The sequence below is a fragment of the Barbus barbus genome, assembly GCF_936440315.1.
Source record: "Barbus barbus genome assembly, chromosome: 35".
Lineage (NCBI taxonomy): Eukaryota > Metazoa > Chordata > Actinopteri > Cypriniformes > Cyprinidae > Barbus > Barbus barbus.
The window spans coordinates 12,718,699-12,995,647 of record NC_136763.1 but is presented as its reverse complement, the minus strand read 5'-3'; the positions used below and the strand labels follow the sequence as shown (position 1 = coordinate 12,995,647).

General features: G+C 37.1%; 8 protein-coding genes, 2 long non-coding RNA genes and 3 pseudogenes across 18 annotated transcripts; 7 read left to right on the top strand and 6 right to left on the bottom strand.

Annotated features, from left to right (window-relative positions):
- Nucleotides 1-33,496: 33,496 nt before the first annotated feature.
- On the top strand, nt 33,497-42,419 carry LOC306854640 (glutathione S-transferase kappa 1-like). Its single transcript, XM_079392821.1, has 8 exons — nt 33,497-33,574; nt 34,628-34,699; nt 34,798-34,879; nt 35,134-35,250; nt 40,063-40,205; nt 40,395-40,511; nt 40,595-40,688; nt 41,956-42,419. Exons 2-8 carry the CDS (start codon nt 34,628-34,630, stop codon nt 42,003-42,005), a joined length of 675 nt encoding a protein of 224 aa, XP_079248947.1. The 5' UTR covers nt 33,497-33,574; the 3' UTR covers nt 42,006-42,419.
- LOC306854642 lies at nt 36,399-56,691 on the bottom strand. The gene is made up of 3 exons (XR_013782863.1): nt 56,611-56,691; nt 42,517-42,563; nt 36,399-37,235 (listed from the first exon to the last, which is right to left on the bottom strand). It is a non-coding gene; the product is annotated as an uncharacterized lncRNA (long non-coding RNA).
- Nucleotides 45,094-125,887, top strand: LOC306854641. Its single transcript, XR_013782862.1, has 5 exons — nt 45,094-45,183; nt 47,549-47,607; nt 49,049-49,142; nt 121,845-122,101; nt 125,431-125,887. It is a non-coding gene; the product is annotated as an uncharacterized lncRNA (long non-coding RNA).
- LOC306854638 (transcription factor Sox-12-like) lies at nt 75,160-80,187 on the bottom strand. 2 transcript variants are annotated; one of them, XM_079392818.1, is made up of 2 exons: nt 79,932-80,187; nt 75,160-79,583 (listed from the first exon to the last, which is right to left on the bottom strand). In XM_079392818.1, exon 2 carries the CDS (start codon nt 79,530-79,532, stop codon nt 78,423-78,425), a length of 1,110 nt encoding a protein of 369 aa, XP_079248944.1. In that variant the 5' UTR covers nt 79,533-79,583; nt 79,932-80,187; the 3' UTR covers nt 75,160-78,422. The 2 variants fall into 2 exon arrangements, with proteins under 2 accessions (XP_079248944.1, XP_079248945.1); XM_079392819.1 differs by having other exon boundaries at nt 75,165-79,583; nt 79,961-80,187.
- Nucleotides 125,888-126,786: 899 nt separating the features above from the next.
- Nucleotides 126,787-130,392, top strand: LOC306854782 (purine nucleoside phosphorylase-like; annotated as a pseudogene). The gene is made up of 5 exons (XR_013786066.1): nt 126,787-126,940; nt 127,247-127,336; nt 128,311-128,486; nt 128,584-128,770; nt 130,046-130,392. The product of XR_013786066.1 is annotated as a purine nucleoside phosphorylase-like (transcript).
- A 584-nt stretch (nt 130,393-130,976) lies between these two features.
- LOC306854781 (uncharacterized protein C20orf96-like) lies at nt 130,977-135,598 on the top strand (the record flags this gene model as incomplete). Its single annotated transcript, XM_079393013.1, has 7 exons — nt 130,977-130,988; nt 131,502-131,630; nt 131,726-131,884; nt 131,997-132,096; nt 134,386-134,586; nt 134,711-134,796; nt 134,938-135,598. The coding sequence occupies 5 exons, from the start codon at nt 130,977-130,979 to the stop codon at nt 134,556-134,558; spliced, it is 573 nt and encodes a 190-aa protein (XP_079249139.1). The 3' UTR covers nt 134,559-134,586; nt 134,711-134,796; nt 134,938-135,598.
- A 5,417-nt stretch (nt 135,599-141,015) lies between these two features.
- LOC306854637 (GTP-binding protein REM 1-like) lies at nt 141,016-149,845 on the top strand. Of its 2 annotated transcripts, XM_079392816.1 has the most exons (5): nt 141,016-141,354; nt 142,549-142,895; nt 145,523-145,605; nt 147,774-147,981; nt 148,613-149,845. In XM_079392816.1, exons 2-5 carry the CDS (start codon nt 142,568-142,570, stop codon nt 148,888-148,890), a joined length of 897 nt encoding a protein of 298 aa, XP_079248942.1. In that variant the 5' UTR covers nt 141,016-141,354; nt 142,549-142,567; the 3' UTR covers nt 148,891-149,845. The 2 variants fall into 2 exon arrangements, with proteins under 2 accessions (XP_079248942.1, XP_079248943.1); XM_079392817.1 differs by lacking the exon at nt 147,774-147,981 and having other exon boundaries at nt 141,017-141,354; nt 148,549-149,839.
- Nucleotides 149,846-152,172: 2,327 nt separating this feature from the next.
- LOC306854636 (RNA-binding protein 39-like) lies at nt 152,173-160,443 on the top strand. Of its 3 annotated transcripts, none has more exons than XM_079392814.1 (17): nt 152,173-152,385; nt 154,686-154,808; nt 155,352-155,417; nt 156,769-156,818; nt 156,916-157,104; nt 157,486-157,551; nt 157,656-157,709; nt 157,804-157,921; nt 158,015-158,167; nt 158,255-158,392; nt 158,480-158,545; nt 158,674-158,878; nt 158,991-159,071; nt 159,159-159,279; nt 159,369-159,474; nt 159,556-159,634; nt 159,774-160,443. In XM_079392814.1, exons 3-17 carry the CDS (start codon nt 155,367-155,369, stop codon nt 159,872-159,874), a joined length of 1,578 nt encoding a protein of 525 aa, XP_079248940.1. In that variant the 5' UTR covers nt 152,173-152,385; nt 154,686-154,808; nt 155,352-155,366; the 3' UTR covers nt 159,875-160,443. The 3 variants fall into 3 exon arrangements, with proteins under 3 accessions (XP_079248940.1, XP_079248941.1, XP_079248939.1); XM_079392815.1 differs by lacking the exon at nt 152,173-152,385 and adding an exon at nt 155,586-155,646 and having other exon boundaries at nt 154,557-154,808; XM_079392813.1 differs by lacking the exon at nt 152,173-152,385 and having other exon boundaries at nt 154,568-154,808.
- Nucleotides 160,444-160,985: 542 nt separating this feature from the next.
- On the bottom strand, nt 160,986-162,049 carry LOC306854780 (pyruvate dehydrogenase [acetyl-transferring]-phosphatase 1, mitochondrial-like; annotated as a pseudogene). The gene is made up of 4 exons: nt 162,040-162,049; nt 161,615-161,986; nt 161,198-161,504; nt 160,986-161,154 (listed from the first exon to the last, which is right to left on the bottom strand). The product of its transcript is annotated as a pyruvate dehydrogenase [acetyl-transferring]-phosphatase 1, mitochondrial-like (transcript).
- Nucleotides 162,050-162,718: 669 nt separating this feature from the next.
- Nucleotides 162,719-174,704, top strand: LOC306854974 (cysteine desulfurase-like). Of its 2 annotated transcripts, none has more exons than XM_079393334.1 (14): nt 162,719-162,740; nt 162,886-163,008; nt 166,765-166,841; nt 166,961-167,077; nt 167,229-167,312; nt 167,487-167,639; nt 169,522-169,615; nt 169,700-169,834; nt 169,909-170,066; nt 171,749-171,854; nt 171,942-172,023; nt 172,574-172,657; nt 173,533-173,622; nt 173,767-174,704. In XM_079393334.1, the coding sequence occupies exons 2-14, from the start codon at nt 162,900-162,902 to the stop codon at nt 173,828-173,830; spliced, it is 1,353 nt and encodes a 450-aa protein (XP_079249460.1). In that variant the 5' UTR covers nt 162,719-162,740; nt 162,886-162,899; the 3' UTR covers nt 173,831-174,704. The 2 variants fall into 2 exon arrangements, with proteins under 2 accessions (XP_079249460.1, XP_079249459.1); XM_079393333.1 differs by lacking the exon at nt 162,719-162,740 and adding an exon at nt 162,745-162,776.
- A 4,697-nt stretch (nt 174,705-179,401) lies between these two features.
- LOC306854666 (segment polarity protein dishevelled homolog DVL-1-like) lies at nt 179,402-219,629 on the bottom strand. The gene is made up of 15 exons (XM_079392862.1): nt 219,195-219,629; nt 195,902-195,971; nt 195,396-195,517; nt 192,736-192,848; nt 189,286-189,424; nt 189,024-189,117; nt 188,611-188,680; nt 188,390-188,529; nt 186,421-186,497; nt 186,267-186,334; nt 186,074-186,151; nt 185,858-185,992; nt 185,422-185,589; nt 184,448-184,666; nt 179,402-180,107 (listed from the first exon to the last, which is right to left on the bottom strand). The coding sequence occupies exons 1-15, from the start codon at nt 219,362-219,364 to the stop codon at nt 179,608-179,610; spliced, it is 2,163 nt and encodes a 720-aa protein (XP_079248988.1). The 5' UTR covers nt 219,365-219,629; the 3' UTR covers nt 179,402-179,607.
- Nucleotides 219,630-220,663: 1,034 nt separating this feature from the next.
- On the bottom strand, nt 220,664-234,975 carry LOC306854880 (matrix remodeling-associated protein 8-like). The gene is made up of 10 exons (XM_079393175.1): nt 234,736-234,975; nt 231,760-231,786; nt 230,940-231,242; nt 230,715-230,816; nt 229,866-230,333; nt 223,432-223,593; nt 223,139-223,196; nt 222,970-223,052; nt 222,814-222,888; nt 220,664-222,409 (listed from the first exon to the last, which is right to left on the bottom strand). The coding sequence occupies exons 1-10, from the start codon at nt 234,782-234,784 to the stop codon at nt 222,384-222,386; spliced, it is 1,353 nt and encodes a 450-aa protein (XP_079249301.1). The 5' UTR covers nt 234,785-234,975; the 3' UTR covers nt 220,664-222,383.
- Nucleotides 234,976-247,403: 12,428 nt separating this feature from the next.
- LOC306855447 (pleckstrin homology domain-containing family G member 5-like) lies at nt 247,404-274,639 on the bottom strand (annotated as a pseudogene). Its single transcript, XR_013786065.1, has 18 exons — nt 274,483-274,639; nt 268,871-269,012; nt 268,597-268,696; nt 266,858-266,918; nt 266,541-266,632; nt 266,313-266,449; nt 264,154-264,314; nt 255,930-256,121; nt 254,769-254,930; nt 254,038-254,133; nt 253,597-253,797; nt 252,984-253,094; nt 252,585-252,734; nt 250,098-250,235; nt 249,843-249,962; nt 249,449-249,697; nt 249,236-249,366; nt 247,404-248,386 (listed from the first exon to the last, which is right to left on the bottom strand). The product of XR_013786065.1 is annotated as a pleckstrin homology domain-containing family G member 5-like (transcript).
- Nucleotides 274,640-276,949: the final 2,310 nt, after the last annotated feature.

The window sequence follows — 276,949 nt, the reverse complement described above, 5'->3', positions numbered from 1 at the left end:
CAGACCTGCATATCAAAGTCTAATTGGATTAGCTGTCTGATTGAGTGGGTTATTCTATAAACTCACAGATGTCTCTCTAGAGGACGTACTACACCATTTCCCCAACTAACTGGCTAATCTTGTTAGTAGCAATGCCATTAGCATAACATAAACACTTTAAAGAGACTATTTGAACTTGTAACTCTTTTGGAAGGTAAGAGCAGACACAAATCTTATATTGGTATCTTATATACTGAACAATTTTAACATTTTAACTTTAGTGAAACTACAGAAAAGTTCAATCCAGGTAAAACCATGCCTTTAGAGTGACATGGTGTGGTTTCTCAACCCCTTCACAGCAATTTTAAATTGAAATCTCTAGTGAGTGGTGCTAAAAGCAAGTTAAGTTCTATCCAAAACAGACGCACATGAATTTGAAAACATTTATTATGTTGGTGGTTGTATGAATTGAAACAGTTTGGAAATGAAATGTTCAGTGAGTGGCACTAAAAGCACATTGTTTTATCAAAAACAAAGTGAATTTGGCAACATCTTATTACACTGTTTGTTGTACATATGACAGTTCGGAAACAAGATGCCCTGTGAGTGGCGATAATGTTTTAACGCATTTGAAAATAATACCACCTACACTAAACTTTACCCTAAAAATAGCTGATAATGTTAACAAAAGTGCATTTGATGATGCATCAATGCCATTTTAGCCTGTTTCTGTGATTCATTATGCTGTTTGACTCGTATTTCACAGCAGTTTTGCGCTCTGTATCACAAGTGTACTAGGTGAGTTTTCAAGCAATTTTACTACATCAGAAAAGCCATTCATATGCAGCTACCTATGTAACACAAACTGTATTAGTTTGTTTTAGTTGAAGTCATATTTTTTCAAGGAAACATGCTAATATAAGTCTTTATTAATTGATAAATTTGTGTGAAAGAGTTTTTTAAAAAATAAAGGTAGAAACATGTTTTGCCAGTGAGTTTAGGCTGAAAAAGGTGCCACAGTCAAGATTCTGAAATGTAAACAAAGAAACTCTTGAAGTAATTACTAACAATGCATACAGAGTGGTTTTCAGAGAGTATGGGTAGGTGATTCTCATTTTACTTCTCACCAAAACCAAAAAACCCTCTCATCAGCATGCCTTTAATGCATCACAGAGCAGCAAGCGCGCAGAAGCGTATTGAGCAACTTGGACTAGAAGAGGATCAGAAATCAGCTCATTTCTGATTATAAGCCTACTGCTATAAGGCCGTGTTTGGAAGATTGTGTCACTCTGTTGCAAGTTATTTTTAATGAAACCATCACGTGTGTTATAAAGAGAGACAGAAAGACAGCAGTCAGCGGGTTATTTCCTTTTTTAAGCCTCGCTCTGGATCATCCGTAGTGTTTTTGAAAGATTGTGACAGTCTGAATTCCTCAGCCGTGAGCGGTCTCTCAGATAAACAAGTTACTCAGAGCGCTTAATGGCACACTGAATGGCTTTGCGCTCCTGTTTTGGGGTTTTCAGTCTTAAAGTGGCGTTAAATGGCTTTGTGGGAAAAAAACAAAACTGCATTTATAATATAAACTCCAGACGTTGATTCATTTGATTCTTTCAAACTTTTTAATGTTTTTTTTCTGTGTGTATTCAGGGATGCTCTTTATTTTGCTTAAGTTTCCAATGAGATCCTCTGTAAACAGACCTCCATCCTATCTTGGAAAGTGGCAAGTGTAAAGTGGCAAGTCCTTTCATTTCCAAGAGTTAAGCGTTCTCTGTGTAGTTGGGCCCAACAGCCCTATCTGATTTCAAAGCTTAAATGTGTATTGTGTGTGTATTGACTTTATTGACCTCCTAATGGCTCATTAAAGGATCCACAAAAGGATTAAATAAATTATTTTCTAAATATGGCTATAACTTTTTTTTCTTGCTTTGTAAATCAACAGTCTTTACATATTTTATTAGTTTGAAACAGTTCTTGAATAGGTCTAACTGAAGCATTTACATTTTTATTTGTATATTGTGTAATTAGCATAATAAGCTTATTCGTATGTCAGACATATAAGACATTTTTACTGTGACAAACAGATAATATTAATATAAAGAATATGAAAAACAGAAAATACTGCATATACCCCACAAAAACTAAAAGTCATATGTCGCACAGGTATTTGTAGCAATAGCCAACAATACATTGCATGGGTCAAAATTATTTTTTGTTTTATGCCAAAAATCATTAGGATGTTAAGTAAAGATCATGTTGCATTAAGATATTTTGTAAATTTCCTACCGTAAATATATAAAAACTTTGATCAGTAATATGTGTTCCTGGCGATTTTCTCAGTATTTTCTTTTTCTTTCTTTTTTTGCACCCTCAGAATCCAGATTTTCAAATAGTTGAATCTAGACCAAATATTTTCCTAACCTAACTTCATTAGGACATATACATCAATGGAAAGCTTATTTTTAAAAAAAAAAGACCATTATGACTGGTGCTGTGGTCCAGGGACACACACACTCACATACGCACATGCGTTCTTGTCTTAGGACAACTTTGATTAACTTTTTTGATCCACTTCAAATATTGACTACTATATATATTTGATTTATTTAATTATAGATAAGACATTGTTGCTGAAATGTTCCATCAGGCTGAAACTGGATTCAGTGTGAAACATCAACACAGTGCTGACTGAAATGAACAATGCTCACAGGTTTATTACTAATGACCTCTTGAATGTTTATATTGCTTGTTTTCCATCCAGCCGTCTGTTGACTGTAACCACCAGGTCTGGCTGCTCTGGAAGATTTTGTCTTTTTAAGCCTTTGGTCTCTTAATCACTAAGCTATTTTAGCAACAGCTGTTCTGAGACCTGAATAAATTGAATACTTCCGTCTTGACTGGGCTTTGTGTCTCTCTGCCGCTCATGTAACACCCCCATTTACCCCCCCCCCCCCCCCCTCCCTCGCTCTCTCTCTCCCCAACCATTGCACCAGTGGGCAAGATAAGATGTGACCAAATAATGGTTTTAAGCAACTTTAATAGTAATTAGTTTGAGTGACATGAGAGTAAGTAGATTACCTCCATTAATCAAAGTATTATATTTGTATATTTATTTCCATGTATGTAAATAAATAAGTATTTTAGGGTGTATGTGCAGTTAAAATGATCACGGCAATTAACCCAAGCTAGCTGACACAGTGATCTAACTCTAAAGTTTCGAATCTAAACTTATGATCAGTGGGACCCCTGTGGAGAGGGTGAGTAGCTTCAAGTACCTCGGTGTAAAAATCTCCGAGAACCTGACTTGGACTACACACATCCAAACACAGGTTAAGAAAGCCAGGCAAAGAATGTACCATCTGCGACAGCTGAGGAAATTCAGGGTCTCACCAGCAATCCTGAAAACTTTCTATTCAGGGACCATAGAAAGTGTATTGACTCAGTACATCTCAGTGTGGTCTGGAAACAGCTCCAGTCAGAACTGCAAAGCACTACAGAGAGTTGTGCGCTTAGCTGAGCGCATCTCAGGGTCTGCTCTCCCCTCTCTGCAGGACATCTACCTCAAACGCTGCAAAAATAGAGCTGTTAAAATCATCAAGGACTCTAATCACCCTGGTAACCATCTATTCACTTTGCTTCCATCTGGTAAGCGCTTCCGTAGCCTGATGGCAAAAACTGAGAGACTTAGGAGGAGCTTCTTCCCCCAGGCCATCAGGCTCCTAAACTCTAACTCTGTGTCATAACATCACTTGACTCCATGTAAATATCACCATATCAGTAAGCTATTCATAATTTTTTCTACCTCATATTGCTTCTATTTAAATACCCTGTACAACTTTTTTGCACATTCTTTTGCGCATTCCTGTTATATTATTATTTGTCAACAACATACTGACCTGCACATTTATATTTATATTTTTATATCTTTTATTTTATTTTATTCTTTTTATTTTTTTCTAATTTTCTTTTTCTTAATATTTGTATTCCATACAGTTGCACTGTCTTTGGAGCGGACCTGACTTACATTTCACTGCTGGTTATACTCTGTATAATTGTGTATGTGACGAATAAAAAAATCTTGAATCTTGAACATAGGTGCGCACAGTCTGTAATCCTGCTGGAAGTTGTGCTACTGACATACCCTCCAGGCTAATAGTAGATTGCATGATATACACAGATGAACAGTTGAATTTGCAACAGGATTAAAAATATCATCACTATGGAGATATTAAAACATTAAAATTAAAACGTCGTCAAATGACACATGCACACACCCATTTTATGTATTTCACTCTGGACGATTTTAGGATTTCTTCCTTAACAGAGCGCATCAGATCTTTAGTTTGAAAGAAATCTTTCTTGCTTAAGAGGTATGCTTGATTGATTTTTTTTGTTTATTTGTGCTGTTTGTTAGACACTAAATACAAGTGAAAAGCAGATTCTCTGTATCTGTTGCCTGTTCTAAATGTATAGGGCACTGTGCTGTTTATTAGCTCTCTGTGGCTTTCTCCACTTATGTGTACCAAAAAGAGCTTCTTAGAAAATAGAGCTGGTGTCATTTGCACAGTAATCTTGTGAGTGGGTCGAAACTGGTGTTCAGCATGTGGTGGGTGTATGTGTGAGGGAAACCATAATTTATTTTGATCAGCCTGTCTGTTATCTCTTTTCTTTTTCCTAGTCTGATAGCAGCATTTACAGTTAGTTAGTTGCACTTCGCAAATGTTTTCCAACTTAAAGGACACTAATGTTGGGGCCAGTTCCATATAGTCTTGGTTTTCCATTGCACAATGATAATAGCAGGACTGTAAGTTCAAGTTCAAGTTCAAGTTCAAGTTGAGCTTTATTGTCATTCCGCTACATGTGGGGACATGCAGTGGAACGAAATGTCGTGTCTCGCAGGACCACGGTGCTACATAAATACAGACATACAACAATGAAGTAAAAAAAACACTATAAACCTATACACTACTAACAGATTTAACTATAAGTATACTATATATAAGTATTTACCCTATACAAACTAAAAAGGATAAAAAATACAACTATACGAATGCTTCACATAAATATTACCCTATACAAACTAAAAAATAGAAGATAAAAAATACAAACTATACGAATGCTTCACAAATACTGTACATGTGCAAAGAGAGACATTTGAGTTAGCAGCTGGTTGGGGAACAGTGCAGGATGATTTGTAGTGCATGAGCATGTAAACATACATATATTGCTGAGTTTTTTGTGAGATTGTGCACACACAGCAGTGTGTGTAAGTGTCCATAGTGCACATAGTGTAAAGTGTAAGTGTCCATAGTGCACATAGTGTAGAGTGTGAGTGTCCATAGTGTAAAGTGTCCATAGTGCACATAGAGGAGAGTGTCCATAGTGTGAAGAAAAATAAGAATAAAATAAAAAAAAAAAAAAAAAAAAAAATCATGGTAACTTTTTGTTTCATGAGTGTAGACCCTCAACCATTAGGTGAACAGTTCTAAACACCATACAAAGATTTATGTAAAGTTGCATTCATTGTGACTCACAAATATAGGCCTAAGTATTATGATCACGAAGGTGTTTTCAGTGGACCTGCTGAACTTGCAAACAGACTGAGATTGCGTTATAATTTGCTGAGTCACTGAGGTAGATTGTGGTTTCAAACAGCTGAATTACTGCAATAAAACCAGGAGGACCGAATGCCTGATATATGACACTATATGCTTGTTTCACGCTTGGCATTTATCTTCTATAAAATGAATACCTTAACCATTTCTTGAACATTAATTAAATTATTTTATCAAATAACTGTTTTATTAAAATTATTTTAAATAAAATGAAATATTTGTAAATATTTGAAAGTATTAAATAATTGAATGAATTAAATAATGGATGGATAAAGAAAAAGAAAGAAGAACAGTAAAATAAGATTTTTTTTGTAAAGTAATCAATTTGAACTGTTTTGTATGCCTAATATGCCAAATGCAAAATGGCTAAATGTTTCATGCTATATTTTCAATTTAAAACATAAAAAATTGACAACAAATTCAAGTAGTTTGCATCATATTACTGTTGGTTGTCCCCTCAGTGTGGTTATTATGGCCCTGTGTAACATACAATGGCAAATCGAGTATCAAGTATCAGCTTGAACATGTCAGATTGGATGCAAGGGCTAAGCTAACAGATGCGCCTTGGACAAATTTGTTCACTATGTAATATCACGTATAAGAAATGTGACACAAAAGTACCTAATTAACTTCCCATTCTGCTGAGTAGAAAGTCTCTATTTAGAGGAAATTTAAGAAGGATGATTACTTAATCTTCCAGCAGACGACACATCGCTTGCCTCAGCAGTTTTCTCAAACTTTCTCAATGCAACATTGAGTCCTTCCACATTAATGCTGTAGTGATATGTAAGTGAATTAACCAAAACTCTGCAGATAAACACAGAGGTTTTGAACTTTATTTAGTACATCAGACAGGGGGCGAAACAACAGTGGAAAGTCATAAGTGTGCTTGCTGAGTCATTTTAAAAGTGTCATACATTTTCTGTGGTATGACCTATTTTTGTAGGTTTCTGTTAGCTGTACTTTTTAGACATTTTTTTATATGCAATAAATTCTTTTTTTTATTTGAATGACAAAATATGTGGATTAATTAATTGAGTTGATCACACTTAAACCCATATATGCTGTGAAAATTAATATAATTCAAGAAAGCAAATATTAAATATACAAGGAAGACGTGTCTCTCTCTGTCTGTCTCAATTCAATCAATTCCTAATATTCCCTATCATCTATGGCAATACTGCAGACTGATAATTTCACAGAATTAAAAAAAAAAAAAGTCTTGAGTTATAGGCCATTAACCAAACCAACAAGTTACAAAGTGAATCACAACATTACAAACTTTAAGCAAAAAGTTATTTGTATTTGAAATTCAGTCAAAAAGTCAGGGTACAAGACTGTATCTAAGGACTTTAATGAGGGAAAGAACTACACTCCCATGAAGCATTGCAAATGACATAATATAAAATAAAATAAAAATGAGCTAAAATAAATACTGAGAAATATAAAACTTTTGAATTAAATGATTATTATATATAGGAACTATTTTTTGTTTATTGCAAAATATGTATATTATGCAAATATATAAGTAAAGTGAGATTTACATGCTTTTGGGTGATTCTCTGATTGGTGGAGATTTCTCTGCAGAATCATGGGTAATGTAGTTTTTCACCAGGAATTCCACTTTTAAACACAATATATTACTTGTAAAATACCTTGTAACTCACAGCAGGTCTGTCTATAAGATACTGTTGAAAATTAATATACCTATGATTAAATTAATGGATTTTTTACTGTTTACGTTTTTACATTTGCTCCAAAAAAAAAAAACGATTGCATTCACATGACTTTCTAAAACAGGAACAAATTAAGAGAGATTGATTACGGCAGGCAAAAGAGACCTCATCACTGGAAATGCATCATCACTGTCTGTAAAAATGTTCATCAAACATCAAACACACGTCTTTGAATGCAAGAAGCATGAACATGGTCTGTCTGTATCAGTCTTGAACTGTCTACAAGTCAAAGGGGTCATGATTAATTGCATATTTTTAGCGCATAATGAAAAAAAAAAAATTAATCATACCAATATTACCATGTTAAACTGGCAACATTAGGGAAAGGGAAGTGGTGTGTGGCCAAGTATGGTGACCTACACTCAGAATTTGTGCTCTGCATTTAACCCATCCAAGTGTACACACAGTAGTGAACATACACCCGGAGCAGTGGGCAGCCAATGCTGCGGCGCCCGGGGAGCAGTTGGGGTTTCAATGCCTTGCTCAAGGGTCTCACCTCAGTCGTGGTATTGAGGGTGGGAGAGTGTTGGTTATTCACTCCCCCAACTACAATCCCTGCCGGACCTGAGACTCGAACCCATGACCTTCAGGTTACAAGTCCAACTCTCTATCCATTAGCCGATGACTGCCCCCTTATCCTTATTACATAAGGTTTTCATAGTTATGCAAAGTACAATGAGGGACACAGAAGTCCTCGATCAAGATGAGCTGTTACAAAAGCGTTCTGAGATCAAGAAGATCATTTGTGTGGTATATGCGGTAAGGTTTTCCCTGAAATCACACACACTATTGCCAGGGGCACCTCCATCTTTCTGTTTCCTGCAGAAAGCAGGACATGAGCTCAACACAAGAGTTGATAAATCTAACAGTGTGTTCAATCATATAGAAGAGCAAGCACATGACTGTTAAGAAACTGCTCCTTTGCAGAGCACAGGCGTGGGATATTCTTTTTGTCAGACTCTTGGATGAGTCATCCATGGTTTCTTATACATTTTTTCACGAGGCATTTAAAAAGTTCATACTTTTTCAGCTCAATACATAACAAGTACAGTTCCTCATGATTGTTTTATGAAGCTGCAGACCTCGTGAAAGAATGATCAGTATCTTTTCATTGTGATCCAAGTGTAATAGTTCCAGCTTCACATGGAATCAATAAGATTACTTGTTTTACTGTAGATATAACCGGCTTTCAGCAGTAGTTCCAACAAAACTGGTCTAGTTTTTATCATATTCATCCGCTTTCACGGGCCATTGCTGTAAGGCTATATTAAGCGAGACACATTGCAAATTCCATCCCACTCCCAGACACGTAAGCAGCTTTTTTGAGTCAGCTCCGTTTCTCTCTGAATCACATGCCTTTCATAATAAATGTGATGAAACCAGAGGCCAAATGGAATGAGTCAAACATTGCTTGTCGTTAAAGTTTAGAGAGAGACAGCAAAACAAGGTGAAGAGAGAAAGAAAGTGCAAAAGTTTTTGTTCAATTCCCTCGACTGGAGAGGGAAGCAGCCGTTGTTGTCACAGCCCTGCTAAACCCCACTGAGATGAGGAGCATGAGAGGCTTTCACAAGCAAGCCCATCCTCATTAATTACCATTGTCCCTCGACACTTTCTCTCGTGTTTTCCCCTGCTTCCTCGTGCAGCTGGGCAAAAAACAAAAGTGAAAAAATGAATTTGAAATGTTTGAAGTTTATTTTGGAGGATTTAAACGTTAACACATTTACCACAGAGTGTGTTTTTTAGGCAATGCCAGCTGTAGGTTGACTTATTTTTTTCGGACTGAACTTTGGCTTGAATTCCAGTCGAGACCACAAAGGATTAGCACAACGTAGCTCATGTGATTTACTCTTCACACCCCGGTGACCAGCATTAGTGGAGAGAGAAGCATAGGGAAGGTGTGGCTCAGCGGTTACTGTCATGAAAGCAAGAATTCTTTTGTAGTGACATTAAAAAATTTGGAAAGTTGTACTAGCTTGGACAGCATTTTACATTGGGAGTCCCTAAAAAAAATGCTGTTTGTTTTGGTAGAATTGTTTCTTAATCAGCATAAATTTGGTTTCCACACTAGATTAATTGATAATACTTTACAATAAGGCCATGTTAGTTAACATTATCAACTAAGAATTAGCTATATATTTATTACAGTGTTGGTTTGTTTATTTATTTATTTAGTTAACAGTAGTTAATAAAACACACTTGTAGTTTACATCAGCTCAGGTCCATCACAAAATATTAACAAATACAACTTTTTGTTTTTATTTTAATGTTTAACCTTACCTATAATTAATAAATGCTTTAAAAGTATTTTTCATTGTTAGTTCATCTTAAATAATGTTAACGAATGAAACCTTAGTGTTAATGATTTTATAAAAGAGACAAAAACAATATGCCACTAAAATGTTAATAAATTAAGAATTTTTAACTATTTTTTGCATGAATAAATAATGCTTGAATGCAGTGTAGACAGGTTCTATCCATTTGGTCTTGGCCAAAAAAAAAAAAGTCTGCTTACCATCATTAAACATGATAACCAAAGATGCTGGGAAATTAGAAGAGAAGTGTTAAAACAAGGAACGGGCTTTGCAGCTCTTCCGTTTCTTTCTCACTTTTTTGTGGGTTGTTTGGTTTTTCAGAATGTAGGGAAACCACGACTTCTGTTGTGTGTATTTAAACATCTGACACTGATGCGCCCTTGATAGGGATTTTTTCTGGTTAATCATGTTCTGTTTCTGGACATATTCATTTGTATATGTAGTATTGCAAAATTCTGCTGTATGGCTGAGCTAATCCACAGGTTTAATCTAAAAGTGTTAATTTCTTGTGTTGCTGATACCCTTATTTGGAGATTCAACCATGAGCTTGCGTTTTATTAGTACAGATATCTGATCTATTAGTCTTTGCTACTGACCATATAGTACAAGTGCAGAGGAACGTTTGGGAAGTGACCAGATCTTGTCATTGGGAACCCGGGACAGCAGTCAGGACTCAGGATACAATTATCAGGCTTTCCAGTTCAGACAGGCCCATCCTAGAGTACAAGGATTTCCTCTAGGGCCACACTTCCACAGGAGTCAGTGGGAAACAGGAAGCAAGGAGCCATAGAGTCCTTTAGCTCCTTTAGGCCTGTATACATTCACTCCTCTACAGTATTTTCAAATATTTCTCTTTATACCTGTTGTGAATTTTATATCTAACCCAAACAATTCAACCACAACCACAGTGTTCCAGGCATGTAGATTGTCTCTTTCCTGGAAAAGCAGAAAATCAGGCTTGAGTGCATTTTAATCGCACCACGTGAGATTAAAACAAAAGTCAAGATAAGTTTCAGGTTTTACCCCAACATTTGGCTGGCATCTTAGTCAATGATTGATAAATATTTAGTTGATACCATCACAGGATGATGCATGGGGACTTTCCAACTCAGAAAGGTTTCAGTTTCAAAAACAAAGTAATTGTTTGAAATGTGTCTTCCCTTTAATTACAAATGAAACAAGCTAAAGTGGCAAATTAGCATGTGTGTTTTTGTGTAGCTCTCTTCCTCTATATGGCAGCGTGTCTTTGTTAGTTGTGGCGCTCTGCTCTTGTTTATTTTGGTATCTGCGGAATGTCTTCCTGTCATGACATTTCAGTGTGATCCTGTCGGCCAATCGGGAGGAAGGAAGGGAAGGATGTTGTTTGTGCTTTTATCTGTATGTGAGATAGATATATGATACACAGACATCTCAGACAAACATTAGATTATCTAACATACATCCTTATGTCTAAGAGCATGTTATGCATTTGTTAATGAATACAATGTTGTTGTTTTTTTTTCAAATTATTATATGTAGTATTGTTTTTATTAATGTATTTCTAACAATACATATTTATATTCATTCATTCATTCATTCATTCATTTAAATTAAAATAATTACATGCTAAATACGTTTTTTTATGTTGAATGTGGTTCAACATAAAGATGATCTTTTTTTTATGAATTTATAACTGTGAATACCATCTTTGATTTCATGTTTCTTGCAATATGGATTATTTTTATGATATATATTTTTGTTGTTGTTGTTGTCCTTTTAGGAGCTTGACAGCCATTGGCCCCCATCCACTTTCATTATACAGAAGAGTGCAGCGTGGACATTCTGCTAAAGTTCTCATTCTGTGTTCTACTGAGGAAAGAAGCTCAAATGGTTTTCGAATGACATGAGAGTGAGTAAATGATGACAGAAATTTTATTTTTGGAAGAGCTATTGCTTTAAAGAGACTCCATGGATACAATTGTTTTTACAGTTTTCACATTTATAAATAATTTGTTTACTATATGTTAGTCTATGCCTGCTGGCTAAGACAACGCTTGTTGTGATTTATGTTATTTTGCGTCACCTCTCAGCTCTATTATAGTATTACAGAAGGCTTTTATCATCCTTTCTCCAAATGTAACAGAGGCTCAGCTGTATCCAAAGACAGCTTGTTAGCTTAGGGTTGTGGCAGCAGGCTACATTGTATCTATCTCTGATGAAACTCCCTGTAACGCTTCACGGTGGTATTTATAATACTGGAGGTCTTACTTTGCCGTTCTGTCCTTCTCCATCTCTCTTTCTCTCTAATCTTTCTGTTCTCGACTCTCTCTGCAACTTTCTTTCTTGCACTCTTTGTCACTCACTGAATGATTCTGCTTTTCCCATTGCAGCTCATCAAAATTGCATGCTTGTGACATCTGAGCGGGTTCACGCTCTCAAAGACATACTTTTTCCAGTGCAGAGCTCCAGCAGTGAAAAAACAGAGCATGCCTTGTATGATGCAATCCAAATATCATCATATCAGTGAGATTAAAATGATAGTGACAGAGACTATCAAAAAAACATGAAAGGATCTGCATTTCTTTGCCATTAGCAGGGAAAGATAGTTGCCAAAAATGTGAGGCCTTTAAGAAAAAGTTTCCTCCCAATTATATGACTTTCAAAAATTGTTTGTGAAATCTTCATGGAAATACCACATCATTTTGATGGTGCAAATATGTGTGCTGTGTAGAATCCTGTTTCCAGGATGTTGTCTTCCTAGTAATTTCCTCATTTTAACCAGAGCGGTTTCACAATGAGCTATCAACACAGAAGCAGAGGTGGATGTGAAGGTCTAACATGTCCATAACAAACCCAGTGCAAATGTCTCGTTCAACTTTTGACCCAGAGAACACTTACCTAACACTGACCTGCAGCTGACTAAATGTGTTTTACCACCATGACAAAGCAACTAATTAGCTTATAGATGTTATGTATGATGCATTCTTAAAGGGATATTTCACATAGTTTTAGTTCATAAAACCACTCTGACTTTTTTTTTTTTTTTTTTTTAAATAAGACAATGCTTTCGCTAATGAATATATGGAGGGAAGCTAAAGCAAAGGCTAAGAAATTAAGTGACTAATTTGCGTCTTTTCTTTACACAAAGCTTGTATTTGTTATTATAATCATATTTGTATGACCTTTCTTGGTGCTTTTGCATAATTTTTTAAATCTGTTATTTGAATATTATTTCTAATTTATTACAATATTTATTAAAGTTTTTAATTATTTTATTTGTATTTGTTTTTGCTTTCATTTTTATATATATTTTTGTTTTTTAGTTTTCATTTTCAAGTTTTAATAATGTTATGTTTTTTTATTTTATTGTCATTTTTAAAAATATTTATTTTTAGCTTTTATTTTAATTTATGTTTTAGTCATTTTAGAACTTCAGCTTAATTTTTTTTTTAAATGATTATTTCTTTTCTTTTTTATTTTATTTTACTTTCCAAGGCTACATTTTTAGTCATTTCTAATTTTCATTTAAGTTTTTTCATTTTAAATCAAGTTTTTAATTTAACATTGTATTATTTTATTTTATTTTATTTTATTGTTTTTCTTCTAATTAACAAAAAAATATTTGCAATAGTTTTAGTTCTATTTAACTATAACAATGCTGGCCTGGAATCTCCAGTTCCCATTCGTTGTAATTCTATGAAAATACAGTGACCGTAAAAATCTTTAAAAATCTCCTTTTATATTTCACAGAAGAAATGTCATAATGGCCTTTAAAGCCAATCACTTGTTCCCATCGGCGTTTGGAATATTTGATGGCAGGTTTGTGTACCGATAGTCACCATAGTGACCTCTCAGCCGTGCTTTGTTTTTCCCAGCCTGATGTGTCGACATAGTTCCTGTAGGCAGTGAGAAAGTTGAGCAATCCCAGGGCCATTGCGTAACCCTGCCCTTCTCCCTCTCAGGTGCGATCTCCCTCTCTCTTTCAGTTCGTGCCTGTAAGTCAAGCTCTTCTAGACACGCGAGACATGCGTCTAGCGGAGGTGAGGTAATGCTGTGTACATACAGTGTATCCAGTCACCGGGGGCTTGGCAGGGGAGGGGAAAGGCTTGCACAACCAACAGTCTTTGGATCTCAGAAGCTTCTGCTCAGGAGGTCACAGTAATAATGCCTTGACTGTAAACAGAGGGCAATACTGGGTTTAGGCGAATGAGTTGTAATTGTGGTCATGGAATTAAACAATCAAAGAGAGAAAAAGGCATGAAGGAAAGCTTGAAGGTGAGACACTGAACGAAGAAAAGTTTAATGAAATTATTATACATAGCTACACACGTGCTATTATTTGTCAAATTTAAATTTGCACCATGCTGGAATGCCCTACTTTCAAATAGCAGTGTGACATTTTTAAAGCCCAAAAGTACTTGCAAATGACTTGCTGTACAGTGTGTCAAACTAAAAAGACCTCTGAGTGCTTTGAGTGAGAAAGTGTGCGTGCATTAACTCTGTCTGATTACACAACAGGCAGATATCACTTTACAATATGTGATCATATGCAATTCCAGGCAATAGCACTGTCTCTCACTGCAATAAAAGCAGGCCCGTCTTTAACCATGCCGTAACGATCTGCAATCACTGTGCAACGATGACCAACAGTGGAATGCTCACCTCTCCGCACACTCACGTAAACTGAGCCAACTCGGATGAATAAAGGAGGGTCAGTCATGTGGTAAACGTAAAACAACAGGGAGTAAAAGTGCTTTTTAAGTGATTGCATGGGAGTTGCAGGATGTGAGTCAGGTGAGACTGATGTTGACACTTTTAGCAACAGACGCCGATGTGAAGTCAGATGGGTGTATGGCTCTTAACAGTGTACAGTTGAGAATCAAAAAGCTGATTTGAGATCAGTGAATCTATGAAACATTTCACAGGTTTGAGGGTAAAAAAAATTCTCAGCATGCACTTTTTTTTTTGTAAGTTTTGCTTTTAATAATCAGCATTTCTTTCAAGGCCATTTTAGCTAAATTTATTCATTTTGAATGTATTAATTATGATTTTTTTTTAAATAAAAAGCTCCAATGATGCTTTAAATACTGCAGGTCTAGGTTTTAGAAGAGAACAATTGTTTACTTAGCTTTTGTGGGAAAGTGAAGCAATACCAGGAGGTAATTTAGACAGTAATTCACACAGCACAAGGTACATAGGAAGTGCACCTCAGGCTAAAGTGGAAATCTCTTTCTGTTTTTCACGGCCCTTTTAGGTCGCTCCTGTTGTTTCCAGAAAAAGGAAGTATAAAGAAACATTCAGGGTTTCCCTTCTTCTCATGAACAAAGCCTGAACAAGCTTTTCTTGTCTGAGAGTGAAGTCTTCACAGTGATTGGTATTCCCCTATCAAGACTGACATGTCTAAATCTGGCTTGCTTAGTTTTAGTGGTTACATTCACTGGAAAAAGTTGCATAGGAGTTTAATGTGGGCTGCTGTTTGAACCTGTCAGAAAGCATTAGTCATTCCATGAATCGCAGTGTCATAATAGTGGATGAATAATTATACCTTTGGGTTCCTCTTTGGCTTTTTCATGACCCTAGTTGACCTCCATTGCAATTTGTGGCTATTTTATTGACTTTTATTTCCTGGATAATCTCTAAAATTACCCTTTAACGGCAACTCAGTAGATTCTTTTGGCTCAGGGTTTGCATTCATAAGCGAGCGAGCAAGTGAAAATTCAAATAGCAGACACTGTTTGCAACAGTCTTATGCTTCGATTTATTGCCTTGTTTTGTTTCTAAGATTGTGCTTTCCTTCCTGAAGATGGCAGCTTGTGATTTGTGCAGAATTGCCTGAATGTATGAGTCATTCTAGAAGCATTTACGGAGACCTGGCTGTCGCTATATGAACAATCTGTGGAGCACTAAAGGCTTCGAAATGTCATATTAGTGTAGAATGTAGCACTGCCGTGTTCACCAACACACTCTTGCTTTCAGTTGAGACAGTACACACACTGCCCATAGGGCTTTTTCTGTCATAAGGTGCATGCAGCACACAAACACACAAAGACTGCCTCTTCATGTGACTCAAGTTGAAACTAACATAGGAAAGACTTTGTGTAGAGATACAGATTAAATCAGTTTATCTCACTTTTACATAGCATTTGATTCCATGCAGGGAAACACATCTTCTGATGCAGTGTTTTTTTTATACGCAGCAGTATTTTTGACCTTATTTATGGGGATTGCCCTAGATTCGATTAGATGACATTAGATGCATGACATTGTTGGAATATAGTATAATTATTAGTATAACATTATATTTATCTTTATTAATTGTTAGTTTGACTGCTGATATTAAGCACCACTGCTGAATCTTTCTGTGTGCATGTCTTTATGTGAGTCATTGACTAATTTACAAAAAAAGGAATAATTTAGGAATTTTCATTGAAGTACAAAATGAGAGAGTCGTTGAATAATTTGCTCAACCATTCGTCTGCATCCCGAAATCACATACTCTAAGTAGTCTTTTTTTCTTGAATAAGTATTTTGCAGCCTTTAAAAAATACATTCCATATAGTCATTCATAATCACGTTGACCTACCAATGTCAGTTGTGTCATTCTGGTAATTTTTGCCTGCTATTTTATGAAAATATTCTTTTCACATACTCTTTTTTTGACTACTATGTAGGGAAGTATGCATATTCAAATGCAGCCACATTATGCTCGAGTCACTGAATAATTTAATAAACCAATTCATTCAAAAACATTGATTCTTTCAAGAATTCAACTTGTGCATGTTGCTAGGAGATGCACAACAGTTAAATCTACTTTGTAACAATTTTTTGTTCAAGTTCACATTTTTTATAAAGCACATTTAAAAACAAGTGTTGTACCAAAGTGCTGTACAATTTTAAACATTATTTGGCAATATAAAATTAAAAAGTGAAAACTAACTAACGTTATATTAGATATAATAAAACGTGGATAAATCATAAACAACTAAAAAATCCCTGTTTTAAATTTAAGACTCATGTTAGAGCAAAAATAGACAAAATAAGAGGAAATTTTGTTTCTAAAATTAAAAGTACACAGGATTAACTTCTTGTTTTATTAGTCTTTTTTTTTTTTAAAGCAATATAATACACACAGTCTTTCAGTGAATTTTATTTTTTCGTGCGAAGAATATTTAAATAATCTCAAGAACCTTTTTCCACTATGAAGAACCTTTAGTGTACTGGAAAATTTCCATGGATTTCAAAGGTTCTTAATAGAAGCCAGTTCATTTTTTTTTTAATGGAGATCCGGCTATATACAGTATATGAAACTGTCCTGCTTTTAAAACTGTCACATTATATCATGCTAGCTTAATTTTGAGAGATTGCGTTTCTAAGAGAAAGTGTACAGGTTAACTGTCTTCATATAGAGACACAAAAACGGCAAAGAATTTCTTATACAGGAAAATATATCCTGAGAAGTCACTGCAGACGGATTCTTGTGTGTGATATTGTGATTGTAGGGTCCTTGTGAATGGGTTTTAGAGAGCATTTGAAATCATTCTATCACCTAATCATTTTTCTCAGAGGCTAATTTGTCAATAAAGCACTGGTTCGCTTCCAGGAAGGATTATTTTCCTCATAGTGACCTTGAAGGGCCTCCAGTAAATGCACTGATGTCTCATTGACTGCTCAGCCCATTGAGTATAATGGATCTTTATGGATGTCTGTCCATTTAGGGGATCAGATTTCCTTGTGGACATGATGGATGAAATAATATGCTTTGTGAGGAGGAAATAAGATAAAGCATATTGTCTAATGCCAAGCACATACTACAAGACATTTAAAGACAGTCTGTTATGTCATGTTGTGCACTTTACCAAACAATCACTAACTATGTGATCCAGATGTGGTTACTATGTGATTCTGAAATTCATTTTTACACAAACACATATATTTAAGGGATGGTTGATGGGTTTACTGGCCATTTATTTTTTATAGATTAACACCTTCACACATATTTGTATAATAATTTATTTGTACATATTGATTTATTCAAAATACAATGATTTGAATACACCTCTATGATTTATTTAGGAAAACCAAGCGTTGGATTTGTTTGAAACTATTTTCACTGATGAAAAAGAAAAATAGAAGAAGAAGTAAGTGGAAGAAGTAAAAACTAAATTAAAATTAAACTAAAATTCATGTTTATTGACATGTTGTATAAAAGCTATTGGCAACTTAAATGACAATTCTTTTTTTTCTTGTGTTTAAACAGTGTGTGTGTGTGTGTATATATATATATATATATATATATATATATATATATATATATATATATATATATATATATATATATATATATATATATATACAGGAAAATGACAGGAAATGATTGGAGTGGTCAGCCCGATCTCACGGCAATTCGTACATATTTTACAAGGTGGCTAATTCGTACGACCTCACTAGTACAAATTCATATGATTTTTGCAAAATCGTATATATTTTATGAGTTGGCAATTTGTATGAATTTGTACGAATGACCTACACCTAACCCCGCCCCTAAACCTACCCGTCACTGGGGTTTAGACAAATCATACAAAATCGCACGAGTGAGGTCATACAAATTAACCACCTCGTAAAATACTTATGAATTGGTCGTGAGATAGCGTTGGATTAGACTAGGAAATCATAAAATGAAAGAGGAGGAAACAAACTTATAGGACAGGGACAACAGATACATATTAAACATATGGTGAAATTCTACCAAAATAAATCAATATAAATATGTATGTAAAACAAAACTATTCCTGTTACGTATTTATTATGTAATTTTCTCTATTCACTATGATGATTTTATGGACAGGATTTTGTACGTGTGTGTGTGTGTGTGTGTGTGTGTGTGTGCACATGCACAGTGTGAAGGGGTCAGTGTTTACACATTCCGGTCCAGGCTATTAATAAAGAAGCTTTGTGTTTCCCATAGTGGGAAACTGAGCAGTCTACACTCTCACTGTGTCATAGAAGGTCGACTGTGTGCAGTACGTCAAACTTTGACCCCATGGATGTGTTGGACTTCCTAGTTCTCAGAGCACAACGGAGACTTACCCAATCCATTTATCACCCGTTGAGGCTTTGTAAACATAGCACAGAAAAGTGCATAAAAAGGTAGCTGACCTGAATAATTTATTGTTAGATTGCGAAGCAATGGCTGACATCAGCTGCAATTCCCAATGCATTCCTTTGATTGTGTTAAAAAGGCATTCCAGTCATGATTTGGGGTTGTGAGAATACTGCAATCACTGGGGCAATATGATGACAGTATTGCGACAACTCAGCATGTGACCTATCATTAGACAAGAGAGTCATTTGGTAATGTCTGTCTGCTATATTTTCATCACAGACCCATCTGTGGATCAAAGCAAAGATGCTAAACTCACCATGCTTTCCTATCCATCACTAGCTATGTTTACATGCACCCAAATAATCTGTTTATTTCAATTATGATTGATGACTCAATTGGACTGAAAAGCCTTCATGTATACACCGCCATCAATCCGATTGAACTTGATCCGAATTAAAAAGATGTGCAGTGCAGTGGTTCGTATGCTACATACATTTTTACATCATACACAAGTGCGCTTCTGACAATAAACTTCAGCTTAGATATGTCATCAAGGCAAAAACAATTATTATACTTGTGGTCGCTCTGATGACATCTGTAGCTTTCACTGTTTTTGAGCATCTGAGCGTCAGAAATTTCAAATAAATTTCACAATTCATTTCAAAGAAATAGCAAATAACACACTGAATTAAAGGGTAGGCTCACAAATTTTCAACCAGTATAGTTACAATAGTATTTAGTGTTGTAAACAGTAGTAAATGAACAGCGAATATTATTTTTGTATTTATTTTTCTGTTACCTTCACCAAGATATCCTCATTAATTTATCAGCAAAATTTTATGTCAGCCTGTGGACTTTTCAAAACTCAAGGCCTTTGGCTGAACATATATATATATATATATTATGCATTTTTTAAATGCGTTTATACTGCATAGCCAATTTTGATTAAAAAACAACGATCTTGTCAGCAGTTATTTAAATGTTTAAATGTGAAATTTTGAAGTAGAAACTGTACAAGTATTTCTTTTAAAATGCACTCCAGTATTCTTAAAGTCAATAATCTGAAGTTTGTTTAATGTAAATGAAAATCTGAATCAGATTGCAATCAGATAGGGTTCATATAAACAGAACTTTCAAATCTGACTGAAGAAAATTAGTGCATGTTAACCATACCTTTTGTGTTACCACTGCAGGAAGGCACCTGTTTTCCAAGACAAGATGTATTTATTTGCCTTTGCTTGATAGTCCTCCCACATAAAAGATTAGCAGTAAGGCTTCACATACCCTTCATCAGGCTATTATCAATTAGCACACACAGTGCGTTCTTCACAGAGTGTTCCCTTTGAAGAACTATCTTTAGGTTGCTGTTTGTTCTGGAGAAGAACATAATTTATTTTCCCTGTTCCTCCGACGAAGACAGAGAAAGCTAGGGAGGCGGCTATCATTGGAGCTATTGTTGAAAATGTGAAAATTTGAGGAGGTTGGGGGGAAACAGGTGGGGTGGTGTCTGATGACAAGAAGATGGAGTTTTAAGTTGGTTTGGGCGGAGTGTTTTATTCTCTGTGGTGTCCCCTGTAACCCGAACACCACCTCAGTTCTGCTTCAGACCACACGCACCCTCCGTAGTCTTCACACAATACGTGAGTGTCCTGCATGCTCACAAAGCCATCTTTGTCATGGCCCATTGAGTCAGGATTGCCTAAGACTCTGTCCTCCCTGCTGGGGTTTGTGTCCCGTGGGTTAAGGCCACACAATGCCTGACTGTTTAAACATGTCACATTTCCCTGTCGCTGTCATGCTGGTGTGTCCTTTTCATTTGATGTTCTTCCTACCAAGTTCCTCCCGGGTTTGTGGATCTAGCCTTTGTCTGCACTCATTCAACTGTCTGAAATAATCCATAATGCATGATTTATTGAGTTTTAAACGTTCAAATTCTAACAAACATGACGGTATTCTCCTTCTCATTGTCACTGAGCTTTGTAAAGCATTTATGCTGGCATTTTGAGAGGCAAAACAACATTATTATATGCTCAATGTAAATGGCATTTAGGGAATCACTGGTGGGTGAGGTCATGATTTGTATTTCCTTCTTCAGCGTGGGACCATGCCAGAAGCGTTAAGTCTCTCACTGAGAAACAATCAGCAAACTATTTGTGGTCAACCGAAACACAGCCCTTGGCCTGCTGGAGAAATTTCCACATTCACAAACACTATTGTGTAATCTGCACATACTGCAGCTTTGTAGACAGGCTTGCATGTATTCCATACAACATAAACAGCACTTATAAAGAGTTGCAGGTAATGTAATCTAATCTGTAATCATTCATTTTCTGAAACATTCATTTCTGAACAGATCGGAATGATGGAATGCAGATATTAAAATAAATATAACTTGTTTCACTTGTTTTTCAACATCAAGATTACTAAAATATTTTTTATTGTATTTTTTCAACATTGAAAGTGTGTGCATGTGTGGTGCTTTTGTGCAAGCTATTTTTATTTTTTTATGAACATTTTATTTTTTTTTTATTTAAAAGGCAAACTCAAGTACATGAAAAGAAGAAAAAACAACATAAATGAATACAAAAACTACACATCAAAGAAAAAAAAAAAAAAACGACTGAAAAAATGCAAAAAAAAAAATGCACGGGGTACCCCCCGTGGACAAAAACTGCTATTTGGGGAAACCGATACATGCACACAGAAGCGTCCCAAAGGGGACAGACAAAGTCCATGCAGCAATTTCAAATGAACCATCTGATGATCTGGTCTCTTCAAGGATGATGTGATTGTCTCCCAAATTCGAATCAGAATCAGAATCAGAATTAGACTTAGCTTTATTGCCAGGTATGTTTGCACATACAAGGAATTTGTTTTAGTGACAGTAGCTCCACAGCGAAAGGACAGGACACAGGCAATAATAATAATTAAAATAAAAAATAAATTATAATAATAATGTACAAATATACAAAATGGACAATATGTGTGTTTCATGTTTATTATTAATAGTTCAAATGTTCATGAGATGGATTGCCTCGGGGAATAAACTGTTTCTATGTCTGGTCGTTCTGGTGCTCAGAGCTCTGTAGCATCGACCAGACGGTAACAGTTCAAAGAGGGAGTGTGCTGGATGCGAGGGGTCCAGAGTGATTTTACCAGCCCTTTTGCTCACTCTGGATAAGTACAGTTCTTGGAGAGTGGGGAGGATTGTACCAATGATTCGCTCAGCAGTCCGGACTACCCTCCGTAGTCTTCTGAGGTCATATTTGGTAGCTGAGCTGAACCAGACAGTTATTGAAGTGAAGAGGACAGATTCAATGATGGCAGAGTAGAACTGTTTTAGCAGCTCCTGTGGCAGGTTGAACTTCCTCAGCTGGCGAAGGAAGTACAACCTCTGCTGGGCCTTTTTGACAATAGAGTCAATGTGAATGTCCCACTTCAGGTCCTGAGAGTTGGTGCTGCCTAGGAATCTGATTGACTCCACTGTTGTTACAATGGTGTTCATGATGGTGAGTGGAGGGAGTGTAAGGGGGTTTCTCCTGAAGTCCACGATCATCTCCACAGTTTTGAGCATGTTGAGCTCCAGGTTGTTAAGACTGCACCAGACAACCTCTCAGGTCATGTGAAATGTGAGCGGAACAGAGCACAGGATGTGCAGCTCTGGTCCTCAGCGTGCAGTCAGAGCACACACTCACTCAGTCTCTCACTCAGTCATTTACATGCTCACTCACTCATTTTTGTTTCCTCCCTTTTGGTCTTTAAATGTGCAGTCATTGAGTCATGTAGAGAGAAGAGCAGTGGGGAGAGAACGCAGCCCTGAGAAGCTCCAGTGCTGATCATACGGGTGCTGGATGAGAATTTTCCCAGCCTCACTAGCTGCTGCCTGTCTGTCAGGAAGCTGTTGATCCACTGATAGACGGAGGTGGGGACGGAGAGCTGAGTTAGTTTGGGCAGGAGGAGGTTTGCAATGATAGTGTTAAAGGTCGAGCTGAAGTCCACAAACAGGATCCTCACATAAGTCCCTGGTCTGTTCAGGTGTTGCAGTATGTAATGCAGTCCCATGTTGACTGCATCATCCACAGACCTGTTTGCTCTGTAGGCAAACTGCAGGGGGTCCAGTAAGGGTCCAGTGATGTCCTTCAGATAAGCCAAAACCAGTTTTTCAAATGACTTCATGACCACAGATGTTAGAGCCACAGGTCTGTTGTCGTTAAGTTCTGTTATCTTGGGTTTCTTTGGGACAGGGATGATGGTGGAGCATTTGAAGCATGAAGGGACTTCACACAGCTCCAGTGATCTGTTGAAGATCTGTGTGAAGATGGGGGCCAGCTAGTCAGCACAAGATTTCAGACAGGCTGGTGTCGCACCGTCTGGGCCTGGTGCCTTCCTTCTCATGTTCTTTTTGAAGACCTGGCGCACATCATCTTCTCTTATCTGCAGTTCAGGTGTGGGGAAGAGGGGGGTTGCAGGAGGTGTGAATGTTTTTTTTTCAAACCTGCACTAGAGCTCATTCAGATTGTCTGCCAGTTGTTGATTCTCCACAGTGCTGGGGGATGGTGTCTTTTAATTGGTTATTTCTTTCAGACCTTTCCACACTGAAGCTGTGTCACTAGAAGAGAATTGGATCCTTAGCTTATCGGAATAATTCCTCTTTGCCACTCTGATCTCCTTTTCCAGTGTGTATTTGGCCTGCTTATACAAGACTCTGTCCCCATTCCTGTAAGCATCTTCTTTGGCCTGACGGAGCTGCTGAGTTTAGCAGTGAACCATGGTTTGTCGTTGTTATAAGTTAGATGAGTCCTGGTAGGAATGCACATATCCTCACAGAAACTGATATAAGATGTTACAGTCTCTGTGAGCTCGTCCAGATCGTTTACAGCAGCATCAAAAATGCTCCAATCAGTAAGGTCGAGACAGGCTTGTAAAACCCGCTCTGTCTCATTAGTCCATCTCTTTACAGTTCTTAATACACGTTTAGCTGACTTCAGTTTCTGCCTGTAGGTCGGAATAAGATGAACCAAACAGTGATCAGAGAGTCCTAAAACTGCCCGTGGGGCAGAGTGATATGCGTCCTTTATTGTTGTGTAACAGTGATCCAATATATTACTGTCTCTGGTGGGACATGTAACATGCTGTCTGTATTTTGGCAGTTCACGGGAGAGATTTGCTTTATTAAAGTCCCCTAGAATGATTAAAACAGAGTCCAGGTGTTGTTGTTCTGTGTCTGTGATCTGATCAGCGATGTGGATGTGGTTTCTGTAGAGCTGAGCTCACGTGCACTTGCGGTGGAATGTAGACACTTACGAGAATGAATGAGCAGAACTCCCGTGGCGAGTAGAAAGGTTTACAGTTGATGAAAGCGTTTCTAGATCGGAACAGCACATCTTCTTTAACACTGTTACATCTGTACACCACCTTTCATTGATGTAGAAGCATGTCCCGCTGCTGCGTGATTTCCCCATTGATTCTGTGTCTCGATCTGCTCTGATCAGTGTAAAGTTAGGAAGATGAATCGCGCTGTCCGAGATGGTATCATTCACCCAGGTTTCCGTGAAACACAGAGCAGCAGAGTTTGAAAAGTTCTAAAAAAAGTGTATGTTTATGGGGGCCATTTAAACCATTGACATTACAACTAAGTATATTCATTTCAGTCATTACTATCAAACAAATGAGTGAACTGAACAAATGAAAGAAAGTTATACCACTACAACTGAATTAACTCAAGTCTGCCTTTAAAAACCCATTAACATAAAGAAAACCCACCCCATAAAACTTTACAGACAGGCTGCCGCCCTCCCGTCTTAATCAGTGACAGTAACATGACAGCCAGTAAAATTATTTATAACACCGCCATTAGCCTTGTTATAAGAGAACATAATAACTTAGAAATTACACGAGTAATAAAGTGGGGTAAAAAAAAAGTACTAGTATGTATACTTCCATAACGAGGAAACAAACATAAATAATTGTATCATGTACATTGAAAACTGTACATTAGTGATACCAAGTTTCCTAGCTTACATGAAGAACTGCCAGTAGCCGATTGACACATGAAGTTCTAGATCAGTAAATCAGAAGTCAAGTCACTCGGTATAATCAAACCCTTATGCCACGTCCATCCCAGGAGAACAAGGAGCGGGAATGGAGCTCAGGAATTGATGCGCTTCGTCCGGTGAGTGCATTAGTTTGATCTCGCCGTGGTTCATGATGATCTTCAGAGTAGCAGGATACTGAAGAATGGTCTGCAGACCTGCCTCTTTCAATTCCTTCCGTACTACATTGAAGGAACTCTGCTTCTTTGCTGTCGCAGGAGAGAAGTCGGGGAAAAAGCTCAACATCGCACCGTCACCCGCTTTCACAGGACCGCGGCGTCTTGCTTCATTCACAATCAAATTCCTTTTGTTGTAGCGTAACAGTTTGAAGAGAAACACTCGCAGTTTGGAGTGATCCGTTGAAGCTCTGGGGCCGGTTGCACCAGCTAGACGTAAAAAAGCTAAATATTTACACCTGTTGCACCAACTAAAGCTACGATCAGGCGCAACTACGCCCAACGTAGACGATGCGCGCCCACGCTGACACATTCTCCCGCAGTTATAGATATAGCGGGGGCGACATTCACTCTGCAGTGGCTACAACTACTTCTATACAACTACTAATATAGAACTGAATTGCTCAAGACATCATAACAAGTGAAGCCACCTCGCCATGATTTCATTGAGTAAACATTTTATATAGTCTCCCTGCACGTTCCCATGACAGATTTCTTCAAACAAACATTAAAAATGAAGGCGGCAGGTTAAGTAAAATATAATGAACGCAATACAATACTTCGCTCTAGTTATTTTTTTCTAGCTGACTATCGAGGTTATAATGAATGTCTTTCCTGAGGTAGCTAAATGTGACTTTACGTGACATTGTGTGTTTTACTGACGTCTTTCTGTGGCTGGAAAACCACATTTATAGTTTGTATTTTGTGATAAAACTGACAGAATTTGAAAGCTGATACTTTTATTTCTGATTAAAAGCAACAAAGCACAAAACTTACAGCGATTATTGAATGGCAGGTACGCTACAATGCTAATTAATGGAATTAAAGACGTGAAATATTTCCAAGCATACTGCCCTTCCAAGCAAGATGTGGAATGGTAGGCTACATTTCTTTTAATAATCCCAGATCATATGTAATATTTTAGTGCATAATTACAAGTTGTACATAAATATTCTTTTTATTAGTTCAATTACTGTCGACAGAGTGTTATAGTCAACACCGAGCTCCGCGATTGATAACGCTTATCCTGCCCGAAAAGACCATAAACATTACAGTTCACGTCTGCAGTAATAATTAACTAACAGACATGAATCTTAAAAACTAATAATGTCCGAGCAAATCACGAGTTTTCACTTTACACCTACCTCTGACTTGGCGTAAGGTTTAGTGTCAGACGTAGCACTACGCCGAGATGGTGCAACGGGTATAAATTCTACGCACGACTTAAAGTGCATTTTACGTCCAGGTTAGCCTTACGACCGGGTGTACGTCCAGCTGGTGCAACTGGCCCCTGGACTCTGGAGTAAACTCGATGTGCGCGTTCGATCTCGATATCTCTGCCCGCAAGTAATGGGATCCAAATCTAGTGAACGTTTCAGAAAGCCAATCAGGTCATGCTTCTCGGCCCCTTCAGGTAGTTCTAGCAGGCAGAGATTACCGCATCTGCTGCAGTCTTGTAAATCAGTCACCTGCCGCTCGAGGGCATCCAGACGGCCAGTGTGTTCGCAGATCACCTTTTTCTGCTCTCTCTGTTCCCCGATTAAAAAGTCAATTTTAGAGCAAATATTCTGGATTGTAGTCATGTGAGAGGCGAATTCAGTGTGCATTGCTGCTAATTCAGCCTTCAAAATGTCCTCAAATTTAGTATAATGCCACATATTAAGTGTGTGTTTCTTTATTTTAAAATGTCTTTAAATGTTTAACTTTTTTTTGTTTTATCACCTCCTCATAAATTCTATTGCTTAGAAAAATTATAGCACATCTCTCCTTATAATATGAGGTGTCTTTCATGTATGTGGCATAAATGGTGAAGGATGATTTATGCTACATTTAGTGTTAGGGGTTAGTCCTGATCCTTAAGCATGAGCAATAGAAACAGTAATGCTTATTTCAGCATCCACCACTAATAAATGCACAAATATTGGAAATAAAAATGCTTCAAATAGTTTTAGATTAAATATAGTGTGTTATACCACAGGACTCAATGCTCCATCACTGCTTGAAATGTTATGTCAATTACCCACTTGCTGAGATATATGGAGAGTAGGTCAGCATAATGAGTGTGTATGTATGAGACAAACCTTCGGCTGGGAGTGCCGCCAGGTTTGTTGCTCATGGAAAATAGTCTTAGAAGGTGTGTATTCAAGGCAATATCCAGATGTTATTTTTAATTTATTTATTGATTTTTTTTTTTTTTAGCATGTGCATGTGGGCTTGTTGGCATACATGTGTCCATATGTTCTTTTTACTGCATGTGCACATTCCACAGGCACTTTTGATCTTGTGAATGTGAATACGTGTGTATTTATACTGTACCTCTGCAGAGCCTGCTGATTGCTCAACATCCTCTCAGGTCATGTGAAATGTGAGCGGAACAGAGCACAGGATGTGCAGCTCTGGTCCTCAGCGTGCAGTCAGAGCACACACTCACTCAGTCTCTCACTCAGTCATTTACATGCTCGCTCACTCATTTTTGTTTCCTCCCTCCCTCCCACTCTCCCCTCGCCTCTGCCTGTGCCACTGCACTGCAACACATGACATAATGGGCCTATTATTGTGATATTTTGTTCGTGTGACTTCAGCACATTCAGTGTTTGTGTTGGGACATCATATTAAATTAGCTTCTGTACACACCTGAATGAGGAAGAGAGTGACAATGAGGGTAATTCCTGTTATGCAGTACCTGTTATGCACAAAGGTCACCTACTCACTGAACCGGACACAAAATTAAGTTCATTTTGATATTTTTTGATCACCAGTGCTTTTAATGATCTTGGAGATTTTACCATACAAGTTTTTAAGGAAAAACAATAAAGAAACTTTTAATAATAATTTGTTTGTTTTGTTTTATTTAAAATTATTTAATATAATTATTTGAAATATTTAAAATGATTTAAAATAAACACATCTTATAAATGCATGTCTGTATTTTATGTTTGCATATCCTGTATTCTACATTTTCAAATACAATTTTTAGTTTAGTTTAGATTAGTTCTTATGTCAGTTGGATCTATAGGACAAATTTTTAGATAATTTTCAATAAGTGTGAATAACTTTGTTTTGTGTCAAGGACAGACCAAAATTGAAGTCATATGGACTATTCTTTTTTTATTTTAATTCCACTTTGTTGCTCATCAGCCTTAGTCCCCATTCACTGAATGACAAAGAGCAGAACATAACAAGAGCATTAACAATCTGTGAAACTTCTCTTTTTTTGTTCCATGTAAAATAAATAATACAAAAATTATTTGTTTTTATTTTAATTTAATTGTATTTATTTATTTATTTTCCCTGGCCCTATACTGTGTACAGTGTTAAGACTCTAAATTCATACTTCTAAATTAAATTAAAATTGAAAAAAGTATTAATGATAAAATCAACCCTAAAGTCTTTTTCATTTACAATTTTATCAAATATATTAATATGTACAGTATATCATGAGGATGTGGAATGACACATGATCATGTATGCTCTATGAATCAATCAAAGCACTGATGTAGCAGTTACTGCATAAGAGAGCATTAATCTCAGACCAGCGGAAACAAACTCATCGTGATTACAGGGTGATGATACACTGAGTTCCGTAGATACACAATAACCTCCCTCCTTTACCCTAGAGAGACTCAGCCCTCATCCACAGGACCTTTTCTGCTTATTAGTGAGCTACTTCCTGACAGGAGCGGTCGGGCTTCAGCAGGATGTGGTGGGGGCCGTGGTGAGGGGTGTGTGGTCATGTGTTTTTGTGTGTGTGTGTGTGTGTGTGTGTGTTGTTATGAGAAGCAGCTCTGAGGCTTCGCTGTTCACATGGGAAGTCAGTGGGGAAAATGGGCATCCACAGTTCAACTCAATACTGACCCCTTCCAATGAATCACTCTCATTTTCCTCTCATTACACAAGGCATCAGCAGACCCTCAGGATCAGAGCTGTGTGCAGAGCAGACACCTTCAAGTTTTTTAGAAGGGGGAGGAGCAGACAAATCCCCTAGGCAGATAGAGTTATATTTGTAAAGATCATTTGATGCACATATAAAAAGCTTTTAAATTTGTCCAGTTAATCTTGGAATTGTCCTGTTAATCCTGTATTTGAACAGACTATGCGATGGGCATGTGACCCACATGACCTACAAACTTTTGCATTAAATGATTTGATAATGAAAATATTTCAGTTCAGCTTGGATATTATCATGGTTCAACCCTCCCCACTCTCCAAGAACTGTACTTATCCAGAGTGAGCAAAAGGGCTGGTAAAATCACTCTGGACCCCTCACATCCAGCACATCCCTCTTTGAACGGTTACCGTCTGGTCGACGCTACAGAGCTCTGAGCACCAGAATGACCAGACATAGGAACAGTTTCTTCCCTCAGGCAATCCATCTCATGAACATTTGAACTCTTAACAATAAACATAAAACACACAACACTATCATACTTTTTATTTTTATTTTACACACATACTTATTACATTTCAAATTTGCACCTAACATACCTGTACATACTGATTTGTCTATTTTGTATATTGTGTTTGTGCTATTCTGCTCATTGTCCATTTTTGTATATTTGTCCATGATTTATTTTATTTTTTATTATCTGTGTCCTGTCCTGTCGCTGTCATTCTGTCGCACTGTGGAGCTACTATCACTAAAACAAATTCCTCGTATGTGCAAACATACCTGGCAATAAAGCTCATTCTGATTCTGATATTATATATTGTTTTTTTATTTTTTTGCTAATTTGTACATTGCCAATTTGTATATTATTCTTTTATTATCTGTGTCCTGTCCTGTTGCTGTCTTTCTGTTGCACTGTGGAGCTTCTGTCACTATAACAGATTCCTCGTATGTGTAAACACACCTGGCCTATAAAGCTCATTCTGATTCTCATCATGCATTTACTGCCATCTTGTGGTTAAAGATAGAAAACAGTGGCCTCTTTGAATGGACACTGCATTGTAGATTTAGATTTTTCTTCTCAAATTCATTTATTTTAAAAAGAACCTTTAAAATAAGTTATTGTTGTTTATACATTTTTACTTTTTTAATGGTATAAGAACCTTGGTATATGCTTTTGCTTATTGCTTGTTGTGTTATTTGACAATTTAACAAATGATTGATAAACACTTTGAAGACTATATTTTAGATGCAAGTGACACAAACACCCACATAGTGTGCAACATTTAGTATTTTTAAAACTACGTTTAAAGTATGGCTTAAGAAAAATCACATATGTGATCATTGACTTGATTTTTTAATTTAATGGAGTAAGATGTGATATTGTATGTGTTGAATGTATTGTATTGTTTTGACTGAACATTGTAATTTTAACATTGTAAAGGGGGGGGGGGGGGGCTTTGGGGGCTCAAAATTATTCAAAAGTGCACCTCTCGAATATAGCATTGATATTGTGGTCAATAAAACAAAATGCATTTCAATTCTAATTAACATGACAATTTGTACAAAACAGTAACTAATCGCTGAAAAGTCGGAAAATTCCTGTTTATTTTTACATATCTGTCAATCTGAGGCGTTGCTATGGTTGCGTGCGTTTTGCTCGACTGACTGATATTCCACAGTCTGTTCTACCGAACTACTTGAGTATTATGATATAAAATGTTAGATCTTTTCGAATGCATTGGTGTACCATTACAAAACTTTGAATGTACCATCGAGACCATGACCTGAAAGTACTCAAAACGTTTTGAGACAGTGGCACTTTGTGGTCAAAAGTTATAATGAAATTTCAAATAAATGCTAATAGCTTTCTGTGAATTTTGCCTATTGTAATGAGACTGGTATTAATAGATTCCTTGGGTCTTGCTGAGAACAGTGATACCAATGTTGCCATAGTTAGCCAAACTGCCTGTCTGCCATTTTGATTTATGTTGAAAACTTACTTTTTCGAACTCCTCCTCAACCGTTTGTCCGATTTTCACCCAATTTGAGTCAGATCATCTTCAGACTGTGCTGACAAAAAGCAATGGATTTCGTGTCTATAGACAAAACCGTTTTCGTACAGCACCACTACAAATTTTAGGCATGGTGCCAGCTTTGACATAATAACAACAAACTTTGTGTGTGCCATTGTCACCTCACACAGAACACACCAAAATGATTTGATTGCAGCTCCACCTGTTAGTCAAAAGTGACAAGCCATTTAATCAGAGGTTGTATTTATGATTTTTCAGCCATTTCAATTGAAATCATCCTAAAATTGCTTTTAGTACTCATTGTTGCATTTGGTCTGATGCTCCATGCTATGCTTAGCTCCTCATTTTGCCGCTGGAGTGCTTGGCCCCGTAATTGCTGCTTGCAGCTATATTGAACCAAGGTTTTGTTACTTCAAATAATAGTTTACAAAGAAGTATTTGTCACATGTATGTTCCCATTTAGTGTTTTTTTGGTTTAGTTCCTGTCCTCGTTATTAGTTAATCATCGTTCATTCTGATCACCTCTGTTAATTAAACATCTCGTTTGCTCCTTTGGTTTCTCTGTATTTATAAGCTTTCAGTTTCTGTCTAGTATTTGTCTCGGTTTAATGTTGTTTCTATGGTTTACGTATGTTGATGCTGATTAAAACCCCTTTACGTTTACTCCTTCGTCTTCGCCTCATTCTACAATCATGACCGCGTGACAGAAACCGAGACCCAATCAGGGAAGTAAGCAATGCTCCCTTTCCCCCGTTTTGCTTTCCCCGGTTTCTTTTTAAGTTTTTGTTTGCCTGTTTTCCTCCTCTCCACGGCATGGACGTCGCCAATCTGTTCTCTGCCCTAGCCAGCAGAGATCTCCCTTTCGGGGAATATGCACGGCAGTTCTGCGGGCTCGCCATATGTACAGACACCACAGCTGGAGGGAAGGGATCCTCCGGTGTCTGGAGAGTGTCCAGCCCCGATCCAGGACCAGCCTGCCATCCGTGGCCAAGTCAAGCCCACTGCCATTCGCGGGGATGTCGGCTCCAGCCCCAGAGCTCGCTCCAGTGTCGGCTCCAGTCCGCAACTCAGAGCTTACGGATATGGCATTACCCTCAGGTTTCTCTGCGCCTATCCTCACCTCAGAGTCTCCCTCATCTCCGCTGGTCCCGTTCAGCCCTCCATCGTCTCCAGAGTCTCCTTCGTCTCCGTTGGTCCCAGCCAGCTTTGGTCCTCCAAAGCGCCCTCCAGGGCCCGCACCTCCAGAGCGTTCTCCTGCGCCCGCTCCTCAAGAGCAGGGGGCCATATGCCCCTAACCGTGGTGGCCGAGCCGGCAAAGGCCACAGAAGCTCCGACATGGCCGCCCAAGCCCCCTGATCTGCCATGGCCCCCCGAGTCTCCTTATCCCCACACCCCCAATGGGCCATTGTCACCTCTCACTGACCACGCTACATCAATTTGGTAATAGCACCACCTACTGGTCAAAAGTGTTAAATCAATCATTAACCATCAATAATGAAATTTCCAAAAATGCTTATAACTTTTCATAACATTAACCTATTGCAGGGGTTTTCAACCTTTTAGGACATGCGCCCCCCACAAGTTTGTCTAATTTCACTCGCGCCCCCCCCCCCCCCGAGCCCAAAGTGTGCGAACATCATTCACATATTGTTTGCTGCGTTTCCAGTGCGTAGCATTAAGAAACATAAACATATAACCAGCTTACCTGATTCAGTGTGATGGCTGAGCCTGTTTCTGAGATAACAACATGCCAATCCAAGGTTGGATTTCTGACATGACTAACCGTAAATCATTTTTACGCGCGCCCCACAGTTTGAAAACCCCTGGCCTATTGTAATCAAACTGGTCTCAAAACAATCCTTGGGTCATGCTGACAAGATAGATATTAATTTTACCATAGTCAGCCGAACTTCCTGTCCGCCATTTTGATTTATGATGAAAACCTACTTTTTCGAACTCCTCCTAGACCGTTGGTCCAATTTTCACCAAATTTGACTCAAATCATCTTCAGACCATGCTGGCAAAAAGTTATGGTTTTCGTGTTGATAGACGAAACTGTTTTTTTTGTACAGTGCTGCTACAAAGATGAGGCATAAAACTGACTCTGAGGCTGTATTTCTGCAAGGCTTTGACATATTGACACCAAACTTTATGTGTGCCATTGTCACCTCACACAGAACACACCACATGTGATTTGATAACGGTGCAACCTGTTGGTCAAAAGTGATTGAGTCATTCAATCATATTACTAGTAGTTTTATGATTTTTCAGCCATTTAGACTACTATCATCTTAAAATGGCCTCAATTACTCATTGCTGCAGTTGGTCTGATGCTTTCTTCTGTAGTGCTTGGCCCCATAATTGCTGCTTGCAGATATATTTACTGATGTATTCACTACTAATTTAATGAAAAAGTAATATTGTGGAATATTTAAAACAACTGTTTTCTATTTTAATATATTTTAGAATGCAATTTATTCCTGTGACGGCAAAACTGAATTTTCAGTGTTACACTAAAGATTAATATAGCTTGATTGGATAACACCTTGTATTATCTAACATTGTCACTTGACACTCCGGTCTAGTGGGTGGCAGATATAGACCATAAACTGATCTGATAATTGCCATCAGAACCTGAAAGAAGAGCAGAGGTCGACGCCAGGGTAAGTTGCACACATGCATGCAAATTACATTATTCTAGTTTTTCCAACTGAGAATACTATAACTATGACGTAAGCAAATGCAGCTGATAAAGTCACAGCATATCAGCCAGGATTATCGCTTCCATTTCGTATCAAGCACCTATAGAAATCACAGTGCAGTATATGTGTATTTGCAGTTTCATTTACCATAAATAACATTTATTATGTGAAGGCAACTTCTTTAAGATCAATATCTATGGAGACAAAATCATTTAAACAAAGCTGCATTTAACTTCAAATAACAGTTAAAACGACCCTTTTCTTTTCTCTGACATATTTCATTCTTCTTCAATATAGCTCTATCATTGCAATATTTGTTTATACAATATTTTTTTGCAATATTCCATTGAATCTGCATAAATATGGGTCTAAAGTTTCACTTTTCGTAGTATTTATCTTTGATACCAAGCAACTGCATAATACTCTCACTATTTCTGCCATATAAATATAATGACAGAAATAGTACAAGCAGCATGCTAGTATGTGATTCCGATTTCAGCCAAGAGGATGGGTGAACATGTCTACCCTACCATGATTTGCACCAGATTCTGACGTCGACCAACATAGTTCGAGTCATGGCAATCAAGATTTGAGTGCACTACTTGAAAATGTGCATGATTATTGCCCCTATTCTATATATAACAAGTTTAGAGAGAAACATTTTTTAAAAATACTTAATCTGCTGTAAAAGCAACTTTTACTATTTCTGTGGGTTGAAGAAAGAGAATGTTGTTCACATATTTTTACTGCATTTATAGCACAACAGATTGGAAGACATTCTCTTTAAATCTTTCTTAAAAATATTTATTTATTTTGATAGATTACAGCCACATGTGGTGTTAATTATAATTTCTCTCTAATTACGGGAAAATACCATATGCACAGACCAAATGAGCTAAATATTATTAAATTAGAAAGGAAACATTATATTGAGTTACTTCTTGGTTTGAAAAAATATTAAATCAAAACACCTCTATGAAGCTTTTAAGTTAGTTATATGATGATCTATTACAGATGTCCAGTTCCAGAAAAATTATTAAGCTCTTTTATGATGTTACCTCTCCTTATTCTTGGCTGGCATTTGAGGTATGTAATATTTTTTGGTTTTAGTATAGTATTCATTGCCATGCCATCAGTGCTAATGCAGTGTCAATATCATGTATGCGTTGATTTTGTGTTTTTAGGTGCTGTGTCGCTATAGAAATGTTTGGAACATTGACCCCAAATTCAAACCAGCATATTTAGGAGGAATCATACACGGCTCAGGTAATGGGGAAATTACATGGTCACAACTAATCTAAATACCTCACATTAATGGGCATAGCTTTTTAGATATTCCAAACAGTAAGTGTATCTCTTGTAATTATTTAATCATTTTATTTTTTATGCACTAAATGTGGATCTCTTCTTAGAGCAATAATCTTGTAACCACTGAAGTATAATTTGTAACATACAGTAGTCAACTATAATTTGTATTATTTATAGATGAGAAACCCTTATCAAGTTTGTTATTTTCCTAGGTAACACGGTCCCTGGATTGAACCCTAGTGAACTTCTATACATGGTCTCAGATCTGATACTGCTGTCTGAATATTTTGGAGTCCCTATATTTCCACCTTCAGACCTTTCTAAGATAGGTATTCAAGCTACTGCTTCTTAGGATCAGATTTCTAATATGCAATGCAAGCTATATCTATGAATAAAATAAAAATTGGCCCTGGACTTTCTGGCACAGAGCGGCCCACCACACCCGGTCTGCAACACACCACACCATAAACCCACCAGCTAACATATAACACAATTCAGAAATAAAAAATTTTTTTTTATTATTATTATTGAAATTATTATCAGTAACATTAATAAATGACATTATAATTGTAAAATAGTAAATTTAGAAATTGTTTTGCACATCTTTTTTAGAGGGACAGTTTAATATCACTAACATTATAAATATAATATCAGTCCACAATGCTCTGCTTAAAAGAATTGGAATGTAGTGCAGAATGTGGACTGTTTTTTTTATGGTGCCTTTCTATTGGTCCTTTAGAAATCATTCTAATATGCTGATTGTCTGCTCAAGAAACATTTTGTCACGAATCCGATCTATGAACTTCTGTTCACTCACCACCAGAGGTCCCTCTCTCACCACATTGACTCTTGCACTACACTAACTGTTGCACGTCACCCCAGACTACAATTCCCATTATCCATTGCACTGACGACACACACACAGCTGATTGCACACGCCTTACTTAAGCCATGGGCTTTCTCAGTCAGATCGCCGAGTATTGTATAGCGCAGGGATCCTCAAATCTGGACCATTCCTGCAGAGTTTAGCACACCTGAGCATGCTAATCAGAGTCTTCAAGATCATTAGAAAATCACAGGTAGGTGAGTTTGATCAGGGTTGGAGAGAAACTCTGCAGCAGATTGGACCTCCAGGGAAAGATTTGAGGAACCCTGGTATAGCGTATATCACTCTCCTAGCGATAGCGACTCTACGGAGCCCACTTAGTTGTCATTGTCTTGCCTTGCCTGTTTCCTCGTGTTTTGATTCTTGCCCGTGTTTCCTGGATTTACCCTTTGCCTTGCCGTTCGGACTCTATTTGTATCTCATTTGGACTATTGCTTATGTTATTGGACTACCCCTCTTCTCAAGCCCTCTGGATATTGTTCGCCGCTCAAAGACCCACGCTTGCCCTAGGATTACTCTTTGTCTTGCCTGTGTTATACCCACAGTGGTGTGAAAAAGTGTTGGTCCCCTTCCTGATTTTTTTTTTTTTTTGCATGTTTGTCACACTTTAATTTTTCAGATCAAACAAATTTAAATATTAATCAAAGATAACACAAGTAAACACAACATGCAGTTTTTAAACGAAGGGTTTTTTTTATGAAGGGAAAACAAAACACCTAGGCCTGATTACTGCCACACCTGTTCACAATCAAGAAATCACTTAAATAGGACCTGCCTGACAAAGTGAAGTAGACCAAAAGATCCTCAAAAGCTACACATCATGTTGAGATCCAAAGAAATTCAGGAACAAATGAGAAAGAAAGTAATTGAGATCTATCAGTCTGGAAAAGGTTATAAAGCCATTTTCTAAAGCTTTAGGACTCCAGCGAACCACAGTGAGAGCCATTATCTACAAATGGTGAAAACATGGAACAGTGGTGAACCTTCCCAGGAGTGGCCGGCCGACCAAAATTACCCCAAGAGCGCAGCGACGACTCATCCAAGAGGTCACAAAAGATCCCACAACAACATCTAAAGAACCGCAGGCCTCACTTGCCTCGTTTAAGGTCAGTGTTCATGACTCCACCATAAGAAAGAGACTGGGCAAAAATGGCTTGCATGGCAGAGTTCCAAGACAAAAACCGCTGCTGAGCAAAAAGAACATAAAGGCTCATCTCAGTTTTGCCAGAAAACATCTTGATGATCCCCAAGACCTTTGGGAAAATACTCTGTGGACTGATGAGACAAAAGTTTAACTTTTTGGAAGGTGTGTGTCCCATTACATCTGGTGTAAAAGTAACACAGCATTTCAGAAAAAGAACATCATACCAACAGTAAAATATGGTGGTGGTAGTGTGATGGTCTGGGGCTGTTTTGCTGCTTCAGGACCTGGAATTATATAAAATAATGCATGTGAACTAGCAAATTATATTTTATTAATATAGGCACTTTCCTAATCACACCACTTGAAAGTGGAAATCTTCAGGTTTACAATGTTCTAGACTAGAGTAAGTTTGAAATTGATATACATCTTTGAAATTACAGAAGAAAGCCTCGATAGAGATTTACAAACACTCACTATTATCTTATATTGTGAATAACGTATTAATTTAAGAAATTTGAAAAAAACAGTAGTTCTTTGCACCTCTGAAAATTAATGTCTGTCCTTTCGGATTTTTCATCGTAAACAGTTGGCAAATATTGCTGAATTGTCTCGTCATGTTTAGCTGCTTACATCTTACCGGGAAAACTCCCGGTGCTCCAGATGGCCAGTCCCCCACTTTTAAAATCATGTAAATTCGTCATAATCCCTGCACTTTTTCGGGCAAGTGAGTTCGCATAAAGGTTTTCAAGAGCCAGTGTGAATAAATATAGATTTAAATTCAAAGAGACAGGAGAGTCTGTTGCATGACCTGATGTTTTATTCGGACCCAGAATAAGGCGAGATGAACATAACGGAGCGCTAAACGCTCATTACTGCAGTGTATGTTTCAATCATACTCGAAGCCGGAGGACGCTCTAGAAGTCACACCAGGAAATTCCTAATATGGACAAATGTCCAGCTATCGCTGTAAGAAAACAGAAAAAAATAGCAAAAATTGAATTTGGAATTGCAATTGCGACAATATATGGTTTATTTGTGTTTTTCCAAGTCATCTCCAGGTAATAAATAAAGTATATTAACAATGCAGTGCTAATTGACATAGCATTCATTACACTATAGAAACTATTCTGCCTTATGGGATTAAAAAAAGTGTTTGTAGTATATAAACAAATCATTATTATTATTATTTATTGTCCAGCAGTGTATCTGATTTCTAAGCCAATTAAAAGCTAGAAAAAGAGACAAATTAACGTTGCCTATACACTACCAGTCAAATGTTTTTGAATATTGAGATTTTTAATGTTTTTTTAAAGCAGCCTCTTCTGCTCAGAAAGCCTGCATTTATTTGATCCAAAGCAAAACAGTAAAAGTTTTAAATATATTTTAAAATGTAATTTAATGTGATTTCAAAGCTTAATTTTTAGCATCATTACTCCAGTCATACGATCCTTCAGAAATCATTCTGATTTTCTGATTTGCTGCTAAAAAAACATTTATTATTATGATGATGTTGAAAACAGCTGAGTGGAATTTTTCAGGTTTCTTTGATGAATGGAAAGTTCAGAAGAACAGCATTTATCTGAAATAGAGATCTTTTGTAACATTATAAATGTCTTTATCGTCACTTTTGATCAATTTAAACCATCCTTGCTAAATAAAAGTATTAATTTCTATCATTTCTTTTCCAAAATAAATAAATAAAATAATAATTATACTGACTCTAAGCTTTTGAATGGTACAGTGTATAATGTTACAAAAGCTTTTTATTTCAGATAAATGCTGATCTTTGGATTTTTCTATTCATCAAAGAATCCTGAAAAAATGTACTCAACTGTTTTAAATATTATTAATAATAATAATAATTAAAAAAAGGTTCCTTGAGCAGCAAATCAGCATATCAGAATGATTTCTGAAGGATCATGTGGCACAAGACAGGAGTAATGATGCTGAAAATTCAGCTTTGATCACAGCAATCAATTAAATTTTACAATATATTCAAATAGAAAGCAGTTGTACATAGTAAAACTTTTGGATCAAATCGATCCAGGCTTGGTGAGCTGAAGAGGCTTCTTTAAAAAAAACATAAAAAATCTTACTGTTCAAAAACTTTTGACTGGTAAGTTATATACATTACAGAAAGTGAGTGTACAGCTTGTATAACAGTGTAAATTTGCTGTCCCCTCAAAATAATTTGACACACAGCCATTAATGTCTAAACCGCTGGCCATAAAAGTGAGTACGCCCCTAAGTGAAAATGTCCAAATTGGGCCCAATTAGCCATTTTCTCTCCCCGGTGTCATGTGACTCGCTAGTGTTTCAAGGTCTCAGGTGTGAATGGGGAGCAGGTGTGTTAAATTTGGTGTTATCACTCTCACTCTCTCATACTGGTCACTGGAAGTTCAATATGGCACCTCATGGCAAAGAACTCTCTGAGGATCTGAAAGAAAGAATTGTTGCTCTACATAAAGATGGCGTAGGCTATAAGAAGATTGCCAAGACCCTGAAACTGAGCTGCAGCACGGTGGCCAAGACCATACCACCAGCTCTGTGATGTCGTCATGGAGGAGTGGAAGAGGACTCCAGTGGCAACCTGTGAAGCTCTGGTGAACTCCATGCCCAAGAGGGTTAAGGCAGTGCTGGAAAATAATGGTGGCCACACAAAATATTGACACTTTGGGCCCAATTTGGACATTTTCACTTAGGGGTGTACTCATTTTGTGGTCAGCAATTTAGACATTAATGGCTGTGTGTTGAGTTATTTTGAGGGGACAGCAAATTTACACTGTTATACAAGCTGTACACTCACTACTTTACATTGTAACAAAGTGTCATTTCTTCAGTGTTGTCACATGAAAATATATAATAAAATATTTACAAAAATGTGAGGGGTGTACTCACTTCTGTGAGATACTGTATATATTACACTTATGTCCCCCTTACCTCTGAAATGATGGCTACGCCCCTGTATATGTATATACATGTAATTTTTAGATATATACATGTAACTCGTCAATCAGACTGTTGTTACAATCTAAAAAAGGACATGTGCTTCTTAGTGAATCACATCTCTTTTATTCTATTTTTTGTTCTCCCGTTCTCTCTTGCCATCAGACTCTTTGAATGCGATGCGTTTTCTGACAGTTGTAGCAGAGAGGGAAAAAAAGGGAGATACACTGGAGAGGGTGTCTATAGAACTCTGGAAGAGAATGTGGTGCACTCATAAGGACATTACCCAGCCTGCCTCGCTCACTGAGGTATCCTACAACTGAGATAAATGAGATGAATAAAAAAAAAATATATATATTTAATTGATTATTTTTGTCATTATTTATTTTAGCACCAAGATGGAGACTGACCTGTTTATCTATGCTAAGTCGAGACAATAAAACAAACATAGTTATTTAACTATAATTAATAGTATTCTCTGGTGTCTTTCTGCTCAGGCAGGATTAAAGGCAGGTCTCTCAGCCAATGAGGTGGAGGAATTTCTGACTCTTTCAAAATCTCAGCCAATCAAAGACAAGCTGAGGAGTGTCACACAGGAAGCACTGGATTATAAAGTCAGTGAATTTTACTTGCATCTTCTGTCTTTGTAGTAAAAATATCATAAACCTTCCTTACACAGTTTCCCCCCATTTTGCAGTGCTTTGGTCTTCCATTCATCGTGGGTCATGTGAATGGGAAGGCTGAGATCTTCTTTGGTTCTGACAAATTTGAGCTCATGGCTTATTTATTCGGTAAATAGACTAGGGATGTAAACAATTAATTGATTAACCGATTAACCAACAATTTATCTGACTTATACCATTAGTTAATTTACACATTTTATTTACATCTTTAAATTTTCCTTTTTAATTTTTAGAAAGGCTATTCCAATTACTGTCATTATAAAAAATAACAAACGATACAATTATTTGACAAGCAGTAATCTCTCACAAGAAAAGCAAGGTGTTGTATGTTATTAATGCTCTGTTATTTAATATTATGTGCTAATTTATGTCTACATTTTCCAGTCACAGTTTATATTTAGCACTATAATGTCATGCATGTGGAAAAACTGACTACTGATTTAATATTTAAAAAAAATGAAATCATGGACAACTGATTTCATAAAATGAATGAAATAAAAATGAAAAATATGATTGAATGAGGCAATCATAAAAATGGCTCATTCATTCATTCATTCAACTGCACGGGTGAATGGGGGTTAACAGGTGTTCTGTTTATTAATACTCCGATTTTTTATTATATTTTTATATTTACCATACAATTTTCTTGATGATTTGTTGGGCTTTTTCATGTTTTAAGTCATAAACTCTTTGGTGATGTACCGTTCATTGTCCAATCATTGACGTTTACATGGACATCAGTAATCTAATTATTGACCTTGTTCTGAATAAGACAATATTATGATTAAGGCGTTTACATGAGTTGCTTTTAGAATAATCCTTTCATGTTCCCATTTTGCATGTTATAGTACATAGATCGATTAATGGCATGCGTCATTAAGTCACCATGCGACGCCATCCGATGTCCCCTCCAGAATTTCACGTATAAACATATAGTTCGTCTTTGTGATGATGCCATATACAGTTTTGGGTGTTTCATTTTTAATTTCATGAAAGCTTCAAGTGCAGTTAATTATTTGTACGTGCATACAGACGACGGTGGTATAGAAGCTCTTTAATTTGACCACTGCTGTGTGTGTATCCTGTCGCAAAATGGGCGAAAAGTCCTACACGAATAGTAATAGTTTGATTAAGGTGTGTACATGTCTATACTGCACTTCATAATGCGACTAAAATAGGAATACTCCACGTCATAATTTGATTTGTGTTTACTTCGATTATGACTTTAGCCGGATTAAGGTAATCAAAAATCTCTGTTTACATGGTAGAGTCTTAATCAGAGTATTGTCTTAATCGTATTAAAATCGGATTATTGATGTGATGTAAATGTAGTCAGTGTCATCTTCTTATGCATTGTCATTCTTTTGTGTTCCAGGGGAGAAGTGGATGGGGCCTTACCCTAATAAGCCCACAGCCACAATGTGATCACTACTCTTCCATACTCAATATCCATATCCAACAGCAAACACACACACACAAACAAACAAACAAACACACATTTACATTTTTAGGGGACATCGGATGAAATATTCACTTTTGTGGGTTTTTTTGTTTGTTTGTTTTTTGCATTGAGTTAGGTTTCTGTTGTGTCTGCCAGCTCATGGACTGTCTGAATCTGAAACTGTGTCATCCAGTGAGCTGTTTCAATTTGCAGTCGGCTTCTATGTAGATAGCAAGCTATTTGAATAAGATCACCTCTGAGCCATATACAGATATATTCAAGTGTCTTGTGGCAAGTGTCAATATGCCCCAATATGCCCCACAGAAGAAGGGGGTGGGATGCAACCTCAGAATTATCCCAAACTGTGTTTGTTGCATTCATTAATAAAGGAATAATGGAAAATATATCTATTTTGTTATCATTTGTTAACCATTAGTAGATTTGTAAACAAGCTAATTTTAACAAAGCATAATAATGCTTGTTTCAGTGACTCACTCATTTGTTGCCACCTGCTGGCGTAAATGTAACATCAATGAAGGAATCTGAAAGAAATATTAAAACAATTTAAAAATCATAATAAAGCCTAGTGCTATTGTCAATTTACAAAAGCTGCGATTCAATGAAATAAATATATGTGCTGCTGTTCTTATGCCCCATGTTCAGTACGTTTTTTTTTAAATGATTGCAACCAATTAAAATGTTTGAAAAGTATCAAAGAACAGTCCAGTAAGGTGGGAGTCACTAAAGTGCCCCTTTTATAGGTAATGAAAGGTTCATATTTCGGTTTTGGGAGTCCCCAACGACAGGTTGAAATGCATGCAAGGTCAAAAACACTTTCATTTTCTTATAATATGCATTTAGTGTTACCTTATTTACACAACGACTCCCAAACAATTCACCCATCTCTTTGTGTACAGCTGTTTTCGGGGAAACAGCTATTTTTAATGCTCCAAAAGTGGAACCTAGTGGCAAAGAATGAATTTGCATTTTCATTCAAACCGGGTGTGCCTCACATGTCCTGAAAAGTGAAGCTGTGGGCTCTTTTATCGCCCCCTGGTGGCTTGCTGCAGTACAGGTCATAAACCCCGCCCTCTCTATGTAAACGAATGGGACTTCAAAATAAAAAAAATAATTACACTTCCAATATAATTTTCCGAGATATGGTTTTGGTCATTTAAGGTAGTTGTTATCACAATGATATATGTTCAATTGTTTGTTTTTTGTGATAAGTTTCATTTTAGCTAGTAATTGGATACTATAAAAACGGGGCGTGTCGTTATGGTTGATTGGGCGGGAGTTTGATTCGGCGGCTCCACCTCACAACACTACTGTGCAGACTCTGGCTCCAAATGAGGTAATTTACTCATGATGACAGCAGCCATACTGTTTTTTTATTTTTTATTATTAATGCCAAAACACTTAATAACAATCAAACAACCTCAAAAACAATAGAGGACAAAATACAAAAAAATAATACAAGATAGAAAGTTAAAAAATAAATAAATGAATAAATAAATAAAAATAAAATAAATAAATAAACTAAAAACAAACAAATAAATAGCATAGACCAGAGGGGGAAAATGTAAATTTTCTATAGTGGAAGGAAGCGGAGATCTTTTTTTACAGTCTATGATTCAAACCAACACGAAAATCAAGTTTTCCTGAGCGAGCGCAACAAGTGGGTGGGCAATATGCTACTTGTTTTTTTAAAACTTGTTGACTTCAAGTTTTAAAAAAAGACTCATGATTCAGAGATGACTCTTTCTTTTGAGAGACAATAGCTTTATATACGGTGCACTTTCAGATTTAAAACTTTGCAGGATGTTTTCATTCACTTAATGCTGTTACACACTGCATAAAAGGTAATTTTCAGAAATCCATGATAGATCCATAATAGATAATAAAAATCCATAATAAAAGACAGGACTTCCTTTTCTGACACATATGGTCACATGAGCACAGTGTGAGAAGAAGGCAAGTTTATTTGCTTTAGTAATCTTATTTAAAATGAAATGAACTGTACATAAAATATGTGTGTGTGAAGGTGTAGAAGGTGTTTCTTTTCGTTGCCTCAGGGCAACGTTGTGCGATAAGAGGTAAGGAAGCAGGGGCCCACGACTCCCATCCCTAACCAGGATATACCATTGACAATACATAGGGGCAAATAATGTTTGACAAAAAGGAAAGATGCAGGGTTCCTGGGTGCGCGGAATTCCAATCCGTGACGGACTGACGGTTGAGCTAAAAAATAAAGATGGCGTCTGAAAGTAGCGTTTGGTGGTTAGTTTGTGTGTAAATGTATATTTCTGATTAACTTTTTGTATTTTTGATGTTATTTCTAGCGAGAAATTAATATTATAGTAATTAAATATTTGTTTAGTTAGCACCAAAACTCGTTCTATTTTGTTGTAGATTGTTAAACCATTGCGCTGCCTCAGAAGCCTGTCCGAATTCAGTTTCGTGAGGTGCCTTCGTGCAAAAACGCTGCCTGCAAAGTCATTGCCTCATAAGGCAGTGAGGCAGCAAGTCAGCATAGGTTGGGCCTTGTTAATATGCCCTACACCAAACTCAACCCTAAACCTACCCTCCCTCTTGGAGCTGTCCCAACCTACTTGCGGCATAAGTCCCTCTCACTTGGAGGTCTCCGGGCTGCAGCGATATATACTTGTTTTGATGTTCTTGTTCAGGAAATGACAGTGCCTGCAGCATTTCTTTCACCAAGTAGATACTATCACAAATATTAAAGATTAAGTGGACATTTGAATTAAATGTTGTTTAGTCAACAAGGACTAGATCATGCTATTAAAGGGGTCATCGGATGTTTATTATTAATATTTATGTTATTTTATTTATTTACTTATGTTTCATTGTGTGTTGGAAGTGTGTACACATCCATCCTATAATGATAAAAATCCATCCAGTGTTTTTTTTAAAAATGCCTGTTTGAAAATCCCCTTTCCCAAATCAGGCTGTTCCGAGAGCCCTGTCAGAATGATGTAGTTCCGTACAGGCCCCTCCCACAATAGTTGATTGACAAGGCCATTTTACCTTAGACCCGCCCTGAGTGAGCTCAGTGTACTGAATGAGCTGTAAACAGTCCGACCGCCATTGTGTCGACACCGCTGCAGGGGAAGGCAAGATGTCTCAGATTAAGCGATTGAGGTACTTTGTTGTTAGATGCAGAGCCGGCGCCAGCGCAGCACTGATGAGGGGGCGGCTGAGGTAACGAAAGGGGGCGATGACGTAGCGCAAAGTAAAATAATAATAAAAAATAAATAAATAAAAACATATGTGGCCCATTCACGTATTTGTCAGACTGTAAACAAACCTGCCCGCACTACTACTACAACTATTAGAATACTGGGTTCACAGATAGTGTTTTGGTCACGAGACAGGTCAGTGGAAGGTATTTTATTTCATTTTTTATTTAATTTATTTATTTATTTTTTCCAGTGCAGTGTTTTATAATGATGTATTACGCGCTGAGAAACTGCTATAAAAGACGAGAGCGCAGCATTCAAATTCAAAGACATCCATAGCACCAGTGGCGGCTCCAGGATTTTTTTGTTGGGGGTGCTAAGGGGGGCTTAACAGTTCAGAGGGGGTGCTAAATAAACTAATTAAATTGAGAAAATCTTATATATATATATATACAGCAGCTTCGAAAAAGGCATATTTTACTTTTTTTCCCAGCATGTGATATTAAACTTCTCATGTGTCACTGTCATTAGTAATATAATGCCAACTGCCAAATATGACACTTACAAAGTAATATAATTTATGAACGAATATAGAAAAGAGAGAAAGTTGGGATTTTTTTTCTTCTTTTTTCAATTCAATAAAAACAATTTTTTTTTTTTTACAATTCATAAAACTATTTCCACAAGGGCACACAAGGGCTCCGTGCTGATTTGCATGGTATCATGTGTCGATGATAGCCAGAGGCAGCGTCAAAAATGGGCAATATTAAGAGGATTTATCATTTCCAATTAATGTAGGCTTGTTACATTCTTCTTACTATTAGGCATATTATTATTGTTATTATTAGATTACTTTTATTATTAAATTACATGAAATTATTGCCCCACAATAATTTCTGAGGATAAAATAGGGTATTAGCTTACTCCTCATTGAAAATATTTTTTAGAAAGATTTTTTTTAAACAGGTTTGTTAATTTATACAATGAATATAGGCCTATAATTAAAATGATTAACACTGCAGTCATCAATGACAATTCAGCTTTACTTCAGGCACTGGTTTTCAAAAACAACCTGTTTAACACAAAATACGTTTCTTCTCATGTTTTTCACTACAAGCCAAAAAAATAAATATTAAGGGAATAATTTAAGACAGTTATATCAGCATATGTTAGACTAGATTCGTCTCTCGTTTTCTCAGAGAGAATATGCGCCGGTAATGCCGTCAGTATTTTTTTTTTTTTTTTTACTTTCACTTTCTCTAGTGAATTGCACAAAGTTTGCTCGTTGCTTGCTTGAGTTGCTTGACCCCTCCCCCATAATATCTTTATAGGCCACATATTAGGCACTTTTTTAGGTTTTTAATGTTTATTTTTCAATGTTAATGTGAGTGACACCGAGAGTTAAAAAACAGGAAAATCATTTGGAAATTCTTGGGGGGGCTGTATCGAGGCTAAGCAAGTTTCTGATGGGGCTATAGCCCGTCAAGCCCCATGCTACACCGCCACTGCATAGCGTTTACTTTGAAACACAATGGAAAAGTACCGAAGTGGAATGAAAAATGCGTTCTGAGAGAATGACCCTACTAAAAGGTAGCCTACTTAGCAAATACAGATAGCAGAGTATAATAAAACAAAATCGCATAAAATTTGAAAATATGACATCCAGGAAATAACATGTATTAGGGCAGCAGTTTTACCACAAATACAGTCACCACAACCACCAGAAATACTCAATTGTGTCTGTTTTACACTGAAACACAACCTTATTGCGACCGATTCCCTGACATAATATGCATTCATTTCGGCCCATTTAACAAATGCATAATTTTAAGTTTAACAAATTGACCAGTATCAAACAATACAGCAAAATAAGCAACTAACTACGATAATCTAGCCCTCTATTAAACATTAAAAAAATATATTTCATCATACCTTTAGCTTAGTCAGAAGTGCTGCATAGTGCCTGCATTCAGTTGAACCGCTTGCGTGAGAAGTTTGTGTGTCAGATGTAACAATTAAAATGAGACTTTGTGAAACAGACTGTCCTAAATATTTGCTATAGTAGCATCATATTAATGCTAGAAAGCCTATTAATTTGGCAACTGTTTTTTTTAAATAAACCATTATATTTCATAAATAAATCTAATTTTCACACTCATCTTGAGTGAGGGGGTGGGATAGTCCGAGTGAGGCCCCCTCACGCCCCCTCACGCCCCCCCGTGGTGCCGGCCCTGGTTAGATGTAATAATGACTATAGCAGTCGTCATTTACTTCCGACATCTGAGCCGCTGAATACGCAGTGGATTAACGTTACTTTCGCTTTGAAGGGAATGCACCAATCCCCAATCTGCGAATGATTCGTGATCCAGCTTCATCTACAGAAGAAGTGAGTATAAGTGTTTTTTATGAATCTTTGTAAATCGCCTTTCCTAATAACGTACTAGTTAGCCAGTTTCGCGGCTGAAGTAAGTAGTACTGCTCGTCACTCCACAGAAGAGAGGGGCGGGGTCAGCAGAGTCATTAGGATTTAAAGCAACATGGACTAAAAAAAACGGCTTGCTGAAAACAGAGCTGATTTTGACAGGGTAAAAAAAGTGTTTTTTACACTACCATTGAGAAATTTTAACCAAGGTATGTTATAGACTTTTAATTAAGACCCAAAAGAATCATATCAACTTGAGTATCCGATGACCCCTTTAAGTGTAAAAACAATTGTCAGGCCTTTGGCGCCCTCTACAGGCATTTGATATGTAGGCTACATCAGTTATGATTAAATAGAGTTTTATTACATTATGTATTTATAACTGTTTTGTTCAGTAAAACCGTGATTACTTGCTTTTGATATTTTATTAGAACCAACTGTATTTTTACGGTGGCCGAGAGAGCTCAACATGCTGCAACTTCAAAAAACACATGCAAATAGAAAAAGCACCAGCAAATTAAGATAACATTTTAATCAGTTTGCAAATACTCGCAACACAACCAAATACAAAAAATGCTGCAAATCCTTACAACACAAACAAATAAAAAATGTGCTGCAAAAGTTCACAACACAAACAAATACAGAAACACGCAAGCACAGAGCACAACAAAATTACCTCAACAAAATGAATTTTTATTTATTTATTTTATTTGGTGTATTGATTAGGCTACCATTTGTATAACCACAGGTGTACAAATATGGTTAAACTGTGGTTAGTGTAGTAAATCCATGGTATAGTAACCATTTTTAGTTTTTAGTTTATATATATATATATATATATATATATATATATATATATATCAAATAAATGTATTAATTAATTAATTGTAATAGCCTTATATGCTATGGTTATTTTTATATAAAAGTATAAAAGTAATTGGCCAGCTTACATAACATTTCAATACAGAAATTGTGTATTTCGTCAGCTTATGCTTATTGTTTTTATTTATATATATATATAAAAGCGAATCGTATATGATCAGGATGTTAAAATAAACTGATTTAATTGATAAATGTCTCAGCCGTTCACTTTGCTATTCCCTTTAATATTTCTAATGTGGTCTGTGCCTATTTGCAGTGCGTTTCTTTATCTGGTTGTGTTGCGAGTGTTTGTAGCGAGTGTTTGTTGTGTTTTGTTGCGCGTGCCAAATGAATCTTTATTTGCAGGTGTTTTTTATTTATTTATTTATTTATTTTTTCATTTGAAGCGCGTTGAGTTCTTTCGGCCACCGTAGGTTTTTGCCTGATATGTTGATTGATATTATAGATGTATTTTAAAAACAGATTGTTTACAAGCCCACCATGCATACATTACGAAGTCCTCATGATGGCACTATTCCCACAGCAGTCTATGCTCCTCTAAACATCATCTACGTTTGCATCTGCCGTCCATAGGCACCCATCATATGGAATTAAGCATGGAATCTATAAAAGTTAAGGTAAGAATCACAAATATGGTATAAAATGATCTATGACATCATTAGACAATTATGAAATAAAGATAATGACATACAGTTCGATTCACAGTGTAACTCAACTGAGAAAGCCACAATTTAACTTATCAATGTGGTAATCAATAAGATCGTACACAAAACCATCAGTGAGGAAAATAGCAAGGTCACCGGTGAGGGGATCAGTAGAGTTTTCTGAGGGGTCACTGATGAGGTCATTGCTTGGGTCATCTAAGGAAAGATCTTACCGATTAGATTGTTGCTGAGATCTCAATTCTGGTCACTAATAGCTGTTTAATGACTGCCTTGATTGGATTTAAAATTGGATTTTGCCTACAGTTCCAAGGGTAATGGATGAAGTGACTGATGTCTCTGGAAAGACAACTGATAAGTTCACCTGTAGTTCACTAATGGCTGCAACAGTTAAGTGGTAAATGAACTACTAAATAAGCCCTGTTGAGGTTGTCTGTGAAATCCTCAAATAAGTTTTAATAGCTCAGTCGTGCAGTAATCACATTTGTCAGTGATAATGTGGGTGCTTTGGATGGTTTTTGGCAGTAGATTGGTGCAGTTACAGCACTGAGGTTAATGAGATGAGTGCCAATTCGGTCAATGACAATATATATCATAATAACATGTATTTTAATTTGTATACGTTTTTATGTTAAATTGTTTTACAATACTTCACAAAGGCACTTGGCAGCAACCTGCAAATTATGCATCTATAATGTAACTCTATTTAGTCATTCAAATATTATATTAAATCAGTAAAATTTACAATTCTGTAAAATACATCACAGAAAACCAAATGTTAATTTTTTTTAATGTTGAGGATCAGCTAACATAATTTTCAGTGGAAATATAGAAACACTCTCTTCCTGACCCTAGGTCAGTGGGTCATCCTTATTGTTCAGGCCTGTAAAATATTATATTGCATTAGTTTTGCCTGGTTGTGTATTTTATGATATCCCATTGCTTTGCTAGTGCAGTCCAGAACCTAGTGCACGCGGTAGCTCTAAAGAGTTAAGCCACTTCAAATAGAAACTAAGGACCTTACCACAACGGCACTGTGCTGTACTTCATAAAATCTATTTGGACCATGCCTACTTTTTAAGTATATTGCAATGCATGCCATTTTGCTTTTCAGTGGCAGATGTTTTAGTGTTAATATCTATCACCAGACTGTGTATCAGATGACTTACTGAAGCTTTGGCAAGTTGGTGTTGGCTTTAATAGTTCATTTTGTTGGCTCCAACTCTCGACTGTCTTTCCAGACCAGTATTCATTGAGACGAGTGCTTCAGACGTGAAGTAATGGCTTTAAATAATGGAGCATGCTTTTCAGCAGCAGGATGGGAGGGAAAGCACCTCAGGCTCATTAAAGCTTAAACTATATCTGAAATCCACTTGGGCTTCAGGGATGTGTTGGAGTGATCAAACCCAGCCAGTGCCCAAACAGCCTTACTGGAAAACTCCCAGTGAAACCACAAACACTGGTATGACAAAAGCTTGGCATTTTGAATCTTAAGAAGTCAAATAATTTGCATACGTGCACCCTTTGCCCAGCTGTACATCCTCGCATTCTTAAACTTTGATTTAAAACAAATCCAACATTTAAGGTCTTGTGTATTTTAAAGCAATGAAAGGATATTAATTAATTTTTGTTTTCTGACAAATGTAGGGGAGACTGAGGCTACTGGCTATGACATCTCACAAGCATGAATTACCTTAAAGAGACAGTTCACCCAAAAATGAAAATTCTGTCATTAATTACTCACCCTCATGTTGTTCCAACCCCATAAGACCTTCGTTCATCTTCGGAACACAAATTAAGATGTTTTGGATTTAATCCAAGAGCTTTCTGATCCTCCCGTAGACAGCAAGGGTCCTTACATGTTCAAGGCCCAGAAAGGTACCAAAAACATCATCAAAGTAGTCCGTGTGACATCAGTGGTTCAATTGGAATGTTATGAAGCAACGAGAATATTTTTGGGCCAAAAAAAAACTAAAGTAATGACTTTATTTAACATTTTCTTCTCTTCCGCATCTGTTTTGGAGGTGCGTTCATGCTCCAAACTGACGTATAACCCGGTGCGCCGCACTTTCTTTACTGTTGTAGGAAGACGCACGCTGTACATAAAACAGTCTTTGTAAACATGTCTGAAGATTTCGACAGAGAGACTTGCATTTTTTTGCCCAGGCGTACTTATTCGAACCAGAATATACAGACGATGAACTAAGAGAGATGGAAGAAGCTCCAACACAGCAACAACCACAGGCACAAGCTTCTGAAAGACAGAGAGCACAGTTGTTGATTTCAGTTTTTGTCATATCTTTCCTTGACCCGGTTTGAAGTCGTCTGGTGAAAAATGTTCACTGCACAATCTCAGTTGACTCACGTTTCCAAATCAAATCAACATCTAAATCAACATCATGCTGAACAGATAGCAGCCATATCTGAAGTCGCTCTGGATTGTTTACTGGGAAAGTGTGAAAGGTAAGCCTTTCATCTGTCGGTGTTGGTAATGCACATTTACGTAGTCTCATTGCTTTCCGATGATTCGGGAATCCGGGAAATGCACACTTCTGCACCAATTTAAAGACTGCACCAAGACCAAAACACAGTCAATGTAGAATTCAATAGCTGGAATACAGCATGTGTCTTCCTCAGACAGTAAACAAAGCATGGCGCACCGGGTTATACATCAGCAGCGCCATACATATGCGTCATGGCGCTCTTGTGAACACGCCTCCAAAACAGATGCAGAAGAGAAGAAAATGTTTAAAAATTTGTTTTTTCACCCAAAAAGTATTCTCGTTGCTTCATAACATTCCGATTGAACCACTGATGTCACACGGACTACTTTGACAATGTTTTTGGTACCTTTCTGGGCCTTGAATGTGTAAGGACCCTTATTGTCTATGGGAGGATCAGAAAGCTCTCGGATTAAATCCAAAACATCTTAATTTGTGTTCCAAAGATGAACGAAGGTCTTACAGGTTTGGAATGACATGAGGGTGAGTAATTAATGACAGAATTTTCATTTTTGGGTGAACTATCCAAGCATCACATATCAATACATAGAGAACTAAACAGAAGAAAATACCCATTAAATATATAAAAATCTATTGTATAATTAAACCAAAAATCTGTTTTAACACTTTTTACTCAATTGAATATCATTAGAATAAAGTCAGGATATAGACTTATATGTTATAACTGGGGGCGCTGGGGTCCACTAGGGGGCCTCGGCAAACTTTCAAGGAGTCTCAAAATTATTTAAAAACGCAAATCAAGCATTAAACAACAAAAATTAAAGATCTTTTTTAAAATTCACTACATTACATAATTTTATTATCTTATTTCTTTATTTTTATTTACGTTTCCACAACTTGGAAATGTCATGCGAATTTATGGTAAAACTCTATGGGAATGTTCTAGGGGAAGCTAAGCTAAACTAAAATATTTTATTGGGTACAAATTGTGAGTATTTTTTTTTTTTTTTTTTATCCTTATCCTTAATTATTATCCAGTAAATCACAAAAAAGTCCAAATGCCTTGAAATACTGTTATATATATATATATATATATATATATATATATATATGTTGAAAATTTCAAACAATTATTGCACCAGACAACAGATACAGTTCACTTTGAACTTTTGGTTAAAATGTATCATCTTTATGTAGTTAACTCTGGTCTGATTGCTAGGGGAAAATTAGCTTTTAATTTAATTTTTTTTTTTTAAAGTATTCAAATTCAACAAGGACTTGGAACTCAAACAAATGGAACCTCATAGTTGCAGAGATATAGCTTAATACACTGATTTTTTTTTTTTTTTATAAAAAACAATTTTCACTCATTTCACTAAATTGCACACAAAAAATCACACAAAGAAACAGCAAGTAATGAATTGAATTAAACATGACATTTTGAAGTAGAAAAACTGTAATAGTGTATTCTTGTAAAGCATATTCAAATTGTCTTTGTTTTATTGACAACTTCGAAAAATAATTGTTTACAGTGTGTACACTGAACAAAATTATAAACGCAACACTTTTGTTTTTGCCCCCATTTTTCATGAGCTGAACTCAAAGATCTAAGACTTTTTCTGGGCTGCACATTTTAGAGTGGCCTTTTATTGTGGCCAGCCTACGGCACACCTGTGCAATAATCATGCTGTCTAATCAGCATCTTGATATGCCACACCTGTGAGGTGGATGGATTATCTCGGCAAAGGAGAAGTGCTTACTAACACAGATTTAGACAGATTTGTGAACAATATTTGAGATAAATAGGCCTTTTGTGTTCATAGAAAAAGTCTTAGATCTTTGAGTTTAGCTCATGAAAAATGGGGGCAAAAAAAAAGTGTTGCGTTTATAATTTTGTTCAGTGTATTTATTTTGACGTGTGCTGTGGCCAGTGTCTATTTTACGATACAGAGTATTTTGCTGAGTGGTTGTTGAGTTTGAGTGACAGATGTTGGGTTTGTGTGTGGTGGGTGGTGCTGTATCAGTCAAACTATGTGACAGACTCAATCCAGATTGGCTCCATCTATCACATCAGACAGACACAGACATCAGCTCTAATCTGATGCTTCACTGGTAGTCAACAGCGCAAACACAGAACGAGAGAATGCATTCGGCTTATTCATTTTAAAGCAGCCTACATAGTCTAAAGCAGTTAAAATGAAATGAAATAGCACAAGTCTTCATTAAATATAGTATATTCAAATTTTCACCACAATGTGATGTCAAAATGCTTTTAAATATTGACTTTTGATTATTATTTTTTTTCTATCTTGCCTTAGACACACGCTTACAAGCTAAGCTTTTTATGCAGGATAATGGGAGGAGATCTCTTTGAAGCCTTCCAGCTTGCGTGTCTGGTTGTCATGGTAACATTCAGTGACCTTGTCCAATTCCTTCTGTCAGTATGCACATTTGGGAGATGGGGGAAGCCTAATCAGGGTGTATATGGGCGAGCGCATGGCTCTGAGACAGCCTAGTCTGTCTGATGCCTGGTGACACTAGATAAAGCCCCGAGGAACATTTAGACACATGACAGCACACACACACACACAAATACACATGCATAAGTGGGTGCAGAATGAATACTAGAAACAGCACTCGGTTTAACAGTATTGGTTGAATTAAATGGATGAGTATTTTGATATGTTTGCACTTCTTTTAGTTTAGTTTTTTTGGTTTCCTTAAAAAAGATTAATAACAGTAACATGTATGCGCTTACGGTTGTTTTTTGTAATAATATTTAAACCTATATGCTTACCGCCTCATTTTTATCAACAGAGCTGCTAGATTGAAAATTGCTGATGCAATATCTGTTTGTATTGCATGCAGTCTGTGTTTATAAAAAGACATGTAATTGGAAAGAGATTTTTATCTTAAATTAAAATGTAACTATAATACTGTCATTATTATACTTTTTAACTTAAATAAAAACCAGTTCATTGAGATGTTGCCACATGAAGCACTTTTTATGTTTGCTTGACAGTGCAATTTTAAAGAGATTGATCAAAATACAATAAACAGTAATATTGTAACATATTACAATCTAAAATAATTCTTATATGTTTTAGTATGTTTCAGTATTACTTTATTTCTGTGATAGTAAAACTGAATTTTCAGCAGCATTACTTCAGTCTTCAGTGTCACATGATCCTTCAGAATTCATTCTAATATGCTGATTTGAAGCTTAAGAAACATTTATTGTTATTATCAGTGTTGTGCTGTTTAATATTTAGGCCTATGTGGAAACCATGACATATTTTATTTCTGTTTTGTTTTTGTTTTTGATGAGAAATTGAAAAGCATTTATTTGAAATAGAAGTTATTTGTAACATTATTAATATATTTTCTGTTTCTTTGTATCAATTTAATGCATCCTTGCTGAATAAAAGTATTATTCCATGAGAACTAAAGGACCATTAGACTGACACACTTTATGGTTTTCTCATATTTTGACAAAGCAGTTCTCAAAAGGTCATTGGACACATTAAAGTATAACTTTTCTTTATGACCTCATTCCAAACCTCATTATATATTATTTCTGCAGAAGAATCGCATGAGAGCACATCTCATGGAAAAAGCTCACCACATGAGAGCTTGGCCAGCATGTTAAGAAGTGACTTAAAAAGAAACAACTCCTAACACCTAAACATGTAAGTCATATACATCACAGGATGTGAAAGTGATGTGGAGTCCAGCGGTTGCTGACACGCTCATTTGTCAGTGTGACCTTGCTTCACTTCCATCAAGGTTCTGCAAAGGTACCATGCCTCCCCTGGTGACACTTGGCATGATAACATAAAAATAAATATCTGGAGATAACTCAAAACCCATGTCCAAATATGGCGCCTTCATTACCAAGACTGAGCAATCTGTTCCACATAAGAGAAACCATTTACGCATTCAATAGTTGTGTGGCAGGCAAAATTACCTTGGCACGAGGTGAGAGGAGGACTGTCTGTAGCCGAACAAAGGCGAGGAGGCAGAGAAGTCAAACTGTTAGTTAATTAGTTGAGCAGATTCGCATTAACCTTTGACGTTACCTATGTAAATGCTGATGAGGGTTCCTGTGCCCTCAGTGCAGGCGATGGACAAACATTGGTGCTATACATGTAATATCACTTACTCAAGGACACTCTCATTATTATGATATAAAGAGTCACAACTCTACATTAATGAGACTGTTTAATGATTGTTTTATTTAATTATTCCCTCCAAGCTGCTGTCTTAGAAATCATGTTGTGTCCCTTGTAATTAATGAATCTTGTTTCTCTAGGCTTAATTAAAAAATGTAATATACAACAGCTTATAACATTCATTGGACAACCTGAAAACTATACAGTATTTGAAAACATTGACCTGTGGCCACAATTTTCGCCTTAAATTGGTCTTGAATTTTATTTAAAACCAACATAATCATTGGGTCTAAGAATTTGAACGTGTATTCTGTTTGCAAATGAATTGTGTGAAACACACTAATTTTCAAATGAGTGCTGTTTTCCTAGTCTGTTTTGAGTGATTTAAAAAAAAAAAAAACATTTTGGTGCATTGCTAACAATGACTATTAAAACTAGTTTCGATAGTTTAGTTATCATTTTTGTCCTTGGTCTGCACAGGTCGTAATTCAGTAGAGCCCAGTTTTTACATTTTAGACATTTTACATTTTAACCCTTCTTTCTGCAGATTTTTTTACACACTAAGTTCAATCAAGTTTGTGTCAAATCCAAGTATGAGCAATAGTAGCCTAATAGTGATGCGTGCCTTAGAAAGCACTATATACTAATAACCTTGTAAAAGCATCCAAGACTTAAAGCAATATATATGCACTTAGTAAATACAGCAAGTCTTTATGTTTGCCAATGTGGTATTTGTCTTAAAGGTATTCTGACACCTAGCATCAAGCAAAAATAATAGATTTTGGTTACCAATGTCATTGTAGAAGTATGTTTTTCACAGGCAGCTATTCCATTCCAATGATTAAGTATATACTGAATGTACTTTGCAGCACCCTCTACCCTTTTCCCTCAACTGAAGTAACCATTCTGACCTTTAGAGGATGCTGTTGTCATTAGGACAGAGCCTATTTGTGAGCAAACTCTCTCATCCTCACTTTTTCTCTCATTTCTCTATCTCCATCACCTGCATGGAGTGGTTTTCCATTAGTGAGGACCATAAGCAGTTCGAAAAGGCAGGGATTGAGCATATATTTATAATGCCACACCAAATGGTTCCCTGACACAGTGAAGCGTGACTGTGAAAATGGATTATCGTGCAGAATCCAGCCAAACACTGTCAAGAGTGTGCTGCACTGAAGCTGACGTTAAACAGCTTAAAATCACAACATGAATTGCACCTGAATCGCTGCAGAGATTCATATTTTTTTAATTCCCTGACTGTCAGCCTAATTTTTCTGAGTTGCAAATGTTAGCGTTTACTGAATAACTGCCTTTTTGGTTTCTTTCTTCTGGATTTACTGTTTAGGAGCAAGATATGTTTTACTAAAGGATTGAAAAGAACTAATAAAAAGTCATTTGAAAATCTGAATCGATCTGGCCGACCAGTCCTAAGTGTGGCTTGATTAAAGCTGTCTTCTATAATCAGAAAAATCAGTGTTGTTTGGTCAATTGTGTTTCTTAGGCAGACTTTAAAGCAGGGCCATAACTGCTAAAACGATTGTTCACCAAAAAAAGTTTAATGAAAAATTAAGTTAATTTGAAGAGCTGTTTGTGTGAATATAATGAAATGTAATAGGGACCAAAATAACAATCAATCCCTTTAGCTTTTATTGTATGGAGAATAAATGAATAAATAAAAGTTGTACAGATTTGGAACAAGTAAATTATTACAAATTTTGATTTAAAAAAAAGAAAGAAAAAAGAAACTTCTGTTGTTTAGTCTCCCTCAAGTTGTTTCAAAACTGAATGAGTTTCTTTCCTCTGTTGAGCATAGATATTTTGAAGAATGTTTTTCCTAATCTATGGAAGTCAATGGCTACTGTCAACTGTTTGGTTACCAACATTCTTCAAAATAAATAGTTTTGTGTACCACAGAAGAAGGAAGTGTATACAGGATTAGAACAACTTGGTGCTTAGTAAATGGTGGCAGAATTTTCATTTTTGGGTGAACTATCCCTTTAAGGTGGACACAGTTAAGAGACATTATTGCAGAAATCTGCCCCAGATCTCTGGTAACATTTACTGGAGCTTTATATGTGGACATTAGTTGGATTTTAATCCCCAGCAGTAGTGGACAGCAGAAAAAAAAATATGTGAAACTAGAGATCTCTGACCCAACTGATAATTTTGGCCTCTTACTGTAGTCCAGATCATCCCCACATGCTACTAACCACAAACACATTGTAAGGTGAGGTCTTCTTAAACATAGAGGGTCAGTAATTCATTACCTGTCATGACAACACCTCTCGACGACAACCCACCCCCTGTGATAGATTAAAGGGGGATTTCAAGGGGAATGACTTGGCAACTGTGCTCAGCCCCCCTAATTGTAGGTTTGTCTTCTTCTATACCCCTGTCCCTGTGTGTTTTAAATGAGGTAAGTTTGTTTGCCCTTTGAATCACTCTAACCTTCACAGTGTATGTATCTGTGTGTTTGTAGCATATGACTTTATGTTGTTGAGGTTAACTCTTTGCAGATCATGTAAAACTGACTGAAATGATCTGACCACCTTGCGCATTCAGTATGAGTCTCAAAAGAGTTAATTCTGCAGTTGTTCGGATTTCAGTGTAGTGTTATAGGAGATAGACGCCCTTTAGTTGTTCTGCTTTAGGAGATAAATAAATAAAACAGGCAGTAAATGAAGGGTGGGCTCTGTGGAGGAAGCTCATTTCATGGCCCAGTGTGTGTGTGTGTGTGTGTATGTATGTGTGTGTGTGTGTGTGTGTGCTGGATAATATGTAGTGCTGGGATTTTAGGGTGTGTTTGGAGCAGATTGCCCGTAGGCTCCCCTACTGTGTTGCTGCAGCTGCTAAACAGGAGAGGAGAAAAGAGAGGAGATTTAACCACAGAGGCCAACTGCACACCCTCCTTCTCCTCTACACACTCAAGCAGGACGGGCAGCTGAAACAAACATAAACTTGCATGTGTATAATTATGATCACACCACAAAAACAAGAGAATCTTTTACTTAACATTGCATTATGCATGCTACATGTATTACAAGGTCAAATTAGTGCTGCTAGTTAACACAAATAAATTACAACTATTACTATTATTATTAGGTATTTTTTAATTAACACTTTTATTCAGCAAGGATGTTATGAACTGATCAAAAGTGACAGTAAAGACTTGCATTGTTACATTAAATTTCTATTTCAAATAAATGAAATATCTGAAGGCTGGCCATCACTTTGACAGATTACACAGAGGGTGAGCTATTGTAATTTGTAACTGTAATTCCCACCCCTGCACAGTTGGTGGCGAGTGAGCTCCATTGTGGCAGCAGACCGTGGGATCATCAGCTCCAGAACAAAAATAAAACTGTCACGGTTCTTTTGCTATGTATTTGATTACGCACAGGCGATTACCCACTAGTAGTAAAGCGAAAGAGATGATCAGTTAACTTGCGCTGCCGCTTCGCTTGATCTGAGCGATCTACAGCGATCTATCCCGCCGCATTAAAGAGCACCAAAAATTATATTTATTGCCAGAATTTGAAATCTAAGACTTTGTTTCATATCAGAAGTATCAATGCATAAAGATTAGCCTATTTCAATTTAGGCCTTTGGATGGGAGACTATATGTAGGCTACTGTTCATTCATCAACTAAAAACAGCATCGATTGGGATTAAGAATCGTTATAAAAATGAGAATCAATTAAAATTGAGAAATAATTTTTTTTTTTACCAGCCCTAGCAGATTTTGTTGTTTTAGTGGCCTCCGCTGTTACTGTGGTGTTGAACATGACAATTGTCTCTGTTCATCTGTTCTCTTCATAAATAAATGCATAAGCCTATGTGCTCATCCTGTAAATTCATTATTAAAAATGAAAATGTGAACAAAAATAAAAGCAATTAAGTGTGTTATTATAATTAAAAAATATGAAAATAAAAATGATAGGTAATAATAGATTAGGACAGAATTTTTACGACCCTGTCAATCAAAATGACGGACAATGTTAAAGTCTCAGAATGCTTACTGTTTCTATAGCAACCGGGACTTCTAGGCAGCTGCAGTGACGAGCTGACTTTACCAATTAGGGATTGGCTCTTTTACTCAGAAGGCGGGGCTTCGTTTGTTAGAGCCGCCATATTGAGCATTGCGTTTTTTCCTTTTTTCCCCCATTCAAACTATATGAGTGACACCTCTTGGGTATTCTATAGACTTTGATTTAAATGAATGGGATCGTGTCGCTTTGTCATTGTCATTGGGTGAACTATCCCTTTAAGGGACCAAGAATCTAAAACTAGATAGTGTATCTTATTTTCCATGATCCAAAGGTATGTTCTGCACTCCATCAGATCTGCAGTCCGTTGAGAGCACCATCACAGAGTGAAATGGCATTCTAAAGCAGACGGGATCTACTTCTGTCTCAGAAAGACAGGCCAGCGATTCAGTGGCACGCTCACACACTGCTCTCATCCAGCACAGAGCAAATTGTGCATGAAATTGTTTTAGAAAACATGAACTGGAATGATCCCATCTTCAGTTCCTTTTTGCTAGGTCTGCAAATACTGTGTTGGCTGTTTAATTACAAAGTATTAACGTGCCAGTGTTGCATGATGGGTGAGTCAGCTACCGATTGGCCCTCACCATAAATAACCATGGCTCTGTTGCTAAAACATGACGAATGTTGGTTGTAAAGTTCAAATCATATGTGGCAGTTCAAAAAGCTTGCCAGGGCTCTCGTGGAAACTATTAAGTGCACATTTATTGTATGGTCTTTCTTTGGATAGCATGATAAATGACTTCAGCGTGTTCACCTAAGGGAGCAGTGATGAATGCAAATTGAACAGAACAGCATGACTATTGCCAGAGAAAAGAGCAGAAACATTATTTTGACGTTATGCAAGCCCTCCAGACAATGTTTTGTCTGCTCCTTCCTTCAGAAGATGTGTTCCTGTTTTTAAGGTGCACACTTGCAATTTGTATACTTCAATTCACTTCTCAGGCCACGTTCCGCTTGGCAGCTCTGTGAATGAAAACCTTTTGGGGACTCTGTCAAGGGAATATCACATTCCTGAAATGAATATTGTGGTGGCCTTTTGTTCATTAGCATGATTTATGAGCACCAACCCAGTTGAGATTTCAGCTTTTTTTTTCTTTTATAGCAATTTGTTTTATTTATTTGACCTTCATTTAAGTTAATAGTCTAAATTTTAAACTATTAAAAATCATTGCTAAGTTAACAATAACAACACTGACCAGCTGACACATTTCTACCATTGCTCGTTATATACTACCATACCTTCTTGAATATGGCAGATCAAAAAGATTGTATCTTAGAGGAAATTCATACAGATGAACAACAAGCAGAAGGGATGTGGTTTGAAAAAAAGGTGACCTTTGTCAGTGCCTGGTATAAAAAGAAACAAGCCAAATTAATTCTTGCATTATGATTTGCAATGGTCTAGTTAAATAAAAAAAACAACAACACTCACATCTGCCTGATAACATTTTTATTTAAATGAAATGCTATAATATATTTATTTGTATTGCTCTGTTATTTCTATATGCTTTGTTATTTCTATATGACCTTATTGGAAAAGCCATTCCAGTAGTTCCTACCCTGTTGCAAAGGCATAAGGTCTACAGGCCTGCTGAAAGAATGTAAATGCTTTGAGTAGAACAATTATATGAATTATTCTGATGTCATATTGCTTTTAACATCCTCCTTTAACTAGAAAACATATGCTCCACTAGTGCAAATCATCTCAGACCTAGATGCAGGCTTACTAAAAATACCATATAAGTGGTCTCAGAAATTGCTGTTATATCACATACCACACTTGATCAGAAGGGGATGCAGGAGGGCTGCTTAAACAAACATCTTCTTATGCCAAGCCAATGCCTCTAGCATATATTTTCCAATTGATTTCGAAAATGCGCATCCAAGCTAATGCCATGTGGGTGAAGTGTAATACAGGGATCCGTGTAACAAGTAGTTGTAAGGATTTAATGTTTGTGGATGTATTGAGGTTAATCTGTCTCTCTCACTAAATCTATGGTGGTCTGCTGTGAGATGAGAAGATGAGAGATGAGGCAAGCACTTTATGTAACTCCATACTTTCTTACATAAACACAAACCCCTCTATGTTCCTATATCAACACTTAAAAGCACTCTCTCTGTGCTAATTTAGTCCCTTTTTATTAATAATACTAGTGGAGTACGTCAGCAGATGCCTAAAACTGAAGTATCCTTTTTACAGAGGCTTAAACCTGGTTTAGGGAAATCCAGAGCCTGCATTTTAGCTTAAACCTATTGAGAAAGGAGATAAACCCAACAGAGTACACAGGATTAGCAAGAATCCACTGAGAGCTGCGGAGAAAAAGCCACTGAACGGATGGGCAAATGGACTCGGAGTGCTAGATATCCAACCTACTACTTACAAGTAATGACTGCTAATACAAATTTCACCATGTCAATACCCAATTTAAAATACTTGCCGCTGTGTCAGAAACTGTTTCTCTGTGGGGAAGGAAAGCCAAAGTCTTACATTAAAACATTTGTGACTTCCATTTGGGGCAAAATTGTAATTGGTAACCACAGGGAGTGTGTGTGTGTGTGTGTGTCTAGAAAGGAAAAAGTCTTTTAGCTACCGTGTTTTAGTCAGGTTTGTGTGAGCAAAAGATAAGCTGTGGCCTACAAACCTCTCAGAGTAAGACTCGTATCTTCGGCAGCACCAACCACCCAGGTGGAGAGGATATGTGTGTGGGTTGCGTGCATTCCAGCAATCAAAACGCACTCTGTCTTTCTGGTGGCGAGGGGTGTTGAAAGCGTGCCGATTCCCCAGACTTCATCTTGCCAAACTGACTTCACAGTCTCTGTCCTTGCCGAACGTACCTCAACATTTTCTTAGCATGTTCGTCGGCGTGCCATAAGCAATTATATGCGTGTGAGGGATTCGCCGAGGTTAAATTTGTCTTGCTGAGTGCCCTGGAGAATTCACAACAACGCTCCACTTTCTGCCCTCATGTATCATGGACAAAATAGTAATCACATGAACATCCACTCTAGGGACTTTTAATGTGACTTATTAGTTTTGAAGGATGATAGCAGAACATTTAGCCACTTCCTCGTTTATCACAATATTGTTTAGCGTGTATGTTAGTGTAAGTCGGTATTTCAGCATTTGTAATATGCGAGAACATTTATGTGGTGGTGAGCTTCTGCCTGAAAATGCCCTATGCAGTGACAAGGTCAGTGATGGAGAGGAATAACTGGGTTAGTGCCAGGAGCATGTTGCCAGATTGCATGTGTCCATCCTGTTGACGCAAGGCGTGAGTAGACATAGTATGCTAATGTAAGAGTAACCACCCTGTCTGTCTGCATTTCCACTGAACTGAGAGGCATCTGAAGTCTTTAAAGGGGTCATATCCTTCACTTTTATTTATTTCTCCTGAGATCCACTTTTGTTAAAGTTTTTAACATATCTTTTCAATGGGGTTCATTGTTGTGTAGGCCAAAACATTTTTCTAAATATCTTGTTTTGTGCTCCACAGTAGAAAGTAGGCCTATAACATAAAGGTCTGGAACAACATGAACATTGTAAATGATTACAGGTTTTTTAGTTTTTGGTTAACTATGCAAATACTCAGGATATTTCTGATGTGTAAATATGGAAAAATACGGAGCTCCACAAAACAAGAAATTGTGGCCACCATCAGCGCAAACGCACCTGAGTTTGTTATAATCAAACCAAACCTGCCAAGTATAAACACCCTTAGTCCACTTAAATGACTCTGTAAACATGTATTCATCTGCCTCCACTTTCGAGTGCAAAGCCCATGTCTCAAAATCCCAGTGTTGGGAGTAAGGCGTTACAAAAATAATGTATTACAGTAACGGATTACTTTTTGATGTAATGCAGTAGTGTAAGGCATTACTACTCAATTGTCAGCAATATTTTACTCGGTACATGTTCAGGAACGCTTGCATTACAACACAAATTTATTTATTTTTAACATTTAATTTAAATTTGGACCCGACTCTTTTATGTCCCTAGGGCCGGGCTTCGGGCCAATATTCACGTCATAGTTCAGATGTGGGCAATTGATTGCGCTGGTGCCTCCATGTCCTGCACTTTAACTTCCACTCTCCGCACAAACTACTGGATGCAGCGCACATTTATCTATAGGTTTAACGTTTAAACATTGTTATATGCTTGAACTGTTTTCGTATATCTATAGATTTTATTTTAGGCAAGTCATGATGATTTGAGAAGGCTACATTGATCAAGCATAAGCTATGATCAGCCTGCCGGTCTGCCGCTGGCAGGCTTGGTCATTACTTTAAGAAAAAAAAAAAAAAACTTATTTAATGAACAAAAAATGCTCCAAACGTTTTTCTAAATGAACTTAATAAAAAAACGAAACAAAATATAAACACTTTGCCTTTACATACAAAACTGAACTATTTTAATAGCTGAAACATGAGCCGTTTTGGGAGAAGGGGGGGGAAAAGACTGGCTCAGATCGGTAATTCTGATAAGCTGTCTGACACGGGCCGAGCTAGGGCCTCAGCGTCTCGGGCCAGGGCCGGGCTATAGGGCCTAAATTTGAGGCCCGTGCAGGGCTCTAGTACATTTTGTCATTTTAGAATGTTACATTCTACTTCTGTAGTTATTTTGGTGAAAAGTAACTCAAAAGTAACAAAGTAACACATTACAATTCTGAGACAGTAATATTGTAAGGTAAGGAATCACTTTTAAATAACAGTAAAAAGTAATCTATAATCTATTACAGTTTGGAAGTAACTTGCACAACACTGCAAAATCCAATCAACAACCAGTGGATAGAAACAAGTCCCTGCTTGACATGTTTTCTTTTTTGGTAATTTGTTACACTCTGATGTACATAGCAATATAAAGAAAACGGTCTATGGCTACTTCTGTTTCATCACAACTTTAATAATTTGTGGCCAGACTGTAATTAAGAAAAAGTGATTCCTCATCATATGACCCCTTTAAGCATGTAATTTATCAAAAACCTTTTTTCCATTTACCAGTATTTCAGACAGTTACAAATAAATACATGTAGTTAGGTTCTTCAGTTTGTAATAATTCATCCTTGCCAATTTAGAAGTTACTGAAGCAGACTTAATTGAAGCTTCTATTGTGAGTCAACTTAGACACACAGAGTTTGGTAAATAAAGTGTCAAGACTGAAATAGCCTCCCCAGGATATGAAAAGTAGCCGTTTGTGACATTATAAAAGAGGAAGTCGTCATGATGTATAGTATATATGTGTTTCCACCTTTTAAACAGATTACAAGGTGTCCTCTGAAGACATAAGATTGAAAGTGTCAGATGTTCCCTCTCTGTTCCTTACCTTTAGTTTTTTTTTTTTTTTTTGCTTCCCTCTGTTACATATATCTGTCTGTCAGATCTTTCTTGCTTTCACTCGCTCTGTCTTCTCCCCCTTGACAAAGTCACATCACATAACTGCCTCACCTCATTTCTGTGCTGTGGTGTCGATCTGTCTTGTTAACATTAACCCTAACTTGAGGAGACGGGTCACAGTAACACACAACACCAAAACAGAGTCTACCCAATGACTGTATTAACATGCACATAAATGTTCCTATATGAATCAGAATTTATTCAGATTTTCAAATGTTTGGAGTCAGTAAGGGTTTTCTCAGAATTTAATAGTTTTATTCAGCAAGGATGCGGTAAGTTGATCAAAATGAACACATTTATAATTTTAAATTGTAATATTTCATGATATTGTTTTACTGTATTTTTAATCAAGTAAATGCAGCCTTGGTAAGCAGAAGTCTTCCAAAACTGTTTAAAAAAAAAAAAAAAAAAAAAAAAAAACCACTTACAGACCCCAAACTTTTGAACTGTGCATGTCGCCTGATAATTATCTGAATAGCATTTATTACGGTTTGTAGATATCTGAATAAAACAGTGATCATATAATTTTGATTACAATAATATTAATCTTTTTTTAAAATAGACTATAACTGAACATTCATTTATTTTTGCTTATTTCTGTCCAAATTAGAGCATTTCTGTGTTAAATAGTCAAGCAATTGAGAAAACAAACATTTTGGAAGGTGTCAGGGTTTCTAGGAGAGCGGACTCAAATGCAGAATAGTGTTGACGGTTTATTAACAGAACAACTGACAGGACAAGAGATGGTGAGGAGGGGAGTAACACAGTCCAGACAATGGGCAGGGAATGAATGGCGACAGGTGGCCTAGGTGAGCAGCCACAAAGTCCAGTCCAGGATGGCAGTCTGCCAGAGAGCAGTGACGGCAGCGAAGCTGGAGGTTAGCAGCGGTGGTCTGACACTCCACGGCCACTCCACACTAGTGAGGTCACAGACTCCGCACAGGCCTAGCAGCGTGGCAGACCCAGTGAGCGGACCAGTAGCCCAGCCTACAGGACAGGATGGAACAGGACGAGGCATGACTTGACTTGAGACTAAAACAAATTTACAAAAAAGCTAGGTAGGGAATAAGCGGTATCACAGGACTGGTAAGACACAGCAAGCAAACACTGACGTAGCACAATGAACTGGCAAAACAAGAGGGAAAGGGAGAACGAGAGGGACAGGTGACAACACTCAGACCAACAAGGTCTAAACAAGGGGACCTGGTAATGGGAAGCAAGGAGGCAGGAGGAGCACATGGCAGACAATAACAAAGACAGAGCCATGTGCTCAGACACAAAACAGACATGGAAACGCTGAACAGAGACAAGACTGACAAAACAGTGAGGGCAGGATCCTGACAGTACCCTTCCCCCAACGGACGCCTCCAGTCGTCTGCATTGGGTAAGAGGGTACCAGGAGGGATCAACAGGGGGGGCGGGTGGGGAGCAAAACTAGGCATACCAGGGCAGCCAGGAAATAGAGGGAGTGGAAGGGAGGGGCAGGTGGGAACTGAACCAGGCCAATGGTTCATGGCTGGCCAGGGAGGTCTCGGCCCTGGGGAACCAGTACTGGGAATGACAGAGGGTGGTAAGGGAGGGCTGGGAGCCGTGACTACGGGCTGCTTATGGACGACCTCCATGGCTGTGACTGGGAGAGCGGGGTGTTCGGAGATGGCCTCCATGGCTATAACGGGCTTAATGTGAGCCACTGGAATGGCCTCCATGACCATGACGTTAGGAGCAGGCTGCTCAGGAACAGCCTCTGTGGGCACAACAGGAATAGCAGGAAACTCAGAGGTGGCCTCCCTAACCATAACGGGCTGAATGGGAGCCGCAGGAATAGCTTATGTGGCCAACACAGTGAGAGCGGGCTGTTCAGGAGTGGCCTCTGTGGACATAACTGGGAAAACAGGCTGCTCTGAATTGGCCTCCGTGGCCAGAACAAGAAAAATGAAAGTCTCTGCATCGGCAGCCATGACAGGAGAAGCAGCCAGCTTAGGAAGAGCCCCTGTGGACATGACTGACAGGAACAGTCTTAGACTGGACATGACTGGTGGGAACAAATTCTGTAGACAAGACAGGATTCAAAAACATGGCTTCAGTGGATCTAACAGGAAGGGCATTAGACTGCACAGCATGGGCCGCTCTCCTTCTCCTGATGGATAAAACTGCATAGTTGACTGCCTCTGTAGTATCTGTAGCCAACTCGGCCAACACAGGCGGAGAGGTAGTGATCTTGGTAGTCTCAGTGGAGACCGGAATTGGCCCGGCAGAATGTGACAAGTTGGGAACAGACCTTAGGGACAACATTGGATGTGACTGATTCTTGAATAACAGGAGTGACTCTGGGAAGACAGAGGTTGACTTGATAGACTCAGGTGTCTGGTGCATACTTCATAGACTGAGTGATGACAGTAGTCAACAACTTGCTCCTGGATAACGGTAGAGGTGGTGACTGATTCAGGGATGACAGAAGTTGACTCTGGTTTAGAATTGACTGGAACTGACTGGATAGCTGCCCGCTTGGCCATCTTGTAAATGATTGGAGCAGGCTTGCCTGGCCTTGGAGTGACTGGAATGGGTTTGACTGACTCAGGAGTGACGGGAGCAGGCTTGACTGGCTCTGGAGTGACTGCAACAGGCCTGACGGGATCTGGAGTGACTGGAGCAGATTTGACTGGGTCAAGAATGACTGGAGTGGGCTTGACTGGCTCTGGAGTGACTGAAACAGGCTTGACTGGTATGGAAAGGCCGGCAGTGCTCTTGACCACCTCTGGGAAAGCTAAGGTTGGTTCAACATTCTGAAACAATAGGGACTGACTTAGATGTCTGGGAGATGACATCAGTTGACTTGACAGGCTCAGGGGAGACTGGAAAGGTGTCAGAGTCATAAATGGATGCAGCAGACTGAAGAGCCCTCTTCCTTCATGCCCTTCGCTTCGGAGTAGGAGTCAGAAGAGGATCTTGGTCTTGACTTGACAAGGGAAGTGGGGCAGAGTGGTTGCTGCATGCTGGCTCAGGAGGTGGAGGCATTCCCCACTGGATGCGATGACCAAGATACCTGGAGAAGTCCCAGAAATTTAAAATCTTGAGACCATCCATCTCCCACTTAGGCAGGGGATCATCCAAGCAGGCACTGAAGATGTCTTTGAGGGTAGTATCATCATAATCAAGCCCCCTTGACATCGTCCAGAAAAACTGGGTAAATGCACCCATCTCCCAGCCCTGTTGGCGAAGGTTAGAAAGACCTCGATGATGAGCCAGTCTCTCCTGGGCATTTGCAGGATCTTGATACTCATTCTGCTGAGTCCAGTACAGGCCAGGTGGTGTTAGGGTTTCTAGGAGAGAGGATTCAAATGCAGAATAGTGTTGGAAGTTTATTAACAGCTTACAGGACAAGAGATGGTGAGGAGGGGAGTGAACACAGTCCAGACAATGGGCAGGGAATGAATGGCGACAGGCGGCCTAGGTGAGCGGCCACAGAGTCCAGTCCAGGATGGCAGTCGCCAGAGAGCAGTGACGGCAGCGAGGCTGGAGGTTAGCAGCGGTGGCCTGACACTCCACGGCCACTCCACACTAATGATGTCACCGAATCCGCACAGGCCTAGCAGCATGGCAGACCCAGCAAGGACAGGGCGAGACAAGACTGGGGACTAACGTGAGACTAAAACAAATAACAACAAACAGCTAGGTAGGGAATAAGCGGTATCACAGGACTGGTAAGACAGAGCAAGCAAACACTGATGTAGCACAACGAACTGGCAAAAACAAGAGGCAAAGGGAGAACAATATAAAGGACAGGAGAACATGAGGAACAGGTGGCAACACTCAGACAAACAAGGAGAGAACGAGAGGGACAGGTGACAACACTCAGACCAATGAGGACTAAAGAAGGGGGCGTGGTAATGGGAAACAAGGAGGCAGGACGAGAGGAGCACAATGCAGATAATAACAAAGACAGAGCCATGTGCTCAGACACAAAACAGACATGGAAACACTGAATAGAGACAAGACTGATAAAACAGTGAGGGCATGATCCTGACAGTAGGAATAGAAATGCAAAGTACCATAAATCAAACTACAGATGGGTGAAAATCACCTACATTTTGCTTTTTATTGGGCTTGTTGTCAAGTACATGAATGAGGATTAATGAGTCAAAATGACTTCAATTACTATGCATAGTTTCCAAAATAATGCAGTACTTCCTGTAGAGAATATCAGAAATAAATGAGCATAGAGTATATTCAGTATAGAGTCTTAATACTAGAATCGTTCTAGAATATAGATCTTAATAAGAAAGTCATGTGCATGTAAACATGGTCAGTGTACTAGTGTAGGCGTACTTGTGAACATATCTTTGTGTTTTTCTTTTTGTGTTTGTGGTTGTCTGTATGTATAAATGTGTGAGAGGCCAAGTATCTCCACACCCCCTCGAAATCTCATTACAGTTTCCTCCTGGCACTGTGGGGCCCTCTCTCTGTGCCACACCGTTCTCTGTCCAACTGTCTGGAGACATGGCTGGAGGGGACAAGCAGTCCAGATCTGTCCATCTGCATGTCCCTATGGCCCCTCAAATCCCTACTTAAGAGGGGACATATGATGACCCTCTGTGGAGAGCTGATTTCAGACCAATTTACTCACATTTTCATCTCTGGTTTGTTATGTTTCATTTGGACGCATCTTTTTAGACCTTTAATAAGAAAATGAGTAGGAAATACTAATTTTTTAGACCCAGAGACATGTTAAGTAGTGCATAATGCTTCTGGTCTGCTAAATCCGTGCATGTTGATGCTGACTCACTCAAGTAGGACTGACTCTGTCGTATCTCCAACAGCGAAGGCAGAAGCAGGTCAGAGAAATAGCATAATGCAACACAAGAAAGACTGGGTCTTTTCATCCCATCCGAAACTTCACACAACCAAGTCAGCCAAGCCTAACATGCTTTTTTTTTTTTTTGCCTCTCAGTCTGCCCCCAATCACCCCTAGATAGTCATTCAGATATTTGGTTTCCACTCACCTTCTTGAAACAGCCTGTAATCATTCCATCTCCTGCTTATCACTGCATAATTGGAGGTACAGCAATTAGTAAGCTCTAATTGATCCAAGTATGGACAACACCGGACTGACGCAGCAGTGTAGCATGGGGCTAATTCTCACATCTGCAGCCTGTGTAAGAGAATGGTAAATAAATCAGAAAGAACAGAACAGCACATTTCACTCTCCAATCCTCAGAAAAGTAGTTCAAATGCGCACCATTATTGGCAAGTTCACTCGTACTGGTCACTGGAAAGTGGGTTGCAGTGAAATATAAGAGTCACACTGTAAAACACCCATCTGCTTAGCCAAGCACCTAGGGAAATTCAATAAGTTGTTCCACAGATGAAGCTTGGCTTTTACTGGACACTGATTTTGTGGGCATCTATCACAGAGTCGCGTAGATGAACTAGTCTGCCAATACAATGCACCAGACGAGGGGAGGTGGGGGGATAAATGGTGTGCTCTCTCAGCAGGCCTTAAAATTAAAGTGAGACATTGTGGGCCAACCTGGCATGTTGTATTTGGAAAATAATAGCCTTATAAATACTTTTTTGCTCGGGGAGCATTACTTTTTAGGGCCGATCGGGTTTGAATTACTTTATACTATTGGAAGGATGCCTCAAATCCTGTGTGAAAGCCGTTGCCTGTAATCCTGCTAATCCTCTCAGGTGTGGCATTACTCACAGGAGGGTAGCTTATTGGTGATGGGGAATCAAGGCCAGGGCATCTATCAAACATGCACCGGGGAAAATGTGCAGGCAGAGTTGATTTAAGCTGTTTAAAGCTGTGAAACTGTAAAACTGTTATACAGTATTCACAATTGTATTTGTTCCCATAGTGTTGCCACAAGGGAAGTAGACGGCTAGTGGTTAGATACAGAGGAAGATCCCATCTTGAATTCTGCCCTTGGCACATTTTAGTACCTCCACTGAGCCCTTGGGAAAGGCACTTATTCTCTATTTGCTCTGGGGGTGCCACACCTGTGCTCAAACCTCCTCAATTTAGTGTAAATTTAATTACTATTTATCTTAAAATATAATAATCAACACTCAACATAAAAAATTGTATGCAAACGTAAATTTCACAAAATGCAGTTTTTAAAATTAACTTCTAAAATATAAACATTTTATTTGTTGTTGAAATATATTCCTTTACACAGTGGCTGTCATAACTTGTTTCATAACAAATTTATTTAAACACACATTAAATAACTAAGACCACTGACAGGTGAAGTAAAATATAATGAGTGGCCTATATAGCAGGGGTCATCAAACTTGATCCTGGAGGACCGGTGTCCTGCAGAGTTTAGCTCCAACTTGCCTCAACACACCTGCCTGGAAGTTTCAAGTATGCCTAGTAAGACCTTGATTAGCTGCTTCATGTGTGTTTGATAAAGATTAGAGCTAAACTCTGCAAGACTCCGGCCCTCCAGGACCGAACTTGGTGAACCCTGCTATATAGTCTAATATTTCATGAAATGCTCTTCTCTAGACTTAATTTCTTTAGTGAACTAAAGAACTGTAGACGCTGATGACTTGCCTGAGGTAAATTAAATGCTTTGTGACATTGTTTTGACGTTTTTGAAACACTGATTGAGTGATTACATGAAGCATGAGATGCTCATTCATGTTTATTTCACGTTATACCTAGTAGTAAAGAGAAAGGTATGATCGCGCTTACGCTCCCGTGTTGCCGTTTGAACTGAGGTGTTTATACAGTGTTTATACAGCGTCAAAACGACATTTTATAGTTTGAATTTCCTGAATAATGGACATAATATGAAAGATGAGACTTTGTTTCTTATCAAAAGTAACAATAAATAAAACTGGAAGTTTCCAATGAAGTATCACTCGTGCAGTGGTTAAAACAATGCTGTATTTGTTCGGTAGTATCGGTACACGTGTACTGAACTGAAATCCTGTACCGAAAATTTTCTGTACGAATATTTGTACCGTTACACCCCAAATTGGTATCATATTTGTTACTGACCCATATTATAGAGTTTTATTTTTTTATATAGCTTTTTTTTATTATTATATTTGTTGATGCTGAATATTTAACTGTGCATGCTTGTTTTGCTATTTTTTAAATTTCTTTGACCTTTCACATCTAATGCTTCAAACTTAAAAACACAACTTTTTCCATTTATTTAGACAGTTTTTTAATAGATTTACAATTTAGACTCAATATCATCTGTCAGAATTTTAATATAGTGCAACAGCCCATCCACTGTTTCAAGAGCCTTGGTTCTGAAATTAAAAAAAAAAAGTCTTTGTTTAATAGTTATAGGCCATGAACCAAGCCAACCAGCAACAAGATGAATTACAACATTACAAACTGATTTTAAGCAAAAAAAGGTATTTGAAGATCTGAAGAAGAAAAAAACTGTACGAAACGAATAGCGGTCGAATTAAAAATGATGGAGAAAATTTTTGATTGTTGATTGCGAAATATGCATACAGCATATGTAAGTGGATTGAGAGCATATAGGAACACTAACTATTGTGTCATTCACAGTGCTTCATAACAGCGGACGACCGCTAAACATTTTTTGCATATGTTTGACTTGTTTGGTGGCGCATAAGTACATATAAAAGCATATACCAAGATAGTCATCTATCATAATCATGTAGGGCATTATATTTGGGATCATAACATACTGTACACAGATTTGTTTATTCTGCATTTCTATGAAGAAAGGATCACTTGTGAATATGTTATTTGTTGTCACCTAATATTACACAGTGTATTGTGTGGCTGGTATACTGTGTATTTGTATGACCCTCTGCAGACATGCTGTGATGGTTTTCAGACAGGGCACAGAAGGGGAAAATGCCATAATCGGTGGTCATGATGAGTTAAGTGTCCCCTTTGGCTTGAGCAGCCATGTGGTTCTTATATACAGTTAGGAGGGAGCATCACATGGATATATTCATGGCCCTCGTTCCAAGGTATTTCAACATATATGTAAAAATGAACTTTAAAAATTGTAAATTATCATGGTTCCTTAATGAATAAATTTGAGAACAGTGTCTTTTTGATTGACAGCAATAATGATATTTAAATTCACACACTTCATTTTCTGTCGAGTTTTGCCTTGTGTTTGTTGTTAGTGCTAAAGCGTTTTCATATGTCACATGGGGTGTTTGCATGTAACATGCTGTCACTTACATGACTGCTGCAACCTTTCATGCCTGTGCGCTTCGACCACAAGAACATCTGCATCCTTTCTGAAACTCACGTCAGAGACAGAGTGGGAGAAACCCGCAGCGTTAAACAGACACACATGACGGGTCTATGTCAAATGCGTGTTAGAAAACTTATATCTACATATGGACAGCTTGTGTATGCCACGCATGCTTAATCCAATTTAATTCATATAAATAGCTTTATGTGCATATATGTAATTGTGCTGACATGCATGCATTTCATTTCCTCCGTAAGCTCTTTAAACTCACACTCACGCAGACAAACAGAAAGGTCATGTGTCATCAATAAAGCAGTTTATTGATGAGGGTGACATTACACTGATAAGTCCATCAAAACGACAAACTGCGCTGCTACCATCATCATGTACACAAAAGTGCTTTCATTTCTATTTGTGTTCAGTATACCTGCTATGATGTACAAAGATACTATTAGCACACTACGGAAGCAGACATACACATGAATTAAGCAATGCTAATTGTCTGAAATTCTGTTGAGCTAACATGTAAAAGACTCCTGTCCATTGTAAGCTTTTGTGCACAAAGTTGTAGTCATTTTTCCTTTTTATTGCAGTGCTGTGAGGAGAACAAATGACTGAAAAAAACATCACAATCTGTTACGCACAAGCCTAAAGAAAGTTGTGCAGAAAAATCATTCCCTAACAGTTTCTAAAGAAACAGTTCAGCTCATTATCTACTCACCCTCACCTTGTCCCAGACCGCAAAATTTCAAACAACACATAATGTGGATTAAACTTCAGTTTCAGTTCATTCATTCAGAAGTCAACTTTTGATTGCATTTGGAATAATAATACTAATAATAAAACTAGTGGAAAATAGCAACCGTATATTATTTTCCCTGAAAAATATCAGAGAGTTGGACATCTATGAAAAATTGTAAAACAATGCATTTGAGGCAACATGGTCATGGTTTGACCACTTATTGATTCTGAAGAATGCTTTAGCTGATGACTCCTAATGTTGTATGTTTCACAAGCATTTTATATCTGTCACATTCAAAGCCGATCATAGGGAATCCAGCATAAGATTTCTTACCTAACAGTACAGTCTGTAGTAGCTGAAACAGCACTATGCTGAGATTTATAAATGAGTTTTGAGCCTAAAAACAGTGTTGCTTTGGCAAGTATTAGGTTAGGGGCTTGGTTTTGTTGCGTTTGTACAAACCACTGTGTTGGTCTGTTGCTTCTTCAGTTCTAAAAGGGAAGACTGGTCCATTTTCTGCAATAAGACTCCTTTAGTGGCAATCACCGATTTTGGCAGCAGCTTTCCGACAGACATGGAAATGAGGAATCTCATGCTTCGCATATGACAGGTTTAGCAAAGCAGAGTCTGGCCTGTGTGAAATTAGCATTGTCCTTGGTTTTCTATCCCACAGAATGCTGTTCATTAATCGCCAGCCCAGAAGTAGGAGGTGTCGACCAGATGGGTATTTTTACACTGCTTCAGTTATATACAGCTTTCTGCATTTATCACTTTGACACTAATTTGCCTGAGCCCATCTGTGATGTGTCGTTTCTATTTTCTGGCACTCTTAGTAAAATATCAAATAAATAAATGATTGTCAGAATTATAAGTCCATGAAATAAAAACAAACAATTAGAAAATAAAAAAAATATACACTGGCAAATTGTAAATGCAAAATCTCAATTTTTAAGACACATTTAAAAAGATGTTTTATTTACAATTGAAAAATGCACCCAAAAGTGTTGTGGCATTTTAAAATATTTAATATTTAAAAAGGTACAACTTTGCAGTTTGACCTTTGATGCTACATACAGTTCTTTTGCAGATCATCTACAATGACATACAATGGCCAAACGGAGTGCATCTTAGTAATGGCTGAATCAAAGGAGATCCACAGTGGGCTGATGGTTTTAGTCCTGAGTCCATTTAATTGACTGCTGGTGTTTGGTGTATTGGTTCAGTTTGTGACCTGATACATTTCTAGAGTGTATGGAGACCGATTTGATTGACATACACCTTAATGCAAAGACTCGTTCCTGTGTGTGAACTTCGGGTTCGGTGAGCCGTTTCACAATTTCAGTTGCACAGAATCTGCTAAAATAGTGAACATGTCGATTCCTGAAATCATTTCCCTGATGATTGTTGAAGGCCCAAGCCTTTTGTTTACCTATTCACAAGTCCTTATTTATAACACATGCAAACTTGATTTTGGTTTTTCATAATACAAATAACCGTATTATGAAATTAATTCCATCCATTGTCTCACTTATAATGAAACAAATGTTTCCAGTAACTTGCGTTATTACTACAGTTTCTACAATTTTTAGCATTTAAAATGCCAACATTTCAGTTTTAAAGCACTAAATCTTTCTGCGCTATACATATATGTTGAGGCAATGTTTTTACATGTTGAAAATCCTCATATTTTTATGTTTTATGAATGAAGGCCTCGTATCACAAACCACATCCATCTTTCCTATCGGTCCTCGTGTTTAACGCCATTTCCCTTTTCACTTCAAACACAGATACCTGAATTACATGTGTAGTTTGACCACCGAGTGTGGCATCATTCTAAAAACCACTTGGAAAAACTACGATTTTTGCAAACTATCATGGATTAGAAAAAATACTGATCGTACAGAACTAATTCAGTCAACTCTTTCCTACAATAAGGAAACACAACACAATGGAGACTGTTAACGGTCAGTGTGACAAAAGTGGTCATTATGCAGTCCAAACATTGAGGTTAAACCAAGAGCAAATACACAGCAGGTCCCTTTTCTTTTGTGTTGCTTTGCTTTGCACAGCATGCCGCTGCTTCTTCACAGGATGTTGCGAATTGACGAGGATTAACAGTTTATGTAAGATATGAACTGCAGGGTTTGTTGTCCCTTTTCTGACAACTGTTGGTGGGAGGAAAATAATGCTGGTCTCCCGGGTGTCAACTGAACTGAAATTAATAAGAGCATGTGGGTAAAACAAAAAAAAAACAGGACAGATCCTGTTTTGAGAAATCGGGGCATTCTGTCACTTCGGTTGGCTTCGGATGGTTTCTCCGGGAGAGAAAGAGACGCTCACACACACACACACACAGATCATCACAGATGAATTACCTACAGGAGGCACTAGGACCTAGACAAACGATCCCTGAGAGAGTCAATGGGGGCCAGCTGGCAGACACAGATTTCTCGCCCTGATCGGGGCAGCTGCAGCCAGACTGCAGACATGACATGCATTTCAGCAAACCAGTGCGGGAGCCCCCCCCCGCACGCCTCCCCACCCCGGCAGACGCTCAGTAAGCGCAGAGTCCGACCCCTGCATAAAAGCTGCTGCCTGCATGGACAGATGCACAGCTCCCTGAAAGAACCAATCCCAACCCCCCCAAACCCGAACCTTAACCCCCTTTTGTCCACAGTTCAGGCACACATACACACAGATACACACCTGCACGCAGGGCCAATGCAGAGCTGCCTTTAAATCACATGTGTGTCTAAACTTCTGCAGCAATGGCAAGGTGATGAAAGTGTTATTGCCTTATTAAAGAATATGATATGAATTACACTGTAAAAAATTACCATGATTTTAACGGTAAAAAACTGTGAAAATGCTACAGTAAAAACCTATTAATTGGTTAACGGTAAGTTTCTGTAAAATTTACAGGGAAAAAACGTAAACTAACGTTCCCAGAATTCCCTGCGTTGCATTTCAAGTTTTGTTTGAATTTTATGTTTTTTCTTTGAAATAACTGTTTCTTAGGTGTTTCTTATCAGTTATGTTTATTAGGGTTGTATGTTACATCTAATGTTGTTAAATTAATGTTTATTGCAAATTTCAGTTTAATGAGTCTCACCATGATGGTGTTTAGTGTTTGCGTGAATGATGTTATTATTTAAAAGCTGCTTGTGATGGGCTTTGGTTCATCATGTGACTTTCTCATCACCACCTGCATTTGGTGGTTATCAGTATATTTCGAAGGTACAAAACAGATTGATTTCAGTACTTCATTAGGTTGATATATTTACATTATATCAGTTAATGAAATTACGGTATTTAACTGTACATTTAAGTTAAAACCATAAAACCTAAAATGTTGTGACTGTATTTTTTTACACAGCTGCCAGTTTTTTACTGTAAATGTTATGGATTTTTTTTTTTACAGTGTATGTGTCAGCAGTGATTTTGTCTGCAAAGCTACTGATGCTGTACAGCAAGTGCTGCAGGTTTTTATAAATGGTTTCCCTCATCTTTTCCATTTCATAATTTTTACTTCAGTGCTTTAGAATATTAATGCACTGTCTGCAGACCTCAATATTTATGCACATTGAAACTTACGGGGGAAATCATATTTGACTGAATCTGGATTAAGTGTTTACATTATGAGCAGTCATGAAAATGACAGTGCTGCATAATAAAGGGCTTATTCACCCAAAAAATTTTGTCATTTCCTCACCCTCATGACATTCTAAGAAGATAATTTTGAAAAATCTGTTTGATGTATGGACAAAACAGCTGGCACATTCTTCAATGTACCTTCTTTTGTGTTTTGTGAATAAAGTAAGTCATGTAGGCGAGCAAATAATGACAGAATTTTCATTTTAGGGTAAATAGATATGAATCGTTGCCTCTAACTGCTTCCCTTCAGATACTTGGAGACATTAGCAGTTAGTTTAAGACATTTATCGAGACAGCTGGTGAAAATTATTTTCATGTGTCTAAAAATAACACTCAAAATCTGAATGTCTTACTGTCCTGAACAGCTCTGCAAAGCCCTCTGTGTCTGTTACCTAAACCAACAAGATGTGACATGCTTGGAAAGGAAAGCAGTAGCACTTACGGAATTCATTGAGAAAAATAAACACATGGAAAATGGAATTGTCCAAGTACAACATGAACAAAATATTTTCAAATTGCCAGCTATGCAGGCCTGGCCACTTTACAGAGGACTCGACTTTAGTAGGTGAACACTAGGTCTGAGATACTGGGAACGAGCAAGTCCCCAGAAATCATTTCATTCACCTCTGGAGTGCAGTAATCTGGGAAGTCAAAATGGGATCCTGAGATAGCATTAAACGCTTCGAAGTCTTTGTCCAGAGTGGAGCAGTCCATAGGCATACTGTTTGAAATGATATGCAAGAGTTCCTCATCCAGTTCCTCATCCGAACATGCTGACGACACTAAAGAGGAGGAGCTGGTTGAGGTTGGTGTGGAGGATCTTCCAGATGTCGACCCTTGTGGTTCGCTCATGGTGGACTCTGGGAGAGCTTGGCACTCATTGTCCGAGGAGACACTCTGGATGCTGCTGGTCTGAGAGATGGGCACTTTCACTCTGAGCTCAGGAACTGGTTTCTGGTCCTCAGAGGGAATGGTAGCCTGCTGGTGAAGGACAAAGTGACCTGACGGGTTGTGATCGTCTTGCAGAGTCACTGGACTTTCTAAGTTTACATCCATCATGTCATCATCGCTCATGCTCTCGCTGTAGCTCTTATATTTATTGCCAGCAAAGTTCATTTTAGGCTTGGTAGAAGTGGGTTTGATCTTTATCCCTTTGCATGACAGCCCAGTAGATCTTCCTGAATGGGGCTTGCTGATTTTCATAGGCAACTTCTCTCCAAGTTTCACAGGGGTTGAGCTCTTGCTCTTCTTCCTGGGCCGGTACTTGTAGTCAGGATAGTCAGCCATGTGCTTTAGACGCAACCTTTCAGCCTCTTTGATGAAGGGTATCTTCTCATAATCAGGCAGTAGTTTCCAGCGCTTTCCGAGGCGCTTTGAAATCTCAGCATTGTGCATGTCAGGCCACTGCTCCATGATCTTCCGTCTCTCAATCTGGGACCAGACCATGAAAGCGTTCATTGGTCTCTTGATGTGCCCAGTTGGAGTTTTGCACCAGTTGGGGTCTTTGTTAGAAGGTACATGTCCAAACACCTCAGCATCGTCCTCTGCCGCCAATCCCACAAAGACCTCTCTGGTAGAATTGCCATCCATGACTGATGAGTATTTGTGGGTCCTTTGCTGAACCATGATGCAGCACTGAGATCTATTCAGTAGGTTCCCTAGAGTCATCCATGACGAGACACTCTAAGATGCAGTAGCTCATCAATTCCTGCCTTTATCCTGAAATAAATACAGACATGTCTTCAGTGACCTCTTATAAACTTATTAATCTGTTAAATACAAACTTTCGTTTTTTCCAAAGACAACTGTTTCCAAAATGCAGTGTTTGTTTTAAATGGATAGAATGTAATCTTTCCAATGGATAAGAACATAAGTCTTTAAATGTAGTCATTTAAACACAGATAGATAGATAGATAGATAGATAGATAGATAGATAGATAGATAGATAGATAGATAGATATGTACATTAGTTTTTAAAAAATATTACTAAAATACTCACATTTAATTATATTTATGAAAAATATATATTAAAAAAACAATTATTAAAAAATACAATTTAGTACTTACAATAAAAACAAAGAAAGCTTCTTGCTTACTAGGCACAATCACTTGTTCTCCTCACACAAGCATCTCGAAAAAAGGCTGTCCAATGTCTGCCTGCTGTTTAATCACTCCGTCCTGCATGCGAACCCTCTCTCTCAGATGCTCTCTATCCTCTCAGTCACTCTCCCTATCCTCGTCTGCCGTTTCTCCTCCCTGCTCACTCTTTGTAGGGACGCCCCCCCTCCCCTCGTCTGCTGTTTTATAAACCCACACTGTAAACAGCTCAAGCTCAGCCTTACCAGACACAGTCTCCTCCCCTTCCACCCACCGCTCGCAGTCGTGGTGTGTGTGTTTATGTGCGTGTGGGTGTGTTAGTGTCAAGGATGGGGGGGGGGTGAAAGTTTCCATGCAGTGAGGCACAGCTACAGCGGATGGAAAGAGAGAGAGAGAGAGAGAGATGCTAACGGAGGAGGTGTTAAATGCTACAAGCAAAAACTTAAATTAGGACAAGACCTTCAAGGCAGTCTGGCACATGTAGAAACATGGTATTCATGAGTTTGTGTAATGTAATTCTCCATTTTCAAAACTGAAACCAGCACACTTGCAAGCATGTATTCAATGTATATTATATGTATATTTTTAGGTGTTTGATGTAGTGTTTTTTTTTTTATCAATATGAAGATTTTTTGTTAAATGTTTTTGAAGGCGTGTAAGAAAAACTGTGTATTTTAAATTATTTTCACATATTTTTTCCATTTAATTAAACATTGTAGACATTTTTAAGAAATCTTTTTTTGTGTGATTTAAATATACTGTGTAGCAACCAATATTGATTTTTTTTTTATGTGTGCTTATTTCCCTAATTTATTTGGATATTTTCTTTGACACTTAAATAGCAAATTAATAAATATCCAATAAGCAAAATAAATATCAAATTTTATACTCTTCATTATACTCTTTGAAAACCATTGACTTTAGTTTTTAGTGTTTATTTTCATTTATTTAGACATAATCATAGATCATTTTAATATTGGCCATTTATTGGTTATTACCTATAATATGAAAATTATTAAGAATTGTAATATCATTGTATGTCTAGTTGGAAACAACTCTTACAATTCTTGTTTCTTAAGAAAAACTGAAAACTAATTTCTTCTGTGAGCATCTAAATGGCTCCTCCTAAAAACAAAACATAAAACAATGCTCTTATCTTCCCTTAATATCTTCCTGTCCTAGCTTTTATTGTTTTAAAAGATGACTGAAAATATAATGTATAATGGGCACTTCTCGTGTTAATTGCCATTTATGATGAATGGCTTGTTGTTTTCCTCAACTGTAGTCGCTTTGGATAAAAGCGTCTGCCAAATGAGTAAATGTAAATGTTACAATAGAATATAGAATGTTTCACTGCAGGACATGCAACTCAAGTATTTTACGAAGCCGCCCTTTTATATTACATGAAAATAAACATGTATCATCACTAAAACATCATGGAGTAGATGCTTGTGGTGGATTAATGGCTGAACGCATATGGACAAAGAGATAAATTAGCTGCAATCTATATTTTTCTTAATCTTGGACATTGATGCAGTGGGCACTATCTTTTTCTAGTGGCTCCACACATCAGTTTCTTCTGTAATGTAAAATGTTAATGAAGGAGCATGGGGAATACAGAACATCTAATAAGCGTGCCTTCAGACTTTAAGCATTAAATGAGAAGATCTGAAAGCATCTGCAACTGCCCTGGCATGACATCATTACATCTTGACGAAACTGGAGATTAGAATGAGCTATCATCATCTGAATAGATACAGCCACTAATGCTTCAGTGAAATATGTCAGCCGATCCATATGGTCAGTGTCACTCCATCAATACACCATTTCATCGATACACGCTGAAATGCCCCAAAACAGTTAATTAAAGCAGACTGTCACTAAAGTGTCAATAATGGTAATACACATTTAGTAATCAATGAAGGGCGGTCGTCAGAACCCGAGGGCTGAAGTGCAAGCTTGCATTTCTCTGGGTATTTCCATATAATGGGCAACTGTCCAAAATCTTGTCTGCCAAATTATATAATCCCATATAGTCATGCACTCATGTAATTCTGATATAGGTGTGCGGGCCAGGTTTTCTCGTTCTCTGAATCAGCAAAAAATCTAATCCAATTACAGATATGTTTGCATGGCCTATTGTGTCAAGTTCATAGTGAACATCAGTCTATTGAAGCCTCTTAACAGTGTCTATATGTCCTCCAGCACTTAACGTAATGATCTGGGCCACGTCATGGTGTGTCAGACATATTCGTTTGACAAATAAAACTGCCATTAGCCTGACACTAGAGAGCAGGGCAGGTGCGGGGGTGTTAAAAAAGACAACAACACTATCACCCACCGACCTAGTTCAGGCCCTGGCCAAATCCCTGGCCAGACCTAGACACATCATCTAATTACAGAACAGGCAGAAAAGGGAGGATTGGACCCCCTGAGCAGGATGGGTGTCTGTCTGGCTGATAAGGACAGGGCCTCATCCTCTTCTGCACCCATCCCGAGCAAGCGAGTGTTAGAGCAGGACACAGATAGATCATCTTTCAGGGATTAGTGGGCAGAGGGAGGAGGGCACCGCCTGATCTCAGTGATGCTCCAGTTTCAGAGTAAGAGGGAGCAGTGATGCCACCGCAGTGCTGAATGAACATGGACGACATATGCTGGACCACCTTATAACGATCTATTACATTCTTTGTTTTCGGGCAAGTGCCGCTGTGACAGGTGACATGTAAAATGGTTGCGCAGAAATAAAATGCTTTTCTCTCATATGCGTATTTCTTGAAGAACTTTGCAATTTTGTACTAATCTACACTAATGATATCATTAGTTTATTGTTGTCATTGTTGTTAAATGATATTTAATGTAAAAAGCAACAGTCAAAATTAATTCCACACAAATATATACTACAGTTTAGAAGTTTGGGGTCAGTAAGATCTTTCAGTATTTTTGGAAGAAGGCTTACCATTAATTTGAAAATATGGTTAAAAAACCCCCCAAAAAACAGTGATATTCTGAAATATCGTTAGTTTCAATTCAAATATATTTCAAAATATTATTTATTCCTGTGGTAACAGTTTTTGTTTTTTTATAAAGAGGACGTTCGAATAGATTTGCATAAATCATTTATTGAGTCATTTATGGTAAATTTTGATCGGCTTGATTTATTACTTTTTTATAGTTATGGCAGGTTATAGTTAAGACTTAATTATACACATCTTCCCTGGTTTTTTTTTTTGGTTTTTTTTTTTGGTATGTTGGGCATCTGAATTACATATTTTTTATTTTATTATTTTTATTTTTTGATTATTATTTGTTTATTTACTATTTATTTATTTTTATGTGCCATTGAATGTTTCTGCTTTCACTCTGACTGTGATCTGGTCTCTTTTTAGAGTACTTTGTGTCTGTAAGGTCCAACTCTATTTGAACACTGTTGACATAAGCATCCTCCTCCATGGTCAGTGGTGGTCCTGCAGAGGGTTTGTGTTTGTGTGTTTGTTATTGTCTGTGTTTGTTTTGGGACATGAGAGATTATGCATTACATCCTTGCTTGCACTGGCAGACACAAGTTGGAGATTTTAGCCTGTCTAACCCCCTCCTCCTTTTCCTGTGCTGGTAACCTTTGGCCTTTGTCAGACAGCAGCAAGAGAAATGAACGTGAACTCCTACTCTCCCAGATTACAACCCCTGACCCGTTTAAGACTGCTCCGCTGCCCCCCTCGACCATTCATTTCTGAGAAAAGAAACTCGGTCTGAACTCAAACCGAGATGACAGATTAGTGAGGAGTATATAAATCTAATCTCCCCAGAGGAGAAAGATGAATATTCCTGATTGCCCCAAAACCCAAATCAAATCAAACTGTTATATCATACATCAAACGCATACATAAGTTCCTCATGTAGTTTTAGTTGGTTTACTATATAGAATGTGATTAAATGGTAATCGTAATCTGTGATGCATTCAGACAGTAACTCTCTTTATGAAATCACTGTTGTTGATGCGGTTCCGTTGTGGTGCAAAAATGTTGTGTTTACATCACCAGATGGTGAATAAAAACAGTCAACAGCTCGTAGCTTTAGAAACTTAGTAAGACAGGTTTCATCTACACATCAGACATTGATGTGTAGATATCAGCGATGGAGACGTACACCGCTATCCTGCTTTGAGTTTTACAAGAATTAGTCCACCCACTCAACATGGAAAGTCAACAGGAAGATACTGCTGCTCCCCATGTTCTGTCCAATCACAGTCCAAGATTCTGAGGGTCAAGTATCTCCTGAGGGGTCAGTGACTAAGTGGGGCGATAGAATGAGATAAATAAAGGGGACCCGGCCTGTGTGCATTGGTAGTGACAGGCCAGGGCCTTAAAAGGTTGCATCTGAGCACTTTAGAGAATCATGTCTCCCCCACGAACTCTCAACCATCATAGCCCACCCTTACTGTATCCTTATTCATGAGAGAGGGGGTTTCTTAGTATTCAACCAGTGTTATTGTTAAAGGCATAGTTCACCCAAAAATGAAAATTCTGTCATTAATTACGCACCCTCATGTCGTTCCAAACCTATAAGACCAACTGCCACGTTCAAGGCACAGAAAGGTAGTAAGGCCATCAGTGAAACAGTCCATGTGACATCAGTGGTTCAACCGTAATTTTGTGAAGTTACTTTTTGTACTTTTGTACTTGTGAAGTACTTTTTGTGCTCAAAGAAAACAAAAAAAGTTTATTCAACGATTTCTGAAATATGGCAGAGAAGACTTAGCTAAATACTTTGATATTGTTCACCAATGATGACTTTTTTTTCTTTTTTTTTTGATAACTCAAAGGGATAGTTCAGCCAAAAATGAAAATTCTGTCATTAATTACTCACCCTTATGTCGTTCCAAACCTGTAAGACCTTCGTTCATCTTCGGAACACAAATTAAGATATTTTTTTATGCATTCCAAGAGCTCTCTGACCCTCCCATAGACAGCAAGGATCCTAACACGATCAAGGCTCAGATACGTAGCAAGAAGATCGTAAAAAATTATCTATGTGACATCAGTGGTTCAACCGTAATGTTATAAAGCTATGAGAATACTATTTGTGCACAAAGAAAACAAAAATAACGACTTTATTCAACAATTCGTCTCCTCCGCGTCACCCTATAGCGCCATTTTGGATAGTATCACAAACGTAAACAACGTATGCTGTTCTGTGTCAGCAGCACCGTACGCGGATACGCTGTTTACGTTCTTTACGTTTTGATCTGAATATGTGATACTCAAAAAGTATGCTCATAGCTATATAACATTACGTTTGAACCACTGATTAATTTAACGATCTCCTTGCTATATTTCTGAGCCTTGATCGTGTAAGGATCCTTGCTGTCTAGAGCTCTTGGAATGCATCTAAAATATCTTAATTTGTCTTCCGAAGATGAACAAAGGTCTTACAGGTTTGGAACGACATGGGTGAACTATCCCTTCTACCCCCAAATCCTCCATTTCACCATGGACATTTTTGACAGTTGGTAACAAAAAGAAACCAAGTCGAAAATGTCGGTGTTAGGTGAAAGGAATATGAATATGTAGAGTTTACATAGTGTCACTTAACAAATCACAATCTTGGCTTTGATATTGTCAGACAAGGGCAAACCATAAAAACAGAATTTTGGAGTGAAGGTCAGAACAGGGTACATGCTGTTCTGCTATTATCCAAACTTCCCAACTCTATCATTATGAGCAAAACACTCCTGACATTTGTTATCCTCCTCTGTCTGGGTCTCAGGCACTGAACCTCCACATGTTTTGGCACCTCTCTACATCAGACATGTGCACATTGTATGCACATCTTTTGTGCATACGTTTTTAGCCCCATTTTCTTCTTTTGATAGATTTTCAAGACAAATATAATTTTCTCAGGGAGTAAACATAATGGAAACAAGTTAATCAAAGCATTAGACAGGATTTGCAGATTATTATCAACTGATGTAACTCACCGGTTCACTTGACTAGCACAGAGAAAAATGTTTATCATGGCCAATAAGATTTTCTTTTGAGTGCATCTCTTTCCAAGCCTTATTAATAAATCTGCCTGGTCCCTGGCATATGTAGCACGCCCACTGTCCAGTTGGCAGTACTGCAGTTAAATCTATTTGACAAATAATGAGACGGACAAAGTTGAGTTGTTATTCAAAGTTGAGCCGCTCTAATAATGACAGTCTCTCACAGCTCACCGTTACCATAGCAACCATGGACCACGCACCGTCTCTCCCAAACTGTCCGCTAGGATATTTCATCTAACAAGTTAGTTGTAGCGATCATAAAGAAAATCATAAGCAAAGATAGATAGATATAACATGCATAAATACATTAATATAATCAATTACAAGGAATAAACATACACATCCAACATTTATACATATAAATACATGTGATCAAGCTTTCAGGGTGTCACACATACACTCTTTGACGAGGAATAAAAGAGTCTCTTACGCCTCAAACGAAACTTATGTTCTAGATAGATGTAGAGAATAAAGTTTTCCTGTTGGAGTATCTCAGTAATAAGTCTGAAGAAGATTGCAGACAAAATTTCTTGCTGTGTTTAGAGCATATTACGAAGGCTGAGAGAGCTCAATGCGCTGCAACTTCAGAAAACACATGCAAATAGAAAAAGCACCAGCAAATCAAGAAAACATCTTCATCAGATTGACAACACACGCGCTGCAAATGCTCACAACACAACCAAATAAAGAATTTTATGTTGTGTTGTGAGCATTTGCAGCGCATGTGTTGTCAAATTGATGAAGTTGTTTTCTTATTTTGCAGGTGTTTTTTGTTTTGTTTGCAGTGCGTTTCTTTATTTGTTTGTGTTGTGAGCATTTGCAGCACGTGTGTTGTCAAATTGATGAAGTAGTTTTTTTTAATTTGCAGAGTTTTTTTTTTTATTTGCAGTGCATTTCTTTATTTGGTTGTGTTGTGAGCATTTGCAGCATGTGTGCTGTTAAATTGATGAAGTTGTTTTTTGTTTTGTTTTTTACAGGCATTTTTTTTCTATTTGCAGCATGTTGAGTTGTCTCGGCCACCATAGCATATACTCTACATGACTTGCACATTTTTTGCACAAGTTTCTAGATTCAAGCTTCTAGAATGAAAAGAAGACAGACAGATTAAATATTACACTCTACATATTGCTTATGTTTTTTGTTTTGTTTGTTTTTTGTCATTTTCGTCTAAAGTTTTAGTTAATTTTATTGTAATGCTCATTTTCATTGTGTTTTTGTTATTGTTGATGAAACCATTGATGGATGTTATCATCAGTAATTCTGTTTTACATAGATCTTATGGCTTGGGTGCAAACTGCAATGGCAATAAACTGCACTGTCAATGTACAGTTCTTTATGAGTTATATTTTTATTTGTTGTGTTTATGGCATTAGAAGACCAGTGATTTTGTTAACAAGTTTTCTTCTCTGTTTAGCTGGGTTTGTGTCAGTGTCATCCAGCCTTCCCATCAGCTACGACAAATGCTAACCTTTTTCTTCTGATGCAATGAACACTGGAGATAACACTCTTCCTGCCTGTACCAATTACTTCCTGCCTGCAAGGCAGCTTGAACCAATAGTATTATGATATTTTGATCATGGAAGTGGGGTGAGGGAACATTAGCCTCTCTGCCCTGTGGGACCCTCTGCACCTGTGCTGCGTCACGCTCTTGATCTCTCTCCAAAAAACCAACTGAGCCACAGCACGGTTCCCGGTCTGCACAGTGTGTAAATGCTGAGCATTGAATTATGTGATAGCAGAATAGAGAGACAGAATAACAACAACAACAACAAATCCAGTAAAAAGCAAGTTATAAAATCTGCGTAATATCAATCAGCAAGATTTCTGGTAATGAGCTGAGATTAGGAGCAATCTTTTATAGACCCCTTCACGGTTCACGTCACAGGAAAATTCGCAGTGCGCATGCTGTGGTCAGAAAGTTCATTGCATCCCATTGAATTGTGTGTTAACCAGAGAATTTCTCGTCAAGAAAAAAATGCCTACTTCGCACCAGTTCTGGAGTCAAGTTTTTCAGGATTTCTGCAGGATCTCATCTGTTTAAAAAACAATAGACGACATCTGTGGCTGCAAGCTATCAAAGAGGCTTGTGTTTGTAGTGCTCACTTGATATCAATAATTAAAAGTAGTCTACTATGTATGTGTTGCTACGTATGCCTGTTCTAACCGTGTGTTATGTAAATGACATGCCCGAGTATTTTTTATTAATTTTTTTCTTTGACCTCATCACGCACTGACGTGTATATGGAGTGTATTAGTGCAACAGGGTTTTCTAGGGAAATAAACCCATCAAGTCAAGGAAATCAGTCTACCGTGCACCCAACTCCAATGATAAATAAATACCCTGCCATGCAGGTGCAATTTGCAGTATGGATGTAGCCTTCCCGCTTGTTGATCACAACCCAGGCTTGGTAGATAGAGGTGTTTTTCCCTTGGCACTGGCTCGGTAAAACCTCTGCTTTAAACACACAAAAGTCATCGCCTATATCTCTACATAAAACCGTCTGGACATGCCCACAGTCTACGTAATTATAGGTGTCTAGCGATTTGTAGGCTCTTAGTTTTTCGTGTGTGTAAACACTCGGCTTGTCCATCAGATAGCAGTATATGGCGGGCGAGTGAATATCTGGCCACTTGCTAACGTTGTCTACCCATTCTGTTAGGATCAGGCAGACAATCGCCATTAGCTAAAACAACTTTAGAATGGTACTGTTCCCGGTCCTGTGGTGTCAAAGACCTTGACACAATTATTAGCCGGGCCATTTTTCTGACCCCATGCTGCATGCGCACCCAACCTATAGGCTTTCGATGTTTACAAACATTGAAGGGGTCTATAGGGAGTGCTCCTAATCTCATCTTGTTACCTGTATAAAAGACACCTGTCCTCAGAAGCAATCAATCAATCAGATTCCAAACTCTCCAACATGGCCAAGACCAAAGAGCTGTCCTAGGATGTCAGGGATAAGATTGTAGAACTACAAGACCATCGCCAAGCAGCTTGGTGAGAAGGTGACAGCAGTTGGTGCGATTATTCGCAAATGGAAGAAACACAAAATAAATGTCAATCTCCCTCGGTCTGGGGCTCCATGCAAGATCTCACCTTGTGGAGTCTCAATGATCATGAGGACGGTGAGGAATCAGCATAGAACTACACGGGAGGATCTTGTCAATGATTTCAAGCCAGCTGGGACCATAGTCACCAAGAAAAAAATTGGTAACACACTACGCCGTGAAGGACTGAAATCCTGCAGCGCCTGCAAGGTCCCCCTGCTCAAGAAAGCACATATACAGGCCCGTCTGAAGTTTGCGAATGATTCAGAGGAGAACTGGGTGAAAGTGTTGTGGTCAGATGAGACCAAAATCGAGCTCTTTGGCATCAACTCAACTTGCCGTGTTTGGAGGAGGAATGCTGCCTATGACCCCAAGAACACCATCCCCACCGCCAAACATGGAGGTGCAAACATTATGCTTTGGGGGTGTTTTTCTGCTAAGGGGACAGGACAACTGCAGGGCCAGGGCACTGAAGTCAGCCAGGGCATTGAAAATGGGTCATGGATGGGAATTCCAGCATGATAATGACCCAAAACACACAGCCAAGGCAACAAAGGAGTGGCTCTAGAAGAAGCACATTAAGGTCCTAGAGTGGCCTAGTCAGACTCCAGACCTTAATCCCATAGAAAATCTGTGGAGAGAGCTGAAGGTTCGAGTTGCGAAACTTGGGAAAGTTTTTTTTTTTTTTTTTTTTTTTGGTATTCAACATCATGTCTCAGATGCTGTCAGTAGAGCATAAATTGTAAAATACAGCATTTCTTTTTAAATGAAAATGATGAGATTAGTTTATTTATGGGGTTATACAGTACATTAGATCCATATAAAGGAAATATGCTATATTTAAACGCTAATCTAAATGAAACATACATAGTCCCTAGTTCCTTCCTCTCATTTATTCTGGATAGGTGCCTTTCATTTTCCAATTCCTCTGTGTTCATCTGTATCTCAGCACATTAAAATCCAGTACCAGCCTCCATCCTTGACAGCCCTGACAGCAAAATCACAGTCTCGCCCATCAGACACCATTACATGGGAAATGGCAGTCGCGGGGGAAAAAGAGAGGCAATTTACAGCCGTTTAAATGCAAGACACAGTCCTGGCTCAGGGGCCTTTCTTACACTGACTTCTCAGAAAGGAGCCATAGATCTGGAGTAGACAGACAGCACGCACAGACTGGGCTATATGTAAGTAGAAGGGGGTAAAGATGATAACCTCTGACTGAGAGTGATGAGCATAGAGAAGCGCGAGCGATCACCTTATTTGAACCTGCGGGGACAGGGAGAGAGAGGACCGGGGTTGGTGAGATCCTGCAGGCTGTAAATCATGTGGATAACTTTGATGATGGTGGTTCGATATGTGTTGCCTAACATCCAGTTGTGGGTCCTGGTGATGTAATTTATGCACCAAGCTAAATTATGGCTGTTTTAGCATTTTAGTAGTTTTAGTATTTTTTACAGAGAACTATTTCAGTCTTTCTACTTCAAAATTAAATGTTTAATTCAGTGTGATAATTGCTGATTCTTTGTAATTATGACATTTTCTAGCAGTTTACTAGAATCTGGAAGTCTTTTCATCTACATGTACAATATCATGAATAATTGTGACCACAGTTAATACATTATAACATTTATCAATTCATTGGTACACTATGCATTTTAAATTTGGTAATAATCATTTAAGACAAGATATAATGTATTACAATGCATATTATGAATGATTATAAAGCATTATACCCTTTAATAACCCTTTGTAATGCATGATTACATAAAGGCTTTAAGTAAAGTCAAATCATTTAATCCACGCATTCAACTTTAATAAGTAACTGAATTAACTGATTTGTCCAAAAACGCTGATTTATTCAGGAACAGCACTCTTGCTTAACTCACCATTTAGAACTTTTCATTAGTTTCTGTTCTGAATTTGGGAGAAAGTCTTTCAATTTTCACAATTTTTTGTGGTATGGAAGTAAATGTAGTAAAATATGGTAAACAGAGCTGAGAGTACTACAGTCGACATATTAAATTTAACTCTGTTTGCGCACCTTATGTGTATTCAGAGTCTACAAAAATTTGAGAGGTTTTTGCAGCTGCAGATTCTATGTGGCCTGATGTTTCAGCAGCCTTGATCTCACTAGGCATTATGTTTGACACAAGGATCTCACATGTGCCATCAAGGTGATGCACTGGTTAATTTTAAAATTCCAAGGTTTCATAAACCTGGACTCCCACATTGAAAGCGAATGCACAAGGCCAGCTGTGTATTTGACTATATTAACATCACCATTAAGAACCACAGCTCAGAACAGCTGAAGCGAGATGGGAAGAAACATCTCCTTTTTATATCTGCCAGCCTTCTCTCGCTCAACCTACTCGATTTAATGCCAGGTGTACAGGAATTATTAGATGGGTTGTCTATTGAACGGTGATTTATTAGGCCCTCAGACATGGAAAACCCAATTAATGTAAATACAATATAAGTGCCAGACAGAGTATGAAATCCTTTCAAATCGTCTGCGATCATGAAATTAATTTGACTTGCCTTGACGTGTATCTCTAAATACCTGCAGTATACACCCTAATCTCAATGGCTATCTCCTGGGAACTGCATTTTAATTTCATGGGTATAATGCTAATTTGCAGAGGAGGGAAGGGGGGCAGGCGACTGGGAGAGGAGGCGAGGGTAGATACAAAAATGTCCATGTCTAATCCTTCATCCTTTTTTCTGATGGCCAAGTTATTTAGGCACTGTTCCTTTGCATGCATATTTTTACAACGATTACAGCAAGACAAAAAATAGTGTATTATCATTGCTTCCAAGCTGTGCAGGCTTAGGATTTACACACTGTAGGTTCACGCTTGGCACTTTATTATGATCATCAATTTCTGCGAATATGATGCGCTCAAATTTTGGGCCAAGAGACAAAATGATGAAAGTGTGGACCACTGTCTAGAGCACATATTTACTCACAGTTATCTTGAAACGCACACATACAAAAAGAATTGTAAGAGATTATCCACCAGTGTTTGTCCCGTTAGGAAACATTTCTGCATCTCCTGGAATCAGCTCGTTTGAGCTCATTAATGAAATCAGAAACATCAAGCAACAAACCAAAGTGGACGCTTCTGAAAACTGACAGCCGTGCCGTCTTCAGAGCTGACTGGCATTTACTGGGATGGCTCTTTGATGCCACTATTGTAAACATCTGTTTGGTCTCATGGGAGACTGATGTTCAGCGTGGGTACCCCTCCAGAGGAATTAGCCCTTCCCGCCTATTGTTTTCTTTGAAACAGAACATTAATTATTTATCAGTGCTTCTATTTGATGTACCACCCAATTTTAATAATGGAAAAGTACAAAATGTGGCTTGGTGTGAACTTCAAGCGATAGTTCAACCAAAAAAATAAAAAATCAGCCATCGTGTACTCACCCTCGTATCGTTCCAATAGGTTTCCGTGCCAAGTCACAGCATGCAGACTGCATATTTTCCTTGATTGTAGAGGTAGGACATTAAATCAGCCCTGTGTTTGTTTACTTTGCAATTTGAGCTCTCAGTTTAGGTTTTTTTTTTTAGATGATCCAAGAGCAGCAGCATCCTCTGCTTTCTTTCAGATTATTTTCTTCCTTTTCGTTTGAGATTCTTCTGTTCTCCCTGCACCCCTTTTCTTCCGCAGAACTACAGCTGTTTAGTTATACAGTGTCCAAATCAGTACAGAAACACATGCCTGCTGCAGGCTCTGCACAAACACCAAGCAGCTTAGTCCACACACACACACACACACACACATTCATACAGTACAGAAAAAAATGCACTGCAGTGAAAAAAAACATTTAATGTCGTTCCAAACCTATATGAATTCTCTTTTGTGGAACACAAGATATTTAGAAAAATGTCCATATAATGACAGTATAATTTTGTTTTGGACCCCATAGACTTTCATTGTATGGGCAAAAATATTCTTCAGAATATCTTTTGTGTTCCACAGACGAATGAATATCAAACAGTTTTGTTAATTTTAGGGTGAACTATTCCCTTAAATGAAACACATTTTAATGGCATTTTGACATCTAAATTAGAAAAACAAAAACAGCTTTTTCTTGTTTAACACCAGAACAACAGAAAATGATCTGTTTGCATGGCTGCACCTAATAATTCCAAAGACATATTTGTACAAATTCTCCTAAATATTAAGATTATGCATTGAGCCACCTGACGACATTTATGATTAGTTTTGGTTCACTTTTGACATTCAACCTTCCGTTTACTGGCAGTTTAAACTTTTAATTGATTGCTTGATTGTTTCTTTTTTATGTTCCTCGTGCGTTGTGAAAATAATTAATTGATTCATCAGGTCAATACTAACATCAGGAAGTTTCACCCCATGTGAGTTCTTCTTATGTGTTGGTTATGTGGTCCCTCAGCAGGAGGCGCGTGGTGTTGCGTCAGAGACTCTTTATAAGCGGTAGGGTCCCGCGGTGTGTGTGGTGACCTGTGAAATGCCAGCGTTAGGGCGCGCAGGTGAAGCACAACTGGAGCTCATGCTGAGCAGAGAGCTCTGATGTGAAGTTCAAGCTTGAGGTATGGCCAGGTGGGCTCACACCTTATCTTGCCCACAAGATATCACACGTACAGTGAATGTATACACACACCAACAGACATAAAGTGGGCCCAAACAGTGTTTAAATTATTAAGTCACACTGTATGAATGTCTTTGCAATAGGTACTAAATATCATAGCAAGTGACATTTGCAACAAAATAATGCTTTTCTTAGAACTGACTCTTAGACATTTTTACTTTTTACCTTTTTACCTTTTTTTTTTTTTTTTACTGTGGATATTAACTAAACTAATATAAATCGTTCAGGTCTGTTCTCACTCACTATATTGTTTTGATATATAACAAAAGCACAACAAAATTATTGCAAAGCACTTTGGATGAACCACTGTTGTGTTAAACTTGTGCTCTATAAATAAAATTTGACTTGACTGAAAAAAAATTGTATACAAGTAATGTTACAATAACATTTGGACATATCAATTTTACTACCAGGAAATGTTTATATATATATATATATATATATATATAATGTATATATTATATTATGCTTTATATTTATGTTTTATTGGTTGCTTATCTTAGTTTTATACTCTGTAACGCACAGTGGTCAACTCCTGTTGTTTATTTGTGCTATATAAAGAAATGAAATGAAATATATATAATATAATATAATATATAAAATATTAATTTTGAACACTTTGTTTTTTGTTTTGAAATGTAAAATGTGCTTAAAAGGAGTGTTTGCCATCAATCTTTTTAATATTTTTTATCTGATGCAATGACATTCATTCATTTTTACATGTGGTTTAAGTGCCCAAATATTTTTGAGGCCACTGTATATTTAGAAGTGCTACAAAGACTATTGCATCACTTGTAATTGCCGCATTCCCGCTGTAAGGACTATAAATGTATCATAAAGTGACACAACCACTGCAGTGCAGTTCCCATGCACACTCATGCTGACAGAGCACACCTGCAGTCAGCTTACTACACACTTGCACTTTCAAGAGGGACTTACATTCATTGCAGTGTCATGGCCCTTTTTATAGAGTGCAGAACAAATCAATAACATCTTAAACATCAATAATCATGTTTTAACTTAGATCTGACACCTTGTGCATTATCCACACTCACTGAAGACCAGTTATAAAAGTTTAAAACTCGAGTCAAACACAATGATTACGGTCCTGCTCTTTTTTTCCCCGAAAATGTGTGTAAATATTGTCATAACATTAAAAAAATAGTTTTATTAGGATGTAAGAGTGGATTAGCCACTGTGAGGATTGCCTCTAGAATTAATGAGCTGGAAAATAGGGCCTCACCCAGAAAACCTTCATTGATATAGTGGAAAATATGTCCCTGCTGCCTTTGACGTTTCCGGTAAGGTGAGGCCAGAGCTGCAGGTGGTAGAATGAGCTGCAAAAGTGCAGTAGCACTGGGCAGAAAGACTATGCGCCTGAGGGGATGAAAGGACTCATGTGCACATGAAAGTAATGCATGCAGCCCAATATTTATGTGTATATATGTACAACACAGCTTTATATGCCATGATTGTCAGTCCTGACTAGTCAGGTTTAAACCACTGGGTCTGTAGTTTATCAAAGCCCTGCAGTCAGAAGCTACAAAGCAATCAGTTTCATTGATGTAGTGCAGTATCGTTTTTTCTCTTGGCTGTTCTTGAAAAAACTTTTACTTTCTATAAAAGGTAGTTGCCAAAGTAGGTCAGTTTTACTGCATCAAACAAAAATAATAATTGTGGGTTCTGACTCTCATCAGTGTCGAATTGCTTCTGAGACACCCATTGGGACCCAGGAGGCGCGGGTCTGCTGGAATTGCTGATCAGCAGGGTGCATCTAAGGCAAAGCATGAAATCTTGATATGAGCTGGATTTTATTTCGTTGCCTTTTCATGTTTCTAAGCACTAAAAGTCACCACACAAGCAATATGCCTTAAGCTAATTCTTAGCTTACTTTTCTAACCTCTGGAAATCTGTGCTTTTTGTCTTTCATTTTAGAACATAGATACTAACAATTTATGTAGAAAAACTACTTCTGTTGGAAGTAGAAACATGGCAAACATTCGTGTATTTCTTGTAGAATGAGGTCTTTTTAAAATCAAAATCTGATTTTTTCATTTACTTCTATAATGGGACATAAGTGAAACAGGAAATTCGGTGGGTATAATTTGGAGTAAATATAGTGTGCTATTTGATTTCCGTTGGAAATTGAATGGATCGTAAAAATCTGTGTGAATTTAGTATTATTTACATATTTTTATAATTTATTAATATTTTGAATTTGCTTTTATTTTTATATATTTATTTCCATTTTAGTTTAGGTTTTAATTGTTCTGTTGTAGTATGCACATTTGTAGTATACATATTTCCTCTTTGATTACATTTGTTTGTCATTTAGTTGCCAGGGCAACATTTCTAATTATTTCTTCTAATATTTCTTTAGTTGTATAGTTTAATATTTTTTATTTACAGTTTATTTTATTTCAGCTCTAGTTCAATTAACAAAAACAATTTTTGATAGTTTTAATAGCCAGACCAAAATGTAAGTTTGCTAAAATAACGAATAAATATCTGTTTGTCTTTTGGTAACATTATACAATGATGTCAGCTTCAAAAGCAGCAGAAAATTTGTGTCATAGTTTTTTATTGGGTATTACAATCACAATGCATCATTTGCAATTAGACCTGGAACATGCATTAGGAAAGTCCATAGGGTCAATTTTGATTTCATGATGACTTTTAGAATTACAATCCCCTGTCCGGCAAATTCAGTTTGTTATAATCCTTGATTTTTCAATGTTGTGTCTGGCCTTAGCAGACAATTATGACATCGCCGCAGAAACAATATGCTTATCCAAAAAAACCTTAATCTCATCAGCAAGATTGTGAACGTCATATGAAAAATTGAATTGTACATAAAAGAAAACCGGTGCCTCTGTCTGGCCTTCATTGTTTTTCTTTCATTGTTTGAGTGGTTTGCACATAGAATCCCTTCAAACCCAAATGGACTACATGCGTAGAAGCATTAAAAGGCTAAACCTCATCCATCTTAAGGATTAGGGCAATATGTAGTTAGGCTCAGATCGAATAATCAGTCATGTTAAGGCGAAATCCAGGCACAGTGCCACTAGCTGGACCTGACAGATTGCCCCAATGATTTGGATTGATGGAGTTGGCCAGTGATCTCTGGACCAAATGGCCAGGACTGGGGGGGGGGTTGCTTAATGGGATTTTTACTGGGGTTCACCTGGGGCCTGTACCAAGGACAAAGCAGTTTTGGGGGACCTTTTGGAAACATCAAGCTTTCAACTCATTTAAAGCAGAAATGCAAGATACAATGTTCAAAGTTCAATGGGACCTAGCAGATTCAATACGAATAGAAACTCATTTTTAAAAAAACAGGTTAGTTAGCGCTTCCCTCCTTTGTGATATATGCACACATATGACATCCGTTTGTAAGGGTTAAATGTGAACTGTCACTACACATCCCATAATCTCTTGTGGTACACACCGCTGTGCCTGCTGGGTGTGATTGATGATTGGAGCTCAGATACCACAACACACGGATATACAGTGAAGTGTTAATTTACATATATTCATAAGATTAATGTGTTAATTAGCAAAAAGAAACACGAGGAGCTCGTTAACCCCACCACAAACACTTTTAGTTCTCGAGAGACTGCACACTTCTTACTGCCAGTCCCAGGTGTCCTACTGCCAGACATGCTAGCAAGTACGCTAGCCTGATAATTCACATTAAACACAGTCAATCTGTCATCGTAGAGCAGTTTCAGTGGGCTGGGTGTCTAATAAGCTTTGATTGTTCATCCAAATGGCAGAAATAACCAGCTTCAGCCAATTGAAGATCGCAAATGCAATCTAGACTTGTAAGTTAAACAGTGTTACATAGCTTATTGGGCAGAGTGATTATGGCCTCTGCGGTTGTGGTCCATTGGATCAGTTGATAGCTTTGACATCAGCGTGTCTGTTCAATATATTGATTCACTGTTTGTCAAGTCGCCTGGTTTGCTTTGCGTTTTTACTTACTCGCTAAGTGTTTGTTTGTTTTCACTTGGGATTTTACACAAATAATTAAAAGAAGAGGAATACTTCAATGTTAATGAAAGGTCTTTTATATGCAATCGTTTTGGCATATTCAACCTTTTTTCATTATATTATTTGTGTTTTTAATTAAAAAATTATTAAATAAACAATGGGGTGTGAATCTTTGTTGCCTTGTTTTAAGCTGCACTTAATAATTTTTAAATTATTGAACAAAAATAGTTAAATGGTGCTAATGTATAATACAACAAAGGAATTGGCTTAGCTGCCTCTTCCTGTCAGATGAAAATAGAAACACAGCGCTAAAGTCCCTTTGAATTCACACCGTTTCGGGAAACATGGACAGCCTGCTGCCAAGATGTTGTGAGCCGTCTGCAGTCTCTAGTATCTGATTCTGAATGCAAAACAATCAAGTTGATGACAGGTGCTGGGGTAAGCACGTTTTCAGGCCCATCTAAAAAGCATTCATAAAGTTCTCCTCACATCTTCTATCGAACTCTGAGTCTTTGATTATGACTTCAGAGATCAAACTCAAGCAGCTCAGTTTGACTTTCAAACACTTCAGTATTATTCAGATTATTCAGTCTCTCCATCCCTGTTATTGTATGTTTGGTTGATTTAGCCTTGAACAGGTGAAGGAAAAGCTGGGTTCTCTAAGAGAAGAAAAGTTCTCTTTAAGAAATTATTTATTTAATGTAGTTCAAACTCAAATGAGATTTTATTTTGTTCCATTTTCTCCCTATAAATAAAATAACAAAGCCTGTTCTAATATCTCTCAGGAAAAAACTAAAGTGAGAATGAGGCTTATGATTTTTTCCCCCCAATAGTCCCTTTATCTACTCAAATCAGCCTAAATGTTACACCCCACAGCACTCGTTCTCAGCACATTACAGTCGTCTGGTTTGCCTGAATAATTCATGAGATATCAGGGGAGGCAAACCTCATAGCTTGGCGGTACCATCACAGTATGACATGACAACAGAACAAAATGGACATTAAAAAAACTGCTCTCCACACATTGTTATTTTTTTGCCATAATCAAAAATATTTTGGAAAAACAAATTCTTCACCAATGGGTATTAACTAGGAAATAAATTACTTTATTTTTATATTCATTAATAGGCCATTAAAACATTATAAATTTTAGATCATATTTTGTGTGTGTGTGTGTGTGCATGTTTATGTGGTTTATGAGGACACAAATTTGTATAATGGCATGGGTATGACAGAGGTATTACAATATGAAGGTGGTTTATGAGGACACTGCCTATGTCCCCGTAACTCAAAAGGCTTAAAAACATACTAAATGGTGTTTTTTTGAAAATCTAAAAATGCAAAAGTCTCCTGTGAGGGCTAAGTTTAGGTGTAGGGTTGGTGTAGGGCACACACAGTTTGTTCAGTATAAAAACTATTACGACTATGGAGAGACCCCATAAACCACAAAAACCAACATGTGTGTGTGTGTGTGTGTGTACTTCTGGTCAAATGTAATTGGCTGAGAGGTCTTTCCAGTTATGATATTTTACCAGTTTTGGATTGGAACCATTTCACCTTTTGTATATTGCAGCATTTCTCACTGCGAGTGTCATGGCGGAGGAGCAAATCAAGTATAATTTTACAAATACTTCTGTTGTGCCTCAAAATGTAGTTTTAAGAGTTTTTAAATGAGATTGGTTGTTTAAACTTCATAATATGTGGTGTATGTATAATGTTTTGGACTATTGAAAATTTTGCTTTGTTTTCGGAGGGTCATTTGAGTTCCATCAGTGCTATTCAGCACACCTACTCATGTAATATTGCTTACATATAGCAGACATAAAACATCCATATTTTCCTGATCATTCAGGAACATATTAAAAGAATATGAATCTTATCCCATCTGTAAAATCTGTTACATATCGGTGCGTTGCAAAAGTATGTGAATCTTTGCTTTCAGTATCTGGTTTGACCCCTTTTGTGGCAGTAACTGAAGGTAAAGTTTCTTGTAAATGCTGGTCAGTCCTGCACAATAACATGTTTAGCCCATTCCTAAGTACAGAACCACTTAAACTCTGTAATGTTGTGGGTTTCCTCCTATGAACTGCTTGCTTAGGTCCTTCCACAACATTTTAATTGGATTAAGGTCTGGACTTTGACTCAGCCATTCCAAAACATTAACTTTGTTCTTCTTTAACCATTCTTTGGTAGAATGACTTGTGTGCTTGGGGTTGTTGTCTTGCTGCATGATCCACGTTCTCTTTAGACTCTGTTCTTAAACAGATGTCCTGATGTTTTCCTTTAGAATTTGCTGGTATAATTCATAATTAATTGTTCCATCAATGGATGGCAGGCTGTCCTGGCCAAGATGCAGCAAAACAGACCCGTTATACTACCAGCACCATGTTTTACAGATGGGAAAAGATTCTTAAGCTGGAATGCATTGTGTTCTTTTCTCCGAACATAATAGCTTCTCGTTTAAACCAATAAGTTCTATTTTGGTTTCATCCATCCATTAAACCTTTCTCCAATAGTCCTCTGGCTTGTCCACATGATCTTTAGCAAGAAATTTGCTTGCAACTCTGCCATGCACACACCATGGTTGCTCAGTGTTCTCCTGATGGTGGGCTCATGAACACTAACATTAGCCAATGTGACAAAGACCTTTAGTTGCTTAGAAGTTACCCTGGGAACTTTTGCAACCTCGTAGACTATTACATGTTCTGCTTTGGAGTGTTCTTTGTTGATCGACCACTTCTCGGGAAGATAACAGTGGTCTTGAATTTCCTCTATTTGTGCACAATCTGTCTGACTGTGGATTTGCGGAGTCCAAACTCTTTAGAGATAGTTTTGTAACCTTTTCTAGCCTGATGAGCAACATCAACTCTTTTTCCGAGGTCCTCAGTAATCTCCTTTGTTCGTGACATGATTCACTTCCACAAACATGATCAGACTTTGACAGATCCCTGTTCTTTGAATAAAACAGGTCACGTACTGACATTTGATAGTCATTTCACTGACTGAAAACACCTCTGCACAGATGGACTCTAATTTCACCTTTAAATTAACTGCGAATCCAAGAGATTCACAGACTTTTGCCACTCACAGATATGCAATATTGGGTCATTTTCTTGAATAAATAAATGGTAAAGAAAATATTTTAGTCTCATTTGTTTGATTGGGTTCTCTTTGTCTACTTTCAGTGCAAAAAGCTGATTATGTTTTGGGTCATATTTATGCAGAAATATAAAAAATTCTAAAGGGTTCACAAACTTTCCAGCAGCACTATATATATATACAGACGTGGTCAGAATTATTGGCACCCTTGGAAAATATGATCAAAGAAGGCTGTGAAAATTTATCTGCATTGCAATACTTTTGATCTTTTATTTTAAAAATTCACAAAAATCTAACCTTTCATTGGATAATAAGATTTTAAAATGGGGGGAAATATCATTATGAAATAAATGTTTTTCTCAAATACACGTTGGCCACAATTAACGGCACCCTTTTATTCAATACTTTTTGAAACCTCCATTTGCCAGTTTAACAGCTCTAAATGTTCTCCTATAATGCCTGATGAGGTTAGAGAACACCTGACAAGAGATCATTCATCCAGAATCTCTCCAGATCCTTCAGATTCACAGCTCCATGACGGTGCTTCTTCTCTTCAGTTCACCCCACTCATTTTCTACAGGGTTCAAGTCAGAGGACTGGAATGGCCAGCAGAAGCTTGGTTTTGTGCTCAGTGACCCATTTTTGGGTTGTTTTTGAGGTTTGTGTTTGGATTATTGTCACTTGTTGATTTTTTATGTGTTGGTATTTGATAGAATCCATGATGTCATGTGTCTAAACAAGATGTCCAGGACCTCCAGCAGAAATATAAGCCCATCAAAAATACAGCAGTATATTTCATTGTACACATGGGGTTCTTTTTATCCCTGTGTTCACCAAACCCATCTTGAGTGTTTGCTGCTAAAAAGCTCATTTTTTAGTTTTATCTGACCATATAAGCCAGTCCCATTTGAAGTTCCAGTCGTGTCTGATTACTGAATATGCTGGAGTTTGTTTTTGGATGAGCTAGGAGAGTTTTTCTTGAAACCCTCCCAAACAACATGTGGTGATGTAGGTGCTGTTTGACAATTTTTTAAAAAGGTTTTCTGACCCAGAGACTCAACTATTTTCTGCAATTCTCTAGCTGTGGTCCTTGGAGAGTCTTTAGCCACTCAAACTCTCCTCCTCACCGTGCATTAGGACGATATAGACACACGTCCTCTTTTCGTAACATTTTCCGTTGATTGGAAATTCTTAATTATTGCCCTGATGGTGGAAATGGGAATTTTCACTGCTCTAGCTCTTTTCTTAAATCCACTTCGCTAATTTGTGAAGCTCAATTATCTTTTGCTGCACATCAGAAATATATTCTTTGGTTTTTCTCATTGTGATGGATGATTAAGGGAATTTGGGCTTTGTTTTCACTCCTATTTATATTTCTGTGAAACAGGAAGCCATGGCTGGATAATTTCATGTTCATAATCACCCTGGAGTGCTAAAAATTGTGAATATGAATGGGAATATACTTCAGAGATATTTTACTCAAGAATTTCTAGGAGCACCAATAATTGTGTCCAACGTGTATTTGAGAAAAAACGTTTATTTCATAATGAGATTTTACCCCATTTTCAATTGTTTTAGTTCAATGAAAGGTTAGATTTTTGTGATTTTGTTTTATTTTTTTTATAAAAGATCAAAAGGATTAATCATGCAGGTTTATTTTCAGAGCCTTCTTTGATCATATTTTCCAAGGGTGCCAATAATTATGACCACGACTGTGTATGTATGTATGTGGTTATGGTGTGTACTTTTAGTGTACTGTCGTGGACTGTTACAGTGTGTGTAAGCATACTGTGTACATATTTCAGAGTGGCTGGTTGGTATAAGTGAGGAGTTGCTTTAGTTTCAACATTTAATGTAATTTAAAAGCTAGGACATTTTTTGATAGATTTTGACTGTAATTTTTTTTTTGCACCAGAAAACAATCAACATTATTTTTGTGTCTTGAGTAGGTGAAAATGTGTTTGTTGTGGTGTGCCCTTTTAATTCCAAAAATGTGAGGCTGTGTGGGAGGACATGAGTGTTTGCGCGCAAAGATGTGTTTGCATATGTGTGAAATTCAACGGTGTACTTAGTATTTAAAACCTCAGTGAGTCATACTTATGAAACAGATGTTAGTCTTGTGAATTCTCCCACTCATTGCCACTATTTACTCTCTCTTCCCTCTCTTTCTCTCACCGTTGCCATGGAGTCCTGGTCAACACCCTCTCCCAGTCTGAGAAAAGTCTTGTGAAGCATCAGTTGCTCAGACTTGCGATCAGACTTGCGATCAGTCAGCCAGAAACAGAAACAGGAGTGAACAGACAGAATCAAGATGGCAGGGCTCCAAGTATCAGCCTTCTCCTCCTCCTTTAAAACGGGCATTGCCCCTTCCCCTTCTCTGTCTGCTCCCCGCTCCTTCCCCCTCCATTTCCCTGCAGTCAAAAGTGGGGAGACGAAGGGGGATTTGGAAAGGAATTGGGGCAGATAGATTGTGAAAACCATGGCAGCTGGAGCAGACCCTGGGAGGTTCCATCTTGTTAATCTATGCAGTGTTTCACTCACCTAATTGTTCCCATTTCACTCTGATCAGCAAAATAGCTGTTCAAATATTGAATGCACTGTGAAGCTTCTGCTGCCTTTATTGAGCAAGTGCTGTCTTTAAAGGTGAGCTGCTAACCGCAAATTTACTCCCCAGAGTTGGGTGTGCACATGGGGTGTGCCATCACAGTGTGCTGAACTCCAACCCAGCCCACACGGCACATTTCTTAAGAAGCAATATGCACCAGAGTCATGTACGCCGGGGTCAGAAGTACACTGAGAATGGGAATCCTGAATTTCAATTGTTTTGTACACATACACACATGCACACACAAACATATGTATATATTTATATTATATATATAATGCCCTGGACCACAAAACCAGTCTTAAGTGTAAATTTTTCGAAATTGAAATTTGTACATCATCTGGAAGCTGAATAAACAACCTTTCCATTGATGTATGGTTTGTTGGGATCGGACAATATTTGGCCGAGATATAACTATTTGAATATCTGAAATCTGAGGGTGCAAAAAAATCTAAATATTGAGAAAATTGCCTTTAAAGTTGTCCAAATGAAACTCTTAGCAATGCATATTACTTATCAAAAATGAAGTTTTTATATATTTACTGTAAGAAATTTACTAAATATCTTCATGGAACATGATCTTTACTTAATGTCCTAATGATTTTTGGCATAAAATGAAAATCGATAATTTTGACCCATAAAATGTATTTTTGGCTATTGTTACAAATATACCCGTGCTACTTAAGACTGGTTTTGTGGTCCAGGGTCACATATATAGAATATATGTATGTATATATATGTGTGTGTGTATATATATATAAAAACATATATATGTGTGTGTGTGTATATATATATATATGTATATACATCCATAGGTATTGGAACAGTAAAAACAAAATTGCTCTGTTGGCTGTGGAGTCAAGACATTTACAAATATGACTAAAAGATGAATATGAGACAAAACTATAGAATGTCACATTTTATTATTGGGTGATTCAACACATAGATGTTTTACCAGCTAAGAAGTTCAGCACTTTTAGAGATTCATCCCACTCATTGATGTGAGCATAAGTATTGGAACAGTTGCCTCACAGGTTTTTCTAAGTGATCAGCTGTGTCCTGTTGCATTAATTCTTCAGATATTAAAAGCAGGGAATGTGTCGTATCAGTTATATCCATTACTTCTGCATTCTGAATCTTGCATTCGATGATGACACACACAGACCAGGATGAAGACAAGGGCGCTGACTTTGAGAGAAAAGCAAGCCATTTGGATGCTAAAAGAAAAGAGAAAGTCAGTTAGAGCTATAGCAAAAACAAAGGGCATGGAGAAATCAAGAGTTTGGAAACCACCAGCAACCAACAACGACTTGATCGGCTGAGAAAACAACAGTAGTTGATGACAGACAAATCATAAAAGCTGTGAAAAGGAACCCTAAAAGACGTGTCTGTAAAATAACCAACAACTTCCAGAAAGCTGGGGTGATGCTCTGACAATTTACTGTTCTCAGGAGACTTTGACACAGAATTACCGATGCTACACAGCAAGATGCAAACCTCTGACCAGCACCAAGGCAAGATTAGAGTTTGCAAAAAAGCACAAAGGTGAGCCAGAAGAGTTTTGGAACTGTGTTTATGGACCGATGAGACAAAGAGGAACCTTTATCTAAGTGATGGGAAAGCAAAAATGTGGAGAAAAAATGTTCGTACAAGTTTAGTAAAGGTTTATTCAATCATGGCTCTTCCTGACATAATGAAGGGCGGAACTCCTTATATGGGCATTTCTACCGGCAGCACTGCACAGGACTCGCTCGGGAAGAATGTCTCTAAAGAAGTGTGTTTTTGGTTGTAAGGGAAGATAACCTTCTTCGGCTTCCCAAAAGAACCCAGCGTTACGTGAACAGTGTATGCAATTTTTTTTTCGGGGCAGCAATGGTATTTCGCAAGTGTGTTTGTTGACGGACGTTTTATAAACAAGGCTCAGTTCGATCCCGGTCATGATTCAGAACTCAAATGTCTGTGTTTTGTTGGCGATCGGCACTTAAAGGATTAGTTCACTTTTAAAAAAACTTTTGCTGACTAATTTACATAATATGTGTATATGGTCCTCCTTCCGCACATTTGTAAACACTGACTCGGTACTTCCGCCTAAGTCAACCGTGACCTTTTCAACATCATTGCGTATTACGTGACGTCACGAACGCGCATCACAGAACAGAGCAAGGCGAGCATTTGTGCTTATAAAACTTAAACTTTTTTATTTATTTTTTAAATGACCGATCGTTTCGCTAGATAAGACCCTTATTCATCGTCTGGTATCGTTTAAAGCCCTTTGAAGCTGCACTGAAACTGTCATTTGGACCTTGAACCGTTTGGGTCCCAATGAAGTCCATTATATGGAGAAATGTTTTCATCAAAAACCTTAATTTCTTTTCGACTGAAGAAAGAAAGACATGGACATCTTGGATGACATGGGGGTGAGTAAATTATCAGCAAAAGTTTTTTTAAAAGTGAACTAATCTTTTAAGTGCTCGTCATTCTTTAGCTCCGCCCACGGCGCTCCGCCTCCAGGAGCTCGGCTGTTTTCGGAGAGAATCGTAAAACTGTATCTGTTATGCCCCCTTTAAGGTTAAAGAATATCTTATACTGTAAACTATATATGGCGCAAGGTTACAATTAACAACAGAGCCCAAACTAAAGGGCAGTTTTTACTTTGACTTTACATTAACTTTTACATTTTCTATTCCGAGTATTAATGTAATTCTGCTAATTAAATTTTAATCTCCTCATCATTACAATCCAAATCCGCATACTTTTCCCATTCATAAATTATAGTTTATCCAATGCTGATTTGGGTGGTTTCACAACAGTCTTACAAATTATTAATTTTCTTTGAGATTACATTATACAATTCAATGCTCTAATGACCTTGTTCTTCTCTGTGGACAATCTTCCATTACTTCAACTCAAACTGTTTGCTTTTAGCTTTGTTATGGGCTCTCTGGGGGTTCGTAGTGCTAATCTCACCGTGAAGCTGCCTGAGGCCCAGGAGTCCAAAGATTCACGACCTTAACCAAGTGCTTACGCAGTAAACCTCAACCCAGACAAGTGTGTGAGTTCAAAGATCAAAACTGATGTGGTGAGAGAGAACAGACCTGAACAATATTAGTTAAGTTAACCTACAAAGCCATATTAAAGGTCAGTTTTAAAGGTCAGTTCAAAGCATCAATGTGCTGGTCATCAGTTCTTTTTTAATTGTAAATTGAGTTGAATGTCTAGGTGAGTGGAACTGGTCTAGCAGGGTGAAACTGGGATTGAAGAAAGGTGAAGGACATGTCCAATCTCACCAGGCCCTGGTCTTTGTCCATATAAACGCTGCTGTGCAGGAGTGAGGGTCAGGGAATCAGTGACCAGGCTGGGGGTAGGAGGGGAATCGAGGCCAGCGTTTCATTACAGAGACCTAGACCAAAACCACACGTGCCCGAGCCACTGCAGACTACTCAGTCTACTGTGGATTTCATTAGGGCCCAAGCCAGTAAGGCGCAGGGCCCTATTGTTCTTCTAAGGATTATTAGGGCCCAAGCCAGTAAGGCGCAGGGCCCTATTGTTCTTCTAAGGATTATTAGGGCCCAAGCCAGTAAGGCGCAGGGCCCTATTGTTCTTCTAAGGATTATTATTTTTTTTATTTTTTTTTTTTTTATTATTTTTTATTTCGACTATCCGGGTACTTTTGGGGGCCTTAACGTGCCCGAAAACTCTTGAAAATTGGCACGCACATTGGAACCTGCGGCCATTAGGACGCCGCTGAGGCTGGGACCCGGGCGGGGCACAGGGGCTCTACGGCGCCCCCTGGAAAATTGTCAGAAAGCTTGATGTATAGCTCACACATACTTGCACGTATTCATATGAAACTCGGTACACATATAGAACTCATTGAGCCGAACAACTTCCGCGCAGCATTTCATAGGCTCCGCCCAACAGGAAGTCGGCTATTCAGGGCTGTTTAAAAAGTGCATGCTCTGGAATTTGATATACTCCTCTGAGGATTTCCATACGATTGCCACCAAACTCGGTGAACATGATCTCAAGACATTGGGGACGCTAAATTGCGAAGATATTTTTGATATGTCGAACGGTTTGCCCGTGGCGAGGCGATGAAGTTATGGCGAAAAATGAGACCCAGGAAATGCCTAATAACGTCCACATACATTGTATGATGTAGATCAAACTCCAGTGGTTTGTTCGTTGTATGATGCCGATCGGATAGATGTGACTATTATGACTGAAAGTTATAGCGCCACCAACTGGCTGCAGGAAGTGTGTCATTTTCAAAATGCTTTGAATTCAGCATCTTATTTTTACTCGATTTGCTTCAAACTTCACCAGAATAATGTCAAAACACAGCCGATGTAAAACTGTGAAGGGAATATTGATATCTAAAAGTATGTTGCCATGGCAACGTGTCAAAGTTGAAAATTCGTTTCTGGTGATTTTGAGGCAGATAACATGTTTAGAATGTCATGAAACTCAACACACATATGAGTATTAATGATAGTTAGACACTGGAAAAAGCTCATAAACGGGCGTGGAAGAGGCACTCTATAGCGCCACCTTTTGTCAAAAATGGGGGGGTTAGTTTTAGCTACAGACACCAAACTCGGTACATAAATTGTTCTTATTAATCCGGACAACTTTCTAATTTACAGTCATTAGCTACGACCAACCGGAAGTCGGCTATATTTATTTTAATGTGGGTTTTTTTTAAAAACAGGCTGTAAACAAATTAATACTCCTCCAAGCAGAAACACGGAAATCACACCAAACATTTTTTCTCATGATGCCAAAATACTGAAGATGCTAAATTGCGGACGGATTTAGGATATCTTGAAAGATGATTTAATGGCAATTTATTAAAGTTACAGTAAAAAAGAGAATTATTATTATTTTTTTTTCTTTTAAGAGCAGCTTCCAAACACTTCATAAAAAATTACATACACAGAACAATACAGTCTGAGGATATGTGATTAATTTCATGAATTTACAATGCACTATGCTTAGGAGAAAATTAAAAAACTATCAGAGAGCTGTTAAGACTGCTTCTGAGTGAGAGATCCCTGCCAGCCTGCATCTGAGTGAGGGGTGGGGGTGGGGTGGGGTGGGCTGTGAGTGACTGTGTGGATTGAGGCAGTGGGTGAGAGAGAGAAAGAGAGAGAGAGGGTCTGTTTTTTAAAATCTTAAAAAAAATGCTTATAAATCATTAAAGATTTTGATGACACTTTATAATAAGGTCTCATTTCTTAACATTAGGAAATGCATTATTTAACGTGAACTAACAATGAAAAATATATTTTTACAGCATGTTAATTCTTCCATGATAGTATGAACTAACAAAGAACATTTTTTTTAAAAGCATTTTTTAATCTTTTTAATGTTAGAAAAATAGTCATGTTTAAAAGATAAACTTTAAAATTTAATAATATATTAACACATTTTGGAATTAATATTGAACAACATTAAATGGTATATAATTATTAATGATTATATATATATATAATGATAGCTACAGACACCAAACTCGGTACATAAATTGTTCTTATTAATCCGGACAACTTTCTAATTTACAGTCATTAGCTACGACCAACAGGAAGTCGGCTATATTTATTTTAATGTGGGTTTTTTGTTTTTTTAAACGGGCTGTAAACAAATTCATACTCCTCCAAACAGAAACACGGAAATCACACCAAACATTTTTTGTCATGACGCCAAAATACTGAAGATGCTAAATTGCAGACGGATTTAGGATATCCTGAACGGTGTTTTAATGGCAATTTATTAAAGTTACAGAAAAAAGAGAAAACTTTTTTTTTTTATCTTTTAAGAGCAGCTTCCAAACACTTCATAAAAAATTACATACACAGAACAATACAGTGTGAGGATATGTGCTTAATTTCATGAATTTACAATACACTATGCGGAGGAGAAAAATTTAAAACTTAGAGTTCTCCTGTCACTGTACTTCTAATGTTTGCGGTAGGTGACTGGGTGAGTGACTGACTGTGTGAGTTCAGTGAGTGTGGAGGGGGAGAGAGAGAGAGAGAGAGGGTCTGTTTAAACTTCTCAATAAAATCCTTAAAAAATGCTTATAAAGCATTAAAGGTTTTGATAACACTTTATAATTAAGTCTCATTTGTTAACAGTAGGGAATGCATTAATTAACATGAACTAACAATGAAAAATATATATTTTACAGCATGTTAATTCTTCATTGATAGTATGAACTTACAATGAACTAACAATGAACAAAATATTTTTAATATTAGAAAAATAGTCATGTTCAAAAGATAAAACTTTAAAATGTAATAATATATTAACACATTTTGGAATTGATTTTGATCAACATTAAATGGTATATATTTATTAATGATGTAAATTAACAACAGTTAAATAATGTTGTTTTTTAACATTGGTGAATTCACAAATAACATTAAATATTAACAATATATTTTTTACTTTATTAATTTGTGTTAGAAAAAAATTATTCATGGTAGTTAATGGAAAAATAAATCATTAAAAAATGCTTATAAATCATTAAAACCTTTGGTAACTATAATAATTTCTCATTTGTTAGCATTAGTAAATGCATTAACTAACATCAACTACCAATGAAAAATATATTTTCACAGAATTTAAAGTTTTATATGTTGTTCTGTGTGTGTGTTTCACAGAGTTGATGGTTTGGATTAACCCTTTAATTGCCGTATCCCTTAAAACCAAACTGCCAGAGGGTTACTGTGATGCTTGTGCTCGCTGGGCACCGTTTTATCGATGCCACCGGGGTGGCGTATGCATTGGCGGCTTGGGCCCGTCATCGCTGCTCGCAGCTATATTTATTTTTTTTTTTTTTTTTTTTTTTTTTTTTTTTTTTTTTTTATTTCAATCATCCGGGCACTTTTGGGGGCCTTAACGTGCCCGAAAACTCTCGAAAATTGGCACGCACATTGGAACCTGCGGCCATTAGGACGCCGCTGAGGCTGGGACCCGGGCGTGGCACAGGGGCTCTACGGCGCCCCCTGGAAAATTGTCAGAAAACTTGATGTATAGCTCACACATACTTGCACGTATTCATATGAAACTCGGTACACATATAGAACTCATTGAGCCGAACAACTTCCGCGCAGCATGTCTTAGGCTCCGCCCAACAGGAAGTCGGCTATTCAGGGCTGTTTAAAAAGCGCATGCTCTGGAATTTGATATACTCCTCTGAGGATTTCCATACGATTGCCACCAAACTCGGTGAACATGATCTCAAGACATTGGGGACGCTAAATTGCGAAGATATTTTTGATATGTCGAACGGTTTGCCCGTGGCGAGGCGATGAATTTATGGCGAAAAATGAGACCCAGGAAATGCCTAATAACGTCAACATACATTGTATGATGTAGATCAAACTTCAGTGATTTGTTCGTTGTATGATGCCGATCGGATAGATGTGACTATTATGACTGAAAGTTATAGCGCCACCAACTGGCTGCAGGAAGTGTGTCGTTTTCAAAATGATTTGAATTCAGCATCTTATTTTTACTCGATTTGCTTCAAACTTCACCAGAATAATGTCAAAACACGGCCGATGTAAAACTGTGAAGGGAATATTGATATCTAAAATTATGTTGCCATGGCAACGTGTCAAAGTTGAAAATTCGTTTCTGGTGATTTTGAGGCAGATAACATGTTTAGAATGTCATGAAACTCAACACACATATGAGTATTAATGATAGTTAGAAACTGGAAAAAGCTCATAAACGGGCGTGGAAGAGGCACTCTATAGCGCCACCTTTTGTCAAAAATGAGGGGGTTAGTTTTAGCTACAGACCCCAAACTCGGTACATAAATTGTTCTAATTAATCCGGACAACTTTCTAATTTACAGTCATTAGCTACGACCAACAGGAAGTCGGCTATATTTATTTTAATGTGGGTTTTTTTTAAAAACGGGCTGTAAACAAATTAATACTCCTCCAAGCAGAAACACGGAAATCACACCAAACATTTTTTATCATGATGCCAAAATACTGAAGATGCTAAATTGCGGACGGATTTAGGATATCTTGAACGATGATTTAATGGCAATTTATTAAAGTTACAGTAAAAAAGATCATTTTTTTTTTTTTTTAATCTTTTAAGAGCAGCTTCCAAACACTTCATAAAAAATTACATACACAGAACAATACAGTCTGAGGATATGTGATTAATTTCATGAATTTACAATACACTATGCAGAGGAGAAAATTTGAAAACTATCAGAGAGTTAGACTTAGACTGCTTCTGAGTGAGAGATCCCTGCCAGCCTGCAGCTGAGTGAGGGGTGGGGGTGGGGTGGGCTGTGAGTGACTGTGTGAGTGACTGTGTGGATTGAGGCAGTGGGTGAGAGAGAGAAAGAGAGAGAGAGGGTCTGTTTTTTAAAATCTTTAAAAAATGCTTATAAATCATTAAAGATTTTGATAACACTTTATAATAAGGTCTCAATTCTTAACATTAGGAAATGCATTAATTAACGTGAACTAACAATGAAAAATATATTTTTTACAGCATGTTAATTCTTCCATGATAGTATGAACTAACAAAGAACAATTTTTTTAAAGCATTTATTAATCTTTTTAATGTTAGAAAATTAGTCATGTTCAAAAGATAAACTTTAAAATGTAATAATATATAAACACATTTTGGAATTAATATTGATCAACATTAAATGGTATATAATTATTAATGATTATATATATATATATATATATATATATATATATATATATATATATATATATATATATATATATATATATATATATATATATATAATGATAGCTACAGACACCAAACTCGGTACATAAATTGTTCTTATTAATCCGGACAACTTTCTAATTTACAGTCATTAGCTACGACCAACAGGAAATCGGCTATTTTTTTTTTTTATGTGTTTTTTTTTTTTTTAAACGGGCTGTAAACAAATTCATACTCCTTCAAGCAGAAACCAAAAATTCACACCAAACATTTTTTCACATGCTTCCAAGATACTGAAGATGCTACATTGCGGACTGATTTAGGATATCTTGAACGGTGATTTAATGGCAATTTATTAAAGTTACAGTAAAAAATAACACTTTTTTTTTATCTTTAAAGAGCAGCTTCCAAACACTTCATAAAAAATTACATACACAGAACAAGACAGTCTGAGATATGTGATTAATTTCATGAATTTACAATACACTATGGAGAGCAGAAAATTAAAACTATCAGAGATCTCCTGTCTCTGTGCTTCTAATGTGTGCGGTAGGTGACTGGGTGGGTGACTGACTGTGTGAGTTCAGTGAGTGTGGAGGGGGAGAGAGAGAGAGAGAGAGAGAGAGAGAGAGAGTCTGTTTAAACTTCTCAATAAAATCCTTAAAAAATGCTTATAAAGCATTAAAGGTTTTGATAACACTTTATAATTAAGTCTCTTTTGTTAACAGTAGGGAATGCATTAATTAACATGAACTAACAATGAAAAATATATTTTTTACAGCATGTTAATTCTTCATTGATAGTATGAACTTACAATGAACAAAATATTTTTAATATTAGAAAAATAGTCATGTTCAAAAGATAAAACTTTAAAATGTAATAATATATTAACACATTTTGGAATTGATTTTGATAAACATTAAATGGTATATATTTATTAATGATGTAAATTAACAACAGTTAAATAATGTTGTTTTTAACATTGGTTAATTCACAAATAACATTAAATATTAACAATATATGTTTTACTTTATTCATTTGTGTTAGAATAAATTATTCATGTTAGTTAATGGAAAAATAAATCATTAAAAAATGCTTATAAATCATTAAAACCTTTGGTAACTATAATAATTTCTCATTTGTTAGCATTAGTAAATGCATTAACTTACATCAACTACCAATGAAAAATATATTTTCACAGAATTTAAAGTTTTATATGTTGTTCTGTGTGTGTGTGTTTCACAGAGTTGATGGTTTGGATTAACCCTTTAATTGCCGTATCCCTTAAAACCAAACTGCCAGAGGGTTACTGTAATGTGTGTGCTCGCTGGGCACCGTTTTATCGATGCCACCGGGGTGGCGTATGCTGACGGCTTGGGCCCGTCATCGCTGCTCGCAGCTATATTTATTTTTTTTTTTTTTATTTTTTTTTTTTTTTTTTATTTCAATCATCCGGGCACTTTTGGGGGCCTTAACGTGCCCGAAAACTCTCGAAAATTGGCACGCACATTGGAACCTGCGGCCATTAGGACGCCGCTGAGGCTGGGACCCGGGCGTGGCACAGGGGCTCTACGGCGCCCCCTGGAAAATTGTCAGAAAACACGATGTATAGCTCACACATACTTGCACGTATTCATATGAAACTCGGTACACATATAGAACTCATTGAGCCGAACAACTTCCGCGCAGCATGTCTTAGGCTCCGCCCAACAGGAAGTCGGCTATTCAGGGCTGTTTAAAAAGCGCATGCTCTGGAATTTGATATACTCCTCTGAGGATTTCCATACGATTGCCACCAAACTCGGTGAACATGATCTCAAGACATTGGGGACGCTAAATTGCGAAGATATTTTTGATATGTCGAACGGTTTGCCCGTGGCGAGGCGATGAAGTTATGGCGAAAAATGAGACCCAGGAAATGCCTAATAACGTCCACATACATTGTATGATGTAGATCAAACTTCAGTGATTTGTTCGTTGTATGATGCCGATCGGATAGATGTGACTATTATGACTGAAAGTTATAGCGCCACCAACTGGCTGCAGGAAGTGTGTCGTTTTCAAAATGCTTTGAATTCAGCATCTTATTTTTACTCGATTTGCTTCAAACTTCACCAGAATAATGTCAAAACACGGCCGATGTAAAACTGTGAAGGGAATATTGATATCTAAAATTATGTTGCCATGGCAACGTGTCAAAGTTGAAAATTCGTTTCTGGTGATTTTGAGGCAGATAACATGTTTAGAATGTCATGAAACTCAACACACATATGAGTATTAATGATAGTTAGACACTGGAAAAAGCTCATAAACGGGCGTGGAAGAGGCACTCTATAGCGCCACCTTTTGTCAAAAATGGGGGGGTTAGTTTTAGCTACAGACACCAAACTCGGTACATAAATTGTTCTTATTAATCCGGACAACTTTCTAATTTACAATCATTAGCTACGACCAACAGGAAGTCGGCTATATTTATTTTAATGTGGGTTTTTTTAAAAAACAGGCTGTAAACAAATTCATACTCCTCCAAACAGAAACACGGAAATCACACCAAACATTTTTTCTCATGATGCCAAAATACTGAAGATGCTAAATTGCGGACGGATTTAGGATATCTTGAACGATGATTTAATGGCAATTTATTAAAGTTACAGTAAAAAAGAGAATTCTTTTTTTTTTTTTTTTTTTTTTAAGAGCAGCTTCCAAACACTTCATAAAAAATTACATACACAGAACAATACAGTCTGACGATATGTGATTAATTTCATGAATTTACAATACACTATGCAGAGGAGAAAATTTTAAAACTATCAGAGCTGCTTCTGAGTGAGAGCTCCCTGTCACTGCAGCTGAGTGAGGGGTGGGGGTGGGGTGGGCTGTCAGTGACTGTGTGAGTGACTGTGTGGATTGAGCCAGTGGGTGAGAGAGAGAAAGAGAGAGAGAGGGTCTGTTTTTTAAAATCTTAAAAAAATGCTTATAAATCATTAAAGATTTTGATAACACTTTATAATAAGGTCTCATTTCTTAACATTAGGAAATGCATTATTTAACGTGAACTAACAATGAAAAATATATTTTTACAGCATGTTAATTCTTCCATGATAGTATGAACTAACAAAGAACATTTTTTTTAAAAGCATTTATTAATCTTTTTAATGTTAGAAAAATAGTCATGTTCAAAAGATAAACTTTAAAATTTAATAATATATTAACACATTTTGGAATTAATATTGATCAACATTAAATGGTATATAATTATTAATGATTATATATATATATATATATATATATATATATATATATATATATATATATATATATATAATGATAGCTACAGACACCAAACTCGGTACATAAATTGTTCTTATTAATCCGGACAACTTTCTAATTTACAGTCATTAGCTACGACCAACAGGAAGTCGGCTATATTTATTTTAATGTGGTTTTTTTTTAAAAACGAGCTGTAAACAAATTCATACTCCTCCAAACAGAAACACGGAAATCACACCAAACATTTTTTCTCATGATGCCAAAATACTGAAGATGCTAAATTGCGGACGGATTTAGGATATCTTTAACAGTGTTTTAATGGCAATTTATTAAAGTTACAGAAAAAAGAGAAAACTTTTTTTTTTTTATCTTTTAAGAGCAGCTTCCAAACACTTCATAAAAAATTACATACACAGAACAATACAGTGTAAGGATATGTGCTTAATTTCATGAATTTACAATACACTATGCTTAGGAGAAAAATTTAAAACTTAGAGATATCCTGTCACTGTACTTCTAATGTGTGCGGTAGGTGACTGGGTGGGTGACTGACTGTGTGAGTTCAGTGAGTGTGGAGGGGGAGAGAGAGAGAGATAGAGAGAGAGAGAGAGAGAGAGAGAGAGAGAGAGAGTGAGTCTGTTTAAACTTCTCAATAAAATCCTTAAAAAATGCTTATAAAGCATTACAGGTTTTGATAACACTTTATAATGAAGTCTCATTTGTTAACAGTAGGGAATGCATTAATTAACATGAACTAACAATGAAAAATATATTTTTTACAGCATGTTAATTCTTCATTGATAGTATGAACTTACAATGAACTAACAATGAACAAAATATTTTTAATATTAGAAAAATAGTCATGCTCAAAAGATAAAACTTAAAATTTTTTTAATATTGATCACCATTAAATGGTATATAATTATTAATGATGTAAATTAACAACAGTTAAATAATGTTGTTTTTTAACATTGGTTAATTCACAAATAACATTAAATATTAACAATATATTTTTTACTTTATTTATTTGTGTTAGTAAAAATTATTCATGTTTGTTAATGGAAAAATAAATCATTATAAAATGCTTATAAATCATTAAAAGCTTTGGTAACTAATAATTTCTCATTTGTTAACATTAGTAAATGCATTAACTAACATCAACTACCAATGAAAAATATATTTTGACAGAATTTAAAGTTTTATATGTTGTTCTGTGTGTCTGTGTTTCACAGAGTTGATGGTTTGGATTAACCCTTTAATTGCCGTATCCCTTAAAACCAAACTGCCAGAGGGTTACTGTATTGTGTGTGCTCGCTGGGCACCGTTTTTCGATGCCACCGGGGTGGCGTATGCACTGGCGGCTTGGGCCCGTCATCGCTGCTCGCAGCTATATTTAACCTTGCTTTCCCACATCCTTTTGGCAGATATATGATGAACACTGGATGCAGAATCAACTCTGAAAGTTCAAGTTCATGCAGGTAGTCCATCATATTAATTCCACTAACTTCCATTAGCATCTGACAACCATAACATTTCTAATTTGTCTTAGTTTTAAACAAAATATGTTTCTTGAGCACCAAATCAGCGTATTAGAGGTATAAAGTACAACTTAAATATATTAATATTAAAAACAGTTATTTTAAATGCAATAATATTGTTTTTAAATCTATTTTGGTCAAATAAATGCAGCTTTGGTGAGCATAAGAGACTTTCAAACACATACAACTCTTTGTCAGTTATATGAAGAAGTTTGTGAAATGGGTTCTTATAATACATTTCATCATCCCTTTTGCTCTTTTCCTTTAAGTTTGCAAAGAGCACTAAATCAACGGATATGGTTTAACATGCTAAAAATATGCTGCTGTCTAAAGACATTGTCATAGAAACCCACCTGTTTCCCAAAGAGTGTGAGCTAGAGAGAAATAGCTCACAGTACCACAGGTGCCAGACACTGTCTGCAATTGATTTCCTGTGTGTCACTGGCACAATTTCAAGAATTTCAGATGTAAAACAAGTTACTTTACAGCAGACATCTATAATGTAATGAGCAGTGGATTCTTACTTAGTATTAGGGGCACATTCAGTCATAACTAAGTTTGCAATATCTAACTCTTAAAAGCATTATTGATTTAGATGTATTTTGTTTTCTTTTAATCATCATAGCTGGTGTGATGCTGGCCTTCTTCAGAGTAATGAATTATTTAAAAACAGCATCAAGCACCCATTTGATGCTAAATTATTCATGGGTGCATCAAGAATTCGCATTTGATCAATTGTGATTCATATTGTCAGCTGAAAGCATTTTAAAGGACACTTTACTGAGTAAATATGATGAAACAGTTTTATGTCTTCAGAAACAGTGGATTGTGTCAATTGTAAAAATGATCTTTGTAAAGATTTTGTGAAAGCATGTTGAAAGTGACGAGAATCTGTGAGTGTGTGTAATGGTTTATATATATATATATATATATATATATATATATGTGTGTGTGTGTGTGTGTAAATAAGAAAAAGACTGGTCTGAAAATGATTGAAAAAATTAAGGTAATGTAATAGCGGCCCGGTCATGAATATTGATGACAAATAACAGATCACAGCAAAGTGTGAAACTAGTGTTAATAAACTAGTGTTACTAGCGCTAAAATTCTTTTAGCGAAAACAAAAGCATATTTGTGTCTCAGTATAAATGGATTTTTTTTTTTGTTTGTTTGTTTTTGATAAACATTTTATGTTGACATTGGATAAATCTGTCTTGGTTTAAGTCTCAGTTACACATAATATAAACACTGTATCTGTACTTCATGTGAGATCTGTTTCTACTAGGACATAATTTCTTCAATCTGACTGGCTAATCATGAGATTATAAACTTTAAAATGCAATTTCACTTAGCATAAACAACAGCAATGATGAAAATATCCTGTTTATGTGCTGAACATTTATGAGATCCCTTCAGTGTACAGCAATCCCAATAGCAGGTGTGACCCCTATTCCTGGAGAACTAAAATGTAGTGACATCTACTGTCTAACGGTGGAAATCATTTCCCAGTAAAGCACTATTAATACGTATATATATATATATATATATATATATATATATATATATATATATATATATATATATATATATATATATATATATATGCAACATATATATGCAACATATATTTGTATGTGTCCATATCTGCAACATATGGTGCCAAGCCTGAGCGTAAACTAAAAGAAAGACAAAACAGGTGTAACAGAGCGTAAGCTGCAATGAAGCAGACTCTCCCTGATATGAAGGTTCTGGTGATTTGTGGAGTGCCACAAGGAACTACGCCACGCGTGAATGGGCACAGTTGGCGCAGAGGAATCAAACTAGAGTCAGTAGTGATCCAGGGTCCCCCCACAGTCGCTTTACTCCCCAGAGTGTTCTCTGCATCTCTCTCTACATCTCTCTCTCTCTCGTTGGCATGGCTACTGAAATACAGTATTGCCAGGAAATGTAAATTAGGAATTTATCTGTTAAAATAATCACATATAGCCTACAATAACAAAATGTGGATGTGGGTGGAAAAGACCAACAAACAACAAAACAAATTTCATTACAGAACTTTTCTGAATTTTGAAAAAATGTCTTCTGAGTAAGACAAATGCAATTAATTCTATCTTCTTCCTCCCTCTCCCTCTCTTTTAAGCAGGATTAAAGCAAAAGGTTCCTACCTAAATGTCTCTTTAATCCAAGATGCAAGTAGCATCACACTGTCAGAGAGTCACCACAGTCACCGCAGTCTCCACTAACGATACTCACCAGATCCCAATCCCCTGATTTCTGATCACCGCCACCTATCAGCACTCATCAACAGCACTATATCCCTGCACTCCTCCCGTTCACTCACTGTCTGGTCTCAAACTTTCCATGTTGACTAACCTGACCCACTTACCTTTTGTCTACTTACCAGTTGCTCCAATGTTCCTATCTCTGTTCTCCACCGCTCCAGTTCTCCACCGTCTCCACGCTCCACTGTTACCTCCAGATCCCCTGGAAAAGGAAAAAGGACATTCACATTCAGATAAGCCCCTAGAGACCTTCCCATTCCCCGCCTTCTTACCTGGACATTCTGCTCATCTCATTCCTCTCTGCTACTCAATAAACCTGTTGATTGTATTGCATTTACCTCTGTGTCCTGTGTCTATCTGCTGACTCACACAGACCTTGACTCTGATGGATTTACACTAATGCTGTTTGAATACTATATTCCTGTTTGCTGATATATACTGAATGACAATATCAGGCATAACTGCCTGCTTAAAGTGACCCTGTGTTGAACTCACCCATATTAAGAAAGGCCTCAGAAGTGAAATGCTTGTGAATGTTTCTAAAGCAAGCATGTATTATTGTACTGTAATTGCATAGAGATGAGTTCAAGCATGCAAATTAAAAATGAAAAAAATGATTTATATACTTTTCTCTTATAATAATACAGTAAAACAGTAATATTGTAAAATATTTTTACAATTTAAAATATAAATTTTCTATTTTAATATATTTAAAAATATAATTTACTCCTGTGGTGAAAAAGCTGAATTTTCAGCAGCCATTATACCAGTCTTCAGTGTCACAAAATATGCTGATTTTGTGCTCAATAAATATTTCTTAATATTAATGTTGAAAACAGTTGTTCTGCTAAATATTTTTGTGAAAATCATTATACTTTTTTTCTTAATTATTTGAGGAATATAAATCTTTTATAACTGTCATTAAACAAATATCTTTACTGCCACATTTGCTAAATTTAATGTGTCCTTGCTGAATAAAAGTATTTATTTATTTAGTTTTTTACTGAAATTTACTGGATGGATGGATGGATAGATAGATTTATATTGTATCAAGTACAAAAAATAATTTCTTCACTTTTTATCTAAAGTAAATCTTGAGAAATATGCATGAAGCATTTGCTTGATGTATAAATTCATGCTTAAGGGTAACTTTTAAAAAAGTATGTGCTGTGAGTTATGGGACTGACAGGCTCCTGGTGTACTCAGCTGCTGTGTGCGCACTTACCAAGAATTACCCATCTCAAAACCTGTCCTGTCATAACACTGCATGCCACCCTTACAAACTTAACGGAGGTCTGGAGAAATATCTCCATATCTTTGAGCGACAGTGTCACGTCCCCTTACTGTGAGTGTAGTCGAGCGTAACCTCCACGCAGGGCCTTCCCCACAGCAGGGGTCCCATTATTGGACTCAGCCAACCGAATGTCAGCAGTCCCCTCTTAATTCATACCGACGGTGCATTCACTCACACATCACATGGATTCACAGATCCAGCTGAGGTGGGGCCGCAGAGACCAAAACATTCAAACACATCTGCAGACGACACTCAGGAACGTCACTCTAATATGAATTTATATGTGTACTTAGTGTGTAAAATACATATGCTTGATGAAGGTCAGTGGACCGAAACGTCGCTGTTTTTTGTAATAATACATTTCTATATTTAGCATGGACTGATAGTGTGCGGGATAATATTTTTTATTGATTGGATTCGGCATTGTTGTTTTGGAGTGTTTTTCCTACGCACCTATCAATTTCTCAGGTGTGCTGAGTTTGTGTTGATTGATGTTTAATATTAAGAAATGTGCATTGTGCACAAGTAGTACTCCGAATAAAGTTTAAATATAACTTTTATATGAGTTAATGTCAGTAAATATGTTAATAGGTTTGAACTTGAACTACGTGTATTTTAAATATATTACTTTTTTTACTAGAGTTATCATTGCAAACAAACACAATATATCCAAACAACACACTGAAGGAGGAAAAAATAAATATGTATTAAAAATAATAACAATAATATTTGCTTACAAATAATATACATAAAATCAAAATCAAATTATAGCATAAATTAAATTTAAACTTAAGGGAGGTTAATCTTTATCCATATATTGCAAAGTAGTTTTAATGTATTTTTTTTTTTTAGCTTCTTAAGGGATATAAATGAACAAATCACTTTTAAATGCCACAAAATTTTAACTCTACAACACAACAAATCTACAGCCAATGAAGCATGAGCGTCTTTATGAGTGAGTCATTTGATCATTCACTCAACCAATTTGTTTCAAAAACTGATTAAAGTCATTAAAGAATGCAACAGATATCTTTTTTAATGAGTCATTCATATTCATTCAGGAAGTCAACACCACTACTGTGAATCCCTACAGCTAATTGTGCTTTAAATTTGTTGGACTGTTTTCATTGGTGAAACGAATGTAAACTGCAAATACTCAATGTTAATTTTTTTCTTGAACTGTTTCATAAATTATTTATGATTATTTGTACATTGTGGACAGATAATAGGAATGTAAGAGAAGGGTGCCCTTTTATGAAACCCTTTTATCTTTAGATTAGCAGTTTGTAACTCTTAGCAGCAGTTTCCCACAGGAGCAAGACTGTACTGACGTGCCTGTTTGTGTTTGTTTATGTGTGTTCTAGCCGAGATATCAGCTATGACCTTGTTAGCCCTGCCCTTCTGTCTGCCACTTCCACACTGATCTACAGACTGCGCAAGAGATTATGCCCAGTGCGGCTAATCTAGAATAATCCACAGCCCAGGCAGCGATGCTCTCAGTGCAGGAGAGCATTCTGGCAATGAGAGCAGCTTACTGAACGATACCAAAACAGAGCGTCAGGAAGTTCCATCGAGTCAAACGCCAATGGAAATCCCCCCGTTGGTTGGAATAATAACAGAGGTAATCATTTTCTGGCAACCCGATTAACAACACTTTTTCTCAATGCGAGTTCTTGCTGTATTTGTGGGCCCAATGAGGACAGACTGTCAACCTTGAAACCCTCCCAAGTAATGGGGGTCACATATGGTTTGGGACCGCAATCACTGAGCGGTGTGTGTGTGTGTGTGTGTCACAGATGTGTGGTTGGGATTGTTTGTGTGTGCAGTTGAGCAGTCACGCTTATAACTGTGGATATTGCCATAATTTTGCCCCAATTTTGAGACCCCCAACAGAGGGACTGACATCCATGGCAGCAATTAGCGGCAATTACAGCCAGGACAGTTTGATGGGAGCATAGAGTAGATTTACTGTAGCTGTGAGAGGTGAAGTGTGTCCTATCTTCATGGACATCTGCAACTGTACTCCGGAGAAGAGGGTCTCCTCTTGTGTACTATATTTCTCTGCAATTGGTCAATTAAGTAGCTCTTAACTTCCCTTTTGGTCTCCGCCCATTTTGAAATGCAATTATGTCCTTTCTTTTCACATGGCCGATTATCAATGCAGGTCCATTAAAATCAGATTTGCATAATATAGCATGCTCTGTAGCATCAGGCTATAACAACATATTAATCAAGCAGAAGGATGTGAGACTATTGGACAGAGTCATTTTTTAAGACAGTAATAGAGGCTGTCACAGCTCCTCGTATCCCGTGTGGCACTAGTCGGGCCAGAGTGCGCCCTTGATTGTCGCCCTATATGTTTGCTGGCTGTCCTTGGCTCTTGGCACCCGGCAGTGGGGCCAGATGTACATGGTTGACCCTGCTCCATATGTGTTCAGAGGATTAGGGTCAGCTGCTTAAGATTTAGGCCCACACTGGCTCCCTGACTCACCTTCATATGGCCCATGAAAGGGCAAAAGTGGAGAAGGGGGAACCTTTTGCATGTTTGGGTCAAGGCAGGATGAGTTATGAAAGATTTTCACTGTTTTCAACTGATCAATTAAAAATTAGCTTCACTGTAGTAAACTACACTGTAAACTGTAAACATATTCATTCATAGAAATAACAAGCCAACTATTAAAAAGAACAGTTGTGAGGTAAAGGTTAGGATGAGGACAAGTCACAAGTTTCCCTGCGGATTCACCAAAAACAAATTACTGCACACCTCCACATGACCAACCCAACGTCAGGGTATAGAGTGAGTATTGTGGAGCACGTGAAATGCCTCGCGCATGAGAAATGCCTGGCACGTTCCAAGCACTGTGCCTTTATTTAAGAAATTACATAAATTGTTTTATGTTTAGGTCAGAGGTCTTCAGGCTTTTTAAGGCCAAGGCTACCTTGATAGATAGAGAGATAGAACAGAGATCCCCCATTGCATATTGTGCAAAATTTGTATTAGTGTTACATTTTAAGCCTGGCTTGTGAGTGTAGTACCTTATGAATTAATTTACATACTTTATAGTAATTGTATTGCAGAACTGTTAAATTACAGTCTTTCATTCATGTACATTTTCATTTTACTTTGCTACTGGGAAGGAGCTTTAAGCTTTGGTTGAAGTTAACTTTATGTGTAAGACATTTAAAAGAATAGTTCATCAAAAATTCTAATTTGCTGAATATTTATTCACTCAGGCCATCCAAGATGTAGATGAGTTTGTTTCTTCATCGGAACAGTTTTGTTGAAATTTAGCATATTACATCACCTGCTCACCAATGGATCCTCTGAAGATTGGGAGTCGTCAAAATAAGAGTCCAAACAGCTGACAAAAATATCACAATAAAATAAACTCCAGTCCATTAGTTAATGTCTTGTAAAGCAAAGAGCTGCATATTTGTACAGAGAAAACTCATTATTGAAACATTTTTAACTTCAAACCGTTGCTTCCGGCTGAATATGTGTCCTCTATCCATAATATTGCTTAAGACTTTCATTTTTACGGCACCCATTCTCTGCAGAGTGTTCATTGGTGAGCAAGTGATGTAATGCTATATTTCTCCTAATCTGTTCTGATGCTATTTCAGTGTTCACTTAAAAAAAAAAATAACTTCACACTGTACACAGAGACTTTTAATTATTATTTTTTTTAATCCATTAATAATGAGAGAATGGGGCAATCAGATTCCAGTGGCTGAAATCACATGTGCCTCATATGCTACAGATTACGTCTGAGCAGATGGAGAGAAAGCAACGTGCATAGGGTATGCTTGGCACTCAACATTATTAATGTAGTTACAGATAGAGGGATACTCTCTCTCTCTCTCTCTCTCTCTCTCTCTCTCTCTCCGTCGTTCTCTGACTTTCTCTTTATCTGCGTTTTCCCACATTTTTCCATGTCCTCTTGGGACAAAAGGTTTTCATGTGCCTGAAAGCTATCTTGACTCTGTTGCACATTGTCAGACTGATGGTATGTGAGAGAGCAATGCTGAAAATGTAAATATTATTGTCTAGAGCTGAATGTTCCTCGTAGGAACGACCACGTTTACAAGATCGAGTCTGTCCTTGAAATCAAAATACTGCATTTCAGATTCAATTAGTTATATTTTTCTTGTGTGATTAGTTTTGTTTCAGGGCGCACTATTAAATTCTTGTTGATACAATAAGCTGATAATTATTTTCTTTATTAAAATTCTAAATATTAAATTAATATACTATTTTGTCTAAATAAAATACAAAAAAAATTGAATCATTAGTTTTAAATGTTAATGATTATGATACGCTATTTTAAAATAGAAAATGTATATTTCGATTTTTTACATTTGGATTACACTTAATAGCATTTTTATACTGTTAGTGTTTTGCTAAATGTTGAGTAAATTAGCATGCACAATTAAATATGACCAATACCAAACCTGATACTGATATCACATCATAATTTTTGTTTATATTTTTTATATTTAAATGTCCTTAAAAGTGCTGAATATTAGTTTATTTCACTGCCTGATGAATGAGCTCCTTTATTACACGGCTCTCTGGCATACTTGGTTCTGATTGGGCAATCACTGCATTCCACAGTCAAATATTTTTCTGTAATGACTGTTAAACTTTAGAATTAACCGCTGTGCCTGGCAAATTATCTCCTACACAGCTAGAGATGTGTTTAACATATCTTGTATCACTCTAGTGTATCTCTTATGACACAAAAGACCAATTTTATAAAATGTGAATCAATATTCCTAGTGCATTTATTTATTTACTTATCCATTCATTTTGTAAGTAGCCATATAATAATCAAGAAAAATACAGTGTGTTGCACTCATGTGCATCTGTGTTTATTTTTGTCATAATGACCTGCAAATTGTACATTATATAAGTTAATATGCTTGCTGTGTTTTTTCTTTTTCTTAAAGATCCTGATTCTACAAGTGAAAGGAAACAAGTAGTGTATCAGCGTTTGATTTTGGTCAAGGACAATTCATACACTGCCAACGCATGCCAATAAGAAGCTGGGTCAACCACTGTGTGAAATGCATTACTCTTAATAATAGTAATATCAAGAGAAGTGAAGTTGCATTATACATATTAAATGTTTTTTCAAGCCTTTGGATCTGCATCTAAATGTAAAAAATTGCTTGCAATTCTTGCCTCTTGTGAGGTCCCCAAATTAAATTTTCCTGGTCCCGTGCTTTGGATTTGGGTTGGAGTCTGTACCTCTGGTAATGGGCCTCACATGTTACCGATCCTGTGGCAGAACTCGAGTTCGACCCATTGGCAGATCACATACTGCATGCTAGATCTATACACACTTTTTGAGTTACATTAAGTGGGCCTAATTGTACATGTAAATTCTGCATTAAACTTTTATTGAAAAGTAAGAATACTGACCTATTTCAGCATACATTAGAAAATACAACTAGGAAACAAATGCAGTAGGAAATGAATGTGTCTAATTTATCTATAGTCACATTTTGGTCTTGTTCTTGTTATTAATTTCTGCTTTCTTCCCAATTGATGATTTGCAATGCTTTCACAGGCAAAAACATTATGTAAGTACACTAAAGAAAAATAATTCTCTACTGATACGAGTGCCAGATATTCTTATGTGGTAGGTTTTAAAATCTTACATCCCCCAAATCTGATTGAACGTTTTGCTTGCATCTGATGTTTAAACTCAGACACAAAACATTTTATTAAGCATGACTAAACTATAATACTGAGTTGTAACCAATCAGAGCGTTTGTGTGTGTTAGTGAGGTCAGGCATAAGGTTTACTTAAATGGAGAGAGTTGTTCTCACACACTGCTCAACTCCAGGATCACTCTTCAGTTGAAAACTTTCTTCAAGACGAACACACAACACTAACATGCATAGTAAAGATCAAATCTGGTAAGTTTTCTTTCCATCTTAAGGTTGAAAATATATTTTAGGATTGTGTGTATGATGGAAAATAGCATACATAACTACTTTTTGCCAAATATGTAAAAGTTTAGCTCTGTTTAATGCTGGATATTGTATGCAATTTTACTGTATAAAACATGTTTCTGGTCAGGCAAAGGGGTATTTGCAATTTTTAATCAATAATGCCAATATAATACTTTTAATAGTCACAATAGACCTGAAATGGAACAGTCCACAATGTGCAGCAAATGAATCACGTTTTATTTTTGTTGAAATCATGTTTTAAATTCCACAATTTTCTCAAATGAATTTAAACAGGGAGTCAGGCTTTTACTTTCATTAAGTTTTATTTTTCTCTCATCCCCGGCCATGAGGACTTTCAGAGAACTGCAGACTGGTTGCTGTCCCAGACAAAACACAGACCTAAAGTAGCCATCATCTGCGGCTCTGGACTGGGAGATGCACTTAAATGCCAAGACTCTTTCAAATACTCTGACATCCTTGGCTTTCCTCAGAGCACAGGTAACATGCAGCTCAGAACATGTAACAATGTATTTTTATCAGTGGTTTTTGTTCATTTGCAAAAATAAAGACAAAGGATCAGCTAAAAATGTTAAATCGTGCTAGTACGTTACACTGGTAAATGTTTAGCCTGCAGAAAAGTTTCAATTTTAAGCCTTAAATTTTAAAGTGACAAAATTACAGCAAGCAGATTCATTGCACCATTGATGCTAAATAGATGGAAACAAAATTATAAAAACATTTTTGTAGTGCGTTATGTTGTATGTAGTAATGCTTGTATGTGCTGTGTGTATTGAAACAATGAAGGGTCATGCTGGAAGGCTGGTTTTTGGAGAGCTCAAAGGGAAGACCTGCGTGTGCATGCAGGGCCGATTCCACATGTATGAGGGACACTCAGCAAGGTTTGACCTTTTTAAACCAATGGCACTAAATGCTGCACTTCTTTTGCATAAATTGTTGTTCAAATGTATGCTGTAGATGTTTTATTGTTTTGGAAAAAGTGTCTAATGTTCACTAAAGCTGTGTTTAATTGATAAAAAATACAGTAGTAATATTGTGAAATAATATTGCAAATTGAAATTCAATTTTAATATACTTTAACATTTATTTCTGTTATACAACACTGAAGTTTCATCAGCCATAACTCCAGTCTTCAGTGTCACATGATCCTTCAGAAATTATTCTAATATGCTGATTTGATGCTCAAGAAATATTTCTTATTTTTATTATTATTATCATCAATGCTAATTTTTATTATTATTATCATCAATGCTAAAAGCAGTAATGCTGCTCACTATTTTTTGTGAAACAGCATATTTTGTATTGTTACATGTTTTTACTATCACACATTTAATCATTTTAATGTGAATGAAAGTATTCTATTAATTTCTTTAAAAAACATCTTGACCCTAAACTTTTCAACGATATTGTACATTTTTATCAGTTTCTGACACATTTTAATATCCCATCATGCTTTATTTGCAGAATGGCTCAGGCTAATACAAAATCTGTGTATTTTGATAGTTTCACAAATCTCTCATGTGTCACAAATGCATTCCAAAAGTGACTCCAAAACACTGATTTATTCATGCTGTGTCATGCTGCAGTCTAGAATGATGATAAAATAAGGAGATTTTTTTCTTTTTGGATGCCCACACAGTATATTCACTCCATCCTGGTCATGCTGATTTGAGTCACATGTTGTAATAAGAGCACAATGAACTATTCAGTGAAAATTTTGTGTGGTTTATATAACACAGGGTTAGATTAAAATGGCTTATTGGAGGTATTCCTGTACAGTACACCCACAAGCTTTTGAAAGTTCATTACAAAGGCATTGGATTGACAGAATTTGTGCTTGTGTTCCTCAGGTCACTTTCCCAGTAAGAGTGTTCAAGCTACTGGGTGTCGAAACCTTGATTGTCACTAATGCTGCAGGGTTATTAGCGGACAGTTATAATTGCGGTCATATTATGATCATACGTGACCACATTAACTTCCCTGGACTTGCTGGACTGAACCCGCTCAATGGCCCTAATGATGATAAGTGAGTATCAATGTACATGTTGAAGTGAGCTAAGAAAGCATTCATTCATTAGAATCACCAGTACAAGGGATAGAATCATTTATCTGTTGTTGTAAAGGTTTGGTCCTCGATTTCCACCCATGTCTGGGGTTTATGACAAAAGCCTATGGAAGATGGCGTTCAACATCTGTAAGAGCATGGGCGTCTCCCAGTATGTCCAAGAAGGCGTCTACTGCACGGTGGGAGGACCCAAGTTTGAGAGCATGTGGCCTGCCTTCTGCACAAACTGGTAGTGGATGCAGTTGGTAAGCTGGTGTCTCGTTTAGGAAAATCAATACAGTTTGTATCTAATCCAAATCTGTAAATTGCTTTTCAAAAAATTCAACTTTGACTTAACTTTGACTGATGATGTAAATCAGCAACACTTTCACCTAAAGAGATGGTTCACCCAAAAATGAAAATTGACATTATTTACTCAACCTTTAGTTGCTCCAAACCTGCATGAGTTTCTTTCTTCTGTTGTGCACAAAAGAAGATATTTTGAAGAATGTTGAAAAACAGTCAGTTGCTGGTAGCCGTTGACTTCCACAGTATGGAGAAAAGAAAAAAAAATCAGTGGAAGTCAGTGGCTACCAGAAATTATAGATTTGATATAATAACATTCTAATGTATAGAAAAAGGAAGTTGATTTATTTCATATATTGAGATTGACTAATGATTATATTTTATTGTATTAATACAATTTTAGTGTTTTATTCATTGTAAAAAAAGAGCATGCACAATTAAATATCCAACATCGATCGTTGCCAATGACTTATAATAATCTAATATTGACTTAATAACCAATATATCATGCATCCCTAGTTTTATTTTTTATTTTTCATGTTTTAATGTCCCTGAAAGTGCTGAAGTTTAGTTTATTTCACTGCCTGATGAATGAGCTCCTTTATTACACGGCTCTCTGGAATACTTGGTTCTGATTGGTCAATCACTGCATTCCACAGACTCATATTTTTCTGTAATGACCGTTAAACTGTATAATTGACCGCTGTGCCGAGCATCTGATTTCCTGCACTGCTGTGTTAGTTTCACATTTCTTGTATCACTCTGTGACATTATAGGTTTATATCATAGTCATAATAGAATTTTTGGTCACACTTTATTTTAAGGTCCAATTCTTGCTAACAAGCAATTAACTATGACTTATGCCTCAATAAACTCCCAATTTGCTGCTTATTACTAGTTAGTAAGGTATAGTTGTTAAGTTTATGGATGTAGAAATATACAGCCAATATGTTAATAATATACATGCTAATAAGCAACTACACTGTAAAAAAAAATTATCATTGAAAAAGTTGAGCCAACTTAAACTAAAAAATCTGCTGAAGCTGGTTGCCTTAAAATTTTAAGTTTTTTACAGTGAATAGTGAGAATTGGTCCCTGTACTAAAGTTTTACCAAATATTTCTACTGACATAATAGAATAATTTCTTAAACTAGAAATAGAAATAGAAAGTCATATTGTTATATTGTCCTAATTATTCATTTATTTTTAAATTTATGTCTAATTTGCCTTTAAAGGAATGAGTACTGCACCGGAAGTGTTGTGGCATGAAGGTCTAAGGTCTCTCCCTCATCACTAACAAAGCTATGAGGACAATGAGTCTGTCAATCATGAAGCTGTGCTGGAAGTGAGCAAGATGCATTCGGAGATGCTGCAGGCACTCGTCACAGAGCTCATCAGCCGCATGGACATCAACAACACTGAAACTGCCAATCAGTTTGATGGTGCCATAACCAACTTTAAACACTGGGCTATTCCACATGTTATTCATTAAATATTAGTCTTTTTGGTGCTTTGAAGGCTGTATATGCATTTGTATATTGATGATTTCATAATATTAATCCCACCTTTATGTGGGGAATTATGCAACAAAAAAAAAATGTATGCATTGCTGTTCATTATACAAAGTAATATAATTACTAATGTTAATATTTTGACGATAAAGGTAGAAATTTGAATCATTGTTATGCTATTTATAATACATTTTATATTTACTATTTGCGTTGTAAATGTGCCACTAAATATAGACCTTTTGTATAACATTCTCTTCTATAAACATGCATCTTATATGCAGAAATGTCAGCAATTAAAGTGTATTTTGAAAACAAGTATATTGTAAATCATTTCCATTACAACATCATAAAAGTTTTTAATTGTGTATTTAGAGGGAGTTAAAAAAAATAGACAATACAAACCCATTAATTAAACTTATTAATTTCCCATTAAATAAAAAAAGAACAGTAGTGTGTTTTTACAGATGACAGGAAAAATTGAATAATAACAAAAGTGGAATTTTGACAAAAATTGGGAAATTTCACAACTGAATTCTTTATACTATCAATTTTGCTACAATCACATAGAATATATAGGGATTTAGAAGTTCATAAAGACATATCTTTACTGTTAGACCACATTATGATAATAGTACAGCGCAGTTTTGTCCACTAGATGACAGCACAAGTACGCTGTACCCAGGCCTGTTTCTCTGGTTTCTATGGCAAACTTGTGAAATGTTTGAACTGTTGGTAGATTTGATGTCGACGGCTCTGAAGAAGAAAACTACATGGCAGGTCAAAATATGCATAACTTTAATTCCGTGGTATGACTGACTGTTATGGTAATGTATTGTGATGTTAATGTAGTGGTCTGGCATTTTTTTGGCACAATGAAAAGGCTTACAGTGCACACCCCATTTATTCTTTCATGTATGAGTATTGCTTTCTGTAAAAGTAAAAGTAAAACAGCTGCAGGTAGACTAAAAATTTACAAATATTTTTCAAGGATTACAGAAAATGGGAGCGAAATACAAGACCTAAACCTCTGCTCTGGGCAACTCCTCATCATAAAACTAACAAAGAAGAAATCAGACCATCTCCGACTGGAAAATCAGGTGTAAACATGAGTATGTGTGGATTAAAGCTGGAGGCATATCTGTGTTTATTAATTCTTTTGAAATCTCTGCTTTATGAACAGGAAAATCTCAATCTGATGTCCACAATGATTTCACAACACTCCCCAAATTCCCTTCAAGAAGGACTACTGAAAAAGTGGAACAGCACCAGATCACCTCAAAAGACGAAATACAACATCAAAGAACTGATGGTGTGTACTATAAAGAAGTAAAGCAGAATTTTTTAATAGTTCACTTGTGCTTAGTTTGGTGTATATGCCATATCGACAGCTGCGATCTCTTGTAGTTACTCATCAAATCCAGGAAAGAAGCAATAAAAGACCTGGAGGAGCTCTGTGAACAGCTTCAAGGAAGGAACCTGCAGATGGCCAGAAACATAATGGAGACAGACAGAAGCTCATTCGCCAGAACCAATGAACTACTCATCCAGACAGAGCAAAAGAGGGTGAGCATCTTTCGATCCTACTGTACACACACTGTGCACTGAACTTTTTCAAAATTTTGCATGTATTGAGTATCCCTAACCAGTGAAATATGATCTTTTATGTTTTTTCTAGAGATCAACGGTAGCTTTGAAACGATGGAATGACTGTCTTATTAAAAGTGCCAAAGCAGAGCTGAGAGATATAAAGGAAGCATCACAGACACAACTCAACGGTTAGTTTATACTTCATCAGTTAGTTTTCATCATTTTCAAACGCAATATGTACGCTACACAGCCAAATATTTTAATATATTTTAGAATGTAATTTATTCTTGTGACAGAAAATCCGAACTTTTTAGCAGTTTTCAGTGTCACATGATCCTTCAGAAATCTTTTTAAAATGCTGATTTAGTGCACAAGAAACAAGAAAATTTAAAACAGTTTCTGCTTTATATTTTTGTGGAAACCATAATACATATTATATTTTTTCAGGACTTTTTGTTAAATAGAAAGTTAAAATAACAGCATTTATTTGAAATAAAAATCTTTGGAAGTGTAATTGTTTTAACCTTTTTTTATCAATGTAATGCATACTTGCTGAATAAAAGCACTTCTTTATTATTATTAATAAGAATAATAATAATAATTGTAATGATCCCAGAACTATAGTTCATTCGAACTACATCAAAGCAGGTGCCTAAAATCAAGCATGTACAGGTATATCTCAAAAATTAGAATATCGTGAAAAAGGTCAATATTTTTTGTCACTCATTTCAGAAAATGAAACCCATATATTATATAGATTTATTACACATAGAGTAAAATATTTCAAGCTTTTATTTCTTGAAATTGAGATGATTATGGCTTACAGATAATGAAAATCCAAAATTCAGTGTCTCAGAAAATTTGAATATTACATAAGATCAATAAAAAGGATATTTTAAACAGAAATGTCAGGCTTCTGAAAAGTATGTTCATTTCTATGCACTCAATACTTGGTTGGGCCTCCTTTTGCATGAATTACTGCATCAATGCAATGTGGCATGGAGGTGATCAGCCTTTGGTACTGCTCTGGTGTAATGGAAGCCAAGGTTGCTTTGATTGCGGCCTTCAGGTCATCTGCATTGTTGGGTCTGGTGTCTCTCATCTTCCTCTTGACAATACCCCATAGATTCTCTATGGGGTTCAGGTCAGGCGAGTTTGCTGGCCAATCAAGCACAGTAACACCATGGTCATTGAACCAGCTTTTGGTACTTTTGACAGTGTGGGCAGGTGCCAAGTCCTGCTGGAAAATGAAATCAGCATCTCCATAAAGCTTGTCAGCAGAAGGAAGCATGAAGTGCTCTAAGATTTCCTGGTAGATGGCTGCGTTGACTGTGGACTTCAGAAAACACAGTGGACCAACACCAGCAGATGACATGGCAGCCCAAATCATCACTGACTGTGGAAACTTCACACTGGACTTCAAGCAACATGGATTCTGTGCCTCTCCACTCTTTCTCCAGACTCTGGGACCTTGATTTCCAAATGAAATGCAAAATTCACTTTCATCTGAAAAGAGGACTTTGGACCACTGAGCAACAGTCCAGTTCTTTTTCTCCACAGCCCAGGTAAGATGCTTCTGACGTTGTCTCTGGTTCAGAAGTGGCTTGGTAGCCCTTTTCCTGAAGACGTCTGAGCGTGGAGACTCTTGATGCACTGACTCCAGCTTCAGTCCACTACTTGTAAAGCTCTCCCAAGTGTTTGCGATCAGCTTTGCTTGACAGTATTCTCAAGCTTGCAGTCATCCCTGTTGCTTGTGCACCTTTTCCTACCAAAATTTTCCTTCCAGTCAACTTTGCATTTAATATGCTTTGATACAGCACTCTGTAAACAGCCACACCTTTCAGTAATGACCCTCTGTGACTTACCCTCTTTGTGAAGGGCGTCAGTGTTTGTCTTCTGGATCATTGCCAAGTCAGCAGTCTTCTCCTTTATTGTGGTTTCAAAGAACAAGGGATACCGGAGTTTATACTGTAGGGATGGTCATTAACTGAAACTCAAATGTAAATATTCCAATATTTTGAGATACTGATTTTTTACTTTCATGAGCTATAAGCTCTAATCATCAAAATTAAAACCAAAAAAACTTTTGAAATGTTTTACTTTACATGTAATGAATCTAAAATATATGAAAGTTTCACTTTTTGAAATAAGTTACAAGAAAAAGCTTGTATTAATTATAATCTTCTTTGTGGTAGAGAAAGCTGCTTACATGTAGGCTACGGGAAACAGCAAAGATGTTGAATTAAACATACACACAATCAGCGTTTCCACATGTTTATACTGCTTACATAAGTTTCAAAATTAAATTATTTTATCGGCACATCGGTTTTGAAAATGACCGATACTGATAATCATAAAAATGCTTAATATGCTTAGTATCAACATCCTTTTGGCCATATGCTGTTAATGGTAAAGCAAAAACAAACAACCCCAAACTGCAGCAACAAATTTCAGCTGGCTTCATCTGATAAATGTAGGTTTGCAGAAGCAGTTGGATCTGCTAAAAGCGAAGGTGGTAGAGGCTCAGAAAGAGCTCCGCAGACTGAAGACGTACAAAGATATGGAGTTCCCAGTCAAAGCCTTGCAGATTGCAGACATGGAAAGAAAGCTGGACAGACTGAAAGCGATGCAGCAGGTCAAATATGAGTAGGACTTACTGCTGGATGACTGAGTAAAAAGTAATCAAAGTTATATCCAGGAAAATCCTTTATTTATTAAAAAACATATGTGGTTCCAGCTCCCATAAGAACACTTCAATGTGCAATAACATTGTAGTGTATTTGCCCCTTTTTTAATTGACAGAAAGAGCAAGACGATTTGAATCCGTTTTTTAAGAAAGAAATTGTCGATTTGGAGAGATGCAAGTAGTGCTGTCTGCTGTTGATGAGGTAACGAAGCTCTTCTGTGTTGACTTTTAAATATTTATGTTATTTTAAATGGAGATCGTTTTTTAATTTAGTGAAATTTAATATTTTAAAATTCTACACTTATTTACATTGTAAATTTAATTTACTGTATATATTTTTAAGTTGGTAATGGAGATGGAGCAAAAGAATGAAGAGCTAAGGAAGAGTATTCAGGAACTGCAACTATCAAAACCAAAAAACCTCAGGAGAGAGATCTTTCCAGATGTTTTCCTGAAACCAGACAAGTAAGTGGATGATAACATTAAGTTATTGAGGCAAACAGCTTCTTTATCACAAACAGTTCTTATGGCCTCAATTAACACAAGAACATTGCCAAGCTCTTCAGCTGAAGCATTCCCAAGTTATACAATAATTGCGGTTGCAGAGAAACATTCTCACAAAATTGGCCACTTGAAAGGAAGTTCAACAAACCCCTCGAAATGTCTAACAGTGTTAGTGTGACCCGACCCCTCCCATAAACAGATATAGAACAGCAACACTTAGAGAACTTCACTGTCAAGAGCCTTCTCAAACACACTGACAGCACACAGCCCATGAGAATTTAACTTCCAGTATGAGATAAGATGCTCATTTAATGCATTGAGAACCAATTTAAAGAAACAGTTCACCCGAAAAATTATCATGGCATTATCATGTTGTTCCAAAGCTGTGAGACTTCCTTGCAAAAGAAGAAATTCTGAAGGAAGTCACAACTGTTTTTGTCTATTTAAAGACAATAGGGTCCAAAACCAAATTAGACCCCCTTGACTTTCATTGTATAAAGTAAAAAAAAAAAAAAAAAAATCATTGTTCGTTTCCTAAAAGCATCATTAGCCTATTGTGGTTGCAAGTTTCGCCATTACTAAGATTTGAGTGTACAGTACAGTCATCAGGATCTCCACCACTTTCATGTGTCGTCATTAATAACAGTCCTATGTTGTTGAAACAATGTGTGACCATATTGGAAATGACATGAGAGTGAGTACAAGATGGCTGAATTTAAATTTTTGGGTGAACGATCGTGCAAATATGTATGATGAGCAACATGCTCACTAACCCAGTAAGCTTTTTTGGAGACTGGAGTGGAGCGTTGCAAATCAGATACTGTAAACTAGAGGAAAAAGTACCCTATCTACTTTCAAACAAATGCTTGGTTTGGAAAAAGCATTGAGCTAATGGAGATGGTGTTATATTACACAGTTTTGGAAAAGACTCCAAAGGCCATCTTAAAGATAAATGAAGAATAAGAGATTGCTGTGCATTCATGGAATCCCTGGCACCCATTAAAGGTTAATGAAGGTTTCACATTTCCCAACAGTCTGTTCCAAAACAGCATGTCATTTTCCTCTCCATGACAATCGGTCATATCTCCAAAACAATCGGACACTTTATTCCAAGTTCCTGCGAGTGCATGCACAACCTCTCGCCACCCATGGGAGCTGTTATTATCACAGATAAGATTTATTCATATGGACCTTCGGTCCTTAAGTGTTTTGCTCTAGGGGACAAAGAATGTGGAAAACAAGCAAAAAACGTTCACATATCATGTCACACTGAGCACCAAGTTATAAAGGTTTCCATTAAATGGAGATAATGATAAACAGATCTGGGATTTCCTGCTTTGCTCGTGACAGAGACGTGGCTTTAGTATCTGCAGATGTACTGAGCCCCAGCAGAGAAAGTTCTCATGTTTCCTGTCTTAAACAAACTGTCTCAGGCTGTGGTGACCATGTTTAAGGGCAGATGTCCTGTAAGGAGTCCTCCTGATTTACATGATCTTTGCACCAAAAAAATGAAGATTCTGTCATCATTTGTTGTTCCAAATCTGTATGAATTTATTCTGTGGAACATGAAAGAAGTATTTTTTGTCCATTGTCCATAGTTTTGGACCCTATTGACATTCATTGTATGGGCAAAAGCTGTTCCTCTGAACATCTTTATTTGGTTTGCAGCAACATGAGGGAGAGTAAATGATGACTGAATTTTCACTTTTGGGTAGGCTATCCCTTTAAGGTCGTATAATGGCTGTATACAGTTACTGTCTGTGGTTTCTGTATTTTAGGTGTACTCCAGATATGGACGTCCATCTCAATATACCCCAAGTGGATTTGCTCCCTGTGTAGCCTTGTGCTGAAGTCATTACCATTTTGAGTCTTCCCTTGAGCTGCTATATATTACTGACGAAAATCAAGGAAGCCACTTCATTAAATAATTTTATTCAGTCAAACAATTGTACATATCTTCTTTTCGTTATTTGTCTTTGCTTTCAGTTTGTTTTATAGGTTTATCATCTCTTTAAAAAAAAAAAAAAGTATATATATATATATATATATATATAATTCTTTTTTTTTTTTTTTTTTTTTTTTTGAGATGATAAACCTATAAAACAAAAGAATATGCACTAGAGTGCAATATATATATATATATATATATATATATATATATATATATATATATATTGCACTCTAGTGCAAATGCCATGATTTACTGATGTGCTTTTTTAGGCATGCAACTGCACACATGTATTTTTGTGTTTCACTAAATAAGCTTCATATGTTAAATGTCCACTTTTATTTGGTAAGTAGTAACAAAATGCCTCTTTACAAGCAAGTTTTTTTCTATTAGCATACCTACAATAGTCTCATTGTAAATATACTAATATTCAGACATTTTTGAAAGAAGCCTCTAAGGCCATTTATTTGATCTAAAATACAGTAAAATATTTATATTGTGATATTAGCATTTAAAGGTAATTTAAAACTGTTTTAATAATGTTTCAAAATTTTATTTATTCCTGTTCTTCCAAAATTGAATTTTCAGCAAACATTACTCCAGTCTTAAGTGTCACAATAAAATTATGATTTGGTGTTCAAAAAACATTTGTACATTTTACAGTGTTGAAAATAGTTGTGCTGCTTAATATTTTGTGAGAACCAACCGTGATACTTTTTTTGCCCAGGATTCTATGATGAATAGAAATTTCAAAAGAACAGCATTTATTGTCTTTACTGTAACTTCTGATCAGTTTATTGTATCCTTGCTGGATAAAGTACTAAATGACTTTCAATCAATCAATCAATCAAAATAATAATAAAAAAAAATCTTACTGACCCCAACCTTTTGAACGGTGATGTATGGCAAAGTCTTAAAATGTACAACATATATATATACAGTCATGGCCAAAAATATCGGCACCCTTTGTAAATATTACCAAAGAAGGCTGTGAAAATTAATCTGCATTGTTAATCCTTTTGATCTTTTATTTTTAAAAAATCACAAAAATCTAACCTTTCATTGGATAATAAGAATTTAAAATGGGGGGAAATATCATTATGAAATAAATGTTTTTTTTCTTAAATACACATTGGACACAATTATTGGCACCCCTAGAAATTCTTATGAGTAAAATATCTCTGAAGTATATTCCCATTCATATTCACAATTTTGAGCACTCCAGGGTGATTATGAACATGAAATAATCCAAATTCCCTTAATCATCCATCACAATGAGAAAAACCAAAGAATATATCTCTCATGTGCAGCAAAAGATAATTGAGCTTCACAAATTAGTGAAGTGGCTTTAAGAAAAGAGCTAGAGCAGTGAAAATCCCCATTTCCACCATCAGGGCAATAATAAAGAATTTTCAATCAATAGAAAATATTACAAAACTGCCTGGAAGAGGACGTGTGTCTATATCGTCCTAATGCACGGTGAGGAGGAGAGTTTGAGTGGCTAAAGACTCTCCAAGGACCACAGCTGGAGAATTACAGAAAATAGTTGAGTCTCGTGGTCCGAAAACCTTTAAAAAAATTGTCAAACAGCACCTACATCACCACATGTTGTTTGGGAGTGTTTCAAGAAACATTCTCCTAGCTCATCCAAAAACAAACTCCAGCATATTCAGTAATCAGACACGACTGGAACTTCAAATGGGACTGGCTTCTATGGTCAGATAAAACTAAAAAATTAGCTTTTTAGCAGCAAACAATCAAGATGGGTTTGGTGAACACAGGGATAAAAAGTACCCCATGTGTACAATGAAAAATACTGCTGTATTTGTGATGTTGTGGGCCTATATTTCTGCTGGAGGTCCTGGACATCTTGTTTAGACACATGGCATCATGGATTCTATCAAATACCAACAGATAAAAAAATCAATAAGTGACTGAATCTGTTAGAAATCTTATAATGGGCCATGTTTGGATCTTCCAACCGTACAATAATCCAAACACAAACCTCAAAAACAACACAAAAATTAGTCACTGAGAACAAAACCAAGCTTCTGCTGGCCATTCCAGTCCTCTGACCTGAACCCTGTAGAAAATGAATGAGGTGAACTGAAGAGGACAAGCACCATCATGGAGCTGGGAATCTGAAGGATCTGGAGAGATTCTGGGTGAAGGAATGGTCTCTGATCTCTTGTCAGGTGTTCTCTAACCTCATCAGGCATTATAGGAGAACATTTAGAGCTGTTAAACTGGCAAATGGAGGTTTCAAAAAGTATTTAATAAAATGGTGCTGTTAATTGTGGCCAATGTGTATTAGAGAAAAACATTTATTTCATAATTATATTTCCCCCATTTTAAATTCTTATTATTCAATGAAAGGTTAGATTTTTGTGAATTTTTTTAATAAAATATGAAAAGGATTAACAATGCAGATTAATTTTCACAGCCTTCTTTGATTATATTTACCAAGGGTGCCGATATTTTTTGCCATGATTGTATATATATATATATATATATGTGTGTGTGTGTGTGTGTGTGTGTGTGTGTGTGTGTGTGTGTACCTACTTAACCATATTTTGGGGACAAATTTGTACCCAAAAGTGAGGTAAACCTGACAAAATCTCCAAAAACCTCCCTTTGGGGACGTCCTCATTTGTAAAACGGATTTAAAAATAAACTAAACAAAGTTTTTTTGAAATTGTAAAAATGCAGAAAGTCTCCTGTGAGGGCTAAGTTTAGGTGTAGGGCAATAGCACATACAGTTTGTACAGTATAAAAATCATTACGCCTATGGGATGTCCCCATTTAGATAGCTAAGTAAACGTGTGTGTGTGTATTTATAAATAAATAAATATATATATATATATATATATATACACACACACACACGCACACACAAACTTGTACTTTATTTACATGCCCCTTGCAGAATATGCAATATGTTAATAATTTTAATAAAATAAGAGGGATCATGAAAATTGCATGTTATTGTTTATTTAATACTGTCCTGAATAAGCTATTTCACATAACAGATGTTTATATATTCTCCACAAGACAAAATAATAACTGAATTCATAAAAAATGACCCCATTCAAAAGTTTGCGTACCCTTGAATCCTAATACTGTCATTTCCTAACATTTTTCACAGTACTTTGTATTGTTTGCAAAGCATATAAATATGCAATTGCAGCCTAAATTTTTGCAGAAGATGCTCATAATCAGTCAGTGTTCCCATGTCGGAGGACCACAATGTTGAAGTTTAGTACCAGTCAGCAAGCAACTTTTATTGCAGTTAATGACACTTTAAAGTGTCAATCCTCCAAGTATGTGCTTCATTTTATGACTATATATGACTCTATTTACCTTGCAAATGGAGCATTTCAAAGCCATTTTGCAAACCGTGAAACAGTAGTTTTGTGACATTGATGTAATTGACCAAAGTGTGGGAACATGGCTTTCTCTGTAAACAGTTATGGATTTCAGCACCCCGGTGTATGGGCGACTGGTTTGATTACTTTTGTTGTTTCATTTGGAAAAGATTCAGCTGAGACTCAGAGAATTAAAAATTCCTGGTAAAAAAAATAAAATAAATCCACTGCGAGATCTAAGCAGGGGATAAACCTTCTTTCCTCTATTTAACTGTTGCAAGGATTCTGAGCTTCTTTTTTTTCCCATGTGTATTCGGTTCTGGAATGCTTTTTCCAATAAATAAAACTTATTTTAAAAACAGAAATACTAAATAGATGCAATAAAATTGCAACATTCATTGTCCAATTGCATAAGCACCAAGAAAAGAAACAGCTGTGGATGTTTGTCTCTAAAGAAAAATAAATGCAATGTGTGTGGTTTCACATTGCATGACTTCCCAGTGATGATATCATTAAATCAAGATGCGTTTTACATCAAAGCAGCCGGACTAATGAGAAACTCCTGATAACGTATGATATCTCAGCTCAGCTTTAAGCAGGAAATGACAGACCATCGACGTCATGGGGATGGAGTGGGACGGTGCAAAAAGGCACATTATAACATTTCGTGGCCCTGGATGATGTTGAAAGAAGCTCAACGAGGACCCACGAGACTTACAGTTGAGGACCCATTCGTTGAGCTGTGTTTATGGATCATGTGAGTAATATAAACAGAAAGCACGTTCTGAGCTCGAGCTGCGTTGGCAACAGGAGCCCACCTGTGTTTAATCACAAAGACACGATACATGCAACTACACACCGATCCAGCTCTGAGGGCTGACGCTCGAAGTCTACAAGTGGAAGGATGAACTGAGAAGGACTCCTTGCTTGTGTTGAGATAAAGGTGAGTGAAAGGTCACAGACGTGAACTCGCCGATGTTTTTCCTTCCTTGCGCGCGGTGCGGGTGAGATGAGGCTGTGACAGACAGCGCGGGAGATTGGGAGAAATGCTTCATTCCGCTCTTAAATTTTTAAAAGCGTTGTGGAACTCTCGGGGCTGTTGCTATGACTGCAGCGGTGTAGCATTCCCTTGCAGCCGGCACTTCAAACTCCACTGCGCGCAAAATGATTGATTCACTACCAGTAGCTTTTAAACTTTATGTTGCGGCTTTGTGAGAACCTGTATGCTTTAAAACATTCCTTTACGGACATGGTTGTGAGTACACTTCACTTTCTCAATATGTTTTTATCGGAGTATGTCTGATTTGTTCAGCTGTTTTGTTTATTAATGCATAAAAAAATTCAATTGTATGAATATAACCTACTGAGGACACCGGGAGTAGTTGTCACAAAGATTTCAGCAACTATGTTTGGAGTAAGAAGTCGAAATAGACTAATGCTTGTTTTTCGCTCTCAGTGGTTTCCTAGTAGACACGTGAACACACAACCACAATGCCATATATAAACAACGAGAAAACTTAAGTTTTGTTCTTAGAATGGGGCAAGTTGTCGCATGCTTTAAATGTCATACATGCATACAATTTACAATTTTTTTACATTTGATTTTGAATCCAACAATGTATAAAGTAGGCTATTATGGTTATTATTAAAAAATAACTATTTTAAGTTCTAAATATTTGGTGTCATTTTGTATGGGCATACCGAAATTGACTAAATACTAAATATATATATATATATATATATATATATATACCAACTATTCACTGGAATAAAAAGTGTGACAACTAGCTCCAGTCTCTTCAGTGCTACCAGTTACAAAGTTTACACATTTTTATGTTTCTAATGATTTAAATATCCAATGCTCAAAATTATTAATGTAAACACATATAAACAGTGCATAAGGTCTTTACAAAATATGTAAAGAAATCAGCATTACAATCTTTTTTAACTGGATAATAAAGGAGAAGCAGTCAACAAGTGACTCCTAAAAAAATCATCTCATGATGCACATCAAGAAGTTTTTTTACTACTGGTGTATGATGTATATGTAGTGAATCAAACAGTATTGCATTAACTACAGGGTAATTGTAACAAAAATATGCTCAGACTGTTTGTTTTCCTGTCACTTTTTGTTCAGGCATACCTATGTTTATAAGATGACACTCAACACACAGAAAGAGGGAAAGGAACCACTGAGGAGAAGAGCGAGTACTCCCATCCCCTCCTCTCGTCAAGGAGACAAGGGAGAAAGAGACCCCTCCGCTGACCCCTATCACCCTCCGCTCGCCCAATCAGCCTCGTACCACCCCGGAGACAAGAGCATCCACTCACGGGCCAACTGGTCTTCAGACTCCGAGTCAGACAGCTCAGGAGCCGAGTGTCTTTATCGCGTGGTTTTATTGGGGGATCATGGTGTGGGGAAGTCAAGCCTTGCAAACATTTTTGCTGGAATACAAGAGAAGGATGCCCACCAACACATTGGAGGTATAAAATCCAAAATATATTAATAAATAAATTAAGCCATTTTGTGGATATTTGTTCATGTCTACCTTTTATATCAGTCGAGTTGATTCAGTTGGTTCGGTTCAGTCAACTGAATGTTACCGTTTAACTGTAAATATAGCATTGATGCGCTACTGTAAAAACGCATGGCATTGTAAGGCCTAAATTAACCTTGACTAAACTGTTAGATCTGCGTCATTGATTGCACTCTCAAATTGTCACGTGTCCAGACTGATCCTAAAACATTAATTGTATGGTGATATTGATTTAATACGTCGGTCAGAGCAAACAGTACATACAGTACATTGATTTGCAGCTGTTATCTAGAGCATTGTTGCCTGTTTTATTCCTTTAAGCACAGATTTTAAACTTTGCAGTGGTTTAAACATTATATTTGAATGCTATAAATGTAGAATCATTTCGCTCTATTTTGCTGAAATGTGGTCATTACTTTTAACCGGACAGCACTTGACTGATTTAAAGTCAGCACCATAGTGTGGTCTTTCCCATTTGTCCAGTCCTGTCCATCTTTGGTGTCCCAAAGGTGTGAGACAATCCATTTTGACTTACACAAAACTGGTCCATCAAAGACCTATGTATAAACGTACCAGTTTAAATTGGCTTAAATATTAAGCACACAGATTTATGCGTCTCCCTAATGCATTGAACTATGCAAAATGCCTTTAACAAAGCAGTAAATGAGCGTCTGTGAGTGGCAATCTGTTGACCTACATGTTGTTTTTGTCTAACAGCATATGGCCTTATGTCTCGTGGCTGTGTTGGCTTTGACCTGAGCAGAACATCATCCTGTAAATAATCATGTCATTGACAGACTGATGTGTGTATATTGATTCTTGTATCTGTAGAGACATAGTTGGCTACACTTCTACGTGCTAAATAAAAGCACTTTTTAATATTTTCCTTTATGCATTTAGATGAATGATTTTACTGTTTTTGGAAGATCTTCTATGCTTACCCAGGGTGCATTTAAGAGTGCAGTCATATTGTGAAATATTATTACAGTTTAAAATGTTTCCCAATTTAATATATTTTAAAATGGAATTTATTCCTGTGACGGCAAAGCTGAATTTTCAGCAGCCGTTACTCCAGTCTACAGTGTCAGTCTTCAGAAATCATTCTAAAATGCTGATTTTTGTGCTCAAGAAACATTTCACATTATTATCAGTGTTAAAAACCACTCAATATGTGTTTTTTAAAGATTATTTAATGAATTCAATGAAAGTTCAAAAGTATTAGTAAAAATTTCCTCAAAAAACGAATTACTTTTACAAATTAACTTTTAACGATAGATAGATAGATAGATAGATAGATAGATAGATAGATAGATAGATAGATAGATAGATATAGATAAAGTCTTAATGGCTTTTTTTGAGTGATATATTTGTTTTAAATGCTTTATAATTGCATTGCATTAATTAGACTGAAGAGACTTAAAAAGATCAACATGGTGCTATCGGATCTGTAAAGATGTGTGCACTGAGAACTCTCTTCTCTGTAGGGCATGTCTGGGTTATATGTTAGATTTGGTCTTAACATTTAGATGCTAGCTGACATGAGGCATTGAAGTTGATTAAGAACACTGTTATTCTTTATCGTGAATTCACCTTTCATAGCCAAGTTTGTCCTTAAGTGCTATACATCTTGTAGAGGTCTCGAAAAGTGACAGAGCAAATGTGGAAAAATGAGACAAGGTCAGTATCAACCTAGACTGGAGCAAAGTGTGTTTTATCTTCTTGTCAAACTAGCTATGCGATCAGTTTATCAGACACGGCTCAGTGATCTTTCCACCCTTCCACTTCACATGCATTTTTCACGCTTGCGATTATAATAAAGCACTGTTCAAATATCACAGATTAAAAGCTGCAAAAAATGTTGTTTTTTAACAGTTTGGTCAATTCCTGATAAAGAACAGGAAAAATACTTAAAAAATTATTTTAAAAAGCAATAATATAATATAATATAATTTCCCAATACATTGTGCATACACACAAATCTATAATTTCCAAGAAACCGTTTATATATTTATATATATTTAAAAATAAAAAAGTATTTAAAGGTAAAAAGTATGTTTCTGGGAAGTCACATAGGGGTAATTTATGTTGTTGTTTTCAGTTTTTAATGTAGTATTTTTTTCTGCGTGTTGGTTAGGTCACATGTCTTTAATTGGCGGACAAAAGTTTTATTTATTAATATGCAGTGAAATGCTTTTTATAAACTTTGATAGTTAAAATACACATTTAAATAGTAAATTATGCCGAATTACTTGAGGTTTTCATTTTAAGAATTTTTATAAGTCTATTTCTTTATTATAAAATCTTTATTCTGTCTTTGTCTGCCACAAAATAAATAAAATTAATGTAAAATGCAGAAATGAAAAACACGAGCAATGTAGAATAGATGAGCTTAAGTTTAACTGATTTGAAGTATTTTGAGTAAATTAATAGATAGGACAAAAAATGAGTGTCAGTGTCATTGACCTAGGTGTTTGTAGCATCTCTCCTTACATGGCAATGATGTTTTGGATGTCAGATTGATGTCACTGATGTTTTGTGCCCAATCAACTGAAAGTAGTGTGCATGTTTCTTTAGAGGATACATATGAGAGAACCCTCATGGTCGATGGGGAGGAGACAACCCTAGTTGTGATGGACACATGGGAAACAGAAAAACAGGTATGCATACATCAATGTCTCAACATATTCGCCTTAGTAACCTACACATTGAATTACCGAATGTAAATAAAGGAAAATCTGAAGGCATGTGGTCTTCAGAGGGTTGCTTGTGTCTGTCTGCCAACCACGAGTCTGTGCTTTGCAGACACAAGTCTCACCTACAGGGCTACAATGCCCTTTGTGCAGTGCTGTGGAAAAAACATGGCCACTTGCTGCCAGTGGCTAAACTCCACTGAGCGATGCCCTGCAGTGAGCAAGCAACATGCAGCTGGCCCCTGCTGCTGACCACACAGCCAAGTACACTGATCGCTCTGGGGCCTAATTACACTGCCGTCGATGACTCTCCTCTCTGAGGTCTGTCTGGCAATAAGGCTTTTCTGGTCTCTGGAATTGACAGAGATATTACAGAGATAAATTATTCTGTATTTACAGATTACGGGGAGAAAAATCTTACAATGCACAACTTTTTTTGACACTCAGCTTTCAGTTGTTTGTTGTTCATCTCTCAGTACATGCACAGTTGTTTAAAGGGATAGTTCGTCCTAAAACAAAAATCTGTCATTATTTAGTCACCCTCATGTCATTCCAAACCTCTTTGACTTGCTATCTTCTATAAAAAATTTTGAAGAACATCCTGGCCATTTTTTCCTTAAATAAGGAATGAGGACTACAAAATGGCAACAAAAAAACATGAAAGTATAATAAGTTTTTTGAAAGAATCTCTTATGCTCACCAAAGCTGCATTTATTTGATTTAAAATTACAATAAAAACAGTAATATTGTGAAATATTACAATTTAAAGTAATTATTATTATAATGTTTTGTAATCAGTGTTGGGGAGTAGTTAACTACAAGTAGCGACGCTACTAACTTAACTACATTTTTCAGTAGCTTGGCAGTAGCTCAGTTGCTTTTTAAACAGTGTAGCTTTTCCAGTAGCTAACTACTTTTTGCAGCAAGTAGCGGTGTAGCGCGATCACAAGCTACATTGCGTTTTGTCGAGCCTGCGCGAATCAGCGCGAAGCAAGCATATTCTTCTTGTTTGATTACAAACTCATTTTTTGCCATTACCGCCACCTGTTGTTTAATCACGCATCTTGCGGCTAACAGTTCACTGACGTACAGAAGTGGGTTGACACACCCATATTATCCATGATGGAGCAAGACGTGGCGGCAGATTTGGAGGATGGAGAAACAACTAACGTTAATTACCCATGGCCTTCTTTGTCCAAGTTCATGTCTCTCAAAGAAACGACAAGTAATAATTACACTTTTTGTAACAGTCTGAGATATTTGAGTGTTGTGTGTAATAAAACAATACTCTTTGAAATCATAATTGTATTGCATTGTTTTAAACACTAAATATTTTACTTAAAACATTCCTCAGACACTTATTCAGTTATTTATAATATACGTTGTTCAAAAAAATCAAAAGTAGTTTCAATGTAGCTAGCTACTTTTTGATAATAACTTGTAGTGTAGCTAACTACTTTTCCAAAAGGGTAGCTTGACTGTAGTTTAACTACTTTAACTTACGAGTAGCTTGTAGCTTGTCAAACTACAGTTTCAGAGTAGCTTCCCCAACACTGTTTGTAATATATAAAAATTAAAAAAAAGTTTTCCTGTGATGCAAAGCGAACTTTTCAACATTTTTCTCCAGTCTTTAGTGTCACATGATCCTTCAGAAATCATTCTAATATGCTTATTTGGTGCTAAAGAAAGGTATTATTATCATAAGAATTTATTATGTTCATTGAAAAAGTTGTGCAGCTATTTTTGGGGGGAGGGGGAGGCATATATGAACTTTTATAACATTATAAATGTCTTGACTGTTGTTTTCGATCAATTTAATGCATCCTTACTGAACAAAAGTATTTTTTAAAAAGTACCGACCCCAAACCTTTGACTGTTAGTGTAGAAAATATGACATGAGTATGGACTACTATTATGATACTTTTGTTTTTGGAGCTTGAAAGCCTTGTCATTGTTTTGAGAGAATTTTTATTTATTCAGTAAAAATATCTTGTCTTTGTCACTTATTTGTTGTCCATTTAAAGAAAGAACGTTAAGGGGTTTTTTAAACTACATGAGGTTGAGTAAGCAATGAACTAAATTTTAATTTTTTTTTATATATATTTTCCTTTTAAACCACTTTTTTGATGCCCAAGGAGGAAGATGAGAAGTGGGTGCAGGATTACTGCATGCAGGTGGGCAATGCTTACATCATCGTTTACTCCATCACCGACCGCAGCAGCTTTGAAAGCGCATCAGAGTTACGAATCCAGTTGCGTCGCATCCGGCAGGCTGAAAACATTCCCATCATTCTTGTGGGCAACAAAAGTGACTTAGTCAGATCTCGAGAGGTGGCAGTGGAAGGTGAGAAGAGTTTTGATATGTATCATTCACACAGACAGATCATAGTGGGATGATATACACTACCATTAAAAATTTGGTTCGGTATAAGGAAAGATTTTAATGAAAGAATTTGAAGAAATTAATACATTTAATGGGCAACTAAAATAATCATTGATAATGTTACAAAAGATTTCTATTTCAAATAAATGCTGTTCTTTCTATTCATCAAAGAATCCTGAATAAAATGTTTCACTTTTTCCACAAAAATGTTAAGCATCACAACTGTTTTCACCTTGGTAATAAAAAGAAATGTTTCTTGAGCACCAAATCAGCATATTAGAATGATTTTTGAAGGGTCATGTGACACTGAAGACTGGAGTACATTTTCATCAATTATATTTTAATATACTGAAATAGAAAAGTTCATTTAAATTCTAATAATATTGCTGTTTTAGTGTATTTTTAATCAAATAAATGCAAACTTGGTGACTTCTTTCAAAAACATTTTAAAAATCTTACCCCAAACTTTGAATGGTAGGGTATATCACAGTCTAACTCATGAATGCACAATTGTTTGACATGGTGCAGATGCATAAGCCTTCAAAGCCTTGTGACGGGTTTGGTTTTACACAATCCTGGTCTTCTGTGGCAGAGGGTCGGGCTTGCGCGGTGGTATTCGACTGCAAGTTCATAGAAGCCTCTGCCTCTCTCCACCACAACGTTCACGAGCTCTTTGAGGGCATTGTGAGGCAGATCCGACTGCGGCGAGACAGCAAAGAGATCAATGAGCGCCGACGCTCCATCTACAAGCGAAAAGAGAGCATCACCAAGAAAGCCAGACGCTTCCTAGATCGACTTGTAGCCAAGAACAACAAGAAGATGGCCCTGAAAGTGCGCTCCAAGTCCTGTCATGACCTCGCAGTGCTGTGAACCCACAGATCCCTCTCAGCCCTTCAGCTCTGGGTTTCTTTATTTTCTGTTCGTAAGGCAAAAGAGGATTTGTCTTTCTGATAAGACTTCTTTTAAAGTTGGATATTAACATTTTTAGTTTTATTTCAAAATCTAGCATTAACGACTTTTAATTGATTCCCCTGAAGATCTTGAGGTTTTGCTCATTGTTCTTAATCTTATCCCATAGATCAAATTTTTGATAGATGTTTGAATTAAATCAAAGGTTTATTACTATATATCACCAATTAAGTGGGCTTTGTTTTGTAATGAATGATTTATCAATATTTGCCTTATTTGACAAACTGAATAGGCAATAGAATTAATTAACAAGCAATATTTATTGTTTTCCTTAAAAATGATAATTTCACCTTATTGTTTTTTCTAACAAAGGAAGAATTTTGTATACACTGAAAGACATTAGCTATGAGAAACACACTGCTGTGGAAAAGTTAAAGTAGAGACAGCTAAAACCAAAGTTTATTCTGTTGAAGCAAAAAATATTATGGACATGTCAATCATCATGTGAATCAAAAGGGCATGTGAATATCCTCCATAAGCCTGTTACAGTTTAGTTTATTTGAAAGAGGTATTTGAACATTATAAAGGTGTCAGCTATTTTTGCAGGAATAACAACAAAAATAACGGTTTAAGCTATATAGCTCAATGTATTTTTGTCTACTTTTTTGGCACTGGACTTGGAGGGGAAATGTTTTTTTTGTACAACTTAATGTTGTTGGTTTGTAAATATTTATTTCCAAAATTTGTATAATAATAAATGGTTTGAAATATGTAAATACAATTATGCTTTGCATGAATGCAGATATATAACTTTCAATGTTTTTTTTATTATTAAATCCCAATCTGAACTGAGTTTCTGCTTTTTCACACCCAGTCTGTGTTTCAGAAGAACATAAAAGTTCTATTTCATTGTCGCAAGTCTGCCATTCTTGATTCTTTTTAAAGATTTAAATAGTTTTTTATATATTGTTTTATCCAAAAGGTGCACTGCTGTTCATAACGGAAGTATTTGCTCATGTTCCGTGACCTCTCCTCAAACCTGCTACTATTACTTGTGAAAGAATTGTTCAGATATCCAGATTTAAGTGGATGCTGCCCTGAACAACCCCATATTGTCCTTGTTCTCGGCTCTGAGGGCTTTTCTACAACAATATGGAAACAGTGAAATCCAATCACTGAAATTATATTCCTAAAGGACTACGATGAAATGCCACGGTCAGTCCATTTTAGTGTAGTGCTCTATTTAAAGCTATTGAGCAGATTACTCCCTCAAATGCTAATTTTTAGAGGGTGTTTGTTTTATGGGTCATACATAAGGTCAAATGTATTCCAAACCTAAAGGCAATGCAACTGAAAACCGTTATACCTCATTGATTGCATGGTGCTGTTTGTATTCTTAACATCTTCAGCTATAATGCAAAAACAGTAGATATAGACAAGTTCTGCATATCCCAAAGCCAGCCCTCAAAATGACCACTGTAAAGACGTCAAGGTCAAGTTTGTGGATGGTGGATTTCCCAGATGCCGATTAAACCTCATGTATAAAGTTACACTGTCAGTTGAGGGTCACCAATGCAAAGTTTACTCTTAGACCAGATTTGATTTGTGTCCATCTTCCCAAAGAAATTCCTCCAACTGTTGTGTAAAAATTGCTGTTTTTTTTTGTTTGTTTTTTGACATACCAAAAAAATAAAATTGTCATCATTTATTCAACCTAATGTTCCAAACCTGTATTGCATTTTCTTTTTTCTGTGGAACACAAAGATGATTTTTTTTTTTTTTTTAAATAATTAAATTTAAAAAAGTAAAAAAATTAAAAATAAAAACATTTTTGGTTCCACAATGAATGTCAATTGGGGTCTAGTGCTGTTTTAGACTCCGCTGACTTTCATTGTATGTCCAAAAACATTTTTCAAAATATCTTCTTTTGTGTTCCACCGAAGAATAAAAGTCAGGTTTGGAACAATGTGAAGGTATGTACATGATGACAGAATTTCTATTTTTGGGTGAACCATTTCCCTTAAAAGGAATAGTTCACCCAGCAAAAATGAAAATTAGCTGAAAACGTACTGAACCTCAGGCCATCCAAGATGTAGATGCGTTTGTTTCTTCATCGGAACAGATTTGGAGAAATTTAGCATTACATCACTTGCTCACCAGTGGATCCTCTGCAGTGAATGGGTGCCGTCAGAATCCAAAAAACTGATAAAAGCATCACAATAATACATCTTTTCACCTTAAAATATGTTAAATGATGGACTGGAGTCGTGTGGATTGCTTGTTGATTATTGTGATATTTTTATCAGTTGTTTGGGATCTCATTCTGACGTCACCCATCCACTGCAGGTGATCCATTGCTTAGAAATGAAGTGATGTAATGCTAAATTCTTACGATGAAGAAACAAACTCATCTTTACCCTGAATGGCCTGAAGGTGAGAACATTTTAAGGATATTTTCATTTTTGGGGAACTATTCCTTTAACAACTAATGGATATGTATTTTTGCAACAGTTGCTCCTGTGTCCATGTGCTTGAATATTTATCCGCATAGGGAGGACATGCGCTGGGGCAACCACTGTCCAGCACCAGGAAAAGAAGCAGGAGGCCAGAACTGCAATTAGGCCAGCTAGTGTGCTGCGCCTGGGTCAACTTTTTCCACTGGCCCCCTTGTCACCACTGGAGTGGGGGAGGGGACGTGTCGTTCTGGTTGGGAGCTCAGTGCATTGATTTGGTCAGGGTAATGGAAAGAATGCTTCACTCCACACTCAACCTTTCCCCCAGCTAATACAGCCTACACACGTACATGCAGATCGCACGCAAACAAACAGCTTTTGGTGTCTCTCTGTACATTTAATAGGATTTTTTTCCCCCTATAGTCATGCACATAGTTAACATTATGAATGACATTACCAACATATGGTGCCGTCTTCAGTTCAGATGTGCCGTTCTCTAAACTGCTTTGAACTATGATTCATCTTCCAAGCTGTTTTACAAAGTAACAATTAACTTCTGCACATACCCAGCAGGTATTTTTGTGGTGGAAACACATGCAAGGCTGTTTCTTCCTTTCATAACAAGTGGAAGTGTTCTCCAAATACCAAAAATTACTGTGCATTAAGCGTCTGACATGAGATTAAAGGGAGTGCATTCACCAGAGCCATGCAGTAAAAAACACAACAGGGAAAGAGAGAGAGAGGGAGAGCAGAATGGAAAAAGTGAATAAGACAAAAGAGGTGGCAGTGCATACAAGAAGACGAATGGTCCTGCACTGGTCGCACTGACTGGTTTTTGTAACGTGTCAAGAATCTGGCGTCCTCCAGATGTGTGTCATGTTCATACTGTGGAAAGCCTCTGGAGAGAATTACATTTGGCTGCACTCTGCCTCACTGTGAGCGCAGGGAAAGAGAGAGCTAATTACGGAAAGTTGGCAGCCAGCAGAACATCAAGCAAGATGTGGTGAGAGTCAACGGAAAGAATGAGATTAAACCAAGAAAAATGTGGGGTCATATTTTATTTTCACTCATCAAAAATATGAGTAATGGATTTGTTAATGTGTATTTTACATTGTATAAGCCTGCTTTTCATGGTATATTTGTTTACTGTTCTGTTCACTGTCTGACTAAGTGTTATGTGGTCTCAGAGGTATGGTGTAAATCCATAGTCAGCTGAGTGACTCTTCACTTCAAGGTCTGAGAGAGGAAAAGAGCAGCAGTTTTTCCCCCATTGATTTTAATGTTCCATAGGGATTACTTTTTTCTCTCTTTGTTTGTTTTTCTTTTGTACCCCCACACTTCCTTTGTGGATTTGTACCTTAGAAAGAGCACATCTATCTATCTATCTATCTATCTATCTATCTATCTATCTATCTATCTATCTATCTATCTATCTATCTATCTATCTATCTATCTATCTATCTATCTGTCTATCTATCTGTCTATCTGTCTGTCTGTCTGTCTGTCTGTCTGTCTGTCTGTCTGTCTGCAAAATAGACACACCCACTCAACACACATTTTAACACAGACCAAAGTTTTAAGAACTAGTAAAAATAAATTCAGTAATTTTCAGCCATAATGCATAAAAAAGCACACAGCAGTGAAGGAGCGAAACTCTAAAACATTAAGAGGATCAGAAGACTCAACTAAGACGTTCTGATCAAGCATTCTTGTTCACTTTTTTTGTTACATTTTTATTACATTTTGATGTTGAACTAAAATTAGGCTATAGGGTGATTGGGACATAAGGTCAAATGGGACAGTATAACCTAACGTGTGAAAATAAAAACTTTTTTTTGTTGAGTCCTAGCTGTAAGACCACATAATTAAAACCTCATTGGTGTGACATCATGTAGGTGGGCGGGGCATGTATCAAACCGGAAGTTGGCCATGAAATGCATGAACTGAGGAAAATGACATAAGCTTTTGATAGTTTTCATAATAAAATTGTCATAGCTACTATATTTTACAAATTTTTGATGGTAACATAAATATGATGCACTACTTCTACAAAATCAGTAAAGAAATTTGTTAATATCATGTTTCTATTTTCAGAATTAGGTTGTTTTATTTAAACACAATTTGGGTGGATGGGACAGCATAATTTTGGGTGATTGGGACAGTGCTTAAAGGCTTTGCTAATTAAGAACATTATTGACCTTATAATAGAGAACCATTGTATGTGCACTGTATGCCCTAAATCAGTGGTTTCCAACCTTTTTATTTGAGCAAGCCCTGATCAACCACAAAAATATTCATGAACTAGCTAGATTTAGCTAAAATAAAATTCTGAAATAGAAGCTTTATATATATATATATATTACTGATTTTGTTGCAGTAACAAACGATATATGTGTCTTTTAAAGGTTTGTGCAGGTTAATTGGTGATGGGGGCACCCAGCATATTTTTATTTTATTTATTATAATTATATTATTATTATTTTGTTTACCTTCAGCAGTTGTGTATTTGATTATTAAATGTTTTCAATTACTTTTGGACTTCAAGCCTTCTTTTGCCTCAGTTACATGTGTTGTATGACTTTGTGAATGGATTTATGAACTGTGAAATTAAGTTGAACAGAAATAAACACTCTTAATGCTGAGGAAAGGAAATATCGCATATAAAATTGTCAACTATCCTGTGCAATACAGTAAATAGTCTTACACTACCCGAAATCAATGAAAAAATGTACTGTCCCAATCAACCAAATGTTACCAATTTTTTTTTTTTTTTTTTGGCTCAGTTTACAGAAAAGTGTACGTCACGCAGCCTTTCATTATAAAATATATATTTTTTCCTCTTCAAATTTGTAGTTAACATCTTCAGTATACAGAAATGGATCTTGTGTTGGGCTGATGTTTTTAAATTATGGCAAGAAACCATATGGCGGAAATTCAAAAGCTGTCCCAATCACCCTTAACTCACCCTACGTAACATAGAAATTAAATATTGTGCATTCGTTTTACAAAAATAAAATTATTAGCTATAGTATCACGGCCTCCCGGTCTGTTTTAACAGCGTACAACACGAGTGTGACTCGTAAATGAACAATACCAGAGGATTAAAATGAGGGTTTGAGGGTGTAACACGAGCTCCCTCTGGTGGACAGTTTCGCGCGTTTCCTCTTATGCAACAAGAATGGTACGTGCACGCGCAGTGGCTGTTTGCCGCCAGTCAGCTTGTCGTTTGTTACCGCAGCACGCGCCTTGTGATTAGTATTAGTAAACGACCAAGTTTTGGCTTAATACAATTGTGTTTTTTAGGTTTGCGTGGATTTGAATTAATCTACTGGGGTTGCAGCGCCAGCAGAAGTGGACAGTAGACCCGGGTTTACCTCTCGTTTGTGGAGTCGGGATTGTAAAGCTTTGTAGGCCGCAGTGTCTGAGGTAAGACGGAAAGGCTAATGGCTATTTACTGTTTGGATCTATTTATAAGAACAATGTGACCAATATCAACTTATTGTGTGTTATACGAGGATCACATTGATATTACATGTATTTAATTCTTGTATTTACGACGTTTAAGGTGGGTTGTTTAAGCTAGGTTGCAAAGACGAGGCGACTTTAGCCAGTTAGCTAACTTAATGTGCTAACAAAGCAAGCTTTAAGATTCTCTACTGATTACACGAAAGTCCATGATATGTGCTTATATTGTCTAAAGCTGTTCAAAATATGATCTATTCTAGACGGATCGCGATACTGTGTGAGAAAAACAGTTAGCCAGGAAGCTAGCATGCTAAACGTGCGTTTCATGACCCCGTCCAGTCACGCATGTCCGCAAGTCAGAAATGTAACGTTACAGTCCGAGCTTAAAGTGCTATTTTGGGAAACGGTTCGGACAAATATATGTATTGTAGTTTCAGAATAAGTTTTCTGTGCTTAGATTAAACACTAAACGTCACTTTAACATACCGCTTTCATCGTCTGCAGATCAACAACAACAACATGGCCGATGATTTGGATATTGAAGCAATGCTGGAGGCTCCATATAAAAAGGTGGGTGTTTATGCAAGTAAATAAACTCGGTCAGGAATCTGTATAGCTTTCATTTGAAACTGCTAACCAGTCGTGTTTTCTCTAAGTCTTTATTGTCAGATCAATAACTTGAATGTTTCTGTCATAGTGGTTTCAATGAATAAATTGCCCATCTATCTCTTTTTGTAGACTTGCCTATATCTCACCTCTACTCCCATGAATTCCAGTGTGAACTGTCAAAAAAATGAAGGTAGTAATTGCCCAATATATTGATGTACTGTGGTACCCTTGGTTGAAATACATAGGCAAATTTATACATAGGTACCGCCAGAATAAATGCAGTGGGTGCACATAAGAGCTGGTATGAACTCTGTGGAGACTGTATGCATGGTATTCTTAGCTTCATATTTTTTTCATCAGGAAGTTTACTTTCTAAATAGCTAGAACTAGATTGCATGTTTTACAGTATAAATATATGGCAGGAAACCACTTCAAATGTCATAATCCCCAGTGGAGAAATCCTGGAGTTGACAAACACAAGAAAATCCACAGAGTCTTTTTATTCACTCTTCATCACTTTGAAAATAATCTGAAATGAATATACTGTAAATGTCATCGCTTTTGATGAAAAAAAAAGTATTTATGCATGCTGCTGACATTTAAAAGTATTCATAAATGGTTATTCTGCGGTTTTACGAACTGGAAATGATGGGGCTCAGCATAAAAATGTCATAACGTTCACTGTAGGATATAGTTATCATACAGTCTATAAATATATTTATCAAACAATCTAACCTTTTAACAACTACAAAAGAACAACTCAACTTGAGATGGTCTGTGGGAGTCGCTATTACTAAGCCGTGTGAATCCCTGTTTGCTTCAGGGCGAGATGTGTGACTGAGGTGGCATCAAGCTCTTTCAATCCACGAAGGCAAATGGGGTGAAGATCACTGGAATGGCATCCACCACTGGAGTTCGTTTAGTGGCTGGCTGCTAGCGTTGCCACTTTGGGTCTTAGGCTCAGATAGCCTTGGTACTGAACATGTTGGGCTGCTTAATGAATGAATAAATGAAGTGTCTTTAAAAAAAGCAATGCTATTTGACATACCTAGTATAGCACTAGAACTTGAATTTTTGGCCGTCTTACACAAGTAAATGCAAGCACTAGTAAGTAAGAACGACATTGGCAGCCATGTGATTGGATTCTTTCTAAAGGTCCCTCTTGTAATTGTCGTCCTCCCACTCAAATCCTGTAATGAACTCCTATTTAATGATCATATCATATTCTCTTTTGTTCCCATCCCTTCTTTATCCTTACGACTTGAAATGTTTCGCCGTCCTCCTCATGCTGTCTTCTATCGACCCTGCTTAGGATGACAACAAGTCCTTAAGTACCAATGGCCACGAGGAGCGGAGCAAGAAGTATGTTTTGTATAAACCTTTAAGTTAATTTTATGTCTTACAAAGCTCTTCCTTAATGTTTCTCTTGCTAAACTTGATTTTTTTTTTAAATTGCAAGGAAAAAGAAGAGTAAAAGTCGCAGCAGAAGCCGCAGCCGGGAAAAGAAGAGAAGCAGGAGTCGCGATCGCAAGAAGAGTCACGACCGCAGGAGGAGCCGCAGCAAAGATCGGAAGCGCAGCCGCAGCAGGGAGAGACGCCGCAGCCGTTCCAGGAGCAGGGAGCGTGGTGGTCGCTACAGAGCTCCATTGTACGTAGCCGTCTTTTGCTTTGGGTTTTAATCTTCATGTTAAGTGTCCACACAGTTTGGAGAAACAGCGCTCTTTACCATAGTGAGCATGTTAACCTGAAGTAAAAGGTTCCCACAGTACTCCTGATGAGTGTGAAAATGTCTTCCAGAGAATACTATGTATGCAGAGGAGTTTAGCTGCCATCTCAATTTATGTCTGTTGTGAATCAGCAGAGAAGATGAGTAGATTTCCCCCAAAACAAGGAATTTGCTGTAATGTGTACAACATTTACCCTTGTGTTCCCCTTTGAAGCTTTCAGCATGTATATAGAATTAGCAGTAGAGTGAGTTTTCGTAGCTACTGAGATTAAAAACCTTGAAAACCTTGTTTTTAAATCACAGTTCTGGCCTGAAATTTAACGGTGTTCCCAGGGGGAAGACTGGCCCACCACCTGCCATCAAACTAAGGTTTCTATGATACTATTTTTGTTGTGTGTGGGTAGTTGCTTGTTTTGTATATGATTCAGACATAGAAAGTCTTTCCAGAAGTATTCATAGAAATTCTCTCTCAGCCGTAGAAGGTCTAGAAGCCGCAGTCCTTTCAAGAAAGACAAAAGCCCTATAAGGTAAGTTTATTTCAGCCTTGATAATCGTTTCCCTCAACTAAATTCTTTGCTGATTTATAGTAATTCATTGCTTGTTTTTGTCTTTTGCTAACAGACAGCCCATTGATAATCTTACCCCCGAAGAAAGAGATGCACGCACTGTGTTCTGCATGCAGCTGGCAGCCAGAATCCGACCACGAGACCTGGAAGAATTCTTTTCTGCAGTGGGAAAAGTCAGTGTTTGTGCATTTATTTTTCTACCTCAGTAGCCTGTTCTACTTTGGATTTGGATAGACATCTCTAATTCCTATTGTTCTTCTTTAAAGGTGCGAGATGTGAGAATCATCTCCGATAGAAACTCCAGAAGATCCAAAGGAATTGCGTACATTGAGTTTGTGGATTCCACCTCTGTACCTTTGGCAATTGGCCTTTCTGGTCAAAGACTTCTCGGAGTACCAATCATTGTGCAGGCTTCACAGGTAACGTAGTCCCTCTGAATGTTGAAACTTTTGCGCAATTTTGCTTGTCGATGGTGTCTTCTAATCGTAAATTGTGTGTTTGACCAGGCTGAGAAGAACAGAGCAGCTGCGTTGGCCAACAACTTACAGAAGGGCAATTCTGGACCTATGAGACTGTATGTTGGCTCATTGCATTTTAACATCACAGAAGACATGCTCAGAGGCATCTTTGAGCCTTTTGGAAGGGTAAATGGTGCCATGTATTTTTTTTCTAACTTAATGTTATATTATGACTTTGTTTTTATTCATGTTGATGTTTCCTTTTTCACATAGATTGATAGTATTCAGCTGATGATGGACAGTGAAACAGGAAGATCAAAAGGATATGGCTTTATCACAGTAAGTTGTTTTGGTTGAGTTGTGTTGGTGCAGAATTTCTGACATTACAAGACAAGTAGTTTGTGTCGAGCTCCAGAAGCAGTTATTCATCTTCTCAAGACCTTATTAGCTTTCCTCTTTCCCCACAGTTTTCTGATGCCGAATGTGCTAAGAAGGCTCTGGAACAGCTTAATGGGTTTGAGTTGGCTGGCAGACCAATGAAAGTGGGACATGTGACGGAGCGTACTGATGCCTCAACCGCCAGCTCCTTCCTAGACAACGATGAGCTGGAAAGGACAGGCATTGATCTGGGAACGACTGGTAGACTTCAGCTGATGGCCAGACTGGCCGAAGGTAAGGATGTACTCTTTGATTTGCTGTATAACTTTCCTACTGTTACGAAGTGAATAATGTCTTGTGGGATTTTTTTACAGGGATTAAAAATCTTAGATTTTTTGTCTGTTAGGTACTGGTATGCAGATCCCACCTGCTGCTCAACAGGCCCTTCAGATGAGTGGCTCCATGGTAGCCATGGCTGCAGCTACTGGTCAGTTCCTTGACTTTTGGGTTCAGTTGTTGTGCCTTTAATAAGGCCTATGGGGTTTTCAATTAACATCCATCTCTTTTCTTTCAGCTGCTATGAACCCTGGATTGAGTTTTAACATCAATGTGCCCACAAACCAAGCTTTGAATCTACCATCACAACCAATTGCAACACACTGTTTCCAGCTGTCTAACATGTTCAATCCAAACTCGTAAGTAGCAGGAGCTAGCAAAATTACAGGTATATAGAGAAAGTACTGTTAAAGAGCATTTTTGCCTGAACTGCATTGCTTTCTTGCAGAGAAAATGATCCTGGTTGGGAAATTGAGATTCAGGATGATGTCATTGAAGAGTGCAACAAACACGGTGGAGTCATACACATATACGTGGACAAGAAATCAGCTGAAGTATGTTTTTCCCTTTAACGTTAGCATTAATTACTTATATAGCTTATATATATTTAATTTTTATTTTGTCATTCTTTTCAGGGTAATGTCTACGTGAAGTGTCCCAGCATTCCTGCGGCTATGGCTGCTGTCAGTGCGTTACATGGACGTTGGTTTGGAGGTAATTCTAAATTCTGTATATCTTGATTGGAGAATCGTCTGTCCAAATTCTAAAGCAATGTATGTTTTGATCTGATATGTATTGTATTCTGTCTAGAATCATATGTATTATGACCTGAATTTTCGATTTTATTTTCCAGGTAAAATGATCACAGCAGCTTATGTTCCTCTTCCTACATACCACAATCTTTTCCCAGAGTCAGTGCAGGCAACACAGCTTCTTATGCCCAGTCGCCGGTGATCAATCACCCCTGGAAAACTCAACTTTTTCTGCCTTGCTCTTTTTAACTTTTGGACAATAATAACAGTTCTGCAAGCTGTGGCAGTTGTTTTGTTTCATTTTAAGTTGGTTACAAAACCAGTAAGGTTAATTTTCACTTGCATAGTGTCCTTACAGGTCTTGGACTTTGAGAGAAGTTCTGTGGTGTAAAAGAAGTTTCCTATGTACAGCCTACTTATTGAATTTTGCTTCTTGATCTTTTATTGTTCGTACATAATTCCCCCACCCCACCCTTCAACATATATTGTCTTTGTGATGGGTCTGATTGGCATGTTTCTCACTTGAGGAAGTGTACAATATTGACAGATACACAATATAAATGGCTTGGATTTAAACTGCAATTTTGATCAGACATGAACATATTCAACTTTTTGGCTCTATGAGCTGTGGGAACTAAATGGCTGACAATTCTTTTGTTCATTTAGAGACCATAAGGTTTAGAAGCATCTTGTTTTTCTAATCAAGATTTGATTTTTGTAAAGTCCTTGATGAAAGTTCATTTCAAATAAAGCCAAGATAACACAAAAAAAGTGAACCTCATTTCCTTTGAACTGAATTCCTGTTTAAAAAAAAACAGCAAAAGAGGTCTTTTTTTGTTGCCGAGGTTTGCTGCTATATTTATTGGTTAATGTTAATAAATTATACTGAAAAAAGAGGGCTGTCCAGAAAGTATGGAGCCATATATTATGAATAATACTAGGTGAGAGATGCAATAGGATGAAAACGGCTGCAGCTATGGGCAATTGGTCACCATAATGCACCTGCCCATGCATCACATCTCATGCAAGAGATGTTTTTTGGCAAAACATCAAATCACCCAATACCCCTCGCCCCCAGACCAGATTTGGTGCCTTGAGACTTTTTCCCAAAACTGAAGTTGCCTTTGAAGGGGACGTCATTATCCAATTTACAAAGTTTCTTGTATTTTGTATCTTCTTTATCGTCTCTATTATTCATATTACTTGACAGTATGCTTTCCAGGCAGCCCTTGCATTCTAATCAATATTTAATGTGTAATTTTGTTTTTAATTACACTTCTAAATTATTTTTAAAAAGTAAAGCTTTAAGTAGATTAACTATTAAAGTGAATGATTATAATTAAGTCATCTCTACATTCTTGCCAAATCCTATGGCAGACTGAGCATTGCCCTTGGGTTCAACGAGGCCACAGCCATCGCTGCCCAGAGCGTGACGGATCAGATGAGTAGCACTGTTCTCATCCTCCAGAGCAGAAAGAGCTCTAGAGCATTTTAGCATTTTCGTTCCCGATCAGCAGCTCTGGACGTGCCTCGTAGATACGATTCAAGAGCTCACCACTCCACTTGAACTTCATGTCTCCAAAAGCCCTGAAAGGAATCAACAGGCCCAATAACCTGTCATGTTTCACCACTGTCTTCCGCTCAGAAGCAGGATGCTCTGAAAGAACCCGTTGCATCTTGTCTAGGTTGTGGTCATTGGTAACACGGTGAGCTGACCACCTGCCATCATCCCCTTGTACCCCGAGCACTGCTCTGCTGTCACGCAGATTGGCAACATGAAGATCTTCTCGGTCCACCTGAGCCACACAGGCGTGCAACCAGACAGAGCCACTCTGAGAGATGTGAATGAAACAAGCAAAAGGAACCACCTGGGCCTCCAAGGAAATATCGTTAACCAGTCTCTTGAAAGCGTTTCTGAAAGCTGTCATAATAATCTTCATGCAGATCTATTCTCTCCTGTCAGTATGTCCTCAGGCTAGTGAAGTATAGCTTGCCAGCATCTGTGCTACAGTGCTAACATCGTCATTGGGACGCTTGTGCCATTGTAGCACCGGAAGTACAGGCCGTTCACTCTCCACAGCCGCCTCTATCTCAGTTAAAGTCTTAATTGGAAGTAGAGACACGGCTATGTAGTAAAAGAGGCGTTCACTAACTGCTTGTGCGCAAGCAGAACCTGCGTGGCCTTCAAACACTCCAAACAGCATGCCTCGGCTCTGTAGACACGTTGCAGCACTCCGTCTGTCTTCACATGGGGAGACTGATGGAACGATATTACTATCAAACCCTTTTATTGACCCGTTATACCTGCTGATGTCTGTGAAAAAACACAAATGTCATAATTCTTACACAAAAAGTCAAGATTATTACAAAACGTCATCATTATGAGTATGACATAACTTTACACTGGAATATTAATACCTAATTATGAAATCAAATTTAAGTAGATTTTTTGTCAAATTGTGACATCATGCCATTTTTTGGCATAAGTTCTATTTTATGCAACGATCGTGTTTTTAATAACTAAAAACAATTAATTATGATTCTTCATAACTACGTAGCATTCATTTGTTTGTTTTTTATTAACAAGAAACAAGAAATAACAAAAGCTTAATTTGATCCTATTATAACATGATTACCTAATTACGTAATGAAACCACTGATATATATTAAATATATATACATTGAATGAGACAAACAACCACTGAATCGGTTCTTTAAAACGATCTGTTCAAAAGAACCGATTCGTGGAAATGATTTGGACTTCCGATCACTACTTGTGGGAACACAGTATAAACTAAAGACAAAAAAGATGTCTTTCATGAAACGTTGTTGATTTTCTCCAGCTGGATCTTTGTTCTGCAGTGAGGGGCTACTGGAGGACAGATGAACGAACCAGTTCAATAGAGCAGCATGGTATTGGTTCATATTCACAATTTCCGGTTAAAAAAAAAGACATGCAAGTTTTAGGTTTCAGCCAATAAACTCCGTAAACATCACAAAAATCCGCCCACAAGTGACTCGGATAACCAATGAGAGTTATAATAACAGTCGTCCCGCCCCAGCTCTATGTGAGTCTTGTATAAGCATTGGCGTGTGTTTTGAGGGCAAGTCGTCGCCTCTAAAGTTGCCCGAATAATACATTTGTTTATGTTTTGGTTGACGAAGGCTTAATGAGAAGCTCTTTTAATTATTTCTGTCATTGTTTATGTTAAGAACATTGTAATTACATGATGAACAGGACTCTATCAAGAACACTTCTGGGCTCCATGTGTGGGATCTCCAGCCGTCGGCTGAGCTTCGCTCAAAGCGCTGTCAACACTGTGCAGAAGCAGACAGGTACAGTATAAGTAAATCCAATTCTCTAGTCTAGAGACCAACAGTGACGCAGCTGTATTTAGCGTGTGTAAGTTACTCTACAAGGCCGAAGCTGGCATGTAAGTAATTTCTAGTATGGCTGTATTTATTCCAGTCACTATGAATTTTAGTGCGGTAAAGTTGGTTTTATGTCGGATATTCGTTAGACATTCGCCGAGCAAATTAAGGGACTGTCTCAAAAGTGCTTACAAATAATAAGAAGGATATGCGTTCCAAAAACATGCAATTCATCATGCAAATAAAATGTAAAGATGTGAATTAAGTGAAAAAACATGAATACATAATTTTAACACGTGAATAGGTTATTTACTATGAACCGTTACATTATTATATTGTACTGGTAGAAACAGGTGTTGTTATGGCACCTGTAATATATTCAGTGACATTTTTAACACAACATAAACAGCTTGGATTTTTGAAATATAATTTTGTGTGTTTTTGGTGAATTTTTTTCAAATATTCAAATTTATATAACTTCCTGGTCATGTGACCCCATGATGTCACACCAGCTATAATATCTTCACAGAATCCTGACACACATCATACATGACTTGGATTTTGGAAATATGATTTTATTGTATTTTTGGAAATATGATTTTATTGTATTTTTGGTGAATTTGTGATGTATTACAATCTATACAACTTCCCGGTCATCTGACCTCATATTGCAACACCCACTGTATTATAATCATAAACATTTGTCAAACACCTCTCATGCAGTTGTTTGTGGAAATATGTCTTTGTTTATTTAAAGTTTTTTTTTCAATCATTTGTGTGTGTGTGTGTATATATATATATATACCATAGACTGTAAAAAAAAAAATGGACGTAGTGTCCGTGACGTCACTCGTAGGTTTCTGAAGAGCGTTTTTGAAGCCTAAAGTGGGCGGAGCCGACCGCCGCCATCTTGGCAACGCGTCACCGCGCGTCACTCCCGGATGATCCAAAATGGGCAATGAGGCGGGACGTGGGCGGAACTGAGGTGCCTGGTTGTCTGTATATAGTATGCTTTATTAATCATGTTCTCACTGAGTTTCGTCTTTTAAAAACAGTTTTAATTCTTTAAGCCACAGAGTTTGTATTATAGCCTAACAGTTTTCTATTGGAGGAAAACGCTTAACCAGTAACGTTAATTACAGGCCTAACGTTACAGCCAATCACAGTCTGTCGGATTCTGGAGTGTAGTTAAGTTTTAAATAAAATTATAAAGAATAAATAAATTAATAAATAAAATTACATTACAATATCACTCACCGGAAAAAATGGAGCCTAGACTTGGACGGTCTGTTAGTACAATTAACCGCACAACAAGCCATTTTATTAGATAATTTTAAGAAATAATAACGAAAAAAGCCATAGACTGTATAAAACAAAAGCAGAAACACGGCAGAGATGCCAAGTTCAGCGGCTGAGGTAACGTGACGGCTAACAGACAGCAGATAGAGACAGCAACGTCAATCAACCTGTCACTCAAGTGGCCACGCCCTTAATTATGCAGAAGTTTAAGGCTTAATATAATTTAAATGGATGAGTTTCACCCCCCTCACAGTTGTCACGAAGGGCAAAATTAGCTATATAGACCAAAATAAATTTTTGTACCAGGCTGTAAACATGTTTTTTTCTACTGTAAAGTTGGGCATTTTAACATGGAGAGTCAATGTGATTGACTCCCTTTTGGAGCCAGCCTCCAGCGGCTAGTCGATGAATTGCAGTTTTAATCACTTTCGTGTTGGTTTCACTAGAGGGAGCGGGAGGTTGCCGCTTGATATATACACATATACACATACATACATACATACATACATACATACATACACACACACACACACACACACACACACACACACACACACACACACACACACACACACACACACACACACAGTGGTGTGAAGAAAAGTTTTTGCCCCCTTCCTGATTTTTTTTTTTTTTTTTGCATGTTTGTCATACTTTAATGTTTCAGATCATCAAACAAATGTAAATATTAATCAAAGATAGCACAAGTAAACACAACATGCAGTTTTTAAATGAAGGGAAAACAAAATCCAAACCCACATGGCCCTGTGTGAAAAAGTGTTTTGAATTACAACAATTCTGCCAAGATGAGTGGGCCAAAATTCCCCCACAGCGCTGTAACAGACTGCATGATGTGTTTACTTGTGTTATCTTTGATTAATATTTAAATTAGTTTGATCTGAAACATTAAAGTGTGACAAACATGCAAAAAAAATTAAAAAAAAATCAGGAAGGGGGCCAACACTTTTTCACACCACTGTATGTATATACACACATTTGATTTTGTATTGTTCTCAGTACATGAAAAAAATCTAATCAATTATATTTTAAATGTCATGTGATCTAATGATGTCACTTTGCCTGTAATACATCTGCAAAAAATGCCAAACCATCAGCTTAGATATGAATAATAAAAAAAATTAAAAAAAGTTTTGCGGGGGCCTGTTTACCAAATAAGCCAAGTTTATTTCAGTTAGCCTGACTTATTGTCAGTTGATTTGGTTCAAAATAAGTCAGACTAACTGAAATAAGCCTGGCTTATTTGGTAAACTTGTTTTATGAATCAGGCCCCAGAAAGGTTAACTATACAAAAAAAAATAATAAAAAAAATTGTGCACATGCATGGATGTGTAGTGGAGCTTTCCCTTTATTGAAAGTTGTCAGCTAACAGGAAAATAAGGTTTATGAAATAAAAAAATAAATAAAAAAAATCCCTTTCCTTTTCACAATCATGAAAACCAAAAATTGAATTTCTATACATAAATTTATTCACGTAGGATTCACATAACATTTGATTAAAAATCCAGAATATTCCAGATTCCATCAGTTCTCTATCCAATTTATTTTAAAGATATGATGCGTGTCAGGATTGTGTGAAGATATTACAGCTGGTGTGACATCATCAGGTCACATGACCAGGAAGTCATATAGATTTGAATATTTGAAAAATTCACCAAAAATACACAGCCATATTTCCAAAATCCAAGTCGTGTATGATAGGTGTCATGATTGTGTAAAGATATTACAACTGGAGTGACATCTTTCGGTCACATAAGCAGGAAGTTATATAGATGTTAAAATGTCAAAAATGAGTAATAGATGCACAAAATATATTTTTTTTAATCTAAGTTGTGTACTATATGCTGCATGTATGTATAAATACATTTGTAGGTGATTTGAGCTCTTTCAATAAAACAACCACATAGTTAAATAAATTTATTTCATTAAGACATTCAGTTTACTTATTTATAACAGATATAATAATCACTTAAAAGTTAAAATTCATCTTAATCTATACTTAATTTATTTGCCAACATAAACTACACATGTAAAAGGATCACGGTTTTAGTGTTTTTTTTTTTTGGTTTTTTTTTAATGGAATGCACATTTAATTAAGTTTATTGTGGATTTTGCACTTTTGAGACACTCCCTAACTTGACTTGCAAGCAGAGATCATTGTGAGGACTTTTTCACTTCAGAGGTTTAAAACAATTACATCATCGAATAATATTATTATTAATTTTGATATTATGGTTTTAAATGGGATCTGAACGAGATACAGCATGATCCATGACTATTATGCGATTACATATAAATTAATGCTGAAGTAAAGATTGAATGTCTAATGAATGTCCAACATAAAACCAACTTTACCGCACTATGAATTTTAATGTTGATGAACATTCCTGTCTTTTTCCACAGAGTTGATCAAGAGTAGGGAACTAGAAAAGGATGAAATGAGACCGCTGTATATGGACTTTCAGGCCACCACACCCATGGTACTAGTATATGTAGTCATCCTAATTATACTCCTGCCATGTAGATAAAGTAACTAATAAATCTAGTGCATGAGAACATTTCTGGGATGTTTACATGCCATTATTGAAAAATGTTCCAGGACCCAAGGGTTTTGGATGCCATGCTTCCCTATCAAGTCAATTACTACGGGAACCCACATTCCAGGACTCACGCTTACGGATGGGAGAGCGAGGCCGCAATGGAAAAAGCAAGAAAAGTAAGTCTTTATACTTCCTTGCATGTTTTTATAAGAGAAGCAAGAACATTCTCTGGATTATTAGCATTCTCAGATAGCTGAGAGTTGTATTTATGAGTACTGAACCATTATATTTTGTTTATGGTAGCACAAATATTTATTTCCTCTTCAGCAAGTAGCAGATCTTATTGGTGCTGACCAAAGGGAGATTGTGTTCACCAGTGGTGCGACTGAGTCCAACAATATGTCAATCAAAGTAAGTATGTCATTACTGTGAGGCATGATTAGGAGAAAGTGGGACGCAGGGACACAAATGACTAGGCATATTCTAAAATAAATGAATATGTAAAGCTTCTATAATATGTGCTGCAAGTAATTATATATCTATTGGTTGTTCTTTTGTCTTGTCTTTTTGTTTTCTTTTTTAAAGGGTGTGGCTCGGTTTTATAAGGCTAAAAAAAAACACATTATCACCACCCAGACTGAGCACAAGTGTGTGCTAGACTCCTGCCGAATTCTGGAGGCAGAGGGTTTTGATGTAACATATTTACCTGTGAAAAATAATGGACTGATTGATTTGAAGGTAAGCTTTCTTAAAGGGGAAACATCCAATTTCCGAGCCAATTACAGCACCAATCAGAATAGCAAAAATAACGATATTACTAAAGTTTTAAACACTCAAATCCCTTGTTTGACAAATTGGTAGTCCTGCATCAAGCTAACTCTACTGGTTGAAGTAATGAATTTTTATGGATACTCGGGTAGATTGCAATCTGTGTTGGGGAGTAACTAGTTATAAAGTGACTGAGTTATATATGTAACTGAGTTATGTAATTTAATTACAAAATAAATGTACCTGCAATCTGATACAGTTACTGAGAAATATGAAATTAATTAAATTAGTTATGAAAATGTTAACAATTACAAACGGGGTTACATCTGAATACACACACACACAAACAGATTTAATAGACTTTTTCCTAAATTGCATTGACCGCTCTAAAATCTGAAACACCAGTGTTTCAAGATTTTAGGAAACCGAATAGGGCACATGCTTATTTGATTTTATGTACAGTGTTGGGGATAATGCATTACAAGTAACGCAAGTTACATAATCAGATTACTTTAAGTAACTAGTAAAGTAACTCATTACTTTTTAATTTATAAGGAAATATCTGAGTTACTTTTTCAAATAAGTAATGCTAGTTACTTTGTTTCCCATGTATTGACTGAAAGCTCTTGTGTTGCCTTGTTGAGAGAAATCGTGAGTAAGTGCAGAGGCGTTGTGTGTGAACATGATCTTACTGTAGTTTTAGACTAAATGTTAACATGCACTTACTCATCTCAACTGCACAAAAACAGATTCAGTATTCCTTAAAATGAATAAAAACAGTCAAATGCAAACTCAGAATATTATACAAGCCTGCAATAATTAAATGTCAAATAATTTACCAAACATAATTTGTATTTAATCCCATTTTATTAACTAATGTCTATGCTACTCACCTTCGACGATCTAATTCAGCCATACTAAGCAAAAATGACACATTTGTGTTTAATTGTAGTTTTTGCTGAGTAGTGTTGAACTTTCTCGTCCTGCATCATATTCTTTGTAATTTGTTTGAGCTGCGCCTTCAACTGTACAGGCACAAATTTACATTTCCTTCAGTCTGAGGCTTTTTATTTCAATTTTGGTGTGAAAGGGCTCTTATATTTGTAAAAGAATAACTTTTTATATTAAAAAACAAGCAAGCCCAGATTTAAAAAGTAATTTAAAACTCATTACTTTCCATAAAAAGTAACTAATGTAATTAATTTCTTTAGGGAGTAACGCAATACTGTAATGCATTACTTTTAAAAGTAACTTTCCCCAACACTGTTTATGTGTATGCTTTATTTTTTTTAAGATTAACAGTTTTTTCCAAGGCATTGGTAGATGGCATTGTTTCCTGTCATAGATATGCAAAGATTATATTTCAAAAACAGTATCATAGCTATTAAACTATCTTGTTATGATTTTGAATCGGTGTTTAACCTCAGAACGATCTCAAAGTAAAAAGGGGTGTTGAAGTCTTGTTTTTGTGGAGGCTGTGCTTTAAAATAGAATTTTTATAATCTCAAATCAAGTGATGAAGGTTTTGAAAGTCTTGACAGTAGTCAGTGTTGAGTACTTCTGTAAGGTTAACCCTGCCTTGTTTAAATGTTTGATAATTAATATTGAGAAATTTAGAAGTCACCAAAATACGTTACACTACTTATTACATCACAAATAGGGTAACTTGTAATCTGTAACTTATTAAATTTCTAAAGTAACTTTCCCAACACTGATTACAATCCTGTTGGTGGCTGATTTTGGCACAGAAAAAAAAAAAGAACACCTGAAATTTACCTTTATAAAATAGTCCCCCCCCCCCCCCATATATTTCATACATGTCTCTTTTTTTTCTTATATTTTGCATTCTCAGAAATTACAGGAAACGATCCGTCCAGATACCAGTTTGGTGTCCATAATGACTGTCAACAATGAGATTGGTGTCAATCAGCCAATCAAAGAAATAGGTAACTGTTTTTATTAATATAATGCTCTAAACATATACCTGTCAATCTTCATGTCTTCTATATCAACAGTGTTTTTGATTTCAGGTCATCTATGTAGTTCCAAAAATGTGTTCTTCCACACTGATGCTGCTCAGGCTGTTGGAAAGATCCCGATTAATGTCAATGACTGGAAAGTGGATCTGATGTCCATCAGCGGCCATAAGATCTACGGGCCCAAAGGTAGAGTATTGTACATTTAAATGCACAACAGTTGCATTATCCTAAATATATTAATGAGTGACTGTGTTTATTAGGAGTTGGGGCTTTGTACATGAGAAGGAGACCCAGGGTTCGTATTGAGCCTTTACAGAGCGGAGGGGGACAGGAAAGGGGTCTACGTTCAGGGACTGTGCCCACACCTCTAGTCGTAGGCCTCGGAGCCGCCTGTGAGATCGCCCAGCAAGAGTTAGAGGTAGAGACTTTAGAGTTAAGGTCATTGCACACTAGGGCTGTGCGATTAATCGAAATCGAATCGCAATAGCGATTGAGACGTTGCGATTTGCTAATCGCAAAGCATGCGATGTGGACGCGATATTACTCTGTTCCAGAGCATATGCATGACTGCCAGCCTTGAGTGACGGTCTTACTAATCAATAGAGTGAGCGCACCTCCGTTCTCCCCAGTCAGCACTGCTCTAGTCAACTGCGTAAACGCCCACCATTTAAAAAGGGTCAGATCGAAGGTTAGGCAAATTAAAAATAAAGAAAAACGTATGAAACTTCAGCTTCAAAATGACAGACAACGAACAAAAAAGGTAATTTGCAAGAGCTGCGTCACAACGCATATCAAGAGCTCCCTTATCGGTTCTGCTTTCAGTACTGGAGAATAAAAGATACATTTTTAGATGTTTTAATTACATGAATGTTATCTTACACATTTTATCTCCCAAACAGATTAATTTGAAATAAGTTTATAATGCATGTTCGCTAATTCAGAAGACCGCACACACAGCCCGTGTCTCTGAATGCTTCTCATACTCATGCTGCGCGTCTCCCGAGTCTCACGGACGAGCCGTTTACACGCAGCCTGTCTCGTATTGCTCTTTTATACTTTTATACTCACGGTCTCGTGCCCGGTTCTGCTCCGCAAGTCTCTCACGAGTGCATCTGGCAATATGGACGAGGCCTGACGCACGCTCGCAACCTGTGTCAACTCACGCCTCGCCCCGCGTTTAAAACAAATGTAAATTAAGTCTAACTGCTTGCCTATTTCACTTGGATGAAATGAAACATTCAGCACATTTCCCACTTGTTCTTAAAATCCCAAATACTTAAAAACAAATAAATCAGCCCGTGTAACATACTAATACTTTAATAATTGATTAAAGAAATACAGTTCTTTATTTATAAAAAATAAACACATATTTCCTGTGAAATTCAGTAATTCTGTAAAAGTAGTAATGCCGTTATAATCTTCCCTGCAGAAAAAACCAGTAGAACCCCTCCCAAAACACAATAGAAAATGTAATGGATTTAAGGGTTATAATGGTAATTGTATTGGTTTTAATGTAAACTATAATGTTGTCTACTGGTATTTGATGCATTCTATTGGTGGGATGTAATCTAGCAGATGGCAACCAATAGAACAACAGTAATTCCTATTGGAATAATGCCCAAAACAAAAAGGAATTTTGTAATGGTTTTTATGGAAAATTCAAGAATTTCTGTGATGGTATTTTTTTATTTTCAGCAGGGTAACGATACTCATACTGTGCTGCACATTATTGACAATATTGAGCTGAAGCTTGACTTGCAAATTTAAAATCACGAATCAAATCGCAATCGCAATATTTGTTAAAAATATCGCAATTAGATATTTTCCCCAAATCGCACAGCCCTATTTCACACTGAGTCCATGCGTTTTTTTGTATTCCCCATCCTTTCCTATCAAAATGCATGCTATGGATGCGAAAACACAGAAAATCAAACCTGATCTGAATTTTTTTTGACAGAATGTGATTGACACAACGTGAGGTCGTATTTATTTTTTTATGTGCGAAAATTTCGGACTCTGTGTGCAGTGACCTTTAGAGTTAAACTTTCTACTGCCAGTCTAAGTTTGCTTATATGTGGGTTTCATTCCGTTTATTTTCAGTACGATCACAAGCGTGTGACAGTGCTTGCGAATCGCCTTGTGCAGAAGATCATGTCAGAGATTCCTGATGTTGTGATGAATGGAGACCCCGATCAGAGGTACCCGGGTAAGATTCTACTTTCTTATTGTCTCTTTTTCTTAAAGGTTTCAAGTTGACTTGAGTTTGTAATCTAAAAACACTTTCCTCCTGCAGGATGTGTTAATTTATCATTTGCCTATGTTGAGGGGGAGAGTCTGTTGATGGCGTTAAAAGATATTGCGCTTTCATCTGGAAGGTCAGTAGTTTAAACATGTCAGACCAGGGTTTACAATTTGAGTACATAAAACATGGAGAAAGACTACAACTTTACTACTGACATTTTTACATTTATTACATTTACATTACAAAGCTGGTTAATAAAAAAAAATAAACATTTAAAAATAAATAATAATATATATTATCCATCTATGGTACGCAATATATCAACAAAGAATATTTTTTTTTTCCTGCTTAAAATTGCCTCAAGGCAACATTTTACCACAACGGACAAATTTAAACATTTTACATTTTCATGCATAAAAAATAAATATATTTATTGTTAACATAATTTTCTTTAATCAAATACTTGAACAGTTAGTTTTATCTAGTTTTTAATGTATTGCATATCTCATATTTAATAAAATGCAATTTCATATCCAGCTGTTGTATATATTACATATAATATAAATGGGAAAGGCAAAATTACTTAAAATGAAAACTACAAATATAAAATAAAAGATTCTAAATATTAATAGAAACTATAATGGTACATAAATAATACTAAAGTAACATTGTTCTTGTTGCAGCGCCTGCACATCTGCTTCCTTAGAGCCCTCGTATGTCCTTAGAGCAATAGGGGCAGATGAGGACTTGGCACACTCATCTATTCGGTTTGTGGTTTTTATATAATATCAGTGTAATATCAGTTGTTGTTTTATCCCCCCAGGTCATGCTCAACACGCCTTGTTTCTCTCTCTCTATGTGCTTTTGTTACGTAATCTGTGTTCAGATTTTATCTTAATTCTTCAGCCCCGTTCACACCAAGAACGATAACTATAAAGATAAGGATATTAGCGTCCACACCAGTGAATTATTATTATTATTATTATAATATCATCTGTTTATTCTTAGCACACACTCATCTGCAACTTTAAATGTTTAAGATCATGATAGCAGGATGGATTCTGATTGGGTATCAGTGTTTGTAACGTTCATCAGTTGGAAAAAAATCGTTCTGAAAGTGATTCCAACGATGTCAAGTCAAGTTGAGTTTTATTGTCATTCCGCTGCATGTGGGGACATACAGTGGAACGAAATGTCGTGCCTCGCAGGACCACGGTGCTACATAAATACAGACATACAACAATGATTAAAAAACACTATAAACCTATACACAACTAACCTACTGACAGATTTAACTATAAGTATGCTATATAAGTATTTACCCTATACAAACTAAAGAATAAAGGATAAAAAATACAAACTATACGAATGCTTCACAAATACTGTACATGTGCAAAGAGAGACATTTGAGTCAAGCAGCTGGTTGGGGAACAGTGCAGGATGATCATTTCTCTGTGCCTTTATCATTATAGCTGTGGTGTGGACTGCTATTCTTTAATATTGAAAATCATTTTTAGAACTAAATCTTTATAGTTATCGTCCTTGGTGTGAATGGGGTTTTAATACACACATTTACACACAAACTGTAATGAGGGGATCTGATGCACATGACCAATTTAATTTTTTTTTTTTTTTTTATAAGGTTTGGAATTGGCAGATTTACCACAGAGGAGGAAGTGGACTATACAGTGGAGAAGTGTATTCAGCATGTCAAACGGCTGAGGGAGATGAGGTGAGCTGTTCATGCTTGAATAGTTCATATAGATACTGTTATGTAATGTTTTATTTGAATCCCTGTCAAAAAAATCTTTCTGTGGGAAAAATTAGGATTGTTCATGAATTTTTTTTTGTTTTTTTGTCTATCTTTGTCTCTTAGTCCATTATGGGAAATGGTCCAGGAAGGCATTGACCTTAAAAGCATCAAGTGGACCCAGCACTGAGTTGTTCTGAACATATGAAGTATGAAGGCCTGCTGTGTTTGTGAATACTTATGCTATAAAGCTTGATTAGGCTGCCATACCTCCTTAGATCTTATTCTCCCAAAAAACACGCACAATTTTGTTTCTTAATTTTGGAGAATTGAACTTGTCTATGTGAAGACGGTTTTAAAGTGCATTTGTATGAATTACAGGGTTTACAGAGATGTGCATTGTCAATTCTATCACTTTTTCTCAAACCAGCTTTCACCTCATTTTTTAAAAAATATTTTTTCATAGTATATTCACAGTTGCTCTGTTAAAATCACTGAAAATATAATCACAAAATACATCTTCCTATAAACGCACTGAATGTTGTCCTGTGTCATTGTTGTGTTTGAGCACATTATACTGCTAAATGTTTTCGGAGTCTATCATATTGTCTGTTGTCCTGGTTCTGAGACCATCAAAATTAATGTTTCATTAAAATTTGCATTGTGTTAGGCGAGCGGATGCTAATTCATAATTACAGTTTAGGGGTAATGCTTTTCATTAAAAAAAAAGGACAACACCAACTTGAAACATTAAATGTTTTTGGCACAGGATAGGATTGATAACAGGTGTCATTATATTCACTTGCCTATTAGAGAAGTGTTGTGTAAGAACTTTAGTATGAGCTTGCATGTCTTTCATGATTGTAGTTCACAGATTCTGTAAGCTCTGTCATTGTTTTATTCCAGTATGTATGTTATACCAATAAACATCCAAACCAATTGTTTTGTCCTTTTTGCTAGATAATAAATGAATAAAATCAATTGTGCTGTATATTTTGGTTGAAACTGATTAAAACCTTTGATCTGTTAGGATACATTAATAATAAAAAAGTGAGACTTATTACAAAAGATTTCTATTTGAAATTATATTCTTTTGAACTTTCTGTTAATCAAAGAATACTTGAACTGTTTCCACAAAAAATATTCAATACAATGGATTTTTTTTCTTTTTCTAATTTCAGCAAATCTGAAGGAATGTCTGAACAAAACTGTATTTCGTTTTGTGTGTGTGTGTGTGTGTGTGTGTGTACACACTTTCCTCCAGTCCAGCAGGCAGCAGTAAAGCATAACCGACCATTGGCATACAATTTAAAAACAAAACAAAAACGACATTCAGCGACTTTCAAAATGGCAAGTACATTTCAGCACTTAAACTTGATTATGTTTCTATAATTCAAAGTACGTGTTTGTTAGCTCATTATTGTCTTTTTGTAGGCTAACTTCAGCAAGGCGTTGCCATCAGATATAGCAGCTTACTAACGTACTTAGTGTTACGACCCTCCTATGGCTCGTGCCCGTCTAGGGCTTTTTAAGAGGGGAACACATGTAACCAGCCCAGACACACGTCCACAGACAACACTGAGTGAGATGAGAAAAACGAGAGACCACTGAATAAAGTGAATGTTTAATAAATTTATTATTAATAAATATACCATAACAAAAACCCAACCACAAAGGAAAAAGGGGAAAAATGGATTGTGCCAAACAAAAGAAAATAATATAATCAAAAAGGTTATCTAACGCATTTAACTTCTAACACTAAGCTAAAAAGAAAAGATCAAAGAAAACAATCTTCAACGTCTAGGACGTCTTAACTAAACTACACTAACTAATAAACATAAATACAATGGGTGGCACAAATCCCTAACTAGTGTTTTTATACAGACAAGGTTAACTACGTGTGTACAATGTATGTCACGTGACAATCTTACCTATCCCCTTCTCCTTTGTCGACGGCAACAATCATGAATAAGAGAGTTTTTGGACACAGCCAAAACAAAGCACAATGAGCATACATGTGAACAACGTAACGAAAATAAAACACACCAACAGTTTCTCCAACCAAAACGTCTCTCTCACAAAAGTTCTCGTTACAAAAGGTTCTCTCAATACAAAGTGCTCTTTTCACACTGGCAGCAGCATGGTCTTTAAATATCCTCTTCACCAGGTGTCACTCATCATGCTGATGCAGATCCCGCCTCCCAAGGCGTGGCCATTCATCTCGTTAGCCTTGACTGACAAGCCATATAGCCAACCAGCAACAACCTAAGAAAACGAGAGTAAGAGAAACAGACAGGACGGAAAAGAAAACATACACCACACACACACACCAATACTATAAACGTCCTTACGGACGTAACAGCTAACCAGCTAATTCTCCAGTACTCAAAAACACGTACATCTTTCCGCAGACATATTTAGGGATTTCACAGAGCTGCTGTAACATCCGAATGATATTGAATACTAAGCAATTTTGCTGTTTTAATGACTTGAGGGTTTATGTTGCAGAATGAGGCAGAGAAGGCGATCAAAAGGATTCAGGCTCAGAAAGGAGTGGAAGCAGTAATCGTGGTTAACGCAGAAGGAGTGCAAATGAGAACTGTTTCTAGTTATTATTATAGCTTTGTTGCAAACGATATAATGTGCTTCAGTGGTAACTGCTCAGTTATTTCTGTGTGCTTTTTAATAGGCATCCCCATAGAAAGCAATCTAGACCACAACATACACTTCACTACACCTACAGAATGATGAAGGACCTTGACCCTCAGAATGAAGCCACCCTTCTGGATGTTCAAACAGAGAAAAATAATATTCTGATTTCTACAGGTAAAGAAAAGTACACTTCTGTAATGCTAATTTTCATTAGGTTAGGTTGTGTTTTTCTCAACCGTTAGTGGGTCTCAGTAAAGCTCCTAGTGAGACAGAGGAATATTGTATTGGACAGTGGAGGAACCTTCTTGAAATTATTTGATTACAGTTTTTGTTTTGTAGATTAGCCATATGTATTTAAATAATTATTTTCACACTCAGCTTGCAGACTTATTCGAATGTCAGGTGTGATTCCTTTTTTTTTTTTTTTTTGCAGTTCGGTATACATCTAAAATGCTACTACAGCCAAATATACATTTGGTATTTGTCTATATTATGATTATTATGATCATAAATTAGTACTGTATTTTATTGTGCTCTTTCCACAGCCAAGGACTATTTTACGATTGCCATTAAAAATTCTAGAGAAGGGCCCTGAATTCTTCATTTTCTTATTTATTTTTCAATTTTTTTTGTAAGTGTTACATTCCATGTTCTAGGAAAGTTAAGTTTATATATAACACAGTTACGGTGAAGTAAGCTTCCATTAATACAAATATTGAATGTACTGCCTTTGCATATTCTAATAGTTTGCTCTCTTTTGTAAGTACTCCAGCTGTTCATCATCTGGAGGCATCAACATGATACTATACTGTACCTGTTTATGTATGCAACAATGCATTTTCTTAATTATTTTGTGATTGCTTACATTTTTATTGATTTGAATATACAGGAAATTCTAAACTGTTATATATTGTACACTCAAGAAAAATAGTAAAACAGTACTAGAGTTATTCATCCCATTTATTAGTTTATTTTTAATAGTAGTCTATTTATTAATTTATACTTTTTTTTTTACCTCTCTATCTGTAAGGTTTTATAATACCCTGTAGCCTCTACTAGAGTTTGACATAAAAAACAACAGCATGTTGTGTCAGTTAGGTCATTTGTTTTTTATTGATGTGAAATTGTAGCAAAAATGGCGGTGCTTTAACAAGTTATTAGATGAATACGTTATAAATGACAATAAACACCGAACATGAATGATGAGATGAGGAGGTTGTGGGATGTGACAGCATCTGGTAGAAATACACAGATATGACTATTGAGTTAAAATGTCTCTTTTATTTATGTAAATGCTGTTTAGAAAAGCCAAAAGTAGATATTTTGAGCACTTCAAAGTGTTTAAAGGAAAAAGTAATAAATCATTGGATAGAATATGGATCATAATATTGATCAAATTCATTAGCTTGGTTACGTATTGGAAAAGAGGAGAGAATAAATTGTAATTGTAATAGTAATGGCCTACTTCATTGTCTGACAAATGAGAATGAGACAGACGTTTGGATGAATCATTTATTTCAGACAGTTTCACTTACAAATGGTCAGACAAATACAACACAAAGAGCAGAATGAGATTTAGAAAACTGCTTTAAACTCACAAACACACAATTCCAATTTACATCATACATAACTACAAAAAGGCATGACCAGAAGCTCTGTACATAAACTTTATACAATTATCTATTTTCATATATACAAAAAAAATTAACTATGTACAGCACCCCCCCCCCCCCCCCCTGTCTTCCTCAGAGAGAAAAATAGACAACACTTCTAAAGATGTAGATTCACAATAAAAGGGCAGATCAGACCTTGTAAAAGCGCCAATTTGTCAGCCTTCAAATGGTAAACTACTACACGCACAGTAGTACACAATCCATATGCTAACTAGTCCCCTTCGTTTAGTTACTTTAAACAAGCTTTTTGAGCAGATGTTTTCTCTTTGAGATGAACAGGTTACCAGCACCAGATATCACATCATACAACTGACACATTATTCCAGGGGCAAAAAACTTGTTACGACTTACAGACAATATTTAAGAACATCTTATGTAAGAAAATACAACGAATTTCAGACGTTCAGCAAGTGCCAATTTATTTTGTGCATACACACCATTTAAGTGCTGGTTTTTGAGTTTACCCTGATATCCAGCGTTTTTTTATTTCCTGAAAATACATTATTCTAGCTAGTGCTTCATAGCCAAGAGAGCCATAACAGTGACATGCTACCATGTTTCCAACCTGGTAATAATTGGAAACGTGTCAAAAAATGATTCATTCCACCTATTTCCATCACCAGCCCAGAGAGCTTGTAGTGCTGTAAGCGGTAATCATGTGCACCATATAAGTGAAACTACAATAAAGATTGTTTTGAATAGCATTGTAATAGGAACAAACACAAAATGAAAATACTTCTGAATGTTATTGGATCTTAAAGGTGATCAGTAGCCTAGTCTGTCCATGGACAGCTTTGGAAAGGACTAACAGCTCCTGACCAGCAGAGGGCATTGTCTGATTGTCTTTACCGTTTGCTAATCTAGGATCAAAAATGTGGCTGCTGGTGTGCTATTTTATTGCTAAATGGTTAATACTGGTCTAAAAAGCTGTACCGACCCCAATTTGTAATAAAAACACATGTGCAGTCAAATAAGGTTTATGTGTATGTGTTTTGTTTATGGTGACAGAAATAAACAATAAAATAGTTTATTTCCCCTTTTTATGTATGGATGTACACTACTGTTTAAATGTTTGGGTCAGTATATATATATATATATATATATATATTACTTTTTTATTTAATTTTTGAAGTGACAGTAAAAACATTTCAAATGTTACAAAATATTATTTCTATCCGAATGAATACTGTTTTTTATGTAATTTTATATTCATCAAAGAATCCTGAAAAGAAAAAAAAAAAAACTAATTTTCCACAAAAATATTCAGGAGCACAACTGTTTTCAACATTCATAATGAGAATTTACATTTCGGCTGCTGAAAATTCATTTTGCCATCACAGAAATAAATTATATTTTAAAATATAGTAAAATAAAATATTTTTATGTATAATAATATTTTACAATATTACAGATTTTACTCTTTTTTTTTTTTTTTTGAGGCCAAACTTTTGAACAGTAGTGTATGCGGGTACTTGCCCTCTGCTGAACACATGATTATCTTAACACATCTGTTCCTCAACCTTCCACAGAAACTTGTAACTACAGCATGGCCACATTTGCTGTTGGTAAAAGTTGAGCATGAATTCATGGCACTCATCCTGTGAGATTTCACTGGACTGTTATTTATTATTTGTTCACTAGATTACATTATATCCACAAAAAACTCACATGGGTTGCCCATGGCATGCTGGAAAGACTGGCGACTGGCGGTGAGTTCAGGTGGTATGGCCCCTATTTCTCTCACTGGAGGGGCCCCTGGGGGCCCGCTGCTTATAACCCCCTTAGGGGTCAATCTGGCCAGGCTGTAGGGAGGAGGCAGGCCCGGGGGTCCGTAAGAGGAAGCGTGGCTCCGTTCGCTGAGCGCACAAGAGGTGTGGCCGTACTTGGAAAAGGGAGTGTGGCTGTAGGAAAAGGACGTGCGGCTGTGTTGGGACGGGACGCGGGAATGAGTGTAGCTGCGAGATGAGAGAGCATGGCTCCGGTGGCTCAACTGGCTGGCTGAACGCTCAACCCGCCTCCCACCTGCTCGCTTGCCTGAATCCGATTCGCTGCCACCGCTGCCTGCTGATTTGCGGTCCTTGTCCCTTGGCACAGGCCACTGGCTCCTCCCAGTGCTAGGATTGGAACTACTGCTTCGACTTCCTGAAAAATAAACAGAGGTTTATATGGTTATACGGAGAACAAGCAGTGATACTGCAAAACAATAACCAACAATCAACCGAATGTATTTTATTCTTCAGTCTTTACATGACAACAGTTTTCAAGGTTAACCTCTGCACAGTGACAAAGAAAATAAAAAATGTGGTTGTGGACAGCAGTAAACTCAGTATTGCGGTTCAAGTTCTGTCACTTAGCAGAATCTAGCTTTATCTGTGAAAATCCATAAACAACACAGTGCAAGATAAACTAAAATTAAATCTATAATAATAAGGGTTCACTTGCTGAAAAAAAGCTATGAACAATGTCATTACTGATTTTTCATATTGTAGGGGGTATGCAGCTATTGTTAATATCAAAAAATGATACTGTTGACAATTTTGGTACTGACTACAAATGTAATATCTGGATCTTTTAGCAAAACTAATCAGTGCTGCCTCCTTTAGTATCTAAAGTAACAGCTCATGAGTTTGCAGTTAATCACAATCTGGCATTCACAGAAACACTCCATCCCTCACTAACTCTATAATGACAAATCTTCTGCTTTTCTTGCTCTTCATTCCGTCATGCCACGATCCAAGAGAATTATTAAAATCTGATAAAAAATGATAGCAATTAAAGAGTTGATGAAATACATCTATCAGATGTGCAATTAAAACTGGATGACATGAGACTGGAGTCAAATGACAATGCAAATGAGATCATGAGGTGCTCCATCCTGAATTTAAAACACTGTCAAACTTCAAACAAAAGCCTTATTATTTGACTCTTACATAACAGGCATGGCAAAGCTTTACATACACATATGGGATCTACATTGATATTGTCATGTGCATTCCCAGACTAGTGTGAGCATCTTGTTTGACATGCTGAGAAATACAGAGATGAGAGGCGAGGCAGCAGAACAAATCCAGCAACAGAAATACCCCAGTCATGGAGGGAGACATGACTGTAAGAGAGAGAAAGAGAGAGAGGGAGGGAGAGAGAGAGAGAGAGAGGGAGGCTGCCTTACCGGACACCCCAGGGTTGGGACTACCTCGTCCATCAGTCTGCCATTGCACAGCAGAAATGAACAGGAAACAACACAGTTAAGCCGTCTGTCTATCTTAATACCAGAAGCTCTATCAAGTACAAATCATCCTCGCAGCCTAAGTGCATTACTGGAATCGGCTCAGTAAAAATAAAATCTTATATGTGCTCATATAAGATATTTATTTACATGTTGTGATGATATGTTAGAATTGACAATAATATATCTTTAGAACAGAAGAAGGCCCTTCCAAAACTGTGGCAACAAAGATGGAAGCATAATTCACGTATTTAAAAACTGTATTTCCATCTCTGTTGCAACAGTTTTGAAAGTGTATAACTGTATCCATATACAAGACATTGGTGTTTGGTGATGAGTTAATTTTTTTGGTAACTTTTTTCAAAAAGTGAAACTTTCATATATTCTACATTCATTACATGTAAAGTAAACATTTCAAAGGATTTTTTGTTTTAATTTTGATGATTAGAGCTTACAGCTCATGAAAAGTAAAAAATCCAGTATCTCAAAATATTATTATATTTCCTAATATCAATCAAAAAAGGATTTGCAAAACAGAAAAGTTCAAGTTGTGTAAAGTTATGTTTAAAAGTATGTTAATTTATGCACTCAGTACTTGGTCAGGGCTCCTTTAGCACAAATGGCAGCATCAGTGAGGTGTGGCATGGAAGTGATCCGAAATAAATACGGTGGCACTGCTGAGGCACTATTGAGCCTTCTGCTCATCTGTACTGTTAGATCGACTGTTTCTCATCTTTCTCTTGAAATAGTAATATCATGGTCAGCAAACCATTTGGAAGTTTGCAGTTACAGTTCTGGCAGTGTGGGCAGGTGCTAAAGTCCTGCTGGAAAAGGAAATCAGCATCTCCATAAAGCTTGTCAGCAGATGGAAGCATAAAGTGCTCCAAAATCTCCTGGTAGATGGCTGCAGTGACTTTGGACTTGATAAAATGCAACGGACCAACACCAGCAGACGTCACGGTATCCCAAATCATCACTGACTTTGGAAACTAAACAATGGACTTCAAGCAGCTTTGATTCTGTGCCTCTCCACTCTTCCTCCAGACTCCAGACCTTGATTTCCAAATGAAATGCAAAATTTACTTTCATCTGAAAAGAGGACTTTGGACCACTGAGAAACAGTCCAGTTCTTTTTCTCCACAGCCCAGGTAAGATGCTTCTGATGTTGTTTCTGGTTCAGAAGTGGCTTGGTAGCCCTTTTCCTGAAGACGTCTGAGCGTGGTGACTCTTGATGCACTGACTCCAGCTTCAGTCCACTCCTTGTGAAGCTCTCCCAAGTGTGTGCATCGGCTTTGCTTGACAGTATTCTCAAGCTTGTGGTCATCCCTGTTGCTTGTGCACCTTTTCCTACCCAATTTCTTCCTTCTAGTCAACTTTGCATTTAATATGCTTTGATACAGCACTCTGTAAACAGCCACACCTTTCAGTAATGACCCTCTGTGACTTACCCTCTTTCTGGAGGGCGTCAATGATTGTCTTCTGGACTACTGCAAAGTCAGCAGTCTTCTCCATTATTGTAGTTTCAAAGAACAAGAGATACCCGGAGTTTATACTGTAGGGATGGTCATTAATTGAAACTCAAATGTAAATATTCTAATATTTTGAGATACTGATTTTTGACTTTCATGAGCTGTAAGCTCTAATCATCAAAATGAAAAAAAAAAACTTTTGAAATGTTTTACTTTACATGTAATGAATCTAAAATATATGAAAGTTTCACTTTTTGAAATAACTTACAAGAAAAAATTTACATTTCATGATATTCAAATTTTTTGAGATGCACCTGTATCTATATATATTCAATTAGATATGTATAATATATGTTTAATATATATATATATATATATATATATATATATATATATACACTATATATATCTGTTACATCAACTCAATTAAATAATTGTTCAAGTAATCAGCCAGTAATAAAGATCAAAAATAAATTCAGGGAGGTCAGTATTTTTATTTTTTTTCCATGTTAGTATTGTTGTTTGATTAATGTCTTATACATAGATATTTTATGGAATCAGTGTATTGAATATACTTTTGACATCCCATCAACACTACCATTTGGGGTCAGTGAGTTGTGTTCTTTTTTGGGGGAAAAATTGACACTGTTATTCAGTAAGGATGCATTTAAATGGTCAAAATGACACTGAAGACATTTCTAATATCATAAAAGATTTCTACTTTCTATTCTTTAAAAAATACTGAATAAAACATATCACAGATTCAACAAAGACATTACTGTAAAAAAACATGTTTTTTGAGCACCAAATCAACATAATAGAATGATTTCTGAAGGATCATGTGAAAATTCAGCTTTTCCATCACAGTAATAAATTACATTTTAATAAACAGTTCTTTTAAATAGTAATAATATTTCATTATATTACAGTTTTTATTGTGTTTTATGTTTTGTAATGTTTTAACGTGTATAACAGGCTTCTATCAAAAACATTTTTCAAAATCTTACCGACCCCAAACTTATGCACGGTAGCGTATATATAGTATACAAAATCCATGTAATATTTAAAATGTTTTTCCACACAGCCAAGCATCTGCCCTAGTTTTACTTTCTTTGACTGCTATCCATATGCTTCAAACCTCACAACACACCTAAACCATCACTCAGGAGATGGCAGATCACTCCAACTGCTCTCTACAGGCAACTCACAAACACATTCACAACAGGCTACTGAGTTTCCTTCCTGATATCCTCACTAAGCTAGTGCATGGTATGTGTGAAATGAGCAACAGGTTATGCATTAATGTGAAGCAGTGGATTGAGATGGATGTGTGTTGTGCAATGTATCAGCGTTGAAGGCAAAAAGCACTAGAGAATGAGATGAATGCAAGCACTGAAGGTGAACTCATGACAAGAGCTGAAATCAATTCTTAAAATGTTGAGGACAATAAACTGAGAGATGCCTGAAAGGTTTTAAAGTTAAGAGACCCCACAAAATACTACAGCTGGGATGGGTGTATAGCAGTATATAAATAATATAGGTCATGCCTGAAATTTATATTAGGAATGTGCAAAGCTATATAATTTCATAACTACTGCATTCAAAAACTAGATGAAGTGCAAGCAAAAGCAGTATACTGTACCACAAGATTGGCCATTTCATACATTTAAAACTATTTCTACATTATCTAACTATAAGATCTTATTTTTTCAGATTTGAACTAGGCTGTTTATTTCAGGAGCTCTTACTGTGATGTCTTAAGTGATGGATAACCTTTCCGTACTCACCCTCACTGTGATGACTTCCTGCACTGCCACTGTGGAAACTGTGGCAGGGGTCGGAATATCCTGGGGGGAAACCAGAGGGTGGTGTGGAGAAGGGTGGGTAGGGGAAGGGTTGGCCACCCATGGGCCACGGGTTAGTGGATGGAGGGGGGAGAGGGGCCAATGTGTCCTGCTCTGAACCAGCAACACTCGATCCCTCATTCAAGTTCAGTGTAGCCATATCTAAGAAGAAAGAAGGAAATATTTAAGAGGTTAAATGTACCTTTTAAATGGATTGGTATAAAACGTAAAGGAATAGTTCAGCCGAAAATTTCATTTGGTTGAAAATATACTCTCTTTTAGGCCATCCAAAATGCAGATAAGTTTGTTTCTTCATTATGACAAATGGATCCTCTGCAGTGAATGGGTGCCGTCAGAACGAGAGTTCAAACAGCTGATAAAAACATCACTATGGCTCCATTTCATCAATTAACATCTTGTGAAGTGAAAATCTTCTTACTTGCAAAAAACAAATCCATCATTAAACCCTAATAACACATCAGAATTCATCTCCATATTTGTATCTACATATCAGACTGTTTTTGCTTGTAAACGGTGCTTGATTTTGTGCATATTTCTCATCGGATTGAAGAAAGCAATATTATAGATGGAGGCTGGAGCTAATGGTTTGAAGATGTCTTAATGATACATTTATAACAAACATGCAGCTTTCCACTAGACAAAACATTAATTTGGTGTTAGACTGTGGATATGTCTTTTTTTTATCGGTTGTTTGGCCTCTCATTCAGATGGCACCCATTCACTGCAAAGGATCCATTGGTGAGCAAGTGATGTTATGCTAAATTTCTCCAAATCTGTTCCGATTAGGAAACAAACTCCTCTACATCTTGGAACGGCCTGAGGGTGAATAAATTTTCACCTAATTTTCATGTTTGGGTGAACTATTCCTTTAAAGGAAATGTAGAGATGTGCTGTACTTTGGCAGAGATCTCCAAATGTGTAGTAGCATTGTTCAGAGAAGGTGATCTTGTTGACAGTGTGTCGGAGATAGCCATGTTTCAGCAGGCTGCTGGCGTATTTCCTGGCATCCCGTCGGTCTTTGAATCCCTCGACCCGTGAGTAGAGCCAGTCTACTACATCACCTCCTGTAACATGCGAGATTGGCAGACAGATTACAAATAAAAACCTATACACCAGGGATATTTTAGTTATCTAATACCATAAAAAAACAATTATAATACCATGAAAAAATATCACCATAAAAATATTTCTGTTAACTCAAATAAAGTAAAATATATAAAAAACTCAAACTTTAAAATATTAATAAAAACTATAACAGTCTGATTTAACAAACATCATTTTTATAACATCAGCAGTAATAAAATCTCACAAACAGCAAAAAAGACAGCTCACCTATAATAGCATTAGCTATAGTAATCTTCAGCCACATTCTGTCCCTTATTTCTAGTCCTGAGTCTGGGAGCTGCATCACCTTTACAATAGTGGCCATGTCTGTCTTTCCCACTGCAAGAGGGAGATCGTCAAACTCTGTGAAAGACAACAAGATGATTAACATTACGCTCTGCAAAAAGAAGAATGTGGTGATCTGTCAGAAAGAAAAGACTGTACCATTTTGTGGGTAAGATCCTGTAAGTGCAGTAGTGTGGGAAATCCATGCTGCCGGGTCAATGGGTCTAACTGGTTCAGCTTTGGAAAAGAAAACAAGCAGTAAAGAGTAAGTCCGAGAAGATGGATAAGTATATCTGTGTCTGGCTTTTGTGTATCGGAAAGAAATGGAAACAAAGTGTTTGTGTATACTGACCTCTGGGTATTGTAAAGTAACTACGAGGGGAAGGGTCCCAGCATTTGGCAACAGTGAGACTGATGGGCCTACAGAGGACAAGTACAATAGTTTGTTTAAACACACTTACATCTAACTGAGACAACTCAGACATCTTGCTCCTGTTCATTCTTACCCATTCTTTGAGACAATCTCTCTGAGGATCCTGACTGCATCATCATTGCTCATGTTTTCAAAGTTTACGTCATTCACCTGCAAGTCAAAATGTGGCAGAAACATACGGTACCATTTTGAATATTCACAATTATGTACATTATATTTACAATTATTTTGAATTATTATAGGGCACAACCAAATTTCCAAGGGAGCCTCAGTAAGACTTTAAACCATTAACTTTATTGCAATTCTATTAAACATATATTTAAAAGTGTGATTAGTTATTCTTGTAAATATCTTGTAAATTAATAAAATCATAAAAGGCCATTGGGTATTTTTTTTTTATAATGAATATACATTTTCTTCTAATTATGCCAAGCCCTAAAACATTTTACTGAGAAGAAATTGTAGGTAAAACATTTTTTTAAAATGTACAAATATGACAGGCTTTGAATATTATTTTGGACTTTGTGGGCTTTAGAGTCAAAAAGGCTGAGGTTGAGGTTGAAGTAAGTTTCAAGTTTAAACTGTATGTTTCAATTCGATTCAAAACTGATGTCATCCCTCTATGTCCCATGTGTAAACCATGCCTTATTTATATTAACTTAAAGACTTTCACTTTAAAAGTAACCTTGTTTTTACATTAAACGTTTTGAATCTATTTGGCAACAACTGGATGAAAAGTTAACCCTTTTAAATCATTTCAGAGTTTAGCTATATAGTATAAATAAACTCAGATGCTCAGCGCTATTTTTCATTTACACACAAGCAAACTGGGACCTTCTACGTTCCTGTATATAAAACAGCAAAAAAAAAATGCATTTAACTGATCTAATAATACTCATATCTTAAGGCAGGGGTCACCAAACTTGTTCCTGGAGGGCCGGTGTCCTGCAGAGTTAAGCTCCAACCCTAATCAAACACACCTGAACCAGCTAACCAAGGTCTTGCTTGGTATACTTGAAACTTCAAGGCAGGTGTGTTGGGGCAAATTGGAGCTAAACTCTGCAGGACACTGGCCCTCCAGGAAATGTTCCTAATATCTACACTGTGCCATGCCGGTATAAAGCTGCCGTCTAATCCATAACTATTACTGTAATCTGCTGCTCAAGAGGGATCAGCAGCTGCTGCAGGCATTGAAGGCTGCATCTGTATCTACAGACAATCACTAAAGCCACAGAGCACAGAGGCCAAATTTCATCCCTAAAAACTAATGTAAATACAAGCCGTATGTCCCTGCAGTGTATAATCGCTTTAATACACCACAGTATCTTCCACTGGCAGAGCCAATACATTGCATTATACTAATCTGCTTTTTGAACAAGGAGTAAAAAAAACTGAGCTATTAGGTGTTTTTACAGAGACAGCCCACCCAGAAATGAACATTTTGTCTCATTTACTCACAACCATGTCATTCAAAAGAAGATATTTTGAAGAATGTTGGTAAGCAAGTAGTTTTTGTTTCCATTGACTTAAATTGCGTGGTGAAAAATAAAATGGAAGTCAGTGGGAACTGAAACTGTGAGTTTAACAACTTTCTTCAAAACATTCTTTCATGATTCACAGAAGAGAGTAAGTCATAAGGGTTTGGAACTACATGAGAGTGAGTAAATAATGACAGAATTTTCATTTTTGGGTGCATTTTCCCTATAATGCATTTTTATCATTTTGTTAAACTATAATGTAGTAAAATTATTAAATGTAATTTGTAATTTAGTTTTTCATGATTATTTTACACCCTCTCTGAGCCTTTTGCTGTGAAATAAAAGGGAGAACTTTGCTCTGCTAAAACCACAGACTGTGGTTTTTACTCATTTAGTATTTAACGGCCCATCCTTTGACAACAACCTCTTTGCATTGTCTTTTTACATTGTCAGATTTACAAAAACAACTGGTGCTAAAATTTTAAAAAATAATAATTTGACTGAAATGATCACAAACAGAAGTAACCATTCCCAAGATGTTTCATTCCGGACACTACAACCTACCTGTAGCAGCATGTCGCCTGGCTCTATCCTCCCATCTGCTGCCACCGCTCCTCCCTTCATAATAGAGCCAATGTAGATGCCACCATCTCCTCTATCGTTACTTTGGCCCACTATACTGATGCCAAGAAAGTTATATTTCTCTGTGCGAATGAAAGAGAACATGTAAGTGATGAATTTGTGATGTACTGTTTGTGTTCATGTACAAGGCAAGCTGATCTTACCCATATTAAGGGTAACTGTGATAATGTTGAGGCTCATGGTTGAATCTGTGATACTGCTGAAGGAAGATGACTGTGGAAATAAAACCAGGAGTTATGTGAGACCCTTAGAAGCCACATACAACAAAATTATCACACACATATAAGTTTACTTAGCTATCTAAATGGGCACATTCCACAGACTTATATTATTTTTATGTACAGCCAGTTATAAATATTGTAATTCGCAACCTAAACGTAACAGAAAACATTTTGCATTTTCTTCTAAAAAACTCTATTTACTTCATTTTTTTAATTTTTTTTACATGTGAGAACATACTCAAAAGGATGTATTTTTGGGGGTTTAGCTCTTTTCTGGGTACAAATTCATCCCCAAAATATGATTAAGTAGGTGCACACACACACACACATCTAACCCTGTCAATTTTTGCCACTTTGTGTCGCCGGCGCCTGCGCTTATGTCTCTTCATTAACTGAAAAGAAGAGCTCTGCTCTGTGGAACTGCTCAGCCTGAGAGAGACAAACAGAGGAGAGAAGAATAGATTGATTATTGAACATATAATTATGCTCCAACAGCCAAGACTAAATAATAATTCAGTTACAAGTCTGGCACACAGGAAAAATTATATATACATAAAATGTCAATTTTTTTTTGCTTTTAATCATTCCAAACCAAACCTGCTAGCATTCTCATCCTCCTCGCTGTCAATGAAGGAGCTTGACTCCAGCTCACTGCTCATCACAGAGCCGCTGTCACAGGCCATGGCCGTGTCCCTCACCACCCGCTCTGCTTTAGAGTGACCGTTCACACGTGGGACTGAGAACAACGAGCAGATACACAGAGGCTTGTCAAGGCCTTGTTGAAAAAACAAAATACCAACAAAGAGGTACAAATACGTGGATATATTCATGGCTTGATCAAACCTCGAGTGACAAACTTTAAAAGAAGAAAACATACACTCCCGTGGGCGTGGCTCTGCCTCAGGATGGCATCTGATTGGCTGGAAGGCTCTGGTAAGGCGGCGGCATCCCAGTGAGCCAGGCTTTGTATATTCCCTCTGGTGGAACCCGAAACACTCCAGAAGAGTTGGGTGACCAGTGCCTCTTTCACTGGGCTGACATCGCTCTCTCATACTGTCTATGATATGCTCACTCACATGCCAGTCTTTTGATTTTTACTTGATTTATTTGCAGTCGCTAGTAAATTGGTATAGGTAAACTGGTAAGTTTGGTTAAAAAAAGACAGGCAGAAGAACAGAAGAGATGTAGTGAACTGCGCAACAAACGGAGAATAAAATATGTGTAAATATATCATTTATATTATTTAGGATGGAAAGCAAACTACAAAAGACGGTGATATAGCTTAATGTATCTAGACATAGAGAAGCAATCCTTTACAGAGGCATGTTTGACTTCCAGCAATGAAATGATAAAGTACTCAATACATCACCTCTATTCGTGTGAGCAGCCTATTTAGCCTAAAGATATATCACATGTTTAGAGAGATAATATAACAATACATCACATGAGATGTATAAAGATATATTAGGTTATAATTAGTAAATTAGTTCTTCACATGCTGGTTAAAACTGTAGATCATTCCCACTTAATTTAAGTTATTTTAGTCTTATAAATGTAAAAATCAAACAAACAATCAAATGGGGTAAAATAAGAAAAATATATTAAAATAAAAACAAAATAATATTCTTTTAAAACTATTTTTAATGTCGTTTAAATATTTTAAAATATTGTACAAAATAGTGATGAAGAAAATTACCTAATTTATACATACAATTTTATATATATAATTCTGTAGATGTTTTTTTGTTTTTTTGTCATAGTCTACCCCTTTCACTTGATCTAACCAAAATACACGCCAATTACGAAAGTCTTCATGATAAATTAATAATATTGAAACACTACAAAACATTTGAACTGAAAACCTGAATACTGTTTATTTGAAATAAAATATGTAAAATGCCTTACCTCAGAAAGCGCTAACGACAGAAGAGCTGCTCTCCGCCGGTGCACACAAATAAACTACTACTACACAGAGAACTCCCGCGGGAGCGAGCAACATGAATTTATTACCCGCCCCTTCTGTTCGCGCGCTGCCATTCATCAACAGCAGCACTTGGGAATGTGCGCGCGACTGTTTCGATTTTTGCGTCCGATGCTCGAGAGTGAGGCCATGTGCAATTATAATTTACGAGCAACATATTACCACGACGAGATAACAGAGCTTGTTCACAAACCCCGCGAGGTGAGAAAAGAACCTGTAAAGTACTGTACAGATATACTGTCTGAAATGTAACGTTATCTTTTGAAATAAATAAATAATTTAATACTTAATAAATGTTACGCCTGGCTGTTCTTCACGCTCTTCAAATACGCATCTAGATTTTAGCTAATTAATCATTTTATTTACTTTATTAGTATTTTATTTAATACTAAGTATTGTAATATTTAATCAATGTTGTATGCCCTGGAAAAAAATATATACATAAATAAATAAATAAATAAATAAATGTTAAGCTTGACACACTCAACAGCCTAAGTTACTTTATTTTTTATATGTGACCCACCACAAAACCAGTCATAATGTTAAAATGTTTTGGAAATTGAGATTTATACATCATCTGAAAGCTGAATAAATAAGCTTTCTATTGAGGTATGGTTTTTAGGATAGGACCATATTTGATGAGATACAACTATTTGAAAATCTGCAATCTGAGGGTGCAAAAAATATTGAGAAAATTGCCTTTAAAGTTGTCCAAATAAAATCCTTAGTGATGCATATTACTAATAAAAAAATAAGTTTTGATATACGGAACATTACATATCTTCATGGAACATGATCTTTACTTAATATCCTGATGATTTTTGGCATAAAAGAAAAATGTATCATTTTGACCCATATGTATTGTTGGCTATTGTTCCAAATATACCCATGTGACTTAGGACTGGTTTTGTGGTCCAGGGTCACTTATTTATTTATTTTTGTAACAATACATTGTTAGTTATTTGGATGTCTTGTTATGTAAATTCTTTGTGTTGTGTGTTTAGCATTGGGGGGGAAATATACATTTATGCATACATACATACAAAAATCCACATCCCTGCTTTGCATTTTGATGGAAAATCAAAAAAGGGGCACAACACAAAATACCATCTGGATGCACACAATCCTTAGCTTCTGCCGGGCTATTCCCAGAGGAAAAGCACATCTTGTATACCTAATATTTGTTTTTCCTTTCTGTCCTATTAATTGTGAACTCAGTGTTGCACTGTCACCACTGACACTGTCTCCAGACTGGCCGCCTAATTAAGCCACATTGATTAATGATCAGCAGGAACTAATGGGCCAACAGAGAGCGCCGCGCTGCCGTCACAAACACACAGATAAATTACTTTGAGAGGTCTGGGTGTGTTTGTGTGTGAGTAAGCATTTGTTTTGCTAGGGTGAGGACTATGTTGAATGGAGGACAGGAAGGGTGTGTGATTCTGCTCTGCTAACGTCTGTTGTTGTAAATAAATGTAACATTTTTGTCATTGTACAGTCTACGGATGTGTTCATTAATTGAGCAGTTATTTACTGTGCCAACAATCAATGAAGGGAAAATCAAATACAAAGTAATAAAGGGAAATAAAGTGTACAATGAGAGTCTGTTAAATGTCATTTAAATGACAGATTGCTTTATTTGCTTTTGTTCTGTAATATTAATGTGAGAACATACTTAAAGATGATGTTGTTTCAGTCTGTCATAGCAAGTAATTAAGGATAAATTAAGACTTTCCTCTGAGATGATATATGAGCTTAATACAAGCCAGTGCACACATAAAAATACAAAGATGAATACAGTAATATTCACAAAACAAACATACACAGAGAGAGATGACTTTTTGACCCTGGTTTGAAAAGACAAATGTATTTCGCACACAAATGAGGCAAATATCCTACATAAGAGGGGGTAAAAAAACATTTGCCATTCTCATAGGATCAAGCCATGATTATATCACTTTTTTTCAAGAATGTAAAATATTTGTGGTAAAAATAAATGGCATGTGCAGGAGGGATTTGGGGACATATGCTAAAATTACAGTATTTATTCTCAGAGCTACACTCACATTCATCTCTCCTCCGTCTGGTCCTTTCTCGTTCCCGCTCTCGACGGTGGCAGAGAACAGACTCGCTTCCAGTTTCTGTGTCCATCCCGTCGCGGCTGTTCACTGCATTAGCACTGCAGCAAGCACACAAACAGATATATATGCAGCATGAGCTCTGAGCGACATGAGACACAATGCAACAACTGTATTATCTGATACACACTGCTTAGGTGTATGTCACCTATGTGCATGTAAGATATGCATATGTGAGCGATGGAATGCAGACTATTTTAGCTTTTGTGAGAAGGGCAGAAAGGGGACAAGAGTGAGAAGGAGAGAGATAGTTTACTCAGTGAATAATGATTATGACACATAGGGGGTGTTTCATCATGAAAGATCGGTTTCTGAATTACACCCCTGGGGCAGACAACTGTACATCTATATGTGTTTTCAGCAGAAACCTGAGCAAGGTGAGAAATGTATTCCACCTTCACTAAGAAACATTACAAACCCCTCGACCAACCAGATATAATATGGTACAGATTCTTTATGAATATTATATATACAGGTCATAACCCCCGAATGTGATAACCGTTGGATTTTTCTTTAACCATATAAAAAATGAGTCTGTCCTTTCCAAACTGGAAGACAGGATAAATTTAAATACACAGCAGGCCAAAGAAATTGATGAATCTTTAAGGACAAATGAATAATTAAACAAGAAACAGCTTTCAGTTATTGCTACTTTAATACAAACATGGTGATGTAATAAAAATAACATTAAATAATAATTGTAATTACTTTTTAATTAGCACAAAAAAAACAGCGACACTGAAAAATAGACTAATGGTTGCTGAAAATTCTGCTTTGCCTTTACAGCAATAAATTATATTTTATATAAATTAATATTAATGAACATTGAAATGAAAATAGAAAACAGTTGTTTTCAAAACATTACTGCTTTTACTGTATTTATGGTCAAATAGATGCAGTACAACAACAAAATAATTTAACCAAAACTTTTGAATGAAAATGTATTACAGCATATTTATTCTAACCAAAAATGTGAGCTATGCTGCATGAATGAATCAAATGTGTAAGCAGTGAATCAGTCAACCAGTGTATGAAATTAAGGACATGCCATCATAGCCATGTAATCTGATGAGTTTTTGCTTTGCTGTGCATTTTAAAAATCAGCCACAAGAGGGCAGAAATATTACAGCAACAGCATAGTAATGTACTGCAAATTCCCATCTGACCTATTCTTAATGTAATCAGTCAACTGGCTATCACAACTTTTATGAAATGTTAATTTAAATATCTAAGTATGGTGAAATCTATTGGTTCAATTTTTAAGGGTCAGAGAGCTCTTGGATTGCATCAAAAAAATCTTAATTTGTGTTCTGAAGATGGACGAAAGCCTTGCGGGTTTGGAACAACATGAAGGTGAGTAATTAATGACAGAATTTTAATTTTTGTGTAAACTTTTCCTTCAAGCAAGAAAGCAAAAAGACAAAAAACGGCACATGTCGTTTAACAATCAACCCTTTTCTGGTTTGATGTTGATGAAGGACTACTTGAGCCTTATAGATGGGGGCTGTAGGGGTACATAAGACAAATCATCTGAGGAAACAATGGTGTACATGAATGATCAGTGAGTCTGTGGGAGCGAAACATTTAGTTCATGTAAAAAGCATAGAGTTGTATAAAGGAAGGAGGTGTATATATGTGTGCAGGTGAAGGAAACACAGACTGTGCAGAATGTGTGAGAGGGAAGGAGTGTATTACTAATGCAAGTGTGCATGTGCATTTAGAGATAATCAGCACATCTGGTGCTCACTATAAATGGACATTTTCAGTGGTTAAGCATAAAACACAATGAGAGCATAAAATTAACTATTAAATAACTATTGTTGCAGAGAACACTAAATGCTTCATTTGACCAGGCCCACACAATTCAGTTATATAATACAATTATATCATAGCAATATCAAGAGGTCATACCATTTCTCACATCACACTGCATGTGGAATTGATCCAAATGGAACAAATAGCATTTTGTATATCTTAACTATATAGCATAAGATCAGGTGAATGAGTTTGATTGAGCAAGAGAATTAAAAGGAAGGAAGTCATGTTTATTTGCATGTGTTCTAGCACCTGATTCATTAAAGAACATATGCAAATCAGGTAATTGTGCAATATTGCTCCAAACTAAATATTTAAAAAAATTGTATTTTAAAATGTAATTTATTCCTCTGATGGCAAAGCTGAATTTTCAGCATCATTACTCCAGTCTTCAGTGTCACATGATCTTTCAGAAATCATTCTAATATGCTGATTTGCTGCTCTAGAAATATTTCTTATTACTATCAAAAACTGCTCAAAAAACATCTTTTATTTATAAACATCTTTAATATTATAAATATCTTTACTGTTACATATGTTTCATTTAATACACCTTTGCTAAATAAAATTATTAATTTCTTGAATACTAAAATAATAATTTTAGCAGGATGGCGGGTGGAGATTTTTTATGCTTTTATTCAGATAGGACAGTAGAGAGAAGACAGGAAATGCGGATGGAGATTTTTGTGCTGAAATATCACAAGTTGCAAATCTGTTTAGTAGATTCGTCCTGATGTGTTTGCTGCACAGGATACATGTGTGTTGATACTCACTGGAATGAGGGCGGTCTGGAGTTTCCGATGCCTCCCGTCCTCTCCAGCGGTGGGGGCAGCTCTGTATGACTGTCAGTGCATACCGACATCCCATCTGTGTGGGAGCTCTCGGCCAATACAAGCTACAAACAGACACATAAATGCATGCTTTAAAATGTAATTGTCTAATTGCTTTTTGTACACAATGTGCAGGTTTCAAGGGCTCTTCTTTATCCCTCACTCAGTTTGGATGAAGAGGCCCCAAAGGCGCTACATAAAAATGGCATCAAGCAGAATGCATTTTCCTGAATTATGCATTACACTTTAGAGTCTGTCCGACTTCAAAGTGCCATTCAAACATAATTAGTTTAATGAATCAGTGAACTAAAACTGGTGATGTCCAGTATGATGCAGTGTATGATTTAGGGGCATGTGTTACATCTTTCTTATAACATATGAATGCATGACTGCCTGCCTTTTCCACTCTGATTCAGATGTTATATAAGGCAGAAGTTATCGCAGCTCACCCATGACACCACTCTCCCATTAAAACAAGGCAGTTTGGCGTTATCGTCAGAGACTTCCTCTTTGACAACCCTGCAGAGACACAAAGGAAAAAGAGGCATGTATTATTAATTAGAATAGCGTTGTATATACCACTGCTCAGTCCCACTGGGATTTTGCAGGACCTTTTTTTTTCAGATTTTTGCTGCCCAAAATGACTGAATTTGCCACTTTTCTCAAAAACTGCTTTTTTTGTGTTTTGCAGTGAAAACCCACCAATAACCATGTACAACATGTGACACTGATTATATACTATACATGTTATAAATTATCATAATTAATTATTATGCATTATTTAACCGTTATATTGTCTTTTGTTTCAATATTAACTTTCATTACGTCCCTCACTCTTAACACATGAACATACGAAAGTATTAGATTGCTTGCGCAGTATTGATTCATTTGTTGCTAAATAAGACAAAAATGCAAGCTGCCACAAATAATACTAAGTTTGCATTAAATTCAGTTTGCTAAATCTTAGAGGGACTGATTGCTGTATTCAACATCCACCGACATGTGCTGACAATTGAGCTCTCATAGGGGTTAGATGACATCTTCATGTGCTGTGTGATGTGTAACTGTGATCCTGTTTAAATGTGTTGTTCAGACTGACTTTTCTTATTGTAAACTGCCACAATGGATTTGAATAGAGGGGCATATGGTGAGGATCCCACATGACGGCTTGTCATGAATGTGTCAACTCAAGTATGCCAGGCAGATTTTTTTATGTTTAACAACAGCAAACCAGTCTGAAAAATAATGTTGTAGTATGAGATGATAATTTATGATATCAATGTTGTCATATTATTGCTTATTTCACATGCTGTTGAAACAATCTAGACAGACATTTAAACGACTTAAATTAGGTTTAGTCCACAAAAGTTATCATACGACTCAAGAAGACTTGAAATACATCAGTGAACCTTTACTAACTTCAGCACTTGTACCCGACAAAAGGAAGAGTGTTTGTCTAAGAAAAGAGTGCATGTATTTAAATAAAAAGTTTCAGTGAGGATGCTGGTGTCTGTTGAGCTAATCTGTATTGCAATGGAAATTTATCTTGTCTCATGAGAAAGCAAACATATCAGAAACTACAGACACAGAAGCAAGATTTTAAAGGGGTCATAAACGGAGAAATCAAATTTCCCTTTATCTTCTGACATATAACAGGTCATTGTAATATAAAACATCCGGTAAATTTCAGAACTCAAAACGTTCTCATTAGTTCAAACACAGCCTTTATTAAAACCAAGCTGAAAAATGACTATTTTGGATTTTGTTACATTAAAGCCTGCCTCTGCAGATCACCGTCTATTTCTACATCGCTGCCTTTTTAGCCCTGCCCATTGAAATACTAGAGAGAAGCAAAGCAGGATTACTTGATCAACAAAGCCATAGGAATGTCTCAGAGGATTACAAGACAATGTGTCCTGTAAGTTGTGAAAAAATACAGGCTTTGTATTGCCTTCCTTGTGACCCTAACACTGTATCTACATCGGATGCGAGTTTTGTTGCCTCGCATTGTGAATCCACTTCAGACGCAGCGTGAGCGCAAGTGCTTAGAGTATGCCCATGGCCCTAGCTAGTGGGCTGAAAGCCAGTGACAATTATAGGGGCCCACGCTCAGAACATTTGATGGCCCACTGCTGCACGTCATCACAAAAGCTTGTCATTTGCACATGTTTTTAAGCCTTGCCAATTTAAACATTCAAAAGATTTTAAAGCATTCAAGCACAAGACACAAAAGAACTCAATTGAGTACTTGTGTGCCGTGTGCGGTGCACACACAAAGGGGCGTGTCTCAGACTGCGTGAAAAAAACTGAATTAAATTCGCTCTCTCGCAGTGTCTTGTGCTTGAACGAACAAAATATACCTCGCCAATTTAAACATGCAAGCACAAAAATATGTGAAATACGCTTAATTCAGCACCCGCACACTGTGTTCTGTGCACTCTTGAAATGAGTTTTGCTTCTTCTTGCGCTTGAACGGACAAATACATTCAAAATTATTCCGAAATACACATCTTGGCGAGTATAACTGTCGGCTATGTTCTAAGTGAATGTAAACACTTGAGAAAGAAATCAGATGTGTATCATTATGTTGGATCCATGTTTTGCCTCTTAAAGTGGCCGCACATAATTTGCTAGCTGCTGTTGGTGTCCTTAATATTAATCTAAGAAAATAAAAGAGAGAAAATCACTCACTGCTCTTGACTGAATTAATTTATAGTTCTTTTTTTTAACAAGAATTAATCTATATTTAATTTATACACTGAAGACTATGCAGTGCTATACACTGAATTATTAAGTTTCTGTACCTTAATACCTAAAAACCTGAAATAACTGAATTTGTATCTTTGTTCTATTTTTGTATTTGTGTTATTAACACAATTTCAAAAAGGGTCAAGGGGTACAAACCCCAGCTATGGCCCCGAATACGTCAGAAACAGAAAAGAATTTGTTGTGTCGTGGTGTTCCATGCCACATCCAGTGTAGAGAGTAGGGATGGGACAATACACCTACCTCCCGATTCGATACTATCACGATACTTGGGTGCCGATACGATATGTATTGCGATTCTACAAGTATTGCGATTCGATATTGCTATGTTGCGATTTTTGTTTTTAACTCTAGACCATGGGAAAAAGTTGAATGATACACTTAATATACAGTCTGTCACAATAATAATAAAAAAAACACACATCTTAGCAGTCACTATTTCAATTCGATATTACAATTTATTATGATTTTTGTTTGCTTATTAAAGACTAGACAATGGAAAATAATTGATTATACCCTTAAAAGAGAGTCATATTAACAAAAACAATTCATCACATTTTTCTAAACCTTTATTTCAGGAGCATACACATACACAGTGTAGGATAAACGTACCTATTAAGCTCACCTTATACTACGGGGCCGTTGAATGCTTGAATCTGATTGGCTGACGAACGTTCTGAGGTGTGCAATTATTTTCAGGGAAACGCACGGCGAACGCTCCGCTTCGCGTCGTGGCCGCATCACCACCTCGGGTGTGCATTATTTTTCTAATAATTCAACGGCCCGTCGTCAATTATTCCTTACAAAATCTACATTGAGACATTGTTAGTGCACAAGATACAGTACAAAAAGTTATGTTAAAATAAAATATTAATCTCTCACACAAAATTAAATTTTATTTTAAATGACAAAAGCATTTCAATTAAGCTATACATCATTAAATTCAAAAAGTCCGGCTGTGCTTAATGGGTACATTTCTGTACCCTTTAAGCACAGCCCTGTTCCCATTAAGCTCACATCATGTTTTATTAAAAATTCTTGTTTATTTTAAGGAAAATTTTTAAAGAATAATTGTCAAAATATATTTTTTGAAGGTACAAAATCAATCACAAAAAAAAAACAAAAAACAGAACACTAAAATCAAGCAACAAGGCATTCAAGTCGATCAGTTATATATTCATAATGAAGTTTCAATTAAGCGCATTGCAACATCTATACTAGTCCATGTTCAGCTAAGTAACACACATTCAAAAATCAAATAAAACAAACCAATAAAACATATAATTCATGGGGATGAACACAGAAACTAGCCTCATTATGAAGCCTATTATTACATGGATGTCAACATATCTATAGTCTCTTAAGGCTGGAATACACTACATGATTTTTGCCCCGATTTTCCACAGATTTACAGTCTGGAAATTTGATGCTAGTTGCCAAAGCTCAGAGCCAGTCTGTAGATTTGAGTCGACAGAATCCATAGAAAATCCATTAACTTAACATCAGTTAATATTTAAAGTCTGTTTATGAAGTATTTACATAGATGTTCAATGTGGAAGAGCTTAAAGAGAGCACACTGAGCTTAATTGGAGCAGCAACAATTTTTTATAAATTTCATGTAATATTTATTAAAATGACAGGATTTGTGCTAAATAAATAGTCTAGGTCATGTATTAAGTTCATACATATTTTAATATGAACACCTATTAAGTTACAAACAAGTAAAATGTTATTTCTTTATAGATTATATGACAACATCTTGGAAAAGGTAAGAAGCATTATTTGGGAAAAGGGCTTACTGATATAATAGGCGCAGACCTGTAACGGAACTAACTTTACCCTGCGCTGACATAATTTCCGATTTTTGTGAAAAAGGCTAATTGCTTGTTGCTGGAATCATGTCGCGTCGTGTGTAGTTAGGACACGGTGTAAGTCTGAAAACAGAGAAATTCCAGTCTCTCCTCACATGGTCTTGGCTCCCACTCCCCGTTTGCTACAGTGAGGGCTCCACAGTGACGAGAGACTGGACACTGTAGGTTTCCATCAGTCACCCAGTTCACATACTGTATATTATCCCCAGACACCCAGATCCAACTACCCGCTAGAAAGTTCAGCCCAATCCACACATAATTACTCTGGACGTCTTTAACTTTATTCTCAGCCACTTGCTGCTCCATAGCTTTTGACAGACTGGCCAAGTCCACATATCTGTCTCTACAGTGTTTCAAGGCCTCCATCCATGATTTGGGTTCTGACACCAGGACCATAGAGCGCACTGTGGCCATACAAAAGAAGGGGAGTGGATCAATACAGGACTCATCAAACAACTCACCATCCTTTAAAGCTCCACACGCTTGTCTGTTTGGTGAAATGGTTCTGTTCTTGAAATCCACATTATCAGGTTGCATGCTATTCCAATATTGAATCTTTAATAGGCTATTAACCCAAAACCAAGGGTTATTATATAACCCGATCCAAAAGTAAAGATTATCCACAAAAGAGCTGTGTATGCCATGGATGTAAACCATTAACTCAGTCAATTCTTCTTCTGCTTTCAACATCACTAGGTTCATGTTCAACAGCTTGCAGTGAGACTGAGCTTCTTTCCAGATTTTATTTTCATTGACCAGCCTGAATTCCATAATGTTGTTAACATTTCTGAAGCAGATAAATGGATGTTTCTCAAAACAAACACGGTCATGCCAGGATCCTCTCCAATCAATCACTGCACAAAACAAACGACTATACCACTTGGAGAATGTGGCAGGCTCGTTGACTCCTACCAATCTCCATGTCTCTTTCAAAGGACTATCTTGTTGAACTGTAGCTAGACCAATCCAGGCAAAACCAGTATCTATCAGAACACAGATAATGTTGTTCTCCTCTTCATTAGATATAATCACAAGACCAGCGTGATGCGTTTCACAGTGTTGTTTTGCCCCCTGCCAAGTTTTGTTTTCTCTGACTAAGACCCAGTCTCCAGAAACCTTCTTACACAAAAAGAATAGCTCCCTGTCACATGGCGTGATGTACCAATATCCAGCCCGGTTCAATGAGGCACACTTTCCAAACCAGTTGAAATAATTGGATATGGTCTCATCCACCCAGTACCAAACAGCATAAGATCTATGCAGTCCCACCCAAGAAAGCTGGTTGGCAGAACTGCTGAGAATCTTTAGATCATTCTTATCTGTAGTTACAAAGGGTTGTCCAAAATTATTTAGGCAATATGCCTTTGCTTCATACCATGACAATGCCTTCTCCACATGGATGATTTCATTCACTAATCCTGGTACAGGTCCATCGGCAGAGGTATGAAGCACTAGTAGCAGGAAACTAAGAAGCCCAAACGTTCCCATTGTGAGACAGACAGCAACTGTTTCAAGAACATGTCATGTTAAACTAGTCTTTAGCTTTATTTGCATGACCTCATCATAATTTTGAATAGAGAGTGGAGTCATTCCACGAAGTCAGTGCCTTTTCATCCCAAGAAATAATCAAACATAGAATTACTACAACAACAAATACATTTGTAATTTAAAAATAACAATTCTATGTAGCCTAAATTAAAGTCATTACATCAAATTAAAGTCAATTAAATATTATTTAAAAAAAAAATTATTACATTTATTACATACTGATAAGAGTAAGGTTTTGGCCTGTTCCTCACTATGATTTTTCTTTTCCAGCAGGACTTTTAATTTTCAAATCAAAATTATAATTATACAAAATCAAAGGCCTGTTCGGATCTCATTGTTAATTATTTTTATAAAATATAAATCATTTTATCGGTGTCCCGTGATTTCATGTCAGTCCTGTTACTGTCACCCAAAACTCCAGTAACGCTTTATTTTAAGGCGTCATAATACAGAGTAATTACCTAATTAAGTACTTAGTAGTAGCCGTTGTACTTACATGAAATAAAATGTACTTACTATGTAACTAAGTTATGGAACAGCCTGTAATTACAGTTTGTAATTATGTAGATGTAATAGGCAGCTACTATTACACATATGTAACAGGACGAGTATGTTACACAGCTACTTGGACACTTAAATACAGTCTTGGGACTTTATTTTAAGTAGCTTATGCCGGTGTAATATTCTGTAATTGTAATGTAATTAGAAAGGTATTACATGTATTTAAGCTGTGTACTGGTGGGTCAAATCAAACAAAGGTGCAGCTATATAAGGTGTACAGTATAGATACAGGTGCATCTCAATAAATTAGAATGTCGTGAAAAAGTTAATTTTTTCTTGTAAGTTATTTCAAAAAGTGAAACTTTCATATATTTTAGATTCATTGCATGTAAAGTAAAACATTTCAAAAAAATTTTTGGTTTTAATTTTGATGATTAGAGCTTACAGCTCATGAAAGTCAAAAATCAGTATCTCAAAACATTAGAATATTTACATTTGAGTTTCAGTTAATGACCATCCCTACAGTATAAACTCCGGGTATCTCTTATTCTTTGAAACTACAATAATGGAGAAGACTGCTGACTTGGCAATGATCCAGAAGACAAACACTGACGCCCTCCACAAAGAGGGTAAGTCACAGAGGGTCATTACTGAAAGGTGTGGCTGGTTACAGAGTGCTGTATCAAAGCATATTAAATGCAAAGTTGACTGGAAGGACGAATTTGGGAATGAAAAGGTGCACAAGCAACAGGGATGACTGCAAGCTTGAGAATACTGTCAAGCAAAGCTGATTCAAACACTTGGGAGAGCTTCACAAGGAGTGGACTGAAGCTGGAGTCAGTCCATCAAGAGTCACCACGCTCAGACATCTTCAGGAAAAGGGCTACCAAGCCACTTCTGAACCAGAGACAACGTCAGAAGCATCTTACCTGGGCTGTGGAGAAAAAGAACTGGACTGTTGCTCAGTGGTCCAAAGTCCTCTTTTCAGATGAAAGTAAATTTTGCATTTCATTTGGAAATCAACGTCGAGAGTGGAGAGGCACAGAATCCATGTAGCTTGAAGTCCAGTGTGAAGTTTCAACAGTCAGTGATGATTTGGGCTGCCATGTCATCTGCTGGTGTTGGTCCACTGTGTTTTCTGAAGTCCACAGTCAACGCAGCCATCTACCAGGAAATTTTAGAGCACTTCATGCTTCCTTCTGCTGACAAGCTTTATGGAGATGCTGATTTCATTTTCCAGCAGGGCTTGGCACCTGCCCACACTGTCAAAAGTACCAAAAGCTGGTTCATTGACCATGGTGTTACTGTGATTGATTGGCCAGCAAACTCGCCTGACCTGAACCCCATAGACAATCTATGGGGTATTGTGAAGAGGAAGATGAGAGACACCAGACCCAACAATGCAGATGACCTGAAGGCCGCTATCAAAGCAACTTGGGCTTCCATACCACCTCAGCAGTGCCACAAACTGATCACCTCCCTGCCACGCCGCATTGATGCAGTAATTAAAGCAAAAGGTGCCCCTACCAAGTATTGAGTACATATACAGTAAATGAACATACTTTCCAGAAGGCCAACAATTCACTAAAAAAGTTTTTATTGGTCTTATGAAGTATTCTAATTTGTTGAGAACCAAAGACTTAAACTACTTCAGTCTGTGTGCATTGATTTAATACACGAGTTTCACAATCTGAGTTGAATTACTGAAATAAATGAACTTTTCCATGGCATTCTAATTTATTGCGATGCACCTGTACACATGAAGTACACTTAAGTACAATCTTGATACATTTTAGCTTATGTCTGTATACTTGCATTTATAATTACGTTGTATAAAGTCTGCAACACATATGTAACAATGGTTGGTTGGTTACATAAGTAGCTGTGTAACAGACTCGGTCTGTTACATATGTGTAATTACAATTACAATTATGGCGCATTTACAGACTGTAAGTACAGGCTGTTCCATAACTTAGTTACATGGTAAGTACATTTTATTTCATGTAAGTACAACGGCTACTACTAAGTACTTAATTAGGTAATTACTTTGTATTATGGACACCTAAAATCATGGTACAGTGATGTGACTTCTAAGGTACATTATTTCTCAACCAGGATTCCAACAGTTAAAACACAAGCAAGTTTCTCCCTCTCTTTTAATGTTCTATTTCTGATTATTTATGATGCTTGACTGAGGGGGAGACATCATGCAATTTACATTTACATTTATTAATTTAGCTGACGCTTTTATCCAAAGCGACTTACAATTGCTATATATGTCAGAGGTCGCACGCCTCTGGAGCAACTAGGGGTTAAGTGTCTTGCTCAGGGACACATTGGTGTCTCACAGTGGATTCGAACCCAGGTTTCTCACACCAAAGGCATGTGTCTTATCCACTGCGCCATCGCCACCCCTGCAATGTTAATGCAATGTTAATACTGTTACCATTTTAATTTAAAACAATCAGTATCTACAAGTAAAATCCTTTCAAAGTGTACAACATGTGCTTTTTGACCTTGACTATTAGCTAGCAATGAGCAAATTAGTTTGAAATTGTCAAACCTGTTACTCTCAGCCCTGTTACTTTTCAGAGTATCAGGTTTTGACATGTGGATAAGAAGGATGACATAAATTAGGTGTGACTCTATTTTTTAAAGGTTGCCTGTGTAAAATGCAAACATATTAAAGATCACCCTGGGTGTTTTAAACAATTTCCCCGTCTAAATACTGTAAAGCTGATATAAAAAATCTATCAAGCTGATGTAAAGCTGCTTTGACACAATTTTCATTGTTAAAAGCACTATACAAATAATATTGACTTTACTTGACTTGACTATTATTGAGCTAATGCCTAAATCATCCAGTGTGGTGACCATCTGTTACATTTCTTTAAAGCTTTGTAGATTTATAAAATGTTTCACAAAAATTGGTTTTCATCACCATATCTCTGGGATTTAACCATGTACTGCTTGAAAAATAAGACACCAAAAGAAAAGTCATTTAAGAACCAGAATCTAAAAGGACACTGAGACATCTTTAATAATACAGGCACACAAATTTGGAAAAAGTGACACTTTCCCCATTCATTCATGGCATTTAGTGTTTTGGCTTTCTTCTTCAGTTATCTATTTCTTTCAAACTATGGTTGAGTTGACATGGAATTACAAAGTTAGAAGTTTATCTAGGATGCATAAAGTTTGATATTTTTCCCTCAGAATTTCATGTTGCAACACTGTATGCAACCTACTAAAAGCTAACAGAGGTTAAAAAGTTAAAGGTACTGGACCAACAGGAATAAGTCACTTCTGAACCTTTAACAATCACGCATGTGTATCTGACAGTGTGTTTATCTAAGAAAAGAAAACGTGTATTTAAATGAAAAAGATCAGTGCAGCTAATGTCTGTGCAGCTAATCTGTACTTTGCAATGGAAATTCACCTCATCTCACGAGAAACCAAAGCCTTGTGATAAATAATAATTCTGTCTGATCTGAAAACTGTCAGACATCTATCAGAAAATACAGAGACAGAGGAATTTAATGTCAATGTAGCAATAGGATGTTTAGAAGTTCATGTTTGAAATTCATTTTCTCTTCCCTCCAATCAATCACCATGCAAAACAAAGCGGCAGACAAGCTGGAGTATATGTGACAGGTTCGTTGTTCACCCATCTCCAGGTATCATTCAAAGGAACTCTAGATAAACCAGTGCAGGCCAAACTGTAATTTAGCACAGCATGGATATTGGTGTTATCCGCTTAGTCACCAGACAAGTGTGATCCATTTGTTTTGCCTCTTGCCAAGTTTTATTTTCTATTATTAAGACCCAATTTCCAGAAAATCTTACACTTTCTTACACACAAAGAATAGTTTGTCACATGTAGTGGTATACTAATGTCCTGACTGATTTATTAAAGCATATTCCCCACACAAGTTGAAGTAACTGGTTTTGGTCTCATCCACCCACTTCCATGATGAAAATACGCTAATAAGTGCGGCCCAAGAGAGCTGGTTGGCAGAACTGCTGAAATTCTTCACATCATTCTCATTCGAAGCTACATAGCCCAAACATCTCTGATACAAGAACTGATATAATGTCAAACTAGTCTTGAGATTCATTTGCATGGCATCATAGTGAGTGCTTGAATAAAAAGTTTGAGCTATACTATGTTAAGACAACAACATGGTAATTCAACTTTCTGCCTCAAAAATCTTATTTTAAAGGAGACAACCAAATCAAATTTCAATCAAAAATGTTTCTCTCATTTCCAGTGTTGGAAAAGTTACTGCGTTTACATTTGTAGTGCAAATGTAACAATGTAAACATTATTTTAAAAATTATACAAGAATATTTTTTTAATTAAAAAAGGTTTCTACTAGTGTGCTTGACAAATTATGGAAACATCATTGCTGAAACTTTGCTATAGTAAATATTGTCAAAATATTTATATATTATGTGGCAAATTTATTCAAATGGATAGAAGGACAAACCCATTGAGAGATTAAACCTGTTTATTATTTATTAATTTGCTTATTTTTATTGCAATACAAGCATCTATGGAAAGTTTCAAGCAAGATCAATGTATTTTAAAAGAAACAAATAGTAATAACATACATTAGAAATGATTTTATAGATTGAATTAAAAATGTATTAAATTATTTAAATTATTAAATTATTAACAAACAACATCAAACAAACGTAAGATTTTTCATTTCAATATTTTATTAAAAAAAAAAATGTATGGAAGCAGAATAATGGTTTTTGAAACAAAGCATGCTGAATTCCACAAATCGAAAATAATTTTAATTTTTTTATTTTTAGGTCCAGAAATTTAACACAGTTGTTTATTTAAGCTGTTAATATTTCAATTCAAAATATTTCACACACATTTTCATAATTAAAAGTTCAATAATTCATATTCACCTTCCAGAATTCACTTCCAAAATATTCAATCTGTTTAAAATTACGATGTATAATATTAGACAGCTGAATTTCGGTCATTTTATTTCACTTTCCAAATTCGCTGCCACAAATTCAGTGGTTAAAGTTCGGCAGAAAATTCAGCGTTGCACATCCGAGACCCGCAGGAATAGCAGTAGAGCACCGATGCATAATCTCCAGCTGATGTCAGCCGCTCACCAGCAGGTGGCGCAAGCGGCTGTTGATGAAGGCCATATGTGGATCAAGTCATTCATTTACAAAAACTGATTTGCAGAAATGGAGCAAGCGCTAAGTAGAAGTTTTGATTATCGGGGCCAGTATAAACGTGGAAACGCTGATTGTGTGTATGTTTAATTCAACATCTTTGCTGTTTCCTGTAGCCTACATGTAAGCATCTACCACAAAGAAGATTATAATGCTCTTTTACCCAACGCTGAAGTACAGAACTAACATTACATCTGAGGAAGACATATATTGCTTTCGGTTGCTTAGTTTCTGTAACTTTGTATCATGGCTTGTGTGACGCTGTGCTGTAATACTGGGGTTCCCCTCCGACGTCACACTCCAGGATTCCCCAACGACGCGTAATGCGCCTCAATCAACTAATGCAGTGATATAAGACCTCAGATCTCAGAATACACTTTACTGATGATTATGCGAACTATATCGACAGTTAAGCAGATGTAGAATATGAACGAACGTGCAAGGGTTCATGCTGTTTCCCTCAGAAATCGGTTAAAGAAAACGCATTACGCGGCTCAGTAGCAATGACAGTTATTGGACTTGTTTGAGATGCGCCTCGCCTGAAGTGTAGCGAGAGTAGGCGCTACGGTGAGGGGAGGAGTGAAATAAGCGCAATCAAGATGGACACTTCTGACCTTTCGAATTGATACCTATGAGATCAAAGGCGGATATCGCGATATTCTCACTAATGTGCTGTGCTGCTGATAAATGTGATATAATTTCAGTTCTGTTGCTTTTATATACTTTACTTACTTACTTTTGTCATTTAGCAGACGCTTTTGTCCAAAGCGACTTACAAATAAGAAAAAGTAACTAAAACTAAAAAGTTACAACTCTATAAATACTATCTACCCACATATTTAAGAAAATAAAGAAATTAAATAAAATTAACACATGCATATAACAACAACATTTCAATAATAAACATATCAATGAAAAAATTAAATAAAAAGCTACTACTATCCCTTGCCGGTGTCCCTGCCCGGTGGAGTCGCACGGTAGAGTCGATGGTCTTTACACTCTTTACTTTTTTACTTTTGTCATTTAGCAGACGCTTTTGTCCAAAGCGACTTACAAATAAGAAAAAGTAACTAAAACTAAAAAGTTACAACTCTATAAATACTATCTACCCACACATTTAAGAAAATAAAGAAATTAAATAAAATTAACACATGCATATAACAACAACATTTCAATAATAAACATATCAATGAAAAAATTAAATAAAAAGCTACTACTATCCCTTGCCGGTGTCCCTGCCCGGTGGAGTCGCACGGTAGAGTCGATGGTCTTTACACTCTTTACTTTTTTACTTTTGTCATTTAGCAGACGCTTTTGTCCAAAGCGACTTACAAATAAGAAAAAGTAACTAAAACTAAAAAGTTACAACTCTATAAATACTATCTACCCACACATTTAAGAAAATAAAGAAATTAAATAAAATTAACACATGCATATAACAACAACATTTCAATAATAAACATATCAATGAAAAAATTAAATAAAAAGCTACTACTATCCCTTGCCGGTGTCCCTGCCCGGTGGAGTCGCACGGTAGAGTCGATGGTCTTTACACTCTTTGGTCTTCACACTAGGAGGGCTTCACACGACGACTGCCGCGACCGCTGCCGCGGTATAATAACCTTTATTATACCAAACCAACAAATGATCATTTCAATTCAGCTGGACCCACTTTCCTGTTTATCAACTACAAATGGCCAAGCAAGTGCACACACTGAATTGAATATTCATCTATATTATTTTATATTACTATATTATATGAATATAAATATGATGAACAAGACACTCAAAGTGCTTACTATTTAATAGCATACGAAAGGCATATTTATCATCTATTTCTACTTTAATACAAACATACATGTATTTTAGATTTATATAGAAATATGACAACAATCACATATCTCACACAGAGATCGCAATGTCATAGTGTTTGGGAATATTCAAGCATAATTTAAATACACAATCACATGAAATTCTTTATTTAAAGGGGTCATATGATGCGATTTCAAGTTTTCCTTTCTCTTTGGAGTGTTACAAGCTGTTTGTGCATAGATAAGATCCCTTAAGTTGCAAAGACTAAAGTCTCAAAACCAAAGAGATATTCTTTATCAAAGTTAAGACTCGACCACGCCTTCCTAAAATTGTAAGGGAACTGTTGTGTGTGTGTCATGTGTTCCTGCCTCTTGTGCCCATATTTGGTTTGTTTCCTGTCCTTGTTAAGCGTAATCATTAGTTAATTCTTGTCTAGCCGTGTTCGTCTCGTTATCTATGATTTACCTGTGTATATTAGTCCTGTCTGTTCAGTTAAACTTCATCTGGTCTACTCATTACTCCCCGGTGTTTGATGTCTGTGTCTTGCCCTGCCTTGATGTCCTCAGTAAAGTATGTTATTTGAGTTTATATCCTCGTCTGCGTGTTCCTGGTTCCTCCCTCGTGTGTGCACCGTGACAAAAATGGCTAACTCAAACATGCCCCCACATGTCTACGTCACGGTGTGGGAAGATTTGCAAAACACCGCCAAAATGTATACGCAATGAAAGAAGCTGGAACTATTATTCTCGCTGTAGTATTGTTGCTGCCGCCGGCGCCATGTCCTGGAGACGCTGTGTTTCGTTGTGAAAGCGAAAGTACTTTGTTTGGGCTTCCAAAAGTTGGGCTTTTACACAACTAGAAATCAGTGGTTAAATTGTATTTACAGCACTGTTCTAGAACAGTTCAACCCAAATATTAGAGTGTGTGCAGCGCATTTTACGGAGGACTATTTCCTGAACCGGGAAGAGTAGCCTACATGGCTTGCACAAAGGCTGTTTCTATAAAGTGGGGCAATTCCAACGTCGCAAGGACAGTCTGGTGCTTCTGACTCACAGCCTGTAAGTCCATTTTCTTATTTAAAGAATTTGCCACTGTAGAGTAGTGCTTGTTTGTCGTTTCTCCGATCACAAATGCAGACATGGTAATGTTTACGAGGCGCGATGCGTAAAAAGACAGTAGAAGTCATTATAATCAGTAATTATGTCCCCACTGGATGCAACGAATGCCTCGGTTATAATGGGTTTTATTGTTTTTGTCTCGTCGCGCCGAGACACGGCATCACAATACGGTGTGGGACATTTCCGACACACGCTTGAGGTATTCGGCCAATCACAAGGCACTGGATAGCTGGCCAATCAGAGCCTTGCTTCTCAGAACGATGAGCTTTGTAAAAATCGGCGCGTTTCAGAAAAGCGGGACATAAAGAGCAACAATAATGTACAGTAAGTGGAAATTAATGTGTTTTTACCGCATAAACACATTGCATTACACCAAATACACAAAACAATGTTCTTTTTAGCAACGTCATATGACCCCTTTAATGTTTATCAGCTATGAAAGCCTGGACCCATTATCCATTAACAGCTACTGAATAGTTTACTTCTTGCTTTCACTAGCAAGTAGCAACCATATGTTACTGATCCCAACCTCCACAGCTAAATAACTAGCACACATTACAGTCAAGCATTCATCTAACTTTACAGCATTAAAGCCATATTTGAATGGTTTGGCAAACTTGCTATCCAAAAGCAAACCATCATGCAAAAAAAAAAAGAGGAGCAATTACATTTCATTAAAATTTACTGTTAAACTTCAGCAGGTTTTCATCTCTCTATACCTCTTTTAAGTCACTTCTGAAAACAGAGAAATTCCAGTCTCTCCTCACATGGTCTTGGCTCCCACTCCCCGTTTGCTACAGTGAGGGCTCCACAGCGACGAGAGACTGGACACTGTAGGTTTCCATCAGTCACCCAGTTCACATACTGTATATTATCCCCAGACACCCAGATCCAACTACCCGCTAGAAAGTTCAGCCCAATCCACACATAATTACTCTGGACGTCATTCTCAGCCACTTGCTGCTCCATAGCTCTTGACAAACTGGCCAAGTCCACATATCTGTCTCTACAGTGTTTCAAGGCCTCCATCCATGATTTGGGTTCTGACACCAGAAGGGGAGTGGATCAATACAGGACTCATCAAATATCTCACCATCCTTTAAAGCTCCACACGCTTGTCTGTTTGATGAAATGATTCTGTTCTTGAAATCTACATTATCAGGTTGCATGCTATTCCAATATTGAATCTTTATTCTGCTATCAAACCAAATCCAAGGGTTACTATATAACCCAATCCAAAAGTAAAGATTACCCACAAAAAAACTGTGTATGCCATGGATATAAACCATTAACTCAGTCAATTCTTCTTCCGTTTTCATCATCACTAGGTTCATGTTCAACAGCTTGCAGTGAGACTGAGCTTCTTTCCAGATTTTATTTTCATTGACCAGCCTGAATTCAAGGGTGTTGTTAACTTTTCTGAAGCAGATAAATGGATGTTCCTCAAAACAAACACGGTCATGCCAGGATCCTCTCCAATCAATCACTGCACAAAACAAACAGCTGTTCCACATGGAGAATGTGGCAGGCTCGTTGTTCACCCATCGCCATGTCTCTTTCAAAGAAGAATCTTTAACTCTTGCCAGGCCAAACTATAATCTAGCAGAGAACGGATATAGTAGCTGTCCACAGAATTACGTATAATTGCAAGACCAGCATGATGCGTTTCACAATGTTGTTTTGCCTCTTGCCAAGCTTTGTTTTCTTTGACTAAAACCCAGTCTCCAGAAACCTTCTTATGCACAAAGAACAGTTTGTCACATGTCTGGACAAACCAATATCCAAGCTTGCTCATTGAGGCATCAACAAACCAGTTGAAATAAGCGGGCATGGTTTTATCCATCCAGTACCATGTTGTTAATAAGCTATAAAGTCCCACCCAAGAGAGCTGGTTGGCAGAACTACTGAAATTCTTCACATCATTCTTATCTGAGGCTACATAGAGTTGTCCAGAATTATTGAAGCAATATTGCCTTGCACTAAACCATGACATTTTCTCATCTACATGGATGATTTGCTTCATTAATCCTGGTACGGGTCCATTGGCAGAAGTATGGAGCACCAGTAGCAGGAAGCTAAGAAGCCCAAACGTCTCCATGATGAGACAGACAGCAGCTGTTACAAGAACTGATATAATGTTAAACTAGTCTTGAAATTTATTTGCATGATGTCATAGTGAGCATTTGGATAGAAAACTTTGAGCTACTCTGTAAAGATAACATGATTATTCAACTTTTACACAAAGAAAATCATATTCAGGTGAGGGAATAGTTATAGTTACCTAATCTCATTAGTTTAAAAAAAAAACAACAACAATAACAAATCATGTTGTTTTACATCAAACTCTTGCCAAATGAAGACAGGACACAGTGTCAGATTTGTCCAGTGACAAGTGTAAATTTACCTACCAATCTTTGTGTAAAAATACAGAGATGAGTAGGTAAATTTTGGCTCCAAATCTAGTGGATTAAACATTAATCCATGGCATACAACATTTCGTCTTTTTTCTTCATTTATGTATTTCTTTCAAATGCTTAGCTGGGCTCTTCCGTTTGAGTTGACACATTGACACAAGAGGTTTTATTTCTCCAGATTTCCATGTGTCAACATGTGATTTAGTTGATACCCGTCCCTCACATAAACTAACACTCAACAAAAGCATATAAATTGCAAAGTCAGCAAAGATAAAAAATAAAAGGTTCTGCATAACCTCTGACCCTTTACCAACTCATGTACCTGACTGAAGGAAGAATGTTTACCAGAGAAAAGAAATCATGCATTTGAATAAATGCAAATGTACATGTATTTAAATGAAAAAGTTCAGTGAGAATGTTGGTGTTTGTTCAGCTAATCTGTATTTTGCAATGGAAATTCGTATTTCGTGAGAAAGCAAAGTTTTATGATAATTTAGAGTACGTGAAATTTGGGCAATGCAAAGCAAATTTAATGTCAAAGTAACAGCAGGAAGCTAAGAAGCCTAAACTTAAGTTAGACAGTCAGATGACTAATTAAATAGTCTTAAAATTCATTTGAATGATGCCATAGTGAGTGCTTAAAAAGGAAAGTTTATTCTACGTTGATGAAACAAATCATTCAATCAAAATCATTAAAGGTATAGTTAACACAATTTAAATTCAGAATTCACAAGAAGTGAGTAGTATTTACAGGCTCAATGAGCAAAATTTATCTCTATAGTGATATTATTTAAATTGAAATGCCTAAGACTCTAGCCCCCGGTTTCACAGACAAGGCTTAAGCCTAGTCCCAGACTAAAATGTAAATCTGAGCTGTTTCAACTGAAAAAAAAACTTGCACTGACTGATCTTAAAATATATCAATGCCTTGGTTTTGTTTCAAAAAAACACACCAGTAATGTTTTTTTCTAAGCACGTTTATAAAAATTACTTAAATTTCCTAATTGAACTATGGCTTAATCCTGGCCTAGTCTGTGAAACCGGGCCTAGATGTTTTAGAAAAGGATAATATAAGTTCTATTATGAAATGCAATCAAATGCAAAAGATTTATGGAATTTCACTTAAAAAACACAATTTCAGATCTGATATATTTGTACAGTGAACCACTGCCATAATAATACAAGATTAAGATTTTGCCAGTTCGTAATAAAAACAATCATTATGGCAAAAAGAAAACAATAATTAACCCGCATTTGATGCCAGCTGCAAGTGAAGACATAATGACTAATAATCAACCACTTACAAAACAGTTTGTAAGCTAATGACCTTCGAATGGATCTAATGGAGCGTTCTGATAAGAACAGCCTGAGGCAACAGTCTTTGCAAAGAATCCTTATCAGGATCTAAGTATAATCGTCTGAAGTGGCTTAAATCAAAGGAAATTTGACTGGAACATATTTGAAACACTGTTTTGTGACTATCCTAAAGTATACGCACCAATAAGTCAAATATGATCAGAAATTTGCATAGCAGGCTTAAAAGCAACACTTTTAATTATTGCTTTGCATAGAAGAATATTCTGAAACGGCACCATCTCTGTGTGTGCACATATCTTATGCTGTACATTTTAAACAAGCATCCGTTAAAATATACTCACATCACAAGATGGGTACTCTGTGGTCATAAATTGATGGACATATACTCAGATAGACTGTGACATTTAAAAAATGCTCAATTTGTACTATGGGTCCCAAATGTGCCAAGAAAACATGCCCCACACCATTACACCAGCACCAGCAGCCTGAACTGTTGATGCATGGCAGGTTAGATCCAGGCTTTCATGTTGTTTCTGCCAAATTCTGACCCTACACTGTAAAAAATATCCGTGTATTAACAGTTGTATGACCGTAAATTTTACCAGAAATTGTCCGTAGGCCGTGATTCACATGTGTTTTTCCGTCTATTTACATTTTCGCTTTGCTTTATGGGATCTTGATCTCTGCTCCGCTACTTCTGGTGGCCGTTACAGCACGTTTTATTCACCTGTTTGAGCGGTAAGTCTTTTTATGAAACATTATCACTGCAATTTAACAATTTGACTGTTTAAATGAGATAGTCTTTGTTGGTCATGTGAAATACTATCCGGAGTTCACGTGAACATTCGTTAACTTAGTGTTCACAACGCACTTGGTTTGGGAGATTAAAGGACTGATGATTTTTTCCATAAGTTTACAAACTGAGAAGCTTTCTGTGAGTGATTATTTTTTGTAAAGTTACTTATGCCAACACAACAGCCCCAATGTTTGTGGCAGTTGGTGAGTGTCTGTGAATTTACAGTTTTATGTCAGTATTTTGTTTTATCTAACGCTAGGCGGGAACTTCGAACTTGAACATCCCCCACTGTGTCTCTCTCCAAGCTCCACGTTGAGTTGAAAAGGTAACGTAATTATTCAAATGGCAATTTAAAATGAATGTTTTCTTGCTTTAATATGTATACAATAACCGTTTAAGTTCGTAACTATTGTCTAGTGACGTTAGTTTGGTCGAGTCGAGACGGCTGTGTTAATGGTGTCGTTTAGTCGTGTAAAGGCACTTTTTAAATATAATTTGTCGTTTGTGTTCCTGTTTGCATACTGAATTTTGTCATTTGACTGAAGAACAACACTAACACTGGGGAAGTCGTGGCCTAATGTTTAGAGAGTCGGACTCGTAATCCAAAGGTTGCGGGTTCGAGTCTCGGGTCGGCAGGGATTGTAGGTGGGGGGAGTGAATGTCCAGCGCTCTCTCCACCCTCAATACCACGACTGAGGTGCCCTTGAGCAAGGCACCGAACCCACAACTGCTCCCCGGGCGCCGCAGCATAAATGGCTGCCCACTGCTCCGGGGGTATGTTCACGGTGTGTGTGTGTTCACTGCTGGATGGGTTAAGTGCAGAGCACGAATTCCGAGTATGGGTCACCATAGTTGGCAGTATGTCACTTCACTAATCCAATGTTCACGTTCGTAATGATGCTAAACAGCTGTAAGCAGGTCTGTCATTTGTGTGTGTGGCCGTGTAACATAACGCTGTTAGGGAAGGAGACAAAACAAGGCTGTAAAAAAAAACTATTTATTTAAGCAGTTTAGCTTAAAGTTGTGCTTTACATTCTTTTCTATGTGCTGAACAACATGTACCCCAAAGGAGCAGCCCTGACTCTGGAGTTTTTCCAATTTTGACAATGTTCTTTGTCCAGTTTAAAGTATACTTCATTTTGCAATGCAAAGTGGCATTATAATTTTTGTTTTGTTTTTGTCTTTGACACAGGAGCCTGTTGGGTATAAATCCAGAACGTGGGTCTAAAGCAGAAAAAAGGGCACAAAACAATACAGCATTCCACCAAAACTGCTTCGATTCCTGTCAGATCTGAGTGACTTTCAGAATCCTTGGAAGATTTAAAGGTCATTACACACTCCCTTTTGATTTTCACACTTCCTCTCTCTCTGTTCATCTTTCTCCCCGTCTCTGTCTTTCCACAATATAAATCTATCTTTTATAATATAAATTATGTCAGAACAGTAATTGATTAATTTATGACAAGAGTGTGCATAAAACATGTATATCCTGGCTGCTAAATGTCACTGTTCTGCCAGTAGAACTTGTTTACTTTAATATTTTGCAATAGAATGAGCCTATTTCCAAATAAACAGGAGTGTTCCTTTAACTAAGTGACCTTTAGGAATCACTATTGAAACACAGCATCTGAAAGTCTCCCAGAAAACTTTATTACACACAACTTGGTTAGACTTGAGGCTCTGACTTTCTAGTATTTTTTTTTTGGCGGAAACATTTTTTTTTTTTAATTATTAAAAGAAAAATATAATATTAATGTACATTTCCATAACAAAAAAATTTAAACTTGAATAACTTTTCTAAAACAAACTTTTGTTTTAAGTGATTTCATATAATCTGCAATCTGTAAAATTTCTTCTTTCATTAATTACAGCCATTTAATATATTGTTTTTGTCTTACAGCCAAAAAAGTAGCATCTGGAGAGGACCGTACCAATACAACATGACTGCTGTAGAGAGACATCCCGTAGTGTTTCATTACAGCACTGGTGCTTTGATGCAATAGTGATCCCTCTGGCTTCAGTGGGTGGATTCTTCATTGACAGTGTTCTTTTTCTTATGACCAATATACCTTCAGGATTACACATTAGACAGACAGCACACCCATGAGCAGGACCCTGACCTTTCTACGTTAATATGACAGTTGCCATTCACTCTGAATGCCTTTTTAAAGGTACCTTTTTGTGTATTTTCAATTTAACCAAGGATTTAAACAAGGCTTCACTAAACATAACCCTCCGTTAGGCTCTGTTATGTCTTAGTTCTGTGTCTAAAATGTACAATAATTTTGTACTTAAGAAACCTCATGTTGACCTGCACTCTATTCCTGAACTGTATTGTGTTTTTGCTTGACCCATGAAATTGGTAATTTTGAAGTTTATGTTCATATCCCAACTGTTAAGGATGTAAAAAAAGTAAAAAAGTAAAAAAAAGTAAAGTCGTGACGTATTGTCAAGTATGGTGACCCATACTCGAAATTGGTGCTCTGCGTTTAACCCATCCAAGTGCACACACACAGCAGTGAGTAGTGAACAAATGCACACACACACACACACACACCGTGAACACACACCCGGAGCAGTGGGCAGCCATGCTGCGGCGCCAGGGGAGCAGTCGTGGTATTGAGGGTGGAGAGAGCGCTGTACATTCACTCCCCCCACCTACAATTCCTGCCGGCCGGGGACTCGAACCTGCAACCTTTCGATTACGAGTCCGACTCTCTAACCATTAGGCCACGACTTCCCCTTGGATGTTATGAAGTTTCATGTTATTTTTTTTTTTTTAAATAAAACAATGAATTTTTTTTTGTTTTTTAAAAGGTCACTGTAGGTACACAGTTAACTACAAATAAATGTAATTGTTTGCTGGTGGTATAATATTGAACAATTTTGTTTTAGAAATGTTTAGTTTTGTTTTAATTACAGGAAAAAAGTCGTGGTAATGAGATGCCAGTATACATGTTATTTTATGGATTTAGTTAATATTTGCAGTTTTTATACTGTACGTGTGCAATACCCTATTTAATAATGGATACCCTATTAAATAATAGTAAATGTCCTGTTTTTGTATTGTAGGTATACCATTAAAACAAAAAAAAGTGTTTTTTTTTTACTATAGATGCACCATTAAAACACAGAAAAAGTCCTGTTTTTTTATTGTGGGCAAACTGTCAATTAACAGAAAATGTTTGTTTTTTTAATTACGGTACAAAGTCCGGGTAATGAGCTGCCAGTACTTTTTCAATTTTTTTATGGAATATTTTTTTACAGTGTACCATCTGAATGTTGAATGTAGTAGAAATCTGACTTTTCAGAGCAGGCAACCTTTTTCCAATTTTCTATTGTCCAAGTCTGCTGAGCCTGTGCAAATTGTTGCCTCAGTTTACAGTTTTTAACTGACAGGAGTGGCACACAATGTGGTCTTCTTCTTCTGTGGCCCTTCTTCAAGGAGATTCAAGGTTCAGAGATGCTCTTCTGCATACCTTGGTTGTAACATATGCTTATTTGAGTTAATCTCACCTTTCTATCACATGGAACATTTCTGACCATTCTCTTCTAAAATCAACAAGGCATTTTACAGAAACCTACAGAAATGCTGCTCATATTCCATTTTCAGATCATTCTCTGTAAATGGTTGTGCGAGAAAATCCCAGTAGATCAGCAGTTTCTGAAATACTCAGATCAGCCTGTCTGGTGCCATGTTCAAAGTCACTTGAGCATCTCTACATGTCTAAATGCACTGCGTTGCTGGCATGTGATTGGCTGATTAGAAAATGACAATCACATCAGACTGCTCTGACAAGATTAGAGTGGACTCATTTTAGCTTTTTCACGCCACCAAATTAAAATCCAACCAAATTATCTCATAACAAATCACCATCTTAACAACACAAATGACCATGCTGACACATATAGAGCTTAGGTGGTTTAAGATGGTCTCCCAGTCTGACCAACAAGAAAAAACATTAAAACTACCTAGCCTGTCCAAGCCGGTACCAGCAAACCATCTTAGGCTGGTTTAAGATGTTGTTGTTTTTTCAGCAAAGTTGCGAAGCAAGATTTCACAAGATGACAGCAAATCAGGATGAATATCATTTTAGTCTGTTACGGTCAAGTTCTCGCTCTTCTTGCTAAAAATCAAATTTTGGTTACCATGCAAACAAACCAGTTCAAAATGCGAATCAAAGAGGCAAAAAAAGCGTGTTGTGCTATGGCATAGCCTACTGAACAGCTAAGAGCATAGCTGCTGTTTTCTGATGCTGATCCCACAAAGGAGGAGATGATACAGTCATCATCACCGATGACAGGCAGGTGCCGATGATGACAGCTTCATTCGCAGCCTGGATTGAATACAATTAATGAATGAATACAATGACAATTCCCATCATTTGACTTACCCAAAATCTTGATCCATAGATTTAAAGAAAAATTTGTAGCTGTTGACCGGTCGGTTGCTGAGGACATTTTTGAAATCTGCCAAAGTTACCTTCTCTGGAGCTACTGACAGTTTCACCAAATAAGGAGTTTCCTCCTCGTCTATATGGTAAATGATTTTAGTCTCCGCCATGAGAATATGGTGGGAACAATTGCCGGAGAACAGCGCGTGTTCCTGATGCTGAGTCTATACAGACGACAAGAAATAAAAGGTCTAAAATAACGGATGCTAAATTAATACAATCACACATTTGGCGCGACTGAAGCTATGACTTAAGCGTCTTTGTAACGCTAAGGCTAAGAACACAGCCATTATGGAGGCCTGATAGATGTCTATTGCAGCCCACTATGCGGAGGTTTTGCTGCCTGTGTTACCGAAACAGGAAGGAAAGGTTCACATCCTTGAGAGAATGAGCCTGGAATATCCGAGCCGTTCTTCTGCGCAGTGCTGCCATCGTGTGGGAGACAGAAGGCATGCACTATTCTTAGTCTGGATTCCAGTTGACTCTTGGCTGTTCATTAGTATTTACAAAGCACATCTTATTAATAATGCCTTCTACATCCCTTAACCCTACCCCACACCTACCTTACTTCCTATCAATAAGCAGCAGCAACACGTTAGGACTTTACTGAGGGGAAAACTACTAATTAATAGTGAATATGTGACCCAGGACCACAAAACTAGCCATAAGGGTAATTATTATTATTTTTTATTTTTTTATTGAGATTTATACATAATCTGAAAGCTGAATAAATAAGCTTTCCATTGATGCATTGTTTGTTGGGATTTATTGTTAGGATAGGACAAGATTTGGTCGAGATACAACTATTTGAAAATCTGGATTCTGAGGGTGCAAAAAAACATCTAAATATTGAGAAAATTGGCTTTAAAGTTTTCCAAAATGAAGTTCATAGCAATATATATTACTGATCAAAAATTAAGTTTTGATATATTTACAGTAGGATTTTTACAAAATATCTTCATGGAACATGATCTCTACTTAAAATCCTAATGATTTTTGGCATAACCCATACAATGTGTGCTTATTTTTGTGGTCCAGGGTCACATATGTGTTTCCAACAATTCATTTCCCAATGCTAATTTAACCCAGTTTGTAATAATCTAAAAACAATGTCATGTAAAAACCCTAACCCAGTTTTGAAAGAACAGATATGAAATATCTGTCAAAAGTCAGCTGCAATCTTATTGCAGTTCATCAGACATTCCCAGTTTGCTGTTGAATAATTTGAATGTTTTGTTTTATGTTTTTAATTGTGGGCACGAAAGAGCAAATGGCAGTACTAATGATTTCCAGTATCAAAACTGAGGTGTACTGAGGTATTCGATTTAGTTTGAGCATAATAAATCTTCTACATGACTGGCACATCAGCCTATTTGTGGAGAACAGAAAAAAATACCACCTACATCATGCAAAAGATAATCCAGAGGTTACAATGTGTTTATTTTATTCTGCTTTGAATGAGAGAACATTGGCAGTGAACTGGAAAATTAAATCATCAATATTAAAACCGCTTCAGGATGATCCATTATGTGGCATCATGTACCAAAAGCATTGTGGTCTACCCAGCAAATTCCTCTTGCAACCTCAATCAATGATATTAACACATTCATATTTGAAGCCTTTAAGGAAATCAAAAGGGAGGCTGGCTGAGTGTCATATAATTATCATAATGGGCAAAAGCATTGCTTCAGCTTCACCATAATGAACTGTTAAACAAAAAGCAGTACACATTGCATATCATTGATTTGAGCAAGCTAGAAAAGAAATGTTTGCATCTGTCATGCCTAAATATTCATAGCCATACTACTAAAACTAAATTATTTTCATGTACCTTGATGCATTTGAATCAGTTTCACGCTTAACGGTTTGCTGCAAATAACCTCAAAGCTGCAAGTATGAATACATTAAATGCTAGAATATTCAAATAAACTGTGACAAAGGCTGTTAGTAAGGTTTGTAACATGAAAATAAAGTAAATATGAAAATATACAAACAATAACATGAAGACTATTTCTAGATGACAGAATACAGAAGATTGTGATAGAACATGTTACACATTAAGGGAATTTTAGCTTTATGTGCTAACACGGTTAGTAATGGGAATAGAATATCAAAATGAGAAGAAAAAAAATACTGATACTGGGTTTAGAATATTATGACTTAATATACTGAAATATTTTGGCTAAACTGACTGTGTGTTCAAATACCAATAAGAATAGACTTTAATCTCCATGTTTAAAACTGTTATACAAAACCATCATAGAAAATAACCATAGACAGATCAAAAATATAAGCAAAATATACTTGACCTAGTATGATTATTTAAATGGAACAACTTATTAACTTAAGTCAACTTATCACTTTTTACAGTGTACCTTATAAGGCAAGTGGTTGCAATCAATTCATTTTAGCTACATTTAAACAAATTTAGTTGATTAACTTTCAGCAAAATGTGTTTATTTAAATGTAGCTAAAATTTATTGATTGCAACCACATACCTTAAAAAATTGAGTAAATTCAACGAATCATTTTTTTCAGTGTTCAAATAATACAGTAAAGGTATAAGAAAAAATGCTTATGAATTGTATATTTCAGAAAGCACAGCTTAAACCTATTGAGAAGATATAAAAAAGAATCTGAACAAAGCCTAAAAATGCATTTTGTGATGTACCAATAGCTTCTGCAATATTTGTGGCCATACAGCTGTGGATTTTTAATTACACTTTTAATTACAAAATCATCTAAACTGTACCATCTAAATTGCAAAGTTTTTTTGATTCCACAAAGAATAAGAAGTTTCTTCTTCACATAAAGCTTCTGAGCTAACGGTTCATGTCCCAGCCTCGGCCAGGCCTCATCCTTACCCCATACCTCGCACCAGTGTAAACATTCTGACACTTAGGACATAGAATTCTGGGTGTGTTTTATTCTCACTCATAAAGCGCGTGGCAGCACTGGGCAAAAATTCATTTAAAAAACGCAGACTCTTACATTTTTTTTACTTTTTGCTTGTCGTTTTTAGTGCTTATTCCTTTTCACTTATTTCCTTGCCATATTGTCACGTCTCCACATTTCATTCTTCATCCATTTCCAAATCTGCCCCTGGACCGGCCAGTGGCAAGGTACCTCTTATTTCCAAGAAGGCTTCTCCATCTCTGCAGAGAAAAAAAAAATTAAAGAGAGAGAATTTGATAATTTTGGAAAACAATCAAATTTCAGAGTAATTTTGGTTTGCAAGTTTGGGCTACAATTAATTTATTTTTGTTTTTATTTTTTGAAAGAAATCTCCTCATCAAGGCTGAATTTATTTGTTTAAAAATATATTAAAACAGTAATATTGTATCACATGATCCTGAAATCATTTTAATATGCTGATTTGTTGTGTAAGAAACATTTCTTATTACCACAGTGCTGCTTATTTTTTTTTCAAGACTCTTTGATGAATAGAAAGTTCTTAGTGAACTTTTGGCTTTATTCTTTGAAGTGAGCCACATGTTAGATTTGTAAACCTCTCTCAGACTAGAAAAATGGCTAAACCAATCACAACCAATGATTCTACCTCTGTCCAGGTCAATAGCTTTTTGGGAGCAAAGTTTGGACATTTCCGCTTCCTTCAGAAGATTGTTCTTGTAATCTGTGGAGACGAACAGAAATACATTTGTCCAAGTCTTTTCACAGGCGGTGCATTATGAGAAGAAATATGAGGTAAACTCACCCAACTTCGTCTCCTCTTGGTTGCTTGACTTCACCTCTGGGATGCTTCGCTCACATTCTTTCTTAACACATGACGTGTGGCCCCTAGACATATGACACACATTGACAGTTGATGCTTTATGCAAAACTAATGTTCACAGATTGTGTTTATAACATCGGTAGGTACTCACACATACGTCACCGTCGGCAGAGGTGGACTTTCGACTTTCCGTGGATCAAAATCCTGGCCTATGTTTAAAAAACATGCAAATATTACATCAAGTACAGAGTACATAATATTTGAGCATACAAATCATATATTACCGACATGTTATATATAACTATATATGGCTGAAAGACACTTCTGAAGTGCAACAGACATTTACATTATATATACACAACTGAAATTTAACTACATGCCTTTTTTAGAGCAATAAAAAGCAAAAAACAGATGGAAAGGACCAATAAAAAGGACAGAAAAAACCTTGTCTTTTCCAGTGACGTGTGAGGAGAACAACAGCCAACACGATAAGGGCCAGTAAGAGGAGAATCGCCAGAATGTAGCCCAACTGCTGCAGGAAGTGACTCCTTTGCTCCGGCAAGACGACATTGATTACGTGTGGCGGCACTTCCACCATATTGGTGTCTAAAAGAGAAGATGATCAAGTATATGTATTGAGGAGTTTGGCCTTGAACTTGATAAATTTTTAGTCATTTTTAGTAACCACCAGAGGGCCCTGTGCTACTTAAAAAGATTTATGTAACAGAATCTTTTGCTGTGTAAATGCACACTTCAGCACTCCTCAAGGAGAGATATTACAGATGTAATCATAATCTGATTTCATGCCCTCTGAGAAATGAGACCAATATCATATCATACTATTTATTTGGCATCACATAAGCTTACGTAGTATGACATAAAATAAATACTGTGTAATGTACCAAACACTAAGCAACTGAACATAACAAAAGCATATTTCAACAAAATAAGAGTTAACATGTAAGGGCTTGACCCTCAGCTAAAGACAAGTGAAGAAGCAGTACAGAGAGGTCTGGCATTAGGGCCAAACAGATGTTGGAGGTGATTGTTTCTGGAGTTCAAAACATTGTGTTGGCAACACCAAGGTCATGGGATTGACTCTCAGAAAATACACACACTGATAAATGTATACCTTGAATGCATTCTAAGTGGCTTTGGACAAAAATATCAAACTTGCGAATGTAAATGTTTTAAGCAGCACAGTTTGAGCACTAGTTTATTTTAATTGTACTCTGAATTCTGTGAGAAGTGCCGGAAACTGCCACGTGTTTTTCAGCTAGAATGAGATTCACTGTTTTGTTTTGTTTTTCCTGGCAGGAAAACATGGATTTAAATAAGATGAGTGGTGGAAAACAGAGGGAGGATGGGGGAAATGGGGAGGTACTATGTGGTTTATTTTACTGAGTGACTTTTTGCGAGTGACATTTTGCTTCCACAGGAAAATTTAATAAACTAAATAAGCCAAACTTGCACCTCTTTGTCTATGATACAGACATAATAAAGACACACAGCCTAAAAGGATGACAGTGGATGACAAAATACTGTATGATATCATAGTTCCTACACTGTAAAAAAAGAAAACGTTGAGACAACTTAAAATTTGAAGGCAACCAGCTTCAGCAGATTTTTGAGTTCTCTTAAATTGATCAAATGAGATTCTCAACTTTTGTTGTATAAACTTAAATCAACAAGTTGAGAAAACTCAAAAATCTGCTGAAGCTGGTTGCCTTAAAATTTTAAGTTGGCTCAACTTTTTTTTTTTTTTTTTTTTACAGTGTAGAAAAGAATCATTATGAGATGTGGAAAATCACTCAGACCACTATGTTTGGACCTACAAAAGAGCCATGGCTGCCCTAGTCAAAATTAAATATACTAAAATGTATTTGAAATATATTTATTTCATGCTATGTATGCTACAAATACATATTTATGTGTTAATGTACTTAATATAAATACCCTGCAACTGTACTGAACTGGTATACTTAAAGTCTTCTAAATTGTACTTAAGGCACTTTAATTGTGCGGAAATAGTGCTGAAGTCCAGCTGAAGATCTACTGAAGTATATTTGATTGTGCTAAAGTGGAACTATTACAAGTATACTTCGGGTACACTTTAAAGATCTTGCATTTAAAGACCGATATTATTCAAAGGTCATACAATCCTCGTCAATAGTGACATTAAAACACATTTTAGACTTAATATTAAGAAATGTGCATTGTGCACAAGTAAAGTTTAAATATAACTTTTATATCAGTATGTCTCGAAGCGATATGTCAATAAATATGTTACTAGATTTGAACTACTGTATACTTAGTATGAAATACATTTATTTTAAATGTAATACTTTTTAACTAGGGCGAAAATTAGAGAGAGATTCTTGCATCTTAAGATCTTATTACTATGAAGTTTTTTTGTTATTATTGTTTGAAGCTTTTTAGAGGCTTCTTTTAAAACAGCCTGAACCTTTGAATGTATATGTGTATTACAATGTATATACAGAAAAAAGTTATTAATTACTGATTATTTAAAAAATTAAACAATGACATTTGTAATATTTCTAACAGACCACTACAAATTGTTGTAATGCCATCTTTCTATCACCCACTCTCTGTGGAAAAAGAGCCAATTTTGCCAACTACTGTTTAAAAACATACCCATTAAGTAATTGTTACCTGTGAAAAACAGTTTCTGGCCTGTAATCTCAATCTTAACCTGTTATTGTGTATGTCTGAACCCAGAGCACTGAGAGGAACACAGGCTAATATAGTAGGGTAGATTACTATAATCAGTAACAGCTGAAGGATCTTCTACCCTCGTTTTTCAGAAGACCTCGTAAAAAAAGCCGGATATGACAGGTTACTGGCAGTCAAGAGCCGTGGTAAAGAACGATATAATGTGCTCTGTCAGAACATTGTACCGTTTTGCCTTTAACAAAATGCATTTTTCCTGAAATGGCAACTAAATCATTTCAAAACACATTCATTTCTATATCTTTCACCTTTGGTATACCACAAAACCACAAAGCAGGCTTCTCCACAAAAGTATTTCTCCAACAGTGATTTATGGTTATTATGCAAAGATGTGTTTTGCTTAGCTTCAGACTTCCCTTGCATGTTCACATCACAGATCGGTTTTTTTTAAAAGCAAACAATTGCTCAAAAGCAATAAGACATCTTCCAGATCTCAAGAAGCAGTCTTTATTTTCTGCTTGTTCATGAACAGATGTCTTCAAGAATAGTCGTGTTTATGATGATGTTGAGTTTGGGCTCATGATGAAAGCTGAACATTTATAGGCCAAACAATCCAGAACAGGGCTTCCATGGGGACTTGTCTTGGACCGTCCTGCTTCTAAGACCATAGGGGAACATCAATATGCTTAAACCTTGCAAATTTTTAACAGTTATTGAAATACCAGATCCCGGGAAAGCTGAAAGTGAGCGATTCACATGATTAGAACCACCTGGTCTAAAACGGCTAAACTATAGAGGATAAACAGAATTATGAAAAGTCCTAAAAGGAAGTGATTTTATGTAATGGCTGTGCTGGATCCAGACAGTTGTCTTTTTCTTCATGCTTAAACAAGGAAAGGACTGACACATTTTGGATGGCTTAAGAAAGGGTTGAGGGAAGGTTGAAGGGGGAATAAGGGGATATTGAGGGTGGGCTGACCTAAATCCACAACAGTCTCTTCCTTATGGCTTATGGTCTGAAGTTGAGCTCTAGCTACAGCTGGCCAGATGTTTTACAGATGAGGCAAACTTCCCTTTTCCTGCAGATAAACAAGACGCAGTCCAAAAACACTCCAGAAGGGACGGAGACGGAGGGTAAAAAGAGAGAGTGGCCAAAAAAATAGAGAAAACTATGCAGTAAGAAATGAGGAAAAAGAGCGACATGGGCAAGACAGATCAACAGAAAATTAAAGAAGCAGAGGTAGGGAAATGGAATGCACAAGGAAGGAGACAAAAATCATGAAAGAAAACAAGGAAGGAAAAAATGGACAGATAAATAAGTCAAACCACAAAGAGATGCAGCAGTTAAAAGAGAACAAGTGAAAGCTTGGAAGATGAATAGACTGCCAATTTGTATGACATTTGTAAACAGTCTGCACACTGTACAATATAACAAAACATAGCTAGGGGTGTTGAGGAAATTTGATGCTTTAAAGAACATTTTACCCCAAAAAATAAAATTTGCTCATCAAAGTACCACATTATTCTTTTGCTGCTTCTGAGTCATTTGTCACACAGAAGCACTGCAACTGGGTAATTTGAACTTAAGAGCTCGCGAATGAATCAACCAGACTAGTGTGAACTAGATTGACGGATTCATTAAAATGGAAAATCAAAAGAATGATTCAAAAGAATAAATGAAATGACTCAAAACAATGATTAGCTGATCAGTCACAGCTATTCCTCTCACAAATATGAAAAGGCAAGCATCACGTTTTTCAGTGAATAATGGCTTTTGGTTTGTTCTGAACACAAACTTGTTATAAGGCTTCATAAAACTTGGAATATAGTGCACAGGTTCTTTGGACTATTTTTATGATAGTCTAAAGCAGGGGTCAGCAAGTAAGTTTGGCATCGGGCCAAAAAAATAAAATGTTATAAAAATAAACTATTATAACTTCCCGCTCACCTCATTCACATTCTTTCTGATTTGAGTTATCCTTCTCTATCAAGCTATAGCTAAATATTTTAAACTTGTGAATTTTTGCTAAATATGCAGTTATATTACGGCCGGGTCGTTGGCATGAATTGTACTTGTGATGGAGCGTGGTGGAGCGCTCTTGGAGCGAGTGAAAACCACGCCACTCCGACTTTTAAAAAATCCACTCCTTGCTCCATTCAAAATCACACCGCTCCACTTGCGCTCCGCTCACATAGACTACTCTGGTTGTGAGTAGGCTAACTGTTGCTGTCATGACAGATCTATTTCAGAACCAGCCGCTATCAAAATAATCTGGCTGCGGGCGCGGGCCAGATATTAGCCTACTGCTGGTGGGCCAAAGGGGGCTGCCTGTTGCAGACCACTGTTCTAAAGTGCTTTTACAGTCTTTTAAAGCTTCCTTGATGTGTTCCATATATGAAATATAGTCATATGGGTTTGAAATGACATGAGGGTGATTAATGATGACAGAACAACTGACATCAAAACAAAATACAGACACTGAACAACACAATATATAAACAAGCAGTCACCGCAGATGCCCAATGCTTTTTGCAGGAAAAAAAAAAAAAGAGGCCATGCAGAAATATTTAGCTCTTTCTTTCTTGCCCAAAAGTCTGTGATTATCCACAAGATTCCACTGAGGTTTGTGTAGTCTAGGGTCCAGTAGACGCAGTATTACTAAACCACAGAAAATGACTTTCCCACATTCTCTTATTAGTGGTTTTACTGCCAAATCCCCACCCGTCTTTCTCCCTTTTTCTTTTGTCACTGTAAAAAATCATTAAAACGTATGCATAAATCCCTCTCAGTCTCTTATATATTTCCTTCCTTATTTTTATCTCCCAATTCACATCGCCTACCTCCCTGTCTTATGCAAATAAAAAAGTACTTTCTTGTCCTCTTTTCCTCCTGTCTCCCTGGCAATACCTCAAAGAAAAACATAAGACTATCGAATGATCCGAACCAGAGCAGAACTCAAACTGAGAAAGCGAGCTGTGACAGTGGGAGAGAGAACGGCAGTGGAATGCAAGTGAAAAAAAAAGAAGAGAGAAAAAGAAGCCTGCTTGAAGAAAAAGAATAATGCGCTTTAAAGGAGAACTGCAGCATTTTAATGAATGCGAACGTGGCAACCCAGACAGCAGGGTAACCAGATCTGCAGACTTACCTCAGACTGTTTTAGGTCAGGATTGTTTGTTTGAGTTCATGCCCTGTGATTACATCCAACCTATTTTGTTTCTTCTTTTTTACTAAATTTGTTTAACATTTAGTCAATACAGATTCAATTCAGGGTGGTGGGTGTTTTTTTTTCTCATTTGGTTCAATAAATGCTAATCAAGTAATTCAAAACTGTTCTGTAAAACATGTGTAGATTATACCAGCAACAAGCATCAACCCTTGCCATTTTCTCTTGTGAATATAAGCAAAACCAAGAACTTTAACAAATAAATAAAGGCAAATTAAATCAGGAGAACTCCCTAGCCTGGGGCTCTAAGTTGCAAATATAGCATTTAACACATTTCTTCAGGAACATGCTGAAGATGCTCCAGGAGGGACGTTCTAATTTCTTGCATTTACACCTGTTCAAGTGGTCTGCAATGGCATTTATCCACACGCAACTTGCAACAATTCCGCTGACAACCATTTTAGACTCACATTGTGAACAGCAGACTTGCATTCAGAAGAAACATATTTTCTGGAATCTGTGGTGCAAACAAGTCATAACGAGCCAAAGCAACAAACAAGAACTCCTGACAGCAGCAACTATTCTGTGATAAATTGAGGTAATTCTGGAAAAACCCTTGTGTGCTGTGAAAGTGTTATACATGACTGAAATAAAGAAAACTGAATAAATGAACTTGATTGAATTCATGCTTCTCATGATTAATCTCTTGATTCTCATGATGAATATATTTTTATCATTTTAATATCTTTTTAATTCTCGCCATGAAGTACGATTTTTCCCTCAATAAACTCCTAATTTGCTGCTTATAAATAGTTAGTAAGGTAGTTGTTAAGTTTAGGTATTGGTATAGGATTAGGGATGTAGAATATGGTCATGCAGAATATGTGCTTTTAAGTACTAATAAACAGCCAATATATTAATAATAGGCATGCTAATAAGCTACTTAATAGTGAGAATTGGTCCATATACTAAAGTGTTACAATTTTTATTATACTTTACTGTTACTGTGGGTGTTTCTCTTACTTGGGTCTTCATTGGGAAGATACTGAGGTTCATCTGTGGGTTCCTGAGGGATCTGAGGGACTGGAGGTGTCACAGTAAGATGGAAGATGCGTCTCTCATGCAAGCCGCAGTAGTGATGGTGGAGATGACATGAGTATAGCCCCTGATCCAGAGGCTGGATGTCTGAGATGATCAGAGAGAAATCTCCCTGCGAGAACGCTGTGGCAGAAATATTCATCTTTTGCTGAACAAACAGTGGTCCGTAGTGACGCCTCTCACCAGAAGCGTACAGGTCGATGAGCCGATCGGCACGGTCGTGTCGGACCCCTGGAGGTTGACGGTCCCAGTGCACCACTTGTTGTTGGTCCTCCTGACTGTTGCCCTCTGTCCAGATAGGTCGGCGGTTAACACAAGGGAGAACCACTGTGCTGCCCACCAGAACCACAAACACTGCCTTCTGACCGTCCCAAAACCGCCTCTCCTTACGTGCTGAGAGAAATATAGAGAATATATCATTCATATATATATATATATATATATATATGAAAATGTATGGAAAATTTCAGCTATTCCATCACATAAATAAATTACACTTTAAAATACATTAAAATACAAAAGTCATTTTAGATTTTGTAATAACGTTTCACAGTATTACTGTTTTAGCACTATATTTTTAAAAGGTTGGTGACTAGAGATAAACAGAAGAGTGCAAAATTTTCATTTCAAATGGTCTTCACATTCTTTCCATTCTTTAATCGGCAGCCAGCACCTTATTTGGCATGAACTTGCACAGACGGAACAAGATGCGGGTTAAATGCCAAGAAAGGCCAGACAAAAACCTCCTCTGAAATATGAAGTGAATTTACCAACCTGATTTGGTGACATTGAGCTGAACTTTGATTGACTCATACAGGTGGCAGTAATGATGATGCAGGTTACAGGAGTAGATTCCTTTATCACTCATTGCAACATCTGTATGAACCCAGACAAAATGTATTCATTTATCTAGAAAAGCAACATCAGAGATTTTTTGAAGTGTGAAGATTTCTATGGAGTTCCAGGCGGTTGCCTTTGTATTGCCAGAAAGTATCTCACCTTTGATTACCAATGAGAAGTTGCCATCCTTAAAAGCAGTCTTGGGCATGTTAATGCGGCCCTGGTTGTAGCCGTTGTAGATGCGCTGGTCTCCAGCAGAAAACATATCTATGACTCGTTCCATCGCGTGGTCTGGGCCACTACGAAGTAAATCCCAGTGCACTACCCTTTGGCGGTCCTTCAAGCGGTCTTGTGTCCACACCATGCGCTGACTATGACATTGCAATACCTCCTGAGATCCCTGAGAGGCACTGATATTGTACATGGCCACCACCAGGCCACTGCCATCACTTTGGCCTTGCGCTGAAACACAAAGGGCCAGTTTCCCGGACACAGATTAGGCCTAATCATGGAAAACCACTATCATATGTGATTACCCAGAGTAAATGGAGCAGTGGTGTTGTTATAAACCATATGTTGCTTTAGCGCCAGTAAGCTCGTGTTTGAAGTAATTATAGCATTCTCAGCCCTGCAGCTGCGGATACACTACTGTTCAAAACTTCGGAGTCAGTAAATTTATTGAATGTTTATTAAAATAATCTGTTATGCTCACAAATATACATTTATTTGATCAAAAATACAGTTACAATATTACAATTACAATTATTTTCAACTATATATTATTAAACAGAAATCTGGTCATTACGGTCACTTTTGATCGATTTAATGCATCCTTGCTAAATAGCATTCGGCTAATTTCTTTTAAACCATACTGACCTTAAACTTTTGAATGGTAGTGTATATTTTTGCATATTTATACTGTTAGGAATACACTTTTGATTAACATTTTATAGTTTTAAAATTCAAGTAATGTGCTTACCAGGACTGAAGAGGAATGAAGCCAGAACTGTAAAATAAGCAAACAGAAAAACTAGTTAAAATTACATAGGCCACCTCATGTTTCTTTCCCACTAGGTTAAAGACTAGATGTGGGAATTATCACTGTGTTTTCAGAAATAACTGTTTAAACAATAAGCTCTGAAAAATCAACAGGCGCTTGAGCTGCACTGTTAATCTGACATACTGGGTGTTTTATGCCAAACTACTCTCAGAGGGCTTCTGATCACAATAAAACAATAGTTCTGCAGGTATATTACGTGAAAAATACAGCAATACACAAAGAGAATGAGAAATGCAGTGATGGCCAGCCATGTAGGTTTCCCTGTTTGTGTAACATTTCTATGTCAGCAAACATTTTGGGAAAATAAGCAGCACCAATAGTTTGCAGCCCTTATGTCTGGAAGGATTATTTATGGATGTTTGTATGAGTCTGTAAATAAACACCTCTTCGTACGTCTGCAAGAAGAATCAAAACACTCCTGGCTAATAAAACACTCCTTTGTAATCTCTGGTAAACTTTAGACTTAGAGTACAAACATTTAACTAGATATTACCGAAGCCCACATTATTCTCAATTACTGGAATTTTTGTCAATTTAAAATTCAAAATCAAATTAAAAGGGATAGTTCACAAAAAAACTTGTTTCGTGAGAGAATGTTTGATCTGTTAACAAAACAGCCATATGAATTCATACAGGTTTGGAACAACATGAGGGTGAGTAAATGATGACCATTTTCATTTTATGAACTTTATGACTAAGGGAGTGGTTGGATTGTCCCAGATCCTCTCGCATTAAGAGGGTCTGAGACCATCCAACCACTCCCTTAGTCATAAAGTGGGAACATTTTCTGTGCTTTCTTTTTCAACATGCTGAAAATATGAGAGATTTATAAAATTGGTTGGCTTACTTTCTTTTTAATCTATTCTCACAACCTACACATTTAAAGAAATACAGTACAAAAGACAAACATACAGTCTGTTGGATGAACAAGACATTTAAACAGTTCACAAACAGTTCCTCTGAAAGAGCCATTTCAAATATAATGCTTTTGAGAGACTTTTACAATAAAAAAAGAAATTCATCATAGTCAAACTACACAGTAAATACTTTTCCTCACATGGGTTTGTTTGGTCTTTGAGGGTTGTTGTATGTCATAATTATTTTGTCAAATGAGAGAAAAAGAAATGTACAGCAAATCCAGAGGGCATTAGAAAGGCAGTAATAAGGATGTGTTAGAAGCCAGAGAAACCACACACTTCAGAGCGAAAGGCAGAGGAGGAGGAGGGAGAGGGTCAAGGGTTTGGAATCTGCTGAGGAAGCACTTTGAAATGCAATGACTTGTCCGTTTGCTCATATATCTGTAGGCTATTTCATTTACACATGCACACTCATATTCACACAAACATGTTGAGGGCAAAGGTGCACCAGCACATGATTCTGTAAACCTACAAAACTGCATCTCTCGTTCTATATCTTTCTCATATTTTCCAAAAAAATGACAATTCTTACCATTTACTAACCCGCATGCTATTATATGACTTTCGCTCTTCAGTGAAAAACAAAAGAAGATATTTTAAAGAATGTTCTTGTCCAATGTTCTTTCATGACATCCACGGAGCATGGAAGCTACAAAAGAACTGAATATAATTTAATAAGGAACTGTATTTTTGACGATGGAAATTATTTCATAGTTGTACACCTGAACTGAGCCAGCATTCTCAATCTCAGCCAGGAAGAAAACTCAGAGCAGTGTTGTTTGTCAGACCTGGGTATTTAAAGCCTTGTAGTCAAGGTTTGTTTACATGGGTTAAACTATAGGTAAGACTTCATCTTTATTGACTTACAGACCTGCTGAATGTGCAGAATCATAATGTTATGGGATTTTCCACTCAAAACAAAAACTACAACTAAATGTCTAGTGTATTAATTCAAGCTGAAGGGTCAATAAAGTGAATATAGTAAGTATAGTGAACATTTTGCTTCAGTAATTCAGTGTATGGAGCATTTAGAAGGCTAGATGGATGTAAAAATCCTTTTAGAAGATAATATGTTGGCAAATTCAAAGACCAATGGGCCAGTCTTAACTGACCAAAACTGGTTAATCATACGTTTACAATACTGACTCAACCTGTGATAAGATGAGTAGATTTGAATAATATTTGTTTTAAATAAAACCTTATGTCTTTGCTGTTTGTTAAGTGAATCACCCTGAGTCACTCCTGAGTTCAAAATATGCAATCATGTTAGATAAGGGGAAATTTCTTGTTTCATTTGGTCTTCAACGCAAAGACCTCCACAAGAATAACTCATAACTGGATCAGACTTAAACAAGAAGAGAAAAACAAGGCCATCTTGGACAAACATCTCATACTTACCACCACACAATAAAATTCCACACCAGGCAAAATTCCACATCTGGCATTTATTCCACAGAATGTGCAGAAATATAGTCTTTTTTATTTCTTTTATGTGCTTAACTTTTGGTGCTTCTATCAAGTAGACCAGTTTGTTGGGAGCAGAAACTTTTATTTGGGTTAGTTCAAAACAAAGTCATCTTGTACACGAGTTTGAAGTTATCTGCACCAGATGGTTTTGGCATTTGGGTCTGTGTCTCAAAAGTGCAAAATACAGACTGAAAAACCATTACATGACATTATAAAACGTTTAAACCGCAGAGAATATTCGCAAACGTGTACGACTCTCAAGCATGCAAATCATGCAAAGATATACACTCAGGTGAGGGGAGAGTGGCGTGTTTCTTGCACACTATATATACAGTACCACACAAACACGCACACTTTGATGAGCATTTAAGCCCAACTTAGCATTTTAGAAGTCTGTTTAAATATAATAGACCATCTTTATTCATTTACATATTCTTCTCTCAGCTGTTAATGTAAACAGAAGCACAATAAAACGAAAAGATCTTTGGATACAGGTAAATCAGATACTCACTTTGAGCCAAGAAAAGCGCTCGAGCGCACAAGGGTACAGCCAAGTTCATGTCCGTTATCCTCTAGGGTTAATCACTCTAGGATGTGTTGAAAGCAGAATAAAGTCGAATTAGCACTGTTTATTCTCCTGACAAACTTCTATCGCAAAGGAAGACTTGCTGTTAGTCGACCAGCGACATCAGCAGCATAGGCAGAGCTCCACAGAGTGACCCACCTTCAATATTCACGCTCTCTCTCCGCCGCCTGGACAGCCCCTTTAACACGAACAACAAACCATTGAGCTACTGTTTTTGTTCATATGAGGAAATTAAATGCGCTACAGCAAAATACTAATGTCTTTCAGATTTTGTGTTTTCGGAATTTTGTTTAAAAGTTTCAACACTGTTAAAAGTTTTATGGTGATTTATGTAGCTATTAGCCTACAGCAGTGAATGGTTGGATCAAACGATTTCCGAGCTAATAAGTTTAAATTTCTTTTCTAAAATGCCATACATATTTTCCCCCGATAACCATGTCTCCTTATGGAATAGAACTCACTGTCACTTCGTTCAACTGATATTTGCTGTGCTAGGTCGGCTTCCTGCACGAATCTGTTAATTTGACCGCATATAGGCCATGTAGGATGCAGGAGTAGCCTACTAGTTTTGAAGGCACAAAATATACAAACACATATAGCTACATACATACCAGGGGCGTTTCCTCCGAGGAGGCAAGGGAGGCAGTGTCTCCTCAAAAAATTGAATGAGAAAATAATCGATATTACAAACATAAGTCGCAAATATTACTAAATATGGCATTAAAAGTATAAAAGTCACTCGATTTTTTATAAAGTAACGCTGTCAACAGCGACACCCGCAGGTAAGGTTACAACGGAGGCTTGCCTCCCTTCGGTCCATAGACTTAAAACAGACACTAAAGCTTCTGGAGGCTCGTTGAAATGAATGGGTGGAAGTCACCTGAGAAGAGGCAATGCCATTTAATATAACATGAACAAACAATGAACATTTATTACAGCATTTAGCCTTTTAATCTTTGTTTGCATTAGTTAATACAAATACAGTTCATTGCTAGTTCATGTTAGTTCACAGTGCATAAACTAATGTTAACAAACACAACTTTTGATTTTAATAATGCACTAGTAAATGTTGAAATTCATATTAACTGAGATTAATAAATGCTGTAGAATAGGCTATTATTTATTCTTAGTTCATGTTAACTAAAGTAGCTAACTAATGTTAACTAATGAAAACTTGTTGTTTCCAGAATATTGTTCAAATTGTTACTGCCTTTAGTTATTATTTTGGAATAAATATAAAAATGCATAAAAACACTATTAAATGTATAATTAGTATTACAATTATTCAATAAAATACAAAATAATATGAATAAAATACAAAATATAATTATATTTGTTCTCTTTTTTATGTAGCTAATATTTATTTACCCAGGTAAATGTGACAGCATTAAGTGTAACAGGGACACACACATATATATAAAACTGCCTCCTCGTTTTAAAATACCACCGCAGCCACTGCTACATTCATACAGTGCCCTCCACTAATATTTGCACCCTTGCTAAATATACGGGAACGCTCGCACCTCATGTTTGCGGCTGAAAGCAAATGATCAGTGGCGGCTCTGGGCGGGACTTGACGGGGCTATAGCCCCATCAGAATTGTAAAAATTGTAGTTTTTATTAAATTTAAAATATAAAAAATCCCAACTTTCTCTCTTTTCTATATTCGTTCATAAATTATATTACTTTGTAAGTGTCATATTTGGCAGTTGGCATTAGTATATTACTAAAAACAGTGGCATATGAGAAGTTTAATACCACAGAAAAAAAGTAAAATATGCCTTTTTTATATATAAAAAAAAAACATAGCTAAAGTTTAGGCGTTCATTACTTTCTCTTAATTTAATAAGGTTTTTTGGCACCCCCTCTGAACTGTTAAGCCCCCCTTAGCACCCCCAACAAAAAAAATCCTGGAGCCGCCACTGCAAATGATCATAATAGCTATGCCAGTGAAAAGACATCAGCAATCCGGCGCCGAGAAAAGAAAAAGAAAAAGAAAAAAAGATGAAGCCCGGGCCGTGCATCACTTTTAGGTATAGCCTACATTCCTGTGAAACTTTTTTTGGCTGTTGACATTATTAACGTGTTTTAATGTCGGTAACAATTTAACCACCAACAACGCATGTAATATTCTTTCTGACTCTTATAACTCCAAGTTTTTATTTCCCCCCTTACGAAAACTAGCCATGGTTTTACTACGAATAAAACCAAAAATCATGGTTCTTGTACCCATGGATGGTAACCACAAATGAACCATGGTTTTGTTACTTCAAATAATAGTTTACAAAGAAGTATTAAGATATAGATATATTTTTTGTGGTTATAAAAACAGACCTAAGCCACCAACAGCCTTTAAAATGACTTAAAATGCATTATCTAAAAATAATGAAGCACTAATGATTGGTTAGCCTATTAATAGTTTCATTGAAAAACACTGTTAAAATACATAGCCTAATGTAACACAAAATAAACAATTTAAATATTTACATTACATATGGTAACAAATGCCTGTAAAGCCAAAGGTCTGGTAATACATTACAGAAGGATCAAGTCCTTTAATATTGACCAAACAAGGCTAATTCATATATCCACTTAAACTTAAATTTTTGGCCACCTTTTTGCCATAGAAATGCTACAGCCTCTATTTTCAAAACATGTGGACATCACAACCCTTACAAAAATTAACCATGGTTTTATCGTAGTAAAACTGCTCAATTTTCGTTTGCGTGATTTCTGAATGTTGAGACTATAAAAATCAATCAGACAACTGTATTAATAAAATAATAGCCATAGGTAACTGTCTAGAGCTAAAATTGTAATTTGTAAATATTTTATTTATTTTCTTTAAGACCATTTATTATACTTGAAGATGCTAAGAAGCTGACTCATGCATTTATTTTCTCACGTTTAGATTATTGTAATGCACTCCTCATAGGACTGCCTAAAAAAACAATTGAAAGACTACAGCTTGTTCAAAACGCAGCTGCAAGAGTTGTTGCTCACGCTAGAAGATTTGAACATATAACGCCTATTTTAGCAGATCTACACTGGTTACCAGTCTCTTTTAGAATTGATTATAAAGCACTTTTATTAGTTTGTAAAGCTTTAAATGGACAAGCACCTTCATATATTTCAGAGTGTCTAACCGAGTATATTCCAAATAGACCCTTAAGATCATCAGGCTCCACCTTGCTAAACATCCCAATGAACACCTTGTGGATCACTGGAATATTCCAATTTTATATTTGACAGCTCAACAGCTCACCAGGATGATCCGGTAGTCTTTCCCATTAGCCCCTCACTGCAGAACAAAGACCCAGGGGGCTGGGTTGGATCCACATCTAGGGGGTGGAGATGGTAGGTTTAGGAGTGATGGGTGGGTTCTAGATCCAACCACGCTCCCTGGATCTTGTGTTCTGCAGTGAGGACCATCTTGTCTTTCCTCACTGCACTCTATAACCATGTTGCTTGAAAAAGCTACAAAATGAAAAATATGCACATTGTAAATTAAACATGATCGAGGTGAGACAAGGAGCATTCAGATTTGCTTGGAAGGACAAACATTTGAAGTCACTCTCAGCCCCCTTCTTTGTTCTGATGTCAATTTGTGGAATATCTTCTCCTTAACAACAGATGATATTCATTCAGTTTCATAACTAAACAAAATGAACACATTTTGGCAGTGGATTTGGCATCTGAAGCATTTTAATTGAACGTTTGCAGGTTGTTTTTTCTCTTTAGAAGGACTGTGCAAATTTGTAACCTGTAAATATTGAAGCTACATATGTAAACTGATCAAATCCAGGAATAAGACATGGATTCAGCCCTTATTTTGATGTCAATTGACAAATCAAAGACAGTGCTAACCGTTCAAATAGCAAAACGAAACATAACAATCAAAAGGCATCAACAATAAGGATATTTTCTACAAAACTAAGATGTCTGGTTGTTATTGGGAGCACGCTTGTTCCTAAGATGTCTGGTTGTTATTGGGAGCACGCTTGTTCCTAAGATGTCTGGTTGTTATTGGGAGCACGCTTGTTCCTAAGATGTCTGGTCGTTATTGGGAGCACGCTTGTTCCTAAGATGTCTGGTTGTTATTGGGAGCACGCTTGTTCCTAAGCTATCTGGTTGTTATTGGGAGCACGCTTGTTCCTAAGATGTCTGGTTGTTATTGGGAGCACGCTTGTTCCTAAGATGTCTGGTTGTTATTGGGAGCACGCTTGTTCCTAAGATGTCTGGTCGTTATTGGGAGCACGCTTGTTCCTAAGCTATCTGGTCGTTATTGGGAGCACGCTTGTTCCTAAGCTGTCTGGTCGTTATTGGGAGCACGCTTGTTCCTAAGCTGTCTGGTCGTTATTGGGAGCACGCTTGTTCCTAAGCTATCTGGTCGTTATTGGGAGCACGCTTGTTCCTAAGATGTCTGGTCGTTATTGGGAGCACGCTTGTTCCTAAGCTATCTGGTCGTTATTGGGAGCACGCTTGTTCCTAAGCTATCTGGTCGTTATTGGGAGCACGCTTGTTCCTAAGCTATCTGGTCGTTATTGGGAGCACGCTTGTTCCTAAGCTCTTGTTCCTAAGCTATCTGGTCGTTATTGGGAGCACGCTTGTTCCTAAGCTATCTGGTCGTTATTGGGAGCACGCTTGTTCCTAAGCTATCTGGTCGTTATTGGGAGCACGCTTGTTCCTAAGCTATCTGGTCGTTATTGGGAGCACGCTTGTTCCTAAGCTATCTGGTCGTTATTGGGAGCACGCTTGTTCCTAAGCTGTCTGGTCGTTATTGGGAGCACGCTTGTTCCTAAGCTATCTGGTTGTTATTGGGAGCACGCTTGTTCCTAAGCTGTCTGGTCGTTATTGGGAGCACGCTTGTTCCTAAGATGTCTGGGTTTTTTTTGGGAGCATGCTTGTTCTAAGGCTATCTGGTTGTAAGCAAGAACATGTTGCTTAAGCTTTTCAGGTATTGGCAGCATACTCGTTAGGTCATCTGTTTAAGGGCAACATTCTTGTCATTCAAGGGCTATATGCTTGTTGCTTAAGGCTAGAAATTTTCACTGTCATTTTGTGTTGGGGGGTGTGGTATATGGTTTTGTTTTGGGGGGTTATTGCTGCTCTCCCTGCTCTTATCCATGCTAGGCTGGGAGTTCTTGCCCAGAACAGAACCATACCACCAATAGTAAAACAATTGAAAGTGGGGGAAAATCTCATTGTGAAATAAATGCTTTCTCTAGTTCATGTTGGCCACAATTATTTTTATTACAACGTCCTTTTTCCAGGGTAACAGCTCTGAGTTTTCTCCTATAATCCCTGAAGAGTTTGGAGAACACCTGATAAGAGACCAGAGATCATTCTCTTCATACAGAATCTCTCCAGATCCTTCAGAATCACAGCTCCATGTTAGCACTTCTTCTCTTCAGTTCACCCCACTCATTCTCTATATGGGTTCAGTTCAGAGGACAGGGACAGCTATGGTAAAAGATTCATTTTGTGCTCAGTGACCCATTTTTGTGTTTATTTTGATGTTTGTTTTGGATTGTTGTCCTGGAAGATCCAAACACCGCCCATTATAAGATTTCTAAGAGAGGCAGTCAGGTTTTGATTTTTTATCTGTTGGTATTTGATAGAATCCATGATGCCATGCATCTGGACAAGAAGTTCAGGACCTCAACATTAAAGATCTAGCAGTATATTTAACTGTGGACATGGGGTACTTTTTTATCCCTGTTTGTACTAAACAGTGTTGGGCAGTAACTAGTTACTGTAATAATATTACTTTTTGCTGTAAATAGTAGTGTAACTAATTATTTATAAGATTTCAGTAATAATATTACAGTTACCATCCATAAAACAGCTTAGTTACTTTTGATGCCTCAACCCCGCTGATTTAAAATCCAACAATCAAATAATTCCTAGATTTATTTTCATAATTTTCACGACTCGTACATGCATGTGCTGTCCCCAGTGCAGTAGGCAAGCTTGGAATATGGAAAAGCTTACATTCAGCAGATAGAAATATTGCATTATATTGATTTTGTATCTTTTTGTATTGATCTGAACATCATTGTGTAAGTTGTGGCTGTACTTTACTCTGGCATTAGATCCCACCCACAGCCCTCTGATCAGCATGTGGTACATTATATTACTATAAAAATCTTTTTGGAAAATTAAACAGTTTCTTACAAACTTATGTGATTTGATAAAATACATTATGAAATATAATTGTATATGGGTAACGGAGAAATTACAATTAGCTTCAAGCTACAGATGACAATTAATGAGATTAATACAACACTTCTACTTGAATGTCACTATCAATCACTATTGAGTGTTTGTAATAACTTCTGACTGCGATCCAATGTGGATTTTGGTCAAATGATGAGGCAGAAATATGTTGTTAGTAACAAGATACACGGTTACAACTTCTGTGGGGCGTGAAGAAAAAGCAATGTAACTAGTAGTGTAACTAATTACTGTTGCCAGAAAGTAATAAGTAAAGTTACAATATTACTTTTGAAAGGAGTAACTAATGAGTAATATATTACATTGAGTAACTAGCCCAACACTGGTACTAAACTCATCTGGTGGGTTTGACCATAGAAGCCAGTGCCATTTGAAATTCCAGTCGTGTCTGACAACAGAATTTGCTGGAGTTTGATTTTGGATAAGTGAGGAGAATTTAGATTGAAACCCTCCCGAACAACATGTGGTGATGTAGGGGATGTTTGATTACTATTATTTTAGGTTTCTGACCCCAAGACTCAACTAATCTCTACAATTCTACAGCTGTGATCGTTGGAGAGTCTTTGGCCACTCAAACTCTCCTCCTCACCGTGCATTAGGACGATATTATAGGCAGATTTTTAACATCTTTAGTTGATTGGAACCTCTTAATTATTACCCTGTTGGTGGAAATGGGTATTTTCAATGCTTTAACTCTTTTCTTACAGCCACTTTCTATTTTGTGATGCTCAACAATCTTGTTCTGCACATCAGAACTATATTCTTAGGTTCTACTCCTTGTGGTGGATGATTAAGGGAATTTGGCCTTTGTGTTCCTCAAATTTATAATCCTGTGGAACAGGAAATCATGGGTGGACAATCTCATGCTCCTAGTCACCCTGGTGTGCTAAAAATTTTAAAATATGAATGGAAATATAATTCAGAGATATTTTACTCATAAGAATTTCTAGGGGTGCCAATAATTGTGGCCAACATTAATTGGAGAAAAACATTTATTTCATCATGAGATTTTCTCCCCACTTTCAATTGTTTTACTTCAATGATAGGTTCGAATTTTGTGAATTTTTTGAGTGAAAGATCAAAAGGATAAACAATGTAGATTTATTTTCACAGCCACCTTTGCTCATATTCATCAAGGGTGCCGATATTAGTGGAGAGCACTGTATATACAGTGCCGTGAGAAGGTTTATGCCCGCTTCCTGTTTATTTAAGTTTTTGCATATTTGTCACACTTAGCTAAAAGATTCAGATAATCCCACAAATTTTAATATTACACAAAGATAATGCAAGTAAATACAAAATGCGGTTTTTAAATGATGATTTTAAATGATCATTTATTAATGGAAAAAAAGCTGTCCAAACCTACCTGGCACTACGTGAAAAATTAATTGCCCTCCCCCCTCCTGTTAAATCATGAAAGAACTGTGATTGACCACATTATTTTAGAAATATGAGTTAACTTTCATTAGCCATACCCAGGCCTGATTACTGCCAGACCTGTTGAATCAAGAAATCACTTAAATGGAACCTGTCTGACAAAGTGAAGCAAGCTTAAAGAGCAACACATCATGCTGCGATCTAAAGAAATTGAAGAACAGATGAGAAACAAAATAGTTGACATGTATCAGTCTGGAAAGGGTTATAAAACCATTTCTAAGGCTTTGGGACTCCAGTGAACCACGGTCAGAGCCATTATCCACAAATGGAGAAAACTTGTAACAGTGGTGAACCTGGCCTACCAAAGTCAATGGCAAAATTACTCCAAGAGCGCAATGAGGACTCATCCAGGAGGTCATAAAAGAACCCAGAACAACATCTAAAGAACTGAAGGTCTCACTTGCCTCAATTAAGGTCAGTGTTCATGATTCAACAATAAGAGAGAGACTGGGCAAAAACGGCATCCATGGGAGAGTTCCTATGCAAAAGCCATTGCTGACCAAAGAGAACACAAAGGCTCGTCTCACATTTGCCAAAAAACATCTTGATTATCCCCAAGACTTTTTGGCAAATATTCTGTGGACTGATGACACAAAAGTTTAACTTTTTGGAAGGTGTGTGTCCCGTTACATCTGGTGTAAAACCAACACAGCTTTCATAAAAAGAACATCATACCAACAGTCAAACATGGTGGTGGTAATGTGATGGTCTGGGGCTGTTTTGCAAGTTCACCTCTGAATGGCTCAAAAATACTAAATTAAGGTTTTGGAGTGGCCAAATCAAAGTCTGGGCTTAAATCCAATTGAGATGCTGTGGCATCACCTTACCAGGGCTGTCCAAACTCAGTCCTGGAGGGCCGGTGTCCTGCAGAGTTTAGCTCCAACCCTAATTAAGCACACCTGAAGCATTAATCAAGCTCTTACTAGGCACACTAGAAGCTTCCATGCAGGTGTGTTGAGGCAAGTTGGAGCTAAACTCTGCAGGATACCGGCCCTCTAGGACTGAGTTTGGACAGCCCTGCCTTAAACAGTCCATTCATGCTCGAAAACCCTCCAGTGTGGCTGAATTAAAACAATTCTGCAAAGAAGAGTGGGCCAAAATTCCTCCACAGTGATGTGAAAAACTCATTGCCAGTTATCGCAAACACTTGATTGCAGTTGTTGCTGCAAAGGGTGGCACAACCAGTTATTAGATTTAGGGGGCAATTATTTTTTCACATAGGGCCAGGCAGGTTTGAACAGCTTTTTTCCCTTGATAAATAAAATAATTATTTCAAAACTGCATTTTGAGTTCACTCGGCTTATCTTATTAAAATAAGTTTGATCTGAATCTTTTAAGTGTGACAAATATGCAAAAAATAAAATTGAAAAACTTTTCACAGCACTGTATATATATATATATATATATATACACACACACACACACATTACAAATGATATTTCAGTTGCTTTGCCTACCATATCAACAGAGACATGTGTGCTGTAAGACCTGGTAATAATTAGTGAAGGTGGCCCCAGTCGCTTTTTCATCAGGGTGTTGGTGCTGTGCTTACAGGCGTTACTCACAGCATGGCTATGAGCCACAGTGCAGACTCAGCTCCCGCAATGAGCTATAAAACTCTGGGGTAACAAACACTCAAGACTGCTAACAACCCAAAGACATTCTGCCAGCAAAGAGAGATGGGACAAGTATTACTACAGTTAGGCTACTTAAGGCTATAAAGTTGTGGAAGCAGATTCTTCATACTGAAAACTAATAGTCTTAACTGATATAGCATGTGGCATTTATTTCTAAACATAGTGCCTAAGAGTATTTTACATCTCGGCCTGTTTGTATTTGGGTTTACATAAAAATGATGATGGAAAAATAGGTTGCATGGCCATCTCTCCATCAGCTGTACAAACAACATATGAAGTCAAAGATTAAAAAAAGTAGATAGTTGCTGCCACCTTGTGGATCACTGGAATATTCCAATTTTATATTTGACAGCTCAACAGGATGATCCGGTAGTCTTTCCCATTAGCCCCTCACTGCAGAACAAAGACCCAGGGGGCTGGGTTGGATCCACATCTAGGGGGTGGAGATGGTAGGTTTAGGAGTGATGGGTGGGTTCTAGATCCAACCACGCTCCCTGGATCTTGTGTTCTGCAGTGAGGACCATCTTGTCTTTCCTCACTGCACTCTATAACCATGTTGCTTGAAAAAGCTACAAAATGAAAAATATGCACATTGTAAATTAAACATGATCGAGGTGAGACAAGGAGCATTCAGATTTGCTTGGAAGGACAAACATTTGAAGTCACTCTCAGCCCCCTTCTTTGTTCTGATGTCAATTTGTGGAATATCTTCTCCTTAACAACAGATGATTTTCATTCAGTTTCATAACTAAACAAAATGAACACATTTTGGCAGTGGATTTGGCATCTGAAGCGTTTTAATTGAACGTTTGCAGGTTGTTTTTTCTCTTTAGAAGGACTGTGCAAATTTGTAACCTGTAAATATTGAAGCTACATATGTAAACTGATCAAATCCAGGAATAAGACATGGATTCAGCCCTTATTTTGATGTCAATTGACAAATCAAAGACAGTGCTAACCGTTCAAATAGCAAAACGAAACATAACAATCAAAAGGCATCAACAATAAGGATATTTTCTACAAAACAAAGCAGGTTCAATAAATACCATATTTACAGAACACTGAAAAAAAAAAAAACAAATGCATGCAAGTTGATTATTGTGGCATTTGAAGCAAAAGTAGTCCACAGTCGTTCTTTTTTTTACTTTTTTCATATCAAGTGTGATTCAGTAAATTCCTTCAACCGAAAAAGAATAAATCTTATTTTAGGAGTTTCAGGAGCTACATTATCTAGCATTGCAAAAAAAGCCCTTGGGACTCAGAGGTCAAATGAAATGACTGGAATTAAGAGTGCTTTAGAGTTTATATTCATACTTTTAGTGAAAACAGACCTCCACAGGGCAGTAATGCATGGAGTAGAGGTTAAATGTTAGACACAATGTCCCATTTACTCTGCAAAAGCCCTGACTGGTGCATCGTTAAATAAAAATGGACTCAAGTCTCTTTTTGTCAGACAGGTATTACACAAAATGAACGTCTTTGTATATATGACCCTTTAACATCATATTCAATATTAAATTAGAGAATTATGATCATGGCTTTTAACAGAGTTCCACAGCGTTCTGCCTGTTTGTATTTGAGTCACTGAATTGTACGTCCTCTTGGGTACAGATGTAGTCTTGGACTAAAGACTTGGTTTAAGTCCCACCAATAGACCAGCTAATGGCTTCAGCTTCATTTACTCAAACACTAAACTTCCCTAGAGAAACAGAGAGAAAAAGGAAAATGTTAATATAAATATCAAATTTATAATATATCTGTGATGTGACAGCATTTATATCATTTCAAAGCAACTGCCTAGCATTTCATAACAACAGATCATCACTCAAACATAAGGGAACAATTAAAGACCTTCCACAAGGTAAAAATAGATACAATACATGGAAAAAGGTGAACAACTCTGTACTCAGGATTCCAGATCCAATAATTCTCTCTAAAGGTCCAATTCTCTAATAACTCTGGGTGGAGACTGAGATTATTAGATAAAAGACACTAGGGACTAAAATGTTGGATGTTGAAATGCCAACTTCCCATGAAGGCTAGACAATAGGAGCTTGGCTATCCTGTGCCTGCCTGACTGAGATCAGTGCGTCTCACCCTATTAAAAGCTATATCAGAAGAGCACATTGTCTTCTAATGGGCTGAGTACACACTGATGGCGTGCCACACTCTTTGGAGAACATTATCATTGAGGAGGACACGCTGTGCGAGCATGTCTGGACAATGAGGGAGAGCTCTGTAACAAAGTGCAGGAACAAACTGTCAGCAAGCTATTAGAGACATACTAATGCCTAGTGTTGACATCTTTGTATAGCAAGTTTATAAGAATGGCTAATTTACCATGTGCAGTTGGTGAAGAAAGACAAGAACTAAGCAACATGTTTGAATTGCAACGTGCTTGTGGATACAAGACTGAAATTATATTTTGCATTAAATATCAAACCTGTTTTAGGAATATTTTCATTACAAAATATTCTCAGTAATAAAAATCATGTCCAGGCACAAGCACTAAATTCAAACTTGCATACATTAACTTTACAACAAATACTATCAAATTGTATTTTACAAATGTATACTACTGTTTAAAAGTTTGGAATCAGAAGGATTTATTTTAAGGATGCGTTAAATTGATCAAAATGACAGTAAAGACATTTACTAAATAAATGTTGTTGATTTGAACTTTCTATTCATCAAAGTTACCTAAAAATATACTTTCCACTGTTTCCACAAAAAAATATACAGCAGTATTAATACAAATATTGCTTTGAATATTAATGTTTTAATATTAATAAAAATAAGAATTGTTTCTTGCAACAGCAACAAATGAGGGCTGAAATAATGACTGCTGAAAATTCAGCTTTGCCATCACAAAAATAAAAAAAAACATTTTAAAATATATTAAAACAGAAAAAAAAACTTTTTACAATTTAAAAGTTTTCATAATATTAATGTTTTTACAGTACTTCGGATCAAATAAATGCAGCCTTGCTGAGCATATGAGACTCCTTTCAAAAACATTTAATAAATCTTACTGACCCCACACCTTTATGGTAATGTACTTAAAATTTTAATTATAGTAATGATAAAGCCACTGACAACTGGGGATATCAATATTCTTAATTGTCATGAAAATAATGTCACAGTGTATAAATACCCTATCCTATTTTTGTGAAAGTTAAATATAAAATGTATTATATATTATATTTATGAAAAGCATTGTTTTTATATTATACATTATAATTTGGAGAGAAATATGACCTAAATATGTGAAATATTGTAGACTTACGATGCTGTCAGTGTTGAATTGAGCACCATGGTAGCACGTATCCTGTGCAACTGAGCCACGGTCAGTTTCTTATGCTGCTGATGTGGCTGCTGGGACAGCACCAAGTCACCCTTTTCCTCCACACCACCAGAGGGCGGTGTCTCATTCTCTTTAGTCTCACAGTCCGCCTCGCCATTGGGGCAGCTGAGGGTCCTTTGCACGTGCCTAGCCTCTGCTCTCCTAAGCGTCTTCGTCAGCTTGCTCGACAGTGCTTTGGGGTCTTCACGGAAGTCTTCCTCGTCCGACTGGAATCGCTCTGTGCTGTGAGACGTCTGTTTGGCGAGGTGTGTCAAGCTCTTGCTGACGTTGTTCCTGCCAGAGGGACAGCGAGGAGCTGTGAGGCATTGAAGCAGGTCGTCCTCGGAGCGTGACCTGAGGGCAAAGTACTGTAGGTAGTCTGGACGGGGCTGGACGGGGTGAACGGCGCCGCAGCGTATGTGAGCAACAACCCGGGGCCTGAGACATCCCAGAAAAATTATCCTTCTCATTGTTTGCATGGCCATCTGAAACGAAGGACTCATTTACAGTAATCTGAGAGCCATTCCAGGTTATTGAATCCTCCTCATCACCATCTTCATCATCCTCAAATGCCTCTTCTTCCTCCCCAGCATCGGTCTCTTCTCCCTCGCTCTGGCAAACCGCTCCCTTTAAGTCCAGCTCTGCGATCAGGGACTGAGGCGAGAGAGTTCCATACGCACTGTCGATAGAAAGAGAGCGACTTTCTGGATCCATGTCCGTGGCAACCAAATCACTCAGACCTTCCTGATTTTTGCTGTCATTAGTAGAGAAGGAATCCCGCAGGTTTGATGAAGACAGCAGGGAGTTTCTCAACGATGCAGTCTGAACGGTCGACAAGGACCCAAGCTCATCCATTTCTTCCATAGCAGCCACAGAAAGAGTTTCCGTGGAGCCATCAGAGTGACTTGGTGAAAGAGAGAGGCTTTTGGAAAAGAAAAATTAATATTTATTAGACTGCTGGATGTGCTTTGATCTTTCAATAAACATACTGTCTCATTTAAGAAAAGGTCATGCTAAGATGCTATATGAAAGTGATTCTGATAGTAACTAGTACTTTACATTCGCATTTCTTCATGATGATTTCTTTTTCATATTTCATATATTAATTTAATATACTGTATCATATCTTTCATTCATATATTTGTATATATATTAGTTACATATATTAATAATGTATTAATATCAGACATCTGCACTTGACCCTTTAACACTAGTGTTAAAATTGACCCTCTTAACACTTGCACTCACTATTCTATTTTTATTTTATCTACTTTTTTCTCTCTTTTTTTATTTTTCTGTCTTTCAAAAAAACTTGACCCTCACTCACACTCTCTATTCTATTTCTATTCTACTTGTTTTTTCATTTAAAAAATGGATCCTCTAACACTAGCATTCTCTATTCTTTTTCTATTCTGACTTGTTTTCTTTTTCTTTCTTTCTTTTTTTTTTATTATAGCTTTGGATAAAAGCGTCTGTTAAATGACTAAAGGGAAATGAAAATATAAATTTAGGAATATTTAATTAAATGTATTACATAAATTACTAATGTATTAATACATATTACCTTTTTACAAATATTTTTCATCTGTTCATTCAAGCAAGAAAGATATTTTAATCATCTATTTATTTACATTTTAAGTTATGCATTTTAGATTTTTTTCTAAAATGGCTTGCATTGCATGGTCTTGTTAGCACCATGCTGTACTGTTTGAGCTACAGGAATAGTCTACATGCACTATGCAGTACATAAGGAATACTTTATATACAGTACCTCTTGCCTAGCGGCTCTCTGTGCTGTAATGATGGAGAGCTGGAGGTGGACATGCTGCTTTCCGTCTCATCCTCATCCCTGTCATCTGTGTCATCTCTCTGGGATTCGGAGCGAAGTCTCTGGAGCTGGTTCTGCATGGGGAAACTCTTCATATTAAAACCAGCAATGGTTTAAGTAACCAACTGTTAGTAACCAAAAGGTTAATTCTAATACCTGTGCGTTGTAAATGGCCTCAATCCAGCTGCGGCTCTGAGTGCCACTGTTGGCCTGAAAGCAGTAGGAGGCCACGGCACAGCGAAACTCGTTGAGGTAGATAAGGAGGAAGCTTCCTGGGTCTTTCAGCTCTCGGCACACCATGTTATGGATGACGAGAGGCTGCCGGATCACCTTCACTTTCTCCACACGCTTCACCGACTTAGTAATCAACAGTACATCAGTGAACAGGAAACAGTATACATCCATCTGTCGGAAAAAGGAGTTAATGGAGACCAGTGAGAAGCTTTTATACAACTATCGGCTGTTAGTTAAAAATATATTTCTTACTAAAGTGCACTCAGAAATGCTGGCTCTGTTTCTTCGTGTAACGAATATAAAGAGGAAATCATACCCTGCTCTCTTTACCCTCCTTCATCTTCAGAGCTCCCTCTAGAAGCAGCTGACGAGTCTCTTCAGGTGGGGCGCCCATGACTGGAGCGGTCAGGTCAAAATTATTATATTCCCTGAGGATCTGAAGGGTCAATGCACACACAATGGATGGTTATAGAGACATTTAGCAGATCTGGAGCTGCTACTTGTTTCTTCAAGATCTCATATAAACCATGCAACATTCTGAAGATAGTGACTCGTAGTTTATGCGTCTCACCCTTTCCACCTCCTCGCTGGCCCCCTCCACAGCCTCATATGCCTCTATACGTCCAGCGATGGCAGCCAGCTTCTGTTTTTCCTCCCTTTGTCTCATTTGTGAGTCCACACTGTTAATGAAGCATTCAACAGCAGCCACCTGACCACAAAAACAAATATTTACTATGGGTCACATCACAGAAATATTATTAATATTTACTATTCTGTCAATACACAATAAAGATAATAGACAAAATATAGAAAATTATATATATATATATATATATATATATATATATATATATATATATATATATATATATATATATATATATATATATATATATATATATATATAATAAAAAAATAAATAAAACAATTATAAAAATAAAATTATTATAAAATATCAAATTATTATATTTTATAAGATGGAATACTGCATAATAAAAAAAAAAAAGAGTTTAAAAAAATATTATCAGTAAAAGAACTTTAACAAAAAAAAAAAGTTTAACATCTTAAATATCTAAATAATAATAAGCAATATTTTTCACTTAAATTGCAATTATATCAAATTATAATTTTTTATATAATATATTTTACATTTTATATATACATACATACAGTCATGGCCAAAAATATCGGCACTCTTGGTAAATATGACCAAAGAAGGCTGTGAAAATGAATCTGCATTGTTAATCCTTTTGATCTTTTATTAAAAAAAAAATCTAACCTTTCATTGGATAATAAGAATTTAAAATGGGGGGGAAATATCATTATGAAATAAATGTTTTTCTCAAATACACGTTGGACACAATTACTGGCACCCCTAGAAATTCTTATGAGTAAAATATCTCTGAAGTATATTCCCATTCATATTCACAATTTTTAGCACTCCAGGGTGATTATGAACATGAAATTATCCAGCCATGGCTTCCTGTTTCACAGAAATATAAATAGGAGGGAAAACAAAGCCCAAATTCCCTTAATCATCCATCACAATGAGAAAAACCAAAGAATATATTTCTGATGTGCAGCAAAAGATAATTGAGCTTCACAAATTAGTGAAATGGCTTTACGAAAAGAGCTAGAGCAGTGAAAATTCCCATTTCAACCATCAGGGCAATAATTAAGAATTTCCAATCAACATAAAATGTTACGAAACTGCCTGGAAGAGGACGCATGTCTGTATCGTCCTAATGCATGGTGAGAAGGAGAGTTTGAGTGGCCAAAGACTATTCAAGGACCACAGCTGGAGAATTGCAGAAAATAGTTGAGTCTCGGGGTCAGAAAACCTTTTAAAAAAAAATTGTCAAACAGCACCTACATCACCACATGTTGTTTGGGAGGGTTTGAAGAAAAATTCTCCTAGCTCATCCAAAAACAAACTCCAGCATATTGAATAATCAGACACGACTGGAACTTCAAATGGGACTGGCTTCTATGGTCATATGAAACTAAAAAAAAAAGAGCTTTTTAGCAGCAAACACTCAAGATGTGTTTGGTGAACACAGGGATAAAAAGTACCCCATTTGAACAATGAAATATACTGCTGTATTTTTTATGTTGTGTGCCTATATTTCTGCTGGAGGTCCTGGAGATCCATGACATCATGGATTCTATCAAATACCAACAGATAAAAAAAAAAAATCAATAAATGATTGACTCTGTTAGAAATATTATAATGGGCCATGCTTGGATCTTCCAACCGGACAATAATCCAAACACAAGCCTCAAAAACAAGCCTGGGTCACTGAGCACAAAACCAAGCTTCTGCTGGCCATTCCAGTCCTCTGACCTGAACCCTGTAGAAAATGAATGAGGTGAACTGAAGAGAAGAAGCACCGTCATGGAGCTGGGAATCTGAAGGATCTGGAGAGATTCTGGATGAAGGAATGGTCTCTGATCTCTTGTCAGGTGTTTTCTAACCTCATCAGGCATTATAGGAGAAAATTTAGAGCTGTTAAACGGGCAAATGGAGGTTTCAAAAAGTATTGAATAAAAGGGTGCCGTTAATTGTGGCCAATGTGTATTTGAGAAAAACACTTATGTCATAATGATATTTTCCCCCATTTGAAATTCTTATTATTCAATGAAAGGTTAGATTTTTGTGATTTTTTTTTATTTTTATAAAAGATCAAAAGGATTAACAATGCAGATTAATTTTCACAGCCGCCTTTGATCATATTTACCAAGGGTGCCGATATTTTTGGCCATGACTGTATATATATATATTTATATTATATTATATATATTTGTTTACTTTAAACTTTTACCAGGTTAAAATTCCTTTCTTTAATTTTTTTCCAAGAATTTAAATGTGGTCTTAGACATCTGAATATTTCACAATATTATTATGATTATTATATATTTCAATACAATTTGGCATGGACTGGCAATCCCAAAACCCCCTAGTTTGAATACACAATTATAAACAACATTTAAAAAAACTATTTACTACTGAACAATGTGTGCATGTGCTCCTGCAACGATTTTAGAAAGAATTTCTTACCATTTTGTTAAGGGCCTCACGAGTTGGCGGGTCATCTGTCTTTTTCAACACGCTTTTGAGCAGCAGGGGATATTTAGTAAGTCTTTGATGAGGCTTCACCAACATGTCTGTCAGCTTCAGCCGGTTGCACTGTTTATGAGTTTCTGCCCACTACAGGATGGAAAAGTTTATTGAAAGTCTCATTTGGTGAATCATAAACATGCACTGACAGCACAAGCAGATCATGATGGAATCACTGAGTCATAATGAGAGTGCAGTTACAATACAGGTGATCTCTCATATCTCTTATATACTATAAACCTTCAGACATGCCTTTATATTTGTCCCCAGACTGAATCCATCAAAGATTAATGTGTCTGGCTGAAGAGTAACCAGATACGAATGGTAATAATTACTCACAGTTACGTATATTCTGAAGAGTTCATTGTCTTTCAGTAAAGTGCGCATGTACTCCATACAGGCCTCTTCCTCCATGTAGTAACGGATGTAGGGCTTGAATCGGAAACCAAACTGCATATAAAAAAAATAAATCAGGCCTGCAAAATGACGTTTAAAAATGTAGAGGCAATTTTGATAGCTTTAAATGGAATTTAGTTTACAAAATTGCTGAAAATCAACTAATGAGTGCCGTAAGAATGAGAGCTCACACACTGATCAAATTCAGATTAAAAAAAAAAAAAAAAAAAGACAACTTTTTTTCCCTGGAGAAATCATTATTATGGATAGAGGACTCATATCTAAGCTGAAAGCAATGGTTTGAAGTGCAAAAATGTCTTGATGATGAATTTACTTAAAATATGCAGCTTTCTGTTTGACTGATGGACTGTAGTCATGTGGATTACTTGTAGATTATTGTGACATTTTTGGACTCTCATTCTGACGGCATCCATTCAGTGAACATACAACAAACTCATCTAAAACTTCAAGGGCCTATGTATGAGTAAATTTCAGAAAATTTTCAGTTTTGGGTGAACTGTTCACTAAAGTCTTTACAAATGATATTCACACTCACAGTGCTGAAGCCCTGATGTAGTTCAGTGGGGTTGATCACTGATCTTTTCTGTCTGGCTTTCTCTAGCGCCGGCAACATGACCTCAGCCCACATGGATGTGTGCAGTTGCACAATGTCCTGAATGTTACTGAAGAGGCGCACAGGTTCGACTTCACTTAGTAAACCACTCTCTTGCAGGTTCAGCAGGCCACACAGAAACAGCTGGGGAAAGAGGAAGAGATTCTGATTATACCGTGCTATAAAAAGTTTCACATATAATCTGTCACAAGACACATAAAAGTACCATAAATACTGAAGTCAATGAGCACCTGACAAGATAAATATTATAAAATCCTCTCATGGCCTTGTTGAAAACAACGAGACCATTTTCAATAGCATTTTCACACACATTTGAGTAGATACTAAGATAATGTACTGAAGTAAACATCAGTGGGCTCTTACATCAGTTATGACGTGCAATTTCTTGATGTAGTCTGACTCTGTCTGCAGCAGCTCCCATACGGCCTCTTGCTGATGGCACTGACGTCTGGTTAAAATCTACAAGAAAAATAAACAAAAACATGTAAAAACACTAGATTTTGCATGAACATAAAAGGATGACTCTCTGTTCATCAAAGAGTCCAGAAAAAATTTAAACATTAATAAGAAGATATGTTTCTTGAGTATCATATCAGCATATTAGAATAATTTATATTGTACAGTTTGAACAAAGCTATACAGTGAGTTCTGCAGTCATGACAAAACATTGGCTGTTTGGTCTCATTTTGTGAATATCTCTCTCATGTTGAATTTCACAGAAAGTTGGGTCATTGAGAGTAAATTATGCTCATTTGTATGGCTAACAATAGTTTTGGGAGTTGAAGTGCCTCCAGACTGATCTGTCAGAAACTTAGATTTTGCTCAAGAATAGAAAAAGTTGTGTTACTGTAGTTACTTCTAGAAAATTGATTACAACAAGAGCAATAAAAGATCCATCTCCATGGCACCAAAACATCAATGGAAAAGCTGTCATAAACCCATTCATAACTGGTTATGGTCATTAACCTGACAGAATTATCATCGGAGATGAAGTCATATTATGTTGATCCACAATTTATAATGGGTTATAATGTCTGAATGAAACTATATAAAAATTCCCAAAGTGACAAAAGCATTATGAAGAGTGCGTTTACCTCAGGATTGTCCAAAAGCTGCTTCCAGCTCTCTTCTAGCTCCAGGTTGGGCTCCTCTTCCCATGAGTCTCTGTGAAACGAAAGCTGCAGAGGCATCTTGGGTAATCCGAACATAGTATAGGAGTACAGTTTACTCTGCAGCTGTTCCACTCGATCACACTCCTGAGAAGAGACAAATATTTAAATTGGAGAGAAAAATCAAAAATGAATTAATTACTAGTTTGTTTGAATAAATTAAAATAAAATAAAAAAATCCCAGTTAAAACAAATCAATAATTTTAAATCCTACGAGTTGACTTAGACATCAGACCATTGAAATGTACAGATGGAAAAATTGATAGGTGTTTTTTTTTTTAATATTACATTTAACAATGTTTTTATTTTCTTAGGGCTTTTAAAGATGAACTTGAAGGCATTAGATGATGGTTTGAAGTTAATCAAAAATAAAAAAACATTGAAGTTAAATAAAAAAAAACTAACAAATAAATTAAATATTTAATACCATCAGATAATGATATGGTACTGATACATTGTGCATCCCAAGCATAACAAAATAATGAAAAATAACAACAATTGAAAAATAATGTATTTATTTTACCCTGTTATATTAAAGGGATAGTTCACCCAAAAATTTAAATTCTGTCATATTAGACACAATATGATTACTCATATCAACACAATGGTTAATTGTTTTTAGCATGGAGTAAATCTCAAGGCACATTTAATGATCTCATAAGCAGTGGTCACCATTAAGCAGGCATTGTTCTCCATACCGGACCAACGTCAAGCTATTATGTGATTTTTACAAGAGTGACATAGAGAGGAAAAGAGCTTTAACCCCAACTTTACACTCCCGAGCCAGAAAGGGTCTCAACCAACCTAAATCTCTAGGGCACACCAAAGGTCCTGAACGTGAGGGAAAACTAAGTGTGGACTTATAGGAAAAGTCTACTTGTACATTTTTCCTGTTTTTGGTTGGCCATTTTCACCCTTAAGTGGTGCAGTACTTTAACAAATTGATCTCTCTTCCTTAGTGGTTACACACTCACTCAAGTGTGAAATGCAAAAGGCTTGCCAAGAATATGTAAGTGGTTGTTTTGCATATGAGAAAGTGCCTTGCACATGTAAAACAACAACCCTTGGATGCTCACAGCTGCTCACCTTCCCAAGAGAGCCGTTTCCTGAGTTGGAACTGAAGAGGCCACTGAATCGGCTGGCAGCACGGTTCCTCCAGCGGTCTGTACCCGTTATAGATCCTGGGAGAGAACCGCTCAACTGGGATACGAAGTCTTGATTGGGAGCGCTGGCATCGCCCAGAAACTCCGGCATGTTCTTTCGCCGACGCGTTTGACCCTGTCACAGACAGAGAGTGAGAAAAAGATAAATATAAGAAACAGGAAAAGTAAACAGAGACTAGTGTTTGAATTGAGGCGGGGACTGGGGTGTGTCCTGGACCCCCCGATAAGAGTTAAAAGATCAAAACCAAAAGAACACAATAGAGAAAAAAAAAAAATATGAATACCAGGTACACACACACACCACACATACAGTATGTATGTGTATATATATATATATATATATATATATATATATATATATATATATATATATACACACACACACACACACACACAGTGGTGTGAAAAAGTGTTGGCCCCCTTCCTGATTTTTTTGCACGTTTGTCACACTTTAATGTTTCAGATCATCAAACAAATTTAAATATTAATCAAAGATAACAAGTTATCTGCACAACATGCAGTTTTTGAATGAAGTTTTTTTTATTATGAAGGGAAAACAAAATCCAAACCCACATGGCCCTGTGTGAAAAAGTGCTTGCCCCCTAAACCTAATAACTGGTTGGGCGACCCTTAGCAGCAACAACTGCAATCAAGCATTTGCGATAACTTGCAATGAGTCTGTTACAGCGCTGTGGAGGAATTTTGGTCCACTCATCTTGGCAGAATTGTTGTAATTCAGCCGCATTGGAGGGTTTGAGCATGAACCGCATTTTTAAGGTCATGCCACAGCATCTCAATAGGATTCAGGTTAGGACTTTGACTAGGCCACTCCAAAGTCTTCATTTTGTTTTTCTTCAGCCATTCAGAGGTGGATTTGCTGGTGTGTTTTGGATCATTGTCCTGCTGCAGAACCCAATTTGTCTTCAGCTTGAGGTCACGAACAGATGGCCGGACATTGTCCTTCAGGATTTTTTTGGTAGACAGCTGAATTCATGGTTCCGTTTATCACAGCAAGTCTTCCAGGTCCTGAAGCAGCAATACAGCCCCAGACCATCACACTACCACCACCATATTTTACTGTTGGTATGATGTTCTTTTTCTGAAATGCTGTGTTACTTTTACACATACACACACACACACACACACACACACATATATCACGTTACGGGGACCAACGTTTAAATAGCAGAATGTTTCCTGTAAGGGGTAGGTTTAGGTGTAGGATTGGTGTAGGGCGATAGAAAATATGGTTTGTAAAGTATAAAAACCATTACGTCTATGGAGAGTCCCCACAAAAAATGGAAACCAGTGTGTTTGTGTGTGTTAATTATTTGGATGTTTGCCCTATACAGCATGATTGTTTTTCGGTTGATTATTTGCACACTTTAATTACTTTATTAATCTCTGGAACAAATTAACTTCTGATCACCTTCAGGGAAAAAAGGGGGCAGAAATGCTCTAATAGTCATAGAGGAAACACTTCTGTCATACAAACTCTGACAACAAGTCAAAGCAGCCACCTTTTGTGTAATCGTCAGCCTAAACTATGGAATTTTAAGTGCCAGACATAGCCTGGATCTGACAGGTAAGGAAGTGCAAGCAAAACACTCAGGACATTTATACATAAACAAAGACAAGCCTGTTCTCAGACAATCTCTGTATGTTTAGGGACATCTTTCACCTGAGGATGGGACAACACGTGTGTTAAAAAAGAAAAAAACCTCTGTTGACCTTAGGGAGCACATTCAGCTGTCAACAGGTGAAAAGGTCATCTGGGTTTTGCCAACATTCTCTGTTCAGAAAGGTTAAAGCATTAGAGACCTGACTGACAAGAATCATCGAACCCTGCGACCTGAGCCAGCGAGAGGAACCCTACGGCAACAACAGGAAAAGAGGCAAGGCATGTCTTGGAAAACAGGGGAAAGGCTTTTCCCTGTTCACGACAATGGAAAGAACTGAAGAATGCATGAGTGTAGCGGGGAAAGCCACTCAGTGTCCCTCAGGGCTTATTACTTGGACATTGTGTTCTGATGATGCCTTTCTTTTCAATGGAAAATGCCATTTCAATGGGTTAAAAACAAACCTGGCATTTTTCGTCAGAGAAATACCTTGAAGATCTTCAGGCCAATTCTTTCGTCAGTGTTCTGTGCCAATGCCAATGTTTTTAACAGACAGAATGTTCTGTGCCCAAGACGGTCCTCATGATGAAGACAAAAAGCGATTTGTTGCTTACCCAGATCGATAAACATTTCTAGATCAACTCAATATGTTCTTAGCTTTGATCAGAGAAATTCACTCACCAGACCTCTGAAAAGCAATGCTCCCCTACTTGCTGCATTTGACAGACCATACTGGTTGCAGAAAACTAATTAAAGTCATCCTTCAAAGATGACAAGCTGACATTGTCTTGGTCCTTGTCCATCCAGAGAACCTGTTTTACTGATTTGTTTGGTCGGTTTCTCTCTGAGGAACACAAAGTCAACATTGCGTCTTGACAGCACATGATGATATTATATTATTATATTTCCAAGCACTATCACAGAGACCTCTGTATACCCATAACAATACCAAAAAAAGTAGATTTTGGCTCATCCGCTAATAAAATCTCTATTAAAACGAGTACAAAACCATTAAATTTGTAATGTTTATTAAGAGATGTGGGAGTTTGATTAGAGCAACACAAGCGCTGCAGGCAACAATTTTTCCTGTCAATTCCCAGACAGACGCTCTTTGAACATTCATATTTGATTAAAAATGGTTTATACGAACCATGCAGACAAAGCCAAAGTGTCAAACACAGAAGACAAGCAATAATAAGCTCACCGTAGATGTCAGAGGCATTTCCAAGGCAGTCCACAGCATTGCACGGCATCAAAAGAGAGCCAGGCCCATGCTGCTCCCAGAATGAATCTCCTACAACCTGCTTCCCTCTTGCACCCTCACAAACGCTACATTGATGTCAAAGCACTAGTGCATTCAAATCCACTTCTACAGGCTTGTCGGCTTGCGCGTATATGTGTGTGTGAGTGAACCTGAAGGAGGCTGAGCGGACTGAACCGTAGACCGCTGCATTGCTGAGGAGGGCTGGCCGGGTGTCATAGTAACTGCAGAATCCTGCCCTCCTATTGTGTGAGCAGGAAGAGAGGGGAAAGGAGCAGGGGAGGAGGAGCTCCTTCTGCTACCTCAGCTACCTCAAACGACTGATCCTAGCAGCGGCTCGCTTTCAAATCAACAGAGCTGAACGAGTGACATGAGCGGACTGCAAAACAGTGTTTATTGCACATCGGCTGTGAATACAGATGGTGAAAGGGAATATCACTATTGGGCACCGCACGGCTGCTTGATGTATGTGGCACAGATGACATGCATTTTATGAAACAGCACAGAGTGTTTAAATGTGAAAAATATATTTTCTGAATCAGTTTGGTAGGACAAATTGGTCATTGGTTGAGCCAGTAACATTGTTCCAAATATGTATATAAGATATTTTGAAAAATGTATGCGTGTTATATTTTTGGTCCATACAATTAAATGCCATTTGATATCATTTTGGACCCCATTGCTTTTCTTTATACACTCTTAAAGGGATAGTTCACCCAAAAATGAACATTTCTGTCATTAATTACTCACCCTCATGTCGTTACAAACCCATAAGAACTTCATTCATTTTCTGAACACAAAGATATTTTGAATGAAATACGAGAGCTTTCTGACTGTTCACAGACAGCAATGGAACAACCAAGTTCAAGGCCCAGAAAGGTAGTAAGGACATCATTAAAATAGTCCATGTGACATCAGTGGTACAAAAATAACGACTTTATTCAACAATTTCTTCTCTTTTGTATCAGTCTCCACCGCCATTCTCAAGAGTACCGCTGCCATTCACAAGAGCTGTGGAATTATTGCCAGCAGAGGATGCACATGCATGCATTGTGGTACTTCCGTGAGCGCGCTAAGAATTCTGACATGGAAGTCGTTATTTTTGTTTTATTTGCACACAAAAAATATTCTCGTAGCTTCATAAAATTAAGGTTGAAGCACTGATGTCACAGACTATTTTAATGATGTCATTACTACCTTTCTGGGCCTTAAACATGGTAGTTGCGTTGCTGTCTATGCAGGGTCAGGAAGCTCTTGGATTTCACCAAAAATATCATATATATACAATTTGTGTTCAGAAGATGAACTTACGGGTTTGTAACGGCATCAGGGTGAGTAATTAATGGTAATTTAAAAAGGTTCCAAAAGGGGGTTTTCGCAGCAATTCCATACAGTAGAACAACCATTTTTGGTTTCCCAAAGAACCATTCAGCGAACAGTTCTGAAAAGAACCTTTTTTTCTTTTCTTAGTGTGAAGAATAATCTAAAGAACCTTTTTCTACTATAAAGAACCTTTGTGCAATGGAAAGGTTCCATGGATGTTAAAGGTCCTTTTAGGAACCTTTTTTTTTTTAAAGAATTGTGTTCCACAGAATAAAAAATCATGCAGATTTGGAATGACATGATGGATTTTTAGAGATTAAAATTTTTTGGTGAACTGTCCTTTAACTGTACTTTAAGACACACACATCATATAGAAAAACACTCTATTTGGTTGAACAGTGTTCCGGGAAGTGTTAAAAATGCACTGTGAATATAAACACGTTTGGGGTCCTGTCTTCTGAGGCGCAGCACACAATTCTTCACTTTGTGACAAATCCAAAGGTAACTTAAATGACTGTGACTAATTAGGTGCTTGCACGATTTGCATAATTGCCTCATTTGCATTTTGCTGAGAATCTCTCTGAACTGTCCAAAACCAACACTGAGATCAGGTAAGGAAAGCAAGATGGGTACAAACTCTGTTGAGCTCTCTGTCATCCTGATAAATCTTAACAGCATACAATATGCTAATGAAGATATTATGCCTATATTATATTGAAAAAATATGCAAAATAGCTAGCCATGTTAAAATGCATGTTATTTCGTGTATAAGCACTTTTGCTCATGCGATATTGCTAGCAAAACATCCACAATGTGAAACCTTGAATAAATAAGTTAAGAGGTGATGACGATGAGGCACATTTTACACATACAGGAATAAAAAAAACAGTCAGGCCAGCAAAAGCATGAAACTTTCTAGGTTCTTCTGTACATAGTTACACATTTACCCAGATTTCCCCAGTAAGTAACACACCTCTAATCATATGATACTGCATAAAGATAACAAGAGAGACAGTTTAAGTTTCTATTTCCCACTAAAGATACTGACCTTACAATAATGGTATTAATCTTATATAATATGTATTCATTTAGCTATTTGGAATTATATATAAGACAACTGACCGTTGTCACTGTAAAAGGAATATGCATATAATTTAATGAACCTTTAATTAGCCTATAGCTATTTCTATAGGACCTGATATAATACCATAAAAACAGTTTAGATGCTGTCACATGATGTACGTTTTTTTAGGTTACCTGACTTGTTTTTAGAGAAAATAAACCACAATCTTCTCCTGAACTTAGAGGATTTGAGATCAATATTAAATGTGCATAATGCAGAAATACCTTGATCCCTTGTTTAGTATCTCCCGAGGTATACGTATGGTTTTTAGGAAGGGTTGGTATAGTAACAGGCATGGGGCTCAGAGGTGGCACGTCTCCAGCTTCAAAGCGCTGTATGCAGGCGGCCACCAGCCCTGTAGTATGAGGCCTGTGGGCATGAATCCGGGGAAGCTCATTCAGAGGACTGTAGTGGATCAGCATTCCACCTGGAACCTCTGGGAATGTTGACATGTTGGGCACATTCCATGTTCTCTGACGGAAATTTAGCATTCCCACACTGGCACGGGTTTAACTATGTAAGAGACGTAAAGGTCCGGATGGAGTTGCTCCAGTAGATCTAGTATAAAAGATACCTTGAGAATGATTTAGTCCTCCTCAAATATCCTGTAGTTTTGAGTCATGGTTGAAAAAAGAAACATAATGGACGATGACTGTACTCAAATTCACCTCAAAACTCCTTCAAAATTAGACCAAATTTTAACTTGCTCTTCTTTTTCTTCTCTGTCTTCCCGTGTTGTTCCACATGTGTATCTCTCTGCTTGTGCATCAGTCTTCTGATAAGATTTTTGACCTTGGTGCCAATGCTGATGGAAGGTGAAGCGAAAGCCACTCAGCCACTCTTACTGGCCACGCTGTTCTGCTTTGTGCCGTCTTTCTCTGAGATGACACACACTGCTGCCTCTCCAGATGGAATCATCAGGCTGTAGAGCTCTATCTTATCATTTCTCTATGGCTTGACAATCACTTTTTATGGCTAGTTATGTAAGCTTAACTGGTTACCACACATCTGACCTCAGTACAGTTAAAGCAAACTTACAGTACCGAAACAACACTGCTGCATTATATCTTAAGAGCAAACTTAACATGTTGTTATAAATCACATCAGTCTGAGCAGAAACAGAATCAGCATGTATGAGGACTGAATGAGTACAAATACATTTGGCTGAATTTCAGAATCCCCCCCCCCCCCCCCCCCCCCAAAAAAAATCTATTTATTGTAAAAAAAAAATAAAAAAAATCTGTGTTTCCTCTTGAAAAATAAAAATGAGGTTGTTTACAAGGGGCCAGTCTTTCCCACTAATTCTACACAATTTTCCATCAGGGACATCACGGGTGAAATCAGTTAACCTTGTGCTCTACTGAACTGCTGATGATGCAGACAGAACTTTTGGACAGTCACAAGGAAATATAATCTCATGAGCTTTGAACTTTGCTCCTGTTTGATACCGTATGCAAATGCTCTATGGGAACTGGAGGTTGTTGATTTCAACACGGACCTAAAAAAACATACAACATTTCACAGAATTGAAATGTGATGCATCAAAAGGACATGTGTGTTTGTTTATTTTATTGGGAAGGTTTCTTTGTTTGATTTTGAGCTTGGATACTCAGGCTGGCATATGTTTCTTATGGGGAAGTCGAGTCATTTGGCGGTGCTATCAGGATTTCCGAGACACATCCCAATATTCAAACAAACTCAACCCTGAACGTATCTGTGATATGATCCTTAAAAAAAGGGTTTAGACACCTTGCGGTCACTAACTGAGAGTTATACCAGGAGTAAGTGACAGGTGGCAACACAACATTGTCATAAAACAATGATTCAAGTCATTCACAGGGTTTGCGGTAAGTGCTTAAAAAATATTGACTTTGGGAAAACATTTATTGTAATTATGTTTAGAAAAACATATTTGAACAATGGGTGGAATTGCTAGGTTTCAGATGAGAGCAATCATAAACAATACACTCCTACAAGAACAGTAAAAAAGATGAAGGAAAGGTAACTGGATGTGATAGAAATGCTAGAATGAACGAGAGAGTGATAAAGAGAATGGGAGACTGGGGCTAGTCATCACTTTCTTTACTCCAGAGGCACATACACTACTGATCAAAAGTTTGGGGTAAGTAGGATTTTTTTTTTTTTTAAGAAATTATTTATTCAGCAAGGATACCTTAAATTGATCAAAAGTCAATTTAAGATTGATCAAAAGTCAAGACTTTTACAGTGTCACAAATGGTGATTTAAAATAGATGCAAATAAACTTTCTATTCATCACAGAATCCTGAAAAAAAATTTTAAGCAGCACACCTGTATTCACAATATTATGAAATGTTTCTTGGGCACCAAATCAGCAAATTAGGATGAATTCTGAAGGATCATGTGGCACTGACGTCATGTAATGATGCTGTAAATTCAGCTTTGCCATCAAAGGAATAATTACATTTTAAAGTATATTAAACAAGAAATTTTAATAATATATGTCACAATATTTAAAAAAATTCTAGCAAAGACAACCCTGGTAAGCATAAGTGACTTATTTCCAAAAACTAAAAAGCCCAAACTTTTGAATGGTAGTGTACACGGGCAAAAAGACAATCAAACATTTCATCTGTTAATGTCCAAAAAATAAAAAAACACATTGTGAGGCACACAATCACACTAAATACTGTAGGGTAAGCTTCCACCATGTAACCTGTTATTAAGGCTTTTCAATTCAAACTTAAAAAGTAAAAGAAACAAAACAATTCATGAAACAAAAAAGAACAAAGCCCTTGTGACAACTAGCCCTGGTCTTCCCTATATAGAGAGAGTGACCTACCAGGCCAACTAGCAGGTCTGCCGCCTCTCGGCGTCCCAGAGAGCCGTGCTCTGCTCGGTCAGTAGAGGAACTATGTGTGCTGGAGGACCTCATGATTGGCAGACTGAGAGAACGGGGGTCTTTCACACACCTCTCCACTCTCAGCTCCTCTCCTGGTCGAGCTGCACACACACACACACACACACACAATTGTCACTTCCGCAACTGTGATAATGCCACATGAATTTATCTAACTTCTGATGCATTAAAAATACAGAATTCGCCCACAGAATTATTCAACATAGGCCATTTTAATTCCTTTGTAAGGTCAAATTGCTCTTTGGATCATTCTTAAATCATGAGATTCTAGAGAATTTTATTATTTTAACAATTTTTTTTATTGCATTAGAAAACTTATAAGAAAGGCATTTCCTGGAGCTCAAACTGTTAAGCATGGTGCTAGCAACACCAAGATCATGGGTTCCATTCCCAGGGAATGTATAAACTTTATCATGAATAAACTGTAGGTTGCGGTGGATAAAAGCCCATGTTAAATGCATAAATGTAAGATATGCAAAAGTACAAAGTTCTGTGACCATTTCAAGTGTAAAAGTCAAAATCATATAGTATTTTTCATCATGCCATTACAGACACTTCAAAATTATGACCGATGATGGGAAAATGATGCATCGGTATAAAATTCTCCTTCCCTCTGATAAAATGCTACAATGAGAATCACTTCTCCAGCTCATTAAATCACATGTTCAAACTTTCAAACAATCAAAATCCATTCAGACTGTTTATATTAATACTGCGAATATATATACAGTATCTCACAGAAGTGAGTACACCCCTCACATTTTTGTAAATATTTTATTATATCTTTTCATGTGTCAACACTGAAGAAATGACACTTTGCTACAATGTAAAGTAGTGAGTGTACAGCTTGTATAACAGTGTAAATTTGCTGTCCCCTCAAAATAACTCAACACACAGCCATTAATGTCTAAATCGTTGACCACAAAATGAGTACACCCCTAAGTGAAAATGTCCAAATTGGGCCCAAAGTGTCAATATTTTGTGTGGCCACCATTATTTTCCAGCACTGCCTTAACCCTCTTGGGCATGGAGTTCACCAGAGCTTCACAGGTTGCCACTGGAGTCCTCTTCCACTCCTCCATGACGACATCACAGAGCTGGTGGATGTTAGAGACCTTGCGCTCCTCCACCTTCCGTTTGAGGATGCCCCACAGATGCTCAGTAATCCATGTCCTTAGTCTGCTTGTCTTCAGCAAACTGTTTGCGGGCTTTCTTGTGCATCAACTTTAGAAGAGACTTCCTTCTGGGACGACAGCCATGCAAACCAATTTGATGCAGTGTGCGGTGTATGGTCTGAGCACTGACAGGCTGACCCCTCATCCCTTCAACCTCTGCAGCAATGCTGGCAGCTCTCATGCGTCTATTTCCCAAACACAACCTCTGGATATGATGCTGAGCACGTGCACTCAACTTCTTTGGTCGACCATGGCGTGGCCTGTTCTGAGTGGAACCTGTCCTGTTAAATCGCTGTATGGTCTTGGCCACCGTGCTGCATCTCAGTTTCAGGGTCTTGACAATCTTCTTATAGCCTACGCCATCTTTATGTAGAGCAACAATTCTTTTTTTCAGATCCTCAGAGTTCTTTGCCATTAGGTGCCATATTGAACTTCCAGTGACCAGTATGAGAGAGTGAGAGCGATAACACCAAATTTAACACACCTGCTACCCATTCACACCTGAGACCTTGTAACACTAGTGAGTCACATGACACCGGGGAGAGAAAATGGCTAATTGGGCCGAATTTGGACATTTTCACTTAGGGGTATACTCATTTTGTGGCCAGTGGTTTAGACATTAATGGCTGTGTGTCAAATTATTTTGAGGGGACAGCAAATTTACACTGTTATACAAGCTGTACACTCACAACTTTACATTGTAGCAAAGTGTCATTTCTTCAGTGTTGATCACATGAAAAAAAATAAAAATATATAAATTATCTTAAACTGTAAATATTGGCAAATATTAGCTGAGCACAAGTGTTACATCTCTATTTATACAAAAAGAAAATGAGTGAAGAGATGCAATCAATGCTCTAATATTTACATGAGTTCTGAGAAACTTCTGTTTAAGCAGGGCATTACCTCGTACTCTGAGGTAGTGGCCACCAAAGCGGTAGGCTTCAAATCCCAGTGAAAGTGGGGTATTGGACTGATCTAGGAACAGGTTGACCCGTGACAGCTCAATGCCTTTTCTTTCAAATACAGCTCCCAGGACTTCTCTGAAATACAAAGATAACAGGTCAGCTAACCATGATTCTAAATGCATTGATTAGTTCATTGCACCACCTAGGGGTTCAAACACAAAATCACCTCAAGGTTTTCTTCTTCACAGCTGGGACAATCTCCATGCTGATGTCAATATTTAGGTCAAACTTCAGAGTAAAGCACTCCTTGCTGGGGTCCTGCAGGAGTGAAGAGTAAACAATCAGCTTATGCTTTAGGAAAAAAAGCTATCAGTTATCGAGAATACAAACTATGATTAAATATTCAGACAAAGAAATGTCAGGGGTACTGACTCAGAGGTACATCAAATATCAAAATCTTGCCTGCAAAATTAAATAATTGGTTTGAGACAGAAGAGTGGTACACAGGCTTAATAAAAATCAGATCTCTAATTCTTCTCTTACATCTGTGTGTCGGCGTCTGGTCTTCTTCTTAACCAGTTTCATTCCTCCACTCCTGCGATCCCTGAGAAGCACAAAAATAAATAAATAGGAATGACTGAACCCACAAGGAATGTCATGGTGTCTTTTTCCCCAACCATAATCCAGTTTAACCAAGCACAGGTATTTAAATTAAGTAATTGTCATTCTTTTCAGCACAAACCACCCACTTTTTATGCAAATTAATCATATTATAGATCACACCTTGTTTAAAAAATGTCAACGTAATGTGCCTGGCACAACAAAGCACTGTACTGCCATCCACAGAAAAGAGGTGGTAAGCTGAGTTTTGCTAAAACAATATTAATGTTTACACTTTTTATTGGTTAGAGTAGTAGTAATACATGAAAGATGCAAAAGGATGAAAGACATTTGATTATGAATGGCGGGGCAAGAGCCTTATAACAGGGCCTAGGTGCAGAAGAGTTAATTTCAGCATTTTAAACAGGTGATTTCACCGATGTTGTGTGGTTCTGGCAAAGTATGCCAGATTGAGGTAGTCTGCTGCATCCTCTAGTCTAGAACTTTAAAATTAGAAATTGTACTGTGCAAACTTATTTCCTCATTTTAATAACAGAATTGTACTTACACTTTTTATTACAATTAATTTACACTTTTATAATTTGTGATTAGAGGTTTTTTTTTTTTTTTTTTACTCACTAATAGCAATTTCTACTTGATAAAATAATGCAGAACTTAATGTATAGAATTTTTTTAAATAAACATTCATTTTAAAAGATGTAAATCTTTTAAATAATTGATCATGAATGCAAGTCTTCACATTTTTTGTCATAATGATTAGTTTTAATCCTTTCATTAATTTCCACGATTTTTCCATGTCTAGAAATATGAAAATTTCAAGCCATTCTGGAAGTGTGCTTAAGCCCTCTAGTGGGTCCCGGCCCCCTGTTTGTTACCTTATTTGCATATTTGTTTTAGTGACTTGCGTACTAAACTATTTTAGAAGTCATGAGACGTTAAACCGAGGCCCTGACTCTCTGTGGTCATTAAAAATCCCATGACACTCCTCGTAAAGAGTAGGGGTGTAACCCCGGTGTCCTGGCCAAATTCCCTCCACTGGCCCTTGTCAATCATGGCCTCCTAATAATCCCCATTCACTTGATTGGCTCTATGACTCTCTCTCCTCTCCACCTGTAGCTGGTGTGTGGTGAGCGCACTGGCGCCGTTGTCCTGTGGCTGCCGTCGCATCATCCAAGTGGATGCTGCACACTGGTGGTGGTTGAGGAGAAACCCCCCACATGATTGTAAAGCGCTTTGGGTATACAACAATACGCATTAAAGCGCTATATAAATGCATCAGTCATCATCATTCATTCATCATTCTATTTTAGTGACACCCCCCCCCCCCATGTGCGTAACCAGCAAATATCAGACGTGCTGTAAGCTAAAGCTACTTAGCCTTTCAAATCAAATTAATTGTGTAACTCTTCAGCAAGCCTGCCAAAAACATAGTTTGTACCCGTTCATTTATAAGGCTGCTCAAGAGGTCAGATTTACGCTCTCTGTTCCATTTCCTAAAGCAGTTTGACCATCAAAAGGAATAGATAATCCAATCCCAGATGTTATCCAGTGGATGACGCCACTGGAAAGTACACAGACTTCCTCTTTCATTATTACAAACATTAGCAAAACCCAAGCCCATAATGAATGCAATAATGGAGGGATTAATGTGAAGAACTGACCCTAGGTCAGAGTATCCATCCTCTCCTTCCTCCATGTCGGAGGGAGGACCGGTGCGAGGTGGACAGGAACGAGTGGACACGTTCCGGGCCAGGATGGAACCTGTGGACGAGAGGAAATGAGGCAACACTAACATCCTACCAGAAGCTGGTAATAATAATTAACCTTTACACATTCAAAGTGTCATGCTCATCTCGGGGACGGCTGACATCTATTTTCATTTTTTAACTGATTTAGAACTGCTACAACAACTGATAGGTTGAAAAAGAACCTTACTTTGTGGTTGCAGGTCAAACCGTGGATGCCTGTCAAACAGCATGCCATCACGGGCGACGGGGTGGCAGTTTGAGTCACATGACTCACAGAGGTGCAGTGGGCTGCCGTCTCTAAGGTCCTGACACGATGGGTGATGACACACCTGAGGCATAAATCATACAGCAATAATGTCAAATTAGCAAACACAACAGTGTGAAATCAAACTGTGTGTGCATCATTTTCTTTTTGGCAGTGTGACCAAAACCCAATTTTTCCCAAATTTAACACTGATGTTTCTTCAAATATGGGCGCTTCTGGCCCCTGGGAATGAGAATAAACCTTTATCAAGCAATATTCATGCTTTAATTTGTTCATTTCATTTGTGCTCTAACAATTTTCAACATTGTATACACATACGATCACAATCACAGGAGAATTCCATCATTTAACCATTATTTCTGAAAGATATAAATAATTTTCTTCTTTACATGTATTTGTTTACTGACCATTGCATGCAATCGTGAAATACAGCATCTTTAAAAAAAGAATAGAAAAAAGATTTCGGGTTCGGGCTCTAAATTTAACTGTGCCGCTCGGGTCGGGTTAGACGATCTCGGGTTTCGGGATTCAGTTTAAAGCCTGTACAGACCTCTACCATGAACCCAGCTGTTTCTCGCCTCCTCTGTCTTAGTCAAGGAAACAGGGCTATGGAGGATCATGAGGAGGACTTTTGTGAACTTTCTCACTGAGTGGATTTTAATGATGTGGCGCTTAAGGACATTTTTCACTTTGGTGTAGACGAACCCCTTCATTCAAATCTGCCAGGGGGTAAGATTTTTTGGTCATTGGAACGATACATTGACTTTGTTTTGTTGCTGGCTGGTTCATCTTTTACTGTGGGAGTTGCGGATGAGGAGCCCCACAACTGTGCTGTACCCTCTGCACCAGAGCATTTTCACATACCAACCGTTATGTCAGGAGTTGTTCACGTCATGCCTACTACTCCTGAGACTGCTCACGTCATGCCTGCCAAGCCAAAGCCTGCTCACGTCATGATTGCCAAGCCAAAGCCTGTTCATGTCATGTTTGCTAAGTTAAAGCCTGCTCACGCCATGCCTGTCAAGCCTGAACCTGCTCGTGTCATGCTTGTCAAGCCACAGCCTGCACACGTAACGTCTTTCAAGCCAGGGCCTGCTCACACTACGCCTACTACTCCAAGGCCTGCTCACGTCATGCCTGCCAAGCCTGGCCCTGCTCACGTCACGCCAGAGTCTACGGGGCCTGCCCACGTCATGGCCATCATTCCAGTCTCATCATGTCTCAGCTGATCATCCAGAATCTCGTCACTTCACAGCTGAGATTCCAGAGTCTCGTCACGTTTCAGCTGATCGTCCAGAGTCTCGTCACGTCACAGCTGAGATTCCAGGGTCTCGTCACGTTTCAGCTGATCGTCCAGAGTCTCGTCACGTCACAGCTGAGATTCCAGGGTCTCGTCACGTTTCAGCTGATCGTCCAGAGTCTCGTCACGTCACAGCTGAGATTCCAGGGTCTCGTCACGTCTCAGCTGATCGTCCAGAGTCTCGTCACGTCACAGCTGAGATTCCAGGGTCTCGTCACGTCTCAGCTGATCGTCCAGAGTCTCGTCACGTCACAGCTGAGATTCCAGAGCCTCATCCCAAGATGGCCGCGACGCCCGAGTCCCCGGCCAAGATGGCCACCACGCCTGAGTCCCCGGCCAAGATGGCCACCACACCTGATTCCCTGGCCAAGCTGGCCGCCACGCCTGAGCCTTGTCATGCCACAGCCATCACGTCAGAGCCTCGTCACGCCACGGCTGCCAAGCAATTTTCCCCTAAGGATTTTTTGGGGGGGGGCTATAGTACCCAAGCTCCTGCGGATGCGGAGCTTGGGCTAGGACTGATTGCCAGTGTGATGGACCCACCACTGATGTCAGTGCGAGCAGCTGGCATCTCCAGGACCTCAGCACTGGCTGTCACAGAGACTGTTCCCCTGACCTCAGTGCTTCCTGTTTTGGCAGTAGCCATCCTGAGTGTTTGGGCAGCACACTGCATTTCTGAAGCCTCTTCTGTCCACGAATCTGATCCAGAGGCCTCTTCTGTCCACAAGTCTGCTCCAGAGGCCTCTCCTGTCCACGAATCTGCCTCAGGGGCCTCTCCTGTCTATGAGTCCACTGCAAAACCTCCAGAGGTGACGGCATCCGCTGCAGAACCTCCAGAGTTGAAGCCGTCCACTTCGGAACTCTTTGCCTGTCCTGTCACGGCCATGGAGGCCGTTCATGAACTCACAGTCTGCCCTGTCACGGCCATAGAGACCGTTCATGAACTGTTCTGTCCTGTCATGAGCTCTCTGCCCGTCCTATTACAGCCGTTGAGGCTGCTGTTAACCTATCGGTGATCTCTGTTTCAGTCCCGCCTGATCCGCCTTGTTGGATACCTTCTCTGCTGTGGTGGTCATCTGTTCCACTGTGGGGATCTTTGCTTCTGCATGCTCTGCTGACCTGGTGGTCCTCTGCTCCGCCTTGGCTTCCTGCTCTGCCTGCCCCGCCTTGGCTTCCTGCTCTGCCTGCCTCGCTATGGCTCCCTGTTCTGTCAGCTCCGCCATGGCCCTATGCTCCTCTGGATCTGACCTGGTGGTCTCCTGCTCCATTGCCCACTATCTGCCTCTGCTCCATGGCCCAGGTCCTCCATTGTTCCACTGTCTGCCACTGCTCCCCGGCCCAAGTCCTCCTGTATTTCACTGTCTGACATTGCCCCACGGCCCAAGTCCTCAAATGATTCACGGATTGTCACTATTGGCCCATGATCCAGGCCCATCTCTGCTCAATGGCTTAGACCTGCCCTTGCCCCAAGGTCCAGGTCCACCACTGTTCAATGATCCATGCCTTGACTCATGTTCTTGCCCGGTGTTCCACGCTCCATGCCATGACCCAGGTCCCGTTTCTCGTCACGTGTCTGGCCCTCCGTTCCTCCGCCGTTTCACCTCTGCTCCACCACCCTCCTGGACTTGTTGGGTTTTGGGGTTTGTTTGGGCGCCTGGAGCCGCACTTAGAGGGTGGGGGGGTATGTAAAGTGGGGTTTTGTTTCACATTCATGTTTTCATGTCTTTTATTTTGGAGTTTAGTCATGGTCCCTGTTTGTGTCATGCTTCCCTTGCCCTCATGTATTTATGCTATTGGTTCCTTTGTTCATTGTGTCAGGTTCTGATTGGTTGTCCTAGTCATGTGTCCTGTCTATCATTGGTTGGTTCTTGTCACGTGACCTGTATTGTTTGCTATAAGTAACCATCATGTTGCCAATGTTTCTTGTCGTGTATTGATGTTGTAACCTGCTGTCGGTGAGTCTAGTCTGTTCATGCCAAGTCAAGTCTGTCTCTGGTCAAGTTGATTCATGCCATGCCAAGTGAAGTCTGTTTCAAGTCAAGTCTTTGTTATTTTGGATTTTGGATCACGTTTGTGAATAAACTTCTCATGTTAAACTCGCCTCCAGTGTACTGCCTGTTACAGTGACCAGTATTCTTACTTCTATGATCTAAGTGTTATAAAGCCTGGATCTAAGATAAGAGTTAAACAAAATCTGTACTTAAAAGGAATTTATTTATTTAGCATTAAGTGCAGTAAAATAGCAAGCATCAAAGAGTATCACAGTATCAAAAAATAAATCATGATGGCATGGTAATATATTTCCAAGACATCACATAAAAAAGTTGAAATCTGTCAGTTTGAATAAAAATGAACCCTTTAGACACAAAAAGTTCATGAAACCGCCTGTTGTGCTATTATGCAACATTATGTTACCATAAAGCTCAACATACCGTGAATTTATATCATCAGCACTCTTACCAAAGGCCATTTGAGAGTCAAGTTGTAAGGCCAAAATCAGCAGGAAATAAAGTGTGGAAAGATAGAAAAAGAAAGAGGGATTAGGACCTCCTGGTTGTGTGCTTCCTTCTATTGTTCTCCTGATATGCTTCACAACAGAAGGAGCTCACACTCAGACTGAGAACAAAGCAAAACCCTGAGCCGTCATATGAAAAGTGGCGATTTTTCTCTTCATGACTACTTCTCAAACAAATTCAGTACAGATCAAGTGAAATCCACTCAAAATATATTCAAGCACACGTACTCAAGCTAAACCATCTGAAGGTGCCAAAACAAACGCATCTCCATGCTGAAGTAGTGATGAAGCGCCTGAGCAATTTCTGAGAGAAAACCACAAGAAGTGAGTAAGCAAGACAGAGGGCATGTGCCAGCAAACCCCAACCAACAATTGGAGACGAGCAACAGGAAAATGGGCAGATTCTAGCGGTTATATAATCTCAAAAACCACACACTGTAAACTAATCATATTTATATATATATATATATATATATATATATATATATATATATATATATATATATATATATATATATATTTATCAGTATAGCTTCCAGCTGGAAACAAAGCAAAGCCAGATTGCAGCTCATAAATTAAAATTTAGGGCTAAATAAGGCTAAGAGGAATTACTGCCAAGCCAAACTGTTACTTTACCCCCCCTCCCCCCTCCCCCTATTTTTCCTTTGTCTTCTTACTTGAAATGTATTTGCAATGAGTTACAGTAAGGAAAAAATCTTGCGAAAGCCAGGAGAAGCACTCTGAAAGCTGAAACAATGCCTTTTTGTTTCTTTTGTTTTAGCTTGTCTCATTTTTTCATACTTCAAAATAGAATTTTGAACACTTCCAAATTAATCAGTTTTGAAGTCAAGAAGAATAACATTGACCCAGTGACCATTGTTGCATCTCTCATTGCAATATAAAATTATTCAGGTATGTGTCACTGCTAATGATCTCCTATCAAAGGCCATGTGAGTAATTCTCATGCATATCTGTATATAAGCACACCCACACACACACACACACACAAACAAGTCTGATGAAAAATACAATATAACAGTAATACTGTGAAATGTTATTGCAATTAACATTTTAAATTATTATCAATGTTGAAAACAGTTTATACACACACACACACACTAAAATAACATCTTACATTATCTTCTATCTAAAGATCTGCTTAAAGCCAAACACCACAGTAAGGTTTACAAAGCCTTATAATTACAAAATCCGTCTTTAGTGTTGCCCCACATGACCCCCTAAAGTCATGTTAATAAAATCAGCTTGTGATTATCTTGTGCCTGGAGAAGACTGGAAAAAAGTCCATTATTGTTCTCTACTCGCAGTCATCAAAACCTGAACAACCTCAAACAATCTTAAACCAGTGTACACCCATATTTAAAGGTCACTGTAAGAAGAAAAGTGATTAAAATGACCGCCACGTGCAATATCTACGAAACAATAAGGAATGGCACCATGATGCTGAACAAAAAAGCCATTGAATGAAAGCACACAGACTTTAGCTACCTCTTAGATAACTAAGAAAGAGCGAGAGAGAGAGAGAGAGAGAGAGAGAGAGAGAGAGAGCCAACTCTGTCATCAGTTTGGCTATGCCTCATTTATCTGAGAACATTCACACATCGGTGGTAAAAACCGCTGCTCAGAGACTTTTTAATAACATCCATAAAACCTCAGCTGTCGTCGTGAAATAACATACAATAATGCATTCATGACACACACCTGATGCCGGTGTCACACACATGTACGTGTATGTGTCTCTCTCTCCCCCTTGAAGTGACGGTTTCTCAGCAGTCTGTAAGAATGGCAAAGAACGATGTCTCGGGACAACTCGTTGCTTTGAGCGCCCAACACCCCCCTCTCTTGCTCTCGCTCTCTCCCCTTTCCACTTCCTTTGCTTCCTTCCTTTCTTACTGGCTGCTTCTAAACAGCTTAGAGTCTGTCTGTCTGTGTGTGTGTGTGTGTGTGTGTGTGTGTGTGATGTAGGTGATTCAGATAGAGCAGCTGTGTGTACCGACTAAAAGATCTAACAGAGGGTGTAAGAGCAGTTGTGGTTTTCCAGCCACACCCGCTCCCACTGATTTTGCCATTCGCAAACACAGTTGTCCAACCACTCATACGAAAAACAAACACATAAAACTGCCTCGCTTATAATCTTTCATTGCTTATTCTCATTCTCTGTTCTCGTTTTTACTTCAGTCCTTTATCATCTTCAGTGATCAGATGAAATATGCAAATGCATGTACTGTAGGTGTACTATTAGTAATAGCTCAAATTTCTGCACTGTAATCTTAAATCTGGCCGTTTTGAGATTATCAGCACTAGTTGTGTCTGTCTGGTCCCTTTAAGGCAAGTCAGTCCATTCGGTGGCCATGTTACTGACAGACATATACAGTAAGTATATCTCCTGTTACTGGGAAAAGACAAAAAACTGCAAAACAGGATTACCAGCTAATTAGCATGTGCATTCAAATTAAAAAGAGTATGCATGCTAATGAAACCGTGTTACATTCTCTTTTTTTGAGAATTTTAAGCAAAATATGCACAAATGTTTTTAAAACATTTATTATTTTAAGAAATTCTTCTTCAACACCAAATCAACATACAAGAGTAAAGGATTATGTGAAGGAAAATTCAGCTTTGCCATCACAAGAATAAATTACTTTTTAAAATATAATTGTAATAATATTTCATATTAGTATTATATAATTACAGCTCTGGTGAACATAAGAGATTTATTTATTTATTTTTAAAGGAAAAAAAAATCTTACCAACCCCAAACTTTTGAATGGTAGCATAGCATTGGTCTCATGGTAAAATCATGGGAAATTCACTTCTTTAGCTCAAACAAACAAACAAATAAATAATATTCTAAATAAATTAAATTGTGCACGTTGATAAAAAAAAAAAAAAAAAAAACTTAATCTAGAACATTTTAAGAAAATTTTAAGAACATTATTGACACTGTAACAGAAGTTGGGAAATACATAATATTTTAAATAATGAGTAAATACAGTGGTGTGAATGACTTGTTTCTGCCCTTTTTCCCTAGTCTTAGTCATTTCTATCTTCTACACCAACTCTCTTCTGCCACCATCTACTTCAGACTCTTTCCAGAGTATACCCCTACAGGAGGCTGGGTCATGTAGTGTCAGGATTTGAAGCCTGCGGCTGTGCTTACTTTTACCAAATCCAGAATATTACAGTATCAAAACCCCCTTTCTTTTACTCTCTCCATCCTTCCTCTCTTTCTTTGTCTGTGCTTTATATAGCAGGCTGATGTAAGGCCTAATAATGTCCCAATTCATAAAATACAGCCTTATTAAAGTCACAAGAACCTCAGAATGATAAAACTACAATGCGCAAACATACCAAACTCAAAACTCTTTTATAACATGCCATTATTGACCTCAGAAAAAAAACAAGACTATAAAAAAATAACAAAACAGCAAAAGATGTGACAGGTGAGGTAAAACATGCCCCAGAGACAGTAATCTCTCAGAAACACAGGGAGACAGAAGTGTCATCATGAAAGACATTTCCAACAGTTAAACGTCACTTTTGAATCCATTTCCTGTTTTTACTCAACCCTGAATCCACAACAACTTCCTGTGGCTATGTCTCTTGGCCTTCCCTTATGAGGACTGGGATGTGCAAGAGGACTATATGTGTGATCTCACTGTTTGTCCCTCAGAGAATGATGGGAAGCGCTCAAACATTTGAAAAATGTCCTGGGTTAATCAGGGTATCACATTGTATCTTTTCAGTAAACATTAGTAAATTATACGAGAGACATATAAATAATAGCTTATTTAATATAAGATATCAATGTTATATAATTAATTCATTTGAATCTTTTCTGCTCTATTCTTTACATATAAAGAGGTATGTTACATTCAGATTTTGAAAAAAATAAAAATAGTATGTTGATCCTATGCACTCATCAAAACAACTGACATTTGGCTTTATTTCAAAGCATGTTGTCATTACACATGAATATGCCTGAGGCAATGACGGTTCCGATATCTGATGCAGAGCTGAAAATGACTGTAATTTTACTCCTTAGGGGTCATGCATTGTGACCTCTTTGTTCATCCAGTCTTAATTCTCACTTGGTGACAGCAGAGGTCTCCTTTAAAGGAGTGAACGAGAAAGCAGAGAGCTGTATTTGGCAAAAAAAAGAGCGAAC

What these genes read in the sequence shown, in the direction of transcription:
- LOC306854640 (XM_079392821.1), top strand. Translation starts at nt 34,628, where the DNA reads ATGTCCAGTTCCAGAAAAATTATTAAGCTCTTTTATGATGTTACCTCT. An exon ending in ATTCTTGGCTGGCATTTGAG is followed by an intron (nt 34,700 to 34,797) that starts GTATGTAATATT and finishes TTGTGTTTTTAG; the next exon opens with GTGCTGTGTCGCTATAGAAA. An exon ending in AGGAAGCACTGGATTATAAA is followed by an intron (nt 40,512 to 40,594) that starts GTCAGTGAATTT and finishes CCCATTTTGCAG; the next exon opens with TGCTTTGGTCTTCCATTCAT.
- LOC306854638 (XM_079392818.1), bottom strand. Translation starts at nt 79,532, where the DNA reads ATGACTCTAGGGAACCTACTGAATAGATCTCAGTGCTGCATCATGGTT.
- LOC306854637 (XM_079392816.1), top strand. Translation starts at nt 142,568, where the DNA reads ATGACACTCAACACACAGAAAGAGGGAAAGGAACCACTGAGGAGAAGA. An exon ending in TGCCCACCAACACATTGGAG is followed by an intron (nt 142,896 to 145,522) that starts GTATAAAATCCA and finishes ATGTTTCTTTAG; the next exon opens with AGGATACATATGAGAGAACC. An exon ending in TCGAGAGGTGGCAGTGGAAG is followed by an intron (nt 147,982 to 148,612) that starts GTGAGAAGAGTT and finishes CTTCTGTGGCAG; the next exon opens with AGGGTCGGGCTTGCGCGGTG.
- LOC306854636 (XM_079392814.1), top strand. Translation starts at nt 155,367, where the DNA reads ATGGCCGATGATTTGGATATTGAAGCAATGCTGGAGGCTCCATATAAA. An exon ending in CACGAGGAGCGGAGCAAGAA is followed by an intron (nt 156,819 to 156,915) that starts GTATGTTTTGTA and finishes TTAAATTGCAAG; the next exon opens with GAAAAAGAAGAGTAAAAGTC. An exon ending in TGGACAAGAAATCAGCTGAA is followed by an intron (nt 159,475 to 159,555) that starts GTATGTTTTTCC and finishes CATTCTTTTCAG; the next exon opens with GGTAATGTCTACGTGAAGTG.
- LOC306854974 (XM_079393334.1), top strand. Translation starts at nt 162,900, where the DNA reads ATGATGAACAGGACTCTATCAAGAACACTTCTGGGCTCCATGTGTGGG. An exon ending in CAATGGAAAAAGCAAGAAAA is followed by an intron (nt 167,078 to 167,228) that starts GTAAGTCTTTAT and finishes TTTCCTCTTCAG; the next exon opens with CAAGTAGCAGATCTTATTGG. An exon ending in CCAACAATATGTCAATCAAA is followed by an intron (nt 167,313 to 167,486) that starts GTAAGTATGTCA and finishes TCTTTTTTAAAG; the next exon opens with GGTGTGGCTCGGTTTTATAA.
- LOC306854666 (XM_079392862.1), bottom strand. Translation starts at nt 219,364, where the DNA reads ATGGCGGAGACTAAAATCATTTACCATATAGACGAGGAGGAAACTCCT. An exon ending in TCTATGGATCAAGATTTTGG is followed by an intron (nt 195,972 to 219,194) that starts GTAAGTCAAATG and finishes GTGTCTCTGCAG; the next exon opens with GGTTGTCAAAGAGGAAGTCT. An exon ending in AGGAAGTCATCACAGTGAGG is followed by an intron (nt 180,108 to 184,447) that starts GTGAGTACGGAA and finishes TTTATTTTTCAG; the next exon opens with GAAGTCGAAGCAGTAGTTCC.
- LOC306854880 (XM_079393175.1), bottom strand. Translation starts at nt 234,784, where the DNA reads ATGAACTTGGCTGTACCCTTGTGCGCTCGAGCGCTTTTCTTGGCTCAA. An exon ending in GCTCAATGTCACCAAATCAG is followed by an intron (nt 230,334 to 230,714) that starts GTTGGTAAATTC and finishes TATTTCTCTCAG; the next exon opens with CACGTAAGGAGAGGCGGTTT. An exon ending in CTGCCGACGGTGACGTATGT is followed by an intron (nt 223,053 to 223,138) that starts GTGAGTACCTAC and finishes TCATATGTCTAG; the next exon opens with GGGCCACACGTCATGTGTTA.